The 231,931-nt window shown below is 37.5% G+C and overlaps 31 protein-coding genes, 2 long non-coding RNA genes and 5 other non-coding genes across 58 annotated transcripts; 15 read left to right on the top strand and 23 right to left on the bottom strand.

Annotated features, from left to right (window-relative positions):
• Positions 1 to 6,171: 6,171 nt before the first annotated feature.
• On the top strand, positions 6,172 to 8,810 carry LOC111799276 (putative protein phosphatase 2C 34). Of its 2 annotated transcripts, none has more exons than XM_023682753.2 (6): positions 6,172 to 6,394; positions 7,166 to 7,489; positions 7,577 to 7,879; positions 7,963 to 8,080; positions 8,160 to 8,383; positions 8,503 to 8,810. In XM_023682753.2, the coding sequence occupies exons 2-6, from the start codon at positions 7,238 to 7,240 to the stop codon at positions 8,698 to 8,700; spliced, it is 1,095 nt and encodes a 364-aa protein (XP_023538521.2). In that variant the 5' UTR covers positions 6,172 to 6,394; positions 7,166 to 7,237; the 3' UTR covers positions 8,701 to 8,810. The 2 variants fall into 2 exon arrangements, with proteins under 2 accessions (XP_023538521.2, XP_023538522.2); XM_023682754.2 differs by having other exon boundaries at positions 6,172 to 6,445.
• Positions 8,811 to 13,278: 4,468 nt separating this feature from the next.
• LOC111798578 (topless-related protein 3) lies at positions 13,279 to 23,381 on the top strand. Its single transcript, XM_023681818.2, has 25 exons — positions 13,279 to 13,654; positions 14,299 to 14,478; positions 14,586 to 14,699; positions 14,888 to 15,046; positions 15,478 to 15,643; positions 15,729 to 15,858; positions 16,176 to 16,291; positions 16,426 to 16,561; positions 16,687 to 16,796; positions 16,942 to 17,008; positions 17,085 to 17,158; positions 17,243 to 17,338; positions 17,436 to 17,528; positions 18,705 to 18,832; positions 19,165 to 19,399; positions 19,486 to 19,650; positions 19,778 to 19,861; positions 20,189 to 20,341; positions 20,423 to 20,533; positions 20,697 to 20,876; positions 20,955 to 21,083; positions 21,482 to 21,577; positions 22,429 to 22,611; positions 22,694 to 22,869; positions 22,959 to 23,381. The coding sequence occupies exons 1-25, from the start codon at positions 13,575 to 13,577 to the stop codon at positions 23,173 to 23,175; spliced, it is 3,378 nt and encodes a 1,125-aa protein (XP_023537586.2). The 5' UTR covers positions 13,279 to 13,574; the 3' UTR covers positions 23,176 to 23,381.
• Positions 23,382 to 24,020: 639 nt separating this feature from the next.
• LOC111798580 (uncharacterized) lies at positions 24,021 to 28,412 on the bottom strand. The gene is made up of 7 exons (XM_023681820.2): positions 27,983 to 28,412; positions 27,256 to 27,377; positions 27,069 to 27,159; positions 26,685 to 26,814; positions 26,489 to 26,559; positions 24,477 to 24,988; positions 24,021 to 24,382 (listed from the first exon to the last, which is right to left on the bottom strand). The coding sequence occupies exons 1-6, from the start codon at positions 28,270 to 28,272 to the stop codon at positions 24,508 to 24,510; spliced, it is 1,185 nt and encodes a 394-aa protein (XP_023537588.2). The 5' UTR covers positions 28,273 to 28,412; the 3' UTR covers positions 24,021 to 24,382; positions 24,477 to 24,507.
• A 785-nt stretch (positions 28,413 to 29,197) lies between these two features.
• On the top strand, positions 29,198 to 33,907 carry LOC111798581 (tlg2p-like protein a). The gene is made up of 8 exons (XM_023681822.2): positions 29,198 to 29,691; positions 30,373 to 30,649; positions 31,814 to 31,903; positions 32,064 to 32,144; positions 32,232 to 32,309; positions 32,391 to 32,456; positions 32,548 to 32,628; positions 33,369 to 33,907. Exons 1-8 carry the CDS (start codon positions 29,483 to 29,485, stop codon positions 33,474 to 33,476), a joined length of 990 nt encoding a protein of 329 aa, XP_023537590.2. The 5' UTR covers positions 29,198 to 29,482; the 3' UTR covers positions 33,477 to 33,907.
• Positions 33,908 to 34,604: 697 nt separating this feature from the next.
• LOC111798579 (importin subunit alpha) lies at positions 34,605 to 40,043 on the bottom strand. The gene is made up of 11 exons (XM_087125384.1): positions 39,640 to 40,043; positions 38,704 to 38,800; positions 38,535 to 38,626; positions 38,315 to 38,446; positions 37,845 to 38,030; positions 37,450 to 37,613; positions 37,294 to 37,372; positions 35,809 to 35,937; positions 35,588 to 35,715; positions 35,131 to 35,507; positions 34,605 to 34,919 (listed from the first exon to the last, which is right to left on the bottom strand). Exons 1-10 carry the CDS (start codon positions 39,847 to 39,849, stop codon positions 35,135 to 35,137), a joined length of 1,590 nt encoding a protein of 529 aa, XP_086981510.1. The 5' UTR covers positions 39,850 to 40,043; the 3' UTR covers positions 34,605 to 34,919; positions 35,131 to 35,134.
• A 3,175-nt stretch (positions 40,044 to 43,218) lies between these two features.
• On the bottom strand, positions 43,219 to 45,666 carry LOC111798035 (Chaperone DnaJ-domain superfamily protein). Its single transcript, XM_023680986.2, has 5 exons — positions 45,275 to 45,666; positions 45,015 to 45,102; positions 44,816 to 44,886; positions 44,066 to 44,122; positions 43,219 to 43,645 (listed from the first exon to the last, which is right to left on the bottom strand). Exons 1-5 carry the CDS (start codon positions 45,383 to 45,385, stop codon positions 43,487 to 43,489), a joined length of 486 nt encoding a protein of 161 aa, XP_023536754.2. The 5' UTR covers positions 45,386 to 45,666; the 3' UTR covers positions 43,219 to 43,486.
• A 1,010-nt stretch (positions 45,667 to 46,676) lies between these two features.
• On the bottom strand, positions 46,677 to 51,631 carry LOC111798006 (protein SAR DEFICIENT 1). 7 transcript variants are annotated; one of them, XM_087125121.1, is made up of 11 exons: positions 51,420 to 51,631; positions 51,234 to 51,325; positions 50,526 to 50,605; positions 50,384 to 50,438; positions 49,743 to 49,792; positions 48,987 to 49,480; positions 48,690 to 48,850; positions 48,433 to 48,540; positions 48,088 to 48,235; positions 47,409 to 47,641; positions 46,677 to 47,327 (listed from the first exon to the last, which is right to left on the bottom strand). In XM_087125121.1, exons 4-11 carry the CDS (start codon positions 50,417 to 50,419, stop codon positions 47,190 to 47,192), a joined length of 1,368 nt encoding a protein of 455 aa, XP_086981247.1. In that variant the 5' UTR covers positions 50,420 to 50,438; positions 50,526 to 50,605; positions 51,234 to 51,325; positions 51,420 to 51,631; the 3' UTR covers positions 46,677 to 47,189. The 7 variants fall into 7 exon arrangements, with proteins under 7 accessions (XP_086981247.1, XP_086981246.1, XP_023536712.2 ...); XM_087125120.1 differs by having other exon boundaries at positions 51,078 to 51,631; XM_023680944.2 differs by having other exon boundaries at positions 51,234 to 51,631.
• Positions 51,632 to 52,969: 1,338 nt separating this feature from the next.
• On the top strand, positions 52,970 to 60,878 carry LOC111798952 (uncharacterized). Of its 5 annotated transcripts, none has more exons than XR_015421778.1 (5): positions 52,970 to 53,118; positions 54,109 to 54,172; positions 54,295 to 54,861; positions 54,976 to 55,869; positions 60,074 to 60,878. It is a non-coding gene; the product is annotated as an uncharacterized LOC111798952 (long non-coding RNA). The 5 variants fall into 5 exon arrangements; XR_015421776.1 differs by having other exon boundaries at positions 54,109 to 54,487; positions 54,567 to 54,861; XR_015421774.1 differs by having other exon boundaries at positions 54,109 to 54,861; positions 60,074 to 60,227; positions 60,388 to 60,878.
• A 531-nt stretch (positions 60,879 to 61,409) lies between these two features.
• LOC111798654 (uncharacterized) lies at positions 61,410 to 66,296 on the top strand. Of its 3 annotated transcripts, none has more exons than XM_023681938.2 (6): positions 61,410 to 61,811; positions 62,272 to 62,393; positions 62,550 to 62,605; positions 62,701 to 64,425; positions 64,531 to 64,642; positions 65,391 to 66,296. In XM_023681938.2, exons 2-6 carry the CDS (start codon positions 62,291 to 62,293, stop codon positions 66,044 to 66,046), a joined length of 2,652 nt encoding a protein of 883 aa, XP_023537706.2. In that variant the 5' UTR covers positions 61,410 to 61,811; positions 62,272 to 62,290; the 3' UTR covers positions 66,047 to 66,296. The 3 variants fall into 3 exon arrangements, with proteins under 3 accessions (XP_023537706.2, XP_023537705.2, XP_086981892.1); XM_023681937.2 differs by having other exon boundaries at positions 61,411 to 61,811; positions 64,525 to 64,642; XM_087125766.1 differs by lacking the exon at positions 61,410 to 61,811 and having other exon boundaries at positions 61,818 to 62,393; positions 64,525 to 64,642.
• Positions 66,297 to 71,212: 4,916 nt separating this feature from the next.
• On the top strand, positions 71,213 to 72,923 carry LOC111798784 (uncharacterized). Its single transcript, XM_023682111.2, has one exon. It carries the CDS (start codon positions 71,347 to 71,349, stop codon positions 72,556 to 72,558), a length of 1,212 nt encoding a protein of 403 aa, XP_023537879.2. The 5' UTR covers positions 71,213 to 71,346; the 3' UTR covers positions 72,559 to 72,923.
• Positions 72,924 to 77,079: 4,156 nt separating this feature from the next.
• On the top strand, positions 77,080 to 80,204 carry LOC111798012 (C2H2 and C2HC zinc fingers superfamily protein). The gene is made up of 11 exons (XM_023680951.2): positions 77,080 to 77,247; positions 77,357 to 77,471; positions 77,690 to 77,770; positions 77,871 to 77,895; positions 78,029 to 78,111; positions 78,878 to 78,910; positions 79,129 to 79,207; positions 79,303 to 79,355; positions 79,432 to 79,492; positions 79,681 to 79,763; positions 79,861 to 80,204. Exons 2-11 carry the CDS (start codon positions 77,451 to 77,453, stop codon positions 79,948 to 79,950), a joined length of 609 nt encoding a protein of 202 aa, XP_023536719.2. The 5' UTR covers positions 77,080 to 77,247; positions 77,357 to 77,450; the 3' UTR covers positions 79,951 to 80,204.
• On the bottom strand, positions 77,175 to 77,246 carry TRNAP-CGG (transfer RNA proline (anticodon CGG)). Its single transcript has one exon. It is a non-coding gene; the product is annotated as a tRNA-Pro (tRNA).
• Positions 80,205 to 81,276: 1,072 nt separating the features above from the next.
• On the top strand, positions 81,277 to 82,984 carry LOC111798905 (Tetratricopeptide repeat (TPR)-like superfamily protein). The gene has a single exon (XM_023682253.2). The coding sequence runs from the start codon at positions 81,283 to 81,285 to the stop codon at positions 82,837 to 82,839; it is 1,557 nt and encodes a 518-aa protein (XP_023538021.2). The 5' UTR covers positions 81,277 to 81,282; the 3' UTR covers positions 82,840 to 82,984.
• Positions 82,985 to 83,486: 502 nt separating this feature from the next.
• TRNAA-CGC (transfer RNA alanine (anticodon CGC)) lies at positions 83,487 to 83,559 on the bottom strand. The gene has a single exon. It is a non-coding gene; the product is annotated as a tRNA-Ala (tRNA).
• Positions 83,560 to 85,375: 1,816 nt separating this feature from the next.
• LOC111799333 (small COPII coat GTPase SAR1A-like) lies at positions 85,376 to 88,809 on the bottom strand. Its single transcript, XM_023682857.2, has 3 exons — positions 88,521 to 88,809; positions 88,105 to 88,236; positions 85,376 to 85,881 (listed from the first exon to the last, which is right to left on the bottom strand). The coding sequence occupies exons 1-3, from the start codon at positions 88,647 to 88,649 to the stop codon at positions 85,561 to 85,563; spliced, it is 582 nt and encodes a 193-aa protein (XP_023538625.1). The 5' UTR covers positions 88,650 to 88,809; the 3' UTR covers positions 85,376 to 85,560.
• Positions 86,253 to 86,373, bottom strand: LOC111799364 (small nucleolar RNA snoR83). Its single transcript, XR_002815833.1, has one exon. It is a non-coding gene; the product is annotated as a small nucleolar RNA snoR83 (small nucleolar RNA).
• Positions 87,151 to 87,269, bottom strand: LOC111799366 (small nucleolar RNA snoR83). The gene has a single exon (XR_002815835.1). It is a non-coding gene; the product is annotated as a small nucleolar RNA snoR83 (small nucleolar RNA).
• On the bottom strand, positions 87,488 to 87,609 carry LOC111799365 (small nucleolar RNA snoR83). Its single transcript, XR_002815834.1, has one exon. It is a non-coding gene; the product is annotated as a small nucleolar RNA snoR83 (small nucleolar RNA).
• A 1,221-nt stretch (positions 88,810 to 90,030) lies between the features above and the next one.
• On the bottom strand, positions 90,031 to 93,430 carry CRT1A (calreticulin 1a). The gene is made up of 13 exons (XM_023682488.2): positions 93,267 to 93,430; positions 92,416 to 92,523; positions 92,102 to 92,294; positions 91,726 to 91,984; positions 91,581 to 91,637; positions 91,450 to 91,497; positions 91,282 to 91,368; positions 91,137 to 91,194; positions 90,984 to 91,051; positions 90,743 to 90,886; positions 90,627 to 90,656; positions 90,435 to 90,539; positions 90,031 to 90,336 (listed from the first exon to the last, which is right to left on the bottom strand). Exons 1-13 carry the CDS (start codon positions 93,364 to 93,366, stop codon positions 90,325 to 90,327), a joined length of 1,269 nt encoding a protein of 422 aa, XP_023538256.2. The 5' UTR covers positions 93,367 to 93,430; the 3' UTR covers positions 90,031 to 90,324.
• Positions 93,431 to 96,196: 2,766 nt separating this feature from the next.
• LOC111798289 (pyrophosphate-energized vacuolar membrane proton pump 1) lies at positions 96,197 to 103,872 on the bottom strand. 2 transcript variants are annotated; one of them, XM_087125773.1, is made up of 8 exons: positions 103,518 to 103,872; positions 101,444 to 102,018; positions 100,048 to 100,427; positions 99,879 to 99,965; positions 98,386 to 98,656; positions 97,846 to 98,256; positions 97,681 to 97,740; positions 96,197 to 96,578 (listed from the first exon to the last, which is right to left on the bottom strand). In XM_087125773.1, exons 1-8 carry the CDS (start codon positions 103,744 to 103,746, stop codon positions 96,372 to 96,374), a joined length of 2,220 nt encoding a protein of 739 aa, XP_086981899.1. In that variant the 5' UTR covers positions 103,747 to 103,872; the 3' UTR covers positions 96,197 to 96,371. The 2 variants fall into 2 exon arrangements, with proteins under 2 accessions (XP_086981899.1, XP_023537117.2); XM_023681349.2 differs by having other exon boundaries at positions 98,326 to 98,656; positions 103,518 to 103,871.
• A 1,095-nt stretch (positions 103,873 to 104,967) lies between these two features.
• On the bottom strand, positions 104,968 to 108,009 carry LOC111798077 (Pseudouridine synthase family protein). Its single transcript, XM_023681034.2, has 3 exons — positions 107,612 to 108,009; positions 105,449 to 106,227; positions 104,968 to 105,365 (listed from the first exon to the last, which is right to left on the bottom strand). Exons 1-2 carry the CDS (start codon positions 107,988 to 107,990, stop codon positions 105,506 to 105,508), a joined length of 1,101 nt encoding a protein of 366 aa, XP_023536802.2. The 5' UTR covers positions 107,991 to 108,009; the 3' UTR covers positions 104,968 to 105,365; positions 105,449 to 105,505.
• An 879-nt stretch (positions 108,010 to 108,888) lies between these two features.
• On the top strand, positions 108,889 to 111,343 carry LOC111798060 (antigenic heat-stable protein). The gene is made up of 4 exons (XM_023681014.2): positions 108,889 to 109,000; positions 109,282 to 109,460; positions 110,005 to 110,120; positions 110,696 to 111,343. The coding sequence occupies exons 2-4, from the start codon at positions 109,353 to 109,355 to the stop codon at positions 111,036 to 111,038; spliced, it is 567 nt and encodes a 188-aa protein (XP_023536782.2). The 5' UTR covers positions 108,889 to 109,000; positions 109,282 to 109,352; the 3' UTR covers positions 111,039 to 111,343.
• A 1,053-nt stretch (positions 111,344 to 112,396) lies between these two features.
• LON1 (lon protease 1) lies at positions 112,397 to 120,520 on the bottom strand. Its single transcript, XM_023682030.2, has 20 exons — positions 120,073 to 120,520; positions 119,622 to 119,687; positions 119,214 to 119,405; positions 119,047 to 119,112; positions 118,788 to 118,829; positions 118,564 to 118,686; positions 118,244 to 118,342; positions 117,938 to 118,003; positions 117,424 to 117,510; positions 117,254 to 117,293; positions 116,655 to 116,826; positions 116,426 to 116,550; positions 115,879 to 116,009; positions 115,688 to 115,792; positions 115,321 to 115,437; positions 115,018 to 115,185; positions 114,835 to 114,936; positions 114,404 to 114,640; positions 113,780 to 114,274; positions 112,397 to 112,836 (listed from the first exon to the last, which is right to left on the bottom strand). Exons 1-20 carry the CDS (start codon positions 120,370 to 120,372, stop codon positions 112,666 to 112,668), a joined length of 2,904 nt encoding a protein of 967 aa, XP_023537798.1. The 5' UTR covers positions 120,373 to 120,520; the 3' UTR covers positions 112,397 to 112,665.
• A 1,251-nt stretch (positions 120,521 to 121,771) lies between these two features.
• On the bottom strand, positions 121,772 to 126,459 carry BSM (Mitochondrial transcription termination factor family protein). Of its 2 annotated transcripts, none has more exons than XM_023682339.2 (3): positions 126,245 to 126,459; positions 123,138 to 124,847; positions 121,772 to 122,123 (listed from the first exon to the last, which is right to left on the bottom strand). In XM_023682339.2, exon 2 carries the CDS (start codon positions 124,811 to 124,813, stop codon positions 123,239 to 123,241), a length of 1,575 nt encoding a protein of 524 aa, XP_023538107.2. In that variant the 5' UTR covers positions 124,814 to 124,847; positions 126,245 to 126,459; the 3' UTR covers positions 121,772 to 122,123; positions 123,138 to 123,238. The 2 variants fall into 2 exon arrangements, with proteins under 2 accessions (XP_023538107.2, XP_023538106.2); XM_023682338.2 differs by having other exon boundaries at positions 123,138 to 124,838.
• A 1,128-nt stretch (positions 126,460 to 127,587) lies between these two features.
• LOC111798031 (Pentatricopeptide repeat (PPR-like) superfamily protein) lies at positions 127,588 to 130,281 on the top strand. Its single transcript, XM_023680982.2, has 2 exons — positions 127,588 to 129,567; positions 129,758 to 130,281. The coding sequence occupies exon 1, from the start codon at positions 127,636 to 127,638 to the stop codon at positions 129,463 to 129,465; it is 1,830 nt and encodes a 609-aa protein (XP_023536750.2). The 5' UTR covers positions 127,588 to 127,635; the 3' UTR covers positions 129,466 to 129,567; positions 129,758 to 130,281.
• Positions 130,282 to 131,252: 971 nt separating this feature from the next.
• On the top strand, positions 131,253 to 133,307 carry LOC111798021 (uncharacterized). Its single transcript, XM_023680967.2, has 2 exons — positions 131,253 to 131,531; positions 132,350 to 133,307. Exons 1-2 carry the CDS (start codon positions 131,438 to 131,440, stop codon positions 133,075 to 133,077), a joined length of 822 nt encoding a protein of 273 aa, XP_023536735.1. The 5' UTR covers positions 131,253 to 131,437; the 3' UTR covers positions 133,078 to 133,307.
• Positions 133,308 to 144,054: 10,747 nt separating this feature from the next.
• LOC111799305 (nicotianamine synthase-like) lies at positions 144,055 to 145,073 on the top strand. Its single transcript, XM_023682816.2, has one exon. The coding sequence runs from the start codon at positions 144,089 to 144,091 to the stop codon at positions 144,935 to 144,937; it is 849 nt and encodes a 282-aa protein (XP_023538584.2). The 5' UTR covers positions 144,055 to 144,088; the 3' UTR covers positions 144,938 to 145,073.
• A 995-nt stretch (positions 145,074 to 146,068) lies between these two features.
• On the top strand, positions 146,069 to 151,731 carry LOC147792049 (uncharacterized). The gene is made up of 5 exons (XR_015421665.1): positions 146,069 to 146,340; positions 147,594 to 147,698; positions 150,416 to 150,687; positions 150,843 to 150,902; positions 151,471 to 151,731. It is a non-coding gene; the product is annotated as an uncharacterized LOC147792049 (long non-coding RNA).
• Positions 147,558 to 153,482, bottom strand: CKI1 (Signal transduction histidine kinase). The gene is made up of 8 exons (XM_087125472.1): positions 153,444 to 153,482; positions 151,649 to 151,746; positions 151,323 to 151,559; positions 150,448 to 151,152; positions 149,969 to 150,344; positions 149,311 to 149,891; positions 147,910 to 149,196; positions 147,558 to 147,767 (listed from the first exon to the last, which is right to left on the bottom strand). The coding sequence occupies exons 2-8, from the start codon at positions 151,700 to 151,702 to the stop codon at positions 147,558 to 147,560; spliced, it is 3,450 nt and encodes a 1,149-aa protein (XP_086981598.1). The 5' UTR covers positions 151,703 to 151,746; positions 153,444 to 153,482.
• A 112-nt stretch (positions 153,483 to 153,594) lies between these two features.
• LOC111798567 (pentatricopeptide repeat-containing protein At3g62470, mitochondrial) lies at positions 153,595 to 156,769 on the bottom strand. 2 transcript variants are annotated; one of them, XM_087125471.1, is made up of 3 exons: positions 154,669 to 156,769; positions 154,449 to 154,497; positions 153,595 to 153,900 (listed from the first exon to the last, which is right to left on the bottom strand). In XM_087125471.1, the coding sequence occupies exon 1, from the start codon at positions 156,610 to 156,612 to the stop codon at positions 154,705 to 154,707; it is 1,908 nt and encodes a 635-aa protein (XP_086981597.1). In that variant the 5' UTR covers positions 156,613 to 156,769; the 3' UTR covers positions 153,595 to 153,900; positions 154,449 to 154,497; positions 154,669 to 154,704. The 2 variants fall into 2 exon arrangements, with proteins under 2 accessions (XP_086981597.1, XP_086981596.1); XM_087125470.1 differs by having other exon boundaries at positions 153,813 to 153,900; positions 154,449 to 154,500.
• Positions 156,770 to 157,631: 862 nt separating this feature from the next.
• LOC111798568 (homeobox protein knotted-1-like 1) lies at positions 157,632 to 160,604 on the bottom strand. Its single transcript, XM_023681805.2, has 5 exons — positions 160,083 to 160,604; positions 159,875 to 159,985; positions 158,532 to 158,685; positions 158,073 to 158,326; positions 157,632 to 157,987 (listed from the first exon to the last, which is right to left on the bottom strand). The coding sequence occupies exons 1-5, from the start codon at positions 160,326 to 160,328 to the stop codon at positions 157,751 to 157,753; spliced, it is 1,002 nt and encodes a 333-aa protein (XP_023537573.2). The 5' UTR covers positions 160,329 to 160,604; the 3' UTR covers positions 157,632 to 157,750.
• A 4,750-nt stretch (positions 160,605 to 165,354) lies between these two features.
• On the bottom strand, positions 165,355 to 175,427 carry LOC111798637 (protein SEMI-ROLLED LEAF 2). Of its 2 annotated transcripts, none has more exons than XM_023681906.2 (20): positions 175,134 to 175,427; positions 174,615 to 174,752; positions 172,973 to 173,047; positions 172,747 to 172,862; positions 171,723 to 171,837; positions 171,078 to 171,206; positions 170,885 to 170,932; positions 169,896 to 170,092; positions 169,622 to 169,818; positions 168,723 to 169,006; positions 168,502 to 168,648; positions 167,683 to 168,099; positions 167,446 to 167,595; positions 167,176 to 167,254; positions 166,961 to 167,085; positions 166,689 to 166,880; positions 166,463 to 166,603; positions 166,239 to 166,373; positions 165,918 to 166,124; positions 165,355 to 165,812 (listed from the first exon to the last, which is right to left on the bottom strand). In XM_023681906.2, exons 2-20 carry the CDS (start codon positions 174,747 to 174,749, stop codon positions 165,696 to 165,698), a joined length of 3,006 nt encoding a protein of 1,001 aa, XP_023537674.2. In that variant the 5' UTR covers positions 174,750 to 174,752; positions 175,134 to 175,427; the 3' UTR covers positions 165,355 to 165,695. The 2 variants fall into 2 exon arrangements, with proteins under 2 accessions (XP_023537674.2, XP_023537676.2); XM_023681908.2 differs by lacking the exon at positions 175,134 to 175,427 and adding an exon at positions 174,963 to 174,985.
• Positions 175,428 to 178,985: 3,558 nt separating this feature from the next.
• On the bottom strand, positions 178,986 to 184,620 carry TPR5 (Tetratricopeptide repeat (TPR)-like superfamily protein). 2 transcript variants are annotated; one of them, XM_023682710.2, is made up of 12 exons: positions 184,446 to 184,620; positions 183,941 to 184,009; positions 183,582 to 183,707; positions 183,341 to 183,465; positions 183,069 to 183,190; positions 182,901 to 182,983; positions 182,579 to 182,734; positions 181,803 to 181,946; positions 180,863 to 181,045; positions 180,343 to 180,437; positions 180,149 to 180,246; positions 178,986 to 179,256 (listed from the first exon to the last, which is right to left on the bottom strand). In XM_023682710.2, the coding sequence occupies exons 1-12, from the start codon at positions 184,485 to 184,487 to the stop codon at positions 179,153 to 179,155; spliced, it is 1,347 nt and encodes a 448-aa protein (XP_023538478.2). In that variant the 5' UTR covers positions 184,488 to 184,620; the 3' UTR covers positions 178,986 to 179,152. The 2 variants fall into 2 exon arrangements, with proteins under 2 accessions (XP_023538478.2, XP_023538477.2); XM_023682709.2 differs by having other exon boundaries at positions 183,941 to 184,039; positions 184,446 to 184,619.
• Positions 184,621 to 186,518: 1,898 nt separating this feature from the next.
• Positions 186,519 to 190,340, bottom strand: LOC111799157 (uncharacterized). The gene is made up of 9 exons (XM_023682576.2): positions 189,971 to 190,340; positions 188,424 to 188,951; positions 188,282 to 188,347; positions 188,041 to 188,207; positions 187,792 to 187,948; positions 187,645 to 187,714; positions 187,224 to 187,570; positions 187,027 to 187,131; positions 186,519 to 186,955 (listed from the first exon to the last, which is right to left on the bottom strand). The coding sequence occupies exons 1-9, from the start codon at positions 190,109 to 190,111 to the stop codon at positions 186,680 to 186,682; spliced, it is 1,857 nt and encodes a 618-aa protein (XP_023538344.1). The 5' UTR covers positions 190,112 to 190,340; the 3' UTR covers positions 186,519 to 186,679.
• A 6,944-nt stretch (positions 190,341 to 197,284) lies between these two features.
• IREG3 (iron-regulated protein 3) lies at positions 197,285 to 206,689 on the bottom strand. Of its 3 annotated transcripts, XM_087125455.1 has the most exons (14): positions 206,091 to 206,683; positions 204,274 to 204,508; positions 204,096 to 204,159; positions 203,582 to 203,706; positions 203,410 to 203,499; positions 202,729 to 202,908; positions 202,575 to 202,649; positions 201,737 to 201,838; positions 201,546 to 201,663; positions 201,313 to 201,459; positions 200,214 to 200,320; positions 200,006 to 200,119; positions 199,641 to 199,934; positions 197,285 to 197,543 (listed from the first exon to the last, which is right to left on the bottom strand). In XM_087125455.1, the coding sequence occupies exons 1-14, from the start codon at positions 206,243 to 206,245 to the stop codon at positions 197,535 to 197,537; spliced, it is 1,815 nt and encodes a 604-aa protein (XP_086981581.1). In that variant the 5' UTR covers positions 206,246 to 206,683; the 3' UTR covers positions 197,285 to 197,534. The 3 variants fall into 3 exon arrangements, with proteins under 3 accessions (XP_086981581.1, XP_086981582.1, XP_023538531.2); XM_087125456.1 differs by lacking the exon at positions 206,091 to 206,683 and having other exon boundaries at positions 203,582 to 203,665; positions 204,274 to 204,414; XM_023682763.2 differs by lacking the exon at positions 197,285 to 197,543 and having other exon boundaries at positions 199,791 to 199,934; positions 200,006 to 200,132; positions 206,091 to 206,689.
• Positions 206,690 to 214,701: 8,012 nt separating this feature from the next.
• Positions 214,702 to 215,894, top strand: LOC111798588 (transcription factor bHLH149). The gene is made up of 2 exons (XM_023681832.2): positions 214,702 to 214,878; positions 215,079 to 215,894. The coding sequence occupies exon 2, from the start codon at positions 215,125 to 215,127 to the stop codon at positions 215,707 to 215,709; it is 585 nt and encodes a 194-aa protein (XP_023537600.2). The 5' UTR covers positions 214,702 to 214,878; positions 215,079 to 215,124; the 3' UTR covers positions 215,710 to 215,894.
• Positions 215,895 to 221,986: 6,092 nt separating this feature from the next.
• LOC147792048 (uncharacterized) lies at positions 221,987 to 222,670 on the bottom strand. Its single transcript, XM_087125694.1, has one exon. It carries the CDS (start codon positions 222,607 to 222,609, stop codon positions 222,346 to 222,348), a length of 264 nt encoding a protein of 87 aa, XP_086981820.1. The 5' UTR covers positions 222,610 to 222,670; the 3' UTR covers positions 221,987 to 222,345.
• Positions 222,671 to 224,808: 2,138 nt separating this feature from the next.
• On the top strand, positions 224,809 to 231,288 carry LOC111798587 (importin subunit alpha-4). Its single transcript, XM_023681831.2, has 10 exons — positions 224,809 to 225,320; positions 225,850 to 225,946; positions 226,027 to 226,118; positions 226,223 to 226,354; positions 227,800 to 227,985; positions 228,097 to 228,260; positions 228,951 to 229,029; positions 229,175 to 229,303; positions 229,525 to 229,652; positions 230,544 to 231,288. The coding sequence occupies exons 1-10, from the start codon at positions 225,102 to 225,104 to the stop codon at positions 230,926 to 230,928; spliced, it is 1,611 nt and encodes a 536-aa protein (XP_023537599.2). The 5' UTR covers positions 224,809 to 225,101; the 3' UTR covers positions 230,929 to 231,288.
• Positions 231,289 to 231,931: the final 643 nt, after the last annotated feature.

Genomic DNA, 231,931 nt, shown 5'->3' with positions numbered 1-231,931 from the left:
AAAACCCCCTTTTCTCCTCCATTACCGGCCACGAATCCAAAGAGACCTGAGTAATGTTCTTCCCCCAACAAAAAAGGAGTTGGATTGTGGGACCCACATTTTTTTAATTTTTAATTATTAATAATTTTTTAGTTTGAGAGATATTGTTATTAATTACTTGAATTATTGTTTAGATTGATTTAGAAATAATAATTTGTATTTTATTTATTGAAAAACATATTTTTCTTATTAATATTTAAATCTTAATTTCCTCTTTTTATTTTTAGCTTTATTCTTTTTTTAATTATATTTTGTTCATTTTAATCACGGTTGAAATTAGATCACAAGAACAAACACAAAATACAATGAAAATAAAAACCTAAATAAGACAAAAGAGCCGGACAGATACTAAAACATAGAAGGAAATGAATCAAAAAAATAAAAGGCAGGTCAAACTAGTGGGCCTCATGAGGGGCACATACCGAACATGTCCCGAGTTCATGTGATACTGGTCCAGTTTAATTCAATCATCTTTTAACCTAATTCTAAAAGGCGGATATAAATACCCTCTGTTAGCTTGAAGACGTTAAGCTATTCCTAATTCTTAAAATCTAGCTACGTTAATATTTTCTCGAGCTAATCTAAGCACTAGAGTTTGTGTGGCGAGCACCATAACGGTGTATAGATTTCTCTTGTATTATAGGTCACGTTCTTTCCCTTTAAACAAAAGTTACCGTTTTGTCGTATGATATTTATAAGTCTAAAAGCTCAAAAACTAAAAATTAAATTAGAAGAAATTAATTTAAGGGGAAAAAAAATGAGGTCAATGAAGTCACGTCGAGATCTGATCGAATGGCGGATATTGAAGGAGCATGGGGTTGCAGGTGGGCAAGGGACCACCTGATCACGACCCTCCACCTCCCATTGGTTAATTATGATGAACATGCACTGCATGGGATTGGGACCCTACGACGTGACAACCGCCCTTCTTTTGAAACAAAATTTGTAATTAATAAATAATAAATTTCAAAAAAAAAAAAAAAAAAAAAAACTTGATTATTTAATAATTATATTTTCTTCCCAAAATGTTAATTAGGGTTTTACTCGAGTTTAAATTCTATTTAGATCTTTGGAGCTGACCCATGTGTCGATCATCTCATCGGACATCCCGAACATCCATTCATCCGAATTCTCTTAAGCATTAAACTCTCCCATGTTCGTACTAAACCATTTACGACATAAGTTTCAGATACGAGTGCATAATTTAACCTCCGACACATGGGTTAGGGCGCAATATCGGTACATCCGTGCCACCCAGTACTATTCTTGAAAAACCCATTTAAAAGCAAGTTACCCGAGACACTTATCTCAGAACGCTCGCCCTCGTTGTGACACGCGCATGTACCCGAGACATTTTATTATTTATCCACCTCAAGGCAATGATTAATAAAAATAAATAAATATTTTTAAATGAATAAAATAAATTATCCAAAATATATCCTTGAATTGTTTTCCATTAAAGGAATCCAATTCCTTGAAAGTGGCTTTAAATTTAATTTATAATATATTTTTTCTCCATTTCCCATTATTTAATATAAAATATTATAAAATATTTTATTTTAAAAAGCTTAGAATTTAAAAATAATTCTTTGAAATTTTTGTGGACTTATCTTAAAAAGGGAAAGGAAAAAAAGCAAACATAAATAAAATAAAATAAAAAATTATTTTTTTTAAAATGTTTAATCATGCCTTTACGCCTGCGCCCGGAAACATAGGCCGACTGCTGAGCCCACTCTGGCTCAGCCGCACCACCCGGGGTACGAGCCACTCGAGAAGCAAGCTATTACAGCGAGCGGGTAGAGCTGTAGGGAGACGAGAAGCAAAGCTGTAGATAAGATCGAAGAAGGGACCAAGCTCCCGTGGAGTTTTCCTCATTTTATCTGTTTTTTAATTAAAAAAAAATAAAATCACTATTTATATTATTTAACGATTATTTAAATAGGTTAATTACCGTAAAATGGGTTGTTTTTGTTAATGAGCTACTTCTTGTAATTTTACCATTCAACCAATTTAAACATAGCACGACTAGTTAATAAATATTAAATTTTTTTGTCTAAGATAAATTAAAATAATAATAATAATAATAAACGAAATAATTTTACCATTCAACCAATTTGAATATAGCACAACTCCCGTTAATAAATATTAAATTTTTTGTCTAAGATAAATTAAAATAATAATAATAATAATAATAATAATATAATAATAATAATAATAAAGGAAATAATTTTACTATTTAACCAATTTGAACATCGACTAGTTAATAAATATTAATTTTTTTTTTTGTCTAAAATAAACTAAAATAATAATAATAATAATAAAGGAAATAAACCAATCATTAATAATTATAATTATAGATTAAAAAAGTAATTAATAATACTTTAATGTTAATTACATATAAAGTATTTATTGGCTTGCGTAAAGATGCTTTAGTCAATGAAAATTAATAATATTTTTGTAATGCCCTAATTTTTATATTTGACAGTTGACTTTTAAGTTCTACAAACTTTTCACTTGAATTGGTTTGACCAATTCAGTTGGACCGACACAATCCGACTCGATTGGAACGGTCTGATTCAATTCACATGGATCAAGTTAGCCCACTGATCTCTAGTATTAAACCGTCTAGATTGATAGAATTCGTACATTGTACCATAAGTTTGAACAATTACGACCTCGTTTGTAACAACCCAAGCCTACCGCTAGCAGATATGGTTTGACCTGTTACGTATCCTCGTGAGTCTCACTATTTTATCTATTAGGGAGAGACGTCCACACGCTTGTAAGAAATGATTTCTTTCTCTCTCCAACCAATGAGAGGTCTCACAATCCACCCCGTCCTCGCTAGCACACTACCCGATGTCTGGCTCTGATACCATTTGTAACAGCTCAAACCCACTACTAGTAGATATTGTCCGCTTTGACTCGTTACGTGTCATTGTCAGCCTCACGATTTTAAAACGCGTCTACTAATGAGAGGTTTCTACACCCTTTTAAAGAATGTTTTCTTCCCCTCTACAACCAATGTGGGATTTCACATCGTACCTCACCTATATACACATATAATCATTACACAATTGCTGGGACCCGTAAATAACATAGCTAGATTAACTAAATTCAAGTGAATCTCACGATCGAGATAAGCTCGGAGTGACATTAATGATTGAGATAAGCTCGTTCAAGCTAGATTGTCTGAATAAAAAATGAGAACCCTATGATAAGCTTATACGAGTCCGTAAAACCAAATATAAGACTTCTGTAATATTGATAAGCTAATATGAGCTGATCGAGTTTTAACCACGACATTAATAATGATTTATGACGTAAAATAAATAATTTATATTTTTATTAATTATTGTATATGTCAAATTTGAAATCATTGCCAACGTGGAATTTTATATATAAAATACATTTAAATTATTTATTGGTTCATGCAAATATTCTTTAATCATTAAAATCTAAAGTTTTTTTTTTATTTTTCCAACTATATTTATGGCAAATTATTATTATTATTAATTTTTTCAATTTTAGAATGTTAAAATTTTTAATTTTAATTTAAAAATATATATATATATATAACTTGCCTGCTTTAATTTGGTAAATAATATACAGCTGGCATATTATTATTGGTTGGTTTTTGCCACCATACTATCAAACCAAAATTAAATCATTATATTCTCTTTGTCACAAATACTTTATTTATTAATTAAATTATTTATATACCTAATTTCCAACCATATACTAATATTATTATGTACTTTTAATTTTAAATTAGTCAAGATTTGGACGGTGCCGTTTTATAGCTTAATCGACTGCCACGTGTAAGATAGATTTATTAAGATAATTACTTTTTATAATTTAATAAAATGTTTTTTACAATATGATTTATTTATGAAAATTTTATTAAAACCAATATTTTCCATTAAATTTATAATTTAACTAAGATTTTAAAAAATTTAAGAAAATTATAAATCTAATAAAAAAATTTAGTTTCAATTAATAAAGTTGAATGTTATAACGTCAGAAATATAATTTTTTATAATTTAATTAATTAAAATATTAATTACTATTTTAAAATCGAGTATTTATACTCCCAAGCCTATCAAATTAAAAAAATTTATTCATAATCTAAATTATAGTTTTTATTTATTTAATAATGTTGTTTTTATTTTATTTTATTTTGTAACATAATGTATTTTTTAAATGTTGACCAAGTCAATTAAATAGTACAATCAACTAATGTTGGTCTTCTTAGTTTATATTAATTAATTAAAATTAACCTTTTGACTTAAATTTTTAGAATTTTGATTTTTAGTCCTGTCGAGTTTTTATGATTGATCTACTAAAAGAGAAGGTGTACCTTGTTGGTATAGACAGTAACTTTTATTTCCTTTGAGTTTTTCTCAATCGTTCTATCTTCAAGATTACTCTCATTTGGACCTGGTTTCGGTTTATTTATGTACCTTCCCTTTACTCGGGTTTTCAACTGTAGATTACTTAAGTTAAATTATAAAATTATCTATTTGATTCTTGAATTGAATGATGTCTAATATGTTACTAAACTTTTAAAATTTTATCTATTTTGTCTCTTAAAACTTTAAAAACTGTCTAATCAATCTTAGAATTTTTAACGTTAAAATATCATTTTGGTCCCTGTACTTTGAATTTTGTTACATTTTTGTACTGGTATTTTTAAAAATTCAAATTTAATTATTATTTTTGTACCGGAATCCTTACCAAAATTTGAAGTTTTAGAAATATAGGGACCAAAATAAAATAAAATTATAATTTTTATCCAACTTTCATATTTATTTTAAAATTTAAAATTTTATTTTTATTAGGTCAATCAACTATTCAATATTAATTTTTTTTTTACACATCTACTAAATAATTTGTAAAAAAAAGGAAATTGAATATTTTATAGGAATTTAAAGTTAGATTCCTTTAACAAAATTAGATTCTTTCGATGTAATAAGTTTAACCGTGGAGTTTTTATGATTGAGTCGCTAAAAGAGAAGGTACACCCTGTTGGTATAGATAGTAACTTTCATTTCCTTCCTGTCTTTTTTTTGTAAGAGTTCCATCTTAGTTGGGGAGGAGAACAAAACATTATTTATAAGAGTATAAAACATTCCCCTAGCAGACGTGTTTTAAAGCCTTGAGAGGAAACCCGAAAGGAAAAGTCTAAAGAGGACAATATCGGTTAACGGTGGACCTGAGCCGTTACAAATGGTATCAGAGCTAGACACCGGAGCATGTGCCAGCGAGGAGGCTGTTCCTTGAGGGGAACAGTCTAAAGAGGACAATATCGGTTAGCGGGTGGACCTGAGTCGTTACAAATGGTATCAGAGCTAGACACCGGAGCATGTGCCAGCAAGGAGGCTGTTCCTTGAAGGAGAGTAGACAGAGCAGTTCTCGATGAAGAGAAATATGACCGAAAGTGGTTCGAATACAAAGAATTTATTTTTTTTATACTTTTACTATTAGATAGTACCGGTAAATCTCATGATGGGAACCCAAAGATTCATAGTGAACTTCGACAGGAGCTTCTTTTAAAGCAATAACGTGTTGATTTAGTTGCCAGTGGAGCCACAAAGGACTATCTAAATTGATTCTTTTCTCGCGATAAGCTCCAATGTTACAAATGGTATAAGAGCCAGACGTTACCGAGGAGGCTGTTCCCCGAAGGAGAGTAAACACGAGGTCTCATGATGGGTACCCAAAGATTCATAGTGAACTTCGACAGGAGCTTCTTTTAGAGCAATAACATGTTGATCTAGTCGCCAACGGAGCCACAAAGGACTATCTAAAATGATTCTTTTCTGGCGATAAGCTCCAATGTTACAAATGGTATAAGAGCCAGACGTCACTGAGGAGGCTGTTCTCCTAAGGGGAGTAAACACGAGGCGGTGTGCCAGTAAGGACGCTGGGCCCCGAAGGGGTGGAATGTGTGAGTCCGACAATCGACATCTACTAAATAATTTGTAAAAGAAAAAAAATTGAATATTTTAGAGAAATTTAAAGCTAAAAATTAAGGGGGTAAATTTGAAATTTTCAAAAGATGGAGGACCATATTGAAAATTGAGCAAAAGAAAAGGACCATCTTATATGCATAACAAACCCACAGTCAAAAGCGGCACGTTTCACATATAATCACTCGATTACAGCTTTCGTCGTACGTCCACTTCGTTTTTTCTCCCATTTTCTTCCTCTTTCGCGCATAAAATCCCAACTCCGCCAATCGCGAACTTCCTATGGATGTTGATCGATTTCCCTCCACTTTCGCCGCCGACTCTGTTCGCCGGAATCCTCTTCGCCGTCCTGTTTCCCGGCGATTCCTCCGGATTCCGCCTCTGTAAGCCGCCTCACTCTTCGACCATTTTCGTGGAGTCCGTTTGTTTCTGAGGTTGATTTTCGCGGATTTTTCATCCGTTTCAGTTTTTTTGAGTTCTATGAACTCTGAGATTTGATTTTCTTGTCTTGAACCTTAATTTTTTCTCCCCTGTTTTTTGGGGGGTTTTTTTTTTTTCCTGTCTCTTGTTTTGTGTGACTGTTCTAGTGGATTAAGTAATTTGAATCTCTGATTGAAGGTGTTTTTCCTTTTGAAAGTGTCATCGTAATATGAAAGATTCAAGGTCTGTTCTAGGGAGTTGAAAATTGTTCAAAAGATTAACGACAGCAAAATTTTCTCACAGTGAAAAACAGATTGAGAAGTTTTTCAAAACAGATTGAGAAGTTTTTCTGTTTGGGAGCTGAGAAAATTTCAAAAGAACAGGAAAATTTTCTCGCAGTGAAAGAAAAAACAGGATTTCTTGTGACTAGCAAGTGGATTGATTTTTTTATAGATCCAAAAGCAAGTGGGGGATACTAAATTTGTTTGGCCTTTGATCATTCTTGTCTTTTTTGCTTGAATTGAACTATTCTCAGCACCTCTACTGTGAATTTTGTACAATATTCTTATAGGTTTTAGCTGTTTATTATGAATTCTTGTGATAATGGCTTACAAATTCACTGAAACATGTCATTTCCTGTTCTAAAAAGCATAAGATTCTTAGCTTTCTGAGTCAGATCCTGTCCTTTGTCCATGGTATTGGATTTAGCTGATTTTAAGCTGTTTGATGTTCAGAAACTGATTCTTTAAAAGCAAGAATCAAAGTTTTGGATCAGTGGGGTTGTGAGAATTTGAGTTGCAAGGCTAATGGGGCATTTCTCCACCATGTTCAATGGTTTAGCAAGGTCATTTTCTTTCAAAAAAGGTAGAAATTCCGGGAATTTAGGCAACGAGGGAGGTCGAGAAGCTGCGAAAGCCATGGTAAAGGAAGCGAAAAAGAAAGACTCGATATTATGCACCTCTGGCTTCCTCAATGCAGATGGCTCGGAGAGTTTTGCTTCGGTGTTCTCGAAACGAGGCAACAAAGGAGTAAACCAAGATTGCTGCATCGTATGGGAGGTAAGCGAATAGATCGAAAAAACCGAAGTTCGGGAGTTTTTTTGTTGTTGTTTTGCAATATTAGAACTGCCTGTTATGTGTTTTTAGGAATTTGGATGCCAAGACGACATGTTATTTTGTGGAGTTTTCGATGGGCACGGACCGTGGGGTCATTTTGTCGCGAAAACCGTAAGAGAATCGATGCCACCATCGTTGCTGCACCATTGGCAACAAGGACTTGCTCAAGCTTTTCTTGAACCAGAATTGGAGTCGGAAAAGAAGCATCAACGATTCGAGTTATGGAAGCATTCGTTTTTAAGAACTTGTGCTGCTATCGATCACGAGCTCGAGCAGCATCGAAAAATCGATACGGTTTACAGTGGAACAACTGCCCTGTCCATAGTTAAACAGGTAAAAATGGATTTTGGTTTCATGTTTCTTAAGTAGGAAGAATATCATAATCAACATAGATCTTCTTTGCTATTCATTTCTAGGGTGAACTAGTCATGTTGGCCAACGTTGGCGACTCTCGAGCGGTTTTGGCTACTACTTCAGATGATGGAAGTGTAGTACCGGTTCAGCTCACCGTCGATTTCAAACCGAACCTACCTCGTTAGTGTCTCTCTTCTTCTATCTGGAAAATGAATGAGTAGTTCAAGTTTTTTAACATATTGATATTTATCATCTTTAGAGGAGGCCGAGCGGATTCGACAGTGCAACGGGCGGGTGTTTTGTTTAAGTGATGAGCCCGGAGTTCATCGAGTCTGGCTTCCCGACGAGGAATCACCTGGATTGGCGATGTCGAGAGCGTTTGGTGATTATTGTATTAAAGAATTTGGGCTCATTTCAGTGCCAGAAGTGACATGTAGAAGCATAACTAGAAGAGACCAATTCATTATATTGGCAACTGATGGGGTAAGAACCATTTGCTTTGCAGCCAATTCTCGTGATTCTTAAACGACGTCCCGAAAACGTCGAAAACGAGGATCGAGAGTTGTATGACTGAAACGTCTTCTTTTTGTTCGTTTCGTTAGGTATGGGATGTTGTCTCCAACCAAGAAGCAGTCGAGATTGTATCGTCGACACTGGATCGAGCAAAATCATCAAAACGTTTGGTCGAGTGTGCGGTTCGGGCATGGAAACGGAAGAGACGGGGCATTGCGATGGATGATATATCAGCTATCTGCCTCTTCTTCCACTCCTCATCAGATCAAGATCACCTTGTATCCTAGGAGGAAATGGCAAGTAAGCAAAAACATATTTATTGCTCTCCTCCTTATTCTAGTTGTAATATCTTAAACTTTAACATTTCAATAGCATTTCTTTAGTTTCTTTAGAAGAATGTTGGTTGGAGAGGGAACGAAACATTTCTTATAGGGGTGTGGAAACTTTTCCATAGTAGACGTGTTTTAAAATTGTGAGGCTGACAACGATACGTAACGGGCCAAAGTGAACAATATCTACTAGCGGCGGATTTGGCTGTTACAAATGGTATCAAAGCCAGATACCGGGTGGTGTCCCAACGAGGACGTTGGCCCTCAAGGTGGAGAGGGACACCAAACATTCCTTATAAAGGTGTGAAAATCATGAGACTAACGACGATACGTAACAAGCCAAAACAAACAATATCTATTAGCAGTTGGCTTGAGCGGTTACAAATTATTGTGGAATCCCACATTGGTTGGAAACCAAACATTCCTCATAAGGGTGTGAAAATCGTGAGGTTAACGACGATACGTAACGAACCAAAAGGGACAATATATATTAACAGGAAACGAAACATTCCTTATAAGGGTACTGAAACCTCTCCCTAGTAAACACGTTTTAAAATCGCGCAACGAGCCAAAGTGGACAATATCTACCCGTGTAAGACCAGAATTGCAATATTCGTACTAAACCGACCCTTATTGCAAATGGTCCCCAAGAGTTATTGCACCTAAAACAGGAATTAAATTAAAGCAAGTTGCTTTATAGAAAGTGGGAGGGCTTAGATTGGTAGAACACTATAAAAAAGTTATATTTATATTTAGTGAATTAAATCTTTTTCAAGTACAAGATTCTCAATGCACAAAAACAAGATGACATAAGAAATGTGATTATTATTTATAAAATGAAATTTGATAGTGAATTTCAAAATTTGTCACATATGGGCCTTTTTAAATAATTAATATAAATTTATAAATAAATAATAAAAAAAACGAAATGGTTATCAAACAAGGATTTAAAAAATAACGAACCGGTAATACGAGGATTTTCAGTCCTCTACTCCACTAACTGAGCTATACTTGCCATTTCCTTTCCTACACATTATTCTTATTGTTAATAGCAGATTTGAACCGGTAATACGAGGATTTTCAGTCCTCTACTGTACTAATTGAGCTATACCGGCCATTTCCGACACATTATCTTTATTTATTTTCAAGATTTTGAGTCCTCTGCTCTACTAACTGAGCTATACCGGTCATTTCCTTTCCGACACATTAGACGTATTTTCAATAGTAGATTTGAACCGGTAACACGAAGATTTTCAGTCTTTTGCCCTACCAATTGAGCTATACCGGCTATTTTCTTTCCGACACATTAGACGTATTTATTTTTATAGCAAATCGGTCAGACGAAGATTTTGAGTCCCCTGTTCTACCAACTGACTCGAGCCGATATTTAATCGAAAAAGCAAATTTATATGACTTAATCATTTGAGACATATTGTTCAGATATATTAAATCGACGATGGATACCTAATTTATGAGGATGTTAAAAAAATTTGATGATCTAAAGAACCCGATCAACACGACCCATGAATTTTTATTTGTCCGGGTTGGTTTAGATTCAAGTAAATGATAATTTGATATAATTATTTAAAATTTACATTTAAATTTAATTAAGTATTTGAAATAAATAAATAAAAATATTTTATTTTTATTAAATAAATGATTGGAATAGTCCCACTTAAATCAATATTTTTAAATCCAATAATAATTATTAAAAAGTTTTGAACATTATTATAAAAAAAAAATTACAAAAATAGAAATTATGATATTAATATCATTGGAAATAGCGAAATGGAGCCCACCAAAGATTTTGTGATGATTTGGAGCGTTGATAATTAAGTCATTCAATAGGAACGGTTGTAGGAGATTGCTACCTTAACCATAATTTTATTTATTTATTTATTATTTGTTTTGACCTTTTAACCATAAAACACTTGCAATCAATGAGAATAAACATAAGATTTTAAAACGTTTAATTCAAAATTTCAATATATGAAAATGACCAAAATACCCTCATGTTATTATTGTCCGTTATCTGTGATTGTTGTGCAACTTCTAATGGCGACCAGTAATTTTCAATTATCATGAGCAACCTTTTGCATGTGAGAGACAAGGTCGAGCCGAATGACTTATCCTAGTGTATAAGTAAGTCGGATGAGTCGAGACAATCGAACAAGCACACACGAGCAGCGTGTGTAGTCAAACAAGCTCATAAGTTATGTTCGGTTGACGGAAAAACAAACCTTGCCTAACGTTCAAACAAGCCACAAAAGATAGGTAAAAAATGTAAGTTCGATTTAAGGTTTGTGACGAGCGTGTCCAAAATCATGATGTCATGTGGGACCCACCAAACTTTTAATTTGACAAATCTATTATTACTAATTTGAGTGAAACCTACCTATAATTATTTTTAAATTATTTTATATTTTTTAAATCACTTTATCATAAATGTGAGTATTAAAAATATCGTACAAATCGCCAGCTCGTCAATCAACGATATCATCTCACGATAAATTGAAATTTTTTAAATACAAAATAAATAAATAAATAAACCTACATGTGCTTCGTCTCCACTCTCACTTCACTCGCTCTCTAAAGCGCGTGACCGCTTGCGTAACTAGTCGTTCCACGTGGCACATAATTCTGGTTCATAAAGCCTATGGGGCCCTACTTGAAAGGACACGCAACTAGCTCTAAAAAGTTTTTATTTTTTATTTAATTATTATTTTTTAATATTTTATAAAAATAAATTAAAACTCCAACCAACCAGAAGCCACATTTTTTATTTAATAAGACAAACGATGTTTCATTATTTTTTAATAAAAAATTATTTTTTATTTATTCAACCAAAAGTTTGAATTTTTATTAGGATTATATTTAAAATATACTCATAAAATTTTAATAAAATTTTAAAAGTAATATTAACATTTTTATATTTTTATTAAAAAGAATTATACTGTCAATATATGGACGAAAAACGTCTACCGACACTTCATAGACTAAGTAATGACTCAAATCTACGGCTAACAGATATTGTCTTTTTTAGTTTTCCCTCAAAGCTTTAAAACGCAGGGGAAGGTTTTCACATCCTTATAAATGGTGGTTTGTTCTCCTCCCCAACCAACGTGGGACATCACAATCCACCCTCCTTCGGGCTCCAGCGTCTTCGCTGACACTCTTTCCTTCCTCCAATCGATGTGGGACCGCCCCCAAAACCACCCCCTTTTGGGGGCCAGCGTCCTTATTGGCACACCCCACCCTCCTTCGGGCCCCAGCGTCCTCGCTGGCACTCTTTCCTTCCTCCAATCGATGTGGGACCGCCCTCAAAACCAAAACCACTCCCTTTTGGGGACAGTGTTCTTATTGGCACACTGGTCTACCCCCTTTCGGGGAAAGTGAGAAGGCTGACACATTGTCTGATGTCTGGCTTTGATACCATTAGTAACGGCCCAGATCCACCGTTAGCAGATATTGTCTTCTTTGGGCTTTTCCTTTCGGCTTTTCCTTCAAGACTTTAAAACATGTATGTTAGGGGAAGGTTTTCACACCCTTATAAACGGTGGTTTGTTCTCCTCCCCCAATAAGTTGGGACATCACAATCTACAAACGTTTTAATGTTATTTTAGAAAGTTTATGAGTATTTTTGAAACGTCATATTAATGGTAAATGTATTTTTTATTTTTTTAAGAATGTACTTTTTAAAAAAATTTAAAGATTTTTTTTAATGTTTTGTTTAGCGGTAGAATTATTTTAGAGACAAAATTTAAGAATATTATTGAAACTTTGGTATAAAAATCATCGAAAAAATAGATAAAATAAAATATTTTAAAAAATAATTTAAATATTAAAAAAATACAATAAAAGCACAAGCACAGCCTCTCATTAAATAAATTTAATATATATTACATAAATTTGAATCAATAATGAGTAATAAAATATTACTAATACAAGCTTTTTAAAAATAACAAAACTATTTAATTTAATAATTTAATAAATTTTTTAGATAATTTTTTAATGATATTTTTATAAATAAAAATTCATAAAATTGAGATATTTCTCAGATCCACATTTAAAACCTTTTGGATTACATAATATATTATAAATTATATTTGGAAACAAAATAATTATCTATAAATATTTGTTTATTTATTTTACTTTTAGAATAAAAAATAAGTAATTAAAAAAAAAAGAAAGTAAATTGAGGCATTAAAAAGTGGGCCCCACAGTCGACAAATCCGATCAGTAATAGCTATAAAATCGGCGATAATTATCCAATAAAACGAGATAATGCCGATTAATTGCTGAAAGCGACTGTACTTTGGGATGAGAGAGAGAGGGAGAGGAGAGAGAGAGAGGGTACGACCGGACGTGTTTGCGAATATTCACTAGATTTGAATTGGTGGATCAAATCCGCAACACAGCTTCTTAATTGCTCTTATCATACATAAGTAAATTCGCTTATTGATAAGTCAGTCGAAAGATCGGATAAGGACTTTTTGGCTTATCAAAGTTTGTAACTGATAGGCATGTGGAAAGAGAGACTACTGTAGACCGCATCGAAGATAGCGAGACCAAGTCCTATTCTCTCGTCTCTGCAGCCATCTGAAACCCTAGAATTCCTTGGAATTCGCTCCGAGTGATGCGTGAAAGCTTTATGATTATTTGTTTGTTTGAGGATTTCCGGTAAGTCTGAGCGTAGATTTGGATGTTGCGTTTGATATTAAACCGGATTCGGGCGTATTTGGTGGGAATTTGAACTTTCAGCTTTGAGGTTCGGTGGTGGTTTGGTTTCTGGACGGTGAGGTTTTGATTTTGGAGATTATCAGTGGAGATAAATGTCGTCTTTGAGCAGAGAACTGGTGTTTCTCATACTTCAATTCCTCGAGGAGGAGAAGTTCAAGGAATCGGTGCATAAGTAAGTTTATTCTCTCTATAATTCTCCGATAATTGTGTGTTGGAGTCGTTGAATTTAGTTGTAATGGAATTAAACGGGAGAGGAGGAGTGGAAATTGTGAATCTGAACTATATGTTCGTTCGATGCGCGTGTTGAAGAAATGTTAGAACACATTACGCAATGTTGCGGCCAGGTTTCTGTTCTCGCAAGTGTATGCTTGGAGCATATTTGATTTAATTGTTCATAGCGATATTCCATTTTCTTCTTCTCTATCGAGAAATTTGAATTAACGTTTATATGTGATGTCTGGTTATGGGGATTGTTTTCTCTAGCTGAATTTGTAGTATGTGTTACTTCAGAAGGATGACATTCTGTTTCATGTCAATAGATGTAAAAAGATATCTTGGATTTGGTTTCTTAATGTGTTCATCATGTTCAGTAAAAATTTCTGTTGCTCAGTTAAGGATGCGATGAAATGAAACCGAGAGATTTCCGTTATAGCCAAATAGTTTCTATTGTTATTACTAATGCTATTACTATATCAAAGGTTATAAACCTTCAATATTTAGCATTATTGATTATTTGTGGCATTTATTTCCTCCTTAAATTGAATTGTTTTGAATTTTTTCTGATCCTTTGTTTGGGGAATAATAAATTATGTGTAGGCTTGAGAAAGAATCTGGGTTTTACTTCAATATGAAGTACTTTGAGGAAAAAGTTCAGAGTGGAGAATGGGAGGAAGTGGAGAAGTACTTATCCGGATATACAAAAGTCGATGATAACAGATACTCGATGAAGATATTTTTTGAAATAAGGAAGCAAAAGTATCTTGAAGCGCTTGACCGGTATTTGAGCTCTTTTTTCTAGTTCATGCACACGTAAAAGAATTTTGCTTTTCTCTCTTGTTGTAAAACGAATGATGTCTAACTTGTCCTGTTTGATGATGTTGAAGGAATGACAAGCCGAAGGCTGTGGAGATATTGGTAAGCGACTTGAAAGTTTTCTCAACATTTAATGAGGAGTTGTTCAAAGAAATTACACAGCTTTTGACTCTTACTAATTTTAGGTAAGTTTTTACACATGCATTATTAATAAGAATTCAAAGTTGATTCAGTATCCTTCCTTTATATAGATGATATGAAAGAAAAAGGATCATGGATTGATGAAATTATTTATAACTTCTGAAATAAATTTATTAATTTCATGGGCTTTTATTTACCGAGTCTTGCTCTACTTTGAATAAATTTTTACCAGGGAGAATGAGCAGCTTTCTAAGTATGGTGACACAAAAGCTGCTCGTAGTATAATGTTGATAGAGCTGAAAAAGCTTATAGAGGCCAATCCTCTTTTCAGAGACAAGCTTGTCTTCCCAACCTTGAAGTCGTCAAGATTGCGAACACTCATCAATCAAAGGTCAGAATCTTTGTTGGTGGTTGTGGGGAAATTTTTTTGAGAGTTCCACCTTAAGTTGTTAGTGATTTATCAGAAAAAATGTTTATTGAGCCAATTTAATGATATGTCCTGCAGTTCTTCGTCTTTGTGCCTTTGGCTTTTGGTCCAGATACTTCTATTCTATCTCCATCAACTATATCTATGGATATGGATTTTATCTTTGGCATTGAACTTTTGTGTCTTGATTTCACTAATATATTTTAATGTTAAAGATTTCTACGGAGAAAATTAAACTCCTTTTGACTCTACTAAGCAACAACTATCTGTTGACTATTATATGATGCTAAAACACTGAATCATAAAGCTTTAAAAGATAATAGTAGCTGCAGATGCTGAGGTACTTGTTTTTTTTTTTTTAACTTCCATACCATTGATATTATTATTTGATGCAGCTTGAATTGGCAGCATCAGTTGTGTAAAAATCCACGGCCAAATCCTGATATCAAAACTTTATTCATGGATCATACATGTTCGCCATCCAATGGTCCTCTTGCACCAACAACAGTCAATCTTCCTGTTGCAAAACCTGCGCCATATACCCCTCTTGGAGCTCACAGTGTATGGTGTTACATATTACTATCCTTGGATACATCTGAATATTAAGTTGGTTCTAAATTCCCTTTTGGATTTTATTATCAAACAGCCATTCCCACCGTCCGGAGCTGCAGCTAATGCCAATGCTTTAGCTGGTTGGATGGCAAATGCCTCAGCTTCTTCATCTGTCCAAGCAGCTGTGGTTACTGCATCATCAATTCCCGTTCCCCAAAATCAAGGTTTGTTCTCTTCTTCAATTTGCTACTCCTATCTCTTCTTCAATTTGAGTATATAAATTATCTAGGGAGTGTTTAGGCAATGCATTTAAAATGAAGAGTTTTCTCCACCCTAGGATTGCAGTAGCGGTTAAGTATTTATAGAAAATTAAGGGCACGTTTGGTTGTGATAAAGAAACATGAATTTGAAAACAAGAGATTTAATGGAAAATAAAGTTATATTCCATGTTTTTAATATATGCTCGGCAACAAATTTAGAATTTGAAAACACTGAAAAATATGAAAACACTGATGGCGATTTTACATCATTACCCAAGCAGTCTCAATTTTGAAACATGCAAGAACGCCTCCAGCAAATCCTGGTCTGGTTGATTATCAGAATCCTGAGCATGAACAACTAATTAAGCGATTGCGGTCTGCTCAATCTGTTGAAGAGGTAACTTTTCCCCCGAGTTCTTATATTATGCATGTAGTCACGACTATTTATTTTCTTTAATTTGGTATCTTTGTGTGACTTTCAATGATTTAAGATTAATATTGGTTTTCTCATGTTCACTGTATATTTTTCAGGTCACATATCCAGCACCCAGGCAGCAAGCTTCTTGGTCATTGGAAGACCTTCCGAGAATGGTAGCTTTGACACTGCACCAAGGCTCCACTGTTACAAGCATGGATTTCCATCCAACTCACCACACATTACTTCTTGGTATGATTGTGTATCATACGAACCTAACTGTTTTTGTTGATCTATATCTCTGATTTCTTAGTTGAAGTTTTGAGATATTTTTTTCCTTCGTTGTTTTATCTTTCCCCATTTGGTCTTTTGGGCAGTCGGTTCTAACAATGGCGAAGTTACACTTTGGGAACTTGGTATCAGGGAGAGATTGATTTCAAAGCCTTTCAAGCTATGGGATATGTCATCTAGGTCATTGGCATTTCAGGTTTTATTCTAGTTAAGAGCTTTTGTTAGTTTAATTTTATGTCAATATTCTCTTTGGGAACATCAAAATTCTGTTTTATTTTAGCACATGGAATTTATTTGAAGTCATGACCTAATATGGGTGTCTTACTGAACATGCATTGCAGGCTGCCATTGTAAAAGACACAATATCTGTTAGCCGAGTTACTTGGAGTCCAGATGGGACTTTTGTTGGTATGTTCATTTTGACGTCATGGACGATAGCCTATTATAGGCGCCCCATTGATTGTCTCTCTTCTTGTTGCTGCAGGAGTTGCATTCACAAGACATTTAGTTCATTTATACTCGTATAATAGTTCAAATGAACTAAACCAACAAACAGAGGTTTGATTATACCTTTCTTTTTCTTTTACATATTTGATTTGATAACTTCATATTCTATTAACGTATCATTGCTTCCCTTTCCAGATTGATGCCCACGCTGGTGGAGTGAATGACTTGGCTTTTGCCCATCCAAACAAACAGCTCTGTGTGGTAACTTGTGGAGAAGATAAACTCATAAAGGTATAGAGATCATCGTTCTTTAGTTAAGAAATCTGAATTCTCATTAAAAAGTTCCTGGACAAACTTGTCTTTGCATTTAATTTGAGAAATTGCACAGGTCTGGGATATAGGAGGGCGAAAGCTATTTACCTTTGAAGGGCACGAGGCACCAGTGTATTCCATATGTCCTCATCACAAGGAGAGCATTCAAGTGAGTTCGTGCAAGATTCTTCCTATCCATGCTTACTTTTTAGTATTTCTGCATGTCTCATATGGATGCATGAAATTTTGTACTTCTCATTTAGAAAATTGGATTGAGGAGGTTACGCCAGCTACTTTCTCTTTATTTTATGAGTTCTACTTTGAGTTGAGCTGTCAATGCACCTTGGGAGGAACATTTTAATTGTCATCAGTTCTTATCCTATTTGGGAGCGGCAAAAATGTCGAGATATCTGATGTCAAAAAGCCAAGCTCTGTTTCTTCGTTTCTGTATTTCTTTTCCTGAATCTCGTCCGTTAGCTTGTGTCAAGTAGAGATGTCCAAAAGGCGAAGCCTTCTCTGTCTCTGCCTCCTATTTCATTCTCCATCTCCATGAAATTCCCCAATTATTTGCGGGGATCGGGGTGGGGATTCCCCACGGGGAGTTTTTCTTCATTTTTTAAAATATTCCTTTTAAACAATTTTTTAATGGATAATTTCCATTTTTCATTATAATTTCTATTAAATAATGTAAAACATCCTAATAAGTTCAATAATATTTCATAAGGAAAGATATAATATAATCTACATAATTTCTAAAAATTTAAATTTGAATATTATAACATAGTCTTGTGTATATATAAAAGTGAGGTGGGGCGGGGATTGGAGTGGGACTGGGGTTAGGGGGTCAGGTACGGAGAATGTAATTCTCACCCCTGCTCTCTCCCTCATTCCCGCCTTGTTTGGGTGGGTTTCCACGGGTTGAATGGATATCTATAGTGTAAGGCCACAAAGCCTGAAGTTACTGCTAGGGAACTGAGGATCATACACCACATGTATTTTCTTTATTAATTTGCATTTTTAACACCCGTCACCACATAGATGACGGCTCACAGTTTAATTTACATAGAAACATCACTGAACAGGGTAGCAGGTGGGAAAAGTTATTATGGACTCTTTTTTGGGTTCCTTGGAATTGTTCTCTGCATGATAAGTCATTCTTTGGGTATGTCTAACTTTGCTTTGATTGGATTAGGAATCTATAGCAGCCGGGCACACTTAATAGCTTCTAGTATCTTATGTAATTTGATAATAGCTATGCATTGGCACCAGCATACAAAGATCATCTTGTCTGTTGGTGCAACTTCATTGGGAGCTGAGTGTAACATGTTGACTTGCGGTTTTGCAGTTCATATTTTCAACAGCTCTTGATGGAAAGATAAAGGCGTGGCTCTATGATCATATGGGTTCAAGAGTTGATTATGATGCTCCTGGAAAGTGGTGCACCAGAATGCTTTATAGTGCAGATGGGAGTAGGTACGTAGTCATATCGATGCATGAAATGGGGATATTTAATTTTCTTGTTATGTTTCAGATTGATTGTTGTTTCCAATTTTAACCACCTCTCCAACTCTGTTCCATCATTTTTCTCTCCTTCCTCGTTCTATTTCCATAATTCAGTTTTTTTCTCAAATCCTAGAATGCTAGGTTTTATTGACCTCTGAACGATTACAACCGTAATCTGTGATTCTATTAGATAAAGTTCCATGCTCTATATCTTTTGTTCACATTTATTATCCTATCTTCCTTTCGACTGTCCTTGAATATTGAATAAAACTTCATTATTGTTTTTCCCCTCATTTTTTCAGATTATTTTCTTGTGGAACAAGTAAAGATGGAGAATCTTATCTAGTTGAATGGAACGAAAGTGAGGGAGCAATAAAGAGGACATATGCTGGATTTAGGAAGAAAGCAACTGGTGTTGTGCAGTTTGATACTACCCAGAATCATTTTTTGGCTGCTGGTGAAGATAGCCAGATCAAGTTCTGGGATATGGATAACACCAATGTTCTCACTTATACAGATGCAGAAGGTGGACTCCCGGTTAGTAATTTTATCTTATTTCATTTATAAAGCATTTTTATTCTAGGTTATCCTTGACATTGATGAATCAAGTTATGCTTGTTCAGAGTCTTCCTTGCTTGAGGTTTAATAAGGAAGGAAATCTTCTTGCTGTTACTACGGATAATGGGTTCAAGATACTTGCTAATGCTGTTGGAATGAGATCATTAAAGGCCATCGAGTCCACCACCCCATTTGAAGCATTGAGATCGCCTATGGAATCTGCCTTGAAGGTTCATTCCTATGTTCACTTTGATATCAGTATAATAGGATTATTCTTTATTTGATCTTATTTGTTTTTTATTTTTTCTGAAGAAAATCCTAATTTGATCTTTAAAACTCACAAATATGCATGTTTAGGTCTCCGGGACATCTGCCGTTGCTAGTGTTAGTCCTGTTAATTGTAAAGTAGAAAGAAGTTCCCCAGTCAGACCTTCGATTATTGTAAGTTATGTTTACCTCTTCGAATTTTGTAGCTTCTAGTATCTCGTTCAGTTTTAGCAGTGACATTGTCGCTCAAAGTTAAGCGGTTTTGCATTGGCTTCTTTCGTATATCCTGATTCTTTGGTTCTTGCTTTTATTTTTATGCTCTTGTAATGGAATTTTCTTAGATATCCTTTGTCATTGGGCTAGTGTTCCTTCTGCAGGAAAGGGTGTGGTAGTTCAAGCATGTCGTCCCTAATTTCTTCTAAGCTTTTAATGTGTTCTCGATCTAGTCTATTATGCTGCTAGTATTATTGACTATTTTGATTTATCAATCACTTTTTGAAGAATGGGGTCGATGGTTTGGGGAGAAATGTGGACAAACCAAGAACTGTAGAAGATGCAATTGATAAAGCCAATCCCTGGCAATTGGCTGAAATTGTTGATCCAGCCAACTGCCGGTTGGTCACCATGCCCGACAACGCAGATTCCACCCACAAGGTTTGTTATATGTTCAAAATTTTCTTCTCGGGTATTATTTTCCATATGCCTCAATTCTTACATAGAAATCGTACCCTTCAGGTTGTTAGACTTCTGTACACAAATTCTGGTGTTGGTCTTTTAGCCCTTGGGTCAAATGGAATCCAGAAGCTCTGGAAATGGACGCGTAACGAACAGAATCCAAGTGGAAAGGTACTAGCTCGGAAGCTTTTGACGACATATGCTGATTTCCATCAGTCTCTTGTGATTATATTTGCAGATATTTTAGTTTCTGTTGCCATTCATGAACTTGGTCTTTCCTTCACTCTTTTTCTGTTTATTTGGAAGACACTTATATTAACCGTTGCGCTTTTAGGCCACTGCCAATGCTGTTCCACATCATTGGCAACCAAATAGTGGTCTGCTCATGACTAATGACGTCTCAGGTGTAAACCTTGAAGAAGCTGTCCCGTGTATAGCACTATCCAAAAACGACTCGTATGTAATGTCAGCATCTGGTGGAAAAGTTTCATTATTTAACATGATGACTTTCAAGGTATGTTATCCAAAAAGACGCATTAATTTTGTTTTATCTGTGGTTCTCTGTTTGGTGATGAATTACTTCGACTTGTAGGTGATGACAACATTCATGCCTCCTCCCCCTGCTTCTACCTTCCTAGCTTTCCACCCGCAAGATAACAACATTATTGCCATAGGAATGGAGGATTCAACCATTCACATATACAATGTCAGAGTGGATGAGGTACATTCTCCTCGAAATATAGTTTACTTCCATCGGTTTTTCATGTGAGGTGTACAAAAAAAAAAAAAATGCATGGGCTTCTTTTTATGAGGCACACAATGGAAAAAAGTTTTTTTTTTTTTTAATAAGATGACAAATAGTTTAAGAAAATAGAGTTTTTATTCAGGATGGTAAGAATATTCTTGTGTTTCTTCCTTAGAAATTAGAAAAATGAAAATTAGGAAGTCAGACTCGAGGTGCTAAGGTCCACCCTACCAGCACGAAGGCGCCCCCTCAAGTGAGCTTCATTAAGGGAGCTTTGCTCCAAAGAAGCAAGCGCCTTGGACCTAGTCGCACGCGTTATAACATATTTCAGTTCTGCTCTCTTATACTAATGGCATATTATGTCCTCTCTTCAGGTAAAATCAAAATTGAAGGGTCACCAGAAGCGTATAACTGGTCTGGCGTTTTCGAGCAGTCTCAATATTTTGGTTTCGTCTGGCGCTGATGCTCAAGTGAGTGATTTTATTTACCTGTGAATAATATTTCTGTTCTTTGTTAAGAAACTATTTTAAAAAACAAACATGTGAAAAACTTTTGCTCTGTTATTCTTTTTAGGCTTGACTTATGTTATATGGCTTGAATGTCCTTTTACCAATTGGGATTCGTCAATCTTTACTTTCTCCCCGATCTTATCTTGCTTCCTCTTCCTCTTCTCGAGGGTTAATTTCTTTGAGTTTAAAATACCATTAGGTTTGTTCAATTTTAGTCTCTATACTTTCTATAAATTTTAAAATTTATCTCTACTAGCTAGTAGGTTCTAAACAATAAACTAACAACATAGGCCAATTTTAAGCCTTTTGAATTTTATTTGAACATACAAATAGAATTTAACTCAGAAGTGAAGTGACCAAAATGGTTTTTTAACCCTTTTTTTTCTTTTTTTCTACTGCCAAACCATGTGTATTTCTCAAAATTAGTATACTTGTATTATTTATTGTCGCCTCTATTTTACTCCGACCTGCCACTTTTTTTAGTCCCCTTCAATTCTTCGAAGTGGTACGATTTGCCTCGAATAAGGGAATGTGTAAAGTTGTTGTTCTATGTCCAGGTCATTTATTATTAGATGTTTGTTAAAAAAGAGGATAAAATAATAGCATGAGGCCTATGCATATGTGTTCTTCATTCTTTTGCTCGAATTCTCATACGCATGTGATGTGCAAATGTTTTGGTTCTCCAAGATTCGAGATCCCCCAGAAACTGATGCTCGGTGTTCGGGTGGTATGGCTTGGATTTTTGTTTTTGGCTAAACATTTTCCTACTTCCATGTATCTCTTGCCTTACCAATAATTGCTGAACTCTGCAGCTATGTTTGTGGAGCATTGACACTTGGGAGAAGAGGAAATCCATAACAATCCATCTCCCAGCAGGAAAGGCGCCCGTCGGGGATACTCGTGTACAGTTCCATTCTGATCAGATACGTTTGTTGGTAGTCCACGAGACACAGATAGCTATATACGATGCCTCTAAAATGGATCGTATTCGACAGGTATGGATTTTCCCATTGTTGTCGATTCCGAATACCGATGCTGTCGTAAACATGATATAGAACTCTTCATTCTTCTCCGCAGTGGGTTCCACAAGACGTGCTGCCAGCGCCTATTTCTTATGCAGCATATTCCTGCAACAGTCAATTGGTCTACGCAACATTTTGTGATGGTAATGTTGGAGTGTTCGATGCCGATACCCTTCGACTAAGATGTCGTATCGCCCCATCAGTGTACTTGCCTTCTGCAGTGTTGAATTCGTAAGTAATCAAAATTTATATTTCCATGAAAAAATGTTCACTAGACTGATGGCATTACATTTTTGTTTTCTCATTTCTAAATTCTGTAGAAGCCAAGCTGCATACCCGCTCGTGGTCGCGACACATCCAATAGAACCGAACCAGTTTGCGATCGGGTTGATTGACGGGTCTGTTAAAGTGATTGAGCCAACAGAATCAGAGGGGAGATGGGGAGCAAGTCCGCCGATGGACAATGGAATTCCGAACGGTAGAACGGCTTCATCGTCGACCACCAGCAACCACACACCGGATCAGATACAAAGGTGAGATTTCTGGTTCTCTCTGTTTGAGCTGTAATTTTATCAAGCTATATAGGTCAGTGAAGTAGGTTCCCCTGTTCTCTTCTTCCATTTCACCCTTTGTTTAAAAAAATGTAAGTTTTGGACATCAAATTTATATATAATGCTTAGGGGATACATTCTTATATTCTTATTTATTGTAATTAACTCATAATTGAATATTCTACTTAACAACCCTCTCTTCAAATGTTTCTTTTTTTCTTTTTTTCTTTTTTTTTGTTGGGATTAAAACATTCAAATGCCCAATTTATTTTATTTTATAATCATTTTTATTGAAATTGGTTAAATAGTAATAATAATTTTCATACATGGCACCATAAAAATGTATTCTTAAAATTATGAAAATGAGAAGCTAATAGAGTTAAAAGGGATTAATTTTAAATTTTATTGGAAGGTTAAAATTGAACCTTTAATAATATTTGAACTAAAATGATGGAGACAAATTATAAAGAAAAAAAACTTTTATTATATATATATATTAAATGCATATAGGTAAATTATAAATTTGATCTTTATCAAATTTACTCTAAATTAGAAAACTTAGAAAACTTTTCAATTTGATTAATTTGTTATTCGTTCAATTTTTTTATAATTATGTTAAACCAAACAAAAAAACGGGTTAGAAACCCAATTCGATTAGTTGAATTGAAAGAAATATCCGAGTTAAATGAAGAAAAAAATTTGATAATACGTAATTGAATGATCCAAGACTCATCCATTATAATTCGATCTATGGATCGGAGAACTTTTTCGTTGATAGAAACAACGATCAAAGATTGGACTGATTGAACAAACACCAAACAAACACCATACTAAAACAAATTGAAAAAATTAGAAAAAAGATGCAATTCTAAAGTTAAAAACAGACAACAATCGCAACTAATTTGTTAGCGATTCTAAAGTTAAAAACAGACAACAATCGCAACTAATTTGTTAGCGATTCTAAAGTTAAAAACAGACAACAATCGCAACTAATTTGTTAACTTACTTTTCTATCACTGTCGTGGAATTTTAAAGGTAGGTATATATCTTAACTAGTTGAACTAAGACCAGACTTGATATGAAACCCGATTTCTATGTTTAGCCCTCGGACAAGAGGGCGGAGGGAGTTCACCTGCGGCAGCACTGCAATATTTTAAAATGTGGTTTCTAGTAACATTCAACAAAGGATAAACCTGCAGAGCATATTATACAGAAATCAGAACCTTAATGCTACATAGAATTAAAGAGTATAACAAGCTGCTCACTTGTGCAACAGAATTTACTCACAGATCATTGAAACTGTTGGATGAAAAATCATCTACTTGAGAGGTGCCAGTCCAAGAGAAGCACGTATCCTATTCCATTCAGCAATCTCCGGATCCTCCTCACCCGCACCACCTTCTTTCTTCTCCTTCTTTTCTTTCTTCCTCTTTGGCTCGTCTCTATCCTCGGCCCCATCCCTTCGTCTCGGGCTGGCACTGCTACGGGCATGTCTCTTGCGGTATTCCCCATCCTCCCGATCCTTACTCCTACTTCGGCTCCTTGAATGGCTCCTCCTCCTACCATGATGATCTCTGTCTCGCCTCTCCCGCTCCCTGCCTTCCCTTTCCCTGTCCCGATCTCTGCTATATTCCTTATCATCCCTTAGGCGATAGCGATCCCTATCTCTGTCCCTATCCCTACCCCTATCCCTGTCCCTATCTCGATCTCTGTCCCTGTCCCTGTCTCTATCCCTTCCACGTCCCCGATCTCTATCATAGTCTCTGTCGTAATCCCGGTCTCTATCATAATCTCGGTCCCTGTGATTACACACAAGAAAAATAGGGTGTCAAAAGATCAAAACTGTTCCTCACTCAATGGAACGATGCAGTAAAGACATCCCAGAAGTGCAACCAAATAGCGCATCATAGACAAGGATTTCATGATCAAAAGAAGGAGAATAAAATATCCTATGCTAGCTGCACAAACAGGTAATTTCACAGGAAAAGCAGAATAGGTAGAACCTTTGGGAAGAAGAAGATCAAATATAAACTTGACGGTGCCCGAAAAACGAATCATAAAAAAGCTAAAAGTAAAAACAAAAACAAAACATAAGATAGTTCTCAGTTGTGGTCACCAGGATAACCATTGAAAGCCATACAAAAATAAAATTGAAAAAATGAGATCTCTTTGACAAGATTTTGTACGATCCATCATACTTCTCAGCTGCACACTGTCAGTACAGAGAAACCTGGCAGGATCTTGAGAATTTACTGTAGGAAGCCAGCAAGCAACCAATGGCTTGAAATGCCATGGTTGTGACAGAAAACATGTGAACGTTTTATTTGATCAGTATGGATAGCAATCCAAAAATAAAAAATTTCAACTGCTTCCAACTATGTAATTAAAAAGCTGGTTTTTTTTTTTTTTTTTCAGTGTGCATCAAAATCAGTTTAGACAGAGCCAGATCAAGACAGCATTTGATTTAATTAACCTACCATGTCAAGAACAAAAAAAGAATTATCTTTATTTTCACATAAGTTGTATGGTAAAAAAACCAAAATCAACTTAGCATTCAGTTTGACCTACACAAGGTGGTCAAAAGGGCAAAAGATCTTAAAAGCACAAGCAAAACTAAACTCAATCCCAAGATGGGCAATGAAATGGATTTTCCAGACCAAGCAAATAACTTCATGCCGTGCCACAAATTCCATTCCTTTTTTCTTTTTTTTACGAAATATGTTCTTATTGAGAAAAATGAAAAAAATACAAGAGCATACCAAAAAAATGTCCAACAAAAAAGAGAGTTCAACCCTAACTACAGACAAGGACTTATAGAGCGACGGCTAATAAGCTAAGTTAGTATACTAAGATGGAGGAAGCTCAGATGCTAAGTCTAAAGGAAGAGTTTTTGTGTGAACAGGATTCGTTCCCAAACCCCTTGTTTTGTATACCGACCTTGACTTTTCTTTCTAGCCCCTCTATGCTTACCAACGCCTACATTCCAACCTTCTATTCATCTCCAATCTTTGTTTGATCTAATTTTTAAATGGTCACCAACGCCAACTCTACTAAGAGAATTGAATTATCAACAAAAGGCTTCAAATAAAATACAAATTGTGAGTTTAAAATTGTTGATTCTGGTCTTGAACATTATTGTTCACATTCAGTGAAAAATTATGTAATTTACGAAATGAAGATAGCTAATAGACTGGAATTTCAATTAATGGTGCACTCCACAATAGAAAATATTAAAAAATTCATCAATAAGAGGCGAGGGACGGAGAAGAAACCAAAAAACTGAAGACAGGGGATTGGACCTGTGTCTGTGGCTATCACGCCTTCTGTCTTTATCTCTCTCCCGCACAGGACTTCTCCCTCGATAATAATTCTGTAGATGCCAGATATCAAAAAAGTTACTAAGGATCTCTTATAAAAAAAAAAAAAAAAGTTACTAAGGATAATAAAATGCAAACTAGGTGCACATTTTCGTACAGCAGATAATGGCATTTATACCTTCTCATGAATCTCATCTTCTAAAGCGTCATTAATTGGCTCAACGTCCTCTTTTTCTTCCTCCTCCTCAAAGTCATCTTCTAAAGCACTTTTCCTTGCGGGCAGTGAACCAGTAGATTCAAGGTTCCATCTGCAATTTCAAAGTGTACCATACTTCCGTTACTTCAAGAAGAAGCACAGCATTAAAAATTGAACACTAGAGACATAAAGGGAGAGAGAGAAAACAGAACAGAAACATTTAGAACTTGTGACTCATGAATTTCTGTTTGTCAAACAATGAAAATTGCATTTTCTCCTAAGGCTCGGATTTTAATAAGACATCATCAACTTTCACGTACAAAATAACTTGACTAGAAAATAGCCACGTGAGTACCAGTACCATACCTTTTCTTGACACGTGGAAGAGCAATGTCACACGAATAATCTTTAGTAAGAAGTTCATCAATGACTTCATCCACGTGAGTTAAAGAAAAACCTGATAAAAATAAGATCAAGTTCATAAAGTTTTTCTTAGAGAGGCGATCCAAAATGACCAATTAGATAAAAATTCAACACGAGGCCCAGCATTTACATCCATCAGCTAATTGTCTCCTTAATTTCCGATAGTCATTGTACAGAGGCTCCAGGTAGCGATACACATCAACATCAGTCCCAGTGAGACGCAAGTAAAAGGCACCAAGAACCCGAACGTATCTATGTCCAAAGCAAGAAGAACAAAAAAAGTAACTTCAAAAGGATGCTGGAAATAAACCCTAAACCAACGAACCATTCTCAGGAAATTACAAAGAGTTTTCCCTAATGCTGCCTAGTTATTGACTCTGAAGAAACATTTACATCCAACTCAAAGAAAACTATTCATTTTCAAAACCACACATTATAAAAAGCAATCGTGGCAAACTAAGGCGAGTTAATAACAACTTTAAGAACCATAGTACAACAAGAAAAACAGAACCCATTTCCCAATAGCTTCAGTTAGCTCAACCAACCATGTCCTATTAGTTCATCCATTTCTTATGCTTATCAAATCACAGTTACCAAAGATAATGCCCAAACAAAACGTTCTTAGATCTTTCACTATCCTTAATTTCCGATTCACTGATCAACCGCAGAAGCTTCCAAACCTACAAGTAATTATTTTCACAAGCTTCGCAGTAATTTCCCAAAATCACGGCTTCTTTCAACTCCATAAAACAAACAATTGAAATATTCCCTCCAATTCACTCTACTCCTCAATGCTTCTAGTTAACCAAAATGCAGAGGTTCTGCTAAATGAAAACTAAAATGACAATAACAATTACTTGTAGTCTTCGTTCTTGATGAACTCGATAACGATTTCCTTCTCCGGCTGAATCTGGAGCATCTTCATAACGAGACACATGAACGGCGTGGGCTTACGGTTGCCACCATGTGTACCGCCGAGGTGATCAAGCTCCATGGCCTTGTCAACCAATGTCTCCGCCGTCAAACCAAAACACTGCTCCTTCCAGTAAGTGTTCTGGTAGATCTTCGAGCGAAGAATTTTCTCCACCAGGTTCTGCGGGTTCGTTCCCCTTATACTTTTCGCAGCTGGATCCGTACGATTAGCCATAACCACTAGCTATAGATCGGCGAAATCAGTATTGTTGCAGGTAAATCGACGGAGAAGATTGATCGAAACCCTAATTCAGACGCCGGACGGCGAGAGGATGGCACAATGAGTCTTGCGACTCACGAATTAGATGGAAAATGCTCTAGTTGTATTTATATACATCCACTTCTTACTAACGGTAACAATAAAAATAAATAAATAAATAATGGCATTAATAAAATTTTAAAATTGGAAGGGTATTTTTGGAATATATTTTAAATTTTTTAAGGGTATTATTGTAATTTTAGAAAGTTTATGAATATTTTTTAAATAAAATAAAAGGTTCACGAATAATTTTACGAACTTAACTCATTTAATTATATTTTATATAATATTAATTTTTATTTTAGGTAAATTTCGTTCTTATAACGATTGAAATAACTCTTTAAATGTCGGATTACAGTAAAAAAAAATTAAATAATTAAAAAATCTGGTTGGACATTAAACTTATTATAGGAGTTGGTAGGTGAATTAGACGCTGGTCGACTATGCACTGCTCGGGATTGTCGAAGAACATACCTTATTCGAGAATGACGATGGTGTAAATATATTTCTGACGCTGTGGTAGAGAACTCGTAATTTTCTTCTTCTAAAATTATATTATATAATATAAATTTATCGTTAATTAATTTGAAAATTAAATTAAAATTACACTTAAACTAAAATAATTAAGAGAGCCATTTATTTTTATCTCGTGAGGGTAATTATTTTAGTTTGTGTTCATGTATATAAAATAAATAAATAAGAAAGAAAAAATATATTTAGCCATTTACGAAAATACCCCCAAAGTCCAGAAATATAGTTCCTCAGCCCAAGCCCAAACATCCAAATTAGGCCCATTTCACCACGGCCCAAAACACGTCAACAAAGCTCACGCCGACGGAGCTCAGAGTCTCCGCGGGAACCATCGGTTTCCGATTTTCTCCAAATTCCAAAACGTAACCTCGCCGGCAACTGATCTCAGGCCGCGTGACTTCCCTCCGGCCGCCGCATTCCCTCCCCTTCGTCCCGATCTCCGGTCACCTGTATGGAATTTGCCTTTCGTTTGTGTTTCTTTTTCCCGGCAATGAGTTTTTGTTCTTGAACAATTTCCGAGAGATCCTTCGACTCCCGAGTTTGAAGAGGATTGGAATTCTTTGCAACGAGAATTCAAGCTCTTTCTTACCTCTCCATGGCGTCGAGGAATCGGACTTTGGTTTTTAGGAAATACAGGGACGCGTTAAGGAGTGTGAGGGCTCCTACCAGCTCTTCGCCTGCTTGTCCGTCGCCATCGACTAGTTCTGGCGCTGGTGGACCGGTAATTGAATTGGTTAGCTCGTCGTTGTTGCATCCGAATCGGTCGTACGCTCCCTTAAGTACCGAGGATCCGGGTAATTCAAGGTCTATCTCTGTCTATAATATGTTTGTGACTGTATGCTGATTATGTAGTTTATGTGGATTTGATCCAAATCTCTTTTTCGGCGTAATCTTGCGAATTTAATGTTAGAAACTGAAAATCGGTCTGTGATCATTTTCTTGGAGAGATTGTTTGGTAAGATCTCCTCGAAATCTAAATAGAAACAATTATATATGGAGTTACAATTCAAATGTGTCAAGATGTAAACAGAAGTGTTAAATTTCAAGCTCTGAATAGACACGAGCAGAGAATCAAACCAGAAATTCTTCAAATTGTTATGAATTCCTTCTTTACTTAAAGGTTCTTGTCGAAATAGTGGAGGGTTGGACAAGAAACAGTGGTACAATCTACAAAACAAATTTGATATGTTTGCTGCAACGAAAGAGTGTGTGTACATTTCATTCTATTAATCCAACTGACCTGCTTCTTTCGGATATCGCTATGTCATATCGTGTCAAATCAGCTAAGGTTTATCCAAATAGCGTTACTTAGTAAACAGTGTCAGAGGGTATGCAATAGAGTCACAATTCGAATAATGAGAAGTGTTAAACAACCACGAACATCAAAGTTTGGAAACTAAACTCGACATTTTTCCCTTTTTCCTTAGTTCCATTCATATCATAATGTTATTGGCTTATGAGTTATTTCTTCGTTTGTTGCTACAGTAAGGGTGCTCTCACTGTGGGTCTACCTCCGTCTTGGGTCGATGTATCCGAAGAGATAGCTGCAAATGTGCAGCGTGCACGAGTGAAGATGGTGGAGTTAGCTAAAGCTCATGGAAAGGCTTTGATGCCTTCATTTGGAGATGGTAAAGAAGATCAACAGCTAATCGAGTCTCTAACGCAAGACATAACTAATTTAATCAAGAAATCAGAGAAGGGACTCGGGAGATTCTCTGTGGCTGGACCTTCGGAAGATTCCAATATCAGAAAAAACGTTCAGGTATAACTTGAAGATGCAAATGGATAATATCTGGAAATATATATTATTGATTGAGTCACTTTTCTTACGTAGAGCTATTGTTTCGTATTTCTTGTTGTCTCGAGCTTTCGATCATGCCGAACTTCGTATAAGATCCCTTTCTTAAAATCGAAGTTATGTGTTTGTAGAGGTTATGGCTTTGTTTCTTCTCATCTCTCATGGTTCCTTTGTTCTGCCTCGTTTGCATTGATTTTTTTTCCCATCGTCAGTTTTCCTGGTGACCTTCCCAATTGTTTCGAACTTTCTCTTTTTGGAATAGAACATTTACGGAATCCCCATAAATAGGATCAAACCTTATTCTATAGTATCTACCTGAGATTCCTCTTTCTTATTCTTAAGCCAGTCCCCCAGAGGGCTTGGCTTAGTTGATCCATGATTTATGTTTCGTCTTTTGTTTCCTTTTCGTTTGTTTCGAGAAATATATCGATCAATTCTGATTTTTTTTTTTTCTATTGATTCTTCTCGATTGAGATGGATCCATGGGCCTCTGGGCCTATGTGTCTGACGAAAATGTGCATATTTTTTATGACTTCCCCTTGGCCACACCCCTTTACCAATGCCTTTTAAGCCTTCAGTTCCACTGCTTAAGCCATGAACACCTCCGTTTTTGCTCAGCTTACATTATCTTTATCAGCCAATTCCAATTTTTGGTTTTTTGGTTTAGGCAATTCATTCTTGCTTATCGGCATCTTTTCTAGCTTCTGAAATGTATTTGACCCTTCATTTTACTAATTTTTATGGCTGGAATTGTAGATGAGTTTTCTCTTCGTTAACGGCCCAAGTCTATCGCTAGTAGATATTATCTTTTTTGGGTTTTCTCTTCCAGACTTTCCCTCAAGGTTTTAAAACACGTCTTCCTGGGAGAGGTTTCCACACACTTATAAAGAATGCTTTGTTCCCCTCTCCAACCGATGTGGGAACTCATAGTCTTAGTAGTGTAATAGTTTATTCCAATCCTTTTGTTCTAGCTGATCTTAAGCGTACAACAGGATAATGGGCAGGCGGGGAAGGTGATATATATATATATATTCTTTCCAATTGAAATCAACATGTTATGACGTGCATTTTCTCTACATACTATTATTACCATTTCATTTCCCCCTCTTATATGTTTCTATGGTGCAGCGATCTCTTGCCACTGACCTTCAGAACCTTTCCATGGAGCTTCGGAAGAAACAATCAACTTATTTGAAGCGCCTACGGCAGCAAAAAGAGGTCTAGAAAGAATATTTCGTTTAGCAGTTTAACTCCAAATTTCCATCATCATAGTTACTTTTCCTCGAATGAATTATGTTCTTATGTACTTCTTCATGTTCATATGACACTCAACTTCCAAATACATGAACTCCACTTCCATTTTTTTGTTAATTACTAGGAAGTTCAAGATGGGATTGACATAGAGATGAATCAAAATGGAAATAGATCAAGAATGGAGGACGATGATTTAGAAGACATGGTAGCACCCTTCATCTGCTTCATCTTTTTATTCTCACAAGTTCGAATTCCTTGAGACCTTACTATCTTTTGTATAAATCGTGTGTAGGAATTCAATGAGCATCAGATGGCTAAGGTGCGAAAGAATGAAGCATTCACTGCCGAAAGAGAGAAGGAGATCCAACAAGTGAGTAGAGAAACACTCCCCTAAAATCTCCACTTCTGTATACGTCTTTATTGTTTATTCAGCCAATTCACTTCAATCCAGGTTGTAGAATCCGTGAATGAGCTTGCTCAGATCATGAAGGATCTATCAGTTCTTGTCATAGACCAGGTGATTAGAGAAAATTCCCATCCCACATCCTAAAAGTTATTTCCTATATCAGCTCATACTAATTGAACATACATATGTATTTTTTCGACAGGGCACTATTATCGATAGAATAGATTATAATATTCAAAATGTTGCAACGACAGTTGACGAGGGCCTTAAGCAACTCGAGAAGGTCAGTCTGAGTCCATAATCTCTTTCAATTTCAAAGAATTCTCTCGAGAATCTTTCTGATTCCCTTTCATGCTCTTCATTTCATTTTACATTTACGTCGTCATGGTATAGTTTGAGTCCATAATTTCTTTCAATTTCAAAGAATTCTCTTGAGAATCTTTCTGATTCCCTTTCATGCTCTTCATTTCATTTTACATTTACGTCGTCATGGTATAGTTTGAGTCCATAATTTCTTTCAATTTCAAAGAATTCTCTTGAGAATCTTTCTGATTCCCTTTCATGCTCTTCATTTCATTTTACATTTACGTCGTCATGGTATAGTTTGAGTCCATAATTTCTTTCAATTTCAAAGAATTCTCTCGAGAATCTTTCTGATTCCCTTTCATGCTCTTCATTTCATTTTACATTTACGTCGTCGTGGTATAGTCTAAGTCCATAATCTCTTTCAATTTCAAAGAATTCTTGGGCGGATCTTTTTGATTCTCTTTCATGCTCATCATTTCATTTTGTATTTACATCGTCATGGTACAGTCTGAGTCCATAATCTCTTTCAATTTCAAAGAATTCTCGGGAGAATCTTTATGATTTCCTTTCATGCTCATCATTTCATTTTGTATTTACATTGTCGTGGTACAATCTGAATCCATAATCTCTTATTTTAAAGAATTCTCGGGAGAATCTTTTTGATTTCCCGTTCATGCTCATCATTTCATTTTGTATTTACGTCGTCGTGGTGTACAGGCGGAGAGAACACAGAAAAAAGGCGGGATGGTAATGTGCGCAAGCGTTCTCATTATCATGTGCTTTGTCATGTTGGTCCTCTTGATCCTTAAAACCATACTATTTTGATCCTCATGAATACAGTTTCAGATTATGCATAGTTACAAAGTTACCAACACTGTTCCTCAGAGATCTTTAAACGAAAAATTAGTGTCGTTTCCAGGCCGATCAGAGAAATTCTTGAGCAGACAGATAGATTCTCTCATTCAGTAGGTAAATCTTGTTCCCTCATGTTCGGGTTCTCCAGCCCGGAAAGGGGAAGGATTTAGCTGCTTCTCCTTTCGAGTCACAGAGTTCTTGACAGGATATTTTGTATAGGGATTGATTGAGCACTGGAAACTTCCTCTACTGATAATTTCTTTTATTTTCATTAGAGCTTTTTCATAGAAGTTGATTCTTGGCTGGAGAGCATTCTTTTCTCTTTTATGTATGATGTTTGTATTCTGTACTTTTGTGTTTCAGTGCAATAAAATTGTGATATAAAGCCCTCTTAACATTTATTATGTGTACTTATTCTAGTTTGGCTTTGACTGAAATTCAAAACTCACACTTTTTAGATCGCTCAGCCTCACCGATTCGCGATCTTTTCGTTCAAAACTAATGGTAAAATTTGTAAAATTTTATCAAGTACGAAATAGTTGGCAGATTTCACTAACCACACAAGGATAAGGTTGTAGAAATTTTAATTTTTTTTTTGCAAATATACAGTAATCAGGACAAACAATTCTTAATTGTTAGTACCAAAAATAAAGCAGGATTCAGTAGCCCGAACTACAGTAAGAGCTTGGTGTCATTATGTTAATAAAAAGTTGAAAACTTGAGAACGGAACAAAAGACGGAGAGACTTAACCATCTTTTGACAAGGGATGCCGCTATGCTGAATAGACAATTATCTCACTTGCAAACATATCTGGGCGGACATTTATACCTCCTCTCGATCTTTTCGTAATGATTGAATGTTCAAATCCTTACTCTCGTTTGTAACGAATGTAATGTCGAAGAAAAAAGCTGCAGAGTTCTGTTTAGAAGAGATCGTATCGAAATTTTCAAGTTGAGTAGCAGAAAGAGGAATAAATGAACCAAAACTTTCAAGGTCGTGTTATCTAAGATTACGACACGAAGACACCATGTTGGTATAAATCTAGAAATTACTCACTGGAAAACTATGAACAAAAAAATGATAAGAGCGTGGTAATGTAAAGAAAAACAATGCTTAAGACTCCATGTTTATGACAGGAAGTTGACAACTACTATGAAAAAAAACAATAACAAATCACAGTTTGCCAAACGAAATCGATTCGATTTCTCAGACCTGTGGAAACTATATTGCCAATAATATATATTCCACCGTCTCATGTAAAAAAAGACATCTGAGCCAGTCCAGCTACACTCTAATTAACAACTGAGACTAGGATAAGCATAGCCAAACAACAACATAACACGCCTGACCTGACCTGACCTGACTCGACCCGATGTGACTGGAGATGCCATCAAAATAACCCCCAGGGAAACCTGCAATTATTAAGAGCATGGTGATTTCGCCTCACAAATTGCTGCAAGTCCAACTTTCAACAACAATACGAAAGCAAGAAATGAAACCGATCGACTTTACAATCTAGCTAGTACGCATATCGCCAACAACAATACTGAAAGAATGTACCTTCTTAGACTTTACAATCTAGCTAGTACGCATATCGCCAACAACAATACTGAAAGAATGTACCTTCTTAGCCGAAGTTGAATCCCCCAGATGGTACAACAGGCCGATCGCCACCGAAGCTGAATCCAGCTTCTGAAGCAGTACCTGGTGGCATAGTCTCATCTTCTTCTTCCAACCAGTAGGTCTCAAGGATCTTTACTGCCTTCTCATAAATTTCAGTGTTGTCATGACTCTGTAGATTCTCAATTTTCTCTAGCCCCTCAGCATCATCAATCAATTGTGCATAGACATTTACGCCTCCTGTATCGCCCGTGTTCTTTTCAGCTTCTCCTACCTTCAAGATATTTTCAAGTCCTTCTAAACAAACCGTGACGATCCTAGGATCAGGGCAAATTAGAAGATCACACAGGGGTTTGATACACCCTTGACTAACTAGGTACCTGTCACCAAGAAAAACAATCCATGAAATTGGCACCTCGAATCTGCATTTATGGAAACTAGAGTGCAAAAAATGGCATACTTGATCTGTTCATGAGAACCTCCAGATGTGGCATTTGAGATTGCCCATGCAGCCTCTTTCTTAATATCAAATTCGGCATTTTGAAGCAGATGAACAAGGGGAGCAATTATATTGGCATTTATTACGGCCTGAAGGGATAGAAAGAAAGATGATATAGCTGAATCAATCCATTGCCTTATTGAAGATATACTAACGAGCATGTGTAGAATATGCGTTCTTACCTCAATCTGTGCCTTGTTCCCGGCCGTTATATTTGATACAGTCCAGCAAGCCTCTTTCTTGATGCTCTTCTTATGATTATTAGTCAGTAAATTTAGCAGGCAAGGTAAGGCATTATGATGGATTATAACCTACGGAGGAAAAAGAATCTTCATCAATGAGATTCAAAGAGATTGAATATTTACTGACAAATGTTATAATTATTGGGGGTGGGGTACACGGTCTGCAAAAAGCAGCTGTTAGTTAAGGCATACAAATCATTGTGCAATGTAGGGAATGTGTGTCAAATGGCATGTATTTATTGCTGAGAAGAGAGAAGGAACCCTAGCTTTACCTCTATAACGTAATTCAACTATTTCAATTGATAATTTCACCTTCAACTTCAATTACTCTCCACAGTATATACGACCAATCGAACCAATTGAAAGTGAAATAGAGCATAAGAGCCCAATGGAAAGACAGGACTGAGTCAAATCATTATGTAGGTGATGCGGAATGGCTCCTTAACTATCATCATATGAACTATTATCTATGTCAAAATGAGCAATGACAGCTATTGTTATTCAACCAACACCGACTGAAATACCCCTTCTTCCAAGGATAATGTCAAGAATATTGTTAGTGTTAGAAATATTCTCAAGATGCTTAAGACATATTAGTCATTAGCTAAGGAGTATGTTAATAAGTAGCTATTTCCATTAGTCCAGGCTAGATTTTCCTGGGGGGAGTTGTCCAAGTTCCCCTAATTAGTTGGAATATAAAAGTTCTTACTATGTCTTATATTTCAATTCTCTGGTTGCTATCAAATTAGTATAGAGCAATTCAATCCCAGAAATGGATCTAGAATCTAGGAGAAATTTGCTAGAAGTAGAAAACGATAGGGAGGGAATGAAGAGTAATCTTGCAACAATCGTATGGGAGAAAATTAAGGTGTAAAATATGGAATCCGAGGCTACGAGAGGGTGAAGGCAGTGGGAAGCAATCCAGGTTCGTCCAAAGGGTCCGACCAAAATGTATGGGGTATCAACTGATGATATCCAACTCCAACTGGAGGAATCTCTCAAAATACAATTAATAAAAACCAGAATGTTTTATAATCTACACTTCTCCAAGTTCAAACAAGATGAACTACGAATAATATATGATTTCATCGCATCAAGAACATTATTTAGGAATTCCAATGAAGTTATGTTTTCAGCAACACAGGAAAAGAAAATATAACTTATGTTCAAGTTTCGGGAAACCTAGAACAAGAGCAACTTCCAAAAAGATTCCACAAAAAAGGTGTAGAGTTATATCCAAACCAAGTAGAAAGAGGAAACATACAAGTGACCACATTTGATTTCTCCAAAGGGGAGAATATACGTGCAAAAAGTAATCACAGAAACAAAGAAAAGGAAATTGTAATTCGCTAGCAACATGCTGAGTGAGGTCAGATGTCCGTAAGCATCAGCCAGTTAATGTGACAAAAAAAATAGTGTACATACCTGAGTTTGCAAGTCATCGCCCGTAACAATGTTTCCAACAGTTCGAAGGGCAGGAATGAGGACTGAAGGAGCTGGATGCCTGGAAGATAACAAAGCATCTATTTTAGATGTACGAAATAAGAAAAGTATAATACCCCTGAATGATCATACACTCACATTAAGAGCTCAACGAGCCGAGGGCATACACCTGCTTCGATAACAGCTTGAATTTTGTCGTTCGTACCATCAGAGAGGTATGAGAGTGCCCAACAAGCATCAGTCAAAACTTCTTCATCATTTGAATGTATAAGACGTGCAAGAGCTGGAAGTGCTGGCTTAACCTGTCAGAAAAATGGCAAGTGACCATTAGGAATATAAACCCACTAGATAGTCAAGAAAAAAAAATACATATATATAGACACACATATTCCTACTTTCTAGGAAACAGTCGAGTGGATATCCACCGAGTCTCAAAAACCTTCATACGTACATAAATAAGTAAAAGGTCAAAATGAGGGCAGAGGGAACAAGCTTTATCCAAAACCCAATTACTAATCTTAGAAATTACCCACCAGATCAAAAGCGGGTTGCGGCTTGCCCCTGCAGAAATTTGATAACGTCCAGGTAGCATTTCTCAGCATAGAAAGCTTAGCTTGCTCATTCAACTGTGCTAGTAAAGGAAGCAATGCTCCATGACCAAGAACCAGATCACGACATCTTGAAGAATCCCCAGCAACGTTTCCCAACGCCCAAACAGCCTGCACATGGAAGGAGAAAACAATTGAACATTTCATATAAAAATGCTTCCTTATTCAACTATACTAGCAAATCAACTAACAACATCTTTAGAACAGGATGTCTGAACTTATTTCCTCTCCATTTTACAAGAAATGAAATAAATTCAATGCAACTAACTTTGATGGAAAATGAGGGCATACTTTGACCTAAAATAAAGGATGGGAAAATAATAAATGCATGAATGGGATAAATATCCCATAGGCATGCCTGTGTAAAGATGGGTAAAGAAACTCAAAAAGCTTACCTGCTCCCGAACATCATCACTTGGAGAACCAAGAAGTTTCACAAAAATTGGCACAGCACCATGATCAATGACGACCTTAGTGTTTTCTGATGTTCCTGAAGCGATATTTGTAAGAGCCCAAGCAGCTTCAAACTGCATATAATTTTGATGCAACAAGGGTGTTATCACTTAATTACATTTTAGAAATGCTGTAATCATCTATAATCAATCGATATCACACCTGAAGCTGTGGAAAGTCCTCTCTCATGAGAAATTCTACAAAGCGAGGAACAACTCCCGACTGTATAACTTCTTCAATCGGGGGACTACGCTCTGAAGAAGAAATGTTTTAAGGTCACATACAATCCAAATACAAACACAACAATATTCAATATTAAGATAATACTTACCAATTGAAAGCAGTTTCCTAAATTGAGTGGTCGCTTCAAGTTGCATATTACCCTCATCAGACCAAACACCCGCAACCATGGATGGTAGATGTTCCAACTGCAGTTAAGCATTTCCACATTAACGAACAAAGAGTCTCTCAAAGTTCAAATGAAATAGGGCTGACGCTGGAGGGCATTCATGACTTTACACAGAGACTTGTAATCATTCTTATATCCTCTGTCTATTTTTTGGGATCAAATACCGGTATTTTGGGCCGAGGTAATGTTGAAACTGAATTTAAAACAATTACATAATTCAAACTCATTCAGCTAAATCAGTACACTGACGCAAAAAGGGAAAACAGAAGAAATCTTCAAAGGAGAGCAAATGCTACGCTTTACCGAATTTGTCCATTGAATAACAAATACAAACACTAAGATTGTTATCGGGTAAGAACAATTCACATCAGCAATACATTTACCAACTGGAGCTAAATTAGTTATAAAATTCAAGATCGGAGAATTATGACGGGATGAAATGCTACTAAAAACGAAGAGCAAGTCAGCCAATTGTTATTGTCGGGATAATTCAATGAACTAGAAGGCCCGAAACTCAGTGTCGAAGTTCAATAAAGCAATTTCCCCTAGATGTAAGTGGCAACCAACAGCTATAATGAACACAACATGATCCCACTGCCCCAGATTCGAAATGAAAACTCTGCCTTGATCTTGCACAAATTCGAGAAAACGAATTCACCAAAACAATCTACGTTATAATAACATTCAAATTTCCAAAGAATCAAACTCAATAAAACATGATCGTCAAGCTCAAAAACCCTAAACAGCCACCAAAATCAAACATCAAACAGCAAAACCACAACTCTCCTCCAAAAGCACAGCAAACAAAAATCCAAAAATGAACAAAACAATCAAAAACCACACTCATTCGAGATTGACCTTCTTTTCCATCACCGAAGAGTGAGCGGAAGTTTGCAGTTGCTGGGCTTGGAGACCTTCACGCCTCTTCTTCTGCAGGCTCTCCTCTCTGCGATTCTTCCGAATCTCAACCATATTGTCCTCCCTTCTTCTCCGACCTTCATCGGCATCCACGGCGACCTTGTACCGGTTCCGCCGAACCTCGGCCCTCTCGTTCGGCCTCAGCGACATCGTTATATTACCAAAAGAGACAAACTCAAACCCTGATTAGTATAGCAAATCGACGGTGCTGGCGATGAGAATTGGAGGGATTTTGTTCGCCGGAGAAGAGAGGAAGAACTTGGGTCCGAAGTTTTCCTCTCTTTTTTTCTTTTTTTTTTTTTTTCTTTTTCTTTTTTGAGTTTTTTTAGTTTCACAGTGGAAGAGAGAGAGGGGAGAGATAGAGAGAGAAATGATAGTGAACGTTGGTAACCCTACTCTTGAATTTATATAGGCGTGCTGAAGAGCGGAATGGGAAATGTAAATCGGTTCATATTTGGAGATTATTACGGGATTGACACTCACTATTATTATTATTTTATTATTATAAAAGTATTGTAATTTCATTTGTTTTTTTTGTTTTTAAATTTTATTTTATTTAAAATCCTTGCTTTTTTTAATTTATTTTAAAATCTGAATTTAAAATTTAAAATATAAATAAAAATAGATAAAAACAAATAAATAAAATAAAATAAATATTATTATTTATATATTTAATTTTCAAAATCGAGCCAATTTTAAATCTACAGAACACCTATATATAATTAACTACTCTAATCCGATATTTTAGAAAAAATATATAAGATTTTGGAAACACTTTAACAAAACTTCAAATTAATTATTATATTCAGTCTATTACTTAGTTTCAGGGTCATCTAGGTCATTGATACATCATGGGTCGGTGACAATTGTCCCATGAAGACTAGCTTTCGCTACGGCTCCGATGGGTTCCCTCAACCGAGCTGGCCTATGAGTCGTCGACTCATTGTTCAACAAGCACGCGGTTAGAGTGAGTTCTGGTATCTTCCCATTGCTTGTAAGCTGACAGTTTCATGTTCAATTTCACTCCGGTGGGTTCCCTTAACCGAGCTGGCCTATGAGTCGCCAGCTCATTCTTCAACAAGCATGTAAGCTTACAGTTTCATGTTCAATTTCACTCCGGTGGGTTCCCTTAACCGAGCTGGCCTATGAGTCGCCAGCTCATTCTTCAACAAGCATGTAAGCTTACAGTTTCATGTTCAATTTCACTCCGGTGGGTTCCCTTAACCGAGCTGGCCTATGAGTCGTCCGCTCATTCTTCAACAAGCATTGGCCTATGAGTCGCCAGCTCATTCTTCAACAAGCATGTAAGCTTACAGTTTCATGTTCAATTTCACTCCGGTGGGTTCCCTTAACCGAGCTGGCCTATGAGTCGTCCGCTCATTCTTCAACAAGCATTGGCCTATGAGTCGCCAGCTCATTCTTCAACAAGCATGTAAGCTTACAGTTTCATGTTCAATTTCACTCCGGTGGGTTCCCTTAACCGAGCTGGCCTATGAGTCGTCCGCTCATTCTTCAACAAGCATTGGCCTATGAGTCGCCAGCTCATTCTTCAACAAGCATGTAAGCTTACAGTTTCATGTTCAATTTCACTCCGGTGGGTTCCCTTAACCGAGCTGGCCTATGAGTCGTCCGCTCATTCTTCAACAAGCATTGGCCTATGAGTCGCCAGCTCATTCTTCAACAAGCATGTAAGCTTACAGTTTCATGTTCAATTTCACTCCGGTGGGTTCCCTTAACCGAGCTGGCCTATGAGTCGTCCGCTCATTCTTCAACAAGCATTGGCCTATGAGTCGCCAGCTCATTCTTCAACAAGCATGTAAGCTTACAGTTTCATGTTCAATTTCACTCCGGTGGGTTCCCTTAACCGAGCTGGCCTATGAGTCGTCCGCTCATTCTTCAACAAGCATTGGCCTATGAGTCGCCAGCTCATTCTTCAACAAGCATGTAAGCTTACAGTTTCATGTTCAATTTCACTCCGGTGGGTTCCCTTAACCGAGCTGGCCTATGAGTCGTCCGCTCATTCTTCAACAAGCATGCAGTTAGAGTTTTTGGTATCCTCCCACTGCTGGAAGTTTTAGGTTCAATTTCACTCTCCAATATTTATTTATTTATTTATTTATTATTATTATTATTTTTTAATCTTGGCAACATTTCACTCATGTTTTTTTTTTTTTTTTTGTCCAATTCCACTCCCGGGTTCTTTTTTGGTATCCTCTAGTTGTAAACTTACAATTTCACTCTCGAGTTATTTTCACCATTTTCATCTTCAATTTCACTCGCCAATTTTTTCATGTTCAATTTCATTTCACCAGTTATTTTCACCCTTGCCAATTTTTGAACAATTAACAAATCAATTTTTTGATAGTTCAATTGCTAATTAAACAATTACAATTGCTGCCAAATTTTTTTGATGTAATGGTTCAATTTGCTATTTTTTTTTTTATGTAATGGTTCAATTTGCTAATGGTAACTAATTATTTTGATGTGATGGTTCAAAGTGCTAATGGTAACAATTAAAATGTGTGCCAATTTTTTGATAGTTGAATTGCTAATGGAAACAATTCAAATGTCGAACACCCCGATAGTTGAATTGCTAATGGTAACAATTCAAATGTCGAACACCGAACACCCGATGGTTCAATTGCTAATGGTAACAATTCAAATATCGAACACTCATCTCCCGATGGTTCAATTGCTAACGTTAACAATTCAAATGTCGAACACCCATCTATCGTGATAGTTCAATTGCTAATGGTAACAATTCAAATGTCGAACACCTCAAATGTCGAACACCCATCTATCGTGATAGTTCAATTGCTAATGGTAACAATTCAAATGTCGAACACCTATCCATCAGTGATGGTTCAATTGTTAATTGTAACAATTAAAATGTCGAACACCCATCATTAGTCCCATTGTGATGGTTCAATTGCTAATTGTAACAATTAAAATGTTCGTGAGTCCCATCGTGATGGTTCAATTGTTAAAATGTCGAACACCCATTTATCTAATTGTAACAATTAAAATGTCGAACACCCATTTATCTAATTGTAACAATTAAAATGTCGAACACCCATTTATCGAGGGGTTCAATTGCTAATTGTAACAATTAAATTATCACTGAGTTGAATTAATAATTAATAATGAACAAAAATCGAATATAACTCCAAATATTAGTTGAATTTCAAATTTGCATTTCATTATCATTCCTAATTTAAAAATTATGAAGTTAGGAGGGTGTATTTTTCATAATTATTTCTTACCATATTATATAATTTATAATATATAATATTACGCAATCTATTCAAAAAATTGTTTTAAGCACATGATAAAATAAATTATAATATTTCAATCACATGATAAAAAAAAAAAGTCTTGGCCATCTTTATAATGATTATATGAGAATTTTGGTCGTACCTTTTGTTTATTTTAATTTTATAATATAAAGTTACTTTTTTTAATATCATATTACCTAAACTATTAATCGAAAATTTATATTTTTATATCAAAGAAGCAAGGTAATCATATAATTCTAATACTATAAAGAGAAAAAAAAAGTAAGCCAAATATTCTCCAACAACGAAAAGACCTAAAAACCCCTCCAACTTCCACTACATTACTTGAAAAAAAAATAACTATCAGGTCACACTTCGGAACCTAAACTGGGATAAATAGGCAATGGCCACCACCTCCAATCGCATATTTCCACGTCAACTAGGGAGATTTTCGTCATTTTTGAAAATTACAGAGAGAATGGAAAAGATCTTACGGTGACGGGGCGTTTGGTTTAGTGCCGCACGGTGCTTCTTTTGGCCTCGCTAGATCTGGAGCCGTTTGCACGTGGCCGCTTCGTGGCCGTTGGATTGTCGTTCACGGTGAACCCTCCGATGCCATCTGAACCAACCATTTCCATAAACATCTTCTGTAGGTCCTCGAAGCTGTCACCCTAGCAAAACCCAAAACCCAAAAATAAAAAAAGATTATTTTTATTATCAACTTTAAAATTTGTTTTAAAATATTGCAATTATCTAAAAATGTATATATTTTTCAATTTGCTTGGAAGAATTTATCCTTATTCCTTTATCGCTAGGTAATTCCATTTAAATAAATAAGATAAACCTAAAAATATCTTCAATTTTAATATATAAATAATACCAATATTACGTTTATTTAATTCAATTTCAAAATTTTAAAACAAAAATGGGACAAAATCAAAATTCATCATAAAATTCAGGAATATTTTACCTAAATTAGCAGGTTCTCTTAGAGAATTTATTATTATTATTCATAATGTTCAAATAGAGGAGATGAACGGTCAAGGATGGCAGAAATTAATTAACTGGAAATTGAACGGTCAGGATTTTACCTCCGGTTTGACGTTGTTCATCATTGATATCATCTCTTGCATGAAATCGCAAAATTCCTGCACCACACGCCGTAATGAGAGCTTTTTTTTTTTTTTTTTTCCCAATAAAGAAAAAAAAAATCTACTATGATTAATAATTCCGTAAAATATCATAGAAATTTTCATTAATTTTTAAAATTTTATTATTTATGTATTGATTTTTTATTATAAAAAAAATTTAAATGAAGAAAAAATAATACTGTCCCACGAACAGATAATCCCATTAGAAAATATAAAAAATAATTTAAAAAAAAAATAACAGCAACAATTTTTTTATTTATAATTTTTCATACGATTGTTTCAGGTAAGTACTTAAACGTATTATAAAGTAATTTAAAATTTAAAAAATTTAAAATCTTAAAATTTTGATAGGATATAATTCTTATTTAATGCATGTTTTTGAAACGTATAATTAATTTTGGAAATAGAATAATTCCACAGAAATCTTTATTATTATTATTTTTTTTGGAAGGAAGAAAAAAAAAAGGAAGGTTTATTGTTAAGATTATTAAGGAAAATTTAAAATTTTATTTATTTTTATTTTTATTTTTTTTAGTTTAAAGATGTTACCAAAAATAATACCAATAACATGATAAAAACGACGTCGTATTTTTGTGTGTGTAATCATAGCGTGCTAAAATATCTAAACCAGAGCCCAAGAAAATAATAATAATAATTAAAAAAAAAAAAAAAAACAAGAACAATACTGACCTCATCGTCTTCTTCCGTCGGATCGTAAAGACCGGCGTCGTAAACGGACCTCTTCGCCTGATCGGAGAGAACTGTGAGAGAGGAGGCAGATGGAGCAATCTAACGCGCGTTAGTGCCCTTTCCTATGAACATTGACCGGGAATTCAACGGCGTTTACAAAATTGACAGGGATTAGGGGCGGATGAACCGATGATCTCACCTGAATACGCTTCTTGAACTAATTGAAACTGCCGCTTGGCTTCTCCAGCGACAGCAGGATTCCTCGTACACCGATCCGGATGCCATTTCTTGACCGCAAAAGAAACGAGAAGAACAAGGCATTCAGATTTCACAAACTCACTCTCCAATCGAAAAAAACAAAACAAAACAAAACAAATCTCCTCCAAACTCAAAATCTCAAACAGAATAAACAAGAAACTCGAATTTCAAAACCAATACATCGAGAATCGAATTCAGTACCAGAGCAAGCTTGCGATAGGCAGTACGGATTTCAGATAGGGAGGCATCCTTACGAATCCCTAGGATAGCGTAGTAGGAAGATCCGCCGTCGGATCCTCCTCCCCGATCCATCGAAAACCGAAATCAAAAAGAAGAGAAACCGAAGAGTCTCGAAAAACAACCACCAAACAAAGGATCAGAACACCATAATACCACCGCGGGCTTCAAAAACAGAGAAGAACACGAAGACGAAGAGAGGAAACTCCGTTACGTCGGCTTCTTCAACGATTTGCGGATGATCTATATCGAGGGACGAATTGACGGCGAAGGGAGAGATGAAAATATCTTGCACGCGATATGAACGAAGGAAAGTTCGAGAGATTTCAGTTTTTTCCTTTTTTTCCCCCTACTTGATAATCGAATACTTTTAAAGCTAGATATTTTTATCCGTCGTAATTTGCCACTGGAGTTCACAATATTTACTACTGATGCCACTCATACCGGAATGTGAAATAAGAGTAGCGAATATACACTTGCATACCCTTTTTGGAAATATATATATTATATATTTTTTAATTCAAATATATAAAAATGAAATATAAACAATTAATAAAATAACAAAATAATGAGATTTTCCTCCCCATATATGCTTAAAGGATCTCTCAAAAAATAATATGCCATAATCTTAATTAAAAAAAAAAAATTGATTTTCTTTCTCCTTTATTATAATTTCCTTTTATGTGTTTTAAAAAATATTATAAAAAATAAAAATTGACGTTTAGATTCACTTCTCTGTTTGGACGGATGAATAGTTGTTAGAGAGGTAAATTTCGAATTAAATCAACTCGAATTTGTTAATTTAAAATATATAATTTTATTTAATTACACATTTTGTCTTTTTATTTCTCCCATGGTTAAAAAATAAAATAAAATAAAATAAAATTTTAAGCATTTGGAATATATTTTTAAAAAATACATATGGACATTAAGTTACACATTACTGAAAATAAATAAATATATAATTTATATATTAATATTTTACATTTATTAAAAAAACAAAATTAAAATAAATGGTCAAGTCTAAGCCCATCCTACCTGTCTACTAAGAAGAGGTTTCCATACCCCTAAAAGGAATGTCTAAAAGAAATATTTCGTTCTCCTCTCTAACCAATGTGAGATCTCACAATTCACTCATTTGGGACAATTCACCCCCTTGGGGGCAAACGTTCTCGCTAGCACATCATCCGATGTCTAACTTTGATACATTTGTAATAGTCAAAGTCACCAACAGATATTGTCTACTTTGACCCATTACATATCAGATATTATCTACTTTGGCCCGTTACATATCGCCATCTACTAGGGAGAAGTTTCCAAACTCTTGTAAGGAATGGTTCGTTCTCCTTTTCCAACCGATGTGGAATCTCATAATCCAACGAACCCCACCCAAATAGACTGGGTTGAATTCATTATTTAATAAGAGTTATTTAAGTTCAAAAAAATTACACTACGAACAATTGAATTGAATCTAAAAAAATGTCTCTAACTTAACCTAATCCACGAACACCTCTAGTTTCTTCAGGTTCTATACACTTGAATGGAGCTATGAGTAATGCTTCATCAATGTTCATTATAGAAACAAAGGCCATACAAATGTGTACCTTTGCTTTCTTAGTTATCCACAACAAGTGCAATCAGTTACCAAGTATCAACAACGTTGTCGCATCTTCGCATAACGACCCGAGCCCTCAGCCTACGAGGCTGCCGATGTAGGAACCTGTATACTTGTGATGTTCGTTTCGAAGAAAAACATGTTCCTTTCTAATTGTTTTATAGGTTACAACAACTTCAACTAGCAGAGCTTATATAGATAAAAAGAGGAAAGCAGACTCTTTACAAAGACTCTTAAGAAGAACCTGCAAATTTAGCAGAAACTTTACTCCTTGGGCGAGCAGTATAACATGACACTAAGACAATGAAAGAAGTTACTTGACATTTTAGAACCGGAGCACGGCGAGACAACGTCTGAATATTGGCTTTTCCATTTCCATTTCGAAGATTCGTCTGGCATTGCCTACACAGAACAGCTTGCAACTTAATCAGCCCCATTTAAGATATCGGAGACATGATCCACATAAGGGGAAATACCACACACCCCAGCCTCCGCTGCATAACTCGAAGAAGGAAGCAACTCGTTTCCATGCCCGAATGTTGCTGGAGGATAGTAAACTGGAGTTTGCATCAGTGAAGTACAGTCATCTACAATGTAATCAGGTTGCAGTATTGGAGGAAAGATTTGGTCTGCATGACTGTTATGTATTTGGAAAATTGAAGGTATTCCATCTTCTTCGCTGTTGTTAGTATTTGGAGCACAAATTTCCAGGTTCTCTGCTCAGAAAATAGAAATACATTGTTTTAGGGAACAAGATATTGTACGACAGGACGTGAAAAAAGATACACAAACTCAAAATATCGTTTACATTCAGAGATTCATCAGTTTTCACGCCACAAAATCAAGAACGAAACGCAAGAAGGCAACTTGGGGAGGACTTTTTCATGCCAGAACCCGACCGATCAAACCGACGGTTCAAGAACAAACTACCTTGGGCCCTTTTGTTATCATTTATTTTCAAAAAATCAACCGCCTCAGAAAAGTGAATTTGAAGGAGTCAATACAGAAACAGAGCTACTTTAGCATCAGAGGTAGTAAATTTTCTAAAGAAACTTGTAATTTGGTTGTATTCATTATTTCTGAAGGCTAGTATGATCATCAAACCACACTGTAAGATAACAAAATCCATCTTGTATTAATTGTATCATCACAGATTTTATACCTTGTGAATGTATGACGACGGGCAATGGATGCAATCGTTGATTCGGAGAAATAGGACCAGCTTGCCGGTAGGTCGATGGAGGTTTGAAGGTTGGTTGCTCATCAAATCTGTTCACACATATTGGCTGCTTTAGATCTTCAACTATTTCCTGCAAACGAAAATGATAGTGCTAAGTTTCGGAACGTAAATTTATTTTACAAGAACGAAAATTTTAAGATAGTAGTAATCGCGATTCCCTTCTTTCTTCCCCCTATCGTTTTCTTTTCTCCTTCCAAACAAAAATCATATTTTACTAAATGCAGAAATATGGCAACTTTTGAGACAGAGTTGAACAGAATAAATTACCCCATCCCATCCATTTGGGCATCTTGGAACCGTGCAATTGCCCGTGATGCTAGTTTTTGCATGATCCAAAACTTTTTGCCACATCCTATCTGACATTGGGTCAAGTATCTGTAATGTCATCGGCACAAAACCAAGTGTGAGTTATAAGATTGTTCTTCCTAGAGTCAGTCAAATGGATGAAGAAAACAAATGAAAAGGAACAAGTAAACATAAATGATCGAGAATTATAGTTAACACAACTATAGAGACTATCTTACGGAGCGCAACTTGCGTTGATTTGTTTCATTCAGTCGGAGAAAGTCTTCGACAGTGTGAATGTTGTGTCTGGTAAGCTGGTGATGGAATTTACCATCTTTTCGAATGTTCTCCAAACGCCATACTTCATCTTGCACGCTTGGAGGATGATGCTTCATATACCCTGAAAAACAAGCAATCAGATACAGACAATACTATCATTTATCAGAATCTGGTACCCAGAAAACGAAGGTCAACAAGGCACAAGAAAGTAGTTCCCTCTAAGTGTTTGAGCTAAGTGTTAAGCTATCACAACTTACTCTCTCCACGGCAGTCTTTGACGGAAAAAGGATAGCTTCTGGCTGGCTTAACTCTATATTCTCCAGAATTTTTTTGTGAAATTTTAGCTCCCAATATGAACTTCCTGTTCGGGATCCAGCTGGAATTATCAGTAATGCTTAGATCTCTTATTACTCCAACCCCGTTTTTCAATACGATACTCTGGGATCCCGCTAAAAGAGGTCTTTTACCATCTCTTTCACTTAAAATTTTAGAATTGAACTCCTCCTCAGTCCAATCATCCTCATCTCTGGAAAATAGCCCACTGATGACAGAAAAATCGACTTTCGCCGATGATAGTGGACCAGATTCCACTACAGTCTTGGAATTGGCATAGCATAGATGAATTTCCAATGGTTTGCCCCCCTCGGCTTTCAGTGGACTGTTTGTGAATATTTGGTCTGGCAGTTTGTCATCAAACAGAAGCTGCATACTAAATCCTGCTGTCGTTGTTTCAGCTTCGCTAATTGAGCTGCTGGAGAACCAAAAGGTAGCTAAAATTCAGATGGAGAACGAGGAAAGACCAACATAATGATTGATGAATGAATATGTCAGAAAATGCATGTCAACGAACTTATTTTAGTAAATAATGAACCACTCATGGAGGCAAAAATCAAAGTAGCAATCCTAAACTTAACTGCATGAAAAATTTACAGAATAAAGGTTTTTGAAGGCAGAGAGATGGTTCACAAATGATCAACGAAAAAAATTGAGCAAGGACAGGGTAAAGTACGTACCTTGAAGAGAGAAAATTTTTGGTAATAGCACAGTCTGTTTCTTCTCTTACCTAATCAACAAACATACAGAAAACAAAGAATAGAATATCAAATGTCTGAAATCAACGGTCTGCTTAATAACTATGGCTGTAGCTTGTTTCACCATTCGAACGTGGTAGTGTTAGCGACCTCTCGTATATTTGTTTTGTTATATCATTATTTATTACTTAAAACACGGTTCAAAATTTAGAGATATAAACAGCTGGAGACTAGGTGACCATAACTTGTCTTGTCGCAAGCGAATTCTGAAATCAGTCTACCGAAAGCCATTGGTACTTGTCAGATCAATCAGACTGATAGCTTAAATAGTTTACTGAAATTGGTGTAACTTCCTACATCTAACTTCCTACATCATCTCAAGTTTTCGAGGAAGGTTTGGACCTTTCTTGATGGAAGCCAAAAAAATGGAGAAAGTACACAAGGGTCTGCAGCCAAAAAACAAAAGCCATCAAGGCACCAGACCAATTTCCTTTTATCCTACAACGGCTACAATTTTAATTGCAAACCTAAAAGACAGAGCTAAGAAGGCTGTCAAAGTAAGTTCTAAAACAGATTTAATTGATTCAGTTTAGTTATAACCAACAATAAGAGACTTGTCTTACCACTTTCCGAATCAAAGGTTCGAGAATAGTGAACATGCTATCCTCCAGAAAAGCCCTGCAGAAACACAAATGAAACCAAATGTAAGAAAATAAAAGATCGATGTACAGAACACCAATGTTCTTGGACTAACTGTATACTCACGTCCCAAGTATATTGATTCGTTTTGACTCTTGATTTGGAGCTCCATAACCATCGCCATGGTAGATATGAAAAGCCCTCTTCTGTACCATCAAATACCGAGAAAACAGCTCAAAACAACCAAAATCTCTAAGAATTATTCTGCTGATAAATGGCTATTGACAATTTATTGTACTCAGAAGGGAAGAGGAAGCTTCCATCAAACTACAGAAGAAACGCGTTAATACTTGAAGTCAATTTTATATTGTTAAATAAATGTTGGAATAAGCAAAACCATTTTCTAAAGGAAGCATGACATTGCCTAGATTTTGTAATGGAAAGTTGGAAGAAATTCTCTGAGCTTCGGATAACTAACTAAACTGCCATGTCCTAATAAAATATCCACCAATACCCTACGTGTTCTTATCTGACACTGACAGGGGAGCGGATTTGGAAGAGAAATTGAAGAGAAATCAATGAACATGGCTTATTGATCAAGAAGAAGCACAGAAATTACAATAGAAAGTTCCCCTGAAACTCCATTTCAGCCTCTAATCCTCAAGTGGCTGAAATTACCTTCGAAGTTCTAGGAAATTCAGTCAATGGTTATAGCAGCAGCAGTTAAAGCATTAACGAATGAACCATTTTCCTTGAGAACGACAATAACCACATGAAAATGACGAACGACGACATAAAAACATAGAGATGTTTGAAGATCAGACAAAAAATTACACGTTCTTTAAGTTAGAGGGGCCTGCAAACGTGAATGAAAGGGGCAAAACTGATCTCATTGTCCCCACATCCAATCAAACAATTACATTAATCTGTAAAAAAGTAAATAGAAACCACGACGAAATCGCTAAATTAGGGTTTGTTTCAGGAAATGAAGAGGAAATGATTGGCGTGAAGAGTTGTTACTTGAATTTCTCGCACTGTGTGGACTGACCACCGGGTCTAGTCAATGCGCCGACCGTACGAAGGTTTATTTGACATTGCGAGATGAACTCTTGACGCCATTTTTTCCAAGCTTCGAGCTTCCAGGAACGCGCAGATCTCTCTTTCGCCATTACCGGCTCTGTCCACCTCCATTTCGGCGGCTTCATCTTTCGCGGCTGTTCATTCAGTTCTAAACTCACACGGGTTCTAATTTTTTATTTTATTTTAAGAAAGGACGAATAATTCAACTTTTTCTTTAATAATAAAAATAACATTAAAATTGGTCTTAATAAAAAAATAATAATAATAAATAAATAAATGGAATGATATTAGTGAATTTTTGTTAAGTTTAATAGTATTTTTTAAAATACGGTTAAAAATTAATTTTTTTTTATATAAAGTATTGATTATAAAAGTATGTTTTAAATTTATTTGAAAATTTAAGAGCATATTCAAATTTTTGGTATTTTTTACCCAAATAAAAAATTTAAAAGTATATATATATTACAATTTTTAAAAAAATAATGATATTAGTGAAATTTTTTAAAGGTTAATAGTATTTTTTTTAAAATACAGTTAAAAATTAATTTTTTTTATATAAATATTAACGATAAAAGTTTTTTTTTAATTTATTTGAAAATTTAAAAGTATATTCAAATTTTTAAAAATTTAAAGGTATTTTTTACGCAAATAAAAAATTTAAAAGTATTTTTAGTATTATAATTTTAAAAAAATGATATTAGTAAAAAATTGTAAAGTTTAATAGTATTTTTTAAAATACCGTTAAAAATTAATTAATTTTTTTTATATAAAGTATTAATGATAAAAGTATTTTTAAAATTTATTTAAAAATTTAAGAGTACCATTCAAATTTTTAAAATTTTAAAGGTATTTTCTATGCAAATAAAAAATTTAAAGTTTAATAGTATTTTTTAAAATACAGTTAAAAATTAATTTTTTTACGATAAAATATTTTTTAAATTTATTTAAAAATTTAAGAGTATCATACAAATTTTTAAAAATTTAAAGGTATTTTTTACATAAATAAAAAATCTAAGAGTATCTTTACGTCTTTTGGTCTGCCTAACCCGCGCATCTTTCTTCAGAGAAGCAACCTGCTCACTCGAAATCTATCCCTTTAATTGTGTAACAAGGCGTCCACATGATCTGCTCCCAGCCTCTTCGACGACACTAGCCTACGTTTTTTTTTTTCCCACTAGCCATGCCTTGGCCGAACTTTTGGCTCTGATATCCCTTGTCATGGCGCTAAGTCCTTCGGTCGCTGTAGCAAGCTTCAAAAGCTTTAAAATTTTAAAGGTATACCCAAATAAAAAATTCAAAAGTATTTTTATTAATTTAACATTTTTGTATTCTAAAAATGTTGATTTTTTTATTTTTTTTATATAAATATATATTTTTATTTAATTTAGTTGATAATATTACCAATTTTGAAATAATAAAAATGTTTTTTTATACCGACAATGTATTTTTTATTTTATTTTATTTTATAATGTAGCAAAATAAAGGTAATTTCCGCGGGAGAAACAAAGCCTCCACATCCCCAAAATGGGCGGCCACGACATGGAAAAGGAGAGAGCTCGATTGCCAAGCTTGGCCGCCGATTTTGGTTTCGATGAAGAATTGGCGCAGGCCTGCTTGGAATGGATAATCAATCTCTACGGTAATTTCTTGGATCTCCAGCCATTTCTGAACTCTAAAATTGCAGTTCAGTTTCCTCTGCTTATCTGTTTCGCGATCTGAATGAGAACAACGGAATATCGTTTAATTCATTTTTCGTTTATTCTAAATGTACGCCGCTGTAGGAATCTGGTTTTGGAGATTTTAATAAGTCTAACTTCATAGCTATGGGTTGAGGAGAAGAACTGTAATTGTTCGTCTTCGTTCAGGTTGAGGAGAAGAACTGTAACTTGTAAGGCGTATATGTCATAGGAATTTGTGGATAATTTGAGTGAGAATATGGTTATATCGACATAGAATTTAGTGTAAACGTGAGATTCCACGTAAGTTGGGAGGAAAACGAAACATTTTTTATAAGTATGTGAAAATTTCTCCCTAGCAAATGTGTTTTAAAAACCTTGAAAGGAAGTCCAAAGAGGACAATATCTGCTTGCGGTGGACTTAGGCGGTTACAAATGGTATTAAAGTTAGGGCGATGTGCAAGCAAAGAGGCTGAGCCCCAAAGGGGATGGACACGAAGCGATGTGCCAGCAAGGACGTTGGGCCCCGAACGGAGTGGATTGGGGAGTCCCACATCGATTGGAGAAGGGAACGAGTGCCGGCGAGGACGCTGGCTCCGAAGGGGTAGATTGTGAGATCCCATATCGGTTGGGGAGAAGAACGAAACATTCTTTATGAGGGTGTGAAAATAACAGACGTGTTGAGGGAAAGCTCGGAAGGAAAAGCCCCAAAAAGGACAATATTAGCTAGAGGTGCCTTGGAGGTTACAATAAATTAATGGATCATAAAAACCGTTTAAAAACGGTGGGTTTAAATTTTGCGTAGGTGATGTATGTTGAGGTTATCATACTGATTAACGAGTGGTATAATGTTATTACAGTGAGATTGACCAACATGGCTCTTCTAATTCAGCTATTAAAGTAAAAAGTTGGCAGTGTCGATTATCTATTTATGGAAGTGCTTCTTTGTTCAGGTGGTGATGAGCAGGAACTCGTCTCTTTTAGAGTACTGTGTTAGGAACCACGACCTCCACAATGGTATGATATTGTCTACTTTGAGCATAAGTTCTCATGATTTTGCTTTTGGTTTTTCGAAAAGTCTCATACCAATGGAAATGTATTACTTGCTTAAAAACCTATGATCATTCTCTTGATTCTAGCTAACGTGGGACTCCCTCCCAACCATCCTCCCCTCAAACAAAGTACACCATAGAGCCTCCCATAAGGCCTATGTAGCCATGGAACAACCTCTCCTTAATCGAGATTCGACTCATTTCTCTGGAGCCCTCAAACAAAGGGAACAAAGCACACCCTTTGTTCGACACTTGAGTCACTTTTGACTACACCTTCAAGGTTCACAATTTTTTTGTTCAACATTTTAGGATTCTATCGACATGATTAAGTTAAGGGCTTAGCTCTGATATCATGTTAGGAACCACGACCTCCACAATGAACATCATAAAAGATTCATCTCAAGTGGAGGAAAAACCAAATTTGGTCAATATTGATTCTTCCAGTGAAAGTGATGTTGTAGATTTCAAAGCTTCAAGGAAAAGGGTTATGTATTGTCTTGTACCAGAAAAAGGATTTCATGTATTGTCTTGTACCAGAAAAAGGATTTCATCCGCATTGTATGCATGTTACCTAATGGACAAGGATTTCAAAGTGAAAGATGTAAGATGTCAATGATTCGAGAAAAGAAAATGGAAGAGTTCTGTGAACTTAAGGTTAGTTACTCCATTTCGTCGTCATGAGAGTTCCTGCCTCTTACTTCTAGTATTTTACAATTTCGATTAGTTGATGCAACCTCATGCTCCTTAATTTGCTGTGAAATTTCATAGGAGGAATGTTGGAGACAAACATAGCTTCAGCATTTCAAAGTGTCATTTGATCGAAAAGCATGCAAATATGGCTCTTATCCATGTGATAACTGTCTTAAGAAGTGGAAGATTCCACGTCGGTGAGGGAAACAAAACATTCTTTATAAGCGTATGGAAATCTCTCCCTAACTTATGCATTTTAAAACCGTGAGGCTGACGGCGATACGTAACAGGCCAAAGCGGACAATATCTATTAACGGTGGGCTTGGACTGTTACAAATGGTATCAGAGCCAGATAGCAGACGGTGTGCTAATGAGGACGTTGGGCTCTCAAGGAGGGTGGATTGTGAGATCCCACATCCGTTGGAAAGAGGAACAAAACATTCTTTATAAGAGGATGGAAACCTCTCCCAAACAGACACATTTTAAAACCGTGAGGCTCACGGCGATACGTAACGGGCCAAAGTAGATAATATCTGTTAGCGGTAGGCTTGGACTGTTACAAATGGTATCAGAGCCAGATACCAAACGGTGTGCTAGCGAGGAGACACCAAGCGGTGTGCCAGTAGGGACATTGGACTCCCAAGGAGGGCGGATTGTGAGATCTCACATCGGTTGGAGAGGAGAACAAAACATTCTTTATAAGAGTGTGGAAACCTCTCCCTAACAGACGCATTTTAAAACTGTGAGGCTGATGACAATACGTCATTGACCAAAGCGAACAATATCTGTGAGCGGTAAGCTTGGACTGTTACAAGAAATCTTGCTAACCATATGACATTAGCTGCAATGGACACCATTCCACCTTCATTCTTGGGACAACAGTTCAGCCCTCTATTATTTTTGTCATGGCGCCTTCAGAGCAGGCTAGAAAGGCTTCCGTCTTGACTGCAAACTTGCTTGTCCTCAACCCAGGTATTTATGCTAACTCAATTATTTTGATCACGTATGATTTATCACTGTGGCATGACTATTTGTATTTGGGAGCATCAATTTTTTTCCTCACTAAATCCTCTATTTGAAAGACTGACATAGAGAGTCAAAATGATAACTTGAAAAAAGGCCTCTTTGTAGATTATTGAGGTATGCATGTTGCTGTCATGATAGTTAGGAATTGTTTGGGAGCTTCTGCTGCAGAATTAGTTATGAGAACTCTGTTTATTGATCATGTTGCTTGTAATGAGCCTGTAATTTTCTTTTGAAGAATATCAGACTTTAGTTCTAGAAAATAGGTCATTTGAGATATTGTGATAGCAACATGCATACCCAGTTTTTTAATTCTAGTTTTGGTGTGGTATGTTTTTTAAAATGATGTTTGTTTCCTAGCCAATTTTGTAAGTGATTAAGTCGCATATATTGTCTTTTTTGGCTTTGTCTTTCGGACTTCCCCGTTTGCTAAGAAGAAGTTTCCACACCCTTATAAAAAATGTTTCGTTCTCCTCCCCAACGAGGTGGGATCTCACAATCCACCCCCTTTCGGGACCAGTGTCCTTGCTGGCACTCATTCCCTTCTCCAATCAATGTGGGACCTCCAATCCATTCTCTTTGGGACCAGCATCCTTGCTGGCACATTGCCTCGTGTCCACTCCCTTCGGGGCTCAACCTCCTCGCTGGCATATCGCCTGGTGTCTGGCTCTAATACCATTTGTAACGGCTCAAGCCCACCGCTAGCAGATATTGTCCTCTTTGACTTTCCCTTTCAAACTTTCCCTCAATGCATCTGCTAGGGAGAGGTTTCCACATCTGCTAGGGAGAGGTTCCCACACCCTTATATAAAGAATGTTTGGTTTTCCTCCTCCCCAACCATGTGAGATTTCTTTTTTTCTTTTTTTTTATGCCTAAGTTTTGCACTTTTAAAACACGTCATATTTTAAACCAAATTTCAACCAAATCAAGTTTTTTAAAACTATTTTTAGTATTCAAGTAGTTTTTTTATTTTAGATGTAGGATGAACTTTATACGTAGAAATGATGTTTAAGAGGCTTAATTTAAAAAAAAAAAAATAGAAAATAGAAAAAAAAATGATTATCAAATTGATTTTTTTTTTCTTCAAAAAGATAATGCAAAATAAAAATAATTAAACTAAGCGTGACGTAACTATGTAGGGTTAGAATTTTAAAGAAAATATATCATTTATTTATTATTATTATTATTTTAATTTCTATCAAGGCACTAGGCTTTACACTATTATTTAAGTGTTAATTGATATTATAGAATACAGAGTTGATTAGTTGGGTAAAGTAAGGGTGGTTGGCAAATCATAACTTGTAAGTTTAATGATTTGAAAATTTAAGTTTATAATTATTATGAAATTAAAGAAAACATGAAATGAGAAGAATAATTTATTTTATTTTATTTTTAGAAAAAACCGACTCTAAAATAATTGAATGTATTGCAGTGATCTTGAAACTGAAGTGGGACCAAATTGCATGTTCATATTGGCGAGAAGCAATGGCCAATCATTGCTCAGCCGACTCTATTTGTTTGTCAAGAATCTAACATTTTCCAACTCTAATTTGTGTTGAATTATTATTAGTAGAAACAAAATCTAGGATTTTAGAGTTTTGGATTTATAATTTTGTTAGTCTCTTCTTCGTTTGGTTTTGTATTTGGAAGGAATTTAGGTGAGTGGAGACGGGAATGAAGAATATTGTGATATCCTATATTGGTTGGGGAGGAGAACGGAACACTCTTTATAAGGGTGTGGAAACCTCTCCCTAATAGACGTGTAATGGGGAAGCTCGGAAGGGAAAGCCCAAAAACTTTGAAGGCTTAGGGTTTAGGGTGTGGAAAACTCTCCCTAGTAGACCCGTAATGGGGAAGCCCATAAGGGAAAGTCAAAAGAGGACTGTATTTGGACGAGCACTGGTTTAGGGTGTGGAAACCTCTCCCTAGCAGACCCGTAATGGGGAAGCCCATAAGGGAAAGTCAAAAGAGGACTTGTATTTGGATGAGCACTAGTTTAGGGTGTGGAAACCTCTCCCTAGCAGACCCGTAATGGGAAGCCCATAAGGGAAAGCCAAAAGAGGACATTGTATTTGGATGAGCACTGGTTTAGGATGTGGAAATCTCTCCCTAGCAGACCCGTAATGGAGAAGCCCACAAGGGAAAGCCCAAAGAGGACAGTATTTGGAAGAGCACTGGTTCTATTGTATAACTCTGAAAGATGTTTTTTAACAACCTTGAGGGGAAGCCCGAAAAGGAAAGTCCAAAGAAGATAATATCTGCTAGCGGTGGGGCTGAGTCGTTACAAATATAATTCCCATCTCAATTCCCAGCTCCCTATGACTAACCTGGAAAATATTTTTTTCACTTCTTGCTCTATTCCCTATTGAAACGATAATTTTCCATCTCGTTCGAAACAAGTTCCACATGTTCATTAGACATCTCTATTTGAAGTTGTCTTTTTACTCGTTTATTTCAAACAATTTTTTTCTTTTTTTCTTAGATTTTGTTGGTCGATTCTGTTAGCTTTAAAGAGTAGAAGTATGGTCTTTGTCGATGGTGACATCTTCTAGATTTCTGCCCATTTTTTTATTCCTATGATATTTGTAACATAATTTCTTATGTCCGGTTGATTTGTTTAATACATTTTAGCCTATTTTTAATCCTATTTTCAATGATATGTTGGGATGTTATAGTAACTCGGGTTTCTAGTAGTCCACATGTTAGCTAATTTTTTACTTTTGGATGACGTTTTTAATGGACTCTTGTATGAGATAGATGATAGAGGTTGTCATAATTGTGCCAATATAATTGAAATGATTAGATGCACTTATTGATTCCTATTACTAATAATTTAATTAGGGAAGCTTGCTCGTGAGTGAAATTGACTCTACTAGTTTGAAATTTGAATTTGAGTAAATTAAAAATGAGAAGTCCCAAACTTGGATAGTTTCTATTTAAATTGTTAGAACCAAACATAGACTCGGAATCAGGTTAAATCATAAATTCAGTCTCCTTATGTAAGGATCCGAAACCCACAGATATTATCTTCTATGGGCTTTCCTTTTCGGGCTCTGGTATTCTTTACTTTCTCCAATCGATGTGGGACCCTGTCAAATCCACCCCCTTTGGGGCTGACACTCTTTCCTTTCTCCAATCGATGTGTCCTGTTTCATTTCTCCAATCGATATGGGATCCCGCCAAATCTACCTCCTTTGGGGCTGTTAGCACTCTTTCATTTCTTCAATCAATGTGCTCCGTTTCCTTTTTCCAATCGATGTGAGACTCCTGCCAAATCCACTCCCTTTAGGGTTGACACTCTTTCCTTTCTCCAATCGATGTGGGGCTCCCGCCAAATCCACCCTCTTTGGGGCCTAACGTCCTTATTGGCACACTGTCTCGTGTCTACTCCTTTCGGGGAAGGGCCTCCTCGCTGACACATAGTCCGGTGTCTAGCTCTAATACCATTTGTAATGGCTCAAGCTCTCGCTAGCAGATATTGTCCTCTTTGGGCTTTCCCTTTCAGGCTTTCCCTCAAGATTTTAACGCGTCTGTTAAGAGAAGGTTTCACACCCTCATAAATTATAAAGGGTGTTTTGTTCTCCGCCCACCTTAGTTTTGAGAAAGTTAGAATTTAGTCCATATAGCTTTAATTGTCAAGATGTTTAGAAGAAACTATTTATGAAATTTATTAAATTATTTAGTCGAAATTCTATCTTAAATTTATAATTTAATTAAAGAGGTAGTGAAATTATTTGTGGCTTTTTGAATAATTTGGCTGGTCTTCTCAACTATTCTCTTAAATAATTGTAACAAAAAAAAGAAAAAGAAAAGAAAAGGAAAAAAACTATTATCCTTAAATAGTTGAAGAAAGCAATAAATATTTGACCTCTCTTTTTTACCTAATTGAACGTGCAAATTATTACTTTACAAATTTACTGCCACCATTGAAAACAGTTCTTTTGCAATTATTCATTACCCTCTTAAGTGCTGTTGTTATTAACTTCCCAACTTATTATACTTTGACCATTTTTTTACAGTCGGATTATTTTTCGGGTAAGATCGTGCTAACTTACTTATTGACTTGTTAGAATAATAAAATATTAACTAAATCGGACTCTAATTATGAATTTTTAATAAGTTGAAGTCTAATAATTGATAGTGTCTTTTGCAGGAGTCTGGATCGTGTCTCAGTTCCAATGTGGTTGATCATCCTCTCGAACTAGCTATTGATCATTGTCTTGGTAAGCTATTGCTTCATCAACTAGCTAATCAGACGGGAGCACTTCCTCGAGTGGATTCCTCCTTTTGCTTTCTCAGCGTATGAGGTATTAGCATTCGTTTTTGGCTGTTGTTCTCTTCACAAGGTTTGGTTCTTACGCATTACTCATCCGCCCGTCGCTGGAAACACCACTTCGTATCCAACTTGCATGTGTCTAACTTTCAACGTAGTTCTTCAGTTGAGTTCGTTCTTTTATTCAAATGCAGCTCATTCCTAGTTAGCTCTCTTCTCGGGATGCATGGACTGGGCGCCCGTTCTTCATTCCCATCCTTTATGTTATGTAAATAGAGACTTCTCCTTCCACTCTCCAATATAGGGAACCTCTATCGATCATCTCACATATGTCTGTATTGTCGATCAGTCGTATTTCTTTAGCATATATATATAATTTGAGTTTTTGGGTTTCCAGAAAAAAAAAAAAAATCACTGGTTTTTTTGTTCTTCTTCTTTCAAATCCTGGTCTTGTTTCAATTGTAGTTCTTCGGTTGAGTTTGTTCTTTTATTTAAATGCAGCCCATTCTTGGTTAGCGCTCTGCTCGGGATGCATGGGCTGGCGCCCGTTCTTCATCCACATCTTTTATGTTATGTAAATAGAGACTTCCCCTTCCACTCTCCAATATAGAGAACTTCTATCGATCATCTCACATATCTGTCTGTATCGTCGGTCTGTCGTATTTTTTTAGCAAGAGGATATATATATATATATATATATATATATATATATATATATATATATATATATATATATAATCTAGAAAATTAGAATTTAGTCTCTATTAAAAAAAAATTATCCAAAAATTATAACATTTAAATTTGTAATTTTAATATAAATATTATTTATTTGATAGTCCCAAAATTTCCACCAACCCATTAGAAACAAACCTTTTTTCCTTTCTAAATTTGAAATGTTCCTTTTGAGAAAAGAAAGAAGGAAAAGACAAAGAATTTAAACAAATACCTATTTTTTCTTTTCAATTTAAATTATTTATTTCTTCATTATTATATCAATAATATTACTACAAATACTCTCTTTATTTAAAACAGAAAATAAAATAAAATAAACCAACGGTCAGGATTCAATCCGTTTTAAAAAAAAAATTTAAAAGAAAATAAATTATTTTAATTATTTTAATTAAGTGGGCCCCACATCGAAAGTTGAAAAGTGGGGGTTCTCTTGCAATATGGGCCAAAAGCACGAAACCTTCCTGCTTCTTCTCACATGGCAGTAGAGAGAGAAAGAAGAGAGAGAAAGAAGAGAGAGAAAGCGATGGATTTGCATTCAAGTGAGAAGAACTTCTCAGACGGCAGGCAGTGAGCAGTGGAAGGAGGAGGAGCCTCTTCAATTCCTTAAATTTTTTCCACTACAAAGACCAGTTTTTAAGCTTCTTTCTCTCTCATTCTGCCATTTTTGATGTTCTACGTTTCCTATCTGTCCTTTGCTTTTAGTACTTCTTTTCTCTACCGTCTGAAGATCTCTATTCCTCACTGTTAACTTCTTTTCAACGCACTCTTTTGGTCAATTTTTGCGACCTTTTAGTTGTTAGATCTGAGTTTTGTTCTCTCTTTGATTTGTTCTGCCTGTTTCTGGTCGCGAACTAGCAGTTTGGAAATGGGATCTGTTTGCTGAGAGGTATGTGTTTTTTGTTTCATTACAATGGCTGAGTTTGAATCAATAAATGTTCGTTGGTTTTGTTTATGGACTGAGGAATGAACAATTTGAATTTTGAAATGTCGCACTGTGGATGCTGAATTTTGGATGAAATTTGTGTTAAAACGGCGAAGATTTTGGTTTATATTTGGAGATGACACATTTTGATTAACTACAATGCTTGCCATTTCTGTTCTTGTTTCGGTACTTTCTCCTTTGTTAGATGCTAAATGGTTGGTTCTTGGATAGGCCTTGCTTTACCTCTCTCGCTGTAAAATTAGGGTTTCTTTGAAGGCTCATTAGAGCAAGAGATGTAAACTGTTAAGTATTGGATAAAACTCCTCTTGTTTGATTGTGGTATTGGGATAATGGATTCTGTGATAAACTCTGAGAAATTTTTGGTTATGGGTTCTGTTTTGATCTTCCCATGGCTGCTGTCTAGGCCTTTTGTGGATTAGAAGATGGAGGTTGAGAAGAAACGCTCAAAAGGAGGCTTTCTTAACTTATTTGATTGGAATGGCAAATCTCGGAAAAGGCTGTTCTCAAGCAGTAATGAGTTAGCTGGTACCTATTGCTTTTGAACTTGTGCTATTTCAGGGTTCTGTTCTTGCTTAATCCTTATAATGATATGAATTAAATGAGTGTTGAATGAACATTTTGCTTTTGAGCACGACAATTTACTTCTTTAGTATGTTGATTTCTCCTATTTTGCCATAAAAGGATTGAAGCAAGGAAAAGAAAATGTTGACAACTTGTCAAAATCACAGCTCTTTCAGGTAAGAACTGCCTTTGATGTACAATTTTTCTTGGCATTTCTGTTCCCTTTTTCGTCTTCGATTACCCTGTTTTCTGAATGATTCTCTATCTGTAGTTAGAGGCAAGGGAAGATGGAGCAAGTTCTAGTTATAAATTAAATGGTGATTGGGATTTTTCTTTGACCAAAACAAGTGATGAAAAATGTGGGGGTCGAGTCCCCAGTGTCGTTGCCAGACTTATGGGGTTAGATTCATTGCCTTCTAACGTACCCGAGCCTTGTTCTACTTCTTTTTTAGAATCCCGCTTGGTTGGGGCTTCTCATCATGATAACAGTGATGGAGGATGGAACTGTCATTCTATGGACTATATTGATATGCCGAACAAACTCGAGAGGTTTTCTGGGAACCTCTTGGACTTGCGGGCGCAAAAAGTACCGAAACTTCCAATTGAGAGATTTCAATCTGAAGTATTGCCTCCCAAGTCTGCTAAATCTATACCTATAACTCATCATAAGTTGTTGTCTCCTATTAAGAGCCCTGGGTTTACTCCAACAATGAGCACAGGTTACTTAATGGAAGCAGCTACCAAGATAATTGAGGCAAGTCCAAGGAAACCTGTGAAGAGTAAAATGACATCTATTACCAACTCTTCAGTGCCCTTGAGAATCCGGGATTTGAAAGAGAAAGTGGAAACTACGCGTAAGTCATCTGGAATTGAACGATCAACCGAAAATTACATCGGAAAGAATAGAAAAGGAAAGGCTAGTGAAAGGAACTACAGTGGATCCGAACATCTTGCGTCAAGGACCGAGTCTACTGTTGCGGATAGAAGTAATTCCAACGGTTTAAAAGATAAAGGAAGACCAGTTTCTCTTGCAGTTCAAGCAAGGGCCAATCATCAGAGTAAAGGGGACTCGACTTCTTGTAGTGACAGGGCGGGTGCGATGGATCGGAAGGAGCATAATGACGTAAAATCAAGCCAAGTTTTCAATAGCCAGCCCAGCATGCAAAAAACTATGCAGAAGAGAACCATGAAGAGGAATAACAATGTTCTAGCTCAAAACAATCAGAAGCAGAATTCTCTACCCAACAAAGAAAAATTGCCTTCAAAACCCCAAGTTCTTAATCAGCCTGTCAAAAGGACTCAGTCTGCTAATTGTCACATAGGTTCTAGCAAAACTGTAAATAAGATTCTTATCAACTGCGAAGTTGAATCGAAAATCACACGCACACGAGAAACTGATGCCAAAAAAGACTTTGGATCTTCCAAGAGAAATGCAGCCTCAAGGAAGAAAAAATCTGTTAGTCAGGATGTTAGTAGTGAAGGAAGTTCTGTATCTAATTCTTTGATCCACAACGGTGAGAGATCTGTCAAGTATAATATTGCAGTTGATGGTTCGATGAACGGTGATGAAAACCGAAAGCTGGGAATGGACGTTGTTTCTTTTACATTCACATCCCCACTGAAGAAATCTAGTTCTGAACCTCACTCAGATGAGGCTGTAAAAATTAACCACAGCTTGGTCTTTGATTCTTATAGTGAGAATGATTATTTGAAGAATCTATCATCATTTTCACCCAATTTAAACGCCATAAACGGCGATGCTTTGAGTGTTTTGTTGGAGCAAAAGCTTCAGGAATTGACGTGTAGGGTCGAGTCCTCTCAATCTTATATGGCGAGAGACGACATTTTTTCTTGTTCTGGATCTAATTCGCATTATGCCACTTCAGAATGTGCCACGAAAGAAAATTGCATAGGCTGCAGATATTCAGATAGTCCCCATGATTGCGGTCACTTGTCAACCGATAGCAACGAACTGATCGTCGACAAATGGCAGCAGGTATTGCTCCTTGGTACTGAAAATGAGTTTAGTCATTCTGAGTTATGAATAATTCAATGTCTCTCAATACCTCTTTCTCTGTAACTAAACTTGTTCCAGTTTCAGGGAGTGAAAGAAATGAAGGAACCTGATGATAGCAACAACACCGAAACAGTTACCATGAGCGGATCTTCAGTTGACGATGAGTTTTCTCCCGACGATGGAAATAGCATCCATGGTAAATATCTCTCTTCCTCGTGGTATATTTAGAACTATGTGAATTATGCATCCTCTAGAAAGTTAGTGTCACAAACAAATTTCTCTGTGCGAGATCCCATATCGGTTGGAGAGGGGAACGAAACATTCCTCTGAGGGTGTGGAAACCTCTCCCTAGCAGACGCGTCTTAAAACCGTGAGGCTGATGGCGATACGTAAAGGGCCAAAGCAGACAATATTTGCTAGCAATGAGCTTAGGCTGTTACAAATGATATCAGAGCTAGACACCAAGCAGGGTGCCAGCGAGGAGGGTGGATTGTGAGAACCCACATCGGTTGGAGAGGGAAATGAAACATTCCTTATAAGGGTGTGGAAACCTTTCCCTAACAGATGCGTTTTAAAACCGTGAGGTTGACGGCGATATGTAACGAGCCAAAGCAGACAATAGTTGCTAGCTGTGGGTGCCATCCACAATATGAAGAGTAGAAACTATTTTCTAGATTCTTTTTTCTCTGCATAACATATTGGAAAAATTAGATGGAAAATTATTCAATGTGACTGTCATCCACAATATGGTTACCCCCTCGACCACAGGGGGTGCATACAGTTTGCAATCTCTCGTGCATTCAACGCTACAAAACCGCCCGTCACGTTCTTCCAACCTTTACGAGTAATTTCCCAAAAAGTTGGAACAAAGCAAAATGAGAGACTATTGCATCCTTGTTACCAAAATCTGCTGGTATTGACCTTTTTTCTTTTCCTGTTTACAGCCAGCAGGTTGGGTAATGCAATGAACTTAGACCCAACAAATCTCTACCCAATAATGCTTGGGGAGACACCAGTACTCAATTCTGCATCGACCATCGACGAACAAGACAAGTACAGAACACGGTCACCTACAACAACAAGTCCAATAAACACGCATAGATCAGATGACTGGGAACTACAGTACGTGAGGGAAGTCGTAAGCAAAGCCGAGCTAGCATTCGAAAACTTCACATTAGGTATCACACCAATGCTCATCACTCCCAGTCTCTACAACAATCTGGAGATCGAAGAAGACACAAAGAACAACGATGAACCAGAACATTTCAAGCTCGAACGCAAGATCCTATTCGACTGCGTGAACGAATGTTTAGAACTAACGGCGAAACAAATAGTAATTGGAAGTTCAAAAACATTGGTTCCATGGCGAAAACTGTTCGAAAATGGTAGCTTAGCAGAGGAGGTATGGAAGGAGATTGAGAGGTGGAAAAGCATGGAAGAATGGATGGTGGATGAACTTGTGGAGAAGGATATGAGTAGCCATAATGGGAAATGGGTCAACATGGATCAAGAAGCTAATGAAGAAGGGGTTGAGATTGAGAAAGGGATATTAAATTGTTTAGTTGATGAATTGGTGAGTGATTTCTTGATTATTCCCTAACTTACTGACTGTTCTTCATGTATGTAGAGGTGGCTGATGGTGGTGGTACTAATGGACTGCCAGACAAATACTGCAGAGGAAGCTCTGATTCTCTGGTTTGGTTCAAGTACTTTCCATCTTCATTAACAGTTCTTATTTTATTTTTATAACAATGTTTTCCTTAAAGAAACTGGCACCATAGGAAAATCTTAGGGTTGGTGAAGATGGGCCGATGTTTCGTTAAGACTTATATTTAGAGATGTTCATTTTACTCGAGCCGTTCTTGATGGAGAGGGGATTTCCCGTTTAGATGGAGGATGGGGGAGGGAGTAGGGAACATTTTTTTTTTTTTTCGTTAGATAAATGGGGTCGGGGACGTGAATATATTCCTCGTTCTTGTAGGAACGTCTCATCCTCTTTGCTTAATATAAATATATTTTCAACGCATATATAAGGGAATTCCTCGTTTAGATGGAGGATGGGGAGGGAGTGGGGAACATTTTTTTTTTCGTTATATAAATGGGGTCGGGGACGTGATTATATTCCTCGTTCTTGTAGGAATGCCTCATCCTCTTTGCTTAATATAAATATATTTTCAACACATATATAAGGGAATTCCTCGTTTTGATGGAGGATGGGGAGGGAGTGGGGAACATTTTTTTTTCTTTATATAAATGGGGTCGGGGACGTGATTATATTCCTCGTTCTTGTAGGAATGCCTCATCCTCTTTGCTTAATATAAATATATTTTCAACACATATATAAGGGAATTCCTCGTTTAGATGGAGGATGGGGAGGGAGTGGGGAACATTTTTTTTTCGTTAGATAAATGGGGTCGGGGACGTGATTATATTCCTCGTTCTTGTAGGAATGCCTCATCCTCTTTGCTTAATATAAATATATTTTCAACACATATATAAGGGAATTCCTCGTTTAGATGGAGGACGGGGAGGGAGTGGGGAACATTTTTTTTCGTTAGATAAATGGGGTCGGGGACGTGAATCCTCTTCACTTAACACACATATACAGGAATTCCCCGTTTAGATGGAGGATGAGGGAGGGAGTGGGAAAGATTTTTTTTTTTTTTTTTCGTTAGATAAATAGGGTCGGGGACGTGGTTATATTCCTCGTCCCTCCCTGTCTCTATCCCCGCCTCATCCTCTTTGCTTAATATAAATATATTTTCAACACATATATACGGGAATTCTCCGTTTAGATGGAGGATGGGGAGGGAGTGAGGAAATTTTTTTTCTTTAGATAAATGGGGTCGGGGACGTGATTATATTCCTCGTCCCTGTCCCGCCTCATCCCTTCTCCACGTAATATAAATATATTTTTAACACACATATACGTATACTTTTTTGCTATATTAAAAGAAATAAATTACTTAATTTTGAACTTTAATTATAATATTTAAACTCGGGTAGATTTTTTGAATTTTTAAATACTATATTGTAATATTTAGATTTTTTTTTTAATAAAGATTATATTGAAAAATAAAAATGATAAAATAATTAGTTTTTTAAAAAGACAATGAAGACGGGAAATCTGATCCCTACGAAAATAAATGAAAATTTTCACGAAAATGAAAAATGAAATAAGTGTCGAGATCGAGAAAATAATGTGAAGATGTGTATTAATTTTTTATGAAACGACTTAATTTGCATAAGAAATAAAATTGAGATCCGTAAGAGACAACAAAATTAAACGTGTCTAAGCATATGTTTAGTGTTAGCCACGTATAAATATTTTTAACATTATTTTATTTTTAGTTGACAACCAAACATGATTTTTCAAAATAAAAATATTAATAAACGTGTCTTATTATTTTTTTAATTTATTTCCCAATGTGGAAGAATTCTTTATTTTCTCATTTATTTTTTAAATAAATATATTATAATTTTATATTATTTATTTTTGAGAATGTTTGCTTAATATACCACTTAAAATTGTGTGAAAGTTATCTTATTTATAATCAAATAAATTACAAGGATATGGAAAGAGTAATAAATGAAAATAATAATAAATGGAATAAATTACAAAGATATGGAAAGAGTAATAAATGAAAATAATAATAAATGGAAAGATACCTGTGATAAGAAGGCAAATTTATCTAGATATTTATCTTATAATAAAATATCAAATATGATATATATGGTAAACTATAATTTATTACTAAATATCCTTAACAATTCTCAAATTTAATACAACAATAATTGCAATGCAAATTATATAAAATTAGTTACCGATACAAAAACGTTAGAATGGTTGGATTGTAGAAAGGCACAAGTCGTAATATTTAATATTTAATTTTGAGTTGATTAGCTGTCGAGATTAGTTAATAAATTTTTTTTAGCTCAACAATATATCGGTAAGAATTTAAACATTTGACCTCGTGATCGAGAATATTATATGTTAGCTAGTTGAACTATGCTTACATTGATTTATACGACCTAAGGTTATTACTAGTCGTCTTTTAACTAGAAGAGTTTGTATGTTAAAATGACGATAGAAATCGATGCAATACTCGGTGTAGCAACTCTGTTTGAGTTGGAATGAAAATAACAACCTTAGTTTTTTCGTTAGGTTGGAATGAGACAGTAAATGATGTCACATTTATCTCTCGACTTTCACGACAATTGCCACACAATGTTTATCATCGTTTTCAACATGAAAACCCTTCTCGGGTTTGTTTCAAAATAATTTCACAGTTCAAAAATTTAAATGAAAATTTCTAAAATTCAATAAAATAATTGGAATCTAACTACGGAGGTTAAAAAATTCGATCCACACAACTTAACCCGTACGATTTGAGTTGAGCTATGAACTTATCTGGGTTCAATTCAGTGTAAATAAATGAAAATTTCATAGATTGCGTTGAACCAACCGAACCCGAATTTATTGATAATTTAAAATATACATCTTTACTTACGATACTATACATACAATTTTTTTCAATTTTATTCTCCAACAACATTTAAAATTATATATATATATATATATATATATATATATATATATATATATATATATATATATATATATATATATTGAAATTAAGTTACAAATCTTAATTAAATATTTGTAAATAAATCAATAAATATTTTACGAACTTTCATATTATTTTTATTAAAAAAATTTGAATAAATGACCCGAACAACTCGAACTAATTCAATTAAAAAAATTTATAATTGGGGTTGAGCTGATTATTTAATAAAAATTATTTAAATTAAAAAAATTAAAAACTCGAGCAATTAAATTGAGTCTAAAAAATGTCTCGATTTGACTTAACCGGACCCACGAACACTCCTAGATTTATTGGTATTTTTTATATAATTTAGGGTATGGAATCCACGTGGTATACAAATCCAAAATTTTGGATTTGTAAGCTGAAAAAGGGGAAAGTATTGGAGGTTATTTGTGTGCCAATATTCTCTTTTTATTGGGAAAAGAGAAAATAAAAAAAAAGGAAAATATTAAATAAATAAATAAATATATTGAAAAAAAGAAACATTAATTGTAAATTACATTAATACCCTTCTGATTAATTTCACTAATTTAATCAAACAGTTGATGGGTTTCATCCTTCATTATTGATTGAAATCCGTGCCCTCAGGTTCGGACTCCGAGCCTCAGCTTCGGTGCATCTTCTTCTTTACTCAAAGCCTAGGGATCCTATGTTTCAATTTTTATTGTCCTTAATACCCCTATACATTTTTATTATTATTATTATTATTATTATTATTTACCTAAATAATATTTAATAAAAATATATAAATTATATATTTTTAAAATAAATTTAGGTGGTAGAGACATGAAACAACGTGACAGTGATCGAGATATTTGCTTGAATTAAGCAGGAAAGAACGACATTTCGAAATGTTAATTTTTCGTCCATTGTTTTCACTAGTTTTCAACACTATTGAAACGTTTTATAAAACTTGGGTTTTGAATTGTAGGGTGCTGAAGTGATTTTATGGGCTCGGTGTTCGACTCTGATACTGTTTGTAATAGTCTATACCGAACCGTTAATAGATACTGTCTACTTTGTTCCGTTACATATCGCCGTTAGTCTCACGATTTTAAAACGCGTCTGTTAGGGAGAAATTTCCACACCCTTATAAGAAATGTTTTGTTTCCCTCTCCAAACAACGTGGGATGAAGCATTTCTTATCAGGGTGTGAAAACCTCTCCCTAGCAAACGCGTTTTAGAATCGTGAAGCTCACAATTATATGTAGCGGGCCAAAACGAATAATATTTGTTGACAGTAGACTTGAGCTGTTAGGACAAAATCAATTGAATATTTATTGGATGGTAACTTTTTCCAAAGCAAATAATCTAAATTGCTTGAATTAATCTAGTTATTGGATGGTCGAGACTTGAAACAACGTGACAGTGATCGAGATATTTGCTTGAATTAAGTTCGGAAGAATGACATTTCGAGATGTTAGTTTTTCATCCCATGTTTTCACGAGTTTTCAACTCTATTGAAACGTATTATAAAACTTGGGTTTTGAATTGTAGGGTGCTGAACTGATTTATAGGCTCGGTATTTGACTCTGATACCATTTGTAATAGTCCATACCGACCGTTATCAGATATTGTCTACTTTGACTCGTTACGTATCGTCTTAGTCTCACGATTTTAAAACGTGTCTATTAGGGAGAGATTTCCACACCCTTATAAGAAATGCTTCGTTTCCCTCTCCAAACGACGTGGGATGAATAATTTCTTACAGGGGTATGAAAATCTCTCTTTAGCAGACATGTTTTAGAATCGTGAAGCTGACAACGATACGTAGCGGGCTAAAACGAATAATATTTACTTACAGTAGACTTGAGCTGTTACAGACAAAATCAGTTCAATAATTATTGGATGTCTCAACAATAATATTTTTAAGATTAGATTGGTTTCAATGGCTACGATTATTTATAATTTATATTTTTATTTTTAATAAAGGTAAAAGGTTAGTTAATATAAAATTTATTTATTTACTTATAAATATTTTATTATTATTTACCGTTCAATTTCAATATATATTTTAAAAATTACCTTGCAAATTATTGAAAAATAAATAATTAAAAATAATTATGAAATTGATAATAATTGTTAAATTAAATTTAAATTAACAAATATAAAAAGAAAAAAAGGAGGACAGAGATCTAGGGGTGTTTTAGAAAAATCCACAAATATGAATGGCAGTACATGTAATAAAACCGAACTTCGAGGGTAATTTTGTGAATCCCTCCCGAAATTATTAAATTGCTGCAGCTACGCTCCTTCGTTTCTCAGAGCTTCTTCTCCGTTTGGCGCAGAACTGATGAACAGAGCAATGGAGCTCCAAGCCAGTAACAATGGCGGCGAAAATTTGGATTCAGATATCAAAACCGAGCTTCAAGAAGGCATTAATGGTGGACCTCACGGTGCTCATGAACCTCAATACGTGTTTGAGGACGTCGATAGCGCCTGTTCCACTCCTTATGTTAGTGCTCCATCGAGCCCCGGCCGTGGCCCCGTCGGTGGATTCTATTACAGCGCCCCGGCTAGTCCAATGCATTTTGCTATAACTAAATCCTCGAGCTCGTCAGCTCAGTTGCCGTCTTCTTCGTTGAAAGACAGTCATTCGTTTTCGTTCGAGTTTGAGTTCTCCGGGAGGTTTGGCTCTATTGGCTCAGGTTCGATCGGGTCCATGAGCTCGGCGGATGAGTTGTTCTTGAATGGAAAGATCCGGCCGATGAAGCTTTCGACTCACTTGGAGCAGCCGCAGGTTTTGGCGCCATTACTGGATCTGGAAGGGGAAGATGAAGAAGATGAAGGAGGTGAAATCGTAGGGTTTGTAAGAGGGAGAGATCTTCGACTTCCCGATAAATCTCTCCGGCGGAGAACCAGATCTATGTCGCCGATGAGAAATACGCCGGTGGAATGGACTGAAAATGACGATGGAGATTTGAACACTGAGAGGAACGATTCAGAAGAAGGAAAAACAATGGAGAAGAATGAAGAAGAAGGGTTTATGAGTTCAGAAACGACTACTCCTTCAGTTTCGGGTTCATCTTCAAGATCTTCATCAGCCGGAAGAAACTCGAAGAGATGGATTTTCTTGAAGGATTTTCTATACAGAAGCAAGAGTGAAGGAAGAAGCAGTAATCACAAATTCTGGTCCAACATTTCATTTTCTTCAGCAAAAGAGAAAAAACCCACAACAAATCAAACAGCATCCACTTCCACTTCATCTTCAGCAAAGCAAAAGGCTACAAAACCCTCAGCACAGAAGCTGAAGGGGGGAAGTGGACAAGTTCCGGCGAAGAAGCCGGGGGCCGGAAAACCGACGAACGGCGTCGGAAAGCGGCGTATTCCGCCGTCGCCACATGAACTGCACTACACAAAAAACAGAGCACAAGCAGAGGAGCTGAGGAAGAAGACATACTTGCCTTACAGACAAGGCTTGCTTGGCTGCTTGGGGTTCAGCTCAAAGGGCTATGGAGCTGTGAATGGCTTTGCAAGAGCCTTGAACTCTGTCTCTTCCAGGTAAAAAAACAAAAAAAAAAAAAAAAAAAAAAAACAAAAAAAAACAAAAAAAACAAAAAAAAAAAAAAAAAAAAGAAAGAAGAAGAAGAAGATAAATAAGCTCAATAATATATAGCTAGCCTTTTCATTTCAAAGAAAATTGTATAGCAATTGTTCTTTTTCCTTTTCTTGAAACCTGTTCTCTGCTAAGATGATGGTTATATGAATGTATTCTTGTTATTGATTTGATCTTCCTCATTTTCCATCCAAAAGGGGCTGTTTGTAGAATCTAGAACTTACTTGGGTGATTCTTTATGAACTCCCCAATGGCTTCTGTGTTGAATTACTGTTCCTTTCAGCATTGTAATATATACCCTTTCTTCTGCTGCACTGTTTCAGTCATCTAAGCTTATTATCTATCTCCATTACCCCATGAACATGTCTAAGATGAGCCTCAGCTGTGCTAATGGCTTATAAACAAAAGTTACTCGAATGGAGTTGATCTATTGAATTTTTCATAGCTTTTTCTTTGATTTTGTGCATGATTCATAAAGAAACTATGATTTTGGAAGCGTTTTTAGTTGTTCCAAATTGAATGATAGGAAGCTTTAAAAAACAGTCATGCAAATAGATTTGATCGAGTTATTGATCTAAAAAGTTAGAATCTGTGTTTTCTTTTTTGTTTATTTGAGTATTGAAGAGCATACTCCTTGTATTATGAACATGGCCCACTCCACCCACCCTAAAGCCAGATTCGAGAGACAACAAGAATTTTAGATTCTTAAATTTTTCACTTGAGGGTATGAACTCTAAACTTTAGAGAATATTTCCTAATGCCTCTCAAGTCCTAGCCTCCATAGCCATCATTGTATGGGAAGCTCTTTCTAGAAAAGCAACTTGGGAACAACCTCTTAGACTTCCTCCTGGCCTTTCTACTTTAGCCAAAGAGAAATAATATAAGTTCATCCAAGAAAAAACATAAGGTTGTTGTAATGTGTTGTTGAATCTATGCCTTTTGTGGTTGTTCAATGATGAATGGTTTATTAGTGACTTTTATGGAGGTTGTGTTGAAAACCCTTAACCAAAATGTGATGATGATAATGATATGAGAGAGAATGTTGATTTGGTTAGTGAGAAATGATATCAATTATATATGGCTATGGCTCACATGATGATGGGACGTTGCTGTGTGAGAGCAGCAGAATGGCCCCATGTTAACCTACGGATCCACAAGGGATGACTCGTTTACAGACAAATTGCAGGAGACAACTTTAGGTTCTTTTGGTGCTATTCTCATCTTCTGTGGCCCAGCTAACCTCTTGCTGATCCCCTACTTTGTAGCCTGGATGCTTGGAAGAGATTTAAGGTAAATTTCTTTTCATTTTTCTTTTCAATTCTTTATTATCATAGGGTGGTTTTGCTAGCCACATCATATGGCAGCAGCTATATCAACGTGAGATCCCACATCGATTGGGGAGGAGAACGAAACATTCTTTATCAGGGTGTGGAAACCTCTCTCTAGCAGACGTATTTTAAAAACCTTGAGGGGAAGCCCGAAAGGGAAAACCCAAAGAGGACAATATCTGCTATTGGTAAGCTTGGACTGTTACATCCACTATCTGGGGACCCTTAGTCTCCTTATATACTATTCTCATACCCGTCCTAAGACTAGCACGGGTTTGAACTATGCACTACCTTGCATGGATTGTCCTAGTACATGCTCCCAAGTATTAGATGTATAATTTGATGAAGTAGGGTCCACACTGTTGATTTGTTTTAGTTGAAAGTAAATTTCATTTGTCTCTAAAAGTTTATGGGAATAAAGGTAACTTTTGAGAAAAGCTAGGAGTTTGATTTTGTTTTGCCAGAATTATGAAACTCTGTTAAAATAAAGTGGATAATGGATATGTTATGTTATGTTGGCATGAATTTTAACCCCAATGGATTGTGTTCCTAATCTGTTTGGGGCCATGTTGTTTCCTTGACATTTGCATAAAGGAGAAAGAGATGGGTAGTGGGTGAGTGATGGAAACATTTGACTTGATTGTTTTTACATGTTGTTTTGCTTTAGGGTCACTTTACATAGATCTCATAGGACCACTACTTCATCTTATATAATATTTGGTGTAAAAAAGAATGTGTGATGGAGATTTGAACCAATGTTGTTGATCTTGATCTTGATTTTGATCTTTACTAGTGAACTTGATTGATATCGAAAACTTGAGAGAGATCTAGCTCGATGTTGTTGATTTTGATCTTTGTAGGTTGATTAAGGCTTGGTTTGGGGGGCGGGGGGAGGACCACTACCATGATCTTACAATATTTAGAGTCGAGAAACTTGTGAGGAGAGATAATCTTTAACTGATGTTGATTTCAACTGCTCGGGTCGGACCAAGCTTGGGAACGAGTGATCTTAGAGGACCACTACCGTGATCTTACAATATTTGGAGTCGAGAAACTTGTGAGGGGAGATAATCTTTAACTGATGTTGATTTCAACTGTTCGGATCGGACCAAGCTTGGGAAGAGGAGGAGAGGGGGTTCGTGTGATCTTAGAGGACCACTACCATGATCTTACAATATTTGGAGTCGAGAAACTTGTGAGGAGAGATGATCTTTAAGTGATGTTGATTTCAACTGTTCGGGTCGGACAAAACTTGGGAAGAGGGGGAGGGGGGGGGGGGGTGTTCGAGTGATCTTAAAGGACCACTACCATGATCTTTCAATATTTGGAGTCGAGAAACTCGTGAGGAGGATATCTTTAACTGATGTTCATTTCAATTGTTCGGGTTGGACCGAGTTTGGGAAGGGGGGGGGGGTCGGGTGAGGGGAAATATCTTTAGTTGATGTTGATTTCAACTGTTCGGGTCGGAACGAGCTTGAGAAGAGGGGAAGGGGGAAGGAAAAACACCTACTTCTACAGCTTATAGTTGACTACTTAGTGAAGAGGGAAGTGGGAAGAAGTTAAAAAAAGTGGTTGTTTCTTTCTTCTCATACACAACTGAAGTGACCTACTTTCCTAGACATTTCTCTTACTCTAATGCTTTGGTATCCACAAATTGAAGGTAGGTCTTTCAGATGTTCACATGGGAGTGCTTCAACAAACAATCACAATCATTGTGATTTCTTGTAGCATCCTATGCCATCTCTTGCTTCTCATAGGGCCAAGGGATCTGTTTTTAATCATGCGATTTGTGGCGTTCTTTGAATTTTGTTTGTGAATTGCTCGAGACATCACATCGTCGAGGTTGTTTTTGCCACCGAGAACAAGTTTAGCTTTGAATACAGGTTAAAACAGACGTTATTAGTTACTCTCGAGAACAAGTTTAGTTCTAATCCTTGTCAGGTTAGATTTCATCAGGTACCATAAAAGTCAAAGTCAACAATCACGACGGATAATGAGACTATCTAGTAAATCGTGATCAAAATAGATAACAAGACGTAAAGTGGAATTGAATCTTATCGTTATCATGAAGTGAAAGTCTTGTCAAATACGTCAAAATACATGTTAGTTGTTGAAAAAGCCACGATTACTAAAGCTAAAACGAAGAACAAGACGAACAGGTCTAATGATTGAGCGTTTGTAAGATAGCTTAGGTTTAGCTTTGATTACGGGCAAAGTTTTCTCAAAGTTACACTCTAATCAACACGTCTGCTAAAATCAAAGTCATGTCGTGAAAGAAAATATAACGCTATTGAAATCGAGATTCTTCAACACGTTACGAACATGAAAAAGGTGATGGTGATGGAGAGATTTATTTTGAGCATGAGAAACAAATCTCCCATGGTCCAAAAGCATCATTTTCTTGCATGACAAACAAGACCCATCAAACAACCAACAACAGAGAAGGCCTTTCAATGTCAACATCCTATACACCAAGGAGTCCCACAGCAACCAGCTTAGGCCCACTTGTTTTTTGTCAGTTTCTCTTCTTTGGCCCACTTAAAAACATGCCCAGCCCAGCCCAACCCAATCATCCCCTTATATGGGCCTGAGTTTCGGCCCAATAAGGATGTTGACCCATGGTTGTCCACCCTTTGTGGGCCTAAGTTTGCAGCCCAAAATGCAGTGTTATCCCATCGGAGGTAGTATGTATCTCTTACTTATACACTCGTGATCGAATAAAGTGTCACTGAGTTTCTACTTAGACAGTCATCTATACGTCTAACACTATCTAAGTATGAAGCACATCGATAACCCAATAAAACTCTACCACGAATCTCCCCGGTGACTACACATTGTCTGACACTCGAGAATTCTATTGACATGATTAAGTTATGAGTATGGCTCCGATACCACTTTTTGAGACAACAGTGTTTCATAATGGTACGATATTATTATAAAATTCTCAAAAATTATTTTACAGTTAGTTGTGGATGGAAATCGTTAATATTTTGATTAAAAAATATATTTAGCTTTTAAAAATATTTAAAAAATATCATTAATATTTTTAAAAATTAATATCGCTCAAAATTATTTTTATTAATTTTAACCTAAAGAATATGCTAATTAAATAAATAAATAAATAAAAAAACAGAAAAGGAAGAAAAATCAGAGTCGACATTTGCCACCGTACCAGTGAAAATAGCAGAGAGCACAAAAGGACAAAAAGGAAGAAGCCGGCGAACGGCGATCGGAGTTGGGGCGTTGCGAGAATCGAACTCGCGACCTCTCGCACCCGAAGCGAGAATCATACCACTAGACCAAACGCCCTGTTTGTCTTCTTCTTCTAATTGTATTTTTGTAATCTATGATTATGGTCTTGTTTTCTAAAGCTTCCTCTCATTCGATGTTCTTCTGGCTTTTGAATCTATTGATGTTAGGTTCTGTTTGCGTATTGATATTCTCTCGGATTTGTTTCTCTGAAGAATTCCATCTGAGTTTCGGTTGTTAGGGCAAGTTTTGTTTTCGGCAGCGATGGCTCATACCAGCAATACTGTAAGTTCTAATCTCCCGTTTCGTTTTTAAACCCTAACTTACTGATATTATGTTCTTGTTAGAATCTGTGAGTGGTTCTGATTCTGGTCGTGATTCTGCCCTATTGAGTGGATGAAATGAGCAAAATAATTAAAAATGATCGATAACCTTTGCTCTTTCTTAATCGCATTACGATTAGGCTTTTTTGGAACTAATTTTGGACAATTCCTTGTATGTAGGCAGCTGGAGTTGATAACACGTTTAGAAGAAAATTTGATCGAGAGGAGTATTTGGAACGAGCTCGTGACCGTGAAAAACAGGTTGGGGCTTTTGGAATTTCTCGTTCTCATCATGTTTTGTTGATTTCTGTGAGTGTCTCTCAAATGTTGCTGATTCTGATGTTCTTAACTTGTATTTCAGGAGGCTGAGAGGGTTAAGTCTAAATGTAAGTGGTTCCTTTCTTGCTGTGTTTGGGTTTTGTTGAGTATTTGTGCTCGTGTTCATCTGTAATCATTGATGCTATAATCTGTTGACTTGGTTGATGTCTCTGAAGGATTTAATTTGCCATCTTTGAACAGTGAAAGGTCCACCAGTGCAAAGAAAACCACTGAAACATAGAGATTATGAGGTAGACCTCAATTCTCGATTGGGAAAAACCCAGGTTAGTCTTGCCATTCCTTTTTGGTTCCTCGAAACATTATCTCGAATCAATGTGTATTTTGGTAATATTTCTTGGAATTGTGGCTTTCTTTCTGTGGTATTAGCTTAGGCTGTTTTGAGTTACTAATAGTTTGTTTTCCATCCTGTTCTGTCAGTAGGGCATTAACTTTCAAAATCTTTAGTATGTTAACTTTTATGTCATCATATTTCGGCTCGTGGCCTCTGTGTTGATCTGGCTGTAGGTTCAGGTTCTATGTGGCATCGTGATTTGATATAGAAGACTAATTTTCATGTTACCTGCACTGTGCATAGTTAACTGGCCCGTGGCCTCTGTGTTCATCATATTTTGGCTCGTGGTCTCTGTGTTGATCTGGCTTTAAGTTCAGGTTCTATGTGGCATCATGATTTGATATAGAAGACTAATTTTCATATTACCTGCACCGTGCATAGTTAACTGGCTGACATGTGAGAATTCCTATGTAAGGCATTTATATGATGATGGGAATGACTATTTTGAATATTCACTTTATAGTTAACCGTTCGTGTTACCGTTGAATAGTGATGGAAAAACATTTAAAAGGTTATATTCATTTGGCCTGTTTGGATGAACTCACCTTTTAATTGGGGAATCACTCTCAATTAAAGGCAATCAACTAGTACCTCATTATGATACAAAATTTAATCTTAGATTTCAGTTGCTCTGCTCAATATCATATGATTCTGACCTGCTTCATTCTGGGATTGATTGTTAATTCATCCTTGTGCAGGTTGTCACTCCGGTCGCACCTCTAAGCCAGCAGGTATCGCGCTTAACTATCTTGTTGAAGTCGAATCTTGAAATACACTTGAGAAATTTCAAAATTTAAATTAGTGTATAACTTATTGACTTCAAAAGAAAAGCTGGGAGGAAAAATGAAGGTGGCTTTGCATGTCTGGTTTTTGTTAATCTGTTCTTGAAATGAAGTAGAATTTGCACTTAATACCTTATTCTTTTTTTGATTAATGTGTTCTTTTTCAGGCTGGATACTACTGTTCCGTTTGTGAATGTGTGGTCAAGGATTCTGCAAATTACTTGGATCACATCAATGGAAAGAAACGTATGCTGTACCTATCGACTCAATTTTAATCGATCATGTTCGTGAAATATCAAGGTCTTAATTATCTTGTTTTTTCTATTGACTTTATGTTGTAGATCAGAGAGCCTTGGGTATGTCCATGCGGGTAGAACGAGCATCTCTCGAACAGGTACCACGACAAATACTTAGAAAGATGGAACTATAAATACAATGTCGTCGGGGCTAAGTAGCTTTATGTGAAATAGGTACAAGAGCGATTTGAAGTTCTTAAAAAGAGAAAAACGCCCGGAAGCTTCACAGAGCAAGGTAAAGCCCAAGAGTTCGAGTTAGTTTCGAGTTGGGAAACGATAGAATTTTCCTTTCCCTACTAATTTTATTGATGGATGGCATTGTTATAAACTAGCATTGGATATCATCACTATTCTTTGTTTCAATCTTCAGGATTATGATTTGTTTACTGATGAAACCCGACGTTACTTTTTATCTTTATTTAGATCTCGAAGAGCGTATAATAAAACAGCAAGAAGAAGAAGAACAACGGAAGCGCGAGCGCCGAGAAAGGAAGAAAGAAAAGAAGGTTAGTACTATGATCTCACCATTGTAAAGCGCATTCGATTTCCATCAGGTAAAGAGAGGATCACATTTTACACTTAAATTTTCCTCCCTGAGTGTAGAAAGAGAAGGCTGTAGAAGAGGAACCCGAAGTAGATCCCGACGTTGCTGCAATGATGGGGTTCGGGGGTTTCCGTTCATCCAAGAAGTGACAATTACCGATTCGTTTACCCTTGTGATCCTTCTTATGGAGTTATTTAATTCGAAGTGATGTGCAAAGGAAGGTCTAAACGTGGGCTCTTCCTTCCCAGCCTCTTGAACTGTATGTTGTATGTTTTGGGAGTTTTCAGTATGAACAATGAAGAATTAGACTGAGCTGAGCTTAAAACGACCTTACTTAGAACAAGATTTGTTCTACATTGTACACTTTTGTTCTATAGAACACCTTAACATGTCTTTTTCTTCATGTCTCAGGATGAGATGAAATTGGTCAGCTTTGAGATTAAATTGATCCCGAAAAGGTAAGAAATTACGTGTATCGGTTAAGTTTTATTAGGAAGTTTAGAGGCTTCGTTGTCGCTTCATCTTCGAGTTCGGAAGCTTTCATTTTCTCTGTTTTCAAATTTGGAGGTTCTGTCAACACTCGATTTTCTAGCGTCATTGCTCTATCTTCAAGTTCAGAGGCTTCGTCGCTATTACGTGTTATTGTCTAAAAGGCTCTTTCTAGTTTGATGCTTCCATTTTGTAACAGCCCAAGTCCACCGTAATTGATATTATCCTTCTTAGGTTTTTCCTTTCGGACTTTTTAAAACGCGTCTATTAGGAAGAGGTTTTCACGCCTTTATAATGAATGTTTTGTTCCCCTTTCCAAACGACCTAGGCTCTCTACCTTTAAAAAGTTCAAACTCGGCCTCCATTCTCGCTTTCTAAGAATAAGCTATGTTGGCTATATTTATTATATTTTGATCTCTAAACTTTCAAAATAAAATATTTATTTAGTCTATTAACTTAACGGACGCTCCACGAAACTATATAACCGTTTGCCGAAATCATGTCTACTCCAAAAAGATTGGAAATACCTCATAATATACTTGAGGGGGAGGCATGGTGTTAGCTATCCACCACATTGAGGCACATACGTGTAACATAGTGAGGGCAAGTGCTGCGAGACGAGTGTCTTGGTTAACTTCCTTTAAACCTTTGAAATGGAGTGAGGGCAAGTGCTACGAGACGAGTGTCTTGGCTGACTTCCTTTAAACCTTTGAATGGAAGGGCAAGTGCTGTGAGACGAGTGTCTTGGCTGACTTCCTTTAAACCTTTCAAATGGGTCTTTTAAGGATAGTGTTGGACGACCTTTGAAATGGGTCTTTCAAGGATAGTGTTGGACGACACGCATTGTGCCCCAGCCTATGTGTCGGAGATTTGTATATGCACCTGCTTTCTAGTATGAGATATTTAGTCTATTTATTATTATTAATTTTTTATGGTATAAAAATAAAATAAAATAACTAAAAATGGATGTAGAACAAAATATTATTTAATGGATGTCCAAATGCATTTCCACCGCCCGCCGGCGCCAATTTTCATACTCTGCAACTCCGTTCTTCTTCTTCTTCTCTCTGTATCGTTCCAGTATTCTCCATAACATGAGCAAGAACTACCGGAACATCGAGCGGAGCATCCTTCGCCTCCTTTCCGGCCACAAATCCCCAACCCATCTCACTCAAATCCACGCCCACTTCCTCCGTCACGACCTTCACCAATCCAACCAAATCCTCGCCCATTTCATCTCCATTTGCGGAGCTTTCAACGAAATTGCCTATGCCAATCGCGTCTTTTCCCAATCCCAAAATCCCAACATTTTCCTTTTCAATTCCATGATCAAAGCCCATTCCCTTTCCGGCCCCTTCCAACAATCCCTTCTCCTGTTTTCCTCCATGAAGAATCGCAGGATTGTTCCTGACGAGTACACTTTCGCGCCGCTGCTTAAATCGTGTTCGAATCTTTATGATTATCGGCTTGGTAAGTGTGTTATTGGTGAAGTTTTGCGTCGTGGGTTTGAGTGGTTTGGGTCTATTCGTATTGGGGTAGTTGAGTTGTATGTTTGTTGTGAGAGGATGGATGATGCACAGAAGGTGTTCGATGAAATGCCTCAAAGGGATGTGGTTGTTTGGAACTTGATGATTCGTGGGTTTTGCAAGATGGGTAATGTTGATTTGGGGTTGTCTCTCTTTAGGCAAATGAATGATCGTAGCCTCGTTTCTTGGAACACAACTATTTCCTGTTTAGCTCAAAGTGGGCGTGATGTTGAAGCTTTGAAACTCTTTCAACAAATGGAAGAACATGGTTTCGAACCAGATGAGGTAACTGTGGTCACAATGTTGCCTGTATGCTCTCGTTTGGGAGCTCTTGATGTTGGACAAATGATCCATTCTTATGCAACTTCCAAGGCAGATTTAGTGAATACAACAATGGTAGGGAATTCGCTTATCGATTTCTACTGTAAATCTGGCAATACAGAAAAAGCTTACAACATTTTTCAGAAAATGACTTGCAAAAGTGTTGTTTCATGGAACACAATGATCTTAGGCTTTGCTTTGAATGGGAAGGGAGAGCTTGCCATTGACCTTTTCACGGAGATGGGACGAGGGGATGCGAAGCCGAACGACGCGACACTCGTAGCCATCTTGACTGCTTGTGTTCATTCAGGATTGTTAGAGAAGGGTCGAGAGGTGTTTTCTTCAATGGCTGAGAAGTATGAGATTGAGCCAAAACTTGAACATTTTGGTTGTATGGTTGATCTTTTGGGACGTGGTGGATGCGTGGAGGAGGCTCATAGCTTGATTAGAAGTATGCCAATGCAGCCAAATGCCACTTTGTGGGGTGCTTTGCTTGGTGCTTGCAGAACTCATGGTAACTTGAAACTTGCAGAAATGGCAGCGAATGAGCTCATCAGTCTTGAACCATCGAACTCTGGTAATTATGTGTTGCTATCTAATATATTGGCTGAAGAAGGACGATGGGAAGATGTTGAGAATGTCCGACGCTCGATGAGAGGAAAAAACGTCAAGAAGGCACCGGGGCGGAGTGCAAGTGGGTAATCTCAGGGTGAAAAATTACTCAAACGGAGACCTGCATTATTTAACGTATTTCGTTGATATGAACCATTCTTAGACCTGCATCAGAAATGTGCTCAGCAACCATTTTTGGATGGGTTAAATTCAACTATGAGTTCATTAAATGCAATTTAAAGTGCATACGTCTCTACAACATGTAGGAAAAGCCCCAATCTTCTATAATTATCTTTGACGAGCTTGTCGTAGCTTGAATACAAGTGACTTCTTGGCCCTCGTCCTTGTAATTGAGTCTTGATGTATGAAAATTCATTAATAGTGAAAATGCTCTACCATCTCTTATATCACAAGACCCTAAAGTTTAATAATAATCAATAGTTTTGTTTTGGAGATGCAGGGTATCAATCCATCAGTGAAAATAAATATCACTACTTAATAAATGTTAATAATAAAAAGTTTTCTTTTGGAGATGCAAGGTATCGATCCTCATACCTCTCACATGCGAAGTGAACGCTCTACTATCTGAGCTACATCCCCACAAGTCTTATATTACAAGACCATATATTTTCCATCATTAATAACAGTGAAAATGAAAAAATATCACGGGTTAATATGTCATAAATAGGAAAACTTTCAAAAGAAATAAAATATTAATAAATCAATAAGTTTAATTTTGGAGATGTGGGGTATCGATCCCCATACCTCTCGCATGCGAAGCGAGCGCTCTACCATCTGAGCTACATCCCCATTATTCTTGCATCACAACATGCTATATTTTCCGTCATCAATAACAGTGAAAATGAAAAAATATCGCTACTTAATATGTCATAAATAGGAAAACTTTCAAAAGAAATAAAATATTAATAATCAATTATTTGCTTTTAGAGATGCGGAGTATCAATCCCCGTGAGCTACATCCCCATGATTGTTATATCTTAAAACCCTAAATGTCCAGTCATCAATAATAGTGAAAATGAAAAAATATCGGAGCTCAAAATATGAGAAAATAAAATAAAACATTAATAATTATTGATAACTTTTACGTTTATTGATTGGAGATGCGGGATATCGATCCCCGTGCCTCTCACATGCAAAGCAAGCACTCTACCATCTGAGCTACATCCCCACTATTCTTACATCACAAGACCCTAAAGTTTCCGTCATCAATAAACAGTGAAAAAGAAAAATAATATGTCATAAATAGGAAAAAATTTCAAAAGAAATAAAATAGTAATAATAAAAAGTTTTCTTTTGGAGATGAAGCGAGTGCTCTACCATCTGAGCTACATCCCCAGAAGTCTTTAATCACAAGACCTAAATGTCTCGTCATCAATAATATTGAAAATGAAAGAATATCACTACTTAACATATCATAAAATAAGGAAAATTTCAAAAGAAATAAAATGTTATTAATCATTAGTTTGATTTTGGAGATGCGGGATATCCGTACCTCTCGCATGCTAAGCGAGCGCTCTACCATCCGAGTTACATCTCCACAAGTCTTACATTTTAAAACTTAAATATCTCTCGTCAGTAATAGTGAAAATTAAAAAATATGATATCAATTCCTTTACCTCTCAAATGTTAAGCGAGCCTACCTTTTGAACTACATCCCGTTATCGTTCAAGAGGGCATTATAAATCATATTTTCAACATATCATACTTATGTTGATGGATATTTTTCGGTTACATTAATGGTAATATTACCATCAATTTGGGAGAAAAAATCAATTTATATACGAGATTTAACCAGGTATTTTATTTTGAAATATTTAACTCTTTTACTTTAAGAAATTAGCATAAATTTGAAAAGCTTTCAAATCAAGAAAAAATATTAATTTTTTGAAGTTTTAAATCTAATTATTAGTTTAAAATTAATTTAAAGTCAAAATTATGTTTTTTCTCCTTATTTTTATTGGGCCAAATTGCCATGTGCATAAAATGGAAATAAAAAAAATTAGAATATGAAGATAAAATAACATTTTGGATAAAAATTGTTTTGGTTTAATTATATCTAAAATCAAATCCTATTCCATCATCTAAAACAGAGAGGATTCGAACCTCTTATGATCTGTTTTTCGAGAACAAAACCAAAATGTCATCGAGAAAAAAGAATTGAATATAAAAACATACCGAAAAGAAAAAGAACAAAACTCACAAAAAAAGAGCCGAACCACAAGAAAGATGTCTTAACCATTTGAACTAAGCTCAAATCGACTACAAAACGATCCAAATATGATTTAAAGAATATACGGGTCATATCATAAAGATGTTCCACTTGTCACAATCGCACTATTGATGGCAGCGGACTTGCGATTGTGCAGCACTCACTTTCCAACGACAAGTGAGCTAAACCAATTCGTTCTCACGTCGCCTACAGCCAAGCGACGTATGCTCGAGCTTTTGACCTTGGTTTAAGAAGGTTTTAGAAAACGAGGGCAGAGAGAGATTGTTGAAAGAGACGTTATGTAAGCAAGCAAGAGAGTAACAACAGCTCACAGTATATAACCTTCTAGTACGAGAGGGAGGATACGTGTCAATAAGTGTGAAGGGAGAGAAGCAATGAAGAATAGAGTAGCCAGTTCACTACACAGCATTTATAATCAAATTTTGGTGTGGGAGTTTCAATTGGGAATGAAAAAGGTAATAACAAATCTTACCCCTAATAGATTCATACCAACAGAGAACAGTGAGACAGTAAAGGTTGAACAAATAATTTGTTTCTCAGCACAAACAAAATAGAATCTACTACTTAATGTACTGAGAAAGCCATTTGAAACCATCCCCATAACCCATTTTTCTCACAATGCTACACATGAAAACCTCGAGAGGACGAACGTTCGAGTCAGACATTGTTACCTTGCCCTTGCCAGTCGTGAAGTTTGTTAGCCCCAAGTTGTACCGTAACTCGTCTTCTGATGCAGCATATGGAATATCAATCTTGTTACCTAGAATCAGGAACGGAACGTCCGCCAATGCTTCATCGGAGAGGAGGGCATCCAACTCTTTTTTCGACTCGGCAAATCTCTCCTTGTCATATGCATCAACCAGATAAACTACTGCATCCACCTTCACAACAATGACAACATGATAAGGAACCATCACACGAGACTAAATGAACTCGGCTAATAGCATATAAGATCATATAATAGCAACTAAACAGCTCAAAACAGAGAACTTGTCCTAAATAAGACAGGGTCAGCAGACAAATGCTTTTGAAACATGTGAAGGGCCACATATTATAGGTACAGTTGCACAAAGGTAGATGAATTCAACATGCATGTTAAAACCATAGTAGTACTAGAAAGCAAAGGTAACAACTTTTCTCTTCCTATAAGCTATTATAATAATCAAGAACTTGGGATCTCAAAAGAAGTTATTGTCATATAAAATTTCAGTAGGTATAGTTCATAGTTGATGAATGGTATTAATGATGAGAAAAATTTGTGGTTATGTACTAGAAGCATATCCTTTCTGAGAGAAGATATGCTATCAGCGAATAACCAATTAATATCTGCCTCCCATGAATCAGAAAACCACAAAAAAGAGTTTGTCTGGGATTATGAAGGCAGGTAAACATTTTTAAAACAATGAGATTTCTTCAGAGATAAAAAAAAAAAAAAAAAAAAAAAAAAAAAAAATCGCAGAGGCTAACATACTTGTATGTTGAAACCGCAAAACTTTCAATTTCCTCCTACAAGAAGGCAATACAACACAAAAAAGGTTTGTATAGGATTATGAAGGCAGGGAAATGTCTTGAAATCATTGAGATGGGGTTCGGTGTTTGAATAACTGCAACGGGTTAGACAACAGGATGTATATTAAATTTGCTAATATTTGGAATCAAAGCTTTCAGTCTTTTCTCGAAGAGGGCAATGTGGTAATTCAGTACATCGGATCACAAATATGGTAAATGTCTTACAAAATACCAATAGGTACAATTTATAGTCCAAGGATAGTTTGGATGACAAGAAAAATATGTGGATATATACTAAAAGCAGACACTTTTCAAGGAGAAGATATGCTATCAGTGAATAACCATATAATTTCTGCGTCCCATGAGTCAAAAAAAGCACGAAGAGGTTTGTCCGGGTTTACGAAGGCAGGGTAACATTTTCAAAACACTCAGTTGGTTCAAGGTTCAAATAACAGCAAAGGTAGACTAAATCAAGCGCATTGAAACCATAGTTAACACATTTGGAAGCAAAGTTTTCAATCCTTCCTCCTTGAAGAAGGCAATACAGTAACACAGTGGTACTTCAGATTCAAATATCGTAAATGTCGTATTAAATATTAGTAGGTGTTACTTAAAGTTAATAAAAGTTTTGAAGACAAGAAAAATGTATGGTTATATACTAAAAGCAGATCCTTTGACATAGAAGATATGCTATCAGCGAATAACCACATGATTTTTGCCTCCCATGAATCAGAAAAACACAAGAAGGTTAGTCCGGGATTATGAAGGCAGGGTAATATTTGAACACAGAGCGATTGTACAGAGTTCAAATAACAACGTCGTATGTTGACACCATAGTTGCCATTTGGAATCAAAGGTGTCCAATTTTCCTCCACAGAGAGGGCAGAAGTGGAGTGAAATGGGATCACAAATATGGTAAATCATAAATGGGGTAGAAAACTTTAGTAAGTATCACTTGAACGGTAGGAATTATGATAAAAATGTATGGTTATGAACTATAAGCAGACCTTTTTCAACAAGAAGACATGCTATCAGCGAATAACCATGTAATTTCTGCCTCCCATGAATCAGAAAAATACAAAAAAAAGTTTGTCTGGGATTATGAAGGCAGCAAAACATTTGGAAATGAAGTTCAAATTTCAAATAACCGCAACGGCAGAGGAAATCAACGTATGTTGAAAACCATAGCTAGAATTTGGAAGCAAAGGTGTTTCTCAAAGAAGAGAATATGGTGTAACTTAGTACCTGAGGTCTCAAATGTGGTAAATGATGTATGAATATTCAGCAAGTATAATTTACCGTCGAAAAACAGTTCGACTAACAAGAAAAATGTACAATTAAATACTAAAAGCAGAAAAAACATAAAAAGCTCTGTCTATGATTATGAGGGCATGGAAACATTTTGGAACTGATGAAATTGTTCAGTGTTTGAACACATTTCACAGCTTTAAGTTTAAAAATTGCAGGAGTTCAAAAATTTCATTTCTCAAGAAATTCAACCCGCGATTCCACAGAAAATTATTTATTTGGTCAACTGAAACTTGCAACTCAAATAAAATAAAGCTATGATGTGGGATCTTTCAAATCAAATATACCTTAGCATAGTAATCTTTCCAAACTCGGCGAGCAATCTGATGTCCTCCAAGGTCAAAGGCCTTGAACTTTATCTTGCCAATGCTCAACTCTTCGGAAGTTGGATGCTGAGTCGGCTGGTGTTGAACTAATCTCTGCAATATGAGAACAACTCTTATATTAGCCGCTAAGTCAAAACCTCACATTCTAGTAAATCTAATCAACAAATCAGATTTAAGAAAACGTTGAGAAATGAAGGCAAAGTAAGTATTTGATGCTTTCTAAAGCACGAATCCATACATCAATTGAATTAATTTAAAAACAACGAACAATCGAGAGTCTCAAGACGCGGAACATTGCTATCTCTCCATCGAATGGATTTCATGAATTTTAAATCATGTACACAGATTAAGAAAAGTGAATTAACAAAGAAATGCACCTCATCTTTCAACATATGAAGCAAGGTCGTCTTTCCAGCATTATCAAGCCCTAAGAAAAGGATCTTGGCCTCCTTTTGCCACAACCCAAGGGACGCAAGAACTCCATAGAACCAATCGACCAAAAACATTTTCCGAATTCCGACAGAATGCAAGCCAGAAAATACCTCGAAAAGCAGCAAATTTTTACCGTAAACCCACCGGATCGAGGCCCTAAAATCCCTCAAAACCAGAGCAACTGTGCCCTTGAAGGGATTTAGAATATTACAAATCAATGCAGTTGGGAAACGTTGGTATTATTAACGTAGTAAGTAGGTGAGAGAGGAGACCTGTTGTGGCCGCCATTTCGAGCCAAATGGAGCCCTAGACAGGCCCACATGGGGGCTTAATGGGCCTATTTCCCTTTCCCCAATTGAGGAGACAGGCCCCATATTTTTTGTCATTAAATAGCTAAATTTGGAGGAAAATAATCTGTTTTTTTTTTTTTTTTTTTTTTTCAAATGAATTTTACTTATTCTTTTTTTATCTTTAATTTTAGAAAATAAATATTTTGATTTTTTTTTATTTTTTATATTAATTATTACCGTTTTTTTATTGATAATTATTTAATATATAAATAAGGTGAGTTCAAAAGTTTATTGAGATATTTTAGGTAAATATTTTAAAGTCGTATGTATATATATATATATAATTAAAAATAAAAGTAGACGTTTTAAAGTTTAAACTATATATATTTGTGCCTATTTTATTTTTAATTTTATAATTATCAAACTTTTTATTAATCTTTAAAAATTTATGAATGAAATTAAAAAAAAATCAATTTATTTTTTAATTTATTTCTCTACGTATATATTTCTGATATCAATTTAGATTAAAAAAATCTCATATAAAATATATATATATATATATATATATATATATATATTCAAGCATGAGTTTTTGTCGGTAAAAAAGAAATCAAATGGATTCAAGGGGGCTTTTTGAGAACGTATCAATAAGCTAGACCTATGCCTCGAGTTGTTTCATGCCATAAATAAACACGAACACTCTAGATTGATATCAGTAAGCTAGACCCAGCAGATAAAGTACATTACATAGTCCGTTTTAGGGATTGACGACTTACCCATTCAGTGACTTTGGCACTGGACGTTCCAAAAACGGGGTACTATTGAGTCGGGTGAATTCAATAATAGACGCTTACAATAGTCTTCCTTCTCCTTTCAGGGTCTACCCAAAAGAGAATCCAGTATTCCTTCCCTGTAGTTTGCTTCGGAACAAAGCAATTTCATATTCGAAATTCTAATAATTGCTTTAATAAAAATAAAAAAACATTTATTTTAATTTAAATATATATATTTTAGTGATAATTTTTTTAATAAATTTATATTACGTTATTCAATTATTCATATAATAATATATAATAACAAAAATTTTATAATATAAACAAATTCTCATTTAAGTAATAACAACATAAATCAGATAAGAAACAATATAAAAGTAAAAAATTTGTGGTAAAAAAAAAGAGAATATGAATCAATTTCATGAATTGAATTCTTACAAGAGAACTCAGAGAGCACAGAAACCCATGATTCATCCAATTGTCCTATTCTTCTCTTCTCTTCCTAATCGCTCATACTTAAAAACTGAAACTCAAGCAGCAAATTAGTCCTTTATGCATTGAAGCATCAAGACTTCGTTGTTTTCTACGACTAGAAATTTAAAAAAAAAAAATAAAAACAAAAACAAAAACAAAGGGGGAATATGGAAAATTTCTGCAGCCCAACTCTCCATACGTTCTCCTCCTCCTTACAGTTCATCCTGCAAAATAGTTGAATTCATATATAAGCATTGTCTGATTAGATAAAAATACTGCAACTGTTCGTTCTATTGTTCAATATGGTTCCATGAAACCGTACATGTTTGGCATCCTCCTTGTCGTCGGCTGCATCGTCCTTCTCCGAATCTAACTCGGCATCGGAGTCGTCTGCATCGTCTGATTTGTCTTCATCTTCTTCCTCGGCCTGATAGAACAAAAGCATATATTTCAAATTATGTCGAAGAAGGAATCATCTCAAGAAGCTGAGATTTTCAGGACATATGATACTTACATCTGAGTCAATTGGATCATTCTTGGCTTCCTGGGGAATGAACAAATTCAACAGTTAATGACATGTTTCACGTAAAGGATTTATCAGCAGCAGCAGCAAAAGAATTCAGAAGTTACCTCCTCCTCTCTCTTCTTCTCCGCCTCATCGAATGCAGCTTTCTCGACCTCCTTGTTCTTGCCCCATGTCTCTTCAGCAACCTTCTTAGCGTATTCCGGATCATCGGTAATCAAGACGTTGTCAAACAAGGTGCCGGATTTCACCTGATATCCAATAATTTGGGGGGCTATCAATGTAGGAACTCATAACAAGGATATATATAAGCAGAAATGGTTTGAAAAGAAAAGAGAGAAGGTATACCTGCCACAACTCAATACCAACATATTTCAATTTGGGGTAAACGTAGAGGTCAGGGTCATCCTTGAAGTCTGCAAAGAGCTCAAGAATTAGCAACTACGAGTTCGAGATCGTTGAAACGCAACTGAGATTTAAAAACATTTGACAGAAAACAACCTGGGTTGTCAATCATTGGTGCCTTCCATTTTCCCTTGTAGTTAGGGTTCTTAATTTTCTGCAAAGAGGAAAAATAATATTTAAAATTTTAAAATAAACATAAAGGATATGATATTAATAGCACAGACAAGCGGAGACAACCTACCTTAGGCTCCCATGGGCCTTTGTAATCGGGGTTGGGAATGGTTGGGGCCACCCATTCACCATCTTCCTCATCATCCCAATCTTGGGGCTGAAACAAGTAGCTCGATTCATTAGTAACAGTGTTTCTATTCAAAGAAGACAGATAAGAAAGGAAAAATTCAATAGCTACCTTAGTGGCTTCAGGATCAGTTATCTCCTTTGCGATGTCATCATACCCCTGTTGCACAAAACAAGTAACATTTAAGAACTATGTTGCAAATTCGGATACCATGGGGGATCAAGATAAATAGGGATCATTACCTCTGGCTTCTTGTCTTCTGGATCAGGAATGTATTCTTTGTCATCCCAATCCTCAGGCTGCAAGTAAGTATCATACATAGACATCAATAAAAATTCATAACCTCGAGCATCGTACGTAAATGGCATCCTTGTTTAAAGAACTTACCTTCTTAGCTTCGGGATCCTTGATCTTCTTTGATGGGAGGAGGCTCCAATCACTGTACAAACTACCAGTTTGCTTCTCGACGTTATCGATGAGGATGCTGTAAGTTGCATCAGGACGAATGATGAAAGTGTAAACATGAGTGAGTTGGTCAGTCTCACAGGGAACTTCCTTCTTGATCAAGTGATTAGTGTCGTTATAGTTAAGGATAGCGTGCACTTTTTTGGTACTGTAGCCACAGATATCTGGGCCAAACATGATGCTGCAGGCAACGAGAAGCGCATAATCGAAAAGAATGTCAATACAATAAACTATCTGCCATAAATAACTAAAAATACAAATGAAATAAAATTGACACTTCACGGGGTTGAGTGTTGACCTGTACGGAGTTTCACCACCGAATTTCTTCTGGTCAACATCACCACTGAGTAACTTCATGTAACCACCACCACAATCAAGTTTCTGTTCGTGCTTGACGGAAAATTGGAAAACAAGAATGTTATTTTTGTTGCTGAATTCAGGGAACTCGGCTGAAATAGCGTAGAATCTGTAGTCTTCGCTAGTTTGGATACCTAGGACATCAAAGGAATAATAGAAAATAAACTAATATTGCTTGAAACCACATACGGCAAAGTCTCATTAACAAGGTAAATTCACACTAATGTTCAACAAGGAAATTAATAAGAGATTCACCTTTGTCATTAGCATCTCCGTGCCATTTTCCGGAGGTGTAGTTCCATTCTCCAGCTAAACTTTCGTCTTTTTTCCACTCAGATTTAACCCATCTATTCTCCCATCCATCTTCAATATTACCAACAAACAGTCAGAATTCGAAATCAAACAAAACAAAATAGTAACAGATGCTTCAGTATTAAGAACATAACGCAAGATAGTTAGAGATATCAAGTTCTAAACAAGATTCATAATCCAAACCATTGGAAATATACAAGAGACTGATCGTCAAAGCATTTGATATCGATTTTATACCATAACAAAAAGTTAACGTCCAGAAGACCAATGGAAATAACAGTATCTTAAAGGAATTAACAGTATCGTATACACAAGAGACTGATGATTAAAGCAATTTATATCGATGTTAGACCATGACCAAAGGAAATAACAGTATCGTCTCAAGATCCAGCAGTATTCGTTTAAGATCATTGTGCAGGCTAGTGCATTATAATGTAATTCATTTCAATACATCAAAAGCCTTCATCAAAGAGCACCAACATTTTCAACGTATTTCAATAATAATAATAATAATCAAAACATTTCATGATTCTAAATCAAATAAGCACATAAAAATGAAACGGATCTACGCTTAATAAGCACATTGTGACCTGAAAATCAAATTTCACACACTCACATTTAGACTAGTAACAGATCAAACAAAACAATCGATCCACCACAATCAAACAAATTCATTATGAAAAGTATAAACAGACGTTATAAATCATCATCTAAAAATGCACGTAAATTAAGGAGCCAAAAAGTGGATCTGGAAATGCTACAAAACAACGAGGAGAAAGAGAATGAAACCATACCATCAAAGCGCTCCTCGAAAAACACCTTTGCCGAAGCGATGGCAACGAGAGATAGAAGGATCAAGGAAAGTAAATTAGGGTTTCGAACCCTAAACGCCATGGCTAAGGTTCAAAGCTTACTGAGAGAGAGAGAGTCAAAAGAGAAACGGAATTGCGAAGTTGGAGAATGAAATGGAAATCAGAGGGCACTATATAGGGGGTCGACGTCATAAATTCTCAGTGGATCGTGGAAATAAATTAAAACAAAAATATTTTCCGACGTGGTAATAATCACCAATAAAAAGCTGCCGAATATACATTTGTGACACGTGGCGTGTTTTTATTGGAAACTACACGAGTTCTTGGGGTTTCTATTGGAAGCTACACGTGTGTAGAATCGGAATTAATTTCATTGGATTAATCTACATGACCTGGTAAATGGTTGCAGAAATAACACGTGGAGGTATGTTATTGGGTGTGTATAAAGAAAGTGCGTAGTGGTGATGTAGTGGATTCCAGCTCTGAATTTTCTATATTTGAATTTGTAATTTTTTTTCGATGGAATTATCCAGAGGACAAAATAAAATGCCGTTTTGAATAAGTTATTTTTGGAAGTGGCTTGTTTAATTAATTTCAAAGAGAGAGATAAATGGCTATTTTTTCTCTTATTTTTATATATTTTTAAATTGTTTTTACTATTTTTGCTAGTAGTAGTAACCGTCTCCATCTAAGTTCACTGCTGACAACAGATATAGTCTGGATTGGCCAATTATATATAATGTTTGCTCGTAGCTTAAAAATTTATACACTCTTGCAAAGAATGCTTAGTTTGTCTCTCCAACTAACACACCACCTATCATTAGTAACCACTCAAGCCCATCGCTGGCAGATATTGCCCCAGATTTGTCCCAGTAAAATTTTTGAGAAATTGAAAAACTAAACAAATAAAATATATGGTTTTTAATAAAGGAAAAAAAATTAATTAATGATATAAACCGTTACGATTAGATTAAAAATTCAATATTAATGTTACGATTAGATTAAAAATTCAATATTAATGTTACGATTAGGTTAAAAATTCACATTAGTGTTACGATTAGGTTAAAAATTCACTCACTAGTGTTACGATTAGGTTAAAAATTCACTCACTAGTGTTACGATTAGGTTAAAAATTCACTCACTAGTGTTACGATTAGGTTAAAAATTCACACTAGTGTTACGATTAGGTTAAAAATTCACACTAGTGTTACGATTAGGTTAAAAATTCACACTAGTGTTACGATTAGGTTAAAAATTCACACTAGTGTTACGATTAGGTTAAAAATTCACACTAGTGTTACGATTAGGTTAAAAATTCACACTAGTGTTACGATTAGGTTAAAAATTCACACTAGTGTTACGATGAATCATGTGATTCTAGCCAAGTGATCGCATGTTCATTGAATAGTGAGTGATCGCAGGTTCATTGAATAGTGACTTGGATTAAATGGTTTGTTCGAGTGGAAGGAACTCATTCCATCATTTGTTAGAACTATTCGAAATGAGTTCCTTGAACTTAGACAAAAACATCGAATCTTGTATAGACATCTCCATTAGTACGTAAACCGATTGTATACCACCACCGATAAACACCAGAATAAGCATATCCACTGGACCCCGAGCACCCCCTCGAGTAAAAGGTTGCTTGAAACGCAGTGCATTAGACTGAAGGATAATAGGAGTGTTCTAAATAATGAAACAACCCTTATTAAATAATGAACCTAACCCAACCCAACCATACATTTTGTTGAGTTGGATTGGTTCGGGTTCTTTACGTCATTTATTCAAATTTTTTATTTTAATAAAAATAATTATATCGTAAACAAAAATGTATATTTAATAATGGATAAGAAAGGATTAAATGTTGTTTATAAATAGCTATTAGTTTGTTGGCATTCATTCATATCCCTTTGGATCTTCTGGAAGCTTAAATTGGAAGGCAATCTACATTTTCTCTCTCTATAAATACTTAAATATATTTTTTTTGGGAAATGTATAATTAAAATATTATTTTGTTTTTTTTTTTTATACTTTAAATTAATTTTATTTTAGTTTTCCATTTTTAAAATGTCTAAATTTAGATCTCATAGGTAAAATAAATATTAAAATTAGTCGTTAATTTTAAAAATCTATTAACTTGGTGCATTTTCTCTTGAAATTATTATTATTATTATAGTGTTGAATTTGATAAAAAAAATTAATATTAAAAATTATTGGAAGTATAGGGGCTAAATTTCGATATTTGAAAGTACAGGGACTAAAAATTAAATAAAACCTACTACAATGACCAAAATGATATTGTAACATTAGCTTACAAGTTTTTACCGGGGCAAAGATGTTTTAACATGTTGAACTTGCGTTCGTGTTTTGTTTAGTACACCAAATGTATGGTGAAAAATTTTGACCACCGAGCTACGTTCGTTGATACTACATTTAATAAATAAATTTAAAAAATACTTTTAGAAGACTTGGCCGAGACCAAATTATTTTTGGAAAAGTTAATCACAAGCGAAGATAAGAGATTAATTTTAAAATTTATCAAAAGTGTAAGGACTAAAATGAAACAAGTCTAAAAGTATGAGGACTAAAATAATATTTTAACGATGGAAAAGTTAATCACAAGCTAACGGAAGGGATTCATTTTAAAATTTATCGAAAGTATAAGGACTAAAATGAAACAAATCTGAAAGCATAAGGACCAAAATGTTATTTTAACGACGGAAAAGTTAATCACAAGTCAACAGAAGAGATTCATTTTAAAATTTATCGAAAGTATAAGGACTAAAACGAAACAAATCTGAAAGTATAAGGACCAAAATGTTATTTGAACGACGGAAAAGTTAATCACAAGCCAACAGAAGAGATTCATTTTAAAATTTATCGAAAGTATAAGGACTAAAACGAAACAAATCTGAAAGTATAAGGACCAAAATGATATTTTAACGATGGAAAAGCTAATCACAAGGCAACAGAAGAGATTCATTTTAAAATTTATCGAAAGTATAAGGACTAAAATGAAAAAAATCTAAAAGTTGAAGGACCAAAATGATATTTTAACGGGTACGGGATTTACATTATTTTAGTTTGTTATATATGCTTGAAGATGAGGCCACCATGTGCAGCAAAGAATGGGGCAAAAACCAAAGCCTCAACAGCCATGAGCTTGATGAGAATATTAAGTGAGGGACCAGAAGTGTCCTTGAGAGGGTCCCCAACTGTGTCACCTATCACAGCTGCCTTGTGAGCCTCTGACCCTTTGGGACCAAGGGCTTTAGCATGTTCACTTGCTCCCGCCTGCATTTTATCGATCGAAACCGCTATAAGTGTACCCGTTGACTCTACAAAAAGCATGCTCGATGTAGTGCTCGACTCTTTTATTAGTTTTTTAAAGAGCGTTTGACTTTTGAACACTGATTATCTTAATTTTTACACGTCTTCTAAACCTGCTCCCTAAAGCTTGTTATTATGTAACAGCCCAAGCCCACCGCTGACAGATATTGTCCACTTTGGCCCGTTACGTATCATCGTCAGCCTCACGATTTTAAAACGTGTTTGTTAGGGAGATGTTTCTACATACTTATAAGAAATGCTTTATTCCCCTCTCCAACCGATGTGGGATTCCACAATCCACCCCCCTTAGGGGCTAGCGTCCTCGCTGGCACACCGCCCAGTGTATGGCTCTGATACCGTTTGTAACAGTCAAAGCCCACCGCTAGCAGATATTGTCCACTTTGGCTTGTTACATATCGTCATCAGCTTCACAGTTTTAAAACGCGTCTGTTAAGGAGAGGTTTCCACATCCTTCTAAGGAATGCTTTATTCCCCTATCCAACCGATGTGGGATCTCACAATCCAACCCTCTTGGGGGCCTAGCGTCCCCACTAGCATACCGGCTGGTGTTTGGCTCTGATATCATTTATAACAATCCAAGCCCATCGCTAGTAGATATTGTCCGCTTTGACCCGTTACATATCGCCATCAGCCTCACGGTTATAAAACATTGTCTATTAGGGAGAGTTTTTCACACCCTTATAAGGAATGTTTTGTTTCTCTCTCCAACCAATGTGGGATCTCACAATCCACCCCCCCTTCAGGGCCCAACGTCCTCCCAGACACACCGCCTAGTGTCTGACTCTAATAGCATTTATAACAGCCCAAGCCCACCACTAACGGATATTGTCCACTTTGGCCCGAATGTTTCAATTCCTTCTCCAACCGATATGGGATCTCACATACCGTTTCTAGTAGTTTTCTCAAACACGACTTTTACTTAAAACTTATTGAAAATGGCTCTTCTTTTTAAAGATACGAAAATTTTGGCACCCGGGTCAAAATCGGATTAGGACATCGAAAAAACGCTCACAAACCCGTTCGAAGTGAATCTAATTTAGCTTACCTCAATGTACTTTTTTGCATTATCCCAAGCCCCACCAGTGTTTGAAGCAGAGATAGCAACCTAACAAAAAGAGACAACTTTAGCCACTCACTTATAGTAAAGCTCATAATGAATGCCACCAACAAGGCTTGTTTTTCAAGCAAAGGTTCTATAATTCAGAGCTACCTGCACGCCAGAGACAAGGGAACCAGCCAGAAGACCAGCAAGAGTCTCAACACCAAAGAATGTTCCAGCAATGAGTGGTGTAACCAAAACCAAAGCACCCGGAGGGATCATCTCTCGAAGCGACGCATCGGTCGATATCTTGACACAATTTGCATAGTCTGGCTTTGTCCTGCCTTCCATCAGCCCCGGGATCGAGTTGAATTGTCGTCGAACTTCCTCAACCATCTTCAACGCTGCGCTGCCAACGCTCTTCATTGTCATGGCTGAAAACCAATATGGAAGCATTGCACCTACTATCAATCCAATGAAGACTTTCGGGTTCATAACATTAACGGTTTCGATGCCTGCTCGGCTCACAAAGGCGCCGAACAAGGCGAGGGAAACAAGAGCAGCTGATCCAATGGCAAAGCCCTGACATAACATATATATATAAGAAACCGAGCTTTCATTGAGAAAAATGAACGAAAACAAAACGTGCACCTTTCCTATGGCTGCGGTCGTGTTGCCTGCAGCATCTAAAGCATCCGTTCTCTCACGAACCTCGTGGCTCATTCCAGCCATTTCAGCTATTCCACCTGCATTGTCACTTATAGGTCCATAAGCATCAATGGCTAGACCAGTGGCAATGGTGCTAAGCATTCCCAAAGCAGCCATTGCGATACCGTACATGGCTGCCAAGCGGAAGCTCACGTAAATCGATAAGGCGATCGAAAATATGGGAACGATGACGGATTTGTATCCAAGAGCTAATCCGAATATTACATTTGTTGCAGCTCCTGTTCTACAAGAATCAGCCACATCCTGTACTGGACTGCACACATCAGATTTCATATCAGATTCATTTCAAAGAATATATTGCTAAACTATACCAAAAAGTTTACGAGGTTAGCTCGAAAATGATCACGAGAATCAACATGCGTGGATTCGGGATCTACTATTCTTGTGAGATCTCACATCGGTTGGAGAGGGGAACGAAACATTTTTTATAAGGGTATGGAAACCTCTCCCTAGCAGACGCGTTTTAAAAACCTTGAGAGAAAGTCCAAAGAGAACAATATCTGCAAGCGGTGGACTTGAGCGGTAACAAATGGTATCAGTGCCAGACATCGGGCGATGTGCCAATGAAGACGTTGGGCCTCAAAGGGGGGTGGGTTGTGAGATCCCACATCGGTCGGAGACGGTAACGAAACATTCTTTATTAGGGTGTGGAAACCTCTGCTCACGTTTTAAAAACCTTGAGAGAAAGCCCAAAGAGGACAATATCTGCTAGCGGTGGGTTTTGGCTGTTACAAATGGTATCAGAGCCAAACATCGAGCGCAACAAGAACGCTGGGCCTCGAAGGAGGGTGAATTATGATATCCCAAATCTGTTGGAGAGGGGAACCAAACAAATATGGGTGTGGAAACCTCTCCCTAACAGACGCATTTTAAAAACCTTGAGGGAGCCCGAAAGGGAAAGCCCAAAGAGGACAATATCTGCTAGTGGTGAGTTTGAGCTCTTACAAATGGTATCAGAGCCAGACACCGGGCGGTATGCCAGCGAGGACGCTGGGCCTCGAAGGGAGGTGAATTGTGAGATCCCACATCGGTTGGAGGGGGGAACTAAGCATTCTTTATAAGGGTGTGGAAACCTCTCCCATTTTCAAAACCTTGAGGGAAAGCCCGAAAAGAAAAGCCAAAGAGGACAATATCTGCTAGCGGTGGGCTTGAGCTGTTACAAATGGTATCAGAGCCAAACACCGGGAGGTGTGACAGCGAGGACGTTAAGCCTCGAAGGGGGGTGGATTGTGAGATCCCACATCGGTTGGAGAGAGGAACGAAGCATTATTTATAAGGGTGTGGAAACCTCTCCCTAGCAAACACGTTTTAAAAACCTTGAGGGAAAGCTCGAAAGGGAGAACCCAAAGAGGACAATATCTGCTAGCGGTGAGCTTGAGATGTTACAATTCTAATACCATGTCGAGTACCGTAAAACTCAAATGCACGAGTCGATAAATAACGGCTCGTTTAAGCATCAAGAACTGATATTTCACCTGTAAGCATTGCTAGTGTAATACTCAGTTGTATATCCAATAACAAGTCCTGCCCATAATCCTGTCACAACACAGAAGAAAAGGTGCCTGTATTTGGATGTAACCATAGTCAGCATAAAGACTAACATTCATGGGACAAAACAAATTCTCGTGATCGAAAATCTCGTACCAGTTCTTAACGACCTTGTCGTTGCCAAAATCATAGAGCGTGAATCTCAAAGGTAAAGCGACAAAGCTGACCAGAGCTGCTCCGGCTGTCATCAGCACGGTGGAGATGAGAAGTTGTCGTTTTAACGACGGTTCGATTTCACTTACTTTCTTAACCTCAATGAGATCGGTTGCAAAAAGTGTAGTTATTAAGCAAATCACAATGCCCATTGAGCTTATAAGTAGAGGGTAGGACATGGCTGCATAGTTATGTGTGAAGCCGAACGACGATATCGACGCCACGAAAAGTGCAGCACAGGTTGATTCTGCATATGATCCAAATAAGTCAGATCCCATTCCTGCTATATCTCCTACATTGTCACCCACATTGTCAGCTATGACCTGGAAAATAAATAGGAGTGAATGATCACAGTGTCGAGGATTGTTGGGAGGGAGTCACACATTGACTAATTTAGAGAATGATCATGGGTTTATAAGTAAGGAATACGTCTCCATTGGTATGAGGTCTTTTCGGGAAGCCCAAAAGCAAAGTCACGAGAGCTTATGCTCAAAGTGGACGATATCATACCATTGTGGAGGGTCGTGATTCCTAACATGGTATCAGAGTCATACCCTTAACTTAGCCATGTCAATAGAATCCTCAAATGTCGAACAAAGACGTTGTGAGCCTCGAAGGTGTAGTCAAAAGTGACTCAAGTGTCGAACAAAGAGTGTACTTTGTTCGAGGACTCCAGAGAAGGAGTCGAACCCCGATTAAGGGGACACTGTTCGAGGGCTCCATAGGCCCGTAGGAGAGGCTCTATTGTGTACTTTGTTTGAGGGGAGGATTCTTGAAGATTGTTGGGAGGGAGTCCCACATTGACTATTTAGGGAAATGATCATGGGTTTATAAGTAAGGAATACATCTCCATTGGTACGAGGTCTTTTCGGGAAGCCCAAAAGCAAAGCCACGAGAGCTTATGCTCAAAGTGGACGATATCATACCATTGTGGAGGGTCGTGATTCCTAACATGGTATCAGAGCCATGCCCTTAACTTTAGCCATGTGAATAGAATCCTCAAATGTCGAACAAAGACGTTGTGAGCCTCGAAGGTGTAGTCAAAAGTGACTCAAGTGTCGAACAAAGGGTGTACTTTGTTCAAGGATTCCAGAGAAGGAGTCGAGCCTCGATTAAGGGGAAGCTGTTCGAGGACTCCATAGGCCTCAGAAGAGGCTCTATAATGTACTTTGTTCGAGGGGAGGATTGCTGGGAGAGGAGTCCCACAAAAGCAAAGCCACGAGAGCTTATGCTCAAAGTGGACAATATCATACCATTATGGAGGGTCGTGATTCCTAACACATAGTGCTCAAAGAGTACTATAGAAAATATAATGGCACGAAGAATATATAGACATTACAGCAGGATTTCGTGGATCGTCTTCCGGGATATTCTTTTCGATTTTCCCGACAAGATCAGCTCCAACATCAGCAGCTTTTGTGTATATGCCACCCCCAACTCGTCCAAACAACGCCATTGAAGAACCTCCAAGACCGTACCCGGTGATAGACTCGTACAATCCTTCCCAATCATCGCCATAATACAACTTAAACAAATTGATGGAGGCATATAACACAAGGAGGCCATTGGCAGCTAGAAGGAATCCCATGACAGCACCGGAACGAAAGGCGATAGTGAATGCTTTTCCGATGCCTTTTCGTGCTTCTAGGCTCGTTCGAGCGTTTGCATAAGTTGCTATCTTCATTCCAAGGAAACCGGATAGAACCGAGGTGAGAGCACCTAGGAAGAAGGCAATTGTGCTGAAGATGGCATTGGCTAGAGCTGGTTTACACATCTGTCCCTTGTTGTATGTGCAAGGTTCACTTTTGGTGCTGAAGCTCTTGACTGAGCCAAGGAACAGAAAAATAATGGCTCCAAATGCTCCCATGAACACAACAAGGTACTTGTACTGGGTGAATAAAAATGAGGTTGCTCCTGAAAGCAATGAACAAATAATTAATATCAACATGAAAGACATCAAACTCATTCCTTGTCGTGTCCCCGTCCTAGATTCTCAAAAAATAACTATCACTGTAATCGTGCCCTGTTGTATCTGTTAGGATCACACAACAATGCACACACTCGATCTAGATGAACACAAAGAACAGGAGAGCGAAAATGCAATGAGAAATATTGGCTAAAGGTTTATATCGATGACTTTAGCTATGTACAGCCGGAGTTGGAATTTTTAATGACAGTTGATGTAACGATCTAGCCCAGGATTCGGCACCTAATGGCCCTGGTATTCCTCTGCAACATGGTTAGGTTACTTACTCATTGCTTCTAAGAGTGAAGGTTATCCCTACAGACCAACACGAGTCCTTTCGGCATATTTTATCCTCACTCACATGCATCCCAAGAAAATTCTTAGGAGTTCCCCTGCTCCAAGCAAAGCACGTTTAAGTATGGAGTTCTTATGATTAAGCCACCGAAAAGGATAGTGCACCTTTGGTATAGGTGTGATATCCCACGTTTGGTTGGAGAGGAGAATAAAACACCCTTTATAAGGGTGTGAAAACTTTTCCCTAGCAGACGCGTTTTAAAGTCTTGAGGGGAAGCCCAAAAGGGAAAGCCCAAAAAGGACAATATCTACTAATGGTGGGCCTGAGTCGTTATAGTTGGTATCAGAGCCAGACACCGGACGGTATGCTGGTGAGGAGGCTGTTCCTTGAAGGTGGTAGACACGAGGTGGTGTACCAATAAGGACACTGGGTCTCGAAAGGGGGCGGATTTGGTGGTGGTCCCACATCAATTGAAGAAAGGAACTAGTGCCAGCAAGGACGCTGAGCCATGAAGGGGTGGATTGTGATATCCCACATTTGGTTGGAGAGGAGAACGAAACACCCTTTATAAAGGTGTGAAAACCTTTCTCTAGCAGACACGTTTTAAAGCCTTGAGGGGAAGCCCGAAAGAGAAAGCCCAAAGAGGACAATATTTGCTAACGGTGGGCCTGGGCCGTTACAGTTGGTATTAGAGCCAGACACTGGACGATGTGCCAGCGAGGAGGCTGTTCCCCGAAGGTGGCAGTCATGAGGCGGTGTGCTAGTAAGGACGCTAGGCCCCGAAGAGGGGTGAATTTGGTGGTGGTCCCACATCGATTGAAGAAAGGAATGAGTGCCAACGTGGACGCTGGGCCATGAAGAGGGTGGATTGTGATATCCCACATTTGGTTGGTGAGGAGAACGAAACACCCTTTACAAGGGTGTGGAAACCTCTTCCTAGCAGACGCGTTTTAAAAACTTGAGGGAAAGCCCAAAGAGGACAATATCTGCTAGCGGTAGGCCTGGGTCGTTACAATAGGTAGTAATCCTATCCTCAAGATCGCTCTCATTCAAATGTGGTCTCGGTTCATTCACGTCTCCCTCATTTACTCGTGCATCACACTCAATATGAACAAAACTTTCAAAAATTGAAAGAAAAGCAAAGAGACTCACCAACAGAAATAGCCTTCTGGATTTCAGCGCACTTGGCGACAACCTCAAAATCCTCGAAACCTTCCTCCTGTCCAGATTCAATCAAATTGTTCTCCTGGCTTTCATCATCAGCATACCCAGAAACCTTAACCCTTGATACCAAAACCCATTGAAGAAAGGCAAATCCAATACCAAGCAAGGCAGCTGCAGGTATCAACACCTGTATTAGACCCTCACTCAAAGCTACCATTTTCAGAACAACAGCCAATTCAGGCCTTGATGTGCACAACACTTTGGCTGATCGGCTTCTGTGGAATGTAACTCTTAAGTAATATTAATGGTTTGACTGGAATTATATCTATGGAAGAGGCGGTTTGGTTTGGTTACTTGTTGCGCTAACCTTATTGTATTGACTTAGAAAAAAAAGGTTGGAATTCAAACGGAGTTAACATGGTTGCTTCGTTGCAAAGTTTTTTTTTCTAGATTTGGATCTATGACGTTAGAGATGGCTAGAAATTGGATGGAAAGAGATGTTCACAGGACAGAGCGGGGTCAGGGAAGCCTTCTTCGTCCCTATTAAAACGACGCCTTTCACGTACAAAAAAATGTTTCGACTTAGTTTTACCTTAAATGTTATAATCGTAGTGTTGGAGCCTTAAATATTATAAGAAACCCTTTTGATTCTCGGTTTTCCGACTTTGGGCTTATTAACTAAAATAAAACGGAAACGGGGTGGGGCAGGAAAGTCATGAAAATGTAATTATAAGATGAAGAAAAAGAATTGGTTTGTTATAATATGTATTAGAAAGAAGGGAGGACGGTGTGGGATGGGAATATAATCTTCGTCTCTGACCATGTTTATCTAATAGAGAGAAATCTCTCCCTACTTCCTCCTTCATTCTCTATTTAATCGGGGATTCTCACTTCATTCGGGGTAGGTCTCCATGAGTCTTGACTCTGTAGGGCAAATTGACATCCATTTAATCGGAGATTCCCACTTCATTAGGGGTGAGTCTCCACGAGTCTCGACTCAGTGGGGTAAATAGACATCCATTTAATCGAGGATCCCACTTCATTCGGGGTGGGTCTCCATGAGTCTCGACTCCGTAGGGCAAATAGACATCTATTTAATCAAGGATTTCCATTTCATTCAGAGTGGATCTCCACGAGTCTCACTCCGTGGGGTAAATAGACATCTCTAGATAAGATAACAATGAAGGGACGAAAAGTCAAACTCAAAAAGTCAAACTTTTGCGACTTTCAAAACCAAATCAAGTTGAATTTCAAAAATATTATTTAAGGAAAGAAAAAAAACTAAAAAAACTGAAGGTTCAATGACTTCCTTCAACAACTTCCTTTCCTTAGCATTTAAGGTTCATTCATGTCTAATTTATTGTCCACTTGTACACAGTTATTCAAATCTATTGCAACTTCTGGCTGTGATGGAAGGAAAATCATTAAAATATATATATACATATATATATCTTCCCCTAATTAAATTCAAGGTTAAAAGTTTAAAATATAATGGTTCAATTCATACAATCTAGTTCATACCGTGACAAAGATCATCGAGGTGAAATATCGATACGATTCTATTATATAACAATTCAATATATATTTCTATAAAGACATTCGATTTCTAAACTATTTATCATATCATTGTTGTCATATTTTGAGGGTGCTTTGAAGAACCTCGATCGCCTTAGATATGCATGCTTCTTCTTTCATTTCCAGAATCGGATACGAGCATCCCATCCTCTCGATTTTTTAGAAGAAACTCAGCAAGTTGTTCGTTCCCGACTTTGCTGATATTCTAGAGGAGACTGTTGTGCTCACAAGAGCTCATCGAACGTCTGATTCAACGAGCACCTATCGAGGAAAATGCAGACAGGAAGTCAGTGATACAAAAACTGTCTGTAGTCCAACTTGTACAAATTAGATTGAATACTAACCGTTTCCCGACATTCTTCGACACTGAGACTCATCGTATAACAGTGCCAGTGAGAACGTTAAGGCATAGGTTTCAAGGATGCTGCAGAATTCACTTCTTGCTGTTGGGGCTGCAATGCTTGGGTTGCCCATGATGGTAGAGGAGCTTGCAGTTTAAGAGGAATATCTGTAACAGGGTGCACAAAATACAAGCTTTCAGCATGAAGCTCATGGCTATCATAAATTTTTCCATTCCACTCCGTAACACCTTCATATTTCACATCTCCTACTATAGGAATTCCAAGATATTGGGAGTGAAGACGGATTTGATGAGTCCTTCCACTACGAGGTCGTGCTCGAATCAATATCTCGTCCTTCTGAGCATCGATATCTATCAGAGATTTTGATTGGGCTACAATTGTTTCTTCTTCTTCTTCTTCATCTTTTCTAGATTCTGGAAGTTCCTCTTTGGTGCTTTGTCCATTTACAGACAATACTTCAAAAGAGGTTTCCATGTCTCGGACTACCGAACCGCCCGGTAAGGAGCGACCCACATCGGCTGCAGCATAGACACGCCAGACTCCGAACTTTGACCTTCCATGACCAGATTTGACGATGATTTTTTTCCATTTTGGAGCCGAGCCAACGCAGAAGGCAATATATGATTTTGAAACCTTGTGGTCAGTAAATGCCTTCACTAATTTAGAAGCAACTTTATGCGACTTTGTTATAACCATCACCCCGCTCGTGTCACGATCGAGGCGGTTGGCAAGATGAAGCTCTGGCAGACTGATTTTGATCTCTGCATATGAAGAATCCGAGCAGAGAACAATTCGATAAATCGAAAGTGATAGAATAATCGAAAGCTGTAATTACATGACATCATTTTAGACAAAAGTTTAACACTTCAGATACATTCAAGCAGATCTCTCTTCAACAACCAGGATATGGCTAAACCATTTATATCGACTGTCTAATGATCAGAAACATTGCTATTTTTGGCAACAGCACCAAACAATTACACAAATCTTAAGTCAATGTACTCATATCAAACTCCCAGACAACTTTAATGACATAATTTGATGAGATAAACTAAAGGCTTATTTGACAATTTAGTTGAAAAGACGATGTTTGTTCTAGAAAAAAAATAATGAAGGGTTTTTATGTGAGATCCCACATCGGTTAAGGAGGAGAACGGAACACCCTTTATAAGGGTGTGGAAACCTCTCCCTAGCAGACGCGTTTTAAAAACTTTGAGGGAAACCCGAAGGGGAAAGCCCAAAGAGTATAATATCTGCTAGCTGTGGGCTTGGGCAGTTACAAATAGTATTAGAGCCAGACATCGGACGATGTGCCAGTGAGAAGGTTGAATCCTGAAGGGAGGTGGACACGAGGCGGTGTGCTAGCAAGGACGCTGGACCCAAAGGGGGGTGGATTTGGGGGGTCCCACATCGATTGGAGAAGGAAACGAGTGCCTGAGAAGACGCTAGGCCCTGAAGAGGGGTGTATTGTGAGATCCTATATCAGTTGGGGAGGAGAACGAAATACCCTTATAAGGTGTGTAAACCTCTCTCTAACATACGCGTTTTAAAAACCTTGAAGGGAAGCCCAAAGACGACAATATCTTTTAGCGCGGTGGGCTTGAGCTGTTACATTTTATCTCTCTCCTTAAAAACCATTAGACGAAAAGTTTTCATGAAAAATACAAAAGGGATGAGAATTTCAGAGATTTCGTTCTTAAACAGCTTAAAACAATGAATACAAATTCCAGAAAACAGTTCATTGATACAAATTGTTCGACTTCCATTACATTTATCTATTCATTTCACCCAATTTCAACAATAATCAAGTTCATATCAATGCACAAAAGTTTCAAGAAATCAATGCCCGAGATCTGTATGGAATAAATCTTTCAAAACTATTTTTAAGAACAATTCAACCCTTATATCTTCATTCTCTGCAGCTTCGTCCATATTTGAAAATCCATTGAAAGCACATCCTAATATCTTTTTACAATTCTTCAAACGAAAGCAAATCAAAAGTTGCACTTGCACCATTCCAATCGATTATCAAACACGAAAATTTGGGTAAAATTGAATTCAACTTGCCAAGTTCATGTTAAAAATCTAAATCTATCTCAAAAAAAATTCTAGCAAAGAGTTCACATAGGCAGAGAATTCTAGTACCTCCACTCTGCGCACCAGCCATAGCCGAATCGCCGAGAAAAAGAGGAACAGAGGCCAAAACGCTTTCACAGTACACCCCTTGAGGCTTATTGACAACAATGAGCCACTCGTCCTCGTATATAACATCGCAAGCTGACAAAGAAAATAGGCTGGATTTAGAGCAGGCAGCCATGGCTCTGGCGAGCTCCAAGTTCTTAGATATCGCCGGCAATGGAGGCGAGAGGGGCACCGGGTAATTCTCTCCGGTCACCGGCTTTGATGAGTCCGCCATGCTATTGGTGACTGGTCTGAATCTATGGAAGCGGAAGGGTTTTGGGAATTTGGCGAAGGATTTGTGGGGAATTGAGGAGGGGGGCTGAAGTGTAACGACGAGGGCCATTTTTGTAATTAAAAGCTATTTTTGTCCCAAAATTCAATTATAAAAGCTTCTTAAATTTATATTTATTTTATCCTAAATTTTTTAAAATTATAAAATTAAGTCTTTTAATTTTTTATTTTTTAAATTTAATCTAACTTATTATACACTAAATTAAAAAAAAAATTAAATATATTTGGTTAATTACTTTTAAAATTTTTAATTTATCAAATATTTATTATACACCAAAATTAAAATTTTAAATATTTATTAAACCGTAACAAATAATTAAAAATTTACATGTTTAAATAATATTTTTTGATCTGAAGTTATTGTTGTGGTAACTTACACTGTCCCAAATACACCTTTAGAAAGATCGCCCATTAAAGCGGTACGTGAGCTGGGTTCAGAACGTCAAAAGATCGCCCATTAAAGCAGTACGTGAGCTGGGTTCAGAACGTCAAAACATCGCCCATTAAAGCGGTACGTGAGCTGGGTTGAAAACGTCAAAAGATCGCTCATTAAAGCGGTACGTGAGCTGGGTTGAGAACGTCAAAATTTTAAGTTTTTTTTTTTGTTTTAATAATTAATATATGTTCAAATTAATATTTCATTTATTTTAATTTGTCAAATTTATAAATAAAAATATTAAAAAAAATTATCAAATTTTCTCTTGATTTTAAATAATTAGCTTAAAATTTAAAAATATTTATAAAAAAATAATATCACAAGTAAAAATTAATGTTTATTAATCATGGGTTATATTTTTTTAAATATTGCTTTTATTTTTATAATTTATAATTTTAATTTTTTTACAATTTTGTTTTTTATTTTTATAATTGGGTTAATAATTAAAATGTTTTAATATTTACAGAAATTATAATAAAACAATTTTTTTTTTTTTAATAAAATAATTTTCCCACCCCCACGCGCGGAGTATATGAACAAATCTTTGAAGAACGTTTTGTGGAAGATAGAAACACTCATCGAAATTATTCTCCGGCGGTAGCCCTCAGAATTTAATCAACGAGCAGGTGGAAGGATGTCTTTGATTCTTGAAATCACATTCAAAATTACCTGTTTTACTTCAATTGTTTATAGTATTTCTTTGAGATTTGGTCTCATCTCTTATCTTCTGTGTTTGTTTCAATGGAAAAGTTTGTTTCCGCGGAGAAAATCTTGCGTTTTCGAAGCATTTGAAATCGCGTGGATTCATGATTATATCGGCTCTTTTCTGTGTAGAGAACATCTTAGCATAAAATTTCCAGTCGTGAAGAATTTGGTTTGTTCTGAATTTTTGCTGTTTTGTTCGTAGGTTGTTGCGATTTTGAAGTGAGGAGAAAATATTGAAGAGAAAGGGAGACAGCGGAATCGAGAAGGAGATTCATGAGTTCGTCTTCAGTAATCACTCCAGAAGATGTGTTGGAGTCGCTGATGAATGATGGTACTATCGATTCTCTTAGGTTGAAGATCATCAACCAGCTCAAAGCCAATGTTAGTCTCGCTTCCTCCGTAATCATGTTTTAATTTCTTTGGGTTTCAAATTGGCATCATTGAACTGATTCAACCATGTAATCTTTAGCTCACAATTAAACAAATTTGGGATGCTTGTTTTGAGATTTTGATAAGCCTAAGATTATCAAGTTTGGGTGAAATAAGTTGTAGAAACCAAGTCGGATTAACAAACTTGTAATCTTGGTAACTCACATACCAAACATTGGTTTAAGTTATTGAGGAACTTGGAGCTATGTCAACTGAATCATTCTCTCTAGTGTTCTTAGGAAGTAAAGTTATACATTATCTCATTGGGGTGTCAATAGCTGATAGAATCTACTCACTTCTATTGTGAATTCATGGCTTTTCTGTTTGTAAGAAAAATTGTATGTTCTCTTGAGATTTCTTTTGTTCTATTAGTTTATCTAGCAGTTGTTTGAATTTGAATTTCATAAGGTGATAATGTGATTGAGTGGTCTTTGAGCCGTTGTTTTTGGGCTGCGCATTTGACGAGTCTCTCTGATGTATATTTTCCTTGTTGTAGGAGGAGCTTAAGAACACCACCATTAAAATGGTAGAACAGAGCAAAGTCCTCAACACGCCTGGGGCAGAGAAACAGACCAAAAGAGAGTTATTTGATGCTCTTCGACAGGAACTCGAGTCAGTATTATCTCTACTTTATCGTTTAAATGTCTCCTCTCTTCTTTATACATGTTTCCGTGAGCTGAACTGAACACGAGCAGGCACTTAAAACTTCATCACAGCATGTAATTTAAATTTGTTGAAAGGATTGCACACTTAGTTTTTAGTTTTCCATCTTGTGAGGTCTGTGGTTGAAGCATATTCAAGTTACTACAAATACAAATATTTGAATGAGCATGAGTCCTGAAGAGAGTTATTTGTTTCCATCAGGAACAGAAACTTTATTAACAATAAATTCTTGCAAAATAATTGAAGAGAATACAACATCCACTAGCTTTAAAAAAGCAGATTATGTATCCTCGTATGCGTTGACGGTTTCAGAATGTCGTACCACGTCTGGAATGTTCATGATGATTGTCCGTTTAAGAGAATTCCTCTATTTCTCTCTCTCTCTCTCTCCCTCCCCCTTTTCTCTTTTTCCTTACTAATTGTGCATCTGTTTAAACGATTTGCTGAACAAAGTGTAAAGTGAACAGAAGTCTTAATACATGTTTAGGTTTCTGATAATTTTACTACTCTTGGATGTTATGCAGAGCACCCGTGCTTGAGAAAGCCTCTAAATCTGTTTGGGAATTGATTTTGGACAACGGTGGATTGGGCAAAGAAATAAACGACACAGTCGAAAAAGTATTTTGTCGACTGAGTGGCAAGGAACTTCCATTGTTTCCTCCTGAAAATGGGGATATCCCATCGGTCAAAGAAACTGAGAACGACAAAGGGAAGGGAAAAGAACCTGAAGATGATTATCACAAGGAGAAATCACAACCTCTTAGGAAAAGGAGTTTCATTGACATGAATGGCAAAGACGAAAACAATGTCGTAGATGGAGCTGGGGAAAATCTAGCTGCAACTGAGGAACATAGTAGGTCACCTTAGTCGAGTTTGAAGACAAAAACATGTCATGAACCATGCTAGGATGGCAGGTCTTGCAGGTCTGTGATTATTAGCTCGAGTTTTTCGTACTTAATCTGATGAGCATGGCCTGTCAAACACAAATGAAACTCGACACTATGCACGCAGCACATGCAATTGATGGGTCCGAAATTATGTTTGTGTGGATGTATATGAACACTTCCATGATCTTTAATGCTCTGGTTAGGAAATAGGACAGTTAGTGGTTAAAAAACTAGCTTTTGTAGCCTAATCTATCCATGTCAATGCTATGAAAAACAATACAAATATTGATTGGCGTTGTTGTGCAGTACTTAGTAGATTACATCACTGATTAAGTCTCCAGAATCTGTTCTTTTTTCCTGTTCTGTTGGCAGTGTTGTGTGTTACTCTGATTTGTGTTGAATTAGATTTTGAGTGTTCTAACTTCAATTTAAACTAGATTTCAGTGGTGGTTCAAAGGCAGACTGGTTGGTTTATAGGTCTAGAGCCAAGAGGCAAATTTTATTTGGAGTCAGGGCCTTGTGCAAGCTCTACATCGAATGCCGTTATGACAGATGCTTGGAATTTTTGGTTTAATTATGTACTTACCCTTGCAACTTGACTAACTTAACTAGTTTGTTGTTAGTCCATTATTAGTAAATATTGTCCTCTTTGAGTTTTTCCTCCGGAGCTTACCTCAAAGTTTTAAAAGGGTGAGGGAGAGCTTTCCATACCTTTGTAAGGAAGCTGTCTCTCAAGGTTTTAAAACGCGTCTACTAGAGGGAGGATTTCATACCCTTGTAAGGAAGCTTTCCGTCTTCGGCTTCCTCTCAAGGTTTTAAGATGCCTCTTATGGGCTTCTACTTAAGGTTTTAAAACGTGTATGTTAGGGAGAGGAGGTTTCCGCATCCTTATGAGGAAACTATCTCTCCTTAACTTCCCCGGAAAGTTTTGAAACACATCTGCTGCTAGGGAGAGGTTTTCACCCCCTTTGTAAGAAAGAGCCTCAAAGTTTGAAACACATCTGCTAGGGAGAGGTTTCCACACCCCGTAAGAAAGAGCTTCTCGTTCTAAAGTTTTGAAACACATCTATTAGGGAGAGATTTCCACGCCCCTTGTAAGAAATGTTTCTTTCCATTAGGGAGAGATTTTCACGCCCTTACAAGGTTCGTTCCTCTCTTCAACCAAAGTAGGATCTCACATTCAATTTTGTATCTATCTAGTTCATAAATTTTAAAAAAATATCTAATAGATCATAGTACGTGAATATAAAAAACTGTCTAATGATAAAAAATTCAAGAATCGAACATGAAATTAATATATAACCCAACCTACATATATTTTTTAAAAATTTTATCACATAACAATTAAGTTGGACAACCCAACCGATGTAGAATTATCATTCATCAACAGTTGGGACATGAACAGTCCAAAGAAGCTTCTTATTACACACTGAAAAGAGAGAAACAGGTCTAAAAAAATGATGATATTAATAATTAAAGCCTCCCTCCATCAATGGAGACATTTAAAAATAATACACTTTTTTGAGTAGTTCTTATCATAAATAAAGTAATGAAGAAACCCAGATGGATACTAACTCTAAAGTATGTATTCTTCAAATATGAAAATTTTATTTATCCTCAAATGCCAGGTTGAATATCTGGCTGTACTCATCCACAAAATGAACTTCAAGACCTTCTTTCACATTTGAAGCAAGCTCATCGAAGTCCCTCCTGTTTGCTGAAGGGAATATTATTGTCTTTACCCCACTTCTTCTTGCAGCTATTGTTTTCTCCTTCACCTGTAAGAACAGCATAGGTGAGGATAAGCAATTTGAATAATACGATAAACGATTGAAACCGACGAAATGGACTTAAAACCAAACCGACATTGACAAAATTTGTCTAGCTCGAACTGATGGACAGATTTTGTTGAGGATTGTTGGGAGGGAGTCCCTCGTTGGCTAATTTAGGGATGATCATGAGTTTATAAGTATGGAATACATCTCCATTGGCATGAGGCCTTTTGGGGAAACCCAAAGCAAGCCATGAGAGCTGATGCTCAAAGTGAACAATATCATACTACTATGGAGACTCGTGATTCCTAACATGGTATCAGAGTTAATGCCTTTAACTTAGCCATGTCAATAGAATCCTCAAGTGTCAACAAAAAAATTGTGAGCCTCGAAGGTGTAGTCAAAAGTGATTCAAGTGTCGAACAAAAAAGTTGTGAGCCTCAAAGGTGTAATCAAAAGTGACTCAAGTGTTAAACAAAGGGTGTACTTTGTTTGAAGGCTCCAGAGAAGGAGTCAAGCCTCGATTAAGAGGAGGCTGTTCGAGGGTTTCATAGGACTCGGAGGAGGCTCTATAATATACTTTGTTCTAGGGGAGGACTGTTGAGGATTGTTGGGAGAGAGTCCCACGGACTGATTTAGGGAATGATCATGGGTTTATAAGTAAGGAATATATCTTTATTGGTACGAGGCCTTTTGGAAAAGTCCAAAGCAAAACAATGAGAGCTTATACTCAAAGTGGACAATATCATACCATTGTGAAGAGGTGTGATTCCTAACCTGTTTTTTTGTTTTATACTAAATAAAATCAAATTGAACTGATGGACTGTTTCACCAGTTTTTTCGATTTTTCTCAACTCCTACTAGGACTTTGATTTAAGCAGTATTTCTAAATTTAGGACGTTGGCATGAAAAGGAGATTATAGCAAGTGTTTAGAACTCTTCAACTTACCCCACCAATTGGGAGAATTTTTCCAGTCAAAGTTACTTCTCCAGTCATGGCAAGATCCTTTTTGACAGGCTTCTTCATGGCAAGTGACAACAGAGATGTTATCATGGTGCAACCAGCACTTGGCCCGTCCTTGGGCGTTGCTCCAGCAGGAACGTGAAGGTGAAGCTTGGTATTTGCAAAGAAGGGGTTATCTGGTTCTTTTTCGAGCAATATCGCTCGGGAAAGTGTGTGAGCAATTTGTGCACTTTCTTTCATGACATCTCCAAGCTGCCCAGTTATATGAAGCGCCCCTTTCCCATCTCCTTGCTCAACTTGAGTAGTTTCTATGTAGAGAGTGGAGCCTCCCATGGCGGTCCAAGCAAGCCCCATCACAACTCCGACCGGTGTCTGGTCATAAATTCGGTCTGCATGGAAAACTGGTTTCCCCACATAAACAGATAGATTTGACGAGTCAACAAGGACTTTCTCAATTTCATTGGTGACTTCTGATTCATCCTGCAAAAGCCATGAAAAATTCAGGACATGAAATCAGACATGGAGCAAGGACATGACTTCGGTAGCGACATTGCTCAAGATAACTCCAATTCGGTTAGATTCTAGCGTCCAGCTATATTTCATAAATACCTTGGCATCCACAGGTTGATTGGGATGCGAATCATCGGCTAGAAGATCACCCGACATCTTCGATTCAGCCTTCTGTTCTTGGCTACTTACTTTGATCAATTCACTATCACTCTGAATTTCACTTCCACTGTTTTGACTCGATTCATCTAAGAGTTCGACTTTCTCTTCATTAGATTCAACAACCTCCGCTGGTGCAGGTTCATCTGATGCTCCTTGTCTTACAAGCTGAAGAGCAATCTGCCACATTCCAAACAAAATTATATGGTAAGGTTCCTGCTTTTTTATACAATGGCAAGGTTCTTTATACGATTCAGGCAACAGCTCCAAGATGTATCACAGAAAATTCAAACATGTACAATTGGTTTAGCACAGAATATATCTTCTAATGGCTTCTCACAAGATTATTCTAACAGCTGAGTTCTTTCACAAACCTTACGATAGATCTTTTCAATGTGCTTCTGGAGATTTCTGACCCCTGCTTCTCGACAGTAGTTTTCGATGAGACCAAGAAGGGCCGCATCAGTCACTTCGACCTGAAATTAGTTGGAATTATACATTTTCATGGTATCCTCTGGTTATAGGTGCCTCAGAGAGAGAGGGAGGAAGAAACAGACCTGTTCAGGTTTAATACCACACGCTTCGCGTGTAGCTTTCTCCAAGTAGTCTCTTGCAATGTGCATCTTCTCATCGGTAATATATCCAGCAATGGCAATGACTTCCATCCTATCGAGAAGAGGATTCGGTATCATTTCAACAACATTCGCCGTGCAGACAAAAAGAACCTGTAATGGACATTTGCAAATGGTAAGCTACTTTTAGTAAACCTTGTACCCCAACTTCACATGCCAACTTCCACTTAACCGAATTCTAAAATATAAATCTTATGACCGACAGAGAAATTTATCACCTTAACCCACCTTTGAAAGGTCAATTGGAACGTCAAGATAATGGTCCAAAAAGTTAGCATTCTGCTCAGGATCAAGAAGCTCCAACAAAGCACTAGCGGGATCTCCAGCATGACCTCCTCTTCCAAGCTTCATGAAGCAAGATACAAGATAAAAAGAATACCAAAATTATGAAGTCTCAGTTAAAATTGTGTCGAAAGACGTATTTTTCAAGGAATATATCAAATGAACAATAGACTTTGTACTCGCCAAAGAATATATCTAATGAACTGACTACGCCTGAACAAGGTAAATCAGGTACATTCTTATAATATATGTGTGCGTGCACGTGTTGATAGATATGTTTTAGAATCAATCAGACCATTAGAGCTCCAAATACCTTGTCTATCTCATCAATCAGGACAAGAGGATTAGCAGTTCCAACATTTTTAAGACACTGCACCATCTTTCCTGGCATTGCACCAATATAGGTTCGCCGATGACCCTGGATGCAGTTTTGCAGTTAGAGAGTGTACATGCAATAACTTAGCAGCTGTACAAAGATACAGGTCAAAGAATAAGCTTAAGTACCTTAATTTCAGCAACATCAGCTAATCCTCCAACTGAAAATCGGAAGAATTTACGATTTAAGGCCCGGGCAATTGAGCGACCAATGCTAGTTTTCCCCACTCCAGGTGGACCAGAGAGACAAATGATTTTTCCTGTCATGTATTAACTCACTTGTTAACAAATTAAAAATACAATTATTTGTTTCTTTAAGATTAAAAAAGAAAAAAAAATAGTTTTTTTTTTTAAAAAAGAAAGATAAAACAGTAGCTAGTTGTCATTGATATATGTCACAAACAATCGATCAAGTCTTTTTATTTCAGCATCACCAACTGTCGAGAAATAAAGAATAATAATCAAGCATGATTCTGCCACATCGTACGCCTGAATATCATCAAATATCTCAAAAAAACAGGGCTGATTTTATCCATCAAAACATAGTTATCAAGAAAGACATCAGCAAGCCAGCAAAAACATGAAAGAAGAGAGTCAACAGGCATGGAACGAGTACTTCTTTATCATCATAGCACATATTTTTATCCACAATCAGAAAACAAAAAGGCACAAAAACCTTGTGAAGTCCCTCTGAGCTTTCCAACAGCAATAAACTCGAGGATTCTTTCCTTGACATCAGTTAATCCATAATGATCTTCATCTAGGATTTTTTGTGCACCGAGGACATCAAAATTCTCATCACTGCAGTTGTATAATGTAAAATAAGTGAAAAATGTCTCAATCTCCATCATTGCATCAGCAATCGTAAGTGTGTATTGCAGGTACAGAAGTTCAAATTCATAAACCTGTAAACTCCCCAAGGAAGTGCAGTCAACCAGTCCAGATAGTTTCGTGTAACATTAAACTCACTCGAACTGGCCTCCAATAGCTGCAGTTTTGTAAGCTCTTCTTCTATGACTTGCGCCACGTGTGGGGGACATTTGTCTTTGTTTGGTTCAAGTCTTTCCCTAAACTTTGCTGTAGCAGAAATAAATATTAGTATAACTATAATCAATGATAAAAAGATCAATGAAAAGCAAAGCCTAACATCGACCCTCCAGACTGCATCATTGTATTGAAGCTACCAACAAATTACCACCATAACATTTCAAGGATAGGAGTACATCTGAATTCATAATTAAGCATGCCCCCAGAAATTCAGGACTTTCCCTAAAATGATTAATTTTTCGAACTTTCGACATACAAACTCATTTGAGAGACTTTATAACCCACTCACATCTAGGGTCATCAACCTCTTGCAGACATCTTCTTAGTGGTTTATTCAATTAAAAATTGAGTTAGTTCACAGGAACTCTCCATGCAATTTATATCAGGTATATATACAGACCAAAATAGAATCCATCGCTCGAAAGTTTTAACATGGGCTCACTGAGAAAAGGCTAACCTGAAAGAGCTGTTTTGTCATCTGTCTCAAGTCCAAGCTCCTGAACATAGACATTCCAATAAAATGTCTCAAGAGTTTGAAACAAGAGGAAAACCTCGCTAGTAACAAGTAGCTAGTAAGTGGACAATATATTAGCAGATCGGTGACCACGTGATGAAAGTTGTACAAACCTTTTTAATGGCTTTAAGTTGCTCGTTCAACAAGTAACGACGTTGCTCACCACTTATTTTCTCCTCAATAGCCTTCGCTATAGATTCCTATTTTAACCATTTAAAGGATAATATCAGCAAGCCCAATCGCCTTCAATATATTAATAGGAGGAATATTTGTGAATCGAATTCAAAATTGTCAGACATATATCCGTCTTTCTATCATTCTTAGCATATTGATAAATAGCACCAAAAAGTGGGAGTTGAAAGAAAATGGATACTTGTGAAACTGTAAAGTTTTTCTGTCCTCATTCTTGTGTAAAGAGAATCACATAGATTGGGACTGGAGCCACTAGGCTCAGAGTATGCTATTCTTTTAGACAACCTCAGTCATTAGAAATTAAAACATATTCATGTAGAATCTATTTTAATTATAATGAAAATTAAAACCTCTACATGCATTTTCATATAGCAATAGACTAGCCTTATAAATTGTTCAAAATGTGAAATTATCAAGAAAACTTTCGCAACATACCTGAATCTTGTTTATTTCCATCTCCTTCTTCAATAACTCAAGTGTAAGTTTTAATCGTTTATACACCTAAATCAGAGGAAGAAAAAGAGTAAGAAACAAATAGAACCAACGAAATAACTGCAATGTTAATCGATGCTAGAATGCAACAAATTAAATCTATGACAATCATATCTATGAAGACAACTTTTTTTTTTTTTTTTTTTTTTTTTTTTTTGGTCTTAAAAATGTATAAAAATCTATCTTCCCACAGATGCCGCACAACCCATTATATCTACCAAGAGTTTAAGAGTCTCAATATCTGCTTACGTCTAATTCTTCAAGCACCTCCTGGCATTGTAATTTATTTGCTCCAGATATTGCTGCCCCAAAATCTGCTAATCTTGGAAAATTGAAATCGCCAATATGCTGCACCACAGAAAAAAAGAAGAATAAAAAAAAGTATCCTGAACAACCCCACATTACATATGACTAACCCTTGAAATGTAAATGGCGTCTGTCAAATATCTACTTACATCTAACTGTTCAAATACGCTTGGATTATTTTTTATGTTCGGGATTTTTTTTTTTTCTTTGATTTTCCTGTTTTTTTCTTTGTTTCTTTTCTTTCTTTTTTGTGGAGGGGGTACCTGGGTGTATGTTTGAACATGATCCCTCCATAGGGAACTGGTCTTTAAAACGTCCCTTAGGGTAGATATAACCTCAAATGAAGTTGCCTTTATAACATCATCATCCTTGTTATAAGGTTTATCCTGTAGAAAGTGCAATAAAAATTAGCAACACAGAATGAGAAAATCCATTCTCAAAGGAAACCTCAAGAAATGATTCGAATGAGAAATGTAGAACCACGTGCCTTGAGATGATCAACTTTCACAGTTAGGGGCTCCTCGCTAACCTATACAGAAATCGTAAGTACAGTCATTTTCCAGCTCTGTAATTCGCACAATCAAATAAAAGCCTAATACATAAACATTAAGACCATATATATTACGGCGCAATCTAAGTAGCTTTTAGGGTCATATAACAAATGGCAAGGGAAGAGAAAGGCAGAATGCCTATTTCTTATGCTATTCCTATATCCTATGTCTGAAATTATTCCTAGATCCTATTACCATCTCTGTAATTCGGAGTCTCCTGTGACCAATAAGCACCACCTGGTCTCCTTGGATACTTGAAATCTGAAATGGAAATAAAGAGCACATAGAATCAACCCCACTAAGAGCAAAAACGTTAGTGCTTGATACTGCTAAAGAAAAAGGGAAAAAATTAACACAAGTACCTGAGCAAGGGTGCCAACTTCATGAAGCCTATCATATAATTCTTTACCTTTCAAATCACTAATATTTTTTTCTGTCTCCGTTCCAGATACTAAACTAGGATCAGTTCCTGGTTCATCCTTAAGAAGGAACGTACCGGCATACGGAGCTTGCCTTCTTCTGCTTTCTTGCAGAGCGGCCAATAGTTTAGGATCCTGCAATATATCACATATCTCAAATCCCTTCCCCATAAACAAGTCAATGCCTCCAATATATTGGTTCAACGAGCAACATAAGAATTGACGCACAATTCAAATGTAAACAGCATGATACCAACATCACCAAAGAGAACAAAAGACCAAGATACATGAGAGCACTTCAACTTAAATGACAAGGCAATGTAGTCCAAGCGTGTCGAGAACATATGATACCTTCACATAAATTGGCATGTAGAATCCAGGAAATAATGGCCTGTGTGGCAATGGCAGCGCCAAAACCTGTTGAAAGAACAAACAAAACCATTTATCTTTGTTGTCAAGAAACATTTGGGATTAGTCAAATTAAGAATCAAACCGAACTAATCCAAGTATGAAACTTTTATAGGAGGTGATACGAAATGGAAGGTTTCACCATAATCCTACTACAATATCTAACTTGGTCTAGTTCAACCTCCCAAACTCAAATATGTCATAATGATGAAGTATTATCCTTCTTTTGTTCTTCTGTTCTTTCTCTTCAACCCTTCAGCCAAGTTAACTAAATTAAGATACCAAATTCAATCCTCGAAGTGCTCAACAATGTAGGGAGAATGGAACATTCAATCACTTTTTCCCTAGCATTCCTCATCCACACGTCGAGTAAAAATCAAAACTCAATACCAACCGTCATATAGTCCTCCGGCCGAGGATTCGTCGGAATGATAGCAGACGTAGATTTCGACTCAGCATCCTCCGCCCCTGCCTCCTCCACCTTAGCGTCGATTTCAACCACCGGTTGCGACCCATCACTGGCATCGGAGCAAAAAAACGCCCGACCACTCAACCTCGTGTTTCTCCCACCCAACCCTCTGAGAGACCCAAGAACCCTAACCAGAGGCGATTCCGATTCGGCTGCCGGCCGGAGACTCGGAGCCAGGCTGTGGAACCGGCTCCGAAAGCATGAGGAGTTCACAACCTTCAACATTGACTGGGAATCGAAAAACTACGTAATTTCTTAATGGAATTCTTGAAGGAGTTTCAGTGATTTCGCTAATTCGGATGGTGGTTCTGATCCACAACCGCCATTGACGAGGAAGAGCTTGGCCGAAAAGAAAACCCAAACTGAAGTAGGTTGGTCGTCCTAAAAACCCTTCGTAAACCCTCGGGTAGTGTGTGATTTTACTAAAATACCCCTATTCGATGTTGAATTGAATTACTTATTGCTCCATCATCACTTCAAATCCTTCTTAATCAGACGGTTATAAAGGTAAATTGGTAATTATTTTAATGCAAATTTAGTCCAATAATTTTTTTTTTTTTAAATTTAGATTTTAGTACCTATAATTTTTTAAAATTATTATGCTTTAATAAACCTTTATGTATAAATTTATAGTTTGATAAAAAATTTATAAATAATCTTTACTAAATTCTTAATATTTAAAATAGTAAAAATTAAATTTTAACTTTCACCAATTTTGAAATTTAACCTAAATATTTATCTTAATAGAAGTTTTAGATTTCATGATTTATATCACACGTTGCCCTCTGTGAATTAGTTCCAAGTAGAAATCTTGGTCTTTGATGTAGTTGCAATAAGTTTCCTTTTTTTCGTCGAGATTGAGTTGGTGTTCAGTGTCGGTACCTGAGTGAGAGTAGCCAAAGGGAACAGTCGGCCGGTGGGAGCGAGAAGTTTGGGATTCGAGTCACGTTTACGAGAATGTTCTAGAAAACGTGAGAGAGGGAGAGATTTTTTAGAGAGAGTTTAAAAGCAAGGTTGAAAAAAAGTTTATAAGTCGTAATATGGCCATAAGAAAAAGAAAAAAAAGGAACACCACAACTTAAATATCTTATAACTCGAGAAAGAATTGACAACTAGTCTCATCCCCTTGTTAGACATGATTTTGGTGGACAGTCATCTACCCCATATTGCAAGTCAAATATATATGTTTTAACTAGTTGAGCTATGCACAAATTGGTTATACATTAAATAATAATAATAATGTAATCCTATAAATTTTTTCACAGCTTTTTTCAAAGAGACTCGAACCTCGATCAGGAGATAGGGAGGATCCGACAAAAGTACAAAATTCCAATTGTTCAAAGAATCAGATCGGTTCTAGAAAAGGTAGGTGTCGAATTCAACCCGGGGGAAAGAACTGAAGATGTTTCCAATACCATTATCCTTTTTGCAATGACAAAGTTGTATGTGTTCCAAAGAAAAGTTGTTCATTTTTCAGGGTCTCGAAGGGGCGACTTGAGTGTCTAACCTCTAAGGTGAGGTCAAGGGCATTAATAGGAAAATGCACGCACTTGTAGTCGTTTCAAATGGGATCAAAAGGCCTTTTGTTTCAAGCTTCCGAGATCGATATATCCCTCTCAAAACCTAGCCGGTTAAATCGATACCTTTTTTAAGAACCAATAGATATAAATCACCTAAAAGTCAACCAATATGCAAGATTACAAAACTACAAAAGCTGCATAAACTCATAATCCCCTACAATACATTAATTTCTCAGATCTAAACAAATGCTACATAAATTTTCAGCTCATCAACCTTTGTTCATAACAAAATTCATGATGCTACACCTCTTTAAGCCTCAAATCCTTCCCTTCCGTTCAGATTTCATAGCAAACTTGTAAACTGTTCTTCCCCTTTCTCTAACAGTGTCTGCCCTGAATCAAGGACTTCCTCCTTTGCTCATTTTCTCTTGTTTCCATGTAGCCTGGCCGCATTAACTGACATATGAGTCAACAACATAGTGATATTAGATATAAAGCCAAGATTAGAACAACAAAGTTCTTTACAGACAGTAACACAATTTGTCGTAACTGAACCACGGCCTCTGCTGATAACAATAAATAATGTCTCGATATGGTCGTACGAGCAAAAACTATCTATTGATGAAGTAAATAGCCTATGCTCAATCTTATTTGACCGTGCTGCAGATAGTCAGAAGGATTCAAGCATAAAAAAGAAGGTTGAGAGAATAGACCAAATCAAAGTCTCTTTCGTTTAGTATTGACATGGTCGTACGAGCAAAAACTTTCTATTGATGAAGTAAATAGCCTATGCTCAATCTTATTCGACCGTGCTGTAGATAGTCACAAGGATTCAAGCATAATAAAAAAGGTTGAGAAACTAGACCAAATCAAAGTCGAACCTCACAAGCAAGTTCTTCCTTTGTGCATAACTGTACGGTAATGCCTTCGAAGAACGGACTCGTTCGATGAAAAAAGTGTGAGGAATCGTACGAGGTTTCAGATGAAAGCAGAAATACCATGAAGTTAATACAAGGAGGTGACTTTGTTCCTCGTTTGGATCCAGTTGAAAAGTAAGAAACCATCGATGAAACGAAATCGGTAGAACGGAGCAATGTTTCAATGCTTGGATCATATCATGTAGATGAGCAAAATATAAGAAATATCACACAGTTTTTTTTTTTTTCCCCATTCATCTAGTCATGCAGGTAACTAAATCTCTCGCAATTCGAGACATACAGAGTCATAAACCGTAATCGTAAGACTACTCTAATTTCCTTCACGACAAGATAGCTACAAGAGGATGACAGATACGGTTAGCGAGCGCGTTCTATGACTTTCATATAAATCAGTTTCTACAAGACAAAATACGATCGCATTATACGATCAGGCTTACTATGTCATACGTCGTGGTAAACAGTTTTAACTAATAAAAGAGAACAAAAATTGCACTCAAATTTTATATGGCAGAATAAAACTGAAGGATCTTACCTTTTCAAAACTTGTTGCCGACTCTAATGAGATCCATAAATTGGCAAAAATAACCACTCCCCTCCAGTCGAAACCATTTCCGAAGCCAAGACAATAGCCTGTTAAGTCTCCTCCTCGCTGTCCTCTTCATAGTCAGAATCCGATTCATCATACCGGGGTTGTGTAAGAGAACTCATATCGAACGTTGGTGCAGTTTCCATCTCCTCCATATCTATGGTGTCGTAGGTCATCCTTTCAGCGAACTTTTCATCGGAACAATTGAGGAGCCATGAAAGAGAACAGGTAACTCCCTTCTGTACAACCTTCCTATGTCTAGGCTTTATTGTGGACTCCAGACCATACGTAAAGAACACAGGAAAAGCGACCAGATCGTCTAAAGGCCTTCCCATCTCCTTTTGGAAGAACTGAAAGCTGTGTTTCATTATGTCAAGATTCAATGCAAGCAACTGGGGACAACCTATAACCATGTTCTTTACTTGCTGCAAGGAAAACCCGCAACTTTTTAAGAAATCGACATGGCTGTTCACAGCCGAACTGCTAAGGCTAACAACTTGTGGCATCTTTTCAATTATAGTGCCGAAGTTATCGTTATCCAATTCAATTATCGATTTTAGTAAGTTCCTTTGACTTGGAAGCTTAGTCTCAAGGTCCATTCCTATGATCTCGGCATACTGTGCAACTATAGAAGAAAGATATGCTTCTCTCACATTAAACTCCAAGAGCAATTGGATGTTGGGTTTGACCCTTTTTTCCAATCCGAACCCGAGAATGTGTGGTCGTTTCTCTATTAACCTAGCCACTGCTAATCTTGGAATTCCCAAACTTTCAAGATATTCTACGAAAGGCTTGATTACTCGAGCAACCCTCATTCCCAAAATTTCAGGGTACTTGGTTAAAACCCCTCCGATTTCTCTTCTTGCCACTCCGATTCCTACCAAGTATGCCACTGAAGTGCTCATGGTTCCCTCAAGCTTAAACCCCAATACTTCTGGATATCTCTCAAGAACGCGCGGGATATCACTTGGTTTAATATCCATGCCCTGAAGATATTTGACTACTGGACCAAGGTCCACAACGACGCTGGAATGGAGGACTTGCGGATACCTTCTTAAAAACTCGGTGAAAGTAGATTTCCTAACACCCAATTTACCAAGGTAATCAAGTACTGGTACCATATTTTTCTTAACACTGCAGCCAAGAACAAGGGGGTAGTTATTTATATCTTCAATGGTAAGTCCTAGTTTGAGAAGAAAATCGACACGTTCCTTCATAACATCAACTGTTACTGGAAGCTCCAATCCATCAAGTTCATCAGGAACAATACCAATTCCACGCAAGAACTCGTAAACCTTTGCACGATTTTCCTGTCTCACATTCTTCATTTCCACTAAGCTAGGGCGACTATATAACGATGAAGCACTTCCCTCTTTTCTACTCACTTTAGAACTGTAAGGCTTTGATGTAATAGTAGAATGCAGTGATTTAGATACTGTTCTCCTATCACCACGAGAGTACTGTAACTTTGTAATCAAACCCCTCCTTTTCTCATGGTTAGGAGACGTTTGAAAAGTTGATGTCGTAATAAATTTGAATTTCTGACATTTAAGGGTAGGCATCTCGAGTAACATGATGGAAAAATTAGGTTTTACCACACCAGTATGGCCTCTGATCATCATAACTCTAGGTTTTGCACCCCTGCGCCTGGAAAAACTGCATATATGTTACAATTTAAAAAATAATAATAAGAAAATAAGAAAAAATAAATATATCTATGAATAACAAAATACTGTACAAGATGAATTAACCGACCTCTACTTACACGATAACACTACAATACTAAAGTTCACTAAAAATTTGATTTAGATTACCTACTAGTTCACGTATTGACGATCCATATCCACTTCCAAAGTACTACATAGTCCAGAATTTCTAAACAATTGAATCAGCATCAAATTATATTCAAAACTTTAAAAGAAAAACGAGGAAGAACCAAAACGAGAGAGACAGAGAGAGAGCCATATCAACTGGTTCATTTAAATAGAGGAAGTCTCTCCATTGCAAACGGAAAAGAGTTTCCTCCTCGCTGTTTGAGATAAAGCACTCTCCTAAACAAACCTCACAAGGGTCTATCCCCTTGCAGATGAAGGAGAAGTAACCCTCCTCGATTTTCTTCAAATGCAGGGCAGACTCAGTGTCCTACTGAAATTTCGATAGGTTTACTCCTTCAATCATAGATAGGTTTCCTTTTGAAGTAATGAACTTGGTTTATCTTATACTCAAATGAACTTTTACTGAGGATTCAATATTACCATATGGATCATTTCAGATAATTTGGTGAACAGTTGAAATGAGCATGAAAAAGTTATCGATACTTTTTTTATCTTTTAAGTTGTTCTGTTAGATTAGTTGTTCAAGGCCTCTAAATTTATAATCAAATAATGTTCGTGTTGAACTAATGGCCGTGTAAGGTAGGTTAGTATTACACAACTTACAATGAAAGCATTGTGAATCTCATTCGTATTCATTCTTTTTTGTGAGATCTCAAATCGGTTGGAGAGGGGAACAAAACATTCCTTATAAGAGTATGGAAACCTCTCCCTAGTAGACGCGTTTTAAAACCTTGAGAGAAAGCCGAAAGAGTATAATATCTGCTACCGGTAGGCTTGGGCTAAGGGGAAAGGGTTGGCATGAAATAGGCATTGAGTGGAACGAAATAACTAGGTGGTAGAGTTGTGAAAACATCATATAGTTTTCAATACCGACTCTTCGAACCGTTCAGACATCCATCCCCTATGCACATAGCAGTAAACTCAAAATATATATGTATATCAAGGAGTTGCTAACTTCCCAGAGATAGTCATGCTACATACAAGATCACAACAATTTGCAGATTCACAAACTTACAGAAACACATAATTAAGCATAAGACAACCCTAGAAAAACAACAAATTATCAACGTATGGAGTCCAGTTCCTAAAAATTCGCATAGAAACATCCCAATTTCAGTCAAACCCACAAAAACTCAGAGAATAAAACATCCAAACTTCCATTTCCACAAAAATTAAAAGATGTTCCACATGTAAAATTCAGTACGAAAACTAATTTACCTTAGATTTCTATGATCAGACTAAGTCGAGTAAGAGCTTGAAGGCCTGCGATGGCGAAGAGCGCGGAATGTGAGAAGCCAATGAACCGAGAGGTGAGCACGTGGATTTCTCAGCTGCAGTGAAGTGAAGCAGAGCAAGGAATCGCCATGGAAGCGAGGATAAGTAAAGCTGTAGAATATAAGCAGCCCGCTGGAGATGGAGAGGGTGGGCGGATAGGGTTATTTTTCAAAATATTGGAATTTGGAAATTTGTGCCTTTGTGAATATCTAATTTTGTAATTTAAATAAATCTAAAAATTAATTTCCATTTTATTATTAAAAAATTAAATTAAATTATAGTCTTTTATTATTTTTCCATGTAAATTTTTTTAATATATTCTTAAAAATTATATAATTTAACCAATTTCATTAAAAATTAACGTAAAAAATTTTGAAAAATTGGAAGTATTGAAATTAAAATGTATTTTAATAAATTCTAATTTTATTTTAGTTTTAATTAAATATATATTAAAAAAAATTAACGTTTTAATTTTATTTTTTGTGTGGTTAGATCTCTAAAACTATATATTTACTGTCTCGTTCTTCCTTGATAATTGTAGTGTTGGAATTAAACGCTCGTGTCTGGTTCATTACTATGATCAGGTGGACTATCTTATTCTTCGATATAATACCGCACACGTGAGTGTTGCATGACATTTTCCATATTGTAACGACATTTCCTTCGTCCACCGAACACATCTTACCAGTCATATTTATATTTAATTTTTAGGCTAAATTAAAAATAAAAAATAATAATAAAAAACACTCTCCAATAGATTTGTCTTTTTAAGTAGTAATATTCCAAGGAGTGTCACTAAAATCTGTCCTACTAACCTGGACAATCTCTCGGGGGAAATGTCTGGGTTGACATGTATATTGTTCTCGATGGTGGAGCGTAATCAATTTTGAAAAAACCTACGACTGAATCTAATGAGTTAATCTAATGAGCACGCGAGAGGGGCGGGGCTCACGTGGGGGAGCACGTGGGCAGGGTGGGGAGGGGCACGGCGCGCGCGGGGGAACACGCGAGTGGGGCGGGGCTCACGCGCCGGGGAGGAGCATGCAAGCGGGGCGGCAGGGGGCACGTGCACGGAAATGTTCCGACACCGCCCCACCGTGCGCGTTCCGCCACCGCACCGCCGCCGTCTACTGCCCTCGACCTCCGGGTGCAAACCCTCGTAACGAATTCAATGTGTATATATGTGCAAATGTTTGAGACATGTAGATTAATAAAATTTTTAATTATTTTAAATATGAGAATTGCCTTTTTTTTTTTTTTTTTTTTTTTTTAATAATTTAGCCAAACCTTAATTTCCCTCTGTGGTCGAGGAAAATGTCTACCGGGTGAAAAACATGAACGCCATGATTCGCTTCCCGCCGAGAATTTTCACGGCGAAAATTGGTCGGAGATACAAGTTTTCAACAACGCATCTGCCGTTCTGCACTGACAATTCAACCTATACGGCTCCCACATCGAACGATTTCGATCCACAAATCATCTCAGACCTAATTTCCCGGCAACAATGGTCGAACCTTAAATCCCATTTCAAATTCAAAACTCCGATCGATTTTCTTCACGAGTTGCTCGGTTCGGGAGCCGTCGATCCGTTGCTTGTACTCAGGTACTTCAAATGGTCTCAGAAAGAGCTTAAAGTTAATTACAACATTGAACTCTTTTGCAGACTCTTAAATTTGTTAGCCAATGCCAAATATTACCCCAAAATGCGTTCGTTTCTTGACTCTTTTGTAAAGCGTGAAACAAATTGCACGATTTCTTTGATTTTTCATACGCTTTCGGTTTGTGGCGATCAATTTTGTGCTAATTCGATAATTGCTGATATGTTGGTGTTGGCTTATGTGAAAAATTCGAAAACGGCTTTGGGATTGGAGGCGTTTAAGCGAGCTGGTGATTATGGATATAAGTTATCTGTGTTATCTTGTAACCCATTGTTGAATGCTCTGGTGAAGGAGAATGAATTTGGGGATGTAGAATTTGTGTATAAAGAAATGATTAGGAGGAAATTTAGCCCTAATTTGTTTACATTTAATATTGTGATTCATGGATTGTGTAAGATAGGGAGATTGAACAAAGCTGGTGATGTTCTTGATGATATGAAAATTTGGGGATTCTTGCCCAATGTGGTTACTTATAACACTCTCATTGATGGGTACTGTAAAGTGGGCAGGGTAGGGAAGATGTTCAAAGCTGATGCCATGTTGAAGGAGATGGTGGCAAATAATGTTAGCCCTAATGATGTTACTTTTAATATATTGATTGATGGGTTCTGTAAAGATGAGAACGTATCGGCTGCGATGAAGGTGTTCGATGAAATGCAGAGTCAGGGTGTGAAGCCAACTGTTGTAACATATAATTCATTGATTAATGGTTTGTGCAATGAAGGGAAACTGAATGAGGCAAGGGTTTTGCTCGATGAAATGTCGAGTTTGAACTTGAAGCCGAATGTCGTTACTTATAATGCTCTGATTAATGGGTATTGTAAGAAGAAATTGTTGGAGGAAGCTCGGGAGTTGTTTGATGATATTGGAAAACAAGGGTTGGATCCTAATATTATAACGTTCAATACTTTAGTTGATGGATATTGTAAGTGTGGGAAGATGAACGAAGCATTTCTGATCCGAAGCTTAATGTTCGAGAAGGGATTTCTCCCGAATGTTTCGACCTACAATTGTCTTATCACTGGTTTTTGTAGGGTGGGAAAGATGGAGGAAGCGAAGAATCTTTTGAATGAAATGGAAGGTAGAGGTTTGAAAGCTGATACGATCACGTATAATATTTTGATTAGTGCATGGTGTGAGAAAAGGGAGTCGAAAAAGGCAGCACGACTCATCGATGAGATGCTCGACAGGGGATTACGACCAAGTCATTTGACGTTTAACATTTTGTTGAATGGATATTGTACAGAAGGAAACTTAAGGGCTGCTTTGAATGTAAGGAAACAAATGGAGAAAGAAGGAAGGTGGGCTAACGTGGTGACGTATAACGTGTTGATTCAAGGTTATTGTAGAAAGGGGAAGATGGAGGATGCAAATGGACTTCTTAACGAGATGCTCGAGAAGGGATTGATACCTAACCGAACTACTTACGAGATAGTTAGAGAGGAAATGATGGAGAAAGGATTTCTACCTGATATCGAAGGTCATCTTTATCAAGTCTCCCGTTAGACGTTAATCAACAACGTTGCAACTTTACGGGTGGAACGGAGCTGTACAAACTCATATGTCGCTGATCAGGCCGGCATGATCGGAGCAAGAGGGCGTTTCAAGGTAACTAATATATATCCTTAATCTATACCATTTGAGAGCTTGTCAATTCTTGAGCTGTTTCTGATATTCCTTCTCCATTGTTTACATTCTAATGCTTCATGGGCACAATAGCATTGTTTACTTTACCTTCCATACCATTTTATGTCACTGTTTTGATTATTGTATGTTGTTTTTTTGGTCGTCGTTGCAGCCCGATTTGCGATGAATATCTGCATTCATTGGTTCGTTTTCTTGCGTTTCGATGCACTCTGGTTTTACTTTAAGATCAGACCTTGTAATTTCGCTGAAAAACATTCATCTCGTGTCTTATACCGAGCGAACTTCACTTCACTTCGCTTCGCTTCCAATGATGATGATTTGACTATTTAAGCTCTATGCTACTCGTTCGACCGTTGCAGAAGAAAGCAGCAACTTTGAGAAACAAGATACAAATATGCTGCAATCTCGACTTGATCACAAACACTTATCTCCTTATTTGTGTCGTCGTTAGCTCGTTTAGACCTGCATTTGGTTGTTGATGTTTGAGTCAGAAGCAATTTGTATATCATCCACAATATGCTGTTGGCAGACGTTGAATTTTTATGCGAACGTCGCTACGAGAGGGTCGGTCAATAGCTAGTCTCTTTCATTCTCGGGTTACTTTTTCGTCCCGAACTTTTCAAGTTTGGAAGCTTTGAAAGTTTTGAGTGAAAATTCCTCATAGGTTTTATGCTACTTTGCATGCTATAGAAGCAAGCTATTTCTGACTCTAAAAGATATCACTTTATTCCAACTCTGTAATTTTGGAAAGATACGTCATCATTTGGTAATAATTATATTTTATTTATTTATTTATATATATATATTCATATTTTTCAAATTTTAAGGGTATTTTTGAAATATTAGTAAAAATTAAGGTTATTTTTTAAACAAAATATTAACGGTTTTAATCCAAAACTAATCGTAAGAATATTTTTTTAACAGTTTAAGGGTATTATTAAAATTTCTGAAAGTTTCATATGAAATTCTGACCATCTATCAGGAAAAAAAAAAAAGATCTTGTAGGATTCTCGAGAAATTGTTCGATTTCTTCTGGAAGTGGATGATTATTCATTTGCTTCTCACGTCCCGTGAATAGCTGAGACATTCATATCCAAAAAAGCATTTAGGGAATCGGTCTAATTCTATCTCTATTCGTTCTGTTTGAAGAAAGGAAGGATGATATTCCGAATCCTTGTTACTAATGGAATCAAAATGATCTCGAGATTGATAAGAAAATCCTTTCAATTAAGAAGCGGATGATTATTCATCTGCTTCTCACGTTCCGTGAATAGCCGAGACATTTAGGAATATCCAGAAAAACATTTAGAGAATCAGTCTGATTCTATCTCTGTTCGTTCCATTTAAAGAAAGGAAGGATGATATTCTGAATCCTCGTTACTAATAGAATCAAAATGATCTTGGGATTGATCAGAAGATCCTTTCAATTTGTTAGAATAAATATTTTTTTAGAGAAATTTTCAAATTATGAGTATATTATTAATTTAACGGAGTATTTTTATTAATTTAGTCTGATATTATTTGTAGTTTAGGGAATATAGTGATTTAAAATAATAATAAATAAATAAAGAAAACTAAATTTCCAACAAAATTAATTAAAACAAAATCCAACGGGCAACGGGTCAAAGAAGCAAATCACACTTGGCTTTAATCCGAGTCGTTAACACTTCCATCTTCGGAAGCTTCTTTCATTTCTTATTTCTCTTCCCCATGTTTGAGATTTCCTTGCCAAATTCGCATCAAATTACCATTTTCCTTCCGAGATTCGACTTGGCTCGAGAGAATTCCTGTAATTAGTGCCTTATTCCACTCGTGAGCTTCAGGAATTTCCATGGATTTCGATTTTGATTTCGATTTCGATTTCGGGAAGAAGCGCCTCCAAGTTCTGGTGTTCATCATCGGCATCATCTCCCTCAGTTTCACAGGTACGTTTGATTTGGATTGCATTTCTGATATAAATATGTTGAAACGTAGTTGAATCAAGGGTTCAAGATGCGAGTATCATAATTATTTCGCTGTTCGGAATTTGATTTTGTTTGTTTCCCGAGAAAGTAGAGAATGACGAAGGAAGAAAGAACAGAAAATCATCGTGTTTCTGTGATGGAGTTTAGTTTATTGCAAGATCTCGAAGAAATGAAACTGGCTGTTATCTCGTTTATGGTTTCTGGTTTATGCATCGTATTAAAATCTGTGAAGTTTTGTGCTGATTTTGCTTGAATTTATCATAGATTTGATTTGGTCAAATCATATATTACATCTAGAACAAGTTTTGGACTGATGTTCCTTTTCATTTCTATCTCTACAAACATCCCAAGATGTGTAGAAAGGGAAAAAAATTTATATTCAATTTAGAATCTGTTTGGAAAATTTTCTATAAAAGAACTTATAATTCAGAACCACTCTCAAATTTAGAAGTTAAAGGAGAAATTAGAGGGGAAACATTTAAATCTCAATCTTGTGATACATATTTCTTTGCCTATTGATAATGATCATTGAATTCCCAAAGTGTTCAACGCATTCTAATGTTGACCTTGAAGAGGAATTTGGTATTATGTTGAGAATCAAACGTTAAGTATTCAAATGATTGAAGGTTTTTATGTCTTGAATCTTACAGGGTGCTTATATTCTGGAGTTACTAGGCTTTATTTGGTATATCATATCATTACATATATGTTTGATCCTTAGTTTTTGACATTGTTGTACTTAGAGTTGCTTATGTTCGTGTTTTAAAAACATATTATAGCGGAGAAATGTCGACATCTGGTCGGGGAGGAAGCGTCGTCCCAGAGTGGAAAGTTCACATTCTTGAATTGTCTTGACATGGGTTCTGGGTCTGTTGCTTGTGGTGTGAAGGAGGGGGTGAAGCTCTACTTCTACAACATCCAATCGGCCCATGTTGAGAGAGCACGACTCAAAGCTCTCGAGATGACATTGGCCGATGCAGTAGCGCAGGGAATGTCTGCAAAAGAAGCAGCAAAACACGCACAAAAAGAGGGAGTCAAGGCAGCAAAGCTGGCAAAGAGACAAGCGAAACGCATCATCGGGCCGATCATCTCTTCTGGATGGGATTTTTTCGAAGCGTTATACTATGGTGGTTCCGTCACAGAAGGCTTCCTCAGGGGCTCAGGGACACTTTTCGGTGTCTATGGGGGCGGTTTCATTGGCGAGCAAAGGCTCGGGAGGTTCGGGTACCTCGTAGGAAGTCATTTAGGTAGTTGGGTTGGAGGTAGAATAGGACTCATGGTATATGATGTTGTCAATGGAATGCATTTCCTGCTCAATTTTGTTGAAGGTGAAGAAGAAAGTGTAGTCCATGAAAAGGCAGCTTACGTCGAAAACGAAGCTTCGGACGACTCCCTTGTTAACGAAGCTCCTATTTCCACGAACTCCGAAGGTTCTGAAGAATCATACAACTATGAATCTTCGCCGTCTGATGGTTCTGTAGATTATGAAAACTCCGAGTCTAGGTGACGTAATTTTCTTTATGGTTGGTTGAATTAGAATCAAGAATGTGAGAAAAATAGGGTTCGCTTGCTTTACAAACACATTTTTAGATGTTCTTTCATGCTCATGAACGTAGAAAACTGTTATTTCAAGACTCCAATTTCAGAAGCCATGGGAATTGGAAATTTATAGAACACTTGATACTCATTTTGGTTTGATTCGAACGGATATGTTGAATGAACTGATCCATTGTTATACGACAGGTCCAAATAGTGAAAACACCAACATAGCAGGGAACGACCACATGAATCATAATCCACAACGAGAAAGTCAGACGACCGAGAAAGAAATAGTTCATGTTTTTCGAGTGGTTGATCTTAAATTTATTTTTACTTTAATAGACGGATTAGTTTTTTTTTTTTTTTTTTTTAATGTCTTGGATTTTTTAAACACAAAATTTAAATTTTTTGGACTTATCATTGTACATTTTTAAAGCTCAATGATCAAATAAACGTTAATTTAACCCGTGTGAATTCGAAGTATTTTCTTGTCGAATAAGATTAACTTATGTGTTTACGAGCACGTCTACCATTAATATGTCAATTTTGACAAAAAAAAAAAAAAAAAATAACGTGCAGAAATGTTACCTCATATATCAAAATTTCAAAATTTAAATGATACTTTTTTTTTTCATTTTTTTCATTTTCACTTATCTAATTTAGACATATCGCAGACCTCGGTGGTCGTGCTTTTAGGGTTAATACCAAATCTTCCGTATAAAAGCATTTAAAAAAAAAATCTTTGTAATTATTCACATAGATTTTATTTAGATATATGGAAACCTTCACGACGCGTTTTAAAGTTTTGAGGAGAAGCCCGAAAGGGAAAATAGGACAATATCTGCTAGCGGTGGATCTGGGCCGTCTCAAATGGTATCAGAGCCAGACACTGGTCGATGTATCAGCCTTATCGCTCTTCCCCGAAGGGAGTTAGACACGAGGTGGTGTGCCAGTAAGGACGTTGGGCCCCAAAGGGGTTAGATTTGGTGGCAGTCCCACATCGATTGAGGAAACGAACAAGTGCCAGCGAGGACGCTGAGCTCCGAAAAACACCATTTATAAAGGGTGTGGAAACCTTCCCCTATCAGACTCATTTTAAAGCTTTGAGGGAACCCCAAAAAGGAAAGCCCAAACAAGATAATATTACTAACAGTGGATCCGTCCGTCTCATAATATATATATATATATATATAGTTTTCTCTTAATTTTAATATATAATTTAAACACAAAATTTGAAAGGTTGTTTTTGAATTAAAAAAAAAAAAATCATTTATTTTTAAAAAAATTGTATTTTAACTTGAAAAAACAAATTAAAAAAAAAAAAAAAAGGAAGAAAAAGACACAAAAATTGAATTTAAATAAAAGAAACGCGCGATGAGCACGCGCCAAGACAAAGAGAGCTCAGCTGGCTAGACGATTGGCCAAGTGGCGAGCACGCGCCATCACGCCATTACAGTGAAACGCCAAATTCACAGCCGAGCCAATCCAATTCCCAATCCCCAATTCCCCAAAATCCAAATCCAAATCCAAACCCTTTTCCTCTCGCGCTCACTCCCCCACCCACATCGCTAGCGGCTCTGCTCAAAGCCTCTTTTCTTTTCCTTCTTCAACTCAAATCTCTCCCCCCTCTCTCGCTCTCTCGGCTTTGATCCGGCTCAGATCTATCTTGCGCCGCTCCACTCTTCTCCTCCCTTCCCTCCATCTCTTCCAAATCCTTTGATCACACCGATTTTCAGCTTTCCGACGAACCCAAATCGTCTAACATGTCACTCAATCTTCCTGTTTTGTCTCCTCCAATCGTGGGGTTCAGCTTTTCTTCGACTTGCTAAATGGGTTTCTGTTTCTTTGGCTGTCTTTTCGGAGGACCCTTTGTCGGGATCGCGTTTTTGACAATTGGGATCGCGGTGGAATAAGCGACACAAGTGTTTATGTTTCAGCTTTCAGTTCCATGTATTTCGGGTAAGTTGTCGATTTTAGCTGCTCAGATGTTTTGTTTTTATGTTCTTTTTTGGTTTTTGCTGTTCTAGTTTCTAATAGTTAGAGAGTTGGCTAGAATAAGGACTTAAATCCTCTGTAAATACTTGGGATAAGGCTGTATGATGCATTTTCATCTATAAATTTTGTATTTCCTTGGTGTTTTTACTCCAATTTTGGTCTGGAGCACCCTTTTCTGAAGAGACCCCAATGACTTTGAGTGATGACACAGTTCAATCCGGTTTAGAACCTTTTAGTCTTTCCCCTAAATCCTTGACTCAATGCATGCTATTGGTGGAGGATTCTATGGAAGGAATGAAGGGCAGTTTGTGTGATTTGCATCAGATTATTGGAACCATTGCACACCAAATGGAGTAGCTCACATTCACCAAAACAATCAACAAGGCTTTTGGGAATGAAATCACACCAGTCCACACTGTGAGGGACAGACACAATCTATGGCAAGAGGAGTCCAAGAACCAAGACTCCTTCATCATGAACGTGTAAGAATGGTTCCTGCTGAAAACGGAGCGTTGGGTTGTCAGTTTGAAGACCCAAGATTTCAAGAATTCGATAATTCAAGTATAACAGCTCAAGCTCACTACTAGCTGATACTTGGACTTTCCCTTTTCATAGTAGACGCGTCTTAAAAACCTTGAGGGGAAGCTTGAAAGGGAAAGCCCAAAGAGGACAATATCTGCTAGCGGTGGGCTTGGGCTGTTACATCAAGTGTGGAAGAAGACGATTCACCCCAACAACCTGCTTTCGATTTTCAACAACGTTGAAGGCTTGAAGGTCCGAATCTCAACCAGCCACAACTTGGAAAGCAAGATTTCAAATGAAAAGAGATCTTCAAGCATTCAATGGAAGAGCTAACCAACCTTCTAACAGCTAGAAATACTAACAGAAAGTAAATTTAAAAAGTACTGAATGTTAAAGGCCAACCTTCTCAGCCAAAAAACTTAAATAGCCATTTGAAGGCCAATCGATAATCCGAAATTACATCCGAAGGAAATATATCTACTAGATTCATGCATTAGTGAAATAAGTGATTTCTTTATATAGTAAATGGGTTAATATTTGACTCTTCTTTTTTACCTACCTTTCTTGATTTCATTTTTTGGTGTTAGAACAGGGACTGTTAGTGGGGAGGTGGGAAACCAAATGGACTGGAGTGTGAATAATGCATTTAAAACATTTAAAGGTAACATTATATGCTTATGTATGATGCATACGGTTCTTTTGTGTATTGCTTGGAAGAGTGGATGTAGTTTTCTCAATGGTCTTGTTTGTGTATTGCTTCTTTCGATGTTGGTTCCGTGCAACGAAGGTGTTCATTTTAATGAATTTAGCCTTTCTTTGTGTTACTGCAAGTAGATTTGGAATCCAAGTCCGTGATGGATATGTCACTCATTCCAACCATTGACCCAATCGATATTGGTTTGGGCTCATCCGACAAGGGGAGCCCGAATCCTTCAGCAAAACCAAGAAAAAAGACCATGACATCGGTTTATCTCAAATTTTTCGAGACTGCTGCTGATGGGAAAAGCAGAAGATGCAAGTTTTGTGGACAGAGCTACTCCATTGCAACAGCTACTGGTAATTTTGATACTATTTCTTGGTTGATTATGTTTAACAGTCTGCAATTTAGTGAGGAGAAATAGAGCTTCTTACATTGATATTGTTAATTTTTTGTGCAAAACACTATGCCGAGATGGACTTATTGTTTTCGTTTCCTTAACTGGTTGCGTCTGCTTAAGTGTTGAGCTTTGGTGTATGTTTCTACGAGCTCCCGTATGTCGTTTCTTTGGTGACGAAATGTTGTTTTCATTGGAACAGGAAATTTGGGACGACACCTAAGTAATCGGCATCCAGGTTATGACAAGTCTGGTGATATTGTGAGTAATCCAGCACCACAGCCTATCACCATAATCAAGAAATCTCAACCTCAAGGGAAACAGCAACAGATTGATTATGATCATTTAAATTGGTTGATAATTAAGTGGCTTATCTTATCGTCTCTCCCTCCTTCGACCTTGGAAGAAAAATGGCTGATCAACTCGTATAAGTTTCTCAATCCATCTATTCAACTATGGCCTGCTGAAAAGTACAAAGCGGTTTTTCGGGAAGTTTTTAGAAGCATGCAGGAAGATGTAAGAGCCTCTTTGGAACACGTTTCATCTAAGATCTCAGTTACTCTCGATTTTTGGAATTCGTATGATCAAATTTCTTTTATGAGCATTACGTGCCAATGGATTGATGAAAACTGGTCCTTCCAAAAGGCGCTTCTCGATATCTCTCACATACCCTATCCCTGTGGAGGCGTTGAGATCTTTCACTCTCTTGTTAAAGTTCTTAAGAAGTTTAACATAGAAAATAGAATCCTTTCTTGTACTCATGATAGTAGCCAAGACGCCATGCATGCCTGTCATGCTTTGAAAGAGCATTTGGATGGTCAGAAAGTCGGGCCTTTCTTTTATATTCCTTGTGCTGCTCGTACTCTAAACGTGATCATAGACGATGGATTAAGAACTACGAAATCAATAATTGCAAAAGTTCGGGAGTTCGTACTAGAATTGAATGCCTGCTTGGATATCTCTGAGGATTTTGTTCAGTTTACTACAGTTTATCAAGAAGGTAACTGGAAATTTCCACTTGATGCTTCAGCAAGATGGAGTGGAAATTATCAGATGCTCAATCTAGTATGCAAGGTAATTACTTTTTCATCATGCAGAAATAATTTCCTTGAAGCGTAGTTTTTCCGTAACGTTTTTATGCTTTCATACATACGTAAATCTCTCGTAGATGGGAGCGAGACGAAGAATGCCCGTCTCCTCTCTAAGTAAATCCATTCTGAACAGAACTAAGAATCTGCATTGTCTAGTTTCTAACCTGGATGAAATAACCATGATCAGCTTGTACGAAACTTTTCCTTCCATGTAACTTGAACGTGCATACCGCACACGTCTCTGCTATTTTGTAAGCTCGTTGAACGTTTTCCAACAAAAAATTGAACATTTGTCTGAGTGTCCAAATGAAATTAAGTGCTTGGATGTGCCTAGAACTTGTTGGTTTCTAATTTGTGGACTCGATCTGATATGAACTGCCTTAGGCTCCCACAAAGGAATAATATGAGCTACTGATGTTTGCTTAATCATATGATATACTATTCGTTCAACTAAGTTTATGTGAAGTTTTTGTTCATTTGTAGGCAGGGAAATCCATGGAAGCTGTTATAAGGAAGTACGAGGAAACACTTGGCAGTAAGATGCTTTTGAACTCTACAGAGAAGAACGTAGTTAATATTGTTCATCAATATTTAGAACCCTTTTATAAAACCACAAACAACATATGCACAAACAAGGTTCCAACTGTCGGGCTGGTTCTGTTTTTCATGGATCACATTTCCGAGACTATCGCTGCATGTCGAGATTCTCGACACAACCCCGACTGGCTAAAGAGTGCTGCCGAAGACATGGCTAAGAAAGCAAAACATTACAGCCATCTTGTTTGCAACATTTACACATACATGACTGCAATTCTTGATCCTAGAATCAAAGGAGACTTGATTCCAGAGAGTCTTAACTCAGGGAACCATTTGGAGGAAGCCAGATCTCATTTCATGAGATATTATTCTTCAAACCATTTTCCATCAATACCCAGTAGCTATACTGCTCAAGAGATTGAAGATGGAGGAAGTGTCTCTTTCGCTGAGGAAATTGCTCGAAAGAAGCGAAGAGCGAGCATGAGCAACACGACGGATGAGCTAACGCAGTATTTATCGGAGCCTCCGGCTCCGATATCAACAGATGTCCTAGAGTGGTGGAAAGTTAACAGCACACGTTATCCACGGCTCTCTGTTATGGCTCGAGACTTCTTGGCCGTGCAGGCGACTTCATTGGCCCCTGAAGAACTGTTTTGTGGGAGAGGCGACGATATAGATAAACAAAGATATTGTATGCCTCATGATAGCACACCAGCTCTGTTTTGTATCAAATCATGGATTCAAAGTGGATTCAAGTTGAAATACAAGTCTAGTGAGATTGATTATGAGAGATTGATGGAACTGGCTTCCACATCAACCATTGATAGCAGTACTGGTGGTTCAGACAAGAAATCAAAATGATTATTACAAAGCTATGTTGGAGCTTGTTGAGGTCAGTTCAAACTTAGAATCCTTGAAAAACTGACATTTTATGGCTTATTATACCCTTTGGATCATGTGTAGAATTAATACATCTTGTTGTATTGTATGCTTTTTTCTTGTTAATGTACAGCATATGTTGATGGCAATGCTAACTGACCGAGTAGACAGATTAGTGTTCTTGTGATGCTTTATCATTATAGAAAAAGTTATTTGATCTTCATGATACACATGATGTGTCCTACCATGCATATTTAATACTTTTGCTTTTACGGTGTTTAAGTTATCATCGAGATTGCGAACGTAAGTTTAGAATTAATAAGGGTTCGTAGAGAGGAGGGAGTAAACAACAGGGGTGCAACCTCACTGTTTTATTTGTTACGGGGGAGATCTCGAACGGGGTTCTTCACGAGGGTAGAAAGAAAGGAATGAAAAAGGGTTTCTCTATGGCCTCGTTGTTTTGAGACATTATGACTTTTGAGTTGAACCGAGTAAGAAAGAAGGAACCCCGATTCAAATAATCATTTATTTTGTACTTTTGGAGGAGTAGAACTGTCATTCTAGTCGGTCAAAACAAAAGTTTGATTAGAGACATCGTGGTATATATAAGTAGACATAGCTACATCAATCTTTTTAGTGCATCATCAACATGTAGAACATCATTAGGGCAGGCAAAAGCGGGGTGTGATTAGGGGTGGGGGAGGGGTGGTGCATCATCAAGATTTATAATAGCCGGTTGAAACAAAAGTTCGATTAGAGACGTCATAGTGCATATACACAGAAGTAGACATAACTATATCATCTTTCAGTGCATCATCATGTATAACATCATCAGGTCAGATAAAAACGGGGTGCGATTGGGGGCGGGGGAGGGGGAGGGGGGATGGTGTATCATCAAGATCTATAATAATGAAACGGTCCAAGTCCACCGCTAGCAGATATTGTTCTCTTTGGGCTTCCCCTCAATGTTTTTAAGATGTCTATGTTAAGGGAGAGGTTTTCACACTTTTATAAACAATATTTCGTTCTCCTCCCCAACCGATTTGGGATCTCACAATCCACTCCCTTCGGAGCCCAATGTTTTTGCTGGCACACCACCTTGTGTCCACTCCCTTTGGGGTCCAGTGTTCTTGCTGGCATATCGACTTGTGTCCACCCGCCTTCGGGGCCAGCCTTCTCGCTGGCACATCGCCTCGTGTTTGACTCTAATACCATTTGTAGCGGCCCAAACCCACCTCTAGTAGATATTGTCCTCTTTATGCTTTCCCTTTTAGGCTTCCCCTTAAGGTTTTCAAAACGCATTTGTTAGGGAGAGATTTCCACACTTTTATAAAGAATATTTCGTTCTCCTCCCCAATCAATATAGGATCTCACAAATAACTTGCAAAAACAAAAGAAAGTAGACATAACCATATCATCTTTCAGTGCATCAACATATCGAACATAACAAGTCGAAACAAACGTTCAATTAGATGCATCACGATACATACAAGTAGACATAGCTCAGTGCATCATGAACCTCTAGAACATATCGTGTTAAAACAAAACACGATATGATTACTTTGTGGGGTCGGTTTCGGTTTCGATAATCTTCTTTGAGGCGAGGTTCTTGGTGGGCTTGGGAAGAAGCAAGACATGCAAACATGTGTGGTGAGCACATGGTGGCATGCAATGCCCACACTTTGATTTATAAATCACTCCCACTTTGGGTTTGAAAGGCTAATGGGCGTTCAAAAGGCCAAACTTTAGAGATACAAATAACAACGATCAAAAGAAAGGCAATGGAACCCTTACTTTTACTCCACCATGGAAGTGTATAAGCCATCATTGAATCACAATCCATTATTTTTTTAAAAAATGGTTTCAATTATTGTCTTTTTATGGGATTTGATTCATATTCTTAATTTTTTTTATTTTTTTTGAGAAATATTTTATCTTTGAACTTTAAAAAATGTTAAGTTTTCGACAAATTCATTGTGATTTATTGATTTCTTATATATAAATTAAAATTTTATCTGAGATTCTACGTCAGTTGGAGACGAGAATGGAACATTCTTTATAAGGGTGTGGAAAACTGTTCTTAGTAGACCTGTTTTTAAATTTTATTTTACGTAAGATTCCACGTCAGTTGGAGAGGAGAACGGAACATTCTTTATAAGAGTGTGGAAACCTGTTCTTAGTAGACCTGTTTTTAAAATTTATTTTACGTGAGATTCCACGTCAGTTGAAGAGGAGAACGGAGCATTCTTTATAGGGGTGTGAAAACCTGTTCTACGTGAGATTCCACGTTAGTTGAAGAGGAGAATGGAACATTCTTTATAAGGGTGTGAAAATCTGTTCTACGTGACATTCCACGTTAGTTGAAGAGGAGAACGGAGCATTCTTTATAAGGGTGTGAAAACCTGTACTACGTGAGATTCCACGTCAGTTGAAGAGGAGAACAGAACATTCTTTATAAGAGTGTGAAAATCTGTTCTACGTGAAATTCCACGTTAGTGGAAGAGGAGAACGAAACATTGTTTATAAGGATGTGGAAATCTGTTCTTGGTAGACCTGTTTTTAAAATTTTTAGTAGAACTGTTTTTAAAATTTTAAGGAAAATGCAGAAGAAAAGCTCAATAATGACAATATCGATTAGTGGTGGACTAATTTGCAAATCGGTAAATTCTGAAAAAATTGAAGTTTATGGACTAATTTGTAATTTTGAAAGTTTAGAGACTAAATAGACACAAAACTTCCAGATGTCTCAGGTTGTATATACAAAATTTCATATATTTTGAAAAAAATCGAAGTTATGGACTAAATTATAATTTTAAAAATTTAGAGATTAAATAGACCCGAGAGAAAATTAGAGTAATATAAATATAGAATAAGAATAATATCTCTCCTAACAAATTACTTAAAATTACAGATTATGAATCACTTTAATTAATTTTGGACGTCAAATATGAACATTTTAAATATGAGGGCAATTTCGTAATTTCAACTTTCTCTCGAGAATTTTCCCGTGAATTTCCCTTCAGTATCATCTTTTAACGATAAATTTTTAAAAACAATTTCTAGTCTTTGGTAATCAGCAAATTCAAACGCTTTAAGTATCTCCCGGGTTGAGCTAGAGGGATAATCGTTGTAAACCACTCGATAATGAAAAAGACAAAGCTGTTATATTAATTAAAATTTATATCGATATTGGAGGGATTAATAATGATTTAATTAAGATTAATATTTTTGAGCCAATGAATTGAAAAATACACATAATCATAATCAAATCTAAATTAGGAATGTCGACATAATACACTATATTATAAATAACGCATGCAAGCTCTACCATTTTAGGAAACCTAATTATAATATATAAGGGCAATTTCGTCTTTTCACAAATATTTTAAAATAATAATAATAAATGACAAAAACCCAAACAATAAATAAGAAAATAACTTTTTTAAATTTATTTATAATAGTAATAATCTTTTTCCAAAAAAATAAAAGGTTAAATAAAAAAATTTGATAATATAATTTATCAATTTAAATTTTTTGAAATTTAGATGTATTCTCAAATAAATGACAAAAACCCAAACAATAAATAAGAAAATAAATAAAATAATTAAAAGAAAATAAAATTTTTATAAGTGAATGGAAAAATATATAGTATTAAAAATTGATGACGTGGAAAATTTAATAATAAGTCTGGTTGAGTTAATTAAGGTTTACAATTGGAGAAATGTCTTAACCTAACCCAACTCAACCGAACTTCCGAAACCCCGAACCTTTTCATAAAACAAAATATATATTGAAAAATTAAACTGCAATTCTTATACCGAAAAACAAACAGTTTTATGGTTGAATCGGTTAATTAGGGTTTATAACTCGAGAAATGTCTTAACCCGACCCAACTTATGAACCCAAATCTTATACCGAAAAATAAACAGTGTTATGGTTGAATCGGGTTGAGTTAATCAGGGTTTACAATTCAAAAAATTTCTTAACCCGACCCCACCCGACCCAACTTACAAACCCATAAACCTTTTCACTAAAAATAAACAGTTTTATGGTTGAGCCGGATTTAGTTAATTAGGGTTTACAATTGAAGAAATGTATTAACCCAACCCAACTCAACCCGACCTACGAACCCATAACCTTTTCATAAAACAAAACATATATTGAAAAATTAAATTGCTAATCTTATATTAAAAAATAAACAGTTTTACAGTTGAGTCGGGTTGAGTTAATCAGGGGTTACAACTCGAGAAATATCTTAACCCGACCCAACTTACGAACCCAAATCTCATACCGAAAAAGAAACAGTGTTATGGTTGAATCGGGTTGAGTTAATTAAGGTTTACCACTCGAAAACTGTCTTAACCCGACCCCACCCGACCCCACTTACAAACCCATAAACCTTTTCACTGAAAATAAATAGTTTTATGGTTGAGCCGGGTTTAGTTAATTAGGGTTTACAACTCGAAAAATGTATTAACCCGACCCGACTCGACCCAACTAACGAACCCAAATCTTATACCGAAAAATAAATAGTTTCATAGTTGAATCAAACTGAGTTAATTAGGGTTTACAACTCGAAAAATGTCTTAACCCGACCCAACTTATGAACCCAACTCTTATACCGAAAAATAAACAGTTTTATAGTTGAATCGGGTTAATTTAATTAAGGTTTACAACTCGAAAAATGTCTTAATCCGGCCCCACCCAATCCAACTTACGAACCCATAATGTCTTAACCGGACCCCACCCAACCCAAGTTACGAACCCATAAACCTTTTCACCTATAAAAGGAACTCCATTGTTGAACACTAGACATCTACCAACAAAGTCTCTTCCTTTTCTTCTTCTTTCAACTATCACCATGTGTTGCGACGGCGAAGGGCTCCTTTTGGTCCAAAAGGTCTCAGAACTTTACCACAAAATCTCCACTCTCCAAAGCCTCCAACCCTCCAAACATGTCAACTCCCTCTTCTCTCAGCTCGTCCTCGCCTGCACCCCTCCGCCGCCTCCTCCTCCGTCTCCGCCGCTCATCGACGTCTCGAACCTCAGCTCCACCGTCCAAACCATGAGATCCCATCTCATCAAGCTCTGCGGCCAAGCCGAGGGCTTACTCGAGCACCATTACTCGACCATCTTAGCCTCCCACCAGAACCCTCTTGACCATCTCTCCCTTTTCCCTTACTACTCCAACTACCTCAAACTAACCCATCTCGAATTCTCCATTCTCACCCGTTACATATCATCCTCTCCACCGTCCAAAGTGGCATTCATTGGCTCTGGTGCTCTCCCGTTCTCGTCCATCATCATGGCTTTGAAATACCTCCCGACGACCGAGTTTCACAACTTTGATGTCGACTCATCCGCTAATGCCAAGGCTATGGCACTCGTGGCAAGCGACGTGGACTTGTCGAAGCGGATGTTGTTCCACACTACTGATATCATGGACGTCACCTCGAACATGTTGAGAGAGTTCGAGGTGGTGTTTTTGGCAGCGTTGGTGGGAATGGAGAAAGAGGAGAAAGTTAAGGTAATCGAGCATTTACGTAAGAACATGACTAGTGGCTCGTTGTTGATGTTGAGAAGCGCGTATGGTGCACGTGCGTTTCTTTATCCAGTGGTGGAAGCTTCTGATCTTCGAGGGTTTGAGATTCTTACAACGTTTCATCCTACTGATGATGTTGTCAATTCGATCGTGTTGGCTCGATTATAATGTGATTTAAAACGTTATTATATAATTATTATCTATACTTAATTATGATCCTATGACACGGAAAAAAAGAGGATCTATGTAAGCCGGTGAGCATTTCATTAAAATAAAATTCGCAACAAATGAAAACCTTAGTACATGAGTTGTCCACCCGAGTCATCTGTCTCTCCTAGTAGTTTTTTCGATATATAAATATTTATAATACTGTGTTGTTTTCATATAAGAATTTTACCGTATTTTTCGGTATCCATCTGTCAATTCACGTCGTGATCTGTAATTCAAACGTTTGAAAAGTGGATCGTGATAACCTTACTAATATAATTATATAATTAGTGATTACTTTTTATTTAACGGGATCATTTCCATTTGATGTGGCCTCAAAACTTTTAATATGGCCGATCAATTATCTAAGATTCCGATTATTGTGATTATAGTCGACTGAGAGTTAAATAATTTGTTTATTATATGAATAAGTTCGGTTCGGTTTGCTGGTTTGAACTTTTTTAGTTGGGTCAACCCGACCAACCTAACAATAAGATTTTCAACCCAACTCTACTCTTAAGAGCATATTTATTGTTTGTAACAGATGTTAGTAATGTGTCGTGACTCGTAAATGTTTGATATTTGAGTTAAACGTGACCATCATATTGTATTCGGGTCATTCACGTCACCGACCCAAATAACCTGAAAATTCAGGTTGTTTCAATTCAATCCGACCTGTATACACCTGTAATGCTAATTCTGTGTTATTAAAGTTAGCCGTGTTTCTCCAAAATTATTTCGGTAATTTCAAGTCATGTCAAATATTATAAAAAATATAAAATGATCACGTAAGTTGTGACACCGAGTAAAAGAGAAGTACATGAATGAACCGAGACCACGAGACTAATCTTGAAAATATAATAGTTAAGAAAGACTTAAAAGATAAACCTATACGGTCTCTTTTGTTCTTCATCTAGATCGAGTGTGTGAGTAATATGATCCTAATAGTGTATTTCTCATATATATATTTTTAAAATATATTTAAATTTATTTAATGTCTTGTAAATAAAATTTTAATATTTTTTTTTATTTTATTTTAAATTTAATAATCATTTTCCATTTAAGAAAATCGTCAATTAATTTAAATGATGATCGAGAATTTTGTTCTTTTCTCTGATTTCTCTTATTCCTATTGAATTTCTCCGTTTTTGAGGTCTATGATTCAAATTGTCGGCAAACGTCATGCTTTTTTCAGGAATTTCGGTGTTTTTGATGGGAGAAATCTCTCGATTTGATAAGGAAGATGCAATCGACGGCCAGATCTCATCAGCTTCTAAGAACGGTGTACGCCGGCGGTGGAAGGAAGCTGGAATCTTCATTTTCAAGGAAAAAGGATTACATCGAGCTACTACGGATTGAAGTAGGTAAGACAAAAGTAGGTAGGTCAAGAATTTGAGTTCATTTTCGTGAAATTTAATGTTTAGGAATTGAAAATTTAAGGTGAAAATTGACAAATTGAATCCAAGTATATGGATAGAAATAAAGGTTTTCTAGTTGAACTATTTCTTGATAGTTGTTCAGATTCTGTGAAACATTTTGTTTGAATATTGGAGTTTTGTTGTTTCTGTGAGACATATATTACAAATCTCTGGATGATCTTTAAGCAAGGATGTGATGATATTAATCGAAACGTTCAGGCTTCTGTCAATTGAATTCTTTACAACATTTCACACATTTTAAGTTGTATTTTGTTAGTATTCCATTCATATTTTTATAGTATAATGTAAATATTGATTAACGTCTCGTATTGATATTGAATGTTTTGGATCTGTGGAAACAAAAAGATGTTGATCGATGTGATGTCCCACATTTGTTGGGGAGGAGAACAAAACACCATTCCCTTTATAAGGGTGTGGAAACCTTCCCCTAGCATACACGTTTTAAAGCCTTGAGGGGAAGCCTGAAAGGGAAAGCCCAAAGAGGACAATATCGGCTAGCAATGGATCTGGGCCATTACAAATGGTATCAGAGCCAGACACCGGACTATGTGCGAGCGAGGAGGTTGTTCCCCAAAGGGGGTAGACACGAGACGGTGTGCCAGTAAGGACGCTGGGCCCTAAAGGGGGGTGGATTTGGCGGGGTCCAACATCGATTGGAGAAAGGAAAGAGTGCCAGCGAGGACGCTGAGCCCCGAAGGGGGGTGGATTGTGATGTCCCACATTGGTTGGGAAAGAGAACAAAACACCCTTCCTTTTATAAGGGTGTGGAAATCTTCCCCTAGCAGATGCGTTTTAAAGGCTTGAGGGGAAGCCTAAAAAAGACCCTTCCTTTTATAAGGGTGTGGATTTGGGCCGTTACCATCGATATTCAAATTTGTGTTTGTTCGTCCTGTTTTGAGTATCTTTTTATAATTGTTACATGTGGTTTCTTTTGGATCGATATTCAAGGATTTGATTTGGCAGAAGGATAGGTCTATTTTGGCTTATCAAAACCTTGAGATAACAGAGTCATTTGATTATCTCTCTAACATGTCCAAACACATAAAACAACACGAGCATTGAATTCATTAGTTGTACATATATATTATATCCTATGAATCATTGAGATTTTATAGTTTAATCTGCTAATTGAAAGAAGAACATTATTTACTATGGATACATTTAATGGCTTCTAGTAGGCTCTCTTTTTTCAGTGGCTTGCCTAAATGAACATCCATTCCAGCTTCAATTGTTCTTCGTGCTTCTTCTCCTGATGCATGGGCAGTCAGTGCAATAATTGGAATGTGAGTGTTGTAATCTCTTTCCACCTTCCTTATCTGTCTAGTTGCTTCATATCCATCCATTACTGGCATCTACCATATGCAAATTCTCATAAAAATCAATCTCAAATGAACATAAATTATTGCAGGAAGCTAAAAACTTGATCATTTGCAAATATGTTCTAGTTGGAAGTAGGATAATGAGTGCATTTCCATTTAGTAGCTAAGTTCTTACCTCACAGTCCATTAGTATGTAGTCGTAAGGAAGAATATTTGAAGCTCCGTGTTTTCGCTGATTGCCTAAGCCATTGCAAACGAACTCCAAAGCTGCCTCTCCGTTTTCACATATCTCAACAGTTGCGCCAAGTTTTTCAAGGTTCAATCTAGCTAGTCTTTGTAACACTACATTGTCCTCTGCAACCAAGATTTTTTTCCCACCTAGAGGTTTTTGTATTTCTTGGTGTTGACTTTGCTGCCCACTAACTGGTGAGATTCTAGTCTTTGAGCCTAAAAAAGAATGAATTTGATTCAATGACAAATTCTTTGGGGAGGTCCCCGTGCTTGATTTTGTTTCTTGTTGTACTCTTGTTGCAATTTGGTCTCTAAAATTTGGTGAAATCCTCTCCTTGGCCTTACCACGATATTCGTTTAGGGATGAACTTGGATCTTTTGGAACACTGTCACTCTGATATAATCTACTACTTTCTCTGCTTTGTAATGTGCCTCCAAACTCTGGAAGAAGTCTTATCACTTCATACAAACGAGAACCATGAAAAGGTCTGGATATAACAACATCATTGAACTCCAAAATGTTCGAGTCTAGCCCCTTGTGGTTGACGATGTGTGACATTTGATTCTCCACCAGCCAAACAACCTTACAATAGGCCTCTTGAAGTCCAGTTCTAAAATTAGACACCATATTGCATATTTCTGTGAATGGTCCTGCACCGGCATCGATTACAATCAAGATGAAGGTAATTCCACCTTTGGGACTAGTCTTTTTGAATACTGAAAGCAAGTAATTTGTCTCTTCTTTCATTGCACCCAAAGAAGCATTTGTATTTAGCCCATTGCTGGAGTTACCAGATGCTGATTTGTTTAGGTAATCACTTGATGAACTATTACCTGACCTGCCTCTTGGGCTGTGCCTAGAATGGCTCTGTTTCTCTAATATTTTCTGTAGAGTGAAAAGAAGTTGCTCCCACTGATTCATAGCCATTACTCTTACTCCAAGACTTTCCATGAATTTCTTGCATATCATTCTTCGTTGATCGTTTCGAATTAAGAGAAGGACACGAGATGTTTCGGTTTTTAAACTAGTAGTTTGGATTGGTCTTGGGGAACGGGGACTTGGACTGGGGGCTCGAAATGTCAGTTTTGGGGCAGCCAATGATTGACATGTGTTATTACCAGAATTGATGTTGCCCTCTGAAACATTAAGAAGAACACTGAACCTGAAGCATGTTCCCTTTGCTCCAATCTCTTTGTCTAAAATTTCTATATCCCCTCCCATCAAGCGTACCTTCAATAATAGAAACAAATGTACTTGAAATATCTTTGATCTAAGTAATGAGCTGAGCTTCAACTTAAACATTTAGTAGCAAATTAGCAAGATACACGAGGGAAAGTTACATACCAAAGATTGAACAATGCCAAGTCCCAAGCCAGTTCCTTGTCCCTGAGCTGTTTCCTTTACCTGGACGTAGTTCTCGAAAACCAATTTCCGCTTCTCTTTAGGAATGCCTTTCCCTGTGTCATCTATCTCAAATATAAATTCATAACAATTAGGATTCAAATGAACTCCATTATCTGCGGTTTGCTGTTCTCGTAATGTTGGTGTGTCCTTGCATAATAAGAAGGATAGATGCTTCAATATTTCACCATTGTGATTCGAAGGAATCAACTTATTCTGCATATCAGGTAAATTCTTCACCCACGCTCGAACAGTTACGTGACCTTCGGAAGTAAATTTAACAGAATTGCTTAGTAAATTGCACAACACTTGTTTAAGCTTTCCTCTATCACCTTTCACTTGTGAAAAGTTGATAATGGAGCCATCATAAGGATCTAACACTATGTCTATTCCTTTCTTCATTCCCACTGGATGATACAAATCTACCACATCCTCAAGAAGTTGACTCAAATTAAATTCTTCTTCCTCAAGCTGTGTTTTTCCTGCTTCAATCTTGCTTGTATCCAAAATAGAGTTCAATATGGCTGAAATAGATTATAACCAAATTTTTATATGTTTGACAATCAAGGAGATGAATGTTCAAGTTTTGAATGTGAATTACCTAGAAGATCCTTTGTACAACCATCCATCTGTTTTAGGTTTATGTTTAAATCTGAACCTGGGGCAGCTTCGTTATGGCATATCTCAATCAAGCCAATAATTCCTGCCAAAGAAGCGCGAATGTCGTGGCTTGCTTGTGTGAAAGCAACACTCTTGTTCATACTTTTTCTCTCTGCTTGTTGAGTTGCTTCCATTTGTTGAATGAGTTTGGCACATAAATGCATCTCTCTGTTTGCTGCTCTAATGACTATGAACACAAAACCAAAAATGGAGATAACTGTAGTACTCATTGTTAGTATAAGAAGAATTAGTCCCATTCTACTACTCTTGTGGACAAGGCTAGCTAACTCTTTCTGTGGCAATACTAATGAATAGACCTGAAATAAAAACATAAGTAACAGACAATTCTTATAATTATGAACTGATTCATATGTTCTTAACTTTTCAGGAAATACGTTCTTGTTGGAAATGATGACTTACCAACTGCACGCCCAATATCTCAAGTGGAGAGCAGTATATCATATAGTTTGTACCGAAGAGATTATAGAAATAATCCTTTGCATCAAAGGCTTCTTTCCTAGGCCGACATGAGACGTTCTCAACGCGAGCAGTTTCATTGCCATTCGGCTTCATGAACCGAAATGAAGCTGAACCATTAGCAAGGACCATCTTAATGTTCTGAAACCCTTGGACTAGAATTTCTCCTTCAGTGCTGGCCAGGTACAATCTCCCTCCTTGTCGTTCAATGCTAGTGAAGAACAGATCAATGAGTGCTTTGATTGAAAACCCAAATGAGAAAACTCCATTTCTTCCATTTACTCTGACTGTGTTGAGCAACAAAAGTTCATGATCTGAGCTCCATTTTTTCCCTACAGAGGCACTTTCTTCGTTATTCAGGGCGTCTCGGAACCAGCTCGTCTTGGTAGTGACTGTGGGTAAGGTCTCTACCATATCCCCATATAATTCCCCTGTGCTGGAGTTTACTAATTGAGTCCGCCAACTCCATTCCCTTCCTGGAGGAGGAGGAGGAGGATAGAATTTGGCAGTGAAGGTTGAGTTAGAATAGACTGCAAAAGTTTGGTTTTTGTCAGTGTAGTATGAGAAGAATAGACCATCTATCCCAATATAGGAAATTTGAGTCAGGTATGGAATGATTGCAAATCCTTGAAATAACATAGGAGCAATCTGAAAGATCAAAACACATTCAAAACATTAATAGTTTGAAGACGTAATCGACATTACTCGATGTTTCGAGCCCAAATCGAGTCAACCATTTAAGATCAAGGATCCTTTTTCTTATAGTCGGATTTAAACAAGTTGAGAACAAGGAATTAGGTAGATATCTATCTGCTAACCTTAGATTTCAGTTCAAAAGACGAAATCTGACTTCCATTGAGAGATGAGTCGAAAGTTTTAACTAAACTTGTTGTCGACGAATAAATTGGTTGAATCGAAGTCGATATTCTCTCCATCTCGATTGACATTTCTAAGGTATCATTGTAGGTATTCGTGAGGAGATGAGAATGAATACGTTTGATCGTACCGTACCAGCATGGAATCAACAAGCTTGGAAGTACGAGTAACACAAATGCCTGCAATGAAGGTTCAAGTTCGAATAGTTCATGTCATTTTGGAGAAAAAGAATTCGAATATGGATTTAAATGGAAGAATTATTCCTTACCAATAAAATGGAGAAAGAAATTGGCCTTGAAATTATGAATAAGAAAAGCTTCATGGCTGTTCTCTTCTTCTTCTACTTGTGAATTTTCCAATCATTACCTAATTTCACCACCAAGAAATATACAAATGAAAAATAAAAAAATTAATATTCAAAATAATAATTAAAAAAAAATTAATTAGCCTTTTGAAATTGGTAAAAATGGAAATATGAGAAAATTAAGGAATTTGGGATTTTGGAGAATTTTCATTAATTTCAATTAAATAAAATATTAAGAATAATAAAAGCAGATTATGGATAACAAAATCTAAAATAATTACAATTTATTAAAAAAAATATGAAATTATAGCAAAATGAAAAAATAAATGGAAATAAAGTGAATGGGAAAAGAAAGAATTAATAATAATAATAACAATATGAGTTTATATAATATATTTTAAATTAAAATTAATTAAATCTGTTAAATAAATATGATAGATTATGATTTTATTAGTTAAGGAAATAATTCTAAATATTAAAAAAAAACATGCGAAAGAATCAAAATATACCCAGAATATGTTTCCTAGGAAAAAACAGGCCATGTTTTTTTTATTTATTAAATAAATAAATAAATAAAAGAGAATCACATTTTTTGAAGGAAAGAAATTAAGGAAAAGTGTGTAATAAATTATTTTAAGGAAAGTAAATAAAATAATTCAAAACATAAATTAAATTAAATAAAGAATTTCAAGGAAATAAAATAAAATAAAAAAAGGTAATTGTATATATTTTCTGTTAATGGCATATTATTGATAATTATTCTTTTCCTTTTTCCGTACAAAATTATTACATTAATTCAAAAGGTTGAAAAAAAAATTAATTAAAGTTCTAAAATTTTGAAAATTACAAATTTTCGGAATTTTAAAGTTCATTTAAAATATATATATTTATATATATTTGTTAAAAACATATCATATACAAAATTAAAATTTTGAGACTAATTTATTAGACACGTAGATTAAATAGATATAAAATTTAAAATTGAAGGACTAAGCTTGTATTGTAATGGCGGAAAAATAATTATAAACGTTGTTACGATATTTCATGAATATGTTACCTATTCTCTTAACCCGATTCAATATTCTATTGAAAACATATCAAACAAAACTGATTAAATAAACCCTAAACCCTAAACACGTTTAAAAGTTAAAAGGGATTAAATAATCACAAAACTCAAAATTGAAGGATTAAACTTATATTTTAACGAAAGAAAAATAATTATGAACGTTATTACGAGATTCCACGAACATGTTACTAATCCTCTTAGCCCAACTCGATATTCCACGAGTATGTTACCTATCCTCTTTGTCTAACTCGATATTCCACGTGCATGTTACTTATCCTCTTCCACGAACATGTTACCTATCCTTTTAGCAATATTCCACGAGTATGTTACCTATCTTCTTAGCCCAACTCGATATTCCACGAGCATGTTACCTATCCTCTTAACCCAACTCGATATTCCACGAGTATGTTACCTATATTCTTAGCCCAACTCAATATTCCACGAGTATGTTACCTATCCTCTTAGTCCAATTCGATATTCCACGAGCATGTTACCTATCCTCTTAATCCAACTTGATATTCTACAAGCATGTTACCTATCCTCTTAACCCAACTCGATATTGCACGAGTATGTTACCTATTCTCTTAGCCCAACTCGATATTCCACAAGCATGTTACATATCCTCTTAACCCAACTCGATATTCCACGAACGTGTTACAAAACTAGTAATATTTGTAAGGGAGAGAGAGAGACCTTTGAAATTGCTGGTGCTTAGGCTTTGTTTGTGCTTGTTCTCCGCTGAAGTTTAAAACGCTCTTGTTCTTCTGCAAAAAAATTTCAAGCTTTTTCTCTCCTTATGAACAAATATTTATATATGGAATTGAGCCAAGAAGGAAAAAGTAGATAGAGATTTAAATGTTTTTAAATATATATGGTAAAATATTCCTAATAATTAGACAAAATCTACGTATTAGAAATTTTCGTCTCAGATATTGCTAAACAATGACTTAAGAATAACGGAACAGTTTAAAGCATTAGTATTGTGTCACAGTCGTACTTTTTCAACCATGTGGGACCTTCGCGTGGCTCAATGGACACCTCCTAAGGGTTGCCGCTTTGTCTGCTCGACATAAGGGTCACAACCTACTCTCTTCGTAGTATGGTTGTGACACTAGGTTGGACTTTTGTCAACCTCGACTTCTTTTTGAACCTTCCATGAAAATTGAAATCCGACCATCAATTTGGAACAAAATTAAGCAAAATTGTTTAGGAAAATCCAACCATTCAAATCATAGAAAAAATTTAAAAAAATTAAAAAGGAAACTAAAAATTTGAAAAAGAATTAAGAATTTAAAATTGGTATCGAAGTGTTATAAACCTTCTCGGTTTGCTCTATGTTTATTGTAAATAACTTCGTTTCATCTTTTAAAAGCTTGATTTGTGACGGGTTCTTCGAATAATTAATTTCGTACTTTAAAAAGTTTCTAATAAATGAATTCAGCCTTAAGAAGTTTCTTAAGGGTTCCAAAGCTTTTTCTTTCTTTTGTGTCTCTATGTTAATGTCCCGACCTCTTATCCCTAAAAGTAACGCACAGCTAATGCGTCACATAAGTGTTTAACAAATTAGTGACGAAGATCCCCGGGATACAAAACTACGAGTTTCAAAGTAAATATATAATAGAAAAAATTCAACAACATAGTTAAAAATTTTGTATCGGATAAGATTATATCTTCGACTAAAAGATCGAGAAAAATTACCCGAGTAATCTCTTCGGTTTTTTATGGTCGTTGATCTCATCCACAAAACCTGCTGCATCAGAAAAAATTCTCTAAGCAAAACAGAATTAATATCAAATTGATGTGAAATAAACCAAGCTGAAATTCTAATAAATTTACAGTCTGCTATTAAAATACAATACTCAATGGATAGACTAATCAACCAGAGCATAGCCCGACCGACGTTGACATAGGTATATACCGTCGATTGGCAGGTCAAAGGTTCGAGTTTTCCCGCTCATGGACGGACTGAAAAATAGTGTTCATCGTGTATCAGTCGGTTGCTATGATCGGCATTGACAATGTTCCTAGGTGTTCTTCTCTTGACTCTCTTCCTCATCATCTCAGCCCATCGTGCAATCACATTAGATGCTTCAAATTTACCAGAGAATTTCAGTTTTTGAGCTAATTCTTCAAGAATGTCAGGTCTTCCAGCTCTAGAGAAATCAGCAGCAAATTTGTTGTAATCAAGCTGAGGAGCCTTCATTCCTTTTTCGATCATTTCCTCGAGATACTTACCTGCTTCGCTGCATCGTCCATGACTTATGAGCCCTCCGATGAACACGGTGTACGAGTTATCGTCCGGGCAGCACCCCTTTTGCTTCATTTCATCCCAAACAAAAACACCCATTTCGTAGTTCCTTGTTTGAAAGTAGGACTTCATCATCATGTTGTACGTGTGGATCGTTGGTTTAATACCGCTTTCAATCATCTTGTTGTATATCCGACCAGCATCGTCGGGCATTCGCCTGTTCGTCATCAACTTGATCAGAGAATTATAGGTCTTCCCATCAGGTGGGCAACCATTTGTTTTCATCTCTTTTAGTATCCCATAAATCATGTCCATTCTTCTTTGATTCCCAAATCCTGTGATCAAACATGTATAGATTCCAGTGTCGGGTCGACATCCCGCCCCCTGCATTTCTTCGAAATACTCAACCGCTTCTTTCATCTTGTTTTGTTTACAGAAATCTCGAACCAAGATCGTGTAGCTTTTAACGTCAGGGGACGGGCCTTTCGCTTTCATAACCTCAAACAACTTGATAGCATCTGACCTCTTCTTACACCTCAACAAACCTTCAAGCATGGTATTATGAGCAACAATATCAGGCTTAAAACCTTCATCAATCATCAGATTCCATATCTTCCCAGCCTCCATTAGATTCCTAACCCGACACCAACCGTTCAACAAAACCGTGTACGTTTGCAAATTCGGCGTAAACCGACCACACAACTTCTCGAAAACGGCTTGAGCTTCTTTACCAAGCTTTGCCCTGCCTAGACTATCAAGCAAGCAGTTTATAGTTTCTACACCAACTTTATATTTATACTTCTTCATCAATTCAAAGATCCCAATAGCTTTCCTTCTCTCTTTTGCAGCTGCAAAGGATTTGAAACAAATGGTGAAAGTTTCCATTGTCAAAAGCTCTTTTTCAGCCATTTCTTCAAGCAATGAAACCATGGTTTCAAACTGCCTCGTCTTCCCCAAAATTGTCATCATCATATTGTAAGTTTTGGAATCATGGGAAAATCCTGGTTTATGAGCAGCCCAACAGAAGAATCTAAATGCAGGTTTACGAGCTTGTTTGAATCTTTCCAAGACATTCAAAACCAGATCGTGAGACAATATGATACCACACTCATCAAGAACAGCCTCCATATTTCTATCTAAAGCAAACAATTCGTCGAGCACCTTGCATACACGATCAACTTCGATCGAATTAGCCCTAGATTCACTCTCACGATCATCATCCTCACTAATCTCACATTCAATTTCAGAATCCGAGTACGAATTTCGATCGCAAAAGCCTCTAACTAGTAAATCAAAACAGGGGAAAGGGGGATTTCTGAAATTAATCGTTCGGGAACTTAAAGCAATCAACATTGTTTCTTGAGGAACAAAGAATGAAGAGGCGTGTGGCAATATAAATGGAATTTGACAAAGAGAAGAATGAAAACTACCATGAGAACGAGAATCAAACATACGAGACAAGGGCAGAGAGCTACAACGGGGAACGCGCATTTTCCCTCTGAAACTTCGTCCTTCTCGTCCCAAGGATCGTCGAATCTGACAGGCGGCATTGGAATTGGTAGCTGGGAATGCTGAGAAATTTGAAAATCTGCGGAAAGTTAGAGAGAGAGACATTGAACTGCCATGAATTTGACGGCGGCGGAGTTGATGGAGAGTAGTGAAAGAGACGGAAGATTGAGTGAAGTGGTTGAATGTTGAGTCGGCGGAGAGTACAGCGGTGCAAAACCAGTCCGGCGGCGATGATGGGCTTTAGCTTCACTTTAAACGTAAAAAATTTGACAAAATTAAAAATTAAAAATTTAAAAAAAAAAAAAAAAAAAACATCAATATATAAATATTAGGCTAATTTAATAAATAAAAAAAAATACCTTTGATTTTTAAAAATTTTAATATTATCCTTGAATTTTTTTTTTTTAAATTAAAATATATTTAAAAAAATATCAACTTTAAATTTTTTATTAATATCCAAATCCACTGTGACCTGATGTTGTCCACTACTAGTAGATATTTTTCTCTTCAACCGATGTGACATCTCACAATCCACTCTCTTTGGGAGTCAAGTGCCCTCGTTGGCACACTGCCCCGTGTCTAGCTCTGATACCATTTTCAATAATCAAATCTCACCGCTAACAGATGTTGTCCTCTTTGGCTCGTTACGTATCGCCGTCAATCTCACAATTTTCTGATACTATTTCCAATAGTCAAAGCCCACCGCTAATCGATGTTGTCCGCTTTGGCTCGTTACGTATCGTCGTTAATCTCACAATTTTTAAAATGCATCTATTAGGGAGAAGTTTTCGATATCTTATAAAGAATGTTTTGTTCCTCCCAATGTGAGATCTCACAAAAACCCTTGTTCAAGTTAAAAGTTACAAACGCATTCCCCTCTTCAACCGATGTGAGATCTCACAATGCACTCCGTTTGGGAGCCAGCGCCCACGTTGTCACACTGCCTGGTGTCTAGCTCTGATATCATTTGCAATAGTCCAAACCCACCACTAACAAATATTGTCCGCTTTGGCCCGTTACGTATCACCATCAGCCTCACGATTTTTAAAACGCATCTACTAGAGAGAGATTTCTACACCCTTATTCAAGTTAAACAATTACAATACGACTACAAGAGTGACATATATTTGAAGTGTAGTTTGATGAAATTGAAACGTCGGTAAATTTTGACACGACTCAATCCGACCCAACAGGTAAAAATGGATTGTGATACTAAATGTACGCATACAATATATACTTTCAACTAAACAACACGGCCTCCTGTTTCTCCATTGTCATAAAAATTTGAACCTTTGATGCATTCCCCGACCCCGATCCCAACCCCAACCCCGACCCCGACCCCGGTCCCGACACTGTCCATGAGCGCGAATCGCATTTCTTCGGGCGGATTCCAATGCCGCTTTCGCTGGTTAATGAACCAGTTATTGATCTGCTTCTGATCCAAACCAGTAATACCAGAAAGTTTTGATTTTTCCTCTTCCTGTAAAACCAATGAAAAAGGTAAATACTTTACAAGTTTTTATGCTTTGTGCAATATTTTTTTACTGTGAAAGGATTAAAATTACCGTGGGATATGGCCATTTGTAATGAGTGTTCCACCAATCAAATAAAGCCATTCTTGCATCCTTTGGAAGCTTCTCTTTCTTCCTTTTTTTAAGGAAATCCTTCTTCAAACTGCTTAGATAGCCACTGTATTTCTTCAGCAGCATTTCTTTGAGGTCTTGGTTCGTTTGCCTCGTGCCGAATGGCTCGTGATTTCCCGGCATCTCGACTTCCCGGTAGCTGCCCGGTTCGTCCTCCGGCGTCTTGGCTACTTCGTCTATGAACATATGAAACAAAAGAGGAGTAATTGTCACATTCATAACATTCATAGTCCACTTTTTTGCATCAAATGTTCATAAATACTCGAAAAAGATACCGACATTCGTTCGATTTGTATCATCGATGTTCATTAACTAGTTCATTACATCTCCATGGTTGTAGGAACTGAATGAATGTTATAGATGAAGAGGAGAAGAAAGTACCGTTCGTGGCGGGACGAGAATCCGACGTTGCGGTAAATGATCCTTTACATAGGTTGCTTAGCTCCAATTCAATGTTGGTCAAGAACATTGTTGCTTCATTAAATGGCTTGGTTAGCTCATTCTTGTATTGATGAAGAACTTCACAGTATGACTCCTTTAAGGGGAAAAAAGCTTCAATTTTTAGCTATCTTTTGGAACATTTAGGTTCATAAGTACTAGAGACTAATGAATTCATGTATTCCCTTAAGAGGGTATCACAAAGAACTCAAATTTCAAACAAACAATGGAAAGCGAGAAAGAAAACGAACAAAAACAACGGAAAGTTCACTAAGTTTCTATTGTCCTGTGAGATCCCACATTGGTTGGAGAGGGGAACGAAACATTCCTTATAAGGGTGTGTAAGCTTCTCTCTAGTAGATGTGTTTTAAAACATTGAGGGAAAGTCTAGGCAAGAAAGCCTAAAGAAGACAATATCTGCTAACGGTGGGCTTGGGCTGTTACAAATGGTATTAGAACCAGACACAGGGCGGTGTGCTAGCAGGGATGTTGGGCCACCAAGGAGGGTGGATTGTGAGATCTCACATTGGTTGGAGAGGAGAACGAAGCATTCCTTACAAGGGTGTGGAAACTTCTCCCTAGTAGATACGTTTTAAAACTTTGCGGGAAAGCCTAAAGAGGACAATATCTACTAGCAGTGGGCTTGGACTGTTACAAATGGTATCAGAACCAGACACAGGGCGGTGTGCCAGTTGGGACGCTAGGTCCCGTAGGAGTGGATTGTAAAGTGGTGTGCCAGTTGGGACGCTAGGTCCCGTAGGAGTGGATTGTAAAGTTCCACGTCAGTTAGAGAGGAGAACGAAGCATTCCTTATAAAAGTGTGGAAACCTCTCCCTATTAGACACGTTTTAAAACCATGAGGCTGACGGTGACAATATCTACTAGTGGTGGACTTAGTCTGTTACAAACCCTTACGGATAACAATCTATCAGATACCATTTAGATTCTCCAAACTCAAACAAGTTCCGTTTTCATCCACCCCTTGAGAAGGAAAGAAACTGATATGAACATGAAATCTGCAAGACAAGATCATTAACATAGACAGCTGAGCATAAAATGATTTGAATCCATGAGGATTTGCCACCATTATTAAGCTGTTCTTATGTAGCTACGTCGAGCCCTCGACGAGTCGCTGTCATTAGTCTTTGAATTTAAGTTCTTCCAACAATAATCTAAGTTTAGGGACTAAAACGAAACATAATTCGTAACTTATGGACCTAAACTACATGATATTATGATTTCCAACCATAAAATGACATTAGGAAAGTTTAAGAAAACAAAAGTACCATGAAGTTGTCGAGTTGAGGATCAGCTCCCAGCTCAATACATGACCTAGGAGGGTGATTTTCACGACCAATTTCTTCAAGAAGACAAGCCACTTGTGGTGGAGCTCCAACCTTAATTCAAGCAAAAAACATCACAATTCAACAACAAGACAACCTCAAACACTGCTAAAGGCATGTAAAAACATGAGGAGTACAAAAAATTACAAACTTTTTGGCATTCTATGTAAGCAGAAACCAGTTTGCAATAAAGGGGATGGTTGACAATTTGAGTTTTGATGATTTCAGACATGTTCAAGCCAGTAGTGGTCTCAGCTTCCAGCTGAATCATTTCATTGTTCATCATTTGAGCTCCATGAACTCCACCACAGCTAGTGCTTGCAATGGCCTCACTAGCTACGACTCCATTAGTGTATGAGGATATAACAGAGCTGTTGAGCCTGTAAAACTCTTCCATTTCTTCAAAAGCTTGGAAGATGAACTTTCTTTCTCCTTGGAAGCTGCAAGGTGAGAGGAAAGTTTAGATTATAAAAAAGAAAAGAGGCTGTTTTACAATGATGATGATACTAAGAGATGTTATCAGCAGGCTAAATTCATGGGGGGTTTCTATTTCTGCCATGATACTGATTCTGAACTAAACAATGAGTGATTGTAGGGTCGTTTTATCGAATATTTACGTGAGATCACACGTCAGTTACGGAGGAGAATGAAAAGTTCTTTAAAAGAGTGTGGAAACCTCTCCCTAGCAGATGCGCTTTAAAAACTTTGAGGGGAAGCTCGAAGAGGATAATATGTGTTAGTGGTAGATTTGGACCGTTACAAATGGTATCAGAGCCAGATACTGGGTGATGCACTAGCGAGGAGGTTGAGTTCTGAAGGGGTGGACACGAGGCAGTGTGTTAGGAAAGATGCTGAGCCTTGAAGGGGGGTGCATTGGGGGATCCCACATAGATTTGAGAAGGGAACGAGTCCCAGCAAGAACGTTGGGCCTTGAATGGGAGAGAATTGTGAGATCCCACATCGGTTGGGGATGAGAACGAAACATTTTATTTAAGGGTGTGGAAATCTCTCTCTAGCAGACACGTTTTAAAAACTTTGCGGGGAAGCCCAAATAGGATAATATCTGCTAGTAGTGCATTTAAGCTGTTACAAATGATATCAGAGGCAGACACTGATCGATGTGCCAGTGAAGAGGCTGAGCCCTGAAAGAGGGTGGACACGAAGCAGTGTGCCAGCAAGGACGCTGAGCCCTGAAGGGGGGTGGATTGGAGGATTCCACATCGATTTGAGAAGGGAATGAGTCTCAGCAAGAACGCTGGGTTTCGAAGGGGAGAGAATTGTGAGATCCCACGTCGGTTGGGGAGGAGAATGAAACATTCTTTTTAAGGGTGTGGAAACCTCTCCCTAGCAGACACGTTTTAAAAACTTTGCGGGGAAGTCCGAAGGAAAGCCCAAAGAAGACAATATCTATTAGCGGTGGGTTTGGGCCGTTACAAATGGTATCAGAACCAGACACCGGGTGATGTGCTATCGAGGAGGCTGAACCCCGAAGAAAAGGTGGACACGAGGCGATGTGCCAACAAGGACGCTGGCCCCGAAGGGGGGTGGATTGGGGGATCTCACATCGGTTGGGAGGAGAACGAAACATTCTGTATAAGGAGTATGAAAACCTCTCCCTAGCATACGCGTTTTAAAAACTCTGAAAGGAAGCTCGAAACAGAGAGTCCGAAGAGGACAACATGTGCGAGTGGTAGGCTTGAACCATTACAGTTTAACGTACTCTTTTGCTTGTGCTACAAGTTAGTTAACTTTACCAATGACATGTAAACTTTTCTTTGTTATATCTTACCTCAAAATGGAAGTTGTAGACAAAATTCTATAATTTATTCCAAGGTGTTGAAAGAGAATAGTTTTGATATAAGAAGGAAAAGAGAGTTGAAAGAACAGTTGACAGAGGATTTGACAAGGCTAAGGATGTAGCCTGTATTGGTAGAGGTCATATAGCTCTGTCTCTCCATGTCTGAAGTGACATTCCTCCAGCTTTCATGGCCTGATTGGCTGACTCACTGCCTACTATCTTTCATTTCTTTCTACTTTTATTTACTGTACATCTCTCTCTCTCTTCAAGACAAGAATGGAGAAGGGTATCCACTTGATCACAGCTTGCTGATTTTGTCTGTCTGTTGTTTGGTTTGGCTTGTCTGTGAGCTGAGAGCTCACTGGATGCTGTTTGAAGAACATTTTTTTAGTTCTTGTTGCATGATGAAGGATATGTTCTTAGCTTAAAGTCGTGGAGGTTATGTGTGAGATCTCATATCGGTTTGAGAGGGGAATGTTGTAAGGGTGTGGAAATATCTTACTAGTAGATGTGTTTTGAAACTGTGAGGCTGATGGTGAAACGTAACGGACCATAGCGGACAATATCTACTAGTGGTGAGTTTGGACTGTTATAAATGGTATCAGAGAGAGGCACTGGGTGGTGTGCTAGTGAGGACGTTGGACCTCCAAAAGGGTGGATTGTGAGATATCACGTCGGTTAGAGAGGAGAACGAAATATTTCTTATAAGGGTGTGGAAACATCTCCCTAGTAGACGCGTTTTGAAACCATGAGGCTGATGGTGAAATGTGAGGTGCCTAAGTGGACAATATTTATTAGTAGTGAGTTTGGACTGTTACAAATGGTATGAGAGCTAGACACCAGGCGGTGTGTCAGTGAAGACGTTGGGCCCCCAAGAGGAGTTTATTGTGAGATCCCATATCGGTTGGAGAGGAGAATGAAACATTTATTATAAGTGTGTGGAAACATCTCCCTAGTAGACGTGTTTTGAAACCGTAAGGCTGATGGTAAAACGTAATGGGCTAAGACGGACAATATCTACTAACAGTGAGGTTAGAGTGTTACAAATGGTATTAGAGCCAGGCACTGGACGGTGTACAAACGAGGATGCTAAGCCCCAAGGGGGGTGGATTGTGAGATCCCACATCGGTTGGAGAGGAGAACGAAACATTCTTTATAGGAGTGTGAAAACATCTTCCTAATAGACGCGTTTTGAAACCGTGAGTCTAACGATGAAACGTAACAGGCTAAAACGGATAATATCTGCTAGCGGTGAGTTTGAGCTGTTATAAATGATACCAAAGCTAGGCATCGACCGGTGTTTCAACAAGGACGCTAGGGCTTTAATGGGGTAGATTGTGAGATCCCACGTCGGTTGGAGAGGAAAACAAAACATTTCTTATAAAGGTGTGGGAATCTCTACTTACCAAACGTGTTTTAAAACCATGAGGCTGATGACGATACGTAAGGGTCAAAGCGAACAATATCTACTAGAAGTAAAGTTGGGCTGTTACAAACGGTATCAAAGCTAGACACCGAGCAGTGTGTCAGTGAGGACGCTGCGCCCTTGAGGGGTGGATTGTAAGATTCCAACAAATCATTCCTTATAAAGGTATGGAAACTTCTACCTACTAGACGCGTTTTAAAACGGTGAGGTTGACGGCGATATGTAACAGGCCAAAGCAGACAATATCTACTAGTAGTGAGCTTAGGTGGTTACAAATGGTATCAGAGTTAGGCACCGAGCGGTGTTTCAACGAGGACGATAGGCCCCCAAGAGGGTGGATTGTTAGATCCCACATCGGTTGGAGATGAGAACAAATCATTCCTTATAAAGGTGCGGAAACTTCTACCTACCAGACGTGTTTTAAAATCATGAGGCTCACAACGATATGTAACGGGCCAAAGTAGATCTAAGCACTCACAACCATCAAAATATTACTTGTCTATGTTGGAGATGCGAATGTGGTTTCATATCAGTAAGAAGTTTTGTGTTGACAAGATGTAGACAACAACATCTTGGTTCATGTTCAACTTTCTTTAGTAGAATCAAAATACAAAAACTAATGGTTTCGGTCCTCGAGACCAAGACTCCTTACAACTCGCACTAAGTTGGTCTAGTAATTAGGAGTCGGCTTGAGATTATTGAAAAGGCATCCTAGCCGCCCCTCTCCCCTAGCTTCTACCTGCTCGTGCTCGTAGCTCGATCAAAAGTCGACGAGTGTGGTCTAACGAAAATACAGTCTCCTTACCACTCGTACCAGGTTGGCCTAGTAATTAGGGGACGACTTGAGAATGTTCTGCTAGCTACCACTATGATATAGAAGTTTCCTTCTCGTTTATCCGATATTGGTGTCTCTTCTTTAGGGAAACAATTTCATATCAGTTCCATCCATTGAAAGATGAAAGATTTGTAGTATATAACACAGTTTTTCATTCTTCCCAACACAATTCCGAACGAGAAATAGGGAAGCAAGTCGATAATCGTTCGTTTGGTGGAAAACTGACAAATCGATACTCATTCATCGTTGTTTGATAAAGCTAGTATGTAACAATGATCAAAAGGAATGAATTGTGTTTAATCTCTCACTCTCGTTCTCGTTTCCTTTGAGTAAACACGACCATTAGTTTTAGTATATTATCACGTATGTGTAGTGTCACAATCGCACTCTTGTAGTAACAAGATAACGATTGTGCGACACTTGTTCTAACCCAATGTACAAGTCGGTTGTTAGAAATTTGAACTTTGCGAACAACGTCGGCATATACACGAGTCTTAAGTCACATTTGAGAGAAATGTTTTGAAAGACGTGAGCTGAAATACATTGAAAACAATTGGAAAGAAAACAATGTTACAAGCTAAAAGCGATTAGGCAACAACAACGGCTTTGATAGCATATAACCCAAGTAGGAAATGACGACTAGTCATATCCCCTATAGTACATTTCGGGTCATTTTAGCTATGATGAGTGTAGATATGATTTTACCGAACAGTCACACACTCCCATATTAGCATAATATTAAGTAGTAAATGCCTATCTAAGATGAAGGCAAGTAAAAAGGGTTTGGAACGGGCATGCAGCCATAGACAACACGTCATGGACAAGCATGACCAGGACATCCAATATGCAACCATAAACAACACATCTTGAACAAGTATGAGCATTACTTGTAGCTTACATATCCAGGTTCATCTGGCCTTGAAAAATATATTGATGATCGGTCATGTTTAAAATTTTTAAGATTCATCCGCTAGCACCCATTGTTGTTTCTATATCTAAACGAACTTTAGATCAAACCCTTAATGATTAAAAGTTCCAATTTCTAAAAGGGTTCAAACATTTGAAGTGACTACTGCTAGACGAACACGACTCTCCACAATGGTATGATATTGTCTACTTTGAGCATAAGCTCTCATGGCTTTGCTTTGGGTTTCCCCAAAAGGCCTCGCACCAATGAAGTCAGTATTCCTCACTTATAAACCCATGATCATTCCCTAAATTAGTCGACGTGGGACTTCCACCATCCAACAATTACTTGTTTGTAATGGTTCGATAAGAATCTTGATAGAACATGATGGTGTGTTGAAGAGACAACCCCACCACAAGTTCATTATTGACTCGACATCGAGATCGAGAATCAGAGAGAGCACAAATACGAACGACATTACATAACAAGAAGCCAAAGCTAGAAAGTTGATAGACATGACAAGAACAAGAACACGCCACAAAGAGGGGCTGAGTATCATTCACCGGCATGAGTACTAAAACTAAGCTCTCTATCTATGATTGTTACTAGACACAGCTCCCTTGGGTGATGATCCTTTCAAGCTTCATGAACAGTGAGTGGCACAGTTCAGGTAAGCCTAGCTACTGAATGTATGAAAGGTTAGTTAAGCTAATGCTACGAACGATTTAACAGTGATTATCTACGGATCCTAACGACCGATGTCTTTGTGCGAATCGACAATAGTTTATGTACTTGCAGTTAACACCCGGCTGCCTTGAGAAAGTTGTCGAACGGGCTAGCAGGAGGAAGCCTCATGCCTAACCATCGGTCTACTGGCAATCCACCTCCATGAAGATGTCGTTCATCTGACAGTATCTGCACGGAAGAAGTGATTCGATCAGTTTAGCATAACGAAGGGATTCGGATGGTCGAGAGAGACGACATGATGCATGGTTCGAAAAATGACTTTATGAGGCAGACCTTTTCAACAGCAGAGTGGCTACTCATAGGAAATGGAGGACAATATCCATCAGCTGGTCTGGTATGGTGGTTCTCATGTGCCAACCAATTGGAGAGTTTCTTCCTTGTGCCGGTGCCGAGAGCTTCACATTGGCTTGCCATGGCGTTGTATGGAAGAGGCGACGTAGAAACCGATGTTCCAGCTACCTGACCGGCTACCTCCAGTGCCTGAAAATGAAACATTCATGAGTTCGGGGAAGAGCTCAGAAAGCTTTCGGATTATTTCTCATAAACAAGTCGAAACTAAGCCTCCAACATAGACATAAGGAACGTATACGATACCGATTCGAGAAGCTGACTAATGCCCATTATGTGAGATACCGAAGGCGATGGAGGTACTCGAGGAATGAACCGAGCAATATCCGCAACAGAGGCTTCACTCGTCACTTCATCCTCAACCAGTAAATTAGAAAGATCCTGCAGACCAAGAACATATGATTTCGCATTTCGAGCATATATTTAGTAGAATGGACGAGCGTAAAAGCTTAAAAGAAGAATCATCATACCCCATCGAACGATAAGGATTCCTTCGAGTGAGCAACCGATTTATTTTTGCGAAAATCGAGCATTGATTGTGGGCCATACATGTAAGGATCATCAGGTGTAAATGCCTCTAATAACAGCTTAGCTAGCTCATTTTTATCCAGCTAAACCAACATAAACGAACATTTAGAGCGACAGAACGCGAATTTAAACGAAAACGTAGATACATTTCAACTAGAAACATGTTACCTCGGTAATTCCCGACAAGTTTTGTGCTAAAATATCGATAATGACATTGTCTGCTTCGTATACTTTGTTGCGCAGGTCAGAGAGATAGGACCGAGCTAGCTCATTATCAGTAACGGATCCATATTCCCTCAGATCGACCTCAGGCTTTAAACAAACGTGAAGATCTTCACTAATTACCAGATATGGATCAACCTAAACATGAAAATATGCTAAGTCTTAATTAAGATATCATTTGTAGAAGCTATGTTCGATATAAGACAGGATGAACTCACATCATAAGCCACTAATGACTTCAGAAGATGATTCAAATGAGGTATGTGATAGAGCTTAGCAGCAAACAGCAGCATGCCTATAGACAAAATAAACACCGACCTCTGTGACGACGGGCGTAACGTACCTGTCAAAACAATAAGAGAATTATCGATAACGCATTTCTATCGCTCATCGAGTCATCATCGCAAAAACGAATATAGAATTTTCTGATCACCATGGTAAGGCTCCAGAGATACATTTCTCAGAGACAGTGGAAGCTGGAAGAATCGGATCATAAGATTGTCCTGCTGGCTCTGCAGGCGTACATGTCGAGTAATTTCACGGTTAAGTACAGTCGTAAAGAACGGTTTAGGAATCAAAAAGGAAAGCTGGAAAATCCCATGAACGTTATTCAGATATCGAAAACATCATTTGAATGGTGATCCTATGATCTTTCTTTCATCTTTCGAAAATTTAAAATCATCTAATCGTGTCTAGATTTCACCTTCAGGCGTGCCGAGATTAGTGTCAAGACAAAAGAATTAGCAATGGCTTCAATATTTGAGGGAGAATTATCTGGAAGATTGGCTTGTATCCAGAACGCAGACAACAATTGTGATAATTGATCTTCACTAAACTTCATGATCCGTGGTTCCTGAAATACAAAACCAAATATTTAGTTCAATAAATCACTCGGTTATGGCACGAGTTACTAATTTCTTATGTTTACGAGTCGCCTTACTGCTTCGGTGGAACTTGAAGATCCAGCTTTCCTGTCAATGATTGATTGAATTTTGTGAAACGTAGCGAAATTTCGATGGTTCCGTCTCTGCTTCCAGTCTTCTTCTAAAGAGCCATTTTCTTTTAGATTTGTTTGAATATTATGTCCAGTTTTTTCTTCTCTCGAGCCGTCCTTTTCTCGTCGAAGTTTATCGAGTAGAGCAGTAATGGAAGCAGAAGTCGACGCAGATGCTGCATTGGAATGCCATGCCGTTGGCTTGTAAGGAGTACCAGATTGAACCGAGGAAGTTTCTTGTAGGTGGCAATTAGAACTGGGAACGACAAGAACGGAGAATATTTGATGAGCTCCGATGCGTGTTTCGATATCAGGATGCAACATTGCCTTCAGGATTTGGACAAGAAGAGCTTCTGGAAATACCTATAGATACAAGTACTATAACTAGTGAGAGCTGCACTGAGTGAGAGAATTTGATATCAACATAGAAAAAAGAATGGCTACAAAATGTGCTAAAGACAACAAGTTCACTACAAGTATCACTAGAACTGTCTTAGAACGCGAGCAAACAGCCACCGATGACACCCCGACGTCGGTTGAACGAAAACTAGCCGGGAGAAAAACCATTATTTGGTGCTAGCTGCTGATCGTAAGCGTCAAAATCGTCGAGTTTCAACGTTCCTCACAAAATTGTCGAAAAATCATCGACTGCGACTCAGTTTTTTTTCAGACGGCCCACCCAGGATTTCCAAAGGGTTTCGGTTTTAATCCGAGTTAATTATATGAGAATGTTCCTAAAGTTCGAAGCAGTAGAAACATTCCTACCTGTTGGGAGTCTGAAGAAACTGATACCAAGGAGATCATGTGAGCAAGAATCATTAAGGACCCAATGGTGGCTCTTGCAACAGCTCCAGAAGTCAAATTCTCGAGCGATATAGCCATCAGATCGTACAAAGGACGCGCATCACCGATCTACAAAAACCATATTAAGTTCATCGACCATCGACGTTAAATATGGAACAATGCTATAAATGTTTCAACCATACCCCTCTGCCAATTTCATGTAAGCAATCTTCAATAGACTTTTGAAGTGAAATATTCAAATCCAGTTCTTGCTGCCCAGCTGATTCAACTGTGACTTGAAGACTCTTCCTAAGATGTCTGCACAAGTCGGAGACAGATCCGATTTCTGCCAGCACGGTTCCCGACCTAATTTGTCTAGCTAAATTTGAAGCAACTTGAATGATACACGTTTTCAGCTGAGGATCATGTGAAACGTTTTTGTGGTCGAGATGGCGTATTACTGAAGCCAAAATTGACTGCTGGTTACCTGAAGAACAAAATATAGGTAAATATCACCCCAATAATTATTCCTGTGTTTCATTATAACACGAGTAACGATGTAACGGCCCAAGCCCACCGCTAGCAGATATTGTCCTCTTTGGGCTTTCCCTTTTGGGCTTCCCCTCGAGGTTTTTAAAACGCATCTCCTAGGGAGAGGTTTCCACACCCTTATAAAGAGTGTTTCGTTTTCCTCCCCAACCGATGTGGGATATCACAATCCACCCCCCTTCAGGGCCCAACGTCCTCATTGGCACTCGTTCATTTCTCCAATCGATGTGGGACCCCACCAAATGCACCCCCTTCGGGCTCATCGTCCTTGTTGGCACACCGCCGCATGTCTACTCCCCTTCGGGGAACAGCCTCCTTGCTGGCACATCGCCCGATGTTTGGCTCTGATACCATTTGTAACGGCCCAAGCCCACCGCTAGCAGATATTGTCCTCTTTGGGCTTTCTCTTTCAAGCTTCCCCTCAAGGTTTTTAAAACGCGTCTGCTAGGGAGAGGTTTCCACACCCTTATAAAGGGTGTTTTGTTCTCCTCCCCAACTGATGTGGGATATCACAAACGATCCCAAGTCTAATACAAAAGGGAGTGATAAACACCTGAACTCTCCATGAAGTATAACATATCAGACAAAACCATCAAAGCAAGGCCCTGCTGTGGAACCCAGTGCCTTCCCGAATCGAAGTAGATAAACATTGGATCCAATACTCGACGCATTGTTGTACTCTCCTTGGCCAAATCAAGCATTCGTTGCACGCAAATCTGAGACCATACTCTTGGAGACTCACTCTCTTCCCTGAAGAAAAGAAAAACAATTATAAGCTACAATCTCATATGACTGAGACTTTAGAGCATATGATCCGATGAAAATACCGAGTGAGTAGAGCCGGATCCTTCTTATTCGGTCTTGGTCTGATGATTCCGTAGGAGCCATTAGCATCACCACCAACTGTACCACATCTCCCTTCAGATCTAGCAACTTCATTAAGCCAATTATGATGTGGCTCTGTGCTATCATCGGAGTTACCATCACGAGCAGGATCATAGTTCTCAAGAGTCACACGAACAATCTGACATTTTGACAGCGCTTATGTTACGAAAATAAAATAAAATGTTTAAGCATGAAGGATTTCTGATAATATGATGGCCTTTTCAATTATTCTAGATGCATTAGTATAATTCCAGGCATTTTGCACAGATGAATGGTATTGATGATGTTAGAATAAGATGAAGACTTCATAACAGAAAGCACAATTTGTTATTATTAGTAATGGATGGTTAGCTAGCAGACTTGTTTACTCTTAGCATGTCCCTTCTCGATGATATGTAACGGCCCAAGCCCACTGCTAGCAGATATTGTCCTCTTTGGATTTCCCTTTCGGGCTTCCCCTCAAAGTTTCTAAACCGCATCGGCTAGGGAGAGGTTTGCACACCCTTATAAAGAATGCTTCGTTCCCCTTTCCAACCGATGTGGGATCTCACAATCCACCTCCTTGGGGACCCAACGTCCTCGCTAGCACACTGCCTGGTGTCTAGCTCTAATACCATTCGTAACAACCTAAGCCCACCGCTAGCAGATATTGTCCTCTTTGGGCTTTCCCTTTTGGGCTTCCCCTCAAGGTTTTTAAAACATGTCTGCTAGGGAGAGGTTTTCACACCCTTATAACGAATGTTTCGTTCTCCTCCCCAACCGATGTGGGATCTGACAGACGAGTTGTTAGCATGTAATTTGGTTAGTTTCAACTTAACAGTTTGAGCTACATCTACCTTACTAGGCATGAAGTGTACTTAAATTACTCGAGGGAAAAATCAAAGGGCAACGCTTAACCATAGCTATTAGGAGAGGCACACACATAACTTACCTCGTCAAACTCGAGAAAAATATGTGAATACTCGGTCATGAACCAGACCTGGCAAAAAAGAGGATGAGAAATTGCTAAGAAGAAAAAGTTCCAGCTTAGTATTAAAAAAAATGAAAAATTCAGATAATAGACTTTTTTTTTTAAATGATGGATAAACCACAGAACAAAGCATTAAAAGAAAGCATCGTATAACCATGGCAGAAATGCATTGTAGACTTGATGCCCTCAAGCGCAGCTTTTTTTGGTCTTCCCCTTTTTCCAATGCCAGCATACATACTTTCGGTACCAAACTCTCGACATTGTGCATGTACGTGCTGTCTGCCTGTCCGACATAAATGAAAACTACAAGAAATTAGAGATAGAAAAAAAAAAAAAAAAAGCTAACAAAAGAAAACAGTACAAGAAATTAAATTTCTAAACGTTATAGTGATCCTGTGATATCCCACATTGGTTGGGGAGGAGAATGAAACACCCTTCATAAGGGTGTGGAAACCTTTTCCTAGCATACTCGTTTTAAACCCTTGAGGGGAAGCCCAAAGAAAACAATATCTGCTAGTGGTGGGCCTGGGTCGCTAAAGATCAGAAGATAAATGTTTGTTCTAAGAAGAAGAAGCTTTAAGTAGGAACAACTTCGACCGTAAAATGGCTAAAAGCATGCGATCGTATGCTAGAAGAATATTCCCGTTTAATGAGTGCTTACTTCACTCATTTCGTCTCGCATCATTTACAGAGATCGAACTATACATCACAAGCAAGAACAGAAGCAAACATAGATAATAAAAATAACTCAGTTTTCTTCTTCTTCCCTTGATAATTAGGCCATATGAACTAGAATCACCTGATTGTGTATGAAGTTTGTCAAGGTTTGACACCCGAGTATTAGCAAGTCAACGTGCTTTGAGTTGTCTAAGAGTTCAGCAATGACCTTCAGCAGACTACCAGCAAAATATGCCCTTCAAAATTGAAAAGAGTCGACGTTGAGTCATATCCAAATGAATAAACAGTGATCTAAAGTAAGTATAATACACTATCAAGTCAAAGCAACTAGAGCTTTATAGGGTATAAGAACAAAAGCCAAAACCATGACTAATGTGAGATCCCACATCGGTTGGGGAGGAGAACAAAGCACCCTTTATAAGGGTGTGGAAACCTCTCCCTAGCAGACGTGTTTTAAGAGGGGAAGCCCGAAAGGGAAATCCCAAAGAGGATAATATCTGCTAGCGGTGGGCTTGGGCCGTTACAAATGGTATCAAAGCCAGACACCGGGCGATGTACCAGCGAGGAGGTTGAACCTTGAAGGGGGTGGACACGAGGCGGTGTGCTAGCAAGGACGCTAGGCCCCGAAGGGGGGTGGATTGTGAGATCCCACATCGGTTGGGGAGGAGAACGAAATATCCTTTATAAGGGTGTGGAAACCTCTCCTTAGCAAACACGTTTTAAAAGCCTTGAGGGGAAGCTCGAAAGGGAAAGCCCAAAGAGGACAATATCTGCTAGCGGTGAGCTTGGGTCGTTACAATTGGTATTAGAGCCAGACACCAGGTGATCTGCCCAACGAGAAGGTTGAACCCTAAAGGGGGGTGGACACAAGGTGGTGTGCCAGCAAGGATGCTAGGCTCCGAAGGGGGGTGGATTGTGAGATCCCAAATCAGTTGGGGAGGAGAACGAAACACCCTTTATAAAGGTATGGAAACCTCTCCCTAGCAGACGCGTTTTAAAAACTTTGAGGGGAAGCTTGAAAGGGAAAGTCCAAAGAGGACAATATTAAGTGGTGGGCTTGGGCCATTACAATGCAGAAGCCACTTAAGCAGAATCCACGAACCATACGCAATTCCAAACGAAAAAGATGAAAGGTTATCACTTACATCTGGTTCTTACAAAGGGAAAGCAACTTATTGTATGTATCTGCAATGATAGCAATGCATTTGACTTGCTCACATCGAAGTTCTTTACAGCATCTGTCTTCAAGATATTTTACAATCTAGGTAACCATAAAGAGAAGCATTAGTACCTCACAAATGAAACACATATTTCTGAACTAATCAAACTTGTTTACTTCAAAGATTATGAAACGTTATATAACGTGAATACCTTCGGAATGCGGAACGGATTTTTCGCAGCATATTCACATAACTTCACGATTTTCCTCTCGCTTTGAGGGCCATCCTGTAAAGGGTTTCCCCACCAAAGCTCATTCAATGCAACTATTGATTCATAGAACTGATGGTAAAAAAGAAAGGCTATCAACTATATTAAACCTAATGTTATGCTAACAACTAAAACAAGCCAAGTTGTTCAATGAAGACTCGTTTCACGGTTAAGTTCGTGTACAAATACAGAGTTTAATCTTCTCCAAAAGAAATTGGACAACGTGGTTCTTTTCCCATAGATCACACACCGTAACCGCCCAAGCCCACCATTAGTAGATATTGTCCTCTTTGGGCTTTCCCTTCTGGGTTTTCCCTCAAGGTTTTAAAACGCGTCTACTAGGGAGAGATTTCCACACCTTTATAAGAAATGTTTCATTCCCCTCTCCAACCGATGTGGGATCTCACAATCCACCCCTTGGGGCCCAGTGCCCTCACTGGCACACCGCCCGGTGTCAAGCTCTGATACCATTTGTAACAGCTCAAGCCCACCACTAGCTAATATTGTCCTCTTTGAGTTTTCCCTTTCGGGGTTTTCCCTCAAGGTTTTAAAACGCGTCTACTGGGGAGAGATTTCCACACCCTTAAAAGAAATGTTGTGTTCCCCTCTCCAACTGATGTGAGATCTCACAATCCACCCTCCTTGGGGCCCAGCGTCCTCACTGGCACACCGCCCGGTGTCTAGCTTTGATACCATTTGTAACAGCTCAAGCCTACCACTAGCAGATATTGTCTTCTTTGGACTTATCCTCAAGGTTTTAAAATGCGTCTACAAGGGAGAGGTTTCCACACCCTTATAAGTAATGTTTTGTTCCCCTCTCCAACCAAGGTGGGATCTCACAATCCACCCCCCTTGAGGCCCAACGTCCTCGCTGGCACACCACCCGGTGTCTAGCTCTGATACCATTTTTGTAACAGCCTAAGCCCACCACTAGCAGATATTGTCCTCTTTGGGCTTTCCCTCAAAATTTCAAAACGCATCTACTAGGGAGAGATATCCGCACCCTTATAAGTAATATTTCTTTCCCCTCTCCAACCCATGTGGGATCTCACAATCCACCCTTGGGACCCAGCGTCCTCACCGGCACACCGCCCGGTGTCTAGCTCTAATACCATTTGTAACAGCTCAAGCCCACCACTAGCAGATATTATCCTTTTGGGCTTTTCCCTCAAGGTTTTAAAACGCGTCTACTAGGGAGAGATTTCCACACTCTTACAAGTAATGTTTTGTTCCCCTCTCCAACTGATGTGAGATCTCACACACACATTAAGAAGAAAGGAAAATCACTACAGGACCATCGAGTCACCGTTGGTCCAACTCCTTTAACACACTCAAAGTACAAACACAAACTTAACAAGATCAACAAAGCATTCGAAATCCCGCATATTAACGAATAACAAACTAACCTAGCCCGAACTGCTATAGTATAGACAAAAGACAAAGAACCATCAAGTCATCCATTGTTCAATTCCATTATCATCACAACCAAGGTACAACAACATAGAATTTAAACAAACAGATCAACAAAGTATAACCCATTTCACACATCAATGATCCTACAGTATCAACAACTAAGGATGCTTACAAGAGATTTAGGAAATATGTCAGCTAGCAACTTCTTGTAACGCTTAACTGGCTGCCGAGACCTCGACCTCAGAGCAGGGCAGCATATGCACATATTCCCACATGCTGGGAAGATTTTTCTGGAGATGACACCCATTTCCTGCAACAAAAGGAAGGAACACAAAACTTGAGCCAGCCAACCAACATGATACTAAGCAAAACAGTGTCAAATGGTCTGAAATATCATGTGAAAACAGTAAAGTTGAAAGCGAGAACCTAAAGAACAAATTTCAAATCAACAAAAACGTCTTATAGTTCAAGACAAAGTGCAAAAAACAACAAACACCAAAGGAAACAAAGAGAACCCCACCTAGAAAAAGCTAAAAAGATGAACTATAAGGCCACATAACAAGACATTGCAGCAAAACAACACAAACCCATTTCGCAGAATAGCTCAAACCGACATGAGAAATCCCAAAATGGAAGAAATTCAAACAGAGAAGAGGAGAAAAAACAAGAACAGTGTGAAGAACAAACGTACCAGGCCAACACCCAGAACCCAGATCCGGGAAGTGAAGGCTCCTCCGTTGTGAGTAAATCACAGTGGAAATGAACGATCAAACGGTAAAAATGGAGGAAGAAACAGAGGAAACGGAAGCCGTAGATGGGGAAATCAAGTAGAGAGAGTGAAAAAAGCGCATGAATCGAGCAAAAGGACAAAGATAAATTTTGAGAAGAGAAGGAAAGCACGTGAAAGTGTCAGCGAATTCTCATCGAAGAAAGTGGATTGGTGGTTCAATGTCAGAAAAATTGGAATACTAACCCGTTTTTGCTCTACTTTTTGCTGTTGAGCAAAGGCTAAGAAGGACACTAGGCGGATTCCCTTTTGAAAATTGGGTCGCCTCGCCTGGTTTAAAAAACCGCTTTAATTTGAACTTCTTTTACAGTTCTCTCTCAACCCTTTTTAAGCTTTTGATTCATTCAAAATAGACAACTCTCAAACGCTTTTTGCCAAGAACAATCCATCAAGATGTTTCCAACGGAGCTGCTTTTGTGGGTTATGGCTGAAATAGAAACTGTAATTTAATGGGATACAAGAAGGGTTTGGATCAAAATCTTCAATTTTGGTTTAAATACACTTGAAGTTAGCTCATGCTAACTCAAATAGCATTTAATGATCCATCATAAATGCTTGAGGGGACAAAAAAAACCCCAATGGAATGGGAAAAGTGAAGGAAATGAAATATAATCTTGAGCTAATTGGCTTGTTCGGGTTTTTTAGTCTCAAATGACTTCTTGGTCGGGAATACAGATAAATTACCGTTAGCTTAGTTCAAGTTACCACTAACCCATTTGTTAAAAAAATCACTTTTTTTTAGTTTGTAAAAATTTAGAAGAAGAATTAGGTCGTTTAAAAGATTAGTCGATCTTTTCTTAAATTGCCTTATCCTTTCCATAAATTGACGTTATCCCTGTTCGTATTGAACTGAACTTTCGTAGAAACTTGAAATTAAAAAAAATATATTTAAAATATAATAAAGTAAATAATTTGTAAAATATAATTAAAGGAGAAAATTGTCTTTTATGTTTACTTTGGAAATTTGCATTCAAAGGCATCAACTTTATAGGTAAAGAAATGACAAGAGACAAAGGACAAATCTTCTCAACATGTGTATATATATATATATATCAAATGGCTTATCCCATTCAAATATTTTCGATCATTATGAACTGTCCGATCGAGTTATATTATTCTTTTTTGAAAAAAATACAACGTTACTATTCAAGATTTGGGGGCGAAAATTCAGATATTAGAAAATATCGTAATCAATTCAGTTATGTTAATATTAGTATATATATAGTTAGAGTCGTTTCTTTAATAGAGTTGGAGATGTCCCTTTAACACGGGACCACAAGGACTTGTCGAGATTGGAAAGAGTGAGGAGATTTCTTAAATCATTGACGAAACAGGAACGATGAATGTTCGCCCTTGGTCTACGCAGATCAGGGGCCCAAGCCGTTTCTCTTTTCCGTTCCTGACTATGAAAAATTTTGTAAATATGAAAATTTAAATAGGTGACAAGGATAACGGGGTTCCTGTTCTCTGTTTCGTGAATATCTCTTATATCGGGATTGACCATTAGGCTAGAAATCGAGCCTATTTTGAGTAACTTTAGAGCAAAAGTTTGTGGAGCATTAATAATAGAGACCAACCCCATTGCATTAATGATATTATAAGTTGTCCAAAGTTGAATCATAGGTTAATGGAATTTAATGTGAATAAAAACCATATAAAACAAAAAGATGTATTTATGAAAGAGACCCCACCTATGGTTGTTTTCAAAGCAAGGAATCTCTCAATAAAATCACCCAAGTATGGAGAATTGATCTTTTCTTTTCTTTTTTAAATAATAAAAACTTTAGAGAAATTGACTATTTTACTATTTTCTAAAAAAACTTGTTGGTCCAGGTTGGTCGAGGTGTACAGCTCGATGATGCAAAATACTCTATTCACAGATGTTCGAGATTTATGTGAAAAATTACAGAAAAATACGTATACTATCACGGTTTGTCGAGACGTACAGCTCGTACGTCTCAATGATCAAATACCGATTTTCATATATTTGATGAAACTCTATTCACAGATGTTCGAGATTTATAGTGAAAAATTATTTTACTTGCAAGAGATTACACCTCCACCTAGAAATCGACTCAGTCTCTTTTAGTCTCTAAATTTTCAAATAATCACTTTTTTCTAGAACATTACACCGCATGTAACAAAGAGGTTCAAATCGACCATGAGTAAAAAGTCTTAAAATATCGAACTTACACTGATGAAGGACAACCCATAGAAAGAGGGTTGACGCCAATAGGTACTCATAGATCAACTGCAATATGAGCACCCATGTAACAAAGAGGTTCAACCTACCCGAGTAAAGAGTCTTAAAATATTAAATTTACACGGACGAAAAACGATCCAATAGAAAGAGGGTCGAGCCAAGAAGTACTAAAAAAATCATATTGAGCAAAAGGAGGATCGACAACAATGTTGGCACCCATGTAACAAAGAGGTTCAAACCTACCACGAGCAAAGAGTCTTAAAACATTAAATTTACACAGAAAGAGGGTCAATGCCAATAAGTACTAAAAAAATCATATTGAGCAAAAGGATGATCGATAACAATATGGGCACCCATGTAACAAAGAGGTTCAAACCTACCACGAGTAAAGAGTCTTAAAACATTAAATTTACACGAACGAAAAAAGATCCAATAGAAAGAGGGTCGATGCCAATAAGTACTCAAAAAATCATATCGAACAAAAGGATGATCGACAGCATTGTGGGCACCCATGTAACAAAGAGGTTCAAACCTACTACGAGTAAAGAGTCTTAAAACATTAAATTTACACGGACGAAAAAAGATCCAATAGAAAGAGGGTCGACGCCAATCAATACTCATAAAATCATATCGGGCAAAAGAATGATCGACAGCAACATGAGCACCAATGTATCATAAACTGCAAAGGGTTATATGATTTTCATAAAGCCATTTACAACTCTGGACCCCAACTTGAGTACGATGCATCATAAAATCTTAAGGTGCAAATCCTACATAATCAAATAAAGACTTTCAAGTTGGGAAATGCCCTCTACAAAGTAGAATGGAAAGGACCATTCAATTATCATCCTCCATGTGACAGTGCACTTACCATTTCTAGAGGTCAGTTATTTTATATTTTTTTCTATCTACAAGTGTTCGGGTCAACTTATGCCTGAAGACAACCCGTGTTCCATATACCATTTCTAGAAACCAAGTTATCTTATATCATTTTTCTATCTACAAGTGTTCGGGTCAACTTGCATACATCCAATGACAACCCGCATTCCACGTACCATTTCTAGAAACCAGTTATCTTTTATATTTTCTCTATCTACAAGTATTCGAGTCAACTTGCATATACTTGAAGACAAACCGCGATCCATATACCATTTCTAGAAACCAGTTATCTTATGTCCTTTTTCGATCTACAAGTGTTCGAGTCAACTTGCATACACCAGAAGACAACCCGCGTTCCATATACCATTTCTAGAAACCAAGTTATCTTATATCCTTTTTCTATCTACAAGTGTTCGGGTCTTGCATACACCCGAAGACAACCATCTAACCCAACTACATTTAGTTATCGAGAAACTCACAAGATATTAATATCTTAAATAGTCACCGGGGCTGTCAAATATACCAATTCTAGAAATCCAGATACCTTATTCTACTTGTGATGTAAACTTTTACCTGTCGAGGTTCAGAAATGTTGTCGAGAATTCTAAGTCCGAGTCAATTCTGATAATTTTCGAGTAAATTCAAAAGGTTATAGAAGAGAATTGACAGGTAGATTGCTCTAGAAATGGGACATTTTCTTAGTCACATATGTTAACATGCCAATTGTCAAACTGTGACCCCAAAAACAGAGGCGCAAGTAAGTGGATACTTTACACTGAAGAAAAGCAGCAGGGTTGACTTTAAGAGAGGCAAGTGCTTCTTCTCATTCAAGCAACGTTTGTCATAATTTAAGGAAATACTTTGAACGCAAGCTGTCGAGCATTTCTACGTACTCAATTGGAACAGCCTCATCACAAAATACTTCATCCCAAATCTTGAGGAGATCTGTTTCACATGGCTTTAAAGTTAGAATACAAATATATAAAACACTCACCATGATAAGCTCACAAATTTCCGATTATTTTGGGGGCTGTGTCGATATACTTCAGTTCCTATCAAAATTAATGTCTCGGACCTCACCGTCGATGGGCCGAGTATTAGAAGGCTTTGTAACATTCAAGTTTCTAAACAAATGTATCCAATAAAATATGAATTAAAGCCTTTTGCATTCAACTCCTCACCTTTTAAGATTGGTTTTAACAATAGAGGTACAGGATAGAACTCAAGACATGTAAAACTAGTCACTAGATTACTTTTTCAAGACAACAATGAGATTGTTTCATATTAAAAAAAAATTCAAGGCATTAATGAAATGATTTCTTAAAGACAGGATACCAGACGATAACAAAACAAGGCGGTGATCATAATTCACAGCTCAAACATGAGCCAAGAAGTTCACTTCCCATACTCAGTATGAAGCATTCTTGTCCCACATGGGAATTTCATTATCTTTTCTTTTCTTTTCTTTTTTCTTTTATCTTTTTTGAGAAAAACGATTATCCAAAATAAAATAAAGAAGAGCAAACGCAAAAGAAACGAATCCACCAAGAGAGACAAAAGAATATGAAAAGCCTATCAAATTGACATATATTATCGAGCGAGTAACAATAACCAGAAGGCAGGCTGCTTCAGAGTGAACGTCTATGATGTTTAGAGACATGTGCAAGTGCAATACACCAAATCAATCATAACCAACATTTTCTATCCTAATAAATTTGGTTGCAAATGTAGATGCTAAACTATTAATCACTAAGGTTAGAGATATGGGGAAAATGTTATATGAAATGAAGGTTACCATGCAAGAAGGCGAGAAGAGGGAAGGGTTTCTACAACTTACCAGACTTTTCATTGGATGGAAGACACATCATGAGTATGCTGAATCTTGGGACCTTGGCTAAATTTTCTAAGAAACTGATAGCCAAAGCCATCTCTTCGCTGCAAATTGAATGGCCAGAATGGTCTGTTAACCATTGATGTTTGAAATCATTTTCTAAATGTTCCCCCAGGACAAGTTAGAAATTTTTAACTTACGTGAAAAAGGTAGCCACGCACTTGACAATGTCTATTAAAATTGGAGCTGATAGTGCATTCTTGAATATCGGAGGCAACTTGGCTGGAGAGATGGCCTAGCAAGTAAGAGAAACAATTGCGTGAAAAAGAGAGAAGGAAAAAAAAAACGGTGGAGAGGAGCCGAATAAAGTGACAAACATTGGGTGCTCGCTATATCAAACAGAATTTTTTGCTGCCAAGGACATGCCAATATGCAGAGTGCTCGCTACCACAAAAATGAAAAGGAGTGTTTTTTTTTTTTTTCCTACCCTAAAATATCAGCCAATTGATGATCCCACGGATAGAAAACGAGGAGACAACTATATGACCTACAATATCAGGTAGTCGAAACTAGCGTTGCCGTCTTTAATATGGCAGCACACTTCTAATATTTATCAGACAACAACTTTTATACATAGGAAAATACCCAGATATTCATATTCTCTTGGATAGGCAAATGAACACAGTGTCATTGACAACATAGTTGGTCTATATCACATACCTTTAGAAGTCGAGCCTGCAGTGCACGATCACCAGAGAATCCTCGCCAAGAAACTTCAAATTGATAGGCAGTGGTTGGGGCTACAATGTTTTTTGCAGCTTCAACCATACTTCTAGAAGCTGCTCGAGAAGCAAGTTCCTGAACTGAAGGCTTCAGTTCCTGCTTTCTTGAAACATGATTTCTCTGTGAAAGTTTTGGCAGGAGTAGAATAGGTGTGAAAACAAAAAAAATTTAGATATCATAGTGTCAGAAAGGTTTAGTGGCAAAAATACATAGGGAATAGGCTATGGCATCCAAATGAGCATGATATGATTACATGGTTCACAAATTGATAAAAGGTGAGAGAAAAAGGTTAAGTAGAAGCCTTCTATCTTCCCATCTGCTCAATCTATGATATGATATAAAGTTCTCATAGAATTTTAGACTTTAAATGGATGAGCTTTAATTCGACTAATCATGAAAGTAATCTATTGGCTTTTGAGTCATGAATAAGGCGTGAGCAAGTCAGTACGAGATTGTCTTTAAAGTAATGCCTCAAAGAAAGCTGAAAGAGAGCACTCTTATTCCTAGTCCCAATTCCTGAATAAATGTATGATCGACATTGACTCTCATCTTAGGCACAAATGATGGGAGACTTGGCTACATTTGGCCTACCTCATGAGAACTTCATTTCTTCTTTTACCCTTTTCTTTTTTTTTTTAGTAACGAACATTTTAAGCTGAACCCCACAACCGAAATAGGAAAATTGGCACACTTCTATTTGATTTCAGAAATATTTTTTAGATGAACCCCACAATAGTTTGCAGACAAGAAACTATTGCAGATATCTTATTTGTGTTTCTTTTAAACAAAAAAGGTATATGTTAGCATAAAGTTGAGAACCAACAATCGAAAGAAAGAGTACAAGGCAGAAAGAAGAGTTTATAGGATCTTAAGAGACCTCCAATGCCCCCAAATTCGAATTTGGGTCTTTGTGAACACCATTTGTTGCTTCTCTTTTGTATCTGATTTCAGCTCCTGTACTTCTGCCCTCGGTTCCCTCTAAACGTGCAGATTCCTTGACAGCTTTTTCTCCACCATTTTCCTAAGAATAGAGTCCAAAAGCTCAAACATCATATTGCAAGCATCCAGCTTCAGAATAAGCATTATTATCTTAAAATTATTGGGGGGGAAGGGGGGGTGCACTAAACCAGTTTTCTTCAATCAGTTAATTTAGTACTCTAAAAACATGCAAAAGAAGCCAAACATATTTGGTCAATTGGAGGAAAGAAATACAAATATAAAAAAATAAAAAAAGACGCTACAGCCAAGATATGAGCAGTTTAAGTGATTAATTATCAGAAAATTTTCTCTCCATTTCGCATTTGAACAAAGGAATAGATTAAACCAGAGCTCTACAAAAGAGAGCAGGACAAGGAAGTTACCATACATTAGTATTGTTTTACATTATAGCAAAATATAGTTTCCAGAAAACTAGAGAAAAAAGAGAGAAACCTAGAGAGAGATCTGTTGAATGTCAATTGTAAAAGATGCAGGTAGGTTGAATCGTCATTGAAAAATTACAGGATATGGATAAGCATTTGTTTGCTTATTTATTGATTTTCTTATACTGCATGCACCTCAATTGCTCTGACATGACAACTGTCGGACCCTACTATATTTGTTTCAAGAGAAAATACTCGATGCCATGGACAACAACAAATTAGTAATCCTTACTTCAATGTGGTCTTGAGCTGCCGATAACCCCGACCTTAGTGTGCTGCTTGAGACTGGAGGGATGTCCTGAATTTTTGCTTCAGAGTCAGATTTTCCAACCATCTTCTTCTCTTTCGTGGAGCTTCTCGAAGCACCAGATGCCTTCTCAAGAATTGCCTGCAAGATGGATTCATGTACAATAAAAATTAAATGAAAATATCTTGTCAGCATAACTCATCTGTAATATCACGACTCCCTCTTCCACATTCACCAGGATATAAGTTTTAGAGAGACCCAGATATTTAACAAAAGTTATCTGAAATGATAATTCTACTAAACTTACTTTTCCAACAGAAGCTCTGAGCTCAGCATGTTGCTTCTTGATCTCTTGGTTGTTAGGCTCCAACCTCTGAGCAAATTCAGCATCTACAATCAGCAAAGTCAAATATATCAGATGGATAAAAAGCATAAAAGATCAATGTGCAATTAAGCTGGCTGCTTATTTTAATACCTTCCAAGGCTTCTTTAGCCTTCCCAAGTTCCTTTCTAGCTGTTGCTCTGCGTGAATATGCTTTAATATATCGATCATCTAAATTTAAGGCCTCTGTACAGTCATCCTCAGCTTCCTGAAATCTGACTCCAGCGAGGTGGAAATAGAACGCAGAGAACACAGCTATTTTAGCATATTTAACAGTTGTAGCTTTCCACATCAAGAGCACTATTTAACAGATAAAACAACTTATAGCAGAAAATTACTAAGAAAAATTTGAATCTATAACTTGCCTTCTGATTTTTAGGTAGGCCATGGCCCTATTTGCAAAGGCTACAGCTGTTGGAGACAAAGCAATGCTTCTTGAATAGCAGCCAATAGCTTCCTTAAACTTCTTTTGCTTAAAATACTCGTTACCCTGAAATATAACAATAAATTACACACACCATGTAGTCAAGAGTAAAGTCGTTTCATGCCAGCTTTGCACCAATTATGTCTTTATCGTAAAAACATGGACAAAATAATGTAACCTACCTGTTCTTTCTCTGAAGCAGCATCAACAAAACTCTGCTCGGTATGAGATTTTGTTGATAGACTCTTAACTGCATCATAGTGCTTCAAGTAATCAGCTGCTGTAGCTTTAACTGGCTGCCTTCCACCCTGCTTAGCCATGACATCACTTAAAGTGCCCCTCAGATAGTCCATAATAGCATCATACATTTACTATTAACGTATCCACACTTGCGACGAAATTTAAACACCTTATGAACAAGCAGTTAAATCTATCGACCTTATAAAACATAAACCAATATAAATATTAACGTCCGAGATAGCAGTTTATTATTCGAAAATGTGCATTTCGCTACCCAACAGAAAGCTTGATAGAGTAATACCTCCTTTTCTTTACTAATGGCATGTGGCTTCAATTTCTTGTCTCTTCCATTAAGGGAGAGTTCCCAATCCTGCAAGTCATTCAAAAACCCCTGGAAATCCTGAAGAAACAGAAAGCACCCGAAACACACACAATTCAATAAGAAAAGCCAGTAAACACACCCATGCACTTAACTCAACATACCAAAACTAACGATTTCGTGGCAAAAACAAACCTATTAGTAAGTCAGATTACAATTTCTAACCCATATTTCAACACATTCAGCTTACTAATCACCGCAATGCAAGTGAACAAAACTACACATTATCATACCCCACTGAATCCCAATTAATCAATTCCATTCACCTAGAAATTGCAGACGAAATCATTCCGCTTAGCTTCCACAAACAACGAGTTAAACAGAAATTAGAACTCAACCCAAAATTAAAAGCTCGTTCTTCAAGCAAGAAAGAAACAAAAAGGCGGTTAATCTCTGAACTACAGCAGCTTAGGATAAATGGAAATACCAGAGGCTGGTCACGCCCGTGCTTGCCGGATGAATCCGCCATGGGAGACCAGAGGAAACCCACAATAACGACGACGAAGATAGGATAAACGGAGATTGTAGCACAAAGTGGTTCTCGAAGCGTCCACTCAGAGCCGTCCGCTGAAAGCAGTCCCCCTCGCTCCGGTCAGCACTTCGCCGTGGATTCATAATGCGTAAAACCCCAACTGGTTGGGCTGAATCCCAAAAAACTACCATAGGGCCCAACAATACATTTCCCCTCCGATTTAGCCCGCTATAATATTTTCCCTCTCCATTTAAGTTTGTTCTAAGTTTTCATTAATCACTCTAAGTAGGTTTCGATGTGGTCAGAGTGCTCGAGTTAGGTCGAGGTTCAAATACGAGCATCCCGATTGAGTTGAAAAATTATTTTGGACCAACCCAATTTTGGTAACCCGAGTAACCGACTACAGTCCATAATCGAAGGTTGAGTTGTAAATCTTATTTATTCACGATACATGTTACATTAATAACTAAAATATCATAAAACTCAAATATAGATTACTGTCTATATCCGCATGACAGATGTCCCAGTCTTACTTGTCTGAGTTGTTGACAGGGAGGATGTCACGATCATGCTTGTCCAAAACATGTTGCTTATGGCCGCATGACAGATATCTCAGTCTTGCTTGTTCGAGTCGGTTGATAGGAACGTCAACCAATAGAGTGGGGGAGGATGTCACGGTCATGCTTGTCCAAGGTGTGTTGCCTATGGTTGCATGCCCGTTCCCAACCCCTTTTTTATGCTTTCATCTTAGATAGACCTTTACCATTTCATATCGGGTCAATACTGGGGTGTATGACCGTTCACCAGAATCACGCCCACACCTGCTTGGGCAAAAATGCCCCAAAATGTACTAAAGAGGAATATGACCAGTTGTCAATTTCTCCCTACCCGATACTTAAATTTTCAATTAACCGACCATATCGATTGGTCGAGTTACATAAATCGAGCCTAATTTAACATTACGATATCTTTTAAAATAAGTCTAAAAAACAATTAGAATTTTTTTTTATATTTATTTCAATAATATAGTTTCAAAATATTTATAAAATAATTGAAATAAGCCCAAGGGGATTGAAATAAGGGCCCATTAAGGAAACATATAGAAGCCCAATAAAGAAAAAAACAGGCCCATGAAACGGAAAGCCAGGTGGCGAAAGGAGACGAACTAAGGAAGGGTACGAATTTAGTCAGAGAGGAGGGATACGTGGATGACGCAATGAGGTGGAAGGACAGCTGTCACATCCACAATCTCGAAACGACCGGGGACATTAGAAACGCCCATCAAATCAACTCTCTCTCTTCCTTATTTCTCCTTAAATCAATCCCTCTCTGACGTGGCAGACAGATCAGACAGCTGCTGACACAGCCCACCCCTTCTCTTCCCCTCTTTTTTTGTTACAAAAATAATATTTAAATATTTTTTTGACACATCGACAGTATCGCGCGCGATGCGCGGGTGGCCTAGTGGGGCCCATGTCCTTTTTTTCTCCCTCCATTTATTACTTTTGCCTTTTCCCTTTTTTTTTTATTTTTTTTATTTTTATATTTCAAATTTAATTAATAATTTTATTAAATACAATTTTTCAAATTTTATATCTAATAATAAAAAAATATACACAAAATTTAAAATTGGGGGATTTATTAAACCTAAAATAAAAAATTTACAAATATATTATATACTTTTAAATATGGAGGGACGACATGAATTTTAAAGTCTCGGGTCTAAAGTTGTAATTTAATTTTTTAAAATAAAAATTTAACTGAATGGTTATCGATTGCATTTAAATTTTAACAATGTCCAAGAGGGGAACCAAACATTCTTTACAAGGGTGTGGAAACTTCTCCCTAATAGACGCGTTTTAAAATCGTCGGGCTGACGACAATATGTACTAATATGGTAGCAACCATACGTATTGAAATCACACTATAACGTGTATCGAGTTATAGTTACAAGGCTACATAGCCGAGTTCTTCGGTGCGACCATTCAAAACTCGATTTTCTCCACTTCCTTTCAACTTGAAACAGGGTTGGACAAACGATCGAAGATCGAGCAAGTCAAACGACTCGAACGTTACCGTTGAAATATGAAAACCAAATGGTTCCCTTTTCTAAATGTATTGATTCCTAAACTTCCAAGATACAAAAATGTGTTTATAATTTTTTTTACACAATTTTTTCAATCTCATTGTCAAGCAGAGCCATTTCCAGGTCCTCCTAATGTCAAGAACACACCTTGAAGATCATCTCTAAGCTTCACTGGTAATGAAGAAGGGCTTGGTTTTATGATAGGAACTGGAGGTCTCAGTTGAGCATGCTTGAAGCTTTGAGCTGACTCGAGCATTGGAACCAACGGTCGTTGTTGCACGGTCCTCGACGGTTCGAAGTGGTTCGAGCTCGGGACCGTGTTTGCCAGAACAGATGAACTTTCTGTAACAATGCTGGCCCTTGAGAAGACCCCAGGTCCCTGATATCAACACAAGTTTTCAAAACCTTGGAAAAGTAGAACAAGTTTGAGTTTTTTGGGATGATCCTTACTGGTGTGAATAGGACGCCTCTGTATGGTTTTCCATTGACGGTAGCAGTCATTAGGAAGCCCGAGTCGAAGGCCCCGTCGACTCTCCCTCGAACCTCTGATCCGACCTGAAACAAATACGACGACAGAAGAGTCAAAAGGGAATGTTCCTCTCGGTGAATTGTGTTATGTTATGTTGTGTTATGTTGTGTTAAGCTACCATGTTTCGAATGAGGCTGTGTTCTTTAACCGGGCGAACGACGTGGAGAAGTGGCTGCTGTTCGGTCTTTGGCTGATTCTGAGTGCATTGGACGGCATTTTTGAACTCGGGTTGGGTTCGAGAAATGCTGCAAGGATCGTTAGTTGAGCTATGATTCACGTGTTTAAGAAGTTGTAATCCTTGGGTGCTCGTAACCGAATCGGATACTTTTCGAACCGGGGTCTGTTCTTGATCTGATTGTGATGGGGATGAATGCTGGGATAGCGACATAGAATGCTCCTCTTGCTCGGATTCGACCTCCCACACTTTTGGATTCGTGGTTCTCCTCCGTTTTGGATGTAACGTCTCTGTAATCATAATGAACATCAGATCGCTCGGAGCACATATCATAATCGACTCGACACGAAAGATTAACACTGACCTGACATGAACTGAATGGAGTGGTTTGTTTCCAACTTTAGCTCTATGTTGTTCCCCATAAGCTTAGTCCTCTACATATTCAAAGAAAAAAACGAACATATATAACGATTACGACACAATTATAAGGCAAGTCGTTGCGTTTTCGCACCATTCCGCTCCGATCTTCATCGAAAGAACTCCTACTTCGATTGTTCCAACGGTTTCCAAAAGTTTTACACATAGAAACGTTGTAGCGACCATTCGGATGCTCGTCTCCAAGTTGCAAGACGAGCAAATCATTGAGAGGTCGTTCATCCTCCCCACACCTATGAATTCGAAAAAAGCACAGACAACATGTTCATCAAGGAACCAAAAACAGAACATGGCACGACGTTTACGAAGCGTTACGCTAAACTACCCTCCATAGATGGCGATGTCCGAGTCTGCAACCACGGCCGTGTGAGAAAATCTCCCTCGAGGCTGTTGACCGCACGTATCGAGCCGAGTCCACGAGCAAGTACATATATCAAGCACCCAAGCATCATTGTAGTATTGTCTATCTCCAACCCCACCAAGGATATAAACCTGAAAATTGGAAAGATCAGCCGTGGCCTTGAAGCAAAAGTGTTTGTGTTCATAGTTAAACCATAATGGCTCGCCTTCGTCGCAATATTAACCGCAGCATGGCCAGCCCGAACCCCGGGCGAAGATCCTTGAACAGACAACTATTGACAAAACAGCCATAGTGAGAAACATCATTTGCAATATCCAAGACAGAAAAGTTGAAAGAAAGATCAATACTCTAGACCAAGTCATCGAATGCATATCGAGCATATCAACGCCTCCTTGATAACGATCGCCACAGTCCCCGCCATAAACGAACAGCTTTTGACCAACTGCAGTAGCTGAGTGACTATCCCTAGGGACAGGAACATCACCCCTCACCTCAGTGATCATCCACACCATAGTCTTGAGGTCTAGAATGTGCAGATCGTTCAAGTAATTCGACTCGCCCTCTCCACTTCCTCCGAAAATGACCAGTTTGTCGTCTCCAACGAGCGTAGCCGTGTGACTTTCTCGAGGCGACGGTGGACTCCCTTTGCATTCAGGTTGCAGCCATTCCTTGGTACCAAGATCCAAAATGTGGAGATCATTAACCTTCTTAGAGCCATTTGTGCCACCAAAAACTATCATCTGGTTTCCAACAATCACAGCACCGTGGCTGTCTCTTGGACCTGGACCCTGTCCAGTAGTTACCATGATGGTCCAGACCATGGTATCAAGATTTAGCACAAGCACATCACTGAAATGCAGCCCCCCACAGCATCCCTAGTTTGGAATAATGAACAAAAAAAAGACATCACATAAACGTCACAGAAATACACACACAACATCTGGAACATGTTAGGAATCACGACTCTCCACAATGATATGATATTGTCCACTTTGAGCCTAAGCTCTCATGGTTTTGCTTTTGGTTTCCCTAAAAGACCTCATACCAATGGAGATGTATTCCTTACTTATAAACCCATGATCATTAGTCGATGTGGGACTCCTCTTCCAACAATCCTCCTTTCGAACAAAGTACACCATAGAGCCTCCCTTGAGACCCATGAATCCTTCGAACAGCCTCCTCTTAATCGAGGCTCAACTCCTTCTTTGAAGCCCTCGAACAAAGTACACCATTTGTTCGACACTTGAGTCACTTTTGACTACACCTTCGAGGCTCACAACTTCTTTGTTCGACATTTGAGGATTCTATTAACATTGCTAGATTAAGGGCATGACTCTAATACCATGTTAGGAATCACGACCGCCACAATGATATGATATTGTCCACTTTGAGCATAAGCTCTCATAGACTTACTTTTGGCTTCCCCAAGAGGCCTAATACTCACAGAGATGTATTCCTTACTTATAAACCTACGATCAGCCCCTTAATTAGTCGACGTGAGACTCCTCTCCCAACAATCCTCAACCGAACATAACTCAAAAACATGTCCCTCATAAACAACATCATATTTTCACCATGAAACCCCACTCATCTCTTAGAACATGCAGTGATTGGAGCAGTATAGTGAGTATGTAGAGCATTCAAAGCTATCTATTTGAAACAAACGCATGCCATTAAAGAAAATCAAGGGGGACTAAACAGTTTAACTCTCTGTACAAATTAGTGCAAACAAAAACTCAAACAATAGAAAGACAAATCAGTTTTTAGCCAAAGATAACCAATGAACTGAACAGAACAAAGAACAGCAACCCAAAAACAGAGAGAAAGAGAAGAACAGAGCATCCATTTACAAGTAGAATTGTAGCACAAACAGCACAGAAACATGGCCACATACCCCAAAAACATAGACATTTCCCTGATAGTAACAAGCAGAATGCCCCCATCTCTCAGAAGGGGTAAACCCCATGGCCTTAGGATAGAGCCACATTGCCTTCTTCTTAGAAACCTCTCCACCAGCTCCAACAGAAGAACCCATGTCTTTTCTTCTCTGAAAAACCTCCTCTCTTTCAGATATTAGAGGATTTTACCTCAACACAGTGCTTGACAAGGAATCAAGGGAGAGAAAAAGAAGGAAGAGAGAGAAGAGAAGAGAAACAAGGAGTCAAAAGACGACATGAACAAACCAAGTGATGTATCAACTATCAGTGTCAATAGACATGAAAAGATGGGAGCTTTCAAATCCAAATCACTGTGGCACCCAACAACAACAGAAGCTTGTGATGAGATGAGAACAACATTTTCTTTTTCTTTATTCTTTTTTTCCTCATTACATGAGAAAAAATAAAGAAGAAAAAAAAAAAAAACCCCCCTTTTTTCTCTTAGGCATTACATCGAACACTTGATGTGCAATAGTGTTGGGGAACTGAGTAGACGTATAAATAAGCATTAGAATTCAAAGATAAGGTGTTAAGAACAAGCAAGTGATGTAATATCAACTGTAGAAAGATAAAGGGACAAATATGCAAACAGAGAGATCACGTTACTTTAATTTTTCTTTCACTTTTCATAAAATTTCTATGAAAATGATGAAGTGGGTGTTTTGGGTCTTGAGGGTTTGAGGTTATTTGGGGGAAATGAAAAGCTTTTTACCATTTTTTTCCCTCTTCTTTTGTTGGGTTTTCGATTTTTGTTTCGCGTTCGCCCTCCCGTGCACTCGTCTTAGGCAGAGCCAATCCCGCGACTAAGATAATCGTGCAGCAGCTTCTCGTGGAGCTTCCTGCAGATCATCAGGTCCGCTTGGTTAGGCTCAACCTTAGAGAATTGAGTGAACACGAAAGGGAGGACTTTCACCGGCTAATGTCTTCCAAGGAGTATGAGGAGTGGAATGACAAATTAACATTTTTCAAGCTCAGACCGAAGAGCTTCAAAACACTGTCGAGCTCGTGAATCGTCGTTCCATTCTAGTGGATGAAGTTTTACCCTTTGGGTTGAGTCGAATTTAGATTTTTTTTAAACTGATCTCAATCAGAGTCATAAATTTTTTTTTGTAATCAAACAACCTTTATTGAATAATAAACTCAACTCAACCATATATTTGTTGGGTTGAGTTAATTATGGTCGTTCGTGTAATTTATTTAATTTTTTAAAATAAAAAATAAAATATGAATTTGTACAACATTTATTCGTTTATTATCAAATATTTAATTAAGATTGAAAAAATAATTACTGAAATTAAATAAAAATTCCCATTTTCATATAAAATAAAATAAAATTAATTGGATTAATTTAAATATTTTTATTTATAAAAGAAAAAAAAAGGTCAAAATGCGGTGATTTTGAGTGAATGAAAGATGGAGAGAGAGAGAGAGAAATGCACGCGACAAACACGGGAGCATTTTCATAGGTGAAATGACGATTATGCCCTCCGTCCTTCACGTGATTTCTCTCTCCTCTTTTTTTTTTTTTTTTTTTCCTTGTAACTTGAAATTTTATCTCTCTCTCTCTTCTTTTTATTTATTATTTTGTTTGATCTTTCTTTTCGATTAAAGGAGCTCTAAAGCAACTCCCTCCATTTTTTTTTTCCTTTCAAAGATTCAAACTTTTTCTAAAGGTGATAAGGTAGTTTGACTTTATGAGGTCGCTTACGTGTGGCTTCGGAGTCGGGTCGTGCAAAAGGGACTTAGGGTTAATTGTACTTACTTAATAGCTGGAGTCGAGTCCGAGTCCTATCAAAGAGACTTAGGGTTAGCTTTACTTATTTAACCGCTGGAGTCGAGTCCTAACAGAGAGACTTAGGGTTACGGCTAGAGTCGAGTCCTATCAAAGAAACTTAGGGTTAGGTATACTTATTTAACCGCTGGAGTCGAGTCCTACTAAAGTGACCTAGAGCTAGCCATACTTATTTAACAGCTGAAGTCGAGTCCTATCAAAGAGACTTAGGGTTAGGCGTACTTATTTAACAGTTGGAGTCGAGTCCTATCAAAGAAACTTAGAGTTAGTTGTACTTATTTAACCGCTGGAGTCGAGTCCTACCAAAGAGAATTAGGGTTAGTCATACTTATTTAACAGCTGTAGTCGAATCCTAGCAAAGAGAATTAGGGTTAGCCGTACTTATTTAACAGTTGGAGTCGAGTCCTATCAAAGAAACTTAGGGTTAGTTGTACTTATTTAACTGCTGGAGTCGAGTTCTACCAAAGAGAATTAGGGTTAGTCATACTTATTTAACAGCTGTAGTCGAGTCCTAGCAAAGAGAATTAGGGTTAGCCGTACTTATTTAACAGCTGGAGTCGAGTCTTATCAAAGAGACTTAGGGTTAGTCATACTTATTTAACAACCGGGGTCAAGTCCTAGCAAAGAGACTTAGGGTCAGCCGTACTTATTTAACAGCTGGTGTCAGGTCCTATCAAAGAGACTTAGGGTCAGCCGTACTTATTTAACAGCTGAAGTCGAGTCTTATCAAAGAGACTTAGGGTTAGCTCTACTTATTTAGTAATTAATTGCGGGATTGCTACTACAATTACATTAATGTGTAAAATCACTCCGACCCACTGAAGCTAAAATACTTTTGTTTACGAGTCTCTCGTTTGTTAGTCGGTTGGAAACGTCAATTATTATATATCATATTTTTCGTCTCTAAACATTTTGGACCTCGGAGTTTTCAAAACATTGATTTTAGTACCTTGGATGTTGTTTTGTTTTGGTCGTTATTTTAGTATGACATCAAATGTTGTCTAAATTAAACATTATGGATAACACGCCTATCAATATGTATATTAATGTATTAATATAAATATGTAATAGCTAACACTAGGTAGGTCGGATATTAAGTAATAACATAATAACAACTTTTTAATTAAGATAACTATATTATTTTAAAAAATTATGCTCGTAAACAATATTTTTTTCCTTAGTATTTCGGGTTTTTGAATCGAAAGAATTTTTTGAACCAATCTAAAATTTTGCGTTCGTTGGCTTGACTATATGAATGAACCGAACACGGTTCACAACCCAACCCAGCCCTCTATGTTCAAGTTGGGTTGGGTTGAATTGGGTCGAACCGTCGAGTTCTTTAGTATTTCTAAAATTATTTTTAAAAACTTCTATTTGTCCATAATACGTGTCATATTAATAATTAAAAATATCGTAAAACTCAAATATCAAAACATCTGTAAGTTTGGTTGTTCGGATTATCAGACCATTTGAATACTCCTAGATAAAAGCGAAGTCCGAAGAAATAAATCGCTACTTATAATATATATATCAAATTTGGTTTGGGTTAGGTTGAACCGACAAAAAAAATCAATTTGTGGATTAAACATTAGTTTTTCGGTTCTCCAAAAGTTCAATCTAACCCGAATAGAAAAAAACTAATTGTTCAGGCTATCGGGTCATATCGAGTCATTTGAACCCCTTTAGATCGAACACTAGTTTTTCGATTCTCTAAAAGTTCATCCTAACCCAAGAAAAAAAAAAGCTAACGCTTAAGACTATCAAGTCATATCGGGATATCGAGTCATTTGAACACTTTTAGATCGAACACTAGTTTTTCGATTCTCCAAAAGTTCAACCTAACCCAAATAGAATAAAGCTAACCCTTCAGACTACCGGGTCATATCGAGTCATTTGAACACCTTTAGATCGAACACTAGTCTTTCGATTCTCCAAAAGTTCAACCTAATCCAAATAGAAAAAAAGCTAACCCTTCAGACTATCGGGTCATATCGAGTTATTTGAACACCTTTAGATCGAACACTAATCTTTTGATTTTTTAAAAGTTCAAGCTAACCCAAATAGAAAAAAAGCTAACCTTTCAGACTATCAGGTCATATCGAGTCATTTGAACACCTTTAGATCGAACATTAGTTTGTCGATTCTTTAAAAGTTCAACCTAACCCAAATAGAAAAAAAGCTAACCCTTCAGACTATCAAGTCGTATCGAGTCATTTGAATACCTTTAGATCGAGTACTAGTTTTTCGATTCTCTAAAAGTTCAACCTAACTGATATGAATTCAAAGGCGCTTATCACTAACCCAATAAAAAAAAAGCTAACCCTTCAAACTATCAGGTCATACCGAGATATCGGGTCATTTGAATACCTTTAGTTATATATATATATATATATATATATATATATATATATATTTTGAATACAAAAGGGTTGAATCCAAAGATTATTGGGATAAATAAAATGGAATCATAAAAAAATTTAAAAAAAAAATAAAAAAACAAATAAAAAATGCACGTGCGGGCATGGCTGTGGCTGTGGTGCGCTTTGTAGGCTTACGAGGCCAAGTGCTACGAGCCGCTGCCCAACGGCCAATGCACGCACTTGGGTTCTACGTCTTGGCCCTTGTACTTAAGACTTCAAAAGCCAATCCAAACGTGAAGAAATACGACTCGGGACTCTCTTGATGATATGAAAAATGTCGGGTTCTGTGCAGAAACCAGATATTTTCGAGACGGTACGCTATCCATGAATAACCACATAATTTCTACCTCATACCCGACATCAAGTTTGGCACAATGTTGATATAGATTTGACATGAAAATCAGTCGACTTTGGGTAGCTTGGTCAATGGTTTGATTTGTCTCGTCATTCTAATCAACTCAATTGATTTAGTTTTAGACGGGAAATAACCGAGCATGTCAACACGTACTCGATATCAATTTAGACGCGATCTTAATATGGATTTGACATGAAGATTAGTATTTTTGTACCTCGTCGGTCTGACTTTCGGTAGTTCAATCAACTCAATTGATTTAATTTCAGATCGAAAATAACCAAACATATAAATACGTACTCGACATCAATTTTGATATAGATTTGACATTTAGATTGTTTTTCTCTGCCACGTTGGTCGGCTTTTAGTATTTTGGTCAATAGTTTGATCTGTCTTGTCATTTCGATCTACCGTGGAAATAACCGAGCGTGTTTACAACTCAACGATCTAATTGGGATTGAGATTTTGGGTTCTAAAAGAATGGGTTTCAAAGAATGGAATAAAAATATAAAAAAAGTAGATTCCATTGCACAAAGGAGAATAAGCTGACCTCCTTCCTTTTTCTATCACCTGCACTGAGTGGAAAAGAAAAAGAAAAAGCTAACCCAGAAGAGTTGATGGCTTTGCGGTCAGGTTCGTCGGACTTGCTGATCATATACCCGGCAAAGAGTAGGAGTTTCGTTCTTTCAACACTTGAGCAAGACCTCTTAGCCACCTGTTTGAGAAGGAAATCACAAACGACTCTCTAGATAGAGTGTGTTGGTTGTAGTAGCTAATAGCAAGAGATAAGTCTCAATTTGACAACTCGACAATGGGGCAAGACCCAATATCGAGAGGAGAATAGATAAGATGTCTACTAACGAGACTAGACTACCTTGCCTTCTTCTACCCACGGACAACACCCCCCACACTCGAACAAGATCTCTTAGCCACCTGTTCGAGAAGGAAATCACTAGATAGAGTGTGTTGGTTGTAGTAGCTAATAGCAAGAGATAAGTCTCGATTTGACAACTCGACAACGAGGCAAGACCTGATATCGAGAGGAGAATAGATAAGACGTCTACTAACGAGACTAGATTAGACTACCCTGCCTTCTTTCTACCCACAAATAACCCCCCACTCGAACAAGACCTCTTAGCCGCCTATTCGAAAAGGAAATCACGAACGACTCTCTAGATAGAGTGTGTTGGTTGCAGTAGCTAATAGCAAGAGATAAATCTCGATTTGACAACTCGACAACGGGGCAAGCCCAATATCGAGAGGAGAATAGACAAGACGTCTACTAACGAGACTAGACTAGACTACCCTGCCTTCTTCTACCCACTCAAACAAGACCTCTTAGCCACCTGTTCGAGAATGAAATCACAAACGACTCTTTAGATAGAGCGTGTTGGTTGCAGTAACTAATAGCAAGAGATAAGTCCCGATTTGACAACTCGACAACGGGGCAAGACCTGGTACGGAGAGGAGAATAGATAAGACATCCGCTAACGAGACTAGACTAGACTACCTGCCCAAATAAATGCCAAAATGAGTAAGGACAAGTATAGTACAAGGAGAAGGCACTGTCCAGTACTAAGAAACTGGAGTGTAAGTGGCCACTCAGGACATCCTGAACTTTCAGATCATGAAAGCAGCAGCAACCAGAGAAGAGAAATTTAATAAACAAGGTACAGATTAGGCCATTGATGGTTACCATCAAGCAACAGTAATCTCTGTACAGATATATCAGATGAAGAAGATAGAACATGCATGGAAATGGAATTACACCAGCACAAAAGCTACTCTAAGTTCTTGCTGTCAGCTAAAAAGAAACCGAAGATCTTCGGTCGACGACTCAAATTTCTCAGGAATTTTCCAGATCATGATGATTTACTATGCAAGAATGAGATAAAGAACAATGAACGGTCAACAGTTCTGTAATCTTTGGAGTAACTGAAAATCTTCAGTCGATTCAGACTTTTCCACAAACTCAAATTTCTCAATATTTTTCCAGATCAGGATGATTACTATGCAAGAATGAGATGAGGAACAATGAACAATCAACAATAATGTAATCTTTGGAGAAACCGAAAATCTTCGATCGACTCAAATTTCTGAGTATTTTTCCAGATCATGATGATTTACTATGCAAGAACGAGATGAAGAACAATGAACAGTCAACAGTTCTATAATCTTTGGAGAAACCGAACATCCTCGGTCAATTCAAACATTCCCCAAAACTCAAATTTCTCAGTATTTATCCAAATCATGATGATTTACTATGCAAGAACGAGATGAAGAACAATGAACAGTCAACAGTTCTATAATCTTTGGAGAAACCAAAATTCATCCGTAGATTCAAACATTCCCAAAACTCAAATTTCTCAGTATTTTTTCAGATCATAATGATTTACTATGCAAGAACAAGATGAAGAACAATAAACAGTCAACAGTTCTATAATCTTTGGAGAAACCGAACATCTTCGGTCGATTCAAACATTCCCCAAAACTCAAATTTCTCAGTATTTTTCCAAATTACGATGATTTACTATGCAAGAACGAGATGAAGAACAACGAACAGTCAACAGTTCGGTAATCTTTGCTATGTCCAATCCAAAAAGAAAAAGCATCATGATTCATTAGTGGGTTCTGGACCTTTCTTTTTCTTGTTTCCTTTACTTTTCTTTTGTTAAAATGGAGCTTCACTAAAAGATTCTCCACACCATTTCAGGAAAAAGCATTCAAACTTAAATCAACTGATTGCTTTACATGATGAACAGGAAATGTATGTACAATGTCAGAATTGATATTGAATCTAGTCTAGCTTTTGAAATATGGGTTGTTTCATTACCCACAAAATAATATGAATGATAAACAGAGGATGGTATGAACTTCACCTTCCAATTTACATATTAATTTGTGTCCTATGTATCAGAATCCAGCAGCTCCAGCTAATGTAAGACACCGCTTTAGCATCAAGGCATCTGCCACCATTGAATGTATTGTCAGGTATCATTAAACAATAATCGATATCTCATGTTACTACCAAATGTTACTTTTAGTGTCTTGTCATATCCCTCAGGGCTTTTGAGAATTTCATTGAAAAGATTATGTCGCTAAAAGCATATCTATACGTGAGTGTTTGGGCTGCTGAACTAATCTTATCGAACAACTGTTTGACTCTATAACATTTGGTTGCCAAGATGACTCTATAACATTTGGTTGCCAAGATGCAAGACGGTTGCCAAGATGACTCGTCTTGCCTCTTTAGGGGTTGTTAATGAGCTTCTTGTTCCTACAAGGTGGTATACTATCTATGAATCCAGGGAATTCTTTCTTTGGTCAATTTCATACTTCGGCTGGAGGAGGGAACGAAACATTCCTTATAAGGGTGTGAAAACCTCTCCCTAGTAGACGCGTTTTAAAACCGTGAGGCTAACGGCGATACGTAACGGATGAAAGCGGACAATATATGTTAGTGGTGGGGTTGGGCTGTTACAAATGTATCAGAGCCAGACACTAGGTGGTGCGTCAACGAGAACGTTGGGCCTCCAAAGTGGGTGGATTGTGAGATCCCACATCGGCTGGAGAGAGGAACGAAACATTCCTTATAAGGGTGTGAATATCTCTCCCTAGTAGACGCGTTTTAGAACCGTGAGGCTGACGGCGATATGTAATGGATGAAAGTGGACAATATCTGTTAGTGGTGGGGTTGGGCTGTTACAAATGTATCAGAGCCAGACACTAGGTGGTGCGTCAACGAGAACGTTGGGCCTCCAAAGTGGGTGGATTGTGAGATCCCACATCGGCTGGAGAGAGGAACGAAACATTCCTTATAAGGGTGTGAATATCTCTCCCTAGTAGACGCGTTTTAGAACCGTGAGGCTGACGGCGATATGTAATGGATGAAAGTGGACAATATCTGTTAGTGGTGGGGTTGGGCTGTTACAAATGTATCAGAGCCAGACACTAGGTGGTGCATCAGCGAGAACGTTGGGCCTCCAAAGGGGGTGGATTGTGAGATCCCACATCGGCTGGAAAGAGGAACGAAGCATTCCTTATAAGGGTGTGAAAATCTCTCCCTAGTAGACGCGTTTTAGAACCGTGAGGCTGACGGCGATATGTAATGGATGAAAGTGGACAATATTTGTTAGTGGTGGGGTTGGGCTGTTACAAATGTATCAGAGCCAGACACTAGGTGGTGCATCAGCGAGAACATTGCGCCTCCAAAGGGGGTGGATTGTGAGATCCCACATCGGCTGGAGAGAGGAACGAGACATTCCTTATAAGGGTGTGAAAATCTCTCCCTAGTAGACGCGTTTTAGAACCGTGAGGCTGACGGCGATATGTAATGGATGAAAGTGGACAATATCTGTTAGTGGTGGGGTTAGGCTGTTACAAATGGTATCAGAGCCAGACATCAGGCGGTGTGTCAGCGAGAACGTTAGGCCCCCAAAGGAGGTGGATTGTGAGATCCCACATCGGCTGGAGAGATGAACGAACCATTCCTTATAAGGGTGTGGAAACCTCTCCCTAATAGACACGTTTTAAAACCGTGAGGCTGACGGCGATACGTAACGGGCTAAAGCGAACAATATATGTTAGTGGTAGGTTTGAATTGTTACAAATGGTATCAGAGGCAGACATCGGGCGTTGTGCCAGCGAGGACGCTGTGCCCTCAAGGGGGGTGGATTGTGAGATCTTACATCGGCTGGAGAGGGGAACAAAGCATTCTATAAGGGTGTGGAAACTTCTCCCTAGCAGACACATTTTGAAACCATGAGGCTGACGACGATACATAACAGGTCAAAGTGGACAATATCTATTAGCGGTGGGCTTGGATTGTAACAAATGGTATCAGAGCCAGACATCGAGTGGTGTGCTAGTGAGGACGCTGGCCCCCAAGGATGGTGGATTGTGAGATCCCACATCGGTTGGAGAGGAGAACGAAACATTCCTTATAAGGGTTTAAAAACCTCTCCCTAGTAGACATTGCCCCCGACCTTGTTTTTAATACTAACTATTTACATAACAAGTGAGTTGAAGTTTCAATGAGTTTTAGCCGAGTGTTTCGTACTTACCTCGAACGGAGAGCCGAAAGAGAAAAGTTTTCTTTGTTCATCAGTAGGATTCAACAACCACTGGCAGAACATCACAGCTGCTCCAACAACAGATAGAAGTGACAACATTGCTAGAAATCCAAAATGCGAAGTATCGTTGGCGATTATTGCAACTCCCAACATTATCGACTCCGCTAAACTAGCGACCGAAACCTCTGTTGATGCAATGAGATTCGTTTTCGATGTCGGAATCCCAGTTTGAAGAATCTGTTGCCCCACGACATTATATGACATGTGTCCCAACCTAGATAGAACCTGCATAAAAGATGAAATGAGTATCTGATGCATCACATTTTGAGCTAATAGCTGCAGGAACTGATTCTTACGATCATAGATAAGAAGAAAAGAAGAGGGCTCTGCCGGGAAAGAGAACCACTACAGTACACAGCAACAGCAACTGTTAGAAGGGCAGCTTGAAATATTAATCCAATTGCTCCAGCCTGACAAATGAAGCTATGAAGTGCATGAGACTATGTCGAAAATATAGAACTGCACGGAATTACGAGAACGAAAATAGAAGAAAACGTGTATAACCTTCAAAATTCCGAATTGCCTGACCAAATTTGCTGATACAAAGGTTGCAGTAACACCCATGAAAGCACATAGTCCACTAAAACCCCCAATAATTGATGGACTAAGCCCTGTAAGTCATACCAATCAAAAGCAAAAGAACAACTAATCAGAAAGCAGGTCGTGTGAAGTTATGATTCGCCAAGGGACGAAGGGATGAAATTATATGATGTGTAGCAATTCGTTATGCGATCTAGCTAAGGTTTTATACGGATAACAAAACTAAACGCTCATTAGACCGGAAGATTATTCCATTTCAACCAAGCTCCCTTTTTTGTCGCCTACATCCGCTAAAAAGCAATAGAGAGAACCGCTCTTTGCTTCACTCAAGATGCTGTTTTATTCTATGGATTATAGAAGTTAACATTTGGATGTCCCACATTGGTTGGGGAGGAGAACAAACCACCATTTATAAGGGTGTGGAAACCTTCCCCTAGCAGACGCGTTTTAAAGCCTTGAGGTGAAGCCCGAAAGGGAAAGCCCAAAGAGGACAATATCTGCTAGCGGTGGATCTGGGTCGTTACAAATGGTATCAGAGCCAGACACCGGACGATGTGCCTACCTTCTCGCTATTCCCCGAAAGGGGGTAGACACGAGGCGGTGTGCCAGTAAGGGCCCTAGGCCCCAAAGGGGGGTGGATTTGGGGGTGGTCCCACATCGATTGGAGGAAGGAAAGAGTGCTAGCGAGGACGCTGGGCCCCGAAGGGGGGTGGATTGTGATGTCCCACATTGGTTGGGGAGGAGAACAAACCATCATTTATAAGGGTGTGGAAACCTTCCCCTAGCAGACGCGTTTTAAAGCCTTGAGGGGAAGCCCGAAAAGGAAAGCCCAAAGAGGACAATATCTGCTAGCAGTGGATCTGGGTCGTTACAACATTTTTCAGGAAACCACGAAGCGCCCGGGAAAAGGGAAATGAGGCGTTAAGAAAACGAAAACAAAGCGCCCCTTTCCCTATTGGTCGAGTGGTCCAACAAAAGGTGGGTGTGCGTTGAAGCTACATCTGCTTGGCAGAACGAACTTAAAACTATGATGATCGTATCGAGCTTGCAGCAATGAATATACCTTGCTGAGTTAAGAACGCCGTCATCAAACTTCCCGGTGCGAGGACTGCATTGAAGTAGAGGAGAACATAGGCAAGGCTTGCAGGAAGAGCTGGTTGCTGCAAGTATTCCCTCCATCCATTTTTAATAACTTCTACACCCACATCCACTGGAAGCACAAGAGATAATGTTAGAAAAAAGAATGTATCAGAACGGCCTATTGATTGAATAGCATAATGGTTCATGAAAGTTTACTTATACTCTCAGCATCAGGCGAGTTTACTTTAGAGGGATTGCTACAACAGGTTTGTGAGCATTTTGCACGATCGAGAACACCGGTGGAGAGTTGGTTCGTTAACCATGTAAGTACAACCTGACAAAACGTGTATCGATTAACAAATTTACCTCTCGAGAAAGATCTCATTAGCACGGAAATAAGTAATTACCACAACTGGCAAGGACCATAACATTAAACCTGCAGCGAACTTCAAGCAAGTCACTGGGTCGTACTTGGAGAGGAAAATGCCAAATAAAGATGCTCCAACTATCTGCACATTAAAAATGTCTTAGTCAATTGTTTGCAACTTTTCGTATAGATACTTGATGTAACGGCCCAAGCCCACCACTAGTAGATATTGTCCTCTTTGGGCTTTCCCTTTTGAGCTATCCCTCAAGGTTTTTAAAACGCGTCTTACAAACCTTGAGGGGAAGCCCGGAAGGGAAAGTCCAAAGAGGACAATATTTGCTGGCAGAGGGTTTGGGCTGTTACAAATGGTATCAACTAGACACCAAGCGATGTGCTAGCGAGGACGCTGAGCCCAGAAGGAGGTGGACACGAGGCAGTGTGTCAGCGAGGAGGTTGAGCCCCGAAGGGAGGTGGACACGAGGCGGTGTGCCAGCATGGACGCTGGGCCCCGAAGGGGGTGGGTTGGAGGGTCACATATTGATTGGAGAAAGGGAACGAGTGCTAGCGAGGACGCTGGGACTTGAAGGGGGGTGGATTGTGAGATCCCACATCGGTTGGACAGGGGAACGAATCATTCTTTATAAGGGTGTGGAAACCTTTCCCTAGCAGACTAGGTAAACCCGGAAAGGAAAGCCCAAAGAGGACAATATTTACTAGCGGTGGGCTTGGGTTGTTAAACCTTGTTTAACTGAAGAAGGAGATAGATATAATGTGACTACCTAAATGGTAATTTTTATTAGAATGCAAGCATGTTAAAACAAACACAAAATTATGATCACATGGAGCTGGAAAAAAAAAAAATCAGAAGACCCATTTACCTCACATAGAAGGTCAATTCTACTAAGAACAGCATTAGCTTCTGCAAGTGCAATAGGCCTATTAATTCCAGCTAACTGTACATGGAAAAAGAAAGCTAGTTTTAGAGACATTTCTTGAATAACAAGGATACAAATAATTTAAAACGAAACATACCAACACGACCCAGTCACGCTCCATAGCAACCCCCAATGCTATGCCAGATAACCTCTCTATGGCACCAGCAAAAATCAGTGTAACAAACCAAGGCTGGAGAAGTATGGACGACGATGCAGCCGAACGTGGAACGGTATGGGCATATATTACCATTGAGGCTGATAGCAACTGAGCAGCAGCCTGAAGTAAACAGAAATCTTAGATTGTAAAAAGAAAAAAAGCCAGGTCATATTCAATATGAGTTCTATAATGGGTCTGGCTAGTTGAGTTGTAACGGCGCAAGCCCACCGCTAGCAGATATTGTCCTCTTTGGACATTCCCCTCAAGGTTTTTAAAACACGTCTGCTAGGGAGAGGTTTCCACACCCTTATAAAGAATGCTTTGTTCTCTTCCCCAATCGACGTGGGATCTCACAATCCACCCCCTTCGGGGCTCAGCCTCTTCGCTGGCACATCGCTCGGTGTCTGGCTCTGATACCATTTGTAACGACCACTTTCAGATATTGTCCTCCTTGGACTTTCCCACAAGGTTTTTAAAATGTGTCTGCTAGGGAGAGGTTTCCACATCCTTATAAAGAATGCTTCGTTCTCCTCCCCAACCGATGTGGGATCTCACATAAGTTCCATGCATGCTCTAATATTGAACTTCTGATATTAACGACATTCGAATGGATAAAGATACCTGAACACAATTCAGACAAGCATGTGCAGGTACTCTCGGGAAATTATCCATAAACTTCCCGACCAACGGACCTCCAACTATTAACGCGAGCTGCAAACACTTTCAACATATTAGAGAGCATCTCACTTGCATCATGATTCAAAATGATTTATCTGGATGAATAGCTATTTACCTTAGTAAAGAATCCCATAACAGCTACTGGCAGAAGACTAGAATGAAGCAGAGCAATCGAAGTAGGCCACGCAAAATTCCAAAGCTGTTCGACCAAATTCCCCGCAATACATGAGGCATATAGAGCTATAAGGTCGAAGTATCATTTCGAGTCAGGAACGACTACCGAGATCAAAAGAAGTCATATAGTTCATATCTAAATTTATAGCTGAAACATCACTCTTGCAAGCATTTAGGTATCTCTAGCACCATATGATATCAAACATGATTTCAGAGCTTGAAATCATGGCTAATAATAGAACTCTTGTTCATAAATCACTGATAGTTAAACAATTTAGATATCAAACTCAGAGCTTCAAAATCAAGAACTTGGATTCTCATGTTTTAAAACTCTAGTTGGTGAAGATCTTTGCCATGAACACATGAATCTAAATATTAGTTTAGGATTATTTATTATATCACATCGATAAAACGTGGGGGGGGGGGGGGGGGGGGGTGGCGGTGGCGGTTCGTACCGTACAACCCAGCTGGATGAGCTGGAGTTGCTGCAAGAACATTCTGCTCCTCCTCAGATAGAACCTACAATAACATAAACAGAATAGATGTAATGCCTGATTTGAACTATGATCTTCTTCCATAATAGAGCAAAAGAACATCAAATCATAGTGAAAGAGGATTCCTCAGGCAGCATACAGGCAAAGTTGTCAAAAGACTATCGACGTAAGTCCTTTCGGTCAATAAACTCAGAGGTTCGGTTTGTAGAGTCAAAGTATCCGCCTCGAGGAAACCGGAATTCAATTGTACAATGGGAAGTGAACAATCAGCTTCTACAGAAGATAACACTTCTTGGACGTCGTCTTCAACTGAAACTTGGTCGAATGTTACATCGGGGTTCGTTATCGAACATTTTGAAATGACTCTCTCAAGCCTGAAGCCAAAAGTTTGCAGTATAAAGAGAATTAATCACCAATTCCTAAACGAAAACAATATTTCAAGATTAAGAGAAAACAATATTTCAAGATTAAGAAAAGGGCTCATTATCCTAAAACTAAATAATGGTTTTGCTTTTGGTTTCCCCAAAAGGCCTCATACCAATGGAGATAGTATTTCTCACTTATAAATCCCTGAACATTTCCTAAATTAGTCAATGTAGAACTCCCTCCCAACAATCCTCCCTTCGAACAAAGTACACTATAGAGTCTCCCTTGAGACCTATGGAGCCCTCAAACAACCTCCCCTTAATCGAAGCTTGACTCCTTCTCTGGAGTCCTTGAACAAAGTACACCCTTTGTTCGACACTTGAGTCACTTTTGATTACACCTTCGAGGCTCACAACTTCTCTGTTCGATATTTGAGGATTCTATTGACATGGCTAAGTTAAAGGCATGACTCTGGTACCATGTTAGGAATCACGACTCTTTACAATGGTATTATATTGTCCACTTTGAGCATAAGCTCTCATAGTTGTGCTTTTGGTTTCCCCAAAATACCTCATACGAATGGAGATAGTATTTCTCACTTATAAATTCACAACCATTCCCTAAATTAGCCAACGTGGGACTCCCTCCCAACAATTCTATCCTCGAACAAAGTACACTAAAGAGTCTCCCCTGAGACCTATGGAGCCCTCAAACAACCTCCCCTTAATCGAAGCTCGACTCCATCTCTGGAGTCCTTGAACAAAGTACACCTTTTGTTCGACACTTGAGTCACTTTTGATTACACCTTCGAGGCTCACAACTTCTCTGTTCGATATTTGAGGATTCTATTGACATGGCTAAGTTAAGGGCATGACTCTGGTACCATGTTAGGAATCACGACTCTCTACAATGGTATTATATTGTCCACTTTGAGCATAAGCTCTCATAGTTTTGCTTTTGGTTTCCCCAAAATGCCTCGTACGAATGGAGATAGTATTTCTCACTTATAAATTCACAACCATTCCCTAAATTTGCCAACGTGGGACTCCCTCCCAACAATTCTCTCCTCGAACAAAGTACACTAAAGAGTCTCCCCTGAGACCTATGGAGCCCTCAAACAACCTCCCCTTAATCGAAGCTCGACTCCTTCTCTGGAGTCCTCGAACAAAGTACACCTTTTGTTCGACACTTGAATCACTTTTGACTACACCTTCAAGACTCACAACTTCTTTGTTCGATATTTGAGGATTCTATTGACATGGCTAAGTTAAGGATATGGCTCTCGTACCATGTTAGGAATCACGACTCACTACAATGGTATAATATTGTCCACTTTGAGCATAAGCTCTCATGGTTGCATCATATCAATGGAGATAGTATTCCTCACTTATAAGTCCATGATCATTCCCTAAATTAGCGGGGACTCCCTCCCAACCATCCTCAACAAAACAAGATTTATCAGCTACTTCATTGGCTAAGCTAAGATATCAGACAACAAATGCTGCTACATCTAGTTCATTTCCTCCTAAACTTATACCAGACAACAATATCTAAATGTTTTCATGTCTTTAAAGCTCTCATGGGCATTACCTGGAGCTGGAAGAAATACAAGTCTGATTCAGATTCTTCAACCGTCCACAAGAAACAAAGCGACAGCGAACTCGAGAAGAATGCAATGATTTTGAAAATTTAAAACAGCTAAAAGAGTGGGATTGGCCGAGTGTAAGAGTGTAACCAATAGCCATGGCTGCTGCTGCTGCTGCTTTAGCTCCAAGTTCAAGCTCCCAAACTCGAAGAGCCTACAAATGGAGCTTGGCGCACTCATGCAGCCGCTCAAACGCAAATCAGCAACAGGGTTTTCTTTAGGAACATCAAAAAAAGAATTCCAAGAACGATCTCCTTATCAATATCAAAACCCCTCGTCTCAAATCGTCGAGGGCAATCGAAAATGCTTGAATTTGGAACAACCCACAAGCTGTTTCTTGTTCAAGAACCTGGATTGAGAAAATTTGTGGGTAATGGATAGATTTTGGAGCTGAAAAGAAGGTCAGAGAGAGGCTTATCTTTGTGGTGTCGGCTTTTGGTTATGTGCGTCCAAGCGGACTGTTCAAAGTTGGGTGGCGTGGGAGAATTTTGAGCCTCAAGTTAGGTGTGATTCAGAGAGTCTGGGGTTCGTGGGCCAATAGAAATTTTAGAATTTGGATAGCGTAAAAGGTTTGCAAACGAAATGAATGGAATTGATCGGTGTTTATAATGGGGAGGCTGTAGTGGACTTTGTCTGATACCTTCAACTTGTTTTAGAACTATGCATTTTAGATGAATCTTACTAAATAGGTATTTCATGGGCGAAAATTTATAATGAAGTAGCGGATTGGATAAGCAATTATTTGTCAACTCGGGTTTACACGGGTTGGGTTGTGAAAATCTTTTGGATTAACCCGAAATTTTGAGTTGATTGTGTTGGTGACCCGAGTAATCAAAATAGAGACCACAACCTAATCCAACCCTCTATTCTCAGATTGGGTTGGGTTGGGTTGAGCCGAGTCATTATTGAGCGTTCTACACTACATGTTACATTAATGACTAAAATCTCGTAAAACGCTCAAATATCAAACATTCGAATGTCACAATGCATCACTAACATTAGTTACAAAGGTCAAATATTCTTAATTTTCATAATAATCTTACAAGTATGATACATTTGAATTGAGTTCAAACCCTATTTTTGGGTAGGTCGGGTTCACTAAACCAAAAAAATGTCAATCCACGAACTGCCCTAAATTTTGAATTTTCCAAACCCAACCCAAACTCGAAAAAAAAAATGTAACCCGACCCAATTTTTATGATTTTAGTATGATAGTTTAGGTTAATAAGCTCTCGAGTCATATGAACATCCCTAATTGACAAATTATTAGTTACTCTTACTTTTTTTTTTTCTCTTACTTTTTATGTAACAACTCAAAATTTTCTACTTAATTTAAGATTGTTACAAATGGTATCAGAGCTGGACACCGGACGATGTGTCAGCCTTCTCGCTGTTCCCCGAATGAGGGTAGACACGAGGCGGTGTGCCAGTAAAGACGCTGGACCCCAAAGGGAGTGGATTTGGGGGCGGTCCTATATCGATTGAAGGAAGGAAAGAGTGCCAGCGAGGATGCTGGGCCTCGAAGGGAGGTGGATTGTGATGTCCCACATTGGTTCGTGAGGAGAACAAACCACCATTTATAAGGGTGTGGAAACCTTCCCCTAACATGTTTTAAAGTCTTGAGGAGCCCAAAGAGGAAAAATATGTGCTAGCAGTGGATATGAGATGTTACATTTTATTATTTAATTTGATAAATATGGTTTCGTTTGCTTAAATCATTTTTATTGTCAACATAATAAATATTTAATTAAACTATTAATTAATTTTTGTGAAAAATATTAATTAACTATCTACTAATAAAATAAGTTAAATTTATTCAATTAATTAATCAAATACAATCCTAAATGTATTTACTTTTTTTATAATTATACTCTTTTTAATTAAAAGATTTAAAATCAATTAGTTTATATAAAATAAAAAACAAATATTATTTGTAAAAAAAATTAATGGATAATAAATAAATGATAAATTATTTAAATTTTTTCTATGAGTGAAAATTCAAAATCTAACTTTTTTTTATAATTAAAAATATTTATTGATTCTATTTTAATAAGCTATTTGACGTAATTTTAAATTTATTATATACGTGGAAAACCCCTCTCGTGACAAATTTAAAGTTGAAATTAAAAGTAAATTAAAGTTGTCTGATTTTTAATAATTTATATAAAACATTATATTATATATTAAAATATTTGTCTTAAGTTTTATTCATATTGGTTCAGATTTAGTATGACTTCGTTTTATTTACTCGGGTCGGTTTCTAAGTCGATGATGTTTTTTTTTTATCGAGCTTCGATTTTGAATTAAACATTTAAATGACAATGAAATTTGGTTATTTTCTAACAAATATAGGGTCGGTTGAGAAAGATGTTCATATGATTCGACAACGTAGACTATCGAACTCAAACATAGTTATATTTTTATCGGGTTGGGTTAGATTGAATTTTTTGAAATCTCAAAATTTGGTTCGGGTTGTGGACGGACATTTTTTTGGTCGTGTCAACCCAACCAAACGCTACCTTACTTTTAAAAAGATTAAGAATATTTGACGTTTGTATGGTGATAACGGAATGTTTTCATTTATTTTAATTCAACTCAACTCAAATAAGTTGATAACTCAATGTAAAACTGTATGAGTTCGGATGAGCTGATCTCGCATTTCCTAGTCGAAAAAGACGAGTTCTTTGTTTGTCTCGCATTTCTCTTCAAACAAATATGGAAAAACGTTACTAACCCACCAAACCCTTCTTTCATAGAGCCGTGTATTGTAAGTGTCTGGACCTGCCTAGAGCAAGCCTCCCATAGAAGCAAGTAAAGTTGGTGAGTCGTATGATGGATAACTATCTCCTGCGGTTCGATGAGGACTCAGCTCTTAGTTAGTACCTCTTGATTTCGGGATGGACCCTTTTACGGTCAGCGAAATTTAACCCTAATTAAGAAGTTAAAACTGTCCGGAGCGAGCCTCCCATAGAGGCAAGCAAAGTTGGTGAGCCGTATGATGGGCAACTATCTCATGCAGTTCGGAAAGGGCTCAGCTCTTAGTTAGTACCTCTTGATTTTGGGATGGACCCTTTCACGGTCAGCGAAATTTAACCCTAGTTAAGAAGTTAAAACTGTCCGGAGCGAGCCTCTCATAGAGGCAAGCGAAGTTGGTGAGTCGTATGATGGGCAACTATCTCCTGTAGTTCGGAAAGGGCTCAACTCTTAGTTAGTACCTCTTGATTTCGAGATGGACCCTTTTACGGTCAGCGAAATTTAACCCTAATTAAGAAGTTAAAACTGTCCGGAGCGAGCCTCCCATAGAGGCAAGCAAAGTTGGTGAGCCGTATGATGGGCAACTATCTCATGCAGTTCGGAAAGGGCTCAGCTCTTAGTTAGTACCTCTTGGTTTCAGGGGTACCTTTCACGGTCAGCGAAATTTAACCCTAGTTAAGAAGTTAAAATTGTCCGGAGCGAGCCTCCCATAGAGGCAAGCAAAGTTGGTGAGTTGTATGATGGACAACTATCTCCTGTGGTTCGGTGAGGGCTCAACTCTTAGTTAGTACCTCTTGGTTTCGGGATAGACCCTTTTACAGTGAGCGAAATTTAACCCTAGTTAAGAAGTTAAAACTATCTGGAGCGAACCTCCCATAAAGGCAAGCGAAGTTGGTGAGTCGTATGATGGACAATTATCTCCCGTGGTTCTGTGAGGACTCAGCTCTTAGTCAGTACCTCTTGGTTTCGGGATTGACCCTTTCACGATCAGCGAAATTTAACCCTAGTTAAGAAATTAAACCTTCGGGATATCGCAATATAAAAAAAAATGAATTAATGTGGAGGAAAGCATGCCACATCTTTAAAAGAGAATCATAAAATAAAATGAAAAGAATCCAAAAGAGAAAGAAAGAATACATACATACACCCACATGATTGAAAGTGGCATCAAAACATAAACAAAAACAACCACATGCTTCTCTTTCCCTTTGCTCATTTGGCTAACATCACCACTAATCATTGCCTTTCATATGACCAACTAAATTTTATCCACACCCTATTAGTGCTTGCCAACACATCCCTAATTCTCTATTATTATAACACGCTCGGGACAAGAAAAAAACGAATGGGTTTATATGTTTTAGTTAAAGATGTTCGTTTAACTCGTGGGACCTGCCCCGAGCAGGGAAAAGATTCCCTGTTTAAATGGAGAATGAGAGAGCGAGTGGAGAACGTTTTTTTTTTTTTTCCGTTAGATAAATGAGACTAGGGATGGAATTATATTCTCTGTTTCTGCCAATTCTGATATATATATTCTTACATGTTGCTTTAATTTTGAGACTCTGATGGTAAGATCCATCCGTTGGAGAGGGAAACGAAACATTCCTTATAAGTTTGTGGAAACCTCTCTCTAGCATATGCGTTTTAAAACTGTGAGCCTAACGGCGATACGTAATGAGCCAAAGCGGATAATATGTGCTAGCGGTGGGTTTGGGCTGTTACAAATGGTATTAGAGCTAGACACCGAGCAGTGTGTCAACGAGGACATTGGGCTCCAAGGGGGTGGATTGTAAGATCTCACATTGGTTGGAGAGGGGAACAAAACATTCCTTATAAGGGTGTGAAAACCTCTCCCCAAACATCTCATTGTGAGGCTGACGGCGTTACGTAACGAGTCATAGGGGATAATATGTGCTAGTGGTGGGCTTGGGCTGTTACAAATAGTATCAAAGCTAGACACCGAGCCGTGTGCCAGCGATGACATTGAGCTTCCAAGGGGGTGGATTGTAAGATCCTCACATCGGTTGGAGAGGGGAACGAAACATTCCTTATAAGGGTGTGAAAACCTCTCCCCAGACGTCCCACTGTGAGGCTGACGACAATACGTAACAAGCCAAAGCGGATAATATGTGCTAGAGGTGGGCTTAGGCTGTTACAAATGGTATCAAAGCTAGACATCGAGCGGTGTGCCAGCGAGAACGCTGGGCCTCCAAGGGGGTGGATTGTAAGATCTCACCTCGGTTGGAGGGAGAAACAAAACATTCGTTATACGGGTGTGGAAAAACTTTCGCATATCGTCTTTATCATCAATTCTTACCCGCTTCAAAACCCACTTTTTTTCGGTCTTAACCATATAAAAAAAACGTCAATTTATCGTCCACATATTTAAATATTAATTATTTGTACTAGTATGGATGATCTTATAAGATTATTTGACCAACCCATAACATTAAAGTCAAGTAATTAAACAAATTAAATGGATAATTTAAGCATAAAATAAGTATATATTATGATCCATTAATCATTAAGAAAGAACAATTTTTTAATATTGAAAGATTGGAATTGCCTGGCTTTGAAGACACGACATGGAGACAAAGTGAGGTTGTGCTTGTGTTAGTTGGTTTCTCTTTCCCAACCATTATTTTTTTAACTTAGCAACCAACATTATATGTCCTCTTCCCACCTAACTGCGTGTCGGGTGTTCAAAAAATTCGATCAACCTAACTCGAGTTGAAGTTGGTCAAGAAAATAAAAATTTTATGGGTCGGATTGGTCCATGAGTTCTTTTAAAATTAGTTTGAATTGAACAGAACTAACATGGTTCGTGAGTTCTTTTAAAATTATGTGCGTGTGCGTGTGAGCGCGTGCGGGTGTGTTTAATTTGGCTTGTTACGTATTACCATCAGCCTCACAGTTCTAAAATGCGTCTATTAAAGAGAGGTTTTCATACCCTTATAAAAAATGTTTTGTTTCTCTCTTCAACCGATGTGAGATCTCACGATTCATCCTCATTTGTGGTAGCTTCCTCAATGGTACACCGTCCGGTGTCTGGCTCTGATATCATTTGTAACAGCCTAAACTCATCTTCACACCCTTATAAGAAATGTTTTGTTCCTCTCTTCAATCGATGTGAGATCTCACAATCCATCCTCTTTGGGGGCCAGCTTCCTCGCTGGCACACCACCCGGTGTTTGACTCTGATATCATTTGTAACAGTTCAAACTCATCCACCCCTTGGGTCGTTGGCACACCGCTCCATATCTAGCTCTAATACCATTTATAACAACCCGAACTCATCCACCCCCTTCGGGGCCAGAGTTCTTGTTGGCACACTGCACGATGTCTGACTCTAATATCATTTGTAACAACCCAAACTCATCCACCCCCTTGGGAGCCAACGTCTTTGCTGGCATACTACCCGATGTCTAGCTCTAATATCATTTGTAACAGCCCAAACTCACTGTTAGCATATATTGTCCGCTTTGGTCCATCACATATCTCCGTCAACCTCACAGTTTTACCTATTAATATTTTACTTGTATTAAAAATAATAAATAACGAGAACAACTCAAACCAACACAACTCAACCCAATTAGTTTATGGTTGGGTTGGGTTCATCATTTAATAAGGGTTGCTTGAGCTGAAAAATTTACCGTTCCAAATATTTGGGTTGGGTCTAAGAAATATCTCGAGTCGATATGACCTAATTCAACCCATGAACACCTCTGCAAACTACTTAATTTTATTTATGATATATCATTAATCTTCTCCCGTTTTGAACCCACATAATCGAATCAGATATGAACGGATTCGGTGATAGGTTAACTTAGTCGGGTATCGCTAATTATCTTATATTAAGCTTTCCCGTGCTAGTTGGTTCGACTTTCGGACTATTTTTTAAACATTGATGTAACAAGAGCATCAAATTTGTCTAAGATCAAACATAATCTAATTAAAGTCAATAAATATAATTAGCAATTAGAAAAAATGAGATACCTTTAATTAGTTAAGAAATTGTGTTGATATTTTATTTTTGGTTATTTAATAATTTTTTTTAATTTCTTTTATATATATTAACTAACACAAATATATTTATTTATTTAAAAATAAACATATATATTATTATTTTTAAATGTTAATGAATAAATTATATAATTAATAAAGTTGTTTGCTTGTTGAGTTAGGTCCAAGATTAATAAAAGCATTCAACAAACCCTACTTTATAATCATAAAATTAAATAATATAAATATAAAAAAAGACCAACAAATCTTTTATAAAAAATTATTTAATTTCTATTTTTGTCTTGAATTTTAAATAATATATATATTTTTTAATTCTTTTTTAATTATGTTACACTGAGTAAACGAGAGATACATGAATGAACTGCGACTGTCTAATGAAATCCATAGTAAAAATAGGATACTAATAAGGTGTACTTTCCTATTTTGTGGCTCAATTTCGGTAGGTAGTTGTTTCTCTAAAATTGAACCCTAATTCTTCGTCACCGGTCACCACCATAGTAGACCACTATCCTACCATCGAAAGTTGATAGGGCAGAAATTTGAATGATGTGTAGCCGGCACGATGACCGTGCGATCCGTCGAGTTATCATGAATCATTAGAGCAACGAGCAGAGCCTGCGTCGACCTTTTATCTAATAAATGCATCCCTTCCAGAAGTCACAATCGTACTTTGATGGCAGTAGGCTTGTGATTGTGCGGCACTCACTTCCCAACAACAAGTGAGTTATGTTTATTTGTTCTTGTGTCGCTTACGGCCAAGCGATGTATGTTCGAGCCTCTGACCCCGGTTCGAGAAGAAAGTTTTAGAAAATTGAGGTAGAGAGATTTCGAAAGAGAGTTTTGAAAGCAAGATTTGAGAAATTGAAATTGGTGTTATATGGGAATGTAAGCAAAAGGCAACAACAATGGCTTACTGCATATAACTATCGGGTAGGGGGAGAGTGACCTCCTAGAGATTTTTATATGATACATGTGAGTAAGGACAAAACATGCTAGAAGGACTCGTGTTAGTTTGTTGGAATAATCTTCGTTCTTAGAAATGATGAGTAAGTAACTTAACCCGAGTCTTTACTCTTAGAAGCAATGAGTAAGTAACGTAACCATGTCGCAGGGGAATACCTGAGCCATCAGGTACCGAATCTAGATTATGAATTCTGATTCAAATTCTGAGCATGGGTCGTTACAAATGGTATCAAAGCGGTACCTCTCCCAGTAAGTAACAATACCGAAGCCATCAAGTGCCGAATCTAGATTCTGAATTTTGATTCAAATTTTGGGCATGGGTCGTTACAAATGATATCAAAGCGGTACCTCTCCCAATAAGTAACAATACCGAAGCCATCAAATGCCGAATCTAGATTCTGAATTCTGAGTCAAATTTTGGGCATGGATCGTTACAAATGGTATCAGAGCGGTACCTCTCCCCGTAAGTAACAATACCGAAGCCATCAGGTGCCGAATCTAGATTCTGAATTCCGATTCAAATTATGGGCATAAGTCGTTACAAATAGTATCAAAGCGGTACCTCTCCCAGTAAGTAACAATACCGAAGCCATCAGGTCTCGAATCTACATTCTGAATTCTTATTCAAATTCTGTGCATGGGTCGTTACAAATGGTATCAAAGCAGTACCTCTCTCACTAAGTAACGTAACCATGTTGCAGTAGACACAAGGGAATGTTGGGGAAAATAAAATTTAAATGTTTAACAGAAAGTAAAAAAAAAGGGAAAAAAATTATTAAAGTGGGAACTGAAGATGTATATAAATGGAAAGAAGGGGGAAAGAAAGGAGAGAAGCAATTGAACGTGTTCGAAGAACTCACCGCGCGTGATCTCCCGTGATTGTTTTGAATCCTCCCCTCTCTCTCTTCTGCTTCTCTGTTTCTCTCTCTAAAGTCACATCAATTTCTCTCACATTTCAACCTCCAAATCCTTCACACATTCTACATCCTCAAGGTATTGTTCATATCTTTTATCTCAATTGATGTATACTCTGCTTTGATTCTAGTGGAATGTTGTTTTTCCTGTTGTTATTGTGTTTTTTTGTTTCTTCATGATGCGATTGTACTCCTGGATTCTGAGATTGATTCTATCGCTGGTAGACTAGTAGGTTTTGTTCAAATTGTGATGGTTTTTGTATTTTGTTTCTTTAGCAGATTGTAACTGAATAGATAAGAGATTTGGTTTTCGATTAGTTTGTCTATGGACGACGCTCCGATTTCAGACGCTGAGGAATCGAAGAACTCGAGAAGGTTGTTGCAGCAGCCGAATAAGCGCCGAAAAATTGCTTCCGATGTTTGTGCGGAAGGCAGAGAACGGAAGTGGAGGACAGAGGTCGAGCAACAGATCTACTCTTCAAAGCTCGTGGAAGCGATCCGGCAAGTCAGTCGGCGGCGGTCCTCGGCGCAAGCAGGATCTCCAATCAACGGACGATTAGTTCGCGAAACCGCGGATTGCGTTCTTGCCGCCGCAGCCAAGGGGAGGACTCGTTGGAGTCGCGCCATTCTAGCGAGCCGATTCCGCCAGAGGCTCGCGAGGCGTCGGAGGACGAAGAAATTGATCGGCCGTAAACCGTCGCGTATGGCGGAGACGAAGAGCGAGAAAAATAAGAAGTTGCCGGCAGTGCAGAGGAAGGTGAAAATTCTCGGCCGGTTAGTTCCAGGTTGCCGTAAACTCTCATTCCCGAACCTTCTGGAAGAAACAACCGATTACATCTCTGCTTTAGAGATGCAGGTAAGAGCCATGGCAGCGTTGGTCGAACTCCTCGCCGGAGCTCAAAGTAACTAACTCGGAATCTCGAACGATTCTTGAGGTCGATAACCGTTTCACAGACTCGGAAATCGGAATCGCCGCCGTGGTTTTTTTTTTCTCCAATTTATTTTTTCCCGGCGGATATATTTCTATTTGTTTAGATGTTTCATGTATCTTATTGTATATGTTAAATTATAAATTTATTCCCTCTTTTTTTTTTTCTTATCTCAATCAAATTTTAGTCTCTACATTTCTCTCAATTTTGATAGTCATATATTATATGTTTTATATCCAAACTTTTGATTTCTTTTTTGTTTTTTTCAATTTTCACTTTAATAAAATTTTGGTATTAACCATAACGAGTAGAGGTCAATTTAACTGTAAATAAAAAAGGAAACAGAGAGAGATTTTTCTCATAAGCTCAATATGATTGAGGATGCAGATTGTTTTCTTTGCTCCGTCCCGTCCTTTCCTCGCTTTATGTTTGTATACACATACTTAATCCACACAGAATTTTCATAAAATCCTTAGCCCGATCTCGACATGAAAATTGAAATAGGTGACAGGTGTTGGATGAAAATCTCACAAAGGACAGAAAAAGAAGTCGAGGCTCCTCAAAGACATGGTAAAAAATGACTAAGACTCCAAAAGAAAAGGAGTCGAGCCTCGGTTAAGTTTGTTCGAGGGGAGGTGTTGGATGAAAGTCCCGAATCGGCTAATTTAAGGAATGATCATGGGTTTATAATCAAGGAATACATCTCCATTGTATGAGACCTTCTGGAAAAATCAAAAGTAAAACCTTGAGAGTTTATTCTCAAAGTGGACAATATCATACTATTTATCGATATTTATTATTTTTTAAAAAGGGAACTTAGTCAATCAAATCAAAATATTTAATTTAAAACAAAAGATTATGGTAATAATCAATCAATTGAGAATAATAGGATTGTGATTCACACCCATAAATAGAAATTAAAAAAATATATTCACATTATAATTATTTTTCATGATAATTATTATTAAAAAAAAATTAAATATAAATTATAACGACACATATATTCGAGAGACAAAAGCATAATATATGAGATGAATAAATTAACACGTGCGTGTTCTACCATTATCTGTCGATATGTTAGTCGTGTGTCATATCGTTTTTCGAGCTACAGCCTGTCATGTTAAAAAAAAAAAAAAAAAAAAAACATATTAGAAAACAAAAAAACAGTTTTGAAAATTTCTTTTAAATGATTTCGTCTTATTCTCATTTGTTTTTTATTGGCGTTCTTATACATATCCCATGTTCAACGTGCATCCATGTGATCCATTTAATCCCCATCTCTCGAGTCCATTCATTTTTATACATTTTTTAAAATTAATTTACTCGCTCGTAGAATTAAATATCATCGTCATCGAATAAATTATTATTATTATTATTATTATTTTTTAGTTCAACGACTCAAGAAATAGACGAATAGGGTTTAGGGTTGAACATTGGTAACCGATTTTAATGATGTGTTGTGACTTATAAATGTTTAATATTTAAATTTTATAAAATTTTAGTTATTAATGTAACGTTGATATATCGGGTTAAGTTGGATTGTGAACTCTATTTTGATTGTTTCAGACATCCGTCCAACGAATTCGAAATTTTAAGTTAGTCTTAAAATATGTTTTTAACCCAACTCGACCTAACCCATGTACAACCTCAGTTATTTTAAGCGTTTTTTAGCCATGAAACACTACAATATTCTACCGGCATAATTTTTAAAAATTAAAATTTCAATATTCTAATGTTATTTTCAACTTAGTTACGCAAATAAACAACAAAAAGCAAGTATAAATCGAGGTGGGACGAGAAATTGGGTCGGGAGAAATTCGGCTGTGTTTAGTCAGCGTAGATAAATCTTCTACTACCTTCACCATTCTCCAAAACAAGGATTTTTCGCTCGAGAGCGAGTCCCGATAAATTATATGGATATTTCTAGTCAAATTAAAAAAAAAAAAAACACTAATTAATTTATTTTTTTAAGAAAATATTTTGAATTGACCCATTTTTTTCACATTATATAAATAAATATAAAGAATTAGGAATTGTCCAAAAAAAAAAACAAAAAAAAAACTGTAAAATAGCTTTGGAATTGGCGCAGTCAGCTAACAAAATCACCAATCAAGAGACAAAACGTGTTCCAATAAGACATGCCACATGTCAATTTTGTAACGGTGCCTGTCTGTGACAGCCGGTAATGATTAACACTTGTCGTGTTATTATTATTATTTAACATTTAATATGTCGCCTCACTATTTACACTACTTTATTCGCTACTCAAATTCCAACATTATTTTTATATTTATTATTTTTTAAATTATTTATGTCTTTTTTCCTTCGAAAAAAATTTAAATATTTGACCTTTGACACCTTTTAACAATTTTTTCAATTTTGAATTTATAACATTTTTTTAATCTGTGACATGTGTACTGATCGATGATTTACCGCGACGTCGAAATTAGCATGATATACACACTCTCCCTATTTGAAGATATCCATTTAATTCGTGGGGTCGGGTTGGAGAGAGATTTTTCCTCGTTAGCTAAACAGGGTTGGAGACAGAGACTACATTGTCCATCCCCGACTTTCCCCTGTTGGATGATGAAAGTCTCACATCGGCTAATTTAGAGAATGATCATGGGTTTATAATCAATGAATACTCTCTCCATTGGCTTGAGGCCTCTTGGGGAAGCCCAAAGCAAAGCCATGAGAGCTTATGCTCAAAGTGGACAATATCATAACATTGTGGAGAGTCGTGTTCGTCTAACATCCCCCACTTTTAATAAATTCGTAGGGCTTTTGCATAATTTCCTTCGAATCGAGGCGACATCTGTTACTGTCGTTCGTTATTCCATTCAAAGAATCTCTGTCCCAGAACCGTACGTGAGATTTTAGTCGCATACAGCTCCTGCTTTATACGATGAGCATGAAATAAGAGGCAAGGGTTGGAGACGGGGAAGGCTTCCCTGTCCTCATTCAAAGAATCTCCGTCCCAAAACCGTACATGAGATTTTCATCACATACAGCTCCCGCTTTATACGATGAGCATGAAATAAGAGGCAAGGGTCGGAGACAGGGAAGGCTTCCCTGTCCTCACACCACATCGTGAACATCTCTAGTTCTACTCTCGTATGTGCTTGAAAATTCATAAAAGTCCCGACAAGTGTAAATCAAGGTTCAACCTGCAATAATCCAACCGTTCTATCTGATCGTTTATTTTGTTATTTTAGCTTAAAAATGAATAATATAAGAATATTAAAACTTTATATATTTGGATAAAATTATGAAAAAAAAAAATAAAAATAAAAAGGAGCATGTGAATATTTTAATTGTAGAAATGGACAGATGCTATGATTAAAGAGGAAGACGACAAAACAAATGGAGGCATCTACTCCACTTACTTTTTGAGTGGGCCAACTTGGGGCCGAAGCCCACCTCACTTGGGCCCATCAATATTGGGCTGGGCCCAACCATTGCAATAAACGACAAAACACATGGGCCCACTAACAAAATCCGAATCAGCCCTACATTTGGCAATGTCCTCTACATCATACAATACAAGATAGCACACTCCAAAAAGAGACGCTACAAAGGGGAAAGCGACTTTACAATATTAATTAATAATTATAAATAAATACCCAAAAACAAAAATATCCAAAAATGTTTTATATTTAGGGTTTTAGGGTTTTTTTTTCTTCCCAAAATACCCTCGGTATATTATGTTACTTATTTTGATGTCATCTTTACCCGAGTCGTGGGATACTATTGTTGCTACGATCAGTAGTCCACGAGGATTTGATAAACTGAAGTTCGATGAAATTCGAGATGTAGTTCTTAGCGAAAGTATTTGCAAATGGAAAATCGGAAATTCATCAGGCAATGCTCTCAGTGTTGATCGAAGGGGAAGAAGTAAATCAAAGGTCTCAAACAATGGGCGATCAAAATCAAGGAACCGAGGAGAATCTCTAAACAAACCAAACGTTAAGTGTTGGAGTTGTGGAGAAAAATGTCACTTTCGGGTAGATTGTACAAAGAGGAAGCAGAATCACAAATCGAAAGATGACAATGATTCGGTAAATTCAGCAGAAGACATTGGGGATGCTTTAATCCTCAGCGTGAAAAGATGCACCTGAATCCTTAGGGGTGTACATTCAACCCGATAACCCGACAACCTGGACCAACCCAACCCAAACTATGAGGGTTGGGTTGGGTTGGGTTGGATTAGCTTTTCGGGTTGGTTTGGGTTCATTTTTCTGAACCTGAACTGACTTGGTTCGGTTTTGGGTTCATGGGACAAAACCCTAAATTGTAAACCGAAACCCGTAAAAGAAATAGTAACTGATTCGCCTCTAAAACTTGTGCAGAATGAATCTCTGATTTATTTTACTCTCGAATGCTGAATTAATTGATTTTTATCCATGTCGCTTGAATCTATAGCTGTTTCACGATTAAGTTTTGAATTCATTAATTTTCCGTAATATTATCAAATGTCGTACGCGCAAAGTTCTATGTATGTCGCATTATATACAACAATTATTATCATAGTTTCTAGAACGTGAAATGTTTTGATGCTTGAATCTTCTGAATACAGAGTTTGTCTAAAGAAAAGATGAAGGATGATTTAAGTTGGAAATAATGGAGATCGTCACGTTGGAACTTATCTATATCAATGCGTGGATACATGAGGGCCAATGTTTCGATAGAATCTTGATGGATGGATGTTCGGAATGTCTAGATGGAAGGAACGACATGTGGGTCCGTTCTCGATGGTATGATCAAGTGAGCTGCGATAACCAATGACGCTCCATGACTTGGGATGACATCAAGATATATGGATCATGTTAATTGGGAATCAAGATGAGACGATGGGATGTGATGTTGCATATGAGAGACTTTGTCTCTGAGTAGAGTGAATGATTTGACCTAGTATAGAGACGAGTCAGTTGTGCCACCGATGTTTAAACGTGTATTTGCAGGCGGCATGTGTGGCCGTATCTATATATATATATATATTTATTTATTTATATTATTTATTGATTATAAGATTTTAATAGCACATTTTCTATTTTCAAATTATAAAATAGTTGTTATTAAGCAATGTCCCAACGTATATATTTTTTAAAATAGGCTCGAGTCAACGAGTCAAGCTAAGGGTCGGATCTAACCCATTGGTGAAAATCGAAAGTTTTTTTTTTTTTGACAAATCACCATAATTCTTACAAACGCAATCGATTCAAAACAATTTTCAGCAAGACGATCAAAATGATGCTGCAAGCATTTTTCATCTCTTGGTTTAGAACGAAATTGAATCTCACTACCTCTATTTTGATGGAGAATTTATGAAATTCCTTTGAAGATTTGAAGATCGTCACTACGTCTCAATTGAAACTATCATAGCTGCCCTAGTTTGTCTCAAACCATCGTTACACGCCACAATTTATGAGAAATTGTCACACGTCAATTACCTATCTATGTGCATGGAAATGGTAACACATTTTTAACAGTAAATTTTTTTTATAAATAAATACCAATAAAATACAAACAATTCTCTAATATAGAGTTAAAAAGATATTATTTATTGATATTTTTTAAAATAAAATATAAAATTTATGAATATTTTTATTTAGCTATTTTGACCTTGAATATTGATTAAAAGAAATTATTTTTATTTTCTAATTTAACTAAAATTCATAACTTTTTTTTACCCAAATTGAAAGAAATTTTAAAAATTAAATGATTTTCAAACAATATATATATCTTCATAAAAAAAATATATATATATATATATATATATAAGAAAATTCTTATTGAATGTCGAGATATCTCACCGATTATATTAAAACTTTTTAATATTGTTTAAAAATTCCTTAATATTTTTTTAAAAAAGTTAATAGATATTTATAAAATTTTTAAAAATGGAAAGTTTTAAAAATATTCTTTAAAAGTAAACTTTCTGTCTAAAATTAACTAGATTTAAAAAAAAAAAAAAATAGCAAGCTTATAATTTAAGCTAAAAAAAAAAAAAAAAAAAAAAAAAATCAACCAGCCACAATAAATAATTTAAACTAATATCAAATAAATAAAATCCTTAGCCATTAAGATTTAACGTGCATCCATTAAATTATACGCGCTTGGTTCTAACAATAAGAGATAGCTGTCTTTTTTTTTTTTTTTTTTTTTTTGGCCGTTTTCTTCCGCAATTGGATTATATGAAATTACGTACCATGATTTTCACATTTCCATTTATAATGATTATATATGAAATATAAATCCAGGAAAAGAAGCATTTGAATTTCAAAATTAAAATAATTCCTATGTACAATCAACAAGAACATTCTACAAATTGCCTAATGAATTGACTACTGATTTGAAGGAGATTAAGCAACTTAGGGTTCGTACTAATTACGGTCCCACTAACAGATTCAACAAAACCTTAATCAATAAGAGAGTGCAAAAATCGAAAAGGAAATCGATAAATTAACCAAACAAACAAAGGAATCTCATACTATGTGCTATAACGATTCGTTGTTGATCTTACCAGATAATGCGGTTTTAATCGTCGCCGAGGAAGCGACAAGTGATGGAAATGGAATCAATCGCCGGGCGAAAGAGGAGTGCGTGCATAGAGATTACAAGTTGCAGCCGTAGAAGACGAAGAAGAAGCCGATCATGGAGACTAAGGCGACGGATTCAAAGGCGGTCATGACGGACCAGACGAGGTCGTCGACAACCGGAGTGTTGAGAAGGCCGCGAGGCAAACGGCGAAACCAGGCGGAGCTCCAGTTCCATGAGAAAAGCGAGGAGAGGACATCGGTCCACCGGAATATGGAAGATCTGATGGAAAATTCGAATTCCGGCCACCAGAATGCCGATCTCGATGAACTTCCCGCCATTGCTGCTTCTTCGACTCCTTGAAAACTCTGGCGAGATTCTAGAGTCTGCGGGGTTATAAAATCAAGCATAGTGTGGAAATGATTTGCTGCGGCCGTGTGTACACGGAAATTGGTGCGCCCTATCTAACTTAACGAGGAAGTTGAGTGTTTAATAGCTAGTTCTTGTTAGACTTAGACGAACACGACTCTCCACAATGGTATAATATTGTTCGAGCATAAGCTCTCATGGCTTTGCTTTGTGTTCACAATGGTATGATATTATCCGAGCATAAGTTCTCATGGCTTTGCTTTGTGTCTCTCAAAAGACCCCGTACACTGTATTATTTGATTATAAATTCATGATCATTTCCTAAATTAATAAAAATATTTTAAAAGTAAATATTTAAACGTTAGTAAATAATATATCAGATGTTAATAGACAATTTTTATCCATATTAATAAATATTTTTTTATTTTTATAAAGATAAAAAAAAATGTTTATTTTATGGGTTTTTTTTGGATTAATAATTTTTTTTAATTATAAGGGTATTTTTGTAATTTGGGACGGTTTCCATAATAAATTAGTAATTAATATTTAAATTATCTTTTTTAACCCATTTTTAAAATGATAATTAGTGGTTTAAATATGTCTTAATTAAGTCTAGACCGCGTCTGGACTACACGCGACGAACGAGGACGTGGGGCTGCGGACTTAACCCGACAGTAAAAGAAACGCTGGCGGCTGTGATTGCCTACGATGCAAAATCGGGTCCACATTAAGCTGGAATCCGATGTGGCAGTTCGCAGAATTCAAATGTGGACGAGAAATCGCGACCGTAAATCTGTAATCGTTGGATGAGGAAAAAGAGAATGAGGTTTGATGTACGGTTGTGATTAAGGGTTCAAAAAGCGTAGACAGAGAATGGACGTTGACAGGTTGCGAATTCCAAGCTTCTGGGTGGGTGTTTGGTTGCGGGGATTCCAGTTTAAATAATTGGAGGGAAAAATCTTTATTTTAATTTTTAATTTATTATTTAATAAAATTTGAAAATATGGTCAACATTGTGTCGTTTTTATTGTTTTAAAATTATTATTATTGTTATTATTTATTTAATTTAAAATATGAACTAAAAAATAAAAAATAAAAAACAAAAAACAAAACAAAATATTTTACGAAAATATCGATATATTTACTCGAGTAAATTTACGACTTTAATTAACTGTTGGAACCTCAATTATTCAATCAAAAAGTGCTTCTAATTTTTTCGGTGTGAGATCCAACATCGATTGAAGAGGTGAATGAAACATTCCTTATAAGAGCGTGAAACCTCTCTTTAGCAGACGCGTTTTAAAATAACGAGGTCAATGACAATATGTAACAGGTCAAAGCGGACAATATCTGTTCATCGATTGAAGAGGTGAATGAAACATTCCTTATAAGAGCGTGAAACCTCTCTCTAGCAGACACATTTTAAAGTAATGAGGCTAATGACAATATGTAATGGGTCAAAGCGGACAGTACATGTTATTGATGGGCTTTGGGTTATTACAAATGATATTAGAGTTAGACATTATGCGATGTGCCAGCGAGAACGCTGACCCCCATGGGAGGTGGATTGTGAGATTCTAGATCGGTTGAAGAGGAGAACGAAACATTTCTTATAAGAGTGCGGGAACCTCTCATTAGTAGACATGTCTTAAAATTGTGAAGCTGACGACACGTAACAGGAAAAAACGGACAATATCTGTTAGCGGTGGACTTGTACTATTACATTCGATATTTTTAAAATACTTAAGTCTACACCGCTCAAATAATACATGACGTTTACATATTGAGTTGAGTTGTAACCTTATTTCGGGTCCCGACAAAAAAAAATGTCGACTTGCAAATCGAACCAATTTTTTAGTTTACGAAAAAATTCAGCCCAACAAAAAATAATTTAATCGAACCTAATATTTACGATTTAAGTTGAACAATCCAAGTTGATCGTGCTATCAGGTCATACGAATACCCTAAATTTAAGTTAACTTAAAAATAAAAAAAAGTTTAAATTGCATGCTTACGTGTGATTCTATTAGGGTCGTGTCCTAAACTATATGACTACGGGTCGAAGAGTCCCAACAACAAAACCAAAGGGCAAATAGGTAATTTAACACACAATTTTTTTTTTTTTCTTTTTCGAAAACACTAAGTTAAACAAATTGAGAGAGTAAAATGGGAGTTGCAAGAGAAGAAAAGAAGTTCAAAACAAATTGACTGTAAGGGCTGTTCCTGTTTCCTCCAAAGTCTCAACAAATCCATCAATTCATTCACCCATTTCATCGATTCATCAATCCATCCACCAAATTGCCAACCAGAGGCTGCCCATTTCGCTCACGCACACAACAGCAAAGCAAAAAGCCGGACCAAAAACAGCTCAATCCCAACCCCTCAAATCCTCCCCCACACGCTTTGGTTTCAATTTCGAGCCACCCCATTTCTCATCGAAGAACAACCCACTTCACCGCCGGCAATGTCTCTCCGACCCACCACGCGAACCGATGTCCGTAAGAAGTCTTACAAGACCGGTGTGGATGCCGATGAGGCTAGAAGGAGGAGAGAGGATAATCTGGTTGAGATCAGGAAGAACAAGCGCGAGGATAACTTGCTGAAGAAGAGGAGAGAAGGGCTTCTCTTGCATTCCCAGCAATTGCTCGATGCTGCTCAGAATGCCGCCGTCGTCGAGAAGCGCGTATGGTTTTACATCCCTTTTCTTTTGTGATTTGAATTGATCGGAGTTGTTTTTTTCATTCTTCTCATGTGGGGTTTCTTTGATTTGGTTCATTCTTATTTGGGTTTATGCCGAAATGGTGGATTATACTGCCAATTTGGATTCTGATTCATAGATTTTGTCAAATCTGATTCTGGGTTGTCGAGTAGATTCGTTAAGCAATAGTTTTGAACCGGGGGGAAAGTGTTTTGGATGCGATTTCCATTTTTTTCATTGAAACAAATGAAATTTCTCTGATCTTTTATTTGCACGAGTCACTGTTGAAGTGGGTTGTTTTTAGTGTTGAACTAGCATACGTAGATCTTTGGACCCTGGTTTTATATGAGGTTTGGATGTTATTTCACGATGGGGAATCGCAAGACATGTCATTATGATTGATGTATTCCCCCGTTGTTCTTGCTAATTCAATGAAAGGTTCAGCAGCCATGAAATGACAATGAAGAACAGCATAATTCTTTTGATCTGATTTGTTGTTGTTTGGCACTGTCAGTTGGAGAGTATTCCTGTGTTGGTACAAGGAGTGTGGTCTGCTGATACAGCAGCTCAGCTGGAATCTACTACTCAATTTAGAAAGCTATTATCTATTGGTAAGTTTGTTGTTAAAATGACTGAAATTTTTTCCTTTTAATATCCATTGTGGTTCAATCTTGATTTGATTTATGAGCAGAGCGTAGCCCCCCAATTGATGAAGTGATTAAAGCTGGTGTAGTTCCCAAGTTCGTGGAGTTTCTTGGAAGGCATGATCTACCTCAGTTGCAAGTTGGATTCTTTGAAACATTTTGTTCTATTTCCATTCTGTACCTTTTGGTTTTAGTTGAATGATTTGAAGATACTAATACGATTTACGATCTGAATGGATGCAGTTTGAAGCTGCATGGGCCTTGACCAATGTTGCATCTGGAACATCGGAGCATACACGAGTTGTTATTGACCATGGTGCTGTGCCTATTTTTGTACAACTTTTGAGCTCAGGAAGTGACGATGTTAGAGAGCAGGTTGGCACGATTCTTTCTTTTTCCTCTTCTTTTCGCAATGACAGTAGCTTTTTATTAGGCATCATGAACTGATAAACTTACGAAAAAGCGAGCCAAGCTTCTCTAGCTGAGGGAGATTATACGTAGGCGCTTAGTCTGTTTGTGAAAACCTGTAAGGGGTAATAACTGCATACGAAATATGGTGAAATTGATGCTTTTACGTGTATTCAATTCGGTAATTTCCAGATTCTTTTGTCGTCCCTTGAAGGATAGAAGGTGCTAATATTTTCGATAACGTTTAGTAATTCAAGTTTCTCATTATCTTTCAGTCAAATTTTCAGCTTGTTGTCCATTGATCCCATGGTTGTTTATCTTTCTATTTCGATTACTAGCATTGGCATATGGATCAAGAAAGGACGCAACAACAGAGCGACTTTCGATATCTAATTTTCTCCCCATTTTTTATGCCTTAAAAACTATAAGACTAGTTTAGAAGATGCTCGTTTTTCTTTATGTAATCCCTGGGGCTTATAGTTCTGGTATTTATATCAAGAGGGACCAGCTTGATGGAAGACATAAGTACTTTCTAATTTCTGGTGACAACATGACTAGAGGGCGTGCCTTGTCATTTGGGTATCTCCAAAGCTACTTCGAAGAGATAGTTGTGTGAGATCCCACATCGGTTGGGGAGGAGAACGAAACATTCTTTATAAGGATGTGGAAACCTCTCCCTTGCAGACGTGTTTTAATAACCTTGAGGGGAAGCTCGAAAAGGGAAAGCCAAAAGAGGACAATATCTGCTAACGGTGGGCTTGAGCTGTTACGAATGGTATCAGAGCCAAACACCAGGTAATGTGCCAGCGAGGACGCTGGCCCCCAAGGGGATGGATTGTGAGATCCCACATCGGTTAGAAAGGGGAACGAAGCATTCCTTTTAAGGGTGTGGAAACCTCTCCCTAGTAGACGCATTTTAAAAACCTTGAGGGGAAGCTCGAATGGGAAAGCCCAAAGAGGACAATATCTGCTAGTGGTGTGCTTGGACCGTTACAGCTTGATTGCGAAAATTAAGTTACAATTATCATTACCCAACTGCATGTATTATCAATAGGGAGCTTTACCGTATTTGAATCGATAAGCTGTTGTGGCTATCTTTGGCATCAAAGTCATCCTTGCATGCTGTAGAAAGTCTTTGAAGAGCTTTTTCCAAGGAAATAGGGATTTTGAAGACAGAAATATAATAAGTTGGAGTACTTGAAATTAGATATTGAGTTATGTGAATTTAACTCTTTGCCATTTGCTAAGTCTGTTCTTAATCTTGCTTTCCCACCGGACCCGAAACGATGGAGGGTTTGGGTGCTCCTCTCCGACATACATTCAGATAAAGCATCAGCCAATTAATAGTGCTCTGAAAGAGTATTGAGGCATGCTGATTTGTTTAATACAGTGATTTCTGTTTTCTTGCACAGGCTGTGTGGGCCTTAGGTAATGTTGCTGGCGACTCTCCCACTTGTCGGGATCTTGTTCTTAGCCACGGTGCACTCGTGCCATTACTTTCCCAACTAAACGAGCACTCGAAATTATCCATGCTGAGGAATGCAACATGGACTTTATCTAATTTCTGTCGTGGGAAGCCTCCCACACCGTTTGAACAGGTTTATATTTCATTCGACCTCGTCGATTCCAGATCTAACTTTGAATTTCTTTGTAACATGTACTTTTCCATTATCATGAACCTTGTTGGTGATTAACTTGCATTTACTCAGGTGAAACCTGCTTTACCAATTCTCAGGCAACTGATTCACTTGAATGATGAAGAAGTTCTAACTGACGCCTGCTGGGCTCTCTCCTACCTTTCAGACGGTCCGAACGAAAAAATTCAAGCTGTAATAGAAGCAGGAGTTTGTCCTAGACTTGTAGAACTTCTGCTGTAAGTTCGTGTATCTTTAAGTTCTCAAACAAACACATATTAATTCTTAGAATTTTTTGATAACTGAGGCTGTGAGAGTCCAACATCGGTTGGGGAGGAGAACAAAACACCCTTTATAAGGGTGTGGAAACCTTTCCCTAGCAGACGTGTTTTAAAGCTTTGAGGGGAAGCCCAAAAGGGAAAGTCCAAAGAGGACAATATTTGCTAGCGGTGGGCTTGGGCTGTTACAAATGGTATTAGAGACAGACATAGGACAATGTGCCAGCGAGGAGGCTGTTCCTCGAAGTGGGTAGACACGAGGCGGTGTGCCAGTGAGGACACTGAGCTCCAAAGGAGGGTGGATTTGGTGGGAGTCCCACATTGATTGGAGAAAGGAACGAGTGCCAGCGAGGACGCTGGGCCCCAAAGGGGGTGGATTGTGAGAGTCCCACGTTCATTGGAGAGGAGAACGAAACACCCTTTACAAGGGTGTGGAAACCTTTCTCTAGCAGACGCATTTTAAAGCCTTGAGGGGAAGCCCAAAGAGGACAATATCTGCTAGCGGTGGGCTTGAGCCGTTACAGAGGTGCCGGCTCGTCATTAATTAATAGTACTGAGTGCTAGAACATATCAATGCCTTTGCTCTTAGTGATCATACAAAATTTGTTTCTGTTCTTTTATTTGTTACTGAACAAAATTTGTTCCTGTTAGCCACCAATCGCCGTCGGTTTTGGTGCCAGCTCTTCGTACGGTTGGAAACATCGTTACTGGTGATGATGCTCAGACACAGGTACCTGCGTAGATTGTTTATTGATGGCCTTTCCATTAGTTTAATTTCTCGATGCATTGATCATTTTGCTAATCTTGTCCTGTAAATCTGCTTTTTCTTGTAAATTTCATTGACTTTGCTGATGATTTTTTTCCTCCTTTTCCAGTTTGTGATTGACAACCAAGTTTTACCTAATCTCTATCAACTTCTCACTCAAAACCACAAAAAAAGCATCAAGAAAGAAGCTTGTTGGACAATCTCCAACATCACTGCAGGAAATAGAGCTCAGATACAGGTACCCAATTGCCTTCGGCTATAGTTTCGGTTTCTTGAAAGAAAATGGCCGAGTTTGGTCCTTGTTTGTTTGCGTTTGCAAGTTGTCCGTGACATGAAGAATCGATTTTCTCATCGGGTTTGTGGGTTGTTACTTAGAAGAAATGTCACTGAAACTTAGTAAAACGTTCGAGGTGTCTGTCTGTTCAACATGATTGAAATGTCGAATTGCGGTATGTGCAGGCAGTTATTGAGGCAAATATTGTCCTTCCTCTTGTTCATCTCCTTCAACATGCAGAATTTGACATCAAGAAGGAGGCTGGGTGGGCTATTTCCAATGCCACCTCCGGAGGATCTCATCAGCAGATTCAGTAAGAAACAGTTTGTTTAGTTCTTGGCGTGTTATGATTTACTCCGCTGTATAAACTCTCATACCAAAATGAAGAAGCAGGATCTTATCTGTTAGATCCCACCTCGGTTAGAGAGGAGAACTTAACATTCTTTATAAGGGTGTGGAAATCTCTCCCTAGTAGACATGTTTTAAAAACCTTGAGAGAAAACCCGAAAGGGAAAGTCTAAAGAGGACAATATCTGCCAGGGATGGGCTTGGACTGTTACAAATGGTTTCAGAGCCAGACATCGGGCGATGTGCCAACAAGGAGGCTGAACCTGAAGGGGTTGGACACAAGGCCTTGTGCCAACAAGGACGCTGGGCCCTGAATGGGGGTGGATTGGAGGATCCCACATCGATTAGAGAAGGGAACGAGTGCCAGCGAGGACGCTGGGCCCCGAAGGGAGGTGGATTGTGAGATCCCACCTCGGTTGGAGAGGAAAACTTTGCATTCTTTATAAGGGTGTGGAAACCTCTTTATAGTAGACGCGTTTTAAAACCTTGAGGGGAAGCCCGAAAGGGAAAGCCCAAAGAGGACAATATCTGCTACCGGTGTGCTTGGACTGTTACATTATCCATCATTAGGTGACAATCTTTGTTATAAGACAAACATGCCAAACTATAACAAGTCGAATACCTGAATCGACAGCCCCTGATATGATCCAAATCCTCGAAAGCACTTTTACGAAGAGCGTTTTGCTGTTTTTATACCCTTCACAAATGTATCTGTAAATGTTCTCCTGGTCTAGTATAGTAGATAACAGGCTTATCAGCAGATTGTCTGGCATTGATCATTGACTCATTAGCATAACTTTAGCAGTGTTTTTGCTGGACAAAGCTGTGGGTTTAGCATAATCATTATTTGATACAGGTATCTGGTTACTCAAGGTTGCATCAAACCACTCTGTGACCTTTTGACCTGTCCAGACCCACGGATCGTGACAGTATGCCTGGAGGGGCTCGATAACATTCTGAAGGTCGGCGAGGCTGACAAGGACATGGGAATGAACGGAGGAGTAAACATCTACGCTCAAGCCATTGACGAATGCGAGGGACTCGATAAGATTGAAAACTTGCAGACTCACGACAACAACGAGATCTACGAGAAGGCAGTGAAGATGTTGGAGAGATACTGGGCGGAAGAAGACGAGGAGCCAGAGCAGAACCCGCAGCAGAACGGAGACGTGAATCAACCGGGGTTTGCATTTGGTACAAACCAGCCAAATGTTCCACCTGGTGGGTTCAAGTTCGGGTGAAATGTGTAGTAGGTTGAGAAGGAAGTGTTGCATCAAATGATTTGTAGGTGGCTTGTTCTTGTTTGGTTCTTGATTGGTGTAGTGAAGCTTCAAGTTTTTATATTTGCTTAGCTCGTGTTTGTGGTTCACAAGGGTCAGGGTTTTTGATCTGGTCCACGGCTGTTACTTCTCTGGAGTTTTGTTTTTCTTTGTTCTTTTTGGTCAGCCAGCGTTATCTATGTCAAGCCTTTTCCTTTCCTTTTTATCCAAAACTTGACTTTGTACTTATACAGAACATATATACATATTGGTCTGTTCTTCTATAACTAGGACGGGAGATCGAATCATCGATTTTTAGAATGGTAATTGGTGCTTTATTCATCTACTTATGTTGAATTCACTAATATTTGTGTTTGGTGTCACAATCGCATATTGGTCTGTTCTTCTATAATACTAATATTTGAGTTAGAACAGTGTCTACAATCGTTGACACTGTTCTAACTCAGTGAACAAGTCAGCCGTGAGAAATTTGGTGCAAGTTTGTTATTATGGGTAGTTCCTACAAAGGATCGGACTAATGACGTATGCAATACTTGAATTCTCGATGTAGATGCTACATAGTTGGTTCTCATCCTTTCTATTTCTCAATCTTTCTGACTTGCTCCTACGGAACTAAGGTCGAAAAGATTGAGAAAAATCAGTCATTCACAAGCATTGATGAAAGATTCCTCGAAAAGTTGGTGTCGTGAGCGAGGAAATACATTTGAAAATGATTTGAAAGAATTGAAGAAAACAATGTTATATGTTTATAAGCAAAGAACGAAATATCACGACTTAAATAGCATATAACTAAGGGTAGGAAGAAGTGACGACTAATCATATTCCATGTTTTGAGGCATTTTAGCCTTGATGGGTGTAGACATGATTTTGGTGAACAATCATACTCTGTATTGATACAACATGAAATGGTAAAGTGCTATCTAAGATGAAAGCATGTAAAAAGAGTTTGAAATAGGTATGAGAC

The sequence above is a fragment of the Cucurbita pepo genome, chromosome 7, assembly GCF_057944985.1.
Source record: "Cucurbita pepo subsp. pepo isolate OVF chromosome 7, ASM5794498v1, whole genome shotgun sequence".
In the NCBI taxonomy this organism is placed as follows: Eukaryota; Viridiplantae; Streptophyta; class Magnoliopsida; order Cucurbitales; family Cucurbitaceae; genus Cucurbita; species Cucurbita pepo.
The sequence above is the reverse complement of the archived record's forward strand: the minus strand, read 5'-3'. Positions and strand labels throughout refer to the sequence as shown.

Coding starts and splice junctions, on each gene's coding strand:
- LOC111798077 (XM_023681034.2), bottom strand. CDS start 107,990: ATGGCCCTCGTCGTTACACTTCAGCCCCCCTCCTCAATTCCCCACAAA. Junction 106,228..107,611: donor GGCTGGTGCGCAGAGTGGAG/GTACTAGAATTC, acceptor CTTCATATGCAG/AGATCAAAATCAGTCTGCCA.
- LOC111798578 (XM_023681818.2), top strand. CDS start 13,575: ATGTCGTCTTTGAGCAGAGAACTGGTGTTTCTCATACTTCAATTCCTC. Junction 16,562..16,686: donor TCACCACACATTACTTCTTG/GTATGATTGTGT, acceptor TCTTTTGGGCAG/TCGGTTCTAACAATGGCGAA. Junction 17,159..17,242: donor AACTAAACCAACAAACAGAG/GTTTGATTATAC, acceptor TTCCCTTTCCAG/ATTGATGCCCACGCTGGTGG.
- BSM (XM_023682339.2), bottom strand. CDS start 124,813: ATGATGATCAGAGGCCATACTGGTGTGGTAAAACCTAATTTTTCCATC.
- LOC111799276 (XM_023682753.2), top strand. CDS start 7,238: ATGGGGCATTTCTCCACCATGTTCAATGGTTTAGCAAGGTCATTTTCT. Junction 7,490..7,576: donor ATTGCTGCATCGTATGGGAG/GTAAGCGAATAG, acceptor ATGTGTTTTTAG/GAATTTGGATGCCAAGACGA. Junction 8,081..8,159: donor TTTCAAACCGAACCTACCTC/GTTAGTGTCTCT, acceptor TATCATCTTTAG/AGGAGGCCGAGCGGATTCGA.
- LOC111798654 (XM_023681937.2), top strand. CDS start 62,291: ATGGAGGTTGAGAAGAAACGCTCAAAAGGAGGCTTTCTTAACTTATTT. Junction 62,394..62,549: donor AAGCAGTAATGAGTTAGCTG/GTACCTATTGCT, acceptor TTGCCATAAAAG/GATTGAAGCAAGGAAAAGAA. Junction 64,426..64,524: donor TCGTCGACAAATGGCAGCAG/GTATTGCTCCTT, acceptor AACTTGTTCCAG/TTTCAGGGAGTGAAAGAAAT.
- LOC111798035 (XM_023680986.2), bottom strand. CDS start 45,385: ATGGATCGGGGAGGAGGATCCGACGGCGGATCTTCCTACTACGCTATC. Junction 44,887..45,014: donor AGTTCAAGAAGCGTATTCAG/GTGAGATCATCG, acceptor CCTCTCTCACAG/TTCTCTCCGATCAGGCGAAG. Junction 43,646..44,065: donor TGAACAACGTCAAACCGGAG/GTAAAATCCTGA, acceptor GGGTTTTGCTAG/GGTGACAGCTTCGAGGACCT.
- LOC111798060 (XM_023681014.2), top strand. CDS start 109,353: ATGAGTTCGTCTTCAGTAATCACTCCAGAAGATGTGTTGGAGTCGCTG. Junction 109,461..110,004: donor TCAACCAGCTCAAAGCCAAT/GTTAGTCTCGCT, acceptor TCCTTGTTGTAG/GAGGAGCTTAAGAACACCAC. Junction 110,121..110,695: donor GCTCTTCGACAGGAACTCGA/GTCAGTATTATC, acceptor GATGTTATGCAG/AGCACCCGTGCTTGAGAAAG.
- LOC111798567 (XM_087125471.1), bottom strand. CDS start 156,612: ATGTCTCTCTCTCTAACTTTCCGCAGATTTTCAAATTTCTCAGCATTC.
- LOC111799333 (XM_023682857.2), bottom strand. CDS start 88,649: ATGTTTTTGGTCGATTGGTTCTATGGAGTTCTTGCGTCCCTTGGGTTG. Junction 88,237..88,520: donor TTCATATGTTGAAAGATGAG/GTGCATTTCTTT, acceptor CTCATATTGCAG/AGATTAGTTCAACACCAGCC. Junction 85,882..88,104: donor GGAAAGATTACTATGCTAAG/GTATATTTGATT, acceptor ATTGTTGTGAAG/GTGGATGCAGTAGTTTATCT.
- LOC147792048 (XM_087125694.1), bottom strand. CDS start 222,609: ATGGCGGGAAGTTCATCGAGATCGGCATTCTGGTGGCCGGAATTCGAA.
- LOC111798031 (XM_023680982.2), top strand. CDS start 127,636: ATGAACGCCATGATTCGCTTCCCGCCGAGAATTTTCACGGCGAAAATT.
- CKI1 (XM_087125472.1), bottom strand. CDS start 151,702: ATGAAGCTTTTCTTATTCATAATTTCAAGGCCAATTTCTTTCTCCATT. Junction 151,153..151,322: donor CTTTTGAACTGAAATCTAAG/GTTAGCAGATAG, acceptor TTGATCTTTCAG/ATTGCTCCTATGTTATTTCA. Junction 149,197..149,310: donor TTGGCATTGTTCAATCTTTG/GTATGTAACTTT, acceptor CTATTATTGAAG/GTACGCTTGATGGGAGGGGA.
- TPR5 (XM_023682709.2), bottom strand. CDS start 184,487: ATGGCGGATTCATCCGGCAAGCACGGGCGTGACCAGCCTCTG. Junction 184,040..184,445: donor ACGGGCGTGACCAGCCTCTG/GTATTTCCATTT, acceptor CTGTTTCTTCAG/GATTTCCAGGGGTTTTTGAA. Junction 182,984..183,068: donor GGCTAAAGAAGCCTTGGAAG/GTATTAAAATAA, acceptor TGCTGATTGTAG/ATGCTGAATTTGCTCAGAGG.
- LOC111798012 (XM_023680951.2), top strand. CDS start 77,451: ATGGCTCATACCAGCAATACT. Junction 77,472..77,689: donor TGGCTCATACCAGCAATACT/GTAAGTTCTAAT, acceptor CCTTGTATGTAG/GCAGCTGGAGTTGATAACAC. Junction 78,911..79,128: donor TCGCACCTCTAAGCCAGCAG/GTATCGCGCTTA, acceptor GTTCTTTTTCAG/GCTGGATACTACTGTTCCGT.
- CRT1A (XM_023682488.2), bottom strand. CDS start 93,366: ATGGCGTTTAGGGTTCGAAACCCTAATTTACTTTCCTTGATCCTTCTA. Junction 91,638..91,725: donor AGGATCCCGAAGCTAAGAAG/GTAAGTTCTTTA, acceptor ACTTACTTGCAG/CCTGAGGATTGGGATGACAA. Junction 90,540..90,626: donor ATGATCCAATTGACTCAGAT/GTAAGTATCATA, acceptor TTGTTCTATCAG/GCCGAGGAAGAAGATGAAGA.
- LOC111798581 (XM_023681822.2), top strand. CDS start 29,483: ATGGCGTCGAGGAATCGGACTTTGGTTTTTAGGAAATACAGGGACGCG. Junction 29,692..30,372: donor GAGGATCCGGGTAATTCAAG/GTCTATCTCTGT, acceptor TTGTTGCTACAG/TAAGGGTGCTCTCACTGTGG. Junction 32,457..32,547: donor CAGTTCTTGTCATAGACCAG/GTGATTAGAGAA, acceptor TTTTTTCGACAG/GGCACTATTATCGATAGAAT.
- IREG3 (XM_087125455.1), bottom strand. CDS start 206,245: ATGGCTATTGGTTACACTCTTACACTCGGCCAATCCCACTCTTTTAGC. Junction 203,500..203,581: donor TTATGGGATTCTTTACTAAG/GTAAATAGCTAT, acceptor AAGTGTTTGCAG/CTCGCGTTAATAGTTGGAGG. Junction 200,120..200,213: donor GGCAATTCGGAATTTTGAAG/GTTATACACGTT, acceptor TTCATTTGTCAG/GCTGGAGCAATTGGATTAAT.
- LOC111798588 (XM_023681832.2), top strand. CDS start 215,125: ATGGACGACGCTCCGATTTCAGACGCTGAGGAATCGAAGAACTCGAGA.
- LOC111798568 (XM_023681805.2), bottom strand. CDS start 160,328: ATGGAAGAGTTTTACAGGCTCAACAGCTCTGTTATATCCTCATACACT. Junction 159,986..160,082: donor CTTACATAGAATGCCAAAAA/GTTTGTAATTTT, acceptor GCTTGAATTAAG/GTTGGAGCTCCACCACAAGT. Junction 157,988..158,072: donor ACAAATGGCCATATCCCACG/GTAATTTTAATC, acceptor TTGGTTTTACAG/GAAGAGGAAAAATCAAAACT.
- LOC111798905 (XM_023682253.2), top strand. CDS start 81,283: ATGTCCAAATGCATTTCCACCGCCCGCCGGCGCCAATTTTCATACTCT.
- LOC111798006 (XM_023680941.2), bottom strand. CDS start 50,614: ATGGTACAGAAGAGGGCTTTTCATATCTACCATGGCGATGGTTATGGA. Junction 49,793..50,383: donor AACCTTTGATTCGGAAAGTG/GTAAGACAAGTC, acceptor TTTGTTGATTAG/GTAAGAGAAGAAACAGACTG. Junction 48,236..48,432: donor GCCCAAATGGATGGGATGGG/GTAATTTATTCT, acceptor TTTCGTTTGCAG/GAAATAGTTGAAGATCTAAA.
- LON1 (XM_023682030.2), bottom strand. CDS start 120,372: ATGTTGAAGGTTGTGAACTCCTCATGCTTTCGGAGCCGGTTCCACAGC. Junction 118,687..118,787: donor TGAAAGTTGATCATCTCAAG/GCACGTGGTTCT, acceptor CACTTTCTACAG/GATAAACCTTATAACAAGGA. Junction 114,937..115,017: donor GTGGTATTAAACCTGAACAG/GTCTGTTTCTTC, acceptor AACTAATTTCAG/GTCGAAGTGACTGATGCGGC.
- LOC111798021 (XM_023680967.2), top strand. CDS start 131,438: ATGGATTTCGATTTTGATTTCGATTTCGATTTCGGGAAGAAGCGCCTC. Junction 131,532..132,349: donor CATCTCCCTCAGTTTCACAG/GTACGTTTGATT, acceptor AACATATTATAG/CGGAGAAATGTCGACATCTG.
- LOC111798784 (XM_023682111.2), top strand. CDS start 71,347: ATGAACAGAGCAATGGAGCTCCAAGCCAGTAACAATGGCGGCGAAAAT.
- LOC111799305 (XM_023682816.2), top strand. CDS start 144,089: ATGTGTTGCGACGGCGAAGGGCTCCTTTTGGTCCAAAAGGTCTCAGAA.
- LOC111798587 (XM_023681831.2), top strand. CDS start 225,102: ATGTCTCTCCGACCCACCACGCGAACCGATGTCCGTAAGAAGTCTTAC. Junction 227,986..228,096: donor CTCCCACACCGTTTGAACAG/GTTTATATTTCA, acceptor GCATTTACTCAG/GTGAAACCTGCTTTACCAAT. Junction 229,304..229,524: donor GAAATAGAGCTCAGATACAG/GTACCCAATTGC, acceptor CGGTATGTGCAG/GCAGTTATTGAGGCAAATAT.
- LOC111798579 (XM_087125384.1), bottom strand. CDS start 39,849: ATGTCGCTGAGGCCGAACGAGAGGGCCGAGGTTCGGCGGAACCGGTAC. Junction 38,447..38,534: donor AGGACTTTCCACAGCTTCAG/GTGTGATATCGA, acceptor AATTATATGCAG/TTTGAAGCTGCTTGGGCTCT. Junction 38,031..38,314: donor GTGATGATGTTCGGGAGCAG/GTAAGCTTTTTG, acceptor TTCCATGTGCAG/GCTGTTTGGGCGTTGGGAAA.
- LOC111799157 (XM_023682576.2), bottom strand. CDS start 190,111: ATGGGTTCTTCTGTTGGAGCTGGTGGAGAGGTTTCTAAGAAGAAGGCA. Junction 188,952..189,970: donor GAAATGTCTATGTTTTTGGG/GTATGTGGCCAT, acceptor ATTCCAAACTAG/GGATGCTGTGGGGGGCTGCA. Junction 187,949..188,040: donor GACATCGCCATCTATGGAGG/GTAGTTTAGCGT, acceptor TCGAATTCATAG/GTGTGGGGAGGATGAACGAC.
- LOC111798289 (XM_023681349.2), bottom strand. CDS start 103,746: ATGGTAGCTTTGAGTGAGGGTCTAATACAGGTGTTGATACCTGCAGCT. Junction 102,019..103,517: donor CCAGAAGGCTATTTCTGTTG/GTGAGTCTCTTT, acceptor CATTGCTTTCAG/GAGCAACCTCATTTTTATTC. Junction 97,741..97,845: donor CCCTTGTCTCTGGCGTGCAG/GTAGCTCTGAAT, acceptor TCTTTTTGTTAG/GTTGCTATCTCTGCTTCAAA.
- LOC111798637 (XM_023681906.2), bottom strand. CDS start 174,749: ATGGGTGTCATCTCCAGAAAAATCTTCCCAGCATGTGGGAATATGTGC. Junction 173,048..174,614: donor ACATATTTCCTAAATCTCTT/GTAAGCATCCTT, acceptor AACCCTTTACAG/GATGGCCCTCAAAGCGAGAG. Junction 166,125..166,238: donor TTAGTCAGCTTCTCGAATCG/GTATCGTATACG, acceptor TTTCATTTTCAG/GCACTGGAGGTAGCCGGTCA.
- LOC111798580 (XM_023681820.2), bottom strand. CDS start 28,272: ATGGCTAATCGTACGGATCCAGCTGCGAAAAGTATAAGGGGAACGAAC. Junction 27,160..27,255: donor GAGACAATTAGCTGATGGAT/GTAAATGCTGGG, acceptor TATTTTTATCAG/GTTTTTCTTTAACTCACGTG. Junction 26,560..26,684: donor AAGATGAGATTCATGAGAAG/GTATAAATGCCA, acceptor TGGCATCTACAG/AATTATTATCGAGGGAGAAG.